Source organism: Cnephaeus nilssonii, assembly GCF_951640355.1.
Source record: "Cnephaeus nilssonii genome assembly, chromosome: X".
Lineage (NCBI taxonomy): Eukaryota > Metazoa > Chordata > Mammalia > Chiroptera > Vespertilionidae > Cnephaeus > Cnephaeus nilssonii.
This window is the reverse complement of record NC_137071.1, coordinates 89,080,972-89,369,329: the sequence shown is the minus strand read 5'-3', so window position 1 is coordinate 89,369,329 and position 288,358 is coordinate 89,080,972. Positions and strand designations below refer to the sequence as shown.

The window sequence follows — 288,358 nt, the reverse complement described above, 5'->3', positions numbered from 1 at the left end:
AAGGCTAAGGCAGTTTATCACTACCAAGCCAACAATGCAAGAAATGCTAAAGGGAATGCTGTAAAAAGAAGAAACACAAAGGTAAGAAGGAACACAGGCACAAAAATAGAAATGACTATAAACAAGTACCTTTCAATGATAACTTTAAAAGTAAATGGACTAAATGCTCCAATCAAAAGACATCGAGTGGCTGAATGGATTTAAAAAAAAAAAAAAAGAACATGACCCATATATATGCTGTCTACAAGAGACGCACCTCAGAACAAGGGACTCACACAGACTCAAAGTGAAGGGATGGAAAAATATATATATATTTTTTTCAATATATTTTATTGATTTTTTACAAAGAGGAAGAGAGAGGGATAGAGAGTTAGAAACATCAATGAGAGAGAAACATTGATCAACTGCCTCCTGCACATCCCCTACTGGAAATCGAATCTGGGACCCTTCAGTCCGCAGGCTGAGGCTCTATCCACTGAGTCAAACCAGTTAAGGTGGAAAAATATCTTTCAGGCAAATGGAAATGAAAAATAAGCTGGGGTAGCAATACTTACATCTGACAAAATAGACCTCAAAGTGAAGGCCATAACAAGAGATAAGGAAGGCCACTTCATAATACTAAAGGGATCAATACAACAAGAGGATATAACCCTGACAAACATATATGCACCCAATGCAGGAGCACCGAAATACATAAAAAAAAAACCTCCTGGAAAATATCAGGGGAGATATCAACAACAATACAATCATTGTAGGGGACTTTAATACACCACTGTCATCACTGGATTAATCCTCTAGAGAAAAAATCAGCAATCCTAAATGACTCACTAGATCAGATGGACTTAATTGTCATCTTCAGAACATTTCACCCCAAAGCCATGGAATACACGTTCTTCTCAAGTGCACATGGGACATTTTCAAAAATAGACCACACATTGGGTCAAAAGCAAAGTCTCCCCAAATTCAAGAAAATTGAAACCATACCAAGCATCTTCTCAGAACGCAATGGCATAATATTAGAAATAAACTACAATAAAAACAATCCAAAAAAGTCAAACACTTGGAAGCTGAATAGCATGCTATTAAATAATGATTGGGTTGCCAATGAGATCAAAGAAGAAATTTAAAACATCCTGGAAAATAATGACAATAAAAACACAACAATCCAAAATCTATGGCACACAATGAAAGCAGTCCTGGGATGGACGTTTATAGCTCTACAGGCCTACCGGAAAAAAAAAAAAAAGAAAAAAAAAAAAAGAAAAAATCGTACTAAATCATCTAACTTTACAACTCAAAGAATTAGAAAGAGAGCAACAAGAAAAGCCAAGAGTGAGCAGAATGAAGGAGATAATAAAGATCAGAGAGGAAATAAATGACTTAGAGACAAAAAAAAAATTATAAAAAATCAATGAAACCAAGAGCTGGTTCTTTGAAAGGATAAACAAGATTGGTGAACCTCTAGCCAGGCTCACCAAGAAGCAAAGAGAGAGGACCCAAATAAGCAAAATCAGAAATGATTGCGGCAAAATAACAACAGACCCCACAGAAATACAAAGGATTGTTAAAAAATACTATGGGCAACTCTATGCAAACAAACTAGACAATCTGGAGGAAATGGACATATTCCTAGAAAAATACAACCTTCCAAACTGAATCAGGAAGATTCTAAAAATCTCAATAGGCCGATAACTATGGAAGAAATTGAAGCAGTCATCAAAAAGCTCCCAGCAAACAAAAGCCCGGGGCCAGACGGCTTCACAGGGGAGTTATACCAAACATTCAAGGAAGAACTAAAACCTATCCACCTCAGACTATTCCAAAAAATTTCAAGAGGAAAGAACACTTCCAAGCTCATTCTATGAAGCCAGAATTACCCTAATACCAAAACCAGATAAAGACAACACAATGAAAGAGAATTATAGGCCAATATCCCTTATGAACATAGATGCCAAAATCCTCAACAAAACTCTAGCAAATTGGATCCAGCAGTACATCAGGAAGATCATATAGCATGACCAAGTAGGATTTATCCCGGGGATGCAAGGATGGTACAGTATCCGCAAATCAGTAAACGTGATACATCACATAAACAAATTGAGAGATAAAAATCACGTAGTCATATCAATTGATGCAGAAAAAACATTTGACAAAATCCAACACCCTTTCTTGATAAAAACTCTCAGCAAGGTGGGAATAGAAGGATCATACCTCAACATAATATAAGCCATATATGACAAACCCAAAGCCAACATCATACTCAATGGACAAAAACTAAAACCATTTCCCCTAAGAACAGGAACAAGACAGGGATGCCCACTCTCACCACTCCTGTCCAACATAGTACTGGAAGTACTAGCCATTGTGATCAGACAAGAAGAAGAAATAAAAGGCATCCAAATTGGAAAGGAAGAAGTAAAACTGTCCTTATTCGCAGATGACATGATACTGTACATAGAAAACCCTAAAGACTCCATCAACATATTATTAGACTTAATAAATGAATTTGGCAATGTAGAAGTATACAAAATTAATGCCAAGGAATCTATGGCATTTCTTTACACCGATAGTGAACTTACCGAAAGAGAGACTAAAAAAGCAATCCCATTTACCATCGCACCAAAAAAATTAAGATTCCTAGGAATAAATTTAACTAAGGAGGTAAAAGACCTATATGTGAAAAACTACAGGACACTGAAAAAAGAGATAGAGGAATACATAGACAGATGGAAGAACATACCGTGTTCATGGATTGGTAGAATCAACATCATCAAAATGTCCATTTTAACCAAATCAATCTATAGATTCAATGTAATCCCCATTAAAATACCAACTGCATATTTCACAGACCTAGAACGAACTTTCCAAAAATTCATCTGGAATAAAAAAAGATCCCGAATAGCTGCAGCAATCCTGAGAAAGAAGAACAAAGTAGGTGGGATCTCAATACCAGATATCAAGCTGTATTACAAAGCCACCTTTCTCAAAACAGCCTGTTACTGGCACAAGAACAGACATATAGACCAATGGAATAGAATAGAGAACCCAGAAATCGACCCAAACCACTATGCCCAATTAATATTCAACAAAGGAGGCATGAACATACAACGGAGTCAAGACAGTCTCTTCAGTAAATATTGTTGGGAAAATTGGACAGATACATGCAAAAAAAAAAAATGAAACTAGACCACCAACTTACACCATCCACACAAAAGAACCTCAAAATGGATAAAAGACTTAAACATAAGATGGGAAACCATAAAAATACTAGAGGAATCCACAGGCAGCGAAATCTCAGACATATGCCGAAGCAGTTTCTTCACTGATACTGCTCCTAGGGCAATGGAAGCTAAAGAGAAACTAAACAAATGGGACTACATAAAAAAAAAAAAATTTTTTTTTTTGCACAGCAAAGGAAACCATCCACAAAACAACAAGAAAGCCCACTGCATGGGAGAACATACGGTATTTGCCAATGTTATCACCGATAAGGTTTTAATTTCCAACATTTATGGGGAACTCATACAACTTAACCAAAGAAAGATAAACAACCCAATCAAAAAACGGGCATCGGACCTAAATAGATACTTTCCGAAAGAAGACAGAAGGAAGGCCAAGAGACATATGAAAACATGCTCAAAGTCACTGATTATCCGAGAGATGAAAATCAAAACGACAATGTGGTATCACCTCACACCTGTCAGAATGGCTATCATCAACAAATGAACAAAGGACAAGTGTTGGCAAGGATGCGGAGAAACGGGAACCCTAGTGTGCTGCTGGTGGGAATGCAGACTGGTGCAGCCATTGTGGAGAACAGTATGGAGTTTCCTCAAAAAACTAAAAATGGAACTCCCATTTGACCCTGTGATCCCACTTCTAGGAATATAGCCCAAGAAGCTCGAAACACCAATCAGAAAGAAAGGATATATGCACCCCTATGTTCATAGCAGCACAATTCACCATAGCTAAGATTTGGAAACAGCTTAAGTGCCCATCAGCAGATGAGTGGACTAAAAAACTGTGGTACATCTATACAATGGAATACTATGCTGCGGTAAAAAAGAAGGAATTCTTACCATTTGCGACTGCATGGATGGAACTGGAGAGCATTATGCTAAGTGAAATAAGCCAGTCAGAGAGAGATAAATATCACATGATCTCACTCATTTATGGAATATAATGAACAACATAAACTGATGAACAGGGACAGATCCAGAGACAGAGAAGCATCGACCAGACTGTCAAACCTCATAGGGATGGTAGGGGAGGGTGGGGGTAAGGGGGAGAGATCAACCAAAGGACTTGTATGCATGCATATAAGCCTCACCAATGGACACAGACAATAGGGGTGTGAGGGCATGAGTGTGGGGGGGGGAGGTTGGGGGGTAATAGGGGGATGAGGACACATATGTAATACCTTAATCAATAAAGAAATTAAAAAAATAAAAACAAAAAACAAAACAATGAAACTAGACCACCAACTTGCAACATACACAAAAATAAACTCAAAGTGGATTAAAGGCTTAAGTGTAAGTTGTGAAACCATAAAAATCCTAGGAGAAACCATAGGCAGCAAAATCTCAGACAACCCTCTTAGCAATATGTTCGCCAATGCATCTCCTAGGGTAAGGGAAACAAAAGAGAAAATAAACCAATGGGACTACATCAAAATACAAAGCTTGCGCCCAGCAAAAGACAACATCAACAAAATGAAAAGGGAGCTCACTGTATGGGAGAACATATTTGCCAATGATACATCTGGTAAAGAGTTAATAACCAAAAATATATAAGGAACTCATACAACTTAACAAAAGGAAGACAATCCAATTTTAAAATGGGCAAAGGACTAAATAGACACTTCTGCAAGTGGACATACAGATGGCTTAGAGACATACAACAAAATGCTCAAAGACCCCGATTATCGGAGAGATGCAGATTAAAAGGACACACCTGTCAGAATGGCTACCATTAACAAATGACAAGTGCTGGCGAGGATGCGGAGAAATGGGAACCCTACTACACTGCTGGTGGGAATGCAGACTGGTGCAGCCACTGTGGAAAACAGTATGGAGTTTCCTCAAAAAATTAAATATGGAACTCCCATTTGACCCAGTAAAGCCACTTCTGGGAATATATCCCAAGAAACTAGAAACACCAATCAGAAAGAATATATGCACCCCTATGTTCATAGCAGCACAGTTTACAATAGCGAAGATCTGGAAACCGCCCAAGTGCCCAGCAGTAGATGAGGGGGTAAAAAAGCTGTGGTAAATTTATACCATGGAACACTATGCAGCAGTAGAAAAGAAGGATCTGTTACCCTTTGAGACAGCATGGAGGGACCCAGAGAATATTATGCTAGCCAAAATAAGCCAGAAAGACAAGTATCACATGATCTCACTCATATGTGGATCTAAAGAGCAATCTAAATTGATGAACAAAATAGATCCCGAGACACAGGAGCATGGAACAGACTGTCAAATCTCAGAGGGAAGGCGGGGGTGGGTGGGAAGAGATTAACTAAAGAACTTGTGTGCATAACCCAGTGACACAGACAGTAGTGTAGTGAAGGCCTGGGGCAGGGGGCTGGTGCCCGCTGGAAGGGGGCAATGAGGAAAAAGGAGGAGCTCCATAACACCTTTGGCAATAAAGATTAAAAAAAATAAAAAAGGCGGGCTTAGGTAGGAAGAGGAGATTGGTCTCTGAGACAGGAGCCCAGCATTGGCCCAGGTCATGTGACTCATGAATAAATCCTTGCGTTTTTCAACAGCACCTGCCTCATGCATATGGCTGTCCTTGAGGCAGGCAGCAGAACCTCCGTTTTTGTTCAGTTCCACCCTGACTTCCTAGATGGGGCCTTAGACTGGGGACAGAGATCAAGAGCAGGGCTTCTGGTCAGCAGAGGGGAGGGCAAAGGCGCTGCCTAGAGTCATGGTGAGTACCTGGTGGGGGTGGGGAGGGGAGGCTGGGAGACCCTGCCCCCACCACAGACTCAACACGGAAGGGCTTTTGTGAGGGTGACCACACACGACTCATCCGGGTCTCAGAGACCCCTGCCAGAGCCAAGGTCCTCACTTCCGACTCCGCATCCGGGTCTCAGAGACCCCTGCCAGAACCAAGGTCCTCACTTCCGCCTCCTTATCCGGGTCTCAGAGACCCTGCGGATGCCCGGGGGAGAGCCAGAGCGAGCTCACATCCACATAGTCGGGCCCGGGGCCTGGCCTAGTCAAGGTGAGGGTGCCCAGGGAGGGCGGAGGGACCCCCGGGACCTCAAACAACGGTTTCCGTACTCGGAGACCCCTTGGGGGGGAGGGAGTTGACCACACGCGGCGGGTCGAGGTTGGCGCAGCCAGGTCTGGGCGACTCTGGTGGTTTGGTGAGAGGCGCGGTACCTCAACATGGCCGAGGAGTGCCCAGGGCCCTCCAGATCCATCTGGTGGGCGGGCATCTTGGGAGGAGGACCCTAGGCGGCGTGTCCTTCTGTCCGCCTCCACCCGGGTCTCACAAGGGGGATGGACCCAGGGACCCAGGGACCTAGAGCAGAGCCAGCCCCGCCCGGAGCTCACAGGGGGTGAAAGCCCACACGCAGCAGCCTCTGTGACCCTTACCCTGGGCTCCTAGAATCCCGGCCTTCGGGGCGGAGGCGGACCTCACCTGGGCAGGAGGCGGGCCCAGGCGCTGCCAGAATCCAGGTGAGGACCTGGGTCCCACCTCAGAGGGAAGCCCGCAGAAGTCCACCCCTGCTGCCCTCCACGAGGGGCACCGCGCGGGTGGCCACGCCCAGTGTGTCCTGAGTCACGCAGCGGTCTCTGAGGTAGGGGCGGTGATAAGGAGCAGGGCCTCTCGTCAGCCTGGCGGGCAGAGGAGATTCCTAGTCACGGTCAGCTCGCTGAGGGGGATGGAAGGACCCGAGTCCCCACCACAGAGCCAACCAGGCAGCACGCAGGGAGGTGAACACATGGACATTATCTCACTTCCGCATGCGGGTCTGAGACAGGAGCGGGGCGGGGGGGAGGGGGGGAGTTGCCTATGTGTGGGGTATCTCTGGGGGGAGGTTGCTGTAAGGATGATGACCCCAGGTCAGCACGGGGCGGGGGCATGACCTGGAGAACAGATGGGGGGGGGGGCGGGTGAGAATGACTACACCCGCCATTTTCTCCCTTCCACATCCCCATCCAGGTCTCAGAGACTCTGGGGGTTTGGTAGAGGGAGTGGGACCCCATCTAGGCAAATGATGCGCCAAGGACCTTGGAAACTAGACAAGAGTCAGTCCTGGTCTCAGAGACTCAGGAGGCTTGGGTAGAGGGAGTGGAACCCCATAGGGGCAGACGGTGTGCCAAGGACCCTGGAAGCTAGACCACAGTCAGTCCTGGTCTCAGAGACTCTGGGGGTTCAGTAGAGGGAGTAAGGACCCCATATAGGCAGATGGTGCACCAAGGACCCTGGAATCTAGACCAGAGTCAGTACTGGTCTCAGAAACTCTGGAGTTTGGTATAGGGAGTAGGACCCCGTATAGGCAGATAGTGCGCCAAGAACCCACAGAGCTAGACCAGAGTCAGTCCTGGTCTCAGAGACTCTAGGGGTTCCGTAGATGGAATAGTATCCCATATAGGCAGATGGTGCGTCAAGGATCTTGGAAGCTAGACCAGTGTCAGTCCTGGGCTGAGACTCTGGAGTCAAGTAGAGGGACGAGGACCCCATATAGGCAGATGGTGTGCCAAGGACCCTGGAATCTAGACCAGAGTCAGTCCTGGTCTCAGAGGCTCTGGGGGTTTGGTAGAAGGAGTAGGACCCCATAGAGGCAGATGGTGTGCCAAGGACCCTGGATTCTAGACCAGACTCAGTCCTGGTCTCAGAGTCTCTGTGTGTTCAGTAGAGGGAGTAGGACCTGAATTAGGCAGATGGTGCGCCAACGACCCTGGCAGCTAGACCAGAGTCAGTCCTAGTCTCAGAGGCTCTGGGGGTTCAATAGAGGGTGTAGGACCCCATATAGGCAGATGGCGCACCAAGGACCCTAGCAGCTAGATTATAGAAAGTCCAGGTTTCAGATACTTGGGGGGTTTGGTAGAGTGAGTGGGACCCAATATAGGCAGTTGCCAGAGTCCAGGTGAGGACCCTGATGGAGAACGGAGGGATTGTGGAATCTAGACCAGAGTCAATCTTGGTCTCAGAGACTCTAGGGGTTTGTTAGAGGGAGTAGGACCCCATAGAGGCAGACGGTGCGCCAAGGATTTTGGAATCTAGACCAGAGTCAGTCCTGGTCTCAGAGACTCTAGGGGTTTGGTAGAGGGAGTGGAACCCCATGTAGGTAGATGGTGCGCCAAGGACCTTCCAGAGTCAAGGTGAGGACCCTGATGGAGGATGGAGGGACCCTGGAAGCTAGACCAGAGACAGTTCTGGGATCCTGCTGGGGGGATGACCACAGACAGCATGTGCTGAGTTGCACAACAGGGTCAGGATCAGGAGCAGTACTTGAGAACGGCAGGGGGTGGGCCCAGGACCTTCCAAAGTCCTTAGGCAGGCCTCATGGGAGGATGATCATAGGTGGCATTTTCTTATTTGTGCATCTGGGTCTGACAGTCTGGGGCATGGGTATAAAGAGCAGGAACTCACTTCAGCAGAGGGTGGGCCAGCATCTGCCAGAATCAAGGGAGAATCCTAAGGGAGGACTGAGGGAACCTTGGATCCCACCACAGTGGGCACCCCTCAGAAACCCTCACCTGCCTTCAGCCCTGGGGTTTCTGGAATCGCTTTCCCATGGATTCTCCCACTCCCTTTGCTCTCAGGAATCTGAAAGAGGTGGGGCCTTACACAAAGGGTGTGGTATATGGACTGCAGAGCCAGGACACTCGGGCACTGCAAGTGGCCAAGCTATTGACCATGAGGGAGGAAGGAGGGGGAATTCTCCTCCAGAACAAATGTGGGCCTCACGGACATTCACCCCACTTCCACTTTCAGCTCCGAGAGACCCCAGGCAGGGCAGTACAACATAGAGCACTCTGATTTTGGCTGGGATGGTGGGCTTCAGGCAGGTGAGAGACCTGGACTGAGGGGGGCCACGTGCAGGTCAGCACAGGAGGAGGGGCGAGGTGGCCCGGGCCCTGACTTTTTTTAAGGTGAGGAATCTGAGGAAAGACAGAAGGAACCCTAATGCTCCTCCCCTGCTCCCGAGTCTTGCTGTCTCCTTTCAAGGTTCAGCTGAGGACTGAGGGAACAACTCACATCACAGCTGGTCGAATCCCAGCCTTACTTTGCCACTTCTGTCAGCCAGGAGAGAAAGTGGAACGTGGTGGTTAACCGTGGTGTCCCTCCCGTCCTCCACCAGTGACTCAGGAAGGTGAGCATTTTAGTCTGAAGGAAAGTGGCCTCAGGTTAACACAGGAAGTTGTCCAAGACCCTGTCAGATGTCAACGTTAGGACTGAGGGGACTCCCCGTCCCAGGGCAGATAGTCCCCACAGAGTTTGGCCAGGTCATACTGTATCCCGTGGGATGTCCTGGGCAGGTGTGGTCAGATGTGGGACCCCCTCACTTTCTTCTGTTCAGTCTCAGGGGTATGTAGCCTTGTTCTGAGAGTTTTGCTTCAGGGACAGCAGAGGGGAGGTTCACGGGCCCTGCCAGGGGAAAGGTGAGAACCCTGAGTGAGGACGCAGAAGACCATCCAGCCCAGAACAGTGGGGAACTCACAGAATCCTGGCCTTCCTCTTGTCAGCACTGGAGGCCCATGGCTGTGCATGCCACCTGCACGCTGAGGTGTTTCCTTGTTTCCTGTTATAGGGGCTCCAGGAGCCAGGGCATAAAGGCCTTGGTCTGAGGCACAAAACACAGGTCACAGAGCAGAGGAGGTCCAGGCCGTGCCAGCAGTCAAGGTGAGGTGCCTGCCCTCACCTAGAATGTGTCCCCAGGTTCTCCCCCATGCCAGAATAGAGGAGAACCCCTGCAGCACCCGACCCCACCCCACTGCCAGCCACAGAACCCTGGCCTATGCCGACTGTACCTGGAGAACCATCTGACTTCCTCATTCAGGATCTGAGGGGACAGGCCACCTAGGAGAAGAGACCCCAGTGGCGCCCAAGAGCACCCCTAAAGAGGAGACCTGTAGCTCTGCTTTGTCAAAGCTGACAAGGGTGTAACCAGCTGAGGCCACTTATTACACTTCCTCTCTCCACAGGCCTGTGAGTCCTCATTGCCCACCTCCAGCCCGCACTCCTGTGGCTGCCTGACAAGAGTCATCATGCCTCGAGCTCCAAAGCGACGACGCTACACGCTTGAGATTACCGAGGCTGAGGAAGAGGATTATTCCTCCTCCTCCTCCACCTGCTCCTCCTCTTTTCCTTCCTCTTTTTCCTCCACCTCCTCTTCCTCTTGCTACCCTCTGCTTTCAAGTAACCCAAGCACCCCGGAGGAGGAGGAGAAGAAGGAGGAGGAGGTTCATGCTGCTGCTGGGACACCGAGTCCTCCCCAGAGCTCTCCAAGTGCCTGTGCCCCCCCTACTGCCTTTGCCGCTGCTGCTCCATTGAGCCAGTCCAGCAGCCAAGAAGAGGAGGGTCCGAGTACCTCCCGGGCCCTGCCAGACACAGAGTCCTTGCCCAGAAACGTGATTGATGATAAGGTAGCTGATCTGGTGGGGTTCCTGCTCCTGAAGTATCGCACAAAGGAGCTGACCACTAGGGTAGAAATGCTGAGTAGCGTCATCAGAGAGCACCAGGACCACTTTGCTGTAATCTTCAGCGAGGCCTCTGAGTGCATGCAGCTGGTGTATGGCATTGATGTGAAGGAAGTGGACCCCACCAGCCACACCTATGTCCTAGGCACCAACCTGGGCCTCACCTATGATGGGATGGTGAGCAATGAGCACAGTATGCCCAAGACTGGCCTTCTGATACTCATCCTTAGTATAATCTTCTCGGAGGATGATTGTGTCCCCGAAGAGAAGATATGGGAAGCACTGAATGCCATGGGGTTGCATGCTGGGATGGAGCATTGTATCTTTGGGGAGCCCAGGGAGCTCCTCACCAAAGTTTGGGTGCAGGAACAGTACCTGGAGTACCGGCAGGTGCGCAACAGCGAACCGGCACGGTACGAGTTCCTGTGGGGTCCCAGGGCCCACGCTGAGACCACCAAGTTGAAAGTTCTGGAGTTTTTGGCCCAGATCAATGGGAGTGACCCCAGATCCTTCCCACACTGGTATGAGGAGGCTTTGAGAGAGGAGGAACAGAGAGCCCAGGCCAGAATTAGCACCACACATGATACTACTGCCATGGCCAGTGCAAGCTCTTCTGCCATGTCCAGTAGCTTCTTCTGCCCTCAGTGAAGTCCAAGGCAGATTTCTTTACTTTGTGTTTTAAGAGGGAAGTCAATGATCCAAGCAGTGGGGGGCCAGCCTAGGGGATTATAGTGAATAACATCTGTGTGTCTCTGTTCCATTGGGTTGACTTAGAAATGTATCTTCTTTTATTTTTGGTATTTTAAAATGTTACTTTAAGTAGAATGTTTATTAGCTTCAGAATCTAAGTTTACAAATGACACAGGTCACATGTTTATTGTTATTTAACTTAAGAAAAAGAGCTTTGCTATTTTGTAAAAAAAAATTGGGAATTCTTCATTTTATTTTTACTCTGTAACCAGATAACATGGACTTGGAATACCTTGGAATAGGCTTTTTTTTTTTTTTTTAATGTGAAAGAGCATAGCTGTAAAACAGAGATAAAATAGTTAATTTTTGAATTCTTGTATCATTTTCAGTCTGTCATTCTGTAAAAATTATATATATATCTATCTACCTGGATTTTCTTAGCTTATTCAAGAATGTAGAAAAATAAACAGTAAAAAGACTCTTCTCACTAGTTCATGTGCACCCTAAACATTCATTGAGCCTCTGTCCTCACAAGGAAAGGCAACCCAGCCAGAGAAAGGGAGGGGATGCAGAGCAGAGGAGCTGGGCACCAGGACTGGATTGGGAAGGGAGTGAACACAGGCAACTTTTGTCCCCTGGGCCTTGTCTTTGAGAGTGGGTATGTTTCCATACACACGAGGACATAATAGCTTGAAGTTAGGTTTATGTCCTTTAAGACAGGAGGGGTTGCTCATGTGGAGTGTGGTACTGAGGCTCAGGCCCTATGATGTTGATGTGTAGCCACCGGTTGTGACTCTCCTATTATGGTACAGGCCAGGTACTCAGCCCCGTGGAATCCAAGCTCTGTCAGGTACTAGGACCCCCTTCCCCAGGGAAAAGGCAAGGACAGTGGGTGATGCAGTCAGGGCCCCCATGATCGTGGGCCGTCTATTCATCCTTCTGTGACACCTTCTCAACTGTAGACTGGGGTGACAGTGGCACTGCCCCAACCACTGTTATTTGAGGATTGAATTCTAGGATTTGTGGATCATGCCCATGGCATGGGGTTGGTGTGTGGGTACTGGTGCCAATTCTTCCTGCTCCTGTAATTCCTTTCTGTAGGCTGCAGTGGGGGCCAGGAGTGCCTGCTGACAGCAGATAGCAGTGGTGCAGCCAGGGGATGGAGGAGGGTGGCTCCCAAAGGGGCCCGAGGGAGACACCTGGCAGGATGATCTGAGCTCACACCGGTGGTGTCCCAGGGCCCAGCTGAGATTGCATCCCAAGGATTTGCAACTAGCAGCCCTGCAAGAGGGACCGGTGTGCTTGGGGACCTGCAGCGCCTTGGGGTGAAAAGAGGAGGGAGCTGACTGTGCTGGAGTGAGTGGGGTGAGGAGAAGAAGCAAAGCCCAGGAGCGTCTGCGCTGGGAGAGGACCAGAACCCACTCACCCGTTGTGAAGCCAACACGCCCTTTCTCCCTCCTCTGTGCTCCCCTGGCCTCAGTGACCTCCTTTGTGGAACTGACCACACCCTGTGCTGAGTGCCTCTCCTTGCCTGTCTCCACCTTCTTCCTTGAGCCCCCCAAAGACTCCATCCGATGGACGAGACATCTGCATCGCCAGCCCTTTCCATTGGGTCTGGCCGCTGACTGCGTGGGCATAGGAAGAAGGAGCCAACACTCTGCTCTCCCACCATCCCTGTCAGTGGGGTTCCAGGGCCTCAGGGGACATTGGGGAGAGGTCAGCCCACAGACCATGAACATGGAGGGCTGATGCATGATGCTTATGGACAGTCACACTTGTGGGTTTCCCCAGGCCACGTGAGGCCCAAGGATCTCTAGGGAGATGGAGTTCTCCTGCCTCTCCTTCCTGCAGCCTTATGCAGGCTTTGTCTTAAATGCGGTCAATACTCCAGACTCATTGGCAACCCTAGTGAGCAGCCAGAGGAACTGTACCATCGTCATCCATATTGCTCACAGGGACTGGGAAGACGCTCTCTGGTGGGAGCTGCTGCTGGAGAGGCTGGGGTGGAACCCCAGGCAGATTCAGGCCCTGCTCTGGGAAGGGAGAAGTATGGCTGAGGAGTGATCGCTGGCAAGGTGTGACACCCTGAGCGTTGCTCACACCCCTCCAAGAGTACCCCCAGGACCTTGCTCAGGGGTTTGGGGTTTATTTTCTTTTAAGCTTGTGGTGGGGGGGCTGTGGTTTCTGTAAGCAGCACACCTTCAAAGGGGCAGCAAGGGGCCCAGGCTGGAGTTCCGTGGGCCGAGTTCCTACGACATGGGTGAACCCTTCTCTCTGTCCACACTGGGCCTCAGTTCCCATTGGTGACCTGAGAGGCAGGGACAGGTCCAAGTCTGCATGTGGTGTTGCCTGTGTGCACACATGTGTGTTTATGTGTGTGTGTGCGTGACAGACCAGGGGAGGCTGCACAGCACAGAGAATGTCAGGTGGCCCCCAGACTCAGGCTGTCTGCCTGACTTCGCCCACCTGCCTCTCCCCCACTGCCCATGGCATCCGGGTCTCTTTCGCTCACCCCTCAGTGGTTGAGGTCCCACACCAGCTCCTTTCACCTGTGAAGAGCTTGGGACCTGATTGCCTGTGGGTTCCTCACAGTAGTCAGGGCCCTTCTGACCTGTGCATGCTGCCCACAGCAGTTAGTCTGGGACCTGCCTGTTATTGGACCAGGCTCTGTCCTCTTCTTTTCCTTCTCTCCCCTGGCCTCACCCAGAATTCCCTGAACAGAGTTTGACACATCGGAAGTGCTCAGTCAGAGGGACCCCGCTCACTCCATGTCCCTTTGGGGAAATCAGCTTAGCCTCTCGGGTGCATAACTTTGAAGAACTGTTTCCTCTCACAGGAAGCCTTTGGTTTATGGAAGGAAAAACATCTCAGTGTTTCTCTCATGGAGCATGGGGATCCCTGACATTGGGGCAACTCTGCAGTGCCCAGAAAACGTGGCTCCTGAGGAGGTTGTGGAACTGAAAAAGCAGACTGTACTGACCAACCTGAAGCAGAAGTACCCGACTGCACTTTCAAACCCCAGGTGGTTACTGGAGCGCATACCCAGGAAAGGGGGAAAGGCTATCTTCCAGGTAGGCATCCCACAGCACCTGACACCCTAGGGGCAGGAGGACTCCACAGGAAGGTTACCGAGAATCCAGATGAATCGTGACCATCAATGGGCCATCATGCCGCGGATGTGGAACTGAATTGGCGCTGCCGTGGAGAGCACTACCCACCATCTGCTGTTCTCATAAACAGATTTCTGTGCCCAGATGTAGGCGACTGTCCCCGTGAGATGCCTCTCTGGGCTCATTGCCTGTCTCAAGAACTCTGTCTGACTTTAAGGAAAAGGGAAAGCTGCCAGGAAATATCTTGGTGCTATCACTCTTTTTGGTCCTGCTCATTCCTGGGTTTTACAGAGAAAAATGTTTTAGGAGAACTGGTTATTGTTTGGGACTCCCATCTCTTTGTTCTGGTCAAACTCACAGAACACTTCAGCAGCACCCAGGGATCCTTGTGGGAGGTCTGGGAGCGGGCACTGAATGATTGCCGGAGGGTGACCAGCCAGGCATGGCCTCATTCACAGTGAAAGGGACATCAGATTTTGACAGAAAGCACCTGTCTCCCCTGGAAAGTGACTGGTCTGCTGTAAAAGTGTCCCTTGGCTCATGAGGGCTTCTGTTACACATGTCACATAGCTAGCTCGTGACCCAAGGACAGATCTGAAATACAGCTCTGATGGAAAAGTGATGGGTAGAGTTTTTTGTTTGCCTGTGTGGGCAATCTTTAATTTATTTGGATCCCTTCTAGCAGGGTTACTAATGGTTGTTAGCTGTGAGGATGATGGGCTTCCTCGCAGGTGTTGACTGGAATGGCCAGTCTTCTGAGCCAGACTGGCTCTGTCATACACCACTTAGCACATGGGGTGGCCCGGGTTCTAGGTGGGCCTCTCTGCAAGGTGCCTGGAACTTGGGCTAGAGACACTCAGATGCTGATCAGAAACTTCCTGACATCATAGGGGGACCTGTGAGTAAAGACCTTCCTGTTTCAGGATGCATAACTAATGTAAGGTGATTCCCCCAAGGTGAGGAGTTAGGCAGTTCTGTCTCCTGTCCAGTAGGTAAGGCTCAGGGAACCAGATATTCCTGGGCTTGCTTCAGAACCTTGGCTGAGTGGGTGAACATGAAAGAGGACAACAGGGACGCACGTCTTTCTGGGGTCAGGATTTCTAGCCTCCTCAGGCTCATCTGACGAGGTGTGTGGCACGGAAACAGAAGAACACGGACTCACAATTCTCATTGGATTGTTTATTTTGTACCATGTAGTTTTGCCTTTCTTTATTAAAGCAGAAATGGATTCGTGGTTACAAAGCCTGTGATATGATGGGCCGGCATTGTCCTTGAACTGCTCACAGAGTGAACACTTGTTATCCGAGGAGCCCTCATGCTCCTCCTCCTCGGCCTGGTCAGGGTCCTTGGGTGGAGCCATGACTGAAAGGCCAGCTATCAGAATGGAATAACAGATGTTGTACAAAGACATCACCGAACCTTGTAGTGGTTCATTTGTGGGGGTGGGGGGGATGATCCCCTGTGCCGTTGGTTCCGGCAGTAGCCGTGGGCACAAACATGACATTACCAGAAGTGTCCTCCCCACTTGAACCACTGGCTGCACTTGGGCACTGGACCTCCATGGCACTGCTCAGGGGCTGAGGAACGGAGAACTCGAATGCCTGGGCGGCACTGGGTCCCCAATCATTCTTGGCGGACTCCTGAGCCTTTTGTTCGGCTTCTTTGTTGCCGTCCTCGTGGTGTATTCTTGGGGAGTGTCTTGTGGGGGCCATCTTCTTCTTTGTCTTTGGAGGGGTGGCACTGGTCCCTGGACAAACGCGAGTCACCTGGTTGCCTTGTGTCTTAATGTTCTCGAGGAGCCAAGGCTTGCCTCTCTGGAAATTGCAATTTCTGTAGATCTGAAACAAAATTAATTAATTTAGTCATTTGTGGAGAAAAGATATGTATTTGACATTAACTGGCCTCTCAGAGTCTTTACTCATCCCTGCAGGTTGTCTCTAAGGGGGCTATAGTTTCAAATGAAAATCTATACTTTCTCATCTTTTGATAAACACTGTATATCATGTGAAAAGGGGTTAGACCCTTAAATGAAGCCCTTTCAGTATATCGTTCTTCTGGGTCCACTAGGAAGATGTTTGAGTAACAGGGAACATGGGAAATGGGAGGACTTTCTACTTTACCATTATCATGTTCCCTGGAAAGCAAACTAAAGAGTTGCCTGGGTGTATTTTGCTAAAACCATGGAGGTTCAGCAAGCGGATGAAACTCTTCAAGCTGTTCGATTCAAATATTTGCTCCTCACCCTTTCGGCAAAGAATCTCCCTCTGGAAAAGATTTTCCTCGATGATCACGGTGTCTCCTTCATCATTCCAGCGCAAGGACCTGATGGCGTCGTCCTCCACTATCCTCCAAAGCTTTCTTGGGAAGGACGGCCCATGAAGAATGTTGTTTCCTTCCACACTGGGGCGCTTTGATTTGGGTCCTGTGGTTGTGGGTTGTCTTGCGGGCTTGGATCTTGGCTCTCTTCTTGGCCCCCGTGCCTCTCCAAAGCCTCCCTGGGACCCACATGAGGACCTGGGGGTGTATCCTATTGGACCATTATTGGTGGCTGTCCATCCTCTGATGGGGCCAGCTTGGCTTCGTGCATCTCCTGGGCACTCTGACTAGCCATGTTGATGCTCTACATCAACAAGCATTTGGTACCCTGGATCCTATCACTTCAAAAGTGGGGTCAGATATGCCTTTGGTCACAGCAGTGATGCCCTATAGATACTGTCCTCAAAATTCTAGAGTCTCGATCGTGGGGCAACCAGCTGCTTAAGTCATGTGATGTCACAAAGGTGACTTATGGCTTCTCTGGAGTGTGGGCCCTGGCCAAGTGTGGGGGAGTGGACATCTTTAGAGCCCCCATCTTCTCTCTTTTCAAATAGTACAAAAAATAGGGGTCAGGTTAATAGAAAGGTGCTCATATGCTGCCAGGGAGATTGTTTCTTGTTGCTAGTTCACTGGATGTGTTGAGAGGTCACGATCCTATCTTCACCCCCATCCCTACAGAGGCGGCGGGGGGTGGGGGGTGGGGCAGTTGATGGCCTCTTTGTTGCTCAAGGGCAAGGCCCTGGTTAGTCTTAGCTTGGGCAACCACCAATATTGCCTGGGTCAGATGGGCCCCTGAGGGACTGTACCTCCCAGAAAATGGTGATTGGCCTAGTCTCAGTAGGTAACCCCCCTCTTCAATGCACCCCTCACAAGCTTCCTGCTTTGGTCTCTTCCAGCTGTGCCTACTTGTTGGTAGGTCTTGCTCAGATGAGCCCAAAAGAGAGTCTTATTTTCTTAGCTCTGGGTCGAGTTGTCCCTAGAATAGGGCTGTGCTCCAGCACAGGTGGGAACGTTCCTCTCATTCCTCAACCTCAGTGCTACCCAAAGCACCTGAGAGAAGATGTTAAACATGGTGTTGCAGTGGGAATGGACAGCCGCACCCTCTAATGTCCTATGGAGCCCCCTCTTGAGTTTGGCTTGCCCCCAAATCTCACCACTCTCAGGTCACAATGGCATTGGCTTTAGTTTGTATGTCTTCCACATAGGAACTCTTCTTACTACCCAAGATGGGTTCACTTTGGGACACCTGCATTTTTCTTCTCAAAGCATCCTCCCCAGATTCAGATTCAGGCTCCCTTGAGGCCTCCCCTATGCCCTATTTCCTTTCTTCAGTGAAGTGGGTGGGCTTTGGCTCTCCCAGATTTCGGGCTTCCCACTTCCAAATTGGATCTCCTTTGGTACTTCCCCTTTTCATTAGTGATTTGTGGTTAGGCACATACTCGGCGCTGGGGAAACAAAGCATTCTGCTGACTCACTCTCATGCCAGCCCTGTTCTCCTTGCCGGAAGCCTGTGTGTTCCTCTCCTGCCATAGCCTTGAAGATAGGTACATTGATTCATTTTGTTTGCTCTTGGGTTAGATTCTTTTCAAAAACCAAAAACCCTACTTTACACACATTCACTTCCAAGTTAAATTCTAACCTGTTTAGCTAGCTGTGACTGAAGGAAGCTGATATGAAAATAATCATAAATATGTAGTTGAACGTAGATGAGAGCTTGGGTGTGGGATAGCACAAAAGCAAAATTCAAGTCATCTTCGCTATAGAGGAGAGGATACTACGGTGGACTTTGTGATTCATGTTCTCTAGCTATTGTGGACAACTTTGGTCTTAATAATCACTCTGTATAGGGAGATAGAGTGGTACCATGGAAAGGCACCACCTGCACGGTCTTAGGTCCTTGTCTCAGCCCTGCCACTAAGTGGGGTCATTTGTACTCTATTTCTAAACAGTGGGGTCAATCCTTTGTTGCTAAAAGTGGAGTGCGAAGGCATTTGGGAAGAAAATTCCCCAAGGTGCCCCTCAGCCTAAGAACTGCATCCTTAATGGAGCCCCTGGGTCTAGATTCAGGCTCAGTCCATGGTCTTTGTGCTTCTAAACAGGTTTACAAAGCATTCACTCAAGAATCAGTTTATTCTTGGAGGACATGCCCTAGAGGCTAAGAATGGGCGCCTTTTCTGCAGGGCGGGGTGAGGGGGGGCTAGTATCTCTGGTTAAACAGCCAGCTCCCTTCAGTTGCCTACCAAAGTACTGTTTCTTAAGGGAGTTCTTTAAAGGCTGAAAAGGAGGTTTCCTTGTGGCCTCTGCTAGCTCATTACTCTGCGGGTTACTTATTCAATGGAATTTGCTCGTTTCATGGGAGGGAAATTGGAGAGAAGGCTCTGGAAATCACAGTCTGGCATCTCATGGAGAACAGGTGTTTACTTGGTATGATTTAGGCACTCAATGCTAGTGTCCCAAGGATTCCGTAGGATCATTAGCTAATATTATTTTATTCAGAAGCCACTGAATTGCCACTGTGGTGAAGAATCTAGGACATCAAGTTCATCTTTTCCTCTGAAGATGAAATATTCACACTGCTAACTTCAGTGGAGTTGATGAAAAGGCATTATGGACATGGCCTCCCTCTGCTAAGCCTGCTCAGTCCCAGAAATTTAACCCTGGGCCCCACAACCACCAGTCAGACAGTGTTTATTAGGCACCATGCTCTCCAGAGCTCCAAAGGTCCCAGAGATGACCCATGTGTGTTGCCGCCTTATGAACAGAGCCCCCAGAGTTAGGTGGCTGCAATGCAGCACAGCTGACTGGACTTCCCGGACAGCCACCTCCTAGGGAAAGTGATTTCAGTCTTGACTTGGCTGTTGCTTCTGCACAGCCTTACAGCCATAGAGAAAGTGCTGAGCTCTGGGCTATGGGGCCCTTGAGGCTAGCCTGGCTGCTAAGAGTAGATAAAAGAGAACCTTGTGGTTCCAAGACCTCAAACCACTCCCCCAGAGCTGGTGAGCATCCACACTTAGACACATGAGCCTCCTCTCCAATGCCACTCTTCCAGCTGTTCCCTTGCCCTCCTGCCTTAGTCCAGTGGGGATGCCATAACAAAATACCACAGACTGAATAGCTTATCGACAACAGAAACTTACTTCCCACCGTTCTGGAGGCTGGAAGTCCAAGAATAAGGTGCCAGTGTGCTGCAGTGAGGGCCCTCCTTGCTGTGTCCTCACATGGTGGAAGGAGCGTGGATCTCTCTGGAGACACTTTGTAAGGTGCTATTCCCATCCCTGAGGGCTCAGCCCTCGTGACTTAAGCACCTCCCAAAGACCCAACCTCCTAATGCTGTCATCTTTAGGGGTTAGGGTTGCAACATCAGCCTTTTACGGGACACAAACATTCAAACCATAGCACTCCCTTCTGGCCAGTGCTCTCCTGACCCAAAAACCCACGGAGGGTCTCTTGCTGTGAAGGATTCTTCACAGGCCCCATTCAAGTAAAGCTCCTTGTGTATTGATGTCTCTCTTGGTCATATCTTCTTTCTGGATCAGCCCCCAATCATAAGTGAGGCCCATAGTGGTGACCAGGACATAAGAGTGCTCATTGGGTCTACTTCCCTCCCATCAATGCCAAACACCAGCCACATGCACTGTAGACTTGGATGAAGATCTCAGGGAAGTGGTCCTGGTACTCTTTGATGACACCATTCAACATTTCTGCCTTTGTGATCCGCTCTTTTGCAAGATACCTTAGGAGCAGGATGGTGAGCAATGAGCACAGATTTCCCAACAATGTCCTCCTGGTTACACTTCTGTGGGTGATCGCCACGAAGGGCAACTGTGCCCCCGAGGATGAAATCTGGGAAGCCCTGCAGGTCATGGGGGTGCATGATGGGAAGGAACATAGGATCTCACGGGGGCTCCTCACCAACGTTTGGCTGCAGGAATAGTACCTGCTGTACCCGCAGGTACCCAACAGTGATCCGGCACACCACAAGTTCCTGTGGGGTCTCAGGGCCCACGCTGAGACCACCAAGTTGAAAGTCCTTGAATTTTTGTTCAGGGATTATAGAATGGATCCTAGTTCCATCCCATCCCTGTCTGAAGAGGCTATGAGTGGCGAGGAAGAGGGGGCCTGAGCCAAGTTGCACCCGGGCACGTTTCAGGCCCATGTCTGGCAGCTTCTCCAGCTGGGCATGATGTGAGGCTAATTCTTCACTCTGCATTTGAGAAGAGGCGGGGGGTGGGGCGAGGGGGAAGGGCTGTAGCATCTTTGGGTACCTGTGATGATTTAGAAATTTATCCTTGTTTTCTATGGGAATTTTTCAAACGTTGTTTCTTTTCATAGAAGGTTTCACAAGCTTCAGCATCTAAGTTTGTGAATGACATTGACCAAACCTGTATTTGTACTACCGGGTGAGGCCGCGGGCCCCTGGATCCGGGTGAGCCTGGGCCCCGGGTCCGGGTGAGGCCGCGGGCCCCTGGATCCGGGTGAGCCTGGCCCCGGGTCCGGGTGAGGCCGCGGGCCCCTGGATCCGGGTGAGCCTGGGCCCCGGGTCCGGGTGAGGCCGCGGGCCCCTGGATCCGGGTGAGCCTGGGCCCCGGGTCCGGGTGAGGCTGCGGGCCCCTGGATCCGGGTGAGCCTGGGCCCTGGGTCCGGGTGAGGCCACGGGCCCCTGGATCCGGGTGAGCCTGGCCCCGGGTCCGGCCGAGACCAAACCAGAGGGAGTCAAACCTGCAATACCACCATTTGTCCACCATCCAGACCTGAGGGGTCAGTGCCGACATATACTTATAAGGAACTGGTGGACATTGATATTGGGTCTCAAAAGAACTGTTGGTCCAGAAAGAATCTCACTACAGACTGATTCATTTGCCTGTCAGCATAACTATTATTGCCCGTCGCACATTCAATTCTTATAGGTACATCTCTAGTGACACATGATTTCGCTCATCTAGGGGAAATGATGAACAACATGGACTGATGAACAAGAACAGAACCAGAAACAAGGAGGCATCGATCGGACTATCGGGCCTCAGAGGGAGGATAGGGGAGGGTGGGGGGAGAAGGGAGAGATCAACCAAAGGTCTTGTGTGCATGCATAAGAGCCTAACCAATGGTTAAGTTCAACAGGGGGTTGGGGCATCCATGGGGAGGGGTGTGGGATGGGAATGGGGGGATGAGGACAAATATGTGACACCTTAATCAATAAAGAAATTAAAAAAAAAACATATTTAAAAAATATGAGAAATATCATAATCTAGTGTAGTGCTTTAACTAATTGTAAATACATTGCTAGACGTACTTAAATAGCATTTTAAAAAATAATCTGGGTTTAAAACAGCCTCAGTAATGGGTGTTTATTAGAAATGTATATGTAATTAATTGTATGTATTAAACAAATTTAGGATTTTACATCAGAAAATAAATCAAGCCATCTGATACCTTGTAAGGATACACAAGGGAAAGAATAGTATTTGGATTTATTGCTTAGTTACAATGACATATGTTTACTGCTAAAGTGATGAAATTGTTTAATCTGAGTTAATGTATATCTCAATTCTAATGAAATTGGCTCTAGGTCTGTATTTATGCTTGTGATTTTAGCTTTTACTATGGTAACCTCTCATTCTGTCATTAAAAACTTAAAAAAAAAAAAAAAAGTGATCCTGCACCGTAGGAGATCCTGAGGGGTCCCAGGGCCCACGCTGAAACCAGCAAGTTGAAATTCCTGAAATATTAGCTCAGGGCCAATAGCAAGGATCCCAGTTTCTTCCTATCCCCGTTCGAAGGGGTGGAGAGCAAAGAAGATCAAAGGGTCTCATGGGGTTTCTTCACCAGCTTAGTTGACAACTGTGGAAACTGTGGTTTCTAAAGGTTAGCTACTATTGAAGATGCTGAGCAGCAGCAGGGATTTGGGGGAGTGTTGTGGCATTGTGGTTGTCTGTCTAGATTTTCCTTGTCCAATGCAGGTGATTTCACTTTTTAATCCTCACTCATAATAATCCTTCTTCTCTGCTCCTGACACATCCTGGGCGCAGTAGTGCCCCCTCCAGCATCGGTCCTGGTATTGCAGCGTCTCTGCAAGGGTTGTGAGGCCCTCCTGAGTGAGGACTTCGGGGTCCACCGGCTTCAGAACAGAGGGCGCTAGGGAATCCATCTCCTGGTGTTCCTGTCAGCTCTACGGGACCCTGGGTGGGGCTCTCAAGGCTGAGCATATGCCCGGGAAATCTGGGAGAGTTAGAGCCTAGGTGTGAGGGACACAGACTTGGGTCTGCAGAGGGCAGGGGCCCTGGTGTTGTCAGGTGCGGGAGGGGAACAGAGTCAAGACTCCCAGGCCTCTAAATCCGATCTCTGCCCCTGCTCTCAGGCCCCGGGGACCCCAGAAAGCCCGTCCGGAAGTTCCGCCCACTGACTTCCGCTGGGGAAGTCTTAAGAGAGGAGAGCGCCACGTCTGGGAGGCCGGCTTCGGGTCGGTGGAAGGAAGGAGTCCAGGTATGATCCTGAGGGACGACTGAGGCCCCAGGACCCAGGGTGGCCCTGCCGTCAGCACTGAGAGTCCGCCGGTGGGGTGTCTGAGAACTATTTCCTGCACCCCTCGCCCACCTCCTCAGAGAACGGGGGCGAGGGGGTCAAGGACAAGCGCTGAGGGGAGCAATCTCAGGTCGGCACGGGCAGGGCCCAGACTCTGCCTGGAATCAGGGTGAGGACCAGACGGAGGTCCCCTGGCATCTAGGTCAGCCCCTGTCGGGAGCCCTGGGGAGCGAGGCACACGGACCTCCCCTGGGGTCTCGGGGTTGAGGGCCTCCGTGTGGGGGTCCGGCCTCCCGGTTCACAGAGGGAGGGTCCCAGGACCTGCAGGCCTCATGGTGACGGCCGGCCGTGGGGGAAGACAAGGTGACTCCGGGCCCCAGAGCACTTAGTCCTGGGAGCCCGAAGGTGCGGGGTGACTGCGAGCGGCGAGGACTGACTTCCGCATCTTCCGGGTTGACACACTCGGGGGCCTCCGTGTCATGGCAGAGTCTCAGGTCGGCAGAGGGTGTCCGGGACCTGCCCACAGTCAGTGTGAGGACCCTGAGCGAGATTGGGGGCCCTGGATCCCAGAACAGTGTCCATCCGGAAGGCCTCCTGGGGGTGGGGGAGGGGTGATCTCGCACATTGAGCTTTGTGAGTTCTCCATCTGGGTCTGAGAGACACTGGGGGTTTTGTAGGAGGAGCAGGGCTACAGGCATCAGGGGTGGGGGATCCCAGGTGCTGGTGCTGTCAAGTTGATGACCCTGAGGGAGATTGGGGGACCCTGGACCCCAGAACAGAACAGTGTCTGTCCAGCAGGCCTCCCCGGGGTGGGGGAGGGGTGATCTCACACATTGTGCTTTGTGATTTCTGCATCTGGGTCTGAGAGGCACTGGGGGTTTGGTAGAAGGAGCTGGGCTTCAGGTAGCAGAGGGGAGACCCCAGGTCCTGCTGCTGTCAAGTTGAGGACCCTGAGGGAGAAATAGGCAACCCTGGACACCAGAATACTCAGTCCTAAGAGGACCTGTGGGCGGGGTGACCACAGGCATAGTTTCCTGACTTCCCCATCCAGGTCCAGTGTAAGGAACAGAGCCACAGGTCGGCTTAGGGAGCACTGAGGTGACCCTGGACCCCACAATGTAGGGGACCCTGGCAGAAAGGACTGGATGTTGCAAACTCCTGCTGTTGCCACATGGATGTGGATGGGGGAATCTTGGGGATGTGAGGACCTAGGTCTGAGAGTTAACCCAAGATCAGCAGCGGGACTAGTCCCAGGATCTGCCAGGTGTGGATGTGCTGATAATCCGTGAAGCCTCAATGCACACCCCCTTCTCAGAAAAGGAGGGGTGATACAAAGGCCAGCTGTCCGCAGTCTTCCACCCTGAAAGGAACAACAGTGGACCTAAGTGGCACGCTCCTTTCTATCATGGGTGGGAAAGTGGGGGGGTCCTCGGTGAGGTGGGGTCTTTCTCTAAGGGGGAGAGATAGAGTATCCCAGGTGGGAGGCATGGAGGTAGGGCCGGCCCTGGCAGGAGTAAAAATGAATAATCTACAGGGGCACTAGGAATGCAACCAGGACAGAGCGCCCAGTCCCTGCTGCCAGCATTTTGTGATGATGGCAGGGATCCTGGGGGGGTGCGACGGGGGGGGGGGGGGGGAGGGGGTGGAGAGGGGAGATGGTAGCCACCTTAGGCTACCCCTGGAGTTTGTGCAATGTGATGCCTCCTCATTTGTCTCTTGGGGCTCTCAGGTAGGTGAGGACCTTGGTCTGAGTGGACAAAGTCCGGTCATCTGAGGAAGGGTATCCGCTCAACAGTGAGAAGAGTCCCGGGTCTTGCCAAAGTGAAGATGAGGACCCCAAGGGAGCAGTGATTGTACCCCAAGCCCTGAGACAAAAACGGGACACCACAGAAATCCAGCCTGCCCCTACTCTCAGCCCTGGAAACCCTGGGCGAGGCTGTCAGTCTAAGTCCCTCCTCCCTCCTGATTTTTAGATTGGTGGTCTGGGGGAGGGGAGGGGAGGGCCTTGGTCTGAGGGTCTGGACAGAGGTCGAGTCAGGTTCCCATGAGTTGGCAGGGTGGTCACAATGAGGAATGAGGGGACCCCTGAAACAAGCATACATGGAGCCCAAGGTCTGCCGAGCCATTTTTGTCAGGAATGGGGAGACCGGGAATTGTGGGTGTACTGGCTCCCCTCACTTCTTCCTCAGTTGTCTATGGAGATGAGGCCTTTCCTTTAGGAGGGTAACTTCAAGTCAGCAGATGCAGTTGCTTCAGTTTCTGGACAGTGAAAGGGTAAAGACTTAGTGGGACAGATGGAATCAATAGAGTAAGGGCGCACATTATTGTTCCTTCGTGACACCTATTAGACTCTGGGCAGGTGTGGCCAGATGTGGGGCCACCCCAAGTCCTTCTGGTTAGTCTCAGAAGTGTGTGGTCTTGTTCTGAGAGTTTTGTCTCAGGCCAGCAGAGGGGGAGAAGAAGGCCCTGCCCGGGGACTGGTGAAAACTCTCAGTGAGCACAGAGGTGATCATCCATCCAGAACAGAGGAGACCATACAGCACCCAATCCCACCTCACCACACTGTCTCAGAACCTTGGGCTGTGCCAGCTGCACCCTGAGGAGCCTTCTCACTTCCTCCTTCAGGATCTAACTGGACAGGCCGCTGAGGAGAGAACCGTGTGAGGCCCGAGAGCACTCCTAAAAAAGAGACTTGTAAGTCACCTTTGTCAGATCTGCCTAGGGTGCGTTTCTCAGCTGAGGCCTCTCACACTCCCTTTCTCTCACAGGCCCGTGGGTCCCCATTGCCCGCCTTCCCACACTCTGTCACTGTCCCAGCACGAGTCATCATGCATCGCCATCAGATGAGTGAGCTCTGTAAGCCCGAGGAAGACCATCAGGACCCAAGGGAGAACCAGGAACTGGTGGCAGTGCAGCTGTTCAGCCCTGAGGGGGAGGAAGAGGCCATGTCTCCCTCCCTCTCAGTCCTATTCCAAGAGAGCCTAAAGGAGGCAGCTGCTGCTGAGACAGCAAGTCCTCCCCACAGCCCTCATGGTGCCTGCCTTCCCCCCGCTGCCGTGGCAGCCTCTCCATGTAGCCAACCTGAAGATGAGGGCTCCAGCAGCCGAGATAAGGAGGGGCCAAGCAGCAGGGAGGGCTCTGAAGAGGCCGAGTCCTCTCTCCAAGGCGCCCTACGTTTGAAGAAGGCTTACCTGGTGATGTTCCTGCTCCTGAAGTATTGCGCAAAGGAGCCGACCACAAAGGCAGAAATGCTGAGTAGGGTCATCAAAGAGCACCAGGACCACTTCCCTGAGGTCTTCAGCGCAGCCTCTGAGTGCATGCAGCTGGTCTTTGGCATTGATGTGAAGGAAGTGGACCCCAGCGCCCACACCTATGTCCTGGTCACCACCTTGGGCCTCACCTATGATGGGATGGTGGGCGATGGGCACAGATTTCCCAACACTGGCCTCCTGGTCACACTTCTGTGGCTGATTGCCGCAGAGGGCGACTGTGCCTCTGAGGAGGAAGTCTGGAAAGCCCTGCATGTCAGGGGGGTGCATGATGGGAAGGAGCATTGTATCTATGGGGAGCCCAGGGAACTCCTCACCAAAGTTTGGGTGCAGGAAAAGTACCTGGAGTACCGGCAGGTGCCCAACAGCCATCCTGCACGCTACCAGTTCCTGTGGGGCCCCAGAGCCCATGCTGAGACCACCAAGTTGAAAGTCCTTGAGTTTTTGCTCAGGGTTTATAGAAGGGATCCCAATTCCATCCCATCCCTGTCTGAAGAGGCTATGAGTGGTGAGGAAGAGGGGGCCTGAGCCAAGTTGCACCCAAGCACATTTCAGGCCCCTGTCTGGCAGCTTCTCCTGCTGGACATGATGTGAGGCTAGTTCTTTCCTCTGCTTTTGAGAAGAGAGCAGTCAACGTTCTAGGTCATGAGGTCTAGGGCGAGTTGGGGGGATAAGGGCTGTAGCATCTTTGGGTTCCTATGATGATTTAGAAATGTATCCTTTAGGAATTTTCAAATGTTCTTTTTCATAGAAGGTTTCATAAGCTTCAGCATCTAAGTGTATGAAAGACATTGGTCACACATGTATTTGTACTTGTCCAGTTCAAGAGTAATAGATTTGCTGCCCCAGGCAGTTTTTCCCAGTGGTTAGAGTGTGGCCCTAGGACTGAAGGGTCTCGGGTTCATTTCCAGTCAAGGGCACATAGGTTGACATTCATCATTCCTCCTAGGTTGCAGGAGGCAGTCAATTGATGTGTCTCTCTCACATCGACATTTCTCTCTCTGTATCTACCCCTTCTGTAAAAATCAATGGGGCGGGGAATATCCTCTTGTGAGAATTAACAAAAAAGGAGTAAGAGATTTGCTACTGTGTAACACAAAGCAGAACACCTTTCAGCTTAGTCTGTGATCCCAAACTAGATAACATGACATCAGAACAGGATTTCCTTGGAAATGTGAAAGAATTCAGCGGTGCAATCGGTGGAGTCAAGAAATAGAAAAATAAAAGCAAAAGGTCATTAATTCTTGCTTCCTATCCCTTCTCGTCTGTCTTTTTATGAGACAAATTACATAAGGATCCTTGGGTTTGCTTGGTTCATTCAAGAAAGTGGATAACGTTTGATCGGAAAGAAGACGACCCCTGCTCAGTGGTTCATTTATTCCCCAGACATTGGCTGATCCTCTGCCCACTGGGAAGAGCAGGGCACACACACCCACAGGATGATAGTGTAGGTGCTGAAGTCTTATAAGGAAAGGGATGATCTAAAGTGTCCCCTAAATCCTACAGAAGAAGTAAAAGAAGGGGAGAGGTAGTGGGACTCCAGGGGACACCACTCAAGTGTAAATGGCCTCAGCCAGAGCAGTTTGGGGTTTTGGGAAACAGTGATTGCCTCTGTGGGCGTTGATAGTGAAGCTGGGTGGTGGCAGCAGCCAGACTCTCAGATGTTGTGCCAGGCACCCCTTTTCATGCCCTGGGGTAGCCAGTGCTGACTCCATTTAATTACATTACCTTTCATGTAACTTGGGCAATTCTAAGCAATGTATAGATTTTTGTTGGGAGTAAAATGAATGGAAATAATGGTTTGGCCGGAAGAGCAGCTGTCAGGGAGGGACAGAGTTGGTCTTTGACTCAATTTCCTGGAACTTTAAATTGCATCCAGCTGGGAAAGGTTCCCCCACCCCTAAATTTTAAAATGTGTCCTCTAAGAAGGAAGTAACACTTACCGAGATTTATTTACAAAGCTGAGTCTTTGGCTAGTATATTTTTTATTATTTTTTTATTATGTAAGATTTTATTGGGGTGACATTAGTCTACATGAACATATAGGTTACATGTGTGGAGTACTAATTTACAAAATCTGTATATAGGACCATATGCCCACCACCCAAAGTCACCTGATATTGGGACCCCTTTCTTCCCCCACTCCCCTCCCTCTGGCAACCACCACACTGCTGTTTGTGTACATAAGTTTCACTTTTATATTCCACATAGGAGTTAAATCATATAGTTCTTAGTTTTCTCTGTTTGACTTATTTCTCAAGGTCCATCCATGTCTTTGGCTAGTTTAGTATTGCATATCCTACTGAGCTGAATGCTCCCTGAGATGTAGTAGATAACAACAAGAATAACAACAACAACAACAATAACAACAAAAAAACCCTTCCAGACTAGAGGATAGTAGGGCTTGGGGTAACATAATATTAAAAATAACTGGCATTCATCATAGTCCCAATCTCCGTCAGGCACTGCAGGAGGTGCTTTACAAACACTAAATACATACCTGCAGTCCTATGAGACAGGGCTTATCAAACCCACCTACTTCACAGATGAAGAACCTGAGGCTCTCAGGGCCAGGTAATATCCCTGGGATCACATAGCTAGTAAGTGACAGGCAGAGATTGGATCCCTCATCTGAATTCCATCTAAAGTCCATGTTGTTCACACCCATCCCAGATGTGCCTAACCTTCTGACTCATAAATCATTTTTCTTCTCAGTACTGCATGATGTCTCTCAGGCAATAAAAAGAGGGACCCTGGGGCCAAGGCACTAAAAGCAGGCCTGAGGAAGGAAGGTGACAGTGCGAATCAAACACAATCTGGGTATTGTCTGTGGCCTTTATTTACCAAGGTTCCTCCTGCCCAAGTCCCAGGGTCCCTTGAGAGCTGAGATGTTGGCATTTCTGTCCAGTCCATGCATTTCTCCACGTGACAGCACCCTTTTGCTGGGCTTCCCCTGTGTGCCCTCTTGTCCATCCCTGGATCCTGGCCCCATGACCAGCTTCTCACTGCTGCCTCCTCTGAAGCCTGTGGCCACTCACAGTGGAAAAGCCCCGGAATCTCCTACCCCCTACACCCCTACACCACCCCGCCCCCAGCTTAGAACATTTCTACTCTCTGCTGAAGTACTGGTCATCCATCCCTCTCCCTGGAACCGCTCTGATGAAAAAATCTCTTTGAATTTGAACAGTGACCATTAGATATTTGAACATCCTGGGGATGTCTTCAGCACATTCTTAAAATGCTTTCCAAATGAATCAGTGAGTACAGTATGATTGGGCCCATAATCTACTAATTTGGGGATGTAACCCTGAAGTTAGAGGGAAGGTTTGTTAGAATACCTGCTGTTTACAGCAGGAGTTTAATGGGGTGTCTTATTTGAAACTGGCCACCAAACACATACAAGGATGAATCAGCTTACCTAGGTGGTCAAATCCCAGTGCCTCCTTCATAAGTGGTAGATGCAGAAAGACCATGGAAATCACTGTGGAGCAAACATCTACAGAGGCTAAATTTCCCCAAACTTGGAGCCCCCTTGTAGGTGAAAAATGGTTTCTATGTAGACATGTTCATCCTAATTACAAATGAAAAAATAATTATCTCCCCCCCCCCACTGTTTCATGTCTGTGTGTCTGTACCCCAGGAAAATAATCATTTTCAGTGTACCTGATGGCACCTGTATAGGTGTTCAGGTATGTTCAATCATGTAGAGAGTAGCAGAAACTCACAAGATTTTGGTCATGCATCAAAAGGAAAGAGAAAATTCTCATCCAACTGAGATTATATAGGTTATCTCAAAGGGAAGTGTAGAAAAGTGTTATTGAGTGAAGATGGCAAACCCACTCAACTGCTATTTACAGGATCCTATGAAAATTACTTATGATCCCGTATTTGAAATCTCCTGTCACACGGTAGTCATTGAAAAAGTTGGGGAATTTAAGGCAAATTTGACCTTCTCAGAAATTTCTCCAAGAAATGAAGGTTATTGTCATAACAAATCATAATTGTTTTTTTGAGCACCTAATATGTAACAGTGTATGGGAGAGATTACAAGGTCTCATACATATTTTGTATATGGGAAAACTACTTTGCCAGTCCACTTGGAAGGGACATCTACCTATTGTCACTGAGATCTGGTCAGAAATATTGTCACATCCAGACATTTGGGAGCCACTCTGACAGGCCCCGCCTTCCTATTTCAGTCAACAGCAAACATAGCATACCTGTGTTGAGATGGTGGGACTACAATCTTGAAGTATCCCAGATCCCTGAGTCACCAGATAGAGGAGATCTCCTGCCCAACTGCATCCAAATTTGTATCCGCACAAAATGACTTTTGTTACGTTAAGCCATTCAAATTTCAGTTTTCCTCTGTCTCTTCAGCTTGCAGTTACTTCAACTGACTAATACACAGCAACATTATCTGCTGTTAGGTGTATTTAAATAGTTCAATTACAAGTGCAATCCTGTATATAATGCATATATTCTCTTGGGGAAAAAAATTGTAAATGTAGATAATTGCTCCCTTTGTAAAATCCTTTCAAATTTCAGCCTCCTACTCAGAGGTGGCCATTGCTAACAGCACAGTTATAAGCTTAAAATGCAAAGGGTCTGAATATTTCAGATTTTCATAAATATTGCTGAAAATTTCAAAAATGCTATACCATTCATATGATGAAATTTTTTTATGTGAGTATCTTTCACTTTCCATTGTGTTTTAGCATTCCTTTAAATGTTGGTTAGAATTGTGAGCAAAAATATTTCCTCACTCTTATTTTAACTTGCATCTCCCCCATTTTCGAATTAGATTGAAAATAACACTAACTTCATTCCACTCCAATATAAAGCTGGATTTATGCAGTAATGTCCAGAGTAACAGGATACCTCTGGGCATGAGTTAACATCCTGAAATTCTGAAATGTCAACAAAACACTTCCCTTTTACTTTGAGAGGCACTGATTTGGTCAGGAGCCAGGGAAGGGGACCCGACTGGACACTCTCAGCCAGTGAGGGACATTGGAAGATTGAGGGGAGAGCAGTTGCCAGTATCAAGGAGAGAGACCACATGCAGCACCAAGTCCAGAGGGCCCCAGGCAGGGTGGCAGTCAGGGCTCTCAGTACAGAGTTCAGGCTAGGGGGAAAGAGCCCAAAGGAGAGAAGGTGGGGAGGAGAGCAAGAGAGGACCAAGGCTGGGGAAATCTCTGAATCATCCTCACCAGCTGGATGTTGCAGGGTGTATCTGAAGAATGGCCCAGTGACCTGCCATACTCCTGTCCTTAATCTTAGAGTCCCCCTGCCTCTGTCAGGAAGAGTATAGCTGGCTCCTTGCATCATTCAGATGAACTACATCTCTTGACTACTCTTGTGGTGTCCTGGGGCTTGGAGCTGTCATGATGCCTGCTAGCAGCTGGGGACTTTCCACCTGCATGCAGGGCAACCCCACATTGAGGTTGGGGCTATGTGAATGAGTGGGATTGGTGACTGGGGACCGAGAGCTGAGATAGGTCAGGAATACCCATGAGCTGTGCCTGCTGCAAGGAGGGTGAAATCAGAAAGGGAAAGTCACAGGACTAATCATTTCAGACTCTGCAGACAAAGGGCTGGGTGTGGACATGCTTGGAAAAACTATGCGTGTATTGTTCCTGGATCCTACTGCCTCAGGGGTTTCTGAGTTCTTGGCACAACAAGGGCAGGTGTCCTGTGGCTACCACTGCTGTCCTATGTTGCCAGCAGACAGTATCTGGGATACCAGATTGGTCCAGGTGCAGATGTTTTCAGGGTGAATGGAAAATCCAAGGGGATGGCACCTTAACTTGGGGATGTGTGGGGTACAATGCAGGAAACACCATGGATGATCCTGTTGAGAGCACCTCCACCTCCAAGATGGTGTTTGGCCCCAGGGAAGAGGTGCCCAAAATGGCACTCTCAGTAACAGAGTCCCATAGGGATATTAAAGTTATGTGAGCAGTTGGAACACTTTGGGTTTCTTCCATGGAAAGGGAAGGCCCAGGCAGTGGACAAGCTCCACATTTTCAAACAGCAGTCATTATCCTATCTAATATAAGGGTGATATGCAAATTAACCACCACTCCGTCACAAAGATGGTGTTGCCCATAGCCACAAGATGGCGACACCAAGTCCTCTCAGCCCTACCAGAGTCCCCTAGTCCCGGGGGGGGGGGGGGCGGCTGCTGAGAGCAGGCAGTGTGAGCAGCCTGGTGGAATGCTTGCTTCGTCGTTGCCGTGATGAGGCAAGTGTTCCACGGCCAGCCACGGATTGGCCTCTGGGCTACGGAGAGCCTCTGGGCAGCAGGCGCAGAGTGGCCAGTCCCCACAGAGAGCTACTGGTGCATGGATTCGTGCTCAGGTCTACCAGTATATATATAAAACAGAAAAAAAATTCTGATTGATGGATTTCAGGCATATACACTGACTGGCCAGATTATTATGATCTCTGAAGGCATAATAATCTGGCCACTCAGTGTACAGATATTTATATTAGAGGTCCGGTGCATGAATTCGTGCATGGGTATGGTCCAACCAGCCTGGCCACGGGGAGGGGACATGGGCACTTGTTCGGCCTGCCTGCTGGTCGAACTCCTGGTCGAGGGGACAATTTGCATATTAGCCTTTTATTATACAGGATATACACTGAGTGGCCAGATTATTATGCGTTCAGAGATCATAATAATCTGGCCATTCAGTGTATATGCCACTTTAAATACTCTTCTGTTGGCATTCTTGTCAAGACCTAATGTACATCCACCAATACTCAGATACTTTTTCTAACCTTGTTTAGGCAGCTGGCATCTCCTTAGTAACTAAAGTTGCTTATGCCAAACAGCACAAGGGGCTGGAGGATTTTCAGGAGGTTAGAATTCATGAATCCATCCTATACATCCTATATCTAACTGGTACATCTCCATGATGCATCCTGTATCCACTGGTAGTCTATTGTGTTAAAAATTTTAAAAGTGAAACCTCTTATTCCAAAAGGCCTTTCACACTAATCCATTCCACACACATGAGGAAGGCAGAGTAGTCTGGTTGAAATGAAGACTATAAACCCAGAGTCCTTTTAGTCCAGCACCCTTTCTTCCCTGTGGGGGCAGTGGGTCCTGACACCAGTAACAGAACTCTAAGGTTATCCCCGAGCACAGCTGGGAAAGTTCTGTGCTAGAAGACCTTTCTTTAGACATGGACTTCCTCATGCTCCTGCACAGGTGTATAGAGGTAGAGTCCATTCTGTCCAATACACTGAATGCCAAATTTGCAGCCTGGCTTTCCAGCACTGCCAACAACTTGTGGCCCCCAACCTCTGCAGCCCCAGCACACTCTCCCATCCCATTGCTTGTTTCCCAAGTCCTTAGTAACCACCACCTCTGAACTAGATACACATAGGCCAGTGGTCGGCAAACTGCATCTTGTGAGCCACATGCGCCTCTTTGGCCCTTTGAGTGTGGCTCTTCCACAAAATACCACTTGCGGGCACACACATACAGTGCAGTGGAAACTTCGTGGCCCATGCGCAGAAGTTGGTTTTCGGCTCTCTAAAGAAATTTCCATCGTTGTACTGTTGATATTTGGGTCTGTTGACTAATGGGTTTGCTGACCACTGTCGTAGACTGATATTCAGCTTCCCTAATCTCAACCAAAACCTATTACAGCTATGTAGCTAAAGCCACTTTAAGAACACAGGGAAAGTGTTTTCTATAAGCGTTCCTTATTGCACAGAGAAGAGAACAAAGAGGAGTAATTTGGATCTGGAATTCACAGCAGCCCCTCTAGTTACACCATGTTCACATTTAAATGATGGGTGCAACTTCAAGGCCTGGCTCACTGGCCACACGCCCCTGGGTCCGGGTGAGGCCACTTGCCCCTGGGACCGGGTGAGGCCGTGTGCCCCCGAGTCCAGGTGAAGCTGCGTGCCCCTGGGTCCGTGTGATGCTGGTTCCTGGGTCCGGGTGAGGCCGCGCCCCTGGGTCCGGGTGAGGCCGCGCGCACCTGTGTCCGGGTGAGGCCACGCACCCCTGGGTCCGGGTGAGGCCACGCTCCCTGGTGCCCAAGTGATGCTGGGTCCTGGGTCTGGGTGAGGCCGTGCCCCTGGGTCCGGGCGAGACCAAACCAGAGGGAGTCGGACCTGCATTACCACCATTTGTCCACCATCCAGAACTGAAAAGTCAGTGCTGACATGTACACATAAGGAACTGGTGGACATTGAAATTGGGTCTCAAAAGAACTGTTGGTCCAGAAAGAAACTCACTACAGACTGATTCATTTGCCTGTCAGCATAACTATTATTGCTCATCTCACATTCGGTTCTTATAAGTATATTTCTAGTAACACATGATCTCACTCATCTAGGGGAAATGATGAACAACATAGACTGATGAACAAGAACAGACCCAGAAACAAGGAGGCATCGAACGGACTGTTGGGCCCCAGAGGGAGGGTAAGGGAGGGTGGGGGTAGGGGGGAGAGATCAACCAAAGGACTTCTGTGCATGCATATGAGCCTAACCAATGGTTAAGGACAACAGGGGGGTGGGGGCATCCGTGGGGAGGGGTGTGGGATGGGAATGGGGGGATGAGGACAAATATGTGACACCTTAATCAATAAAGAAATTTAAAATAATAAAAAAATAAAAAATAAAAAATAAATAAAGAAAATAAATAAATTGATCAATGAGGAAAGTCAATGAATAGTTAAAATTAAAAAAAGAAAAAGAAAAGGCTTGGCTCACCTGGTCACTGTGCTGGGGTCTTGGTAAAAAAAGGAAAACAGTTTGCCATGCCCGTTGGATCAGAAGAGTGAAATACACAAAAATCAACAGTGTGCTTCCATTTCTCCTCTCTTAGCCTTTAGTCTACTGTTGGCATACATTTTACTTCTACTGTACATTGTGTTGTAAATCCCACCATACACTGTTAGTATCCTTACTTTGAACAGTTATGTCTTAAAGATATTTACATAAAGAAGAAACACATCCTTATGTTTATGGATGAAGTTGCCGTCCTGGTGCTCTTCATTCCTTTGTGTAGATCCAAATTTCTATCTGGTGTCATTTTCTATCTGCCTGGAGGACTTTAACATTTCTTTTAAACATTCTTTAATATTTCTTACAGTGAATGCCTCTTGGTGATTAATTCTTTAAGGTTTTGTATTTTAGAAAAAGTCACCTTTGTTTTGCAATATATTTTCACTCTATATAGAATTCTAGGTTGACAGTTTAATTTTTCAGTACTTTAAAGATATTGCTCCACTCTCCTCTTGCTTTTATTGTTTGTGACAAGTAATCTACTCTTACCCTTATCTTTGTTCCTCTGTCATAAAGTCTCTTTTTTTTTCTAGATACTTTTACAATTTTCTGTTTATCATTGATTTTAAGTAATTTAATTATTGTGGACCTTGGTGTAGTTTTCTTCATATTTTTTGTTCTTCCCATTCTTTTGCTTCTTGGATCTCTGGGTTTATGGTTTTCATCAAATTTGTAGATATTTCATTCAAATACTTTTTCCATCCCCTCATTTTTCTCTCCGTTGGGGTCTGCAAGTGTATGTATATAGGCCACTTGAAGTTGTGTCACACCCATCAATGCTCTTTTTCATTGTTTTCAGTATTGTGATCTGCGTGTGTTTCTGTGTGTGATCTTAGGGGACAGTCTTCAGTCTGTCACTACTGACTATAATGTTATCTTTTAATTTTTCATAAATGTCCTTTATCATGTTGAGGATGTTCCTTTCTACTCCTAACTTGCTGAATGTTCTATCATTAAAAGTTATTGGATTTTGTCAAATACTTTTTCAGCATCAATTGAGATGATCACGTGTTTTTCCTATATTTTAGGAATTTGGTGTATAATCCCTATCATAAGCTCCTTTGTTCAGTTGGCTAACATTTTGTTGAAGAAATTTGATTGTATATTCTTAAGGGATATTGGCCTGTTGTTTTCCTGTAATGCCATAGTTTGGCTTTGGTATCAAGGTAATGCTGGCACTTCACAGAATAAGTTAAATATTTCATCTTCTATCTTTGGAGAGAGTTTGAGAAAGATTCATTTTAATTCGTCTTTAAATATTTGGGAGAATTCTTTATATTTCTGCCTTTTAATTGGATAATTTAATCTTTCTATATTTAAAGTGGGTAATGATTAAGAAGGGCTCCATTTTCCTATTTGTTTTCTTTATGTTCTATATATTTTTGTTAATTAATTCCTTTATTATTATTATTCTAGTACCTCCAATACATTTCAGTGTATTGACTTAATTATTTTTCTAGTGTACTATTTTGATTCCCTATTCATTTCCTTTTCCATATATATTTAAAATCATTTTCTTAGTGTTTACAATTAATATTCTAAGTTTATAACAATCTGCCGGGACTGACCAGCAGACCCTGAGCGATGGATGAATGATTACTCTGACACACGTTTCTGTGAAAAAGAGGGATAAAGGGGCTGCCTTCAAGAGGCACCAGGCCGCCCTGTTCACCTGCCTCCTTAGTCTTTTATTGTAACAACAGCTTGAACTAAAATTAACTATCAGATACAATCAGCAGGGTAAGTGTCCTTGAGAAAGCACATGCTTCTACAAGGTCTGGTCTTGAGACTAAACATAGAGATTCCAGTAAAACACCTGGGGGCTCGGACTTGTTGAGAAAAGTCAAGGCAGGGGCTTCTGCCTTCAGCAAGGTCTCCCTAGAGGCCCCCAGCCTTTCAGAGAATCCTCCTTACAGACTTTCCAACCAAGTCCCGTGCTTCCCCACAACAATCTAGTTTGAATTGATAGCAACTTAGCTTCAATGGCATTCAAAACAACTCTGCTCTCATACAGCTCCATGCCCCTCTTATAATGTTATTATTACAAATTATGTCTTTACACATTGACCTTTCACATGTTTATTTAACATGTTTTATGCATTTGTTTTTAAAATTATACTGGGGAAAGTAATGGAGTTACAAATCAAATATATAAGAATCTATGATTTATATATAAATCCTATCTAATAAAAGAGTAATATGCAAATTGACAGTCACACCAAGACACAAGATGGCCACCCCCATGTGGTCAAAGATGGCTGCACCCAAAGGTGGGGGAGATAAGAGGTCAACCGAAGGACTTGTATGCATGCATATAAGCATAACCAATGGACACAAAACTCTGGAGGGTGAGGGCATATATGGGTGTGGGGTGGGGGGGACAATAGTAAGATATGTACACATATAATACCTTAATTAAAAAAAGTGGAAAAAAAAAGATGGCTGCACCCATGTGGACACAAGATGGCCATTACAAGATGGCCACCACAAGATGGACTGCAGGGGAGGGCAGTTGTGGGAAGTTAGGGGTGACCAGGCCTGCAGGGGAGTGCAGTTGCAGGGGGCCAAGCATGCAGGGAAGAGCAGTTTGCGGGGACCAGACCTGCAGGTGAGTGCAATTGGGGGGGGAACCAGACCTGCAGTGGAGGGCAGTTGGGGGATGACCAGGCCTGCATTGTAGGGCTGTTGGGGGGGACCAGGCATGCAGGGGAGGACATTTGGGGGGGACACAGGCCTGCATCAGAGGGCAGTTGGGGGGACCAGGCCTGCAGGGGAGGGCAGTTGGGAGCCAGAAGTCCTGGATTGTGAGAAGGATGTCCAACCACCCATTAGTCTCAATCCCACTGGGATCGGGCCTAAACGGGAGGTCGGACATCCCTCAAGGGGTCTCAGATTGGATAGGTTGCAGGCTGGGCTGAGGGACATTCCCCCCCCCCCCATGCACGAATTTTGTGCTCCGGGCCTCTAATATATATATTTACTTTTCCTAGAGTTCTTTATTTCTTTACATAGCATTAAGTAACCTCTAGTTTCCTTTCATTTCCACCTGAAGAACCATTTCTAACATTTCTTGTAGGATGGGTCTTCCAGGAACAATTTCTGTCAGACCCTTTTTTAAGAAAGAAAATCTGGGAATGTGACAATTATTCATTTTTGAAGGATAGTTGTTTCAGTAAGGGATTCTTAGTTGCCAGTTCATTTTTGTTTTTATTTCAGCACTGTAAATATGCCATCTTGCTGCTTTCTAACCTCCATGGCTTATGGTTAAAAAGTCAGCTGTTAATTTTCTTAAGGCTCTCTTGTAGGTGACAATTCACTTCTCTTTTGTTGCCTTCACAATTCTTTATTGTTGGCTTTGGACAGTTTGATTATAATGTTTCTTAATGTGGATCTTTGAGTTTAGATAACTTGGAGTTTTATTGAGCCTCTTAGATGTGTAGATTCATGTGCTTCATCACATTTAGGAAATTTTGGCTATTGTACCTTTAAATATTCTTTCTGCTCCTTTCTCTTGCCCCTCTTCTTCTGGGACTTCCATTATACAGGTGTTGTTATACTTCACTAGAGGCCAGGTGCATGGATTCGAGCACAGGTGAGATCCCTTGGCCTGGCCTGTGCCCTCTCGCAATCCTGGACCCCTTGGAGGATGTTGGACTACTGGTTTCAGCCCAACTCCCACAGTCCAGGCTGAGGGACCCCACTGGTGCACAAATCCACACACCATGCCTCTAGTATGCATATAAGAACTTTGGTTAATCTCTTACTGCCCTCCCCACTTCCCTCTGAGCTTCATCAGATTGTTCTGTGTTTCCATGCCTGTGCATTGAGAGTCTGCCTCCTGGTGGACAGTGCACATCACAGTTACTTGTTGAACAGTTGAATGGTCAGTCACTTAGGCTTTTATATATATTGACTAGAGGCCTGTTGCATGAAATTTGTGCACGGGGTGACCAGGCCGGTCACCCTCTCCAATCTGGGATCCCTCTCTCAAACCAGGACTGCTGGCTCCCAACCTCTCGCCCTCCTGCCTGCCTGCCTGATTGCCCCTAACCACTCCCCTGACAGTCTGATCAACACCTAACTGCTCCCCTGCCAGCCCGATTGCCCCTAACTGCCCTCCCCTGCCTGCCTGGTCACACCCAACTGTCCTACCCTGCAGGCCTGGTCACCCCTAACTGCCCTCCCCTGCTGGCCTAGTCAACCCTAACTGCCCTCCCCTGCAGGCCTGATCGCCCTCAACTGCCCACCCTTGCTGGCCTGGTCCCTCCCAACTGCTTTCTCCTGCAGACCTGATCACCCACAACTGCCCTCCCCTGCTGGCCATCTTGTGGCAGCCATCTTGTGTCCAAATGGGGGCAGCCATATTTGACCACATGGGGACAGCCATCTTGTGTGTTGGAGTGATGGTCAATTGGCATATTACCTCTTTATTATATAGATGGTGTCCCACAGGTCCTTTAGGTTCTGTTGATTTTTCTTAATTTTTTTCCTCTTTTATCTTCAGGATAATTTTAATTGACCCACTTTCAAGTTTCCTGAGTCTGCTGTCTGCTCAAATCTGCTGTTGAATCCCTGTAGTGAATTTTTCATTTCAGTTAATATAGTTTTCCTTCCCAAAGCTCTGTTTGGTTTCTTTTGCAATTTGTCATTTCTGTTTATTTGTATTCTTTATTTGGTGAGCCATTGTTCTGCTGTGTTTCTTTAGTTCTTTATCCCTGATTTCATTTAGCACTTTGAGTACAATTAAGACAGTTGATTTAAAGCCTCCATCTAGTAAGTCCAATATCTGGCCTTCCTCAGGGACAGTTTCTGTTAATTTCTTTATTTTACTCATGAATAGTCCAAAATTTCTGTTTCTGTGCATGGCTCATAATTTTTGTTTGAAACTCGCCATTTTGAATACTATAATGTGGTAACTCTGGAAATATTACTCTTTTTCACTCCCAAGGGCTAGTACTTACTGCTTTTCATGGGTTGTAGTTATGTGTCTTTGAAGACTGGCTTTGAGTTGGGGCCTCTTCAAGGCTCAGCCAGGTGCTACAATTTTGCCTTAACCTTCATTTCTTGCTTAAGTGAGGCCTATCTGTCAGAGCTTAAGGTGGTCTCAGGTCTTGCTGAGCATGGATCTGTCCCTGGGTATCATCATGCTTTTCTCGATTATGGGATGTGTATGGAAAATTTTCAAAGCTCTTATTTACCTATGTATCTTCTACCCCAGCCTCTTCATTCTTAGGGTTTCATTCTCTGTTCTGTTTGCCCCATCTGTGGTCTCTTGCCACAGCCAGCTGTGGACAGTGTATGCTTTTAAGTGTTTTCCTAAAATGCTGTTCAGGAGGCCACTCCAGCAATGAGAGAATTATGAGGGGAGTGAAACAAAGACAAGCCCCTAAATCATTATTTTAGGGAGCCACCAGACAGGAAAATACACAACCACAATTATTTGAGAATAAGGTCTATATTTCCCCCCTCTGGCATGAGTAACCTGTACTATGAATGTGGACCATTATCCCCATAGCTGCTCCTTAGCAGGGCAATGGGGGTGGTAAGATGTAAGCAAGAATCCTACAACACTGTTTTAGCAAAAACTTAAGCTCTTTCTTTATTTAGCACTTTCCAAGTTGTTGTATGTCTTTGATTAGATTTCAGAATTCCAAAAAAAAAGTTGATTCTGAAACATTTTTGTCAGATTAATGGTTGCTCCAGTGGAGGAAATGGATTCTTGGAATTCCCTGCTCTGTTACTCTCCTTTTGTTCTTTATTACATGGAAGGATTCACAAGGAAAGCAATTTGATCCTAAAGTTTTATTTCAGAAAATATTTCCTGCATTGCTATTTTCATGCAACCCCCATTTCCCAGGCAAAGACCATGACTCAGGGCAGGTCCCCACAGTCCAATAGTAGTAGAATTTGCAGGAGGCCCAAAGACCCAGAGAGGCTGACCAGATTTGGACTATGTCCAGTAATCTTAGGAGAGACTGCTCAGAGGAGCAGTAAAAGGTGGTGATCCTGGCTATGTCCACCTACAGCCATCAGGACTGAGGTTTGAAAAGGTAAGCAAAGGAGAATTCTCAAGCTTAACAAACAGGAGATCATACAACCAGCTTTCCAGGTCTCACCTTTCAGGAGGAGCTCCCAGACCTGTTTATAGCTCAGAGGAGATCCTCCACTTTCCTCGCTTTTTCCTCTCTCCTCCCCATAGGTGAAGGGCTTAAGAAAGGGGGCTGAACACATTCCTCCCTCCTCAGCAGGCCCCTCTTGCCTCTCTGTTTTAGAGGCCAGCCCTCATTCAGGGTGCAGTGACACTTTAATTATATGTTATCTGCCAAGCAGAAAGGGACCTGGCCCTCACAAGAAAGCAGGAATTGACCAGCTGTGTCAATGCCTGGGGAGGGGGTAGCGCTCATCTGCAGAATTGGGGAAGGGATTGAAAAGCCCAGGGTGACTGCTCACCTAAGCCAAGGCCTTTCATCCAGCCTTTACCAGCAGTGGAACTGTTTCTTCCATCTCCACCTGCCTGACTCACGTGTCTGCCTCTTCAGTCCAGAACCCCATAAGGGATGTGAGGTGCTACAGATCGGGCCCCTGGAATCCCAACTCTGAGCCCAGTACTGTGACCATTATCATGACCATTATTTACCTCGTGCCCAAGGATGCCATTCCCACCTGGGCATTTCCCATCAGGCACCAGGTAGATGCCCTGGATTGGCTCATCTAGGGTTTGACTTGGACATTGTTTAGTCTTGGCTATTCCAGTGGTGGCCTGGGACTGCTAGTAGCAGCATCACTTGGGAGCTTGTTGAAAGTGTAGCTTGTCAGGCCTGGCCCAGACACGCTGAGTCAGAATCTGCATTTAAACAAGATTCCTAGGGGATTTACAGGCACATTACAGAGTGTGGGTGCACTGATACTTGCGTTTAGTCTGTATGGAGGCAAGAGCAATTCAAGTGGGAAGTGAGGTTTTCACATTGATAACTAGGCTTTTGCTGTGCGGAATTCTCATGTCCACCTTTAGTGTTATATATTTTTTTATCTTTGCATTCTGTAGTTATCCAAGCAGGAAAAATGGCATAGCCTAATATTACCATTTGTATCTACTAGTGGAATTATTTTGTTTGTTTTGTGTTTTCAATCCATAGCAATAACATTACTCTTGAAAATTCTGTTGTAATTATTTATGTCTATAACCCTTACCAAAAGTGAGGTCCGAATAATAGGAAGTATGTAAACAGATGGCTGTTTTGTGAAATTCAAATTTTATATTCCAGATTTGGAGTTCCCAGGGCCCCTGTCTCAAAGACTTGGGGTGTATTAAACACCTGCTCAGAGCAGGGGGCCCCACATTCCTATAGAATGAGACCAGTGGAAGGGGACAGATCCATCCTTGGTGTTTTCTCTAACAGGAACTAAAAGTCTAAACACTCCCAATTCCTGAGCTCTAGTCACGCCAAGTGGTGTGTGGGGACAGGGAGCAGGAGTTTCCAGGATGGTACGTACAGTAAGTGTCTCCTCTTTTTCCAGAGTCCAGCCTGCATAGACTTAGATTCATCAGTGCCCTCATGATAGGCTTTGAGTAAAGTTTTAGAATAGGGTTCAAACTACACTGAGTGGCCAGATTATTATGATCTCTGAACACATAATAATCTGGCCACTCAGTGTATAGTGACCAGTTCCAAGGCTAATGTGGGATGAACTCTTGGCAACTCCACCTATTTCTTTTAGTATGACTTTGGGATTTTCTGAAAGTCCCTCTCTCTACCCTGTAGAGCCTAAACTTGCTTCTGAAACAACAATCATTTTAATTGTGCCCCACATTTTTCTAGGAGGACTCAGAATCCCTTAGATTAATAATTCATTTATTTATTAATTCATTCACTCATGACCTTACTCTGTGTCAGGCTCAGGCCTGAGAACTAGAGATGTAATAATAGCTTGAATTATTTGGTTATCAGTACTGGTTACCTGGCTGTCTTCCACAGAAGTGTGAGCTCAGAATCAGAATCTGCTGGAATCAGAGTCTTAAGTCAGGGCATAGGGAATAGGCGATAGACTGTTTATGTCTGTACTTTCCAGGTCATGCAATTGCCAGGCACAAAATAGTCACTGTTTCTCTACCTCTGGGAGGAGTAAGGCAGAGAGATGCACATGAACTACAAACCATAGTGTAAGAGAAAAATAAGCGTGAAGGGAAGCAAAGAGGGAGCAAGGAAAGGGTCATCGTGGTTTTTTTTTTTCTTTAACTTTTTCTCTTTCACTGCCAGACCTCCAAGCCTCCTCCTACATTATTGACTGTTCATTCTTTCCACCTATCTCCTTGAGGGTTGACAATTAAATGTATCTCACTTTAAAGATGTCTCCAGTGAGCAGTCAGGGAGGGTAATTTGAGCAAATCAAGGATTGTGGGAGCTGGGATATCTGTATTTAAGATCCTATCTGTAAGTCTTTGGGGCAGCTCCTGAGCTCTGGCTTCTGGGCAGGATGCTCACTTCTTAAGGCATCACTTAGGCTTAAGATTCCCCCTTTACAGCAGACCCAGGCAAGGACGAACAAGAGACAGGCCTGGGCAGCAGTGTCTCAGAGGACCTCCCTGAAATCTTGATACAGGAAGGATCCTGAGTTAGTCACATTGTGTCAACCAGGAAAGGAAAGCACATTTTTCCACATCAGAAAAAGGGATTCCCAGGGAAGAAAGAACTGATTCTGCTGCCATAGGTACCAGCTTTCATCCACAGCCTTGCCTCATTACCCTGGTTCCTAGGAAAACATTAAATTGAAGCCACTAACTGCTTCATGTTATGATAGCCACTCAATTTATTATAGTTATTTACATCTGAACATTTTTGTACAGTATAAATTTCCTCTAATATGAACACATATACACAATTATGAGCAGAATAAATATTTATTTTTTATTTAAAAATGTTTTTTGACAACAGTAATTTCTAACTTTATTTTTAAATTTAATTATTTTATTTTATTTTTCCATCACCATTTATCCCCTCTATGCCCTCTTCCACCCCACCCCTCCTACCCCCCTGCAAATCACCACACTGTTGTCCATGTCAATGAGTTCTCTTTTTTTTTTTTCTTTTTTGCTCAATCCCTCTACCAACTCTCACAATACTCCCCCCACCGTGGCCAGAGCTGTCTGTCTGATCTCTATGAGTCTGCCTCTATTTTGCTTAGTAGTTTGTTGTTTTTTTGTTTTGTTTTGTTTTTTTACTTTTGTGAAAAATGCCATTAGAATCTTGATAGGGATTGCATTGAATTTATTGGTGGCTTTTGGTAGTCTTGACATTTTAACAATATTCTTTCAACACATGAATGCAGGATACCATTCCATTTATTTGTATCTTCATTTTCTTTTATCAGTGTCTTGTAGTTTTCAGAGTAGTGATCTTTGACCTCCTTTGTTAAGTTTATTCCTAAATATCTTCTTCTTTTGATAATATTGTAAATGGTATCACTATTTTAATTTCCTTTTCAAATAATTCATTGTTAGTGTATAAAAACGCTTACTGGTGCCCTGGCTGGTGGGGCTTTCCACTGGTTGGAGCATTGTCCCATATACTGAAAGGTTGAGGGTCCGATTCCCAGTCAGGGTACATACCTAGGTTGTGGTTTTCATCTCTGTTCAGGGCATGTATGGAAGGCAACAAATCAATCCTCTCTTACATTTATGTTTCTCTCTTCTCCTCTCTCTGGAATTAAGTGAGCATATCCTCAGGTGAGGATTAAAGTAAAATAAAATAAAATAAAAGCACTACTGGTTTTTGCCTGATAATTTTGTATTCTGCAACTTATTTAATTCATTGATTAGATCTAACAGTTATTTGCAGATGGCATAATTATATATATATATATATATATATATATATATATATATATATATATATATAAAATTTGAAAATAGAGAGAATTTTACTTCTTTCTTTTCAATTCTGATATTCTTTACTTTTTTTTTCTTTTCTGATGGTTCTGGCAAGGACTTCCAGTAGTAGTTTGAGTAGGAGTGGTGAGTGTGAGCACCCTTGTCCTTTTCCTGATCTCAGAGGAAAAGTTATAAACCTTTTACCATTTAGTATGATGTTAATTATGGGATTTACTATGTTGTGGTGTGCATCCTCTATACCTAATTTGTTAAGAGGTGTTTTTTTTTTAAATCATGAATGGATGTTGAATTTTGTCAAATGCTTTCTTCTGCATCTATTGAGATGATCATATAATTTTTTCTTTCATTCTCTTAATGTATTTATCATATTGATTCATGCATGTTGAAAAATCCTTATATACCAGCTATAAATCTCACTTGGTCATAATGAATGATCTTTTTAATATGCTGCTGAATTAGGTTTACTAGTATTTTATTGAGAATATTTTGCATCTATATTCATCACGGATGTTGGTATATAGTTTTCTTTGCTGGTATTATCCTTTTCTGGCTTTCATAACAGTGTAAATACTGGTCTCATAAAATGAGTTTAAGAATGTTCCCTCCTCTTCAATTTTTGGAAGAGTTAGAGAATTGATGTTAATTTTTAAATGTTTGGTAAAAGTGAACCCATCTGGTCATGGGCTTTGCTTCATTGGGAAATTTTTGATTACTGATTCAATTTCCTTACTAGTGATTGGTTTATTCAGACTTTCTATTTCTCCTGATTTGGTCTTGGTAGTTTGTATGTCTATGAACTATGTTTAGATCCATTTGTTCTATCATGCTCAAATTTGCTGTTTTCCTGTTGTCTCTCTCTTTGGATGATCTATAAATTATTGAGAGTTGGGCATTAAAATCTCCAACTATTATTGTATTGTTGATACAATTTTCCCAGTGTTTTGGTTTATAGTTGTTCACAGTAGCTTATAATTTTGTTGATTTGGGTTCTCTGTGTTTTTTCCTTGCTTAGTCTAGCTAAAGGTTTTTCAATTTTGCTTATTTTTTAAGAAGAAATTTTTGGTTTAGTTAATCTTTTCTATTGTTTTTCTGTTCCCTGATTCATTGATTTCTGCTTTAATCTATTATTTCCTTCCTTCTGCTAACTTTGGGCTCAGTTTGTTCTTTTTCTAGTTATTTAAGGTGTAGAGTTAGCTTGTAAATATTTGGGATATTTCTTGCTTCTTAATGTAGGCATTTATTGTTATGAACGTTCCTCTTTGAATTGCTTTTGCTGCATCCCATAAGTTTTGGTATGTTCTGTTTCCATTACGTTTGTCTCAAGGGGCTTTAATTTCTTCTTTGATCAATTGGTTGTTCAGGAGAGTGCTGTTTAATTTCTATGTATTTGTGAAATTTCCAGTTTTTCTCTTATTACTGATTCTAGTTTCATACCATTGTGGTCCAAGAAGACACGGTTTGATTTAAATATTTTTGAATTTACTGACTTGTTTTGTGGCCTACATATATTTTATCCTAGAAAATGTTCCATATGCACTTTAGAACAATGTGAATTCTGCTGTTGTCAGAATTTTCTCTGTATATCTTTTAGATCCATTTGTTCTATCATGCTCAAATTTGCTGTTTTCCTGTTGTCTCTCTCTTTGGATGATCTATAAATTATTGAGAGTTGGGCATTAAAATCTCCAACTATTATTGTATTGTTGATTAATTCTCCTTTTAGCTCTGTTAGTATTTGCTTTATATATTTAGGTGCTCTGAGGTTGGGCACACAGATATTTACAGTTGTTAGATCTTGATGGATTGAGCCCTTTATCATTGCATAATGACTTTGTCTCTTTTTACCATTTTTAAAATCTATTTTGTCTGATGTGAATATAGCTATCTTGCCCTTTCTTTGGTTATCATTTGCTTAAAATGTCTTTGTCATTTCTTCACTCTCAATTTATGTGTGTTATTAAGGCCAAAGTGAGTCTCTCATAGGCAGCATATTATTGATCTACATTTGTTAATCCATTCAGCTATTCTGTTTTTTAATTGGATAATTCTATCCATTTATGTTTACAGTATTATTGATATGTAGGGACTTACTATTGCCATTTTGTTTATTGTTTTCTGGTTGTTTTGTAGACCCATTGTTCCTTGTTTCTTATCTTTTTTTGTGATTTTATGTCTTGCAGTATCAGTATGCTTTGATTTCTTTACCATGCTCTTTTGTGTAATTACTACAGATTTTGCCCTTGTGGTTACCATAGACTTACACAAAATATCTTAAAATTATAATTGCCTATTTTAAACTAATAACAACTTAATGTCAATAGAATTTCTGAGCTTTACACTTTTACTTTTCTTCCCTCTCACATTTTAGGTTATTGATGTAACAATTTACACATTTCTTATATTGCTTAACTAATAAACAATTATTGTAGTTACAATTATCTTTGCTACTTTTGTTTTTTAACTTTTAAACTAACTAGAGTTGTAATTGAATTATGCACCACCATTACTATATTACAGATTCTAACTTTGGTCATATATTTACCACTAACAGTGAGTTTTGCACTGCCTTCTTATGTTTTTACTAGAGGCCTGGTACACAAAATTCGTGCATGGGGGGGTGTCCCCTCAGCCCAGCCTGCACCCTCTCCAATCCAGGACCCCTCGGGGGATGTCTGACTGCCGGTTTAGGCCCGATCCCCGGCAGTTGGACATCCCTCTCACAATCCTGGACTGCTGATTCCTAATCGCTTACCTGCCTGCCTGCCTGGTCACCCCTAATTGCCCCCCACTGCTGGCCTGATCGGCCCTCACTGTCTCTGCATGCTGGCCTGATCGCCCCTAACTGCGCCCCCCCCCCTGCTGGTCTGGTCACTCCTAACTGCCCCCCCTGCTGGCCTGGTCACCCCTAACTGCCCCCCTGCCGGCCTGGTTGCCCCCAATTGCCCCCTCCTGCCAGTCTGGTCACCCCCAACTGCCCCCCCCCCTGCTGGCCTGGTCACCCCACGCAGCCTGCTTGTTCAGTCGTTTGGTCGTCCCTCACTAACCCCCCTGCTGGCCTGGTTGTAGGCAGCTATCTTGTGAAGGTGTGAGGGTTAATTTGCATATTACCTCTTTATTATATAGGATGGCATTAATTAGCATCTTTTTTATCACCACTCTAAAAACTCCCTTTAGCATTTCTTGTAGGTCAGATCTAGTGGTGATGAATTCCCTCAGCTTTTGATTTTTTTGCAGGGAGGGGAACACTTATCTCTCCTTTTTATTGGAAGAGGAAGCTTAAGCAGGTATAGTTGTTTTGGTTGACAGTTTTTTCTTTTGATAATTGAATATGTCACCCCCCATTTTTTTCTGGCCTGAAACGTTTCTGTTTCGAAATCTGCCTGTATTCTTATAGCAGTTCCCTTGTATGAAACTTTTCTCTTGCTGCTTTTAAAATTATCTTTTGTTCAGTCAGTGTGGCTCGGTGGTTGAGTACCAACCTATGAACCAGGAGGTCACAGTTCGATTCCAGGTCAGGATACATGCCTGGGTTTCAGGCTTGATCCACAGTTGTGGGTGTGCAGGAAGGAGATGATCAATGATTCTCCCTCACTGATGTTTCTATATCTCTTTCCCGCTTTCCTTCCTCTCTGAAATCAATAAAAATATATTTTAAAAATTCTGTCTTTGACTTTGGACAAATTAATTATAATGTGTCTCAGTGTATCCCTATTTAGGTTCAACCTATTTGGGCCTCTTGTATCTGGATGTCTGTTTCTTTCCCCAGGTTTGGGAAGTTTTCAGCCATTATTGCTTTATATATAGTGGGACAAAAGTAGGTTTATAGCTGTTTATATGGAAAATAAAACCATAATAAATAAATAATGATACAAGAATAAAGTCTTGTGAGTTTTACATACTACAACTGTATACTTACTTTTGCCCTATCCTGTTCATTTCTGAATTGTTATACTTCCTGTTCATTTCTCTTTCTTCTCTTCTGGAATTCTCATGCTATTTTTTTTTTTTTTATGTTCCATAAGTCCCATAGGCTTCCTATACTTTTTTCATTCATTTTTTTCTTTTTGTTCCTCTGACTGGATAATCTCAAATGTCCTATCTTTCAGGTCACTGATTCTTCTGCATGGTTGAGTATACTTTCGATATCAGGCAATTTTGCTATGGAGGCATCCATGGTTGTTCTGGGGTTACAGTGGAATTGGACAGGGACTGTGGAACTCCTGCAGTAGCAGGGCATCCATAAGTTGACCACAGAGCTGAAACATGCATCAAGAATCAGATTGTCCAAGTCCCTGATGTTATTTCAGACAAGAAATACTTTTATATGATTTTAAATGCTCTGCCAAGGAGACTTTCCCCATCCCTTAGGATTCAGGTGATTTCCTCAAGCAGATCTCATGAGATTATTCACCAGATTTTCCCCAACTCTATAATAAATAAGGGTCGTATACATTTCCCAACACATGGATCAACTAACCAGACACTCACTCTCTCTCTGCCTAAGGGAACTATTTCCTAAAGGAAATACACTGAGTGGCCAGATTATTATGATCTCTGAATGCATAATAATCTGGCCACTCAGTGCAATATATATATATATCTATATTAGAGGCCCGGTGCATGAATCCGTGCATGGGTGGGGTCCGGCCAGCCTGGCCAGGGGGAGGGGACATAAGTGGTTGGCCAGCCTGCCTGCTGGTCAAACTCCTGGTTGAGAGGACAATTTGCATATTATCCTTTTATTATATAGGACTAGAGGCCCGGTGCACGAAACTCGTGCATGGGGGGGGGTGTCCCTCAGCCCAGCCTGCACCCTCTCCAATCTGGGACATCCCTCTCACAATCCAGGAGTGCTGGCTCCCAACTGCTCGCCTGCCTGCCTTCCTGATTGCCCCTAACCACTTCTGCCTGCCAGCCTGATCACCCCCTAACCACTCCCCTGCAAGCCTGATTGATGTTTAATTGCTCCCCTGCCAGCCTGTTTGCCCCCAACTTCCCTCCTCTGCCGGCCTGGTCACCCCTAATTGCCCTCCCCTGCAGGCTTGATCACCCCCAACTGCCCTCCCTTGCAGGCCTGGTCCCTCCCAACTGCCCTCCCCTGCTGGCCATCTTGTGTCCACATGGGGGCAGGATCTTTGACCACATGGGGGCAGCCATCTTGTGTGTTGGAGTGATGGTTAATTTGCATATTGCTCTTTTATTAGATAGGATATACACTGAGTGGACAGATTATTATGCGTTCAGAGATCATAATAATCTGGCCACTCAGTGTAGTAATCATTGGAAAAAGAAAGCATTTAGAATTGCAATAAAATAACTTTATTTCCTGGGAGTGGGTGAATTTTGCAGAAGAAGCAATACAGGTTTTTCCTTCTCTGTCATATTGTGTAATAAGACCCCTGAGTTAATCAAGCTATGTTTTCACCTGGGTCCCATTTTGGAACACTATAATAGGTGTCTTGCTCTGGGTAAACATTTTTTCTAGCGTAGTCCAGTGGTGTGAAAAAGTGGAAAATAAGGGTAGCAAGAGCAGAGTACTACCTATGTTAGGCAAAGAGTGATTTAAAAAAGTTCTTCAGCCCAAGTACAATTCAGAAAGAGTTTAATAAACAGCCACTAAACATTGCATAAAAGCATTTGGAAACACAATTTCTACAGAGGTAAAGGTCAAGCTTCCATTCTAATTCCATAAGACAATCATTAACAACCCCCCACCCCCCATCCCCACATATCCACAACACTACACTCTTCTAGTCATAAATTTATCTACAGACACAGTCTTAGGAATAATGGGACTGGCATGCATTATTCTGGCAATGGCAAGGAAGCAAGGTGTATAGGGAAAAGATGGGTGAAAATTCAACCAGCAGCTAATGATAGACCCCTAGGAGCTTTGTTCAGGGGTAGACAGGAAGAATTTGTTTTTGGTACCATCTGTGGCTTTACTTTGGGATTCTAGGATATTCTGGGTGAGTGGCTAGGGCTGTCATCTTAATCTCATTCCCTTGAGCCATTACTATTAGAATTGGTCTCCTTGGGTAACATATTGTGACTTTCTAAAAATCTTTTTGTGTCCAAGCAAACTGCATTCAGGACTCACTAAGCCTGTTGATATTGTGCTGATTCTGAGATTAAAGTGGACTTCCGTTTTCAATCCTATCTTCATTTAGGCCTTTGGAAAAAGAGGCACATGATAATTCTTTATTACAGACACTTGTAAGGAGCCTAGGCAAATCACTCCAACATCAAAGACTTAGTCTATCTACTTTATAAAAATGTTATAATTATAACTGTCTCTTTTACTCACATTAAGAACAAACGATATCAGATGGCACCTAAGTAATATATTATTAAACTGGTAATAAAAATTAATGATTTAGTTGACTCAAAAATCACCTAGACTCTGATTCATCCCTCCTTAGAATCAGCATTAACAGATGACCAGAGTTTCCTGACACAGTGGGAGCAAAGTTATTGGGCCTGGACTAAGGTATGGAATGTGGAGAGTGTGGTAGGAAGAATTTGATTTTTGTCTGCCAGTATCCCTGTCTTTTGAGCAAGAATTTAAGCCTTAACTACCACCCAGCCCATATCTGTTGCCCCATCCAGTACTTGACTAGGTACCTTGGCAGAGAAGTGACTTTTCTATCACTCTAATCCTTTTAAAATTATTTGTGTAGGTATTTGATATAGATATATTTTTTTTGTTTCTATTCATACCTTTTTAGTAGAAATTTTAAAAATACTTGATAATTTTTTAAAGAGTTTGCAGGTAGCAATGAATCTAAACTAAGCAGTGGCCAGCTGGCTACAAGGGTTGAGGGCTTGAGAGAAGAGGGCTTTGCTGGAGGATATATATACCAAAAATGTTACTATTTTTTCTGAGGAGCTAGACATGGCAGGCCTCAGTCACCTTGGTGTCAGGCTGGCCCAGTTTGTTCTATCAGTTTTGGCCATACATGGTAAACAGTGGTGAGCCTCAACTGTTCCCACTAACCTCTAAGCCAATAAAGGGGCTGGGGGCTATGTTTAGAGGATAGCACTAGCGCCTGCCTTTGCTATTAATTCTTTTTTTTAAAATATATTTTATTGATTTTTTTACAGAGAGGAAGAGAGAGGGATAGAGAGTTAGAAACATCGATGAGAGAGAAACATCGATCAGCTGCCTCTTGCACATCCCCTACTGGGGATGTGCCCGCAACCAAGGTACATGCCCTTGACCGGAATCGAACCTGGGACCCTTGAGTCCGCAGGCTGACGCTCTATCCACTGAGCCAAACCGGTTTCGGCTGCTATTAATTCTTATACTTAGTGGGCCTTGCTGTAGGCAGGGAAGGTGGCAGGCAGGACCACATGAAATAGCCCTGCATGGCTCCCTACTGAGTCAGAATCATCTGATCTGGGCCAGTTAACAATCCTCCTGTTTGGACCTCTCAAACAGCCAAGGCTCCCACTACAAGTAATAGACCCTCCTGTACTTTTTGTACTGGGAAGAGTGCAATTAAATATATACAGTTACCTCAACTGGGGAACACTGGCAGACAAAGATGAGCAACTGAACAAATGGCAGTGTTTGGCTCTGATGAGGGTACACTCAGCAATGTTAGGGAACAAATGATTTTTCTGTTAATTGTGTTTGTGTTTTTTTTTTTCATTGAGGTTCATAAATATGAATTGAGAGTAACAGGTTTGGTAGAGGGTTAAAAAGAAGAATCCTGAAACACATGAAGGGGAGCCCTGGGGTTTAGGTGCTTGGATGCTTCCTAGGGTATACTGTACTCTGGTTGCTGTGCTGCCACTATCTACTGTTTGCGAATCATGCCCTTAATAGCTGACTCCCGGTTGACATATGTGGCCCAATAGACCAAATTGAAAATGGCAAAGAGCACAGGAAAGACGATGCGGGAAATTTTGTCAACCTTGCTGACGCTATTGTAGGTCTTGGTTTCAGTTGGGATGTCCGGCACGTAGGTGGTCTTCGGTGAAGCAATGGTAGTTGGGGTTGAGGGGGCACTGGGGGCAGCACCCTGGGAGATGGTGGAGAACTCAGTGTCCTTAGCCAGGTTGATGGGGTAGGTGGTCCCCACGATGTTGAAGGTGGTGCCGGTTTTCTTTGTCGGAGCTGCTGGTGTTTTCTTCTAGGGGCCAGAAAATGTAGGGGAAAAAGGGGAACAAAAAATCTAATTAATTATTTACTTTGAGCACCTTCAGAAGCTGTAGAAAGAAGGAACCCTGAGGGAAGTTAAGACACAGGGCCCTAAAGCCAATGACACTGAGTAGACATGTTTGAGTCTAAAAACTTGTATCATCCTGGTTTACTAGCTATGTGGCTTTGGCCAAGTAACTTCTCCTCTTTGAGCTTTAGTTTCTTCATCTGTAAAATGAGGATCAAAATATTTGGCAGGGTTGTTGAGTGAATCAGATGACAGAATGGTGGTAGAAATCACTTGACAACTGTAAAATGTTTTTCACATGTAGGGTCCTATATAATCATGTGATTTTATCCTTATGGTAACCCTAATGAGATAAGTGAGTGAGATTACTCCTATTTGACAGATGAGAAAAAGCCCAAGACTGAGTGGAAGAGCCCACAATAGCCACTTGGGCTCCTGACTTTTATCCAGGGCTCCTTCATGCTGCTTTCTATAGGCACAAGACACTTTTTGGTTACCCAAGAAATAACTTCAAAAGACTTCAACCATCAAGTGGCACATCTCCTGTGGGGAAGAGAGCTTGGTGAGTCTGAAAGTAATTTTGCCGTAAAGATACAATAAATACTATGGTATGTTTACATCTATCATTATAACAGTATCTCACCCTTCATGTATTGTAAATGTGTTCAGCAAGCTAGGGGGCACACCAGGGTTTTCCACTCTTGCAAGGCTTCAGGCCAGAGCCACAGCCTCCCAGGAAGCTATGAAAATGTTCTGCTCTGACACAGCAAAGGCAGGGACAGCTGGGCTTGCTATGACACTCTTCTTTGGATTTTTTTTTTCAGATTAAAAATATTCAATGGGAAACAAGTATGCATACATGTGCCAATTTATTCTCACATATATAATTTGGGTATATATGGATCCTCCGTGTAGAAAAGAGAAGAGACAAAGGTCAAGCCTGGGTTGGAAGAGAGAGGCTGAAGAACAGGAGGCCAAGGGAACAGGCCAGTCCCGGACTTAGGCCAAAGTCAGTGGCCAAGTTCATAGTCTGTAGTGTTTGCAGCCTCACTCTCCACTGTGGCCTTTTCTTCCTTCCATCCCTCTTTGTTTCTAGGGACAAGTGGGGATAGATGAGATTCAGAAATGCCCCAACGTAGGGCATTTTATTGCCCTAATTTCACACACCTTACATTGTTCCCTTTCTCAGTGTTACTTTGCAACCTCTTCACTCCAATACTTCCTATGTGTTTTCCTTCCTGGGTTTCTCTACTTCCTCCCTCTCTTATTGACTCCTTTCTCCCAATCTCTTCACTTTTCTTCTTTACGTAAGAGTCACCATCATTTTGATTCCTTTTTACCTTTAGACCACACTGCCATTTACCTTTACCTTCCTGATCCTAATAACTTTTGCCAAATATTTACTGAGTGTTTACTGGGCCAAAAATTATGCTAGGTATTTATGGACAGGTGGGGAAGTTAAAAGATGAGTCAGTTTTAGTCCCTGTTTTCCAGGAGTTCACAGTCCAGTGGGAGAGAGAGCCTTCTGAACACATCATCACCATATAATGTGATCAAGGCTCCAATAGATATGAGCAGAGTATGATAGAAATTCAGTAGAGTGAGGGGCAAGGTACCTACAAATGTTGAAAATGGTGGCTAAGAGAAATCAAGTTTATAAGCTTGGTTGCAAAAAAAAGAGCAGGAGCTCATCATATAGAGATGCAGCAGGCCAGTTCACAGGCCAAGGGGACTGTCTGTTTGAAGGGTGACAAGGAGTCTGCTGTAGCTGAATCACAGTGTACACAGCAAAGGCATTAGATGTCATGTCCTCCTGTTGTGCTTGCTGGTGCTAGCTTCAGGGTTTCAATCAGAGAGGGGATGTTGGTTTAAGTAAATGAATAATCTGACTAATAGGACATTTACAAAGCAATACTGGTCTTTCTCTTTGAGGATCACAGTCACTTTGCTACAAGTAGAAGTGGGGAGGAACTTTAAGGCTTCTAAAGGTCTTGTAAATGCTTTAAATATTACATGGGACTCATTTATAATTAGCAAATTTATTGTGTGAATAGAGGCCTGCTGCTAAATGCCCCAGCTGTTAGATAAAAGAACATTTTACTGTTTGACTACTTACTTATTAATTCACTTAGTAATCTCTTTTGCTCAGGGGTAAACACACACACACACACACACACACACACACACACACACACACATGTAAAAGAAAAAAAACAACCTACAACCCTGACTTTGCTGGAAGCTTTCACACATTATTTTATTTAGTCATCTTATAAGCTGGTTAAGACCAAGTCTCCAAAAACAATCATTCTGAACAGCAAACACTTTCTTCAGCTTCATATATACTTTGTATTCTACAGGTTGGAAGAAGCAGCATTTGATTCAATTGCATATTTTTAAGTAATAAAGGAAAAATATGTTTTAATTTCCCTTGCCTTTTTCAACATTTTAATGAGCCACATAATTTTTACCTAAATTGTCAAAGAAGAAAATCAAAGCAAAAGTTGTGGTGTCACTAATACAGGAGCCGGAGTCAGAGATTATTGGTTAATATTTCTGCATCTAGTTTTCTAATACTTCTCTATGCTCTGGAATTTGATAGATACAAACTAGACTGGCTTACCTTTGACCAAGTTGCAATTCTATTCTTACCTCCCTAGCCAAGTGCCTGGCTCTTAGGCATGCAATAGATAATTACTGAATGAAAAAAAATGACACCCCTCTCCACTCAAGATTCTTGATGTCCTATACTCTACAGAGAGTGTATCTCTATAGTATATGGCAAAACTGAAACTGACTTCTCCAAGTTCTCTCAAGCAGTCTGACCCTAGGACAAGAATGTTTTCCTTCTAGAAAACTGCCTCATCTGGGTTTTGGGATGAGGCAATGAAAACTTATGAACTGATGCATGTCCAACTTAAGAGTTTTCCTCAAATGGTACTACCATCTATTATTTCCAGAAGTACAAATTAGAGGATTAGTTCTAGCCCTGAATGTACTTGACACCCAGCTAGGACTGTAGAGCATATACATATATGATTCAGTGCCTCTGTGTCAACTCCCTAACAATCATTCAACTTTCCTAAAGCCCAGTTTTCAGAAGTGGGGCAAAGTAATGGAATCTGTGGTGACTTGAACTCAAATACAAATCAGAGCAATGACAAAAAAATGAACAATACATTTTTAAATGAGTAAAGTACTTGAATAGACATTCATCCAAAGAAGAAATACAAATGGCCAGCAACCACATGAAAAGATGTTCAACACAGTGCACTAGTCATAGGGAAAGACAAATAAAAAACCACAATGAGATATCACCTCATATCCATTAGGATGTCTACTATCAACAACAATAACAAAACCAGAAAATAACAAGTGTTGGCAAGGATATGGAGAAATTGGAAACCTTGTACAATTTTAGGAATGTAAAATGGTATAGTTTCTATGGAAAATTGTATGTTGGTTCCACAAAAATTTAAAAATAGAATTGAAATATGACCCATCAATTCCACTTCTGGATATATATCTCCCCAAATTGAAAATAGGGTCTCAAAGAGATATTTTCACATACATATTCATAGTAGCATAATTCCCAACAGCCAAAATGTAGAAGCAACCCATGTCCATAGAAGAATAAATAAAAAAACATGGTATAAAGATGCAATGGAATATTATTCATCCTTAAAAAGAAAGGAAATACTAACACATACTTCAATATGAATAAACCTTGAGGACATTATGCTAAACAAAATAAGCCAGTCACAAAAAGACAAATACTGTATTATTCCATCTACATGAGAGTACTCAAGAGTAGTCACACTCATAGAGATAGAAAGTAGGATGGTAGTTTCTAGTGGAAGGGAGCATGGAGATTTATGGTTGTTTAATGGGCACAGAGTTTCAGTTTTGCAAAATGAAGATTTCTGGAAATTTGTTGGACAACATTGTGAATATACTTAACACTACTGAAATATACAGGTAAAATGGTTAAGCTGGTAAATTTCAGGCTGTTTAATGAGAGATGTTAATTAAAATAAAAGAGAACTAAAATGTAAGGGAGAAAGCACGAGAAGCATGCAGAGAGTCACAGATAATGTCCAGGGAATTCAAAAGAGGAAAGGAGCATGCAAGATTAGGAGGAGGTCAATAAGCCAATAAAAAGGGGAGAAAATGCAGGTGGAAGAAAAGTAATCACTTGGAACAGTTTTCTGAGAAAGTGGGAGATATCCAGACCATAAGTGGGGAATTACCTGGGGCCACATCACAGCTAAGGAAAGAGTGGGTGACACTCAAATACTATCTGTGGTTTGGTGGGATAAAAGGTACACAGTAAGTTAAGGCAAACTCATACAATGGTTTTCACATTCCACATGCAAAAGTTAAAGCGAATGGTCAAAATTTAAAATAGATTTTATAGGGAATAGAAGATAGAACTGATTAGGGACACAGAGAAAGATAGCAGGCACATGTTGAAGAACCAGCAGAATTCAAGAGTATAAGATCATAAATGTCAGCAATCCATTGATATCTGTGGAAATTTTTTCAGAGAGAAGTAGAGGATTTGGATTGAAGTGAGTGAGGAAGTTGAGAGTGCTGGTGAGTGACTGCAGTGATATTTCATGAAGCCAAGCCTGGATAGAAAAGGAAGGAAAACAGAGGAAATCATGGATTTTGAGAAACTACAGAGATTATTCATTCATTTGTTAAGCATTTACTGAGCATCTACAACATCGGAGGTTCTCTGCTAGGTGCTGGGGCTGCAGCATTGAAGAGTAAAACATGGTCCCTTCCCTCAAGGAGCTCACATTACAGAGAAGAAAAGCATGTAGTTAACATGTAAGCAGCTAAATATGTACAGAAGTATAATAATTGTGATACATTATGCAGGGCAGTGGCAGAGAAGGATGATGAGGTCTAGTCAGAGAAAGTATCTTTTTGGAGGTGAGTAGAGCTCTGAATAAAATGAGAACGCAAACCATGAAAAGATTTGAACAACAAAACTTCCAGAGACAAAGCACTTGGGGTTAGAAAGGGAGTGACTTGTGCAAAGATCATCAAGGAGGCCATAACTGAGTGAAGTAAATGAGAAAAAGAAAAGAAAAAAGGACAGGGAGTACCTTGAGCACCCCTCTATTATGTCATCTGGATCTGAGTCTGTGGGAGGGGCCACATGATAGAGCTTGGGGCCAGCAGAGGGGTCTGATGGACATACCAGCATTGAAACTGAGTTACCTTTTATTTCCAGAGGAACTCTTGACAGTGAGCAGGATGTGGACTGGACAGTAGGGTCCAGGAAGGAAGAACAGTCCTGCTCAATTGGAGTGCAGGGGAGGTGTTCTTTCTTCCATCAGCAGAATGGCTGTTTCTGCCCCACCCTGCAGCAACCCAAGCCAAGGGGGAATTGTGCTGGGCTGGAAATCTGCACACCTGCAGCTGGGCCTGGTCAGAGGCCCCATCCATTGGGAGCCAGTGGACTCGGTCATTGGGCCTCCTTGGAGCCTGGTTGGAGGCCCCAACAAGTGGGGGCCAACAGCACTAAAAGTTTGGAGTGCCAAGCTGGGCTTATTTATTTATTTATAGTATTACTAGAGGCCTGGTGCACGAAATTCATGCACTCGGGGGTGGGGGGGTCCCTGAGTTTGGCCTGTGCCTTATTGCAGTCTGGGAGCCCTCGGGGGATGTCTGACTAATGGCTTAGGCCCGCTCCCCATGGGGCCTAAGCCGGCAGTCAGATATCCTTACTGTGAGCCTGGCTTCTGGCTGAGTGGCGCTCCTCCTGTGGGAGCGCACTGACCACCAGGGGGCAGCTCCTGCATTGAGCATCTTCCCCCTGGTGGTCAGTGTGCATCATAGTGACCAGTTGTTCCACTGTTGGCCGAAACTGGCTCTCTGACATCCCCTGAGGGGTCCCAGATTGAGAGAGTGTACAGGCCAGGCCGAAAGACCCCACCAGTGCACAATAGGGGCCGGGGAGGGATGGGGGAGGTTGGCTAGACAGGGAGGGGCCATGGGAGGGGCCATGGGAGGGCTCCAGGGTATATCCAGCCCATCTCGCTCAGTCCTGATAGGCCAGACCCCAGCAGCAAGCTAACCTACCAGTCGGAGCATCTGCCCCTGGTGGTCAGTGCACATCATAGCGACTGGTCAACCAGTCGACTGTCTGCCCCCTGGTGGTCAGTGCATGCCAGAGTGAGCAGTTGAGTGGCCTTAGCATATCATTAGCATATTACACTGTGATTGGTTGAATGGCCAACTGGACAACTGGACATTTAGCATATTAGGCTTTTATTATATAGAATTGTTATTATTACTAGTGGCCTGGTGCACAAAATTCATGCACATTAAAAGGGGGACCCAGTTGAAACCGGTTTGGCTCAGTGGATAGAGCGTCAGCCTTCGGACTGAAAGGTCCCAGGTTTGATGCTGGTCAAGGGCACGTACCTTGGTTGCGGGCACATCCCCCAGTAGGAGGTGTGCAGGAGGCAGCTGATCGATGTTTCTCTCTCATCGATGTTTCTAACTATCCCTCTCCCTTCCTCTCTGTAAAAAATCAATAAAATATATATTTTAAAAAATAAAAATAAATAAAAGGGGGACCCAGAGTCAAGTTCCCGCCCACCCACATGTACCTCAAAATTGCTGAGACCCAGACCTGGCTGCCACCCCTATTGGGCTAGATCCAGCCCCAGCCAGTCCCACCCTTGTCAAGCCCCACCAGGCAGGGGGCGTAGCCTCAGGTCCCCTGACCCGGTGCCAGCAGGGGGGCACAGCCTCAGGTCTCCCGTCAAGCCCCGCTGGGTCAGGAGCATGGCTTGAGGTCCCCTCTCAAGCCCTGCCAGGCAGGGGGGCACAGCCTCAGGTCCCCTGGCCCAGTGCTGGGGTGGGGGTTGTGGCCTGAGGTCCCCCGGGCTGGTGCTGGGGCAGGGGGCGAGGCTCGAGGTCCCCATCAAGCCCCGCAGGGTGGGGGCATGGCCTGAGGTCCCTCTGGTGCCAAGGCAGGAGGCATGGCCTGAGGTCCCCCAGCCTGATGCCAGGGGGAGGGGCATGGCCTGAGTCCCCTGTCAAGCCCTGCCAGGTGGGGTCATGGCCTGAGATCCCCTACAAGCCCTGCAAAGTGGGGGGCATGGCCTGAGGTCCCCTGTCAAGCCCCACAGGGGCGGGGGAGGGTGTAGCCTCAGGTCCCTGCTGATTGCTCATTATGGCTCCTTAAGGGAACTTGGCCTCAGCTGTGGGTGCAGCCATTTTTGTGATGGAGTGATTGTCAATTAGCATATTCCCTCTTTATTAGATAGGATTATTATTATTATTATTATTATTATTATTATTATTATAAAAGCCCCTCCTGCTTGAGGTGGCAGCAAGGGGGTGCCAGCAAGCCAGGCAGAGCTGAAACATTGGAGGAGAGGAAGTGCCTACCTTCCTCCTACAAATTATGGACACAACTCCCAATGTGAGTCTGTTCAAACCATCTTGGCCAGGATCTAGATTCTCCTCCCCCCACAGAGCCCAGGTATGTAAGCCAAGGATAAAAGCTCAGAACAGGGACATTCAAGGTGTGAGACAGAAGGCAGACCCAACCTCTGGGCTATGGAGTCCACGCTCACCAGACTACTCGGGGCTCTGCCCTGCCAGACTTCAACCATGTTGCCCAGGGACAGGCAGAGCCAGGCAGAGACTGTACCACTGGGTCCCACAAAACACCTACTACATAAGACCACCCCACAAAATCTGGGGAGCATGGCAGTTTAATACATAGAGACAAAAACAAAGGGACAGCAAAAATGGGTAGACAACCCCCAAAATGAAAGGAAATAAGGAATCACTAGAAAATGAATATGGAGGTAAAAATCTATCAGATAAAGAATTCAGAATAATGATAATAAGGGTGCTCAAACAATTCAGTCAGAACTACAAGCAACTTAATGAGCATTATATGGGTCTTAATGAGAGCTACACCAACATGAAAAGAGAGCTTGGAACAATAGATAAGAATCAGTTGGCAATGAGGAATGACATAGCTTAAATAAAGAACACAATGGAAGGATTCAACAGTAGACTAGAATAAGCTGAGGACCGAATCAGTGAATTAGAAGACAAGGTAGAGAAAAACATCCATTTAAAGTAGCAAATGGGAAAAAATTAAAAAGCAGGAAGATAGTCTAAGGGAGCTTGGAGACAATATGAAAAGTAACATTTGCATTACAGGGTTACCAGAAGGAGAAAAGAATAGAGAACCTGTTTGAAGAAATAATGGCTGAAAATACTAACCTGAGGAAGCAAAAGTCACTCAAATTCAGGAAACACAGTCCCAGTCAAGATGAACCCCAAAAGACCCACACCTAGGCACATATTAATTAAAATGTCAAACATTAAAGATAAATAAAGAGTATTATGTTCTTCTCAAGTGCACTTGGGACATTTTCTTTCTTTTTTTAAATAAATCTTTATTGTTCAGATTATTACAGTTGTTTCTCCTTTTTTCCCCCCATATCTCCCCACCACCCGGTTCCCACCCCCCCTCTGCCCTTACCTCCGCCCTGTTGTCCTTATCCATAGGTGTATGATTTTTGTCCAGTCTCTTCCTGTACCCCCCACACAGACACCCCTTTCCCCCTGAGAATTATCAATCCACTCCCATTCTATGCCTCTGATTCTATTATGTTCACCAGTTTATTCTGTTCCTCAGATTTTTAATTCACTTGATTTTTAGAATCACTTGTTGATAGATATGTATTTGTTGTTCATAATTTTTATCTTTACTTTTTTCTTCTTTTTCCTCTTTTTAAAGAATACCTTTCAGCGTTTCATATAATACTGGTTTGGTGGTGATGAACTCCTTTAGCTTTTTCTTATCTGTGAAGCTCTTTATCTGCCCTTCAATTCTGAATGATAACTTTGCTGGGTAGAGTAGTCTTGGTTGTACGTTCTTGCTATTCATCACTTTGAATATTTCTTGCCATTCCCATCTGGCCTGCATAGTTTCTGTTGAGAAATCAGCTGACAGTTGTATGGGTGCTCCCTTGTAGGTAACTAACTGTTTTTCTCTTGCTGCTTGTAAGATTCTCTCTTTGTCTTTTGCCCTTGGCATTTTAATTATGATGTGTCTTGGTGTGATCCTCTTTGGATTCCTCTTGTTTGGGGTTCTGTGTGCTTCCTGAACTTGTAAGTCTATTTCTTTCACCAGGTGGGGGAAGTTTTCTGTCAATATTTCTTCAAATAGGTTTTCAGTATCTTGCTCTCTCTCTTCTTCTGGCACCCCAAAAATTCGGATATTGGTACGCTTAAAGCCATCCCAGAGGTTTCTTACGCTATCCTCACACTTTTGGATTCTTCTTTCTTTCCGCCTCTCTGGTTGGGTGTTTTTTGCTTCCTCATATTCCAGATCTTTGGTTTGACTCTTCGGGTATGGTGGTCTACAGTTGAGTGTCTGAATATTCTTTATTTCAGACAGTGTATGCATAATTTCTGACTGGTCCTTTTCCATTTTTTTGGTATTCTTATTAAGGTCCTTGAAGGTCTCTTCAAGTTTCTCAGCGGTTTTTAGAAGATTCTTGAGTAACCTTATAAATGTGGTTCTGAACACTGTGTCGTCCATTAGTTTGCTTTCCTCCATCTCTCCTACTCGTGACATACTACAGTGTCTCCGCATTTTGGCTGCCTCCCTATGTTGATGGAGTGGCTTTGTGTGGTCAGTGACCTATAGGGGCCGGTAGCTCAGCTTCCCCAATTACTCTAGGTGGTCGCTCTTGGTACACCCCTTTGTGGGCTGAGTGGAAAGTCTTGGTGTAGTTAAAAGTCTTGATTGCTGTTGGTACACTGGGAGAAATTGACCTCCAGGCAAATTGGCTGTGAGGACCTGCTGTGTCTATAACGGAAGAATTGCTGTGCTGGAGACACAGTAGGGCTTTGGTGCTCACTGAGTCTGCCTCTTGAATGTGTCCCTTATGAGAGGGGTTGAAATCTGGTGTCATCCACACCGACCACTAGATACCCTAGTGTCTGGATCTCCAATGGGGTGCAGGTCTGAGGCCTCCCAGCAGGAGCTACAGCAAGAGCTACAGTTTTCTCCTCTTTGTTTGGGCGGTTTTGGAGCAGTCTGACTGGAGCTGCAGTTAATTTGATTGATTTGCCACAGAACAGGCCATTTATATGTAAAAGCCGCTGTGTGGAGCCTGGGCAGGTTTGTAGAATGTGCAGGGCGGGGTCTCAGGGCGGGGCGGGGTCTCAGGGCGTCACTAGGCTGGGGTGTGGCCAACGGCCATGGCTGCCTTCAGCCATCTCTGCCTTCCTGCGTTTCCAAGTCCCCGTGTCCCACGCTTCAGCGCAGCAAACCCTGATTGCTGGGTGCACCTCTGCAGAAAAGTCACTCTCACTCTCCGACCGATGGCTGAGAGTCCAGCTTCTCCCCGTAGGTATCTGGGTCCCCCGCGTGTCCCCAGAAACTGGAGTTCAGAGTGATCGGGAGTTTGTCTCCCTTCAGTTTAAAGAAAAGCCATGCGCCCAGTTGCCCACCGCCAGCCCACTTCGTGCACACCTCCGTACATCAGCTCTCCAGCGTTTGCGCTCCCTTCTCTTCTTAGTTGTAAATTTACCACTCATCCAGCTTTCCTGTGGTTCTGGGTGGTAGTCGTTTTGTTTTTTAGTTTTTTTTTTTTTTTAAATTGTTGTGCGAGGCGGCAGTTTAGTTGTTTAACTTTGCTGCCATCTTGGTTCCTCCTCCTCGATAGGTGTCTTAAATATATTTTATTGATTTTTTACAGAGGGGAAGGGAGAAGGATAGAGAGTTAGAAACATCGATGAGAGAGAAACATTGATCAGCTGCCTCCTGCACACTCCCCACTGGGGATGTGCCCACAACCAAGGTACATGCCCTTGACTGGAATCGAACCTGGGACCTTTCATTCCCAGGTCGACGCTCTATGCACTGAGCCAAACCAGTTTTGGCACTTGGGACATTTTCAAAGACAACCCACATGTTAGGACACAAAATAAGTCTCTGCAATTTCAAGAAGATTGAAATCATATCAAGCATGTTCTCAGACAGATCACAATGGCATGAAATTGGAAATCAACTACAATAACAATCAATCAAAATCATTCAAACACTTGGAGGCTAAATAGCATGTTATTAAACAATGAATGGGTTACCAAAGAGATCAAAGAAGACATTTTTTAAAATCCTGGAAACAAATGAAAATGCACATATAACAACCCAAAATCTTTGTGACACAGTGAAAGCAGACCTGAGAGAGAAGTTCATAGAACTACAGGCCTAGCTCAAAAAACAAGAAAAACTGTTAATAAGTTATCTAATCCTACAACTTAAAAAATAAGAAAGAGAACAAGAAAAGCCCAGAGTAAGTAGAAGGAAGGACATAATAAAGAGCAGAAATAAATAACATAGAGACTAAAAACAATACAAAAGATCAATGAAACCAAGAGTTTGTTCTTTGAAAAGATAAACAAGATTGATGAACCTTTAAGCAGACTCATCAAAAAAACAAAGAGAGAGGACCCAAATAAACAAAATCAGAAATGAAAGAGGTGAAGTATCAACTGACCCCACAGAAATACAAAGAATTGCCAAAAAACACCATGAACGACTATATTCCAGGAAACAACAATCTGGATGAAATGGACCTATTTCTGGGGGGAAAAATGCAACCCTCCAAAATTCAATCAGGAAGAATCAGAAGACACAAGAAGGCTGATAATTACTGATGAAATTGAAGCAGTAATAATAATAATTTTTTTAAAAAAACTTCCAGCAAACAAAAGCCCTGGTCCAAATGGCTTCACATGGGAGTTTAACCGAACATTCAAAGAAGAACTAGCACATATCCTCCTCAAACTATTTCAAAAAGTTCAAGAGGAAGGAACACTCCCAAACTCTTTCTATGAGGCCAGCATTACCCTAATTCCAAAACCAGATAAGGACACTACAAAGAAAGAGAATTGTAGGCCAATATCCCTGATGAACATAGATGCTAAAATTTTCAACAAAATATTAGCAAATGGAATCTAGCAAAACATTAAAAATACACCATGACCAAGTGGGATTTATTCCAGGGATGCAAGGCTGGTAAAATATTTAAAAAATCAATAAATGTGATATATCACATAACCTGATTGCAAGACAAAAATCACATGGTCATATCAATTGATGCAGAAAAAAATCATTTGACAAAATCCAACACACTTTTTTAAATAAAAAACTGTCAGCAAAATGGGAATAGAGGGGTTATACCTCAATATAATAAAGGCCATATATGACAAACCTATAGCCAACATCATACTCAATGGGCAAAAACTAAAACCATTTTCCCCAAGAACAGGAATAAGACAGGGATGCCCACTTTCACCACTCTTGTTTAATATAGTACTGGAAGTCCTAGCCATAGTGATCAGACAAGAAGCAAAAATAAAAGGCATCCAAATTGGAAAGGAGGAAGTCAACCTGTTATAATTCATAGATGACATGATATTTTACAAAGAAAACCCTAAAGACTCCCTCAAAAAACTACTAGACTTAATAAATGAATTCACAACATAGCAGGATACAAAATTAATTCCCAGAAATCTATGGCATTTTTATACAACAGTAATGAACTCTTGGAAATTGAAACTAATAAAACAATCCCCTTTACCATTGCAACAAAAAATTAAGATACTTAGGAATAAACATAACCAAGGAGGTAAAAGACCTGTACTTGGAAAACTACAGGATGTTGAAAAAAGAGAGAGAGGAAGATATATACAAATGGAAGAATATACCGTACTCATGGATTTGGTAGAATCAACATCATTAAAATGTCCATATTACCCAAAGCAATATATAGATGCAATGCAATCCCTATCAAAATACCAACAGTATATTTAACAGATCTAGAACAAACACTCCAAAAATTTATATTGAACCAAAAAAGACCCTGAAGAGCCACAGCAACCTTGAGTAAGAAGGACAAAGTTGGAGGAATTACAATATCAGATATGAATTTATAGTACAAAGCCACTGTACTCAAAAAGCCTGGTACTGGCACAAGAATAGGCATATAGATCAATGGCATAGAACAGAGAACCCAGAACCCAGAAATTGACTCAAGCCATTAAGCACAATTAATATTCGACAAAGGAGGCAAGAGCATACAATGGAGTAAAGACAGTCTCTTCAACAAATGAAGCTGGGAAAATTGGACAGGTACATGGGAAAAAAGGAAACTAGACCACCAATTAACACCATACACAAGAAAAAACTCAAAATAGATAAAAGACTTAAAAGTAAGTTGTGAAACTATAAAACTCTTGTAAGAAACCATAGGCAGTAAAATCTCTCAAAGCAACATGTTTACCCATACATCTCCTAGGGCAAAGAAAACTAAGGAGAAAATAAACATATGGGACTATCTATATATATAAAAGCCAAGTGACTGGAACAATGGAACAACCAGAATGACCAGTCACTATGATGCGCATTGCAGCGGCCAACCAGCCTGATCAGGGCCCCGATTGTCCCCCGCTCCCAACCTCCTGCGGCCCCTCCTCATGGCCAGCCCCACCCCCAATTTGCCCTGCTCCAGAAAAGGGGATGGGGCTGGCCAACCTCTTGCATCCCCTCCACCCAGACCGCCCCCCTCAGCCAGCAGGCTCTGATCACCCAATTGGGGCTGGGCCCCAGGCTGGGATGGGGAACCAGAGGTGGGTGGTGGTGGACGTGGGCTGTGAGGGAAGGAGGATGAGGGGAGGTGGGGGAGACAGGGAACCTGATCAGCCCTGTCACTGTCCAGGCCTAGGGACCCCACCCATGCATGAAGTTCATGCAATGGGCCTCTAGTATCAAAATAAAAAAGATTCTGCACAGCAAAAGAAACCTTCAACAAAATGAAAAAAGAGCCCACTGCATGGGAGAACATATTTGGCAATCATACATCTGATAAGGGGTTAATTTCCAAAATATATAGGGAACTCATAGAACTTAACAAAATGAAGACAAACGAACCAATTAAAAATGGATAAAGGACCTAAATAGACACTTCTCCAAAGTGGACATACAGATGGCCAGGATACATATGAAAATGCTCAGTCACTAATTATCTGAGAGATGCAAATCAAAACGACAATGAGGTATCAACTCACACCTGTCAAAATGGCTATCATCAACATACGACAAGTGTTGGAACTCTGTGGAGGAAAGGGAACACTAGTACACTGCTGATGGGAATGCAGAGTGGTGCAGCCACTGTGGAAAACAGTATGGAGTTTCCTCAAAAATTAAAAATGGTACTCCCAATGACCCCACATCTAAGAATATATTCTAAGAAATCAGAAACACCAATCACTAAGAATATATGCACCCCTATTTTCATAGCAGCACGATATACAATCGCTAAGGTTTGGAAAAGCCCAAGTGACCATCACTAGATGAGTGAATAAAAAAGCTGTGGTATATTTACACAATGGAATATTACATAGCTGTAAAAAATAACTCTTACCATTTGCAACAGCATGGAGGGACCTGGAGAGTATTATGCTAAACAAAATAAGCCAATCAGACAAAGATAAGTATCATATGATCTCACTCATATGTGAAATCTAATGAACAAAATAAACTGATGAACAAAATAGATCAAGAGACATAGAAGCATGGAACAGACTGTTGGAATCTCAGAGGGAAGACAGAGGAGGGTGCGTGGGTGGGAAGAGATCAACCAAAGCACTTGTATGCATATATGCATAACCCAGGACACAGATAATAGGGTGGTGAAGGTCTGAAATGGGGTGTGGGGACTGGAATTAAGAGGTCAATGTGGGGGAGGGGGCATGAAATATGTAATACTTTGAACAATAAAAATAAAAAAAACAAAAAATAAATTGTAAAGTTTTTACTTTTAATGAATTTCATTTTTTTCTATATGTTAGTGGTTCTCACATTTCTTTACATTGTACCAGTGTAGACAAAGTATAGCACACTAACATTAGAGATCCATTTTTATGCATTCCCTGATTGACCATGGTGAGGGACTAAGAGAAACACTGAGATCACCATTTTTGCAAAAGTTTTTTCATTTTCATTTTCAGCTTTTCTTGGAATTTTAGAAATGGTAATCATTTTTGACATCTAGAGTCTCTTAATATGTATTCTAGTTCTCTCTCTGCCTCCAAACTATCCCTGTACTTCTCCCTGGCCACAAAAATACAAGTTACCATATTTTTCACAAGACATCCATGACAGCCTTTCAGATATCTGACATTAGCCATTATTCTCTTGAGGTATTTGTCACTCCTCCATTGTAGGAACAACCAAACTGGAACAGTGTACTTTAAACATGGCTCAACCAGCACAGAATAAAAAGGGCTTACCATCTTACTTGATCTAGATAATTCTTAACTCAAGTTCAAATCAAATTTGGCTTTTTGAGAGTTACACCACATGGAGGGCTTACGTTAAATTTGCTTTCCCTGTTTCCCAGCATCTTATTTATAATGTATAGTTGTTGTTAATCATTTCTATTACAGAACTATTTTTGTATCCATGTGTGAAAATTTGTTTGATTTTGCAAATGTTAAGATTTGGATTTGAGCCTGTTCTCTCAAACTTTAGCAATCCTTTTTGATTCATAATTCAGAAGACAATGCACTCTAACCAACATTCACTAATACCAGCTTACAAATTTGAATATGGTATCTTATATGTACTCATTTGTGTCATTGATGACAATATTTAAGAGCAAAGGGTCAAAGATAAAGCCCTGTGGATTATCACAGGGATGTCCAATTTAGGTTGATGTCCACTCACTAGTCAATTCCATTTGACTTCAATTGGTCAACCAACTCCTTCAGCCTAATTGTAATATTTTTCCACTGTGCTTCTTCTTCATGAAGGCATCATTTAAAAAGTTACTCAGATGTCCTGGTAAAGTCTGTGATATTTCTTGGACCACAAGTCTAGCAAATTTTTCATAAAATTTCATAATGTTAGCTTGGCAAAATTTCTTCTTAGTGAACTCAGACTAGATGTTAGTTATTAGTGCTAATTGCTTTTAAAACATCTGTTTAATAGAATATTCTAGGGACCTATGGGTTTACTATGTCAGTGTAAGGACAGCTTTGCTTTCTTCTCTTCTCTAGAACCAACCAAAAACTATAAGGAAAATGAGAGATATAAACCAAAACCCCATCTTCGATGAAACATGGAAGCATTTTTAATCCTAATTCCAAAAATTAAGGGTTCTCAAATGCAGTAAAAATTGTATCTGAGTGAAGAAGACACAGGATGACTGCTGTTCTGTATTTCAGGCCAATACTACAATCCTAGAATGCTGGTGGCATGAGTGGAGTGAGCAAACAAATGATGCATTTTAAAACAAACCAGTTATCAGACTGGTAGTAAAAACAGTATTGTTAATGAGAACATCCTGAAACACAGTTTGACCACCAAATAATGGCAGAGAAAATAGAGACTGAAAAAAGTTAAAGGGTATAATATTACACACTCACTTACAAACACACACCACTGTTCCCATACATACAAGGATTTCCTTTGAGCTAGTTAGAAGCAGAATCAAAACTACAATGAGGAATACTCATAAGAATTTATATAGAAAACAGATGGTGCTCAAATTACTCTCAAGTATTCACTCTCAACTATTTACTACTATTCTGCTCATTCTCTCAGTCTCTCTCCAAAAAAGATACTTTCACACATGGTAAAGAATTCCTCTAATCAAATTTCAAGTAATTATTAAAAGCAAACCAATATGATTGCTGAGGCAAAATATGTTGCAAAAAGGAGGAAAGAGGACCAATAAAGGATTGTGGAACCAGATATAATCTATAATAATGAAAACATAATATGGTAATTAGACCAGACAACAAAATGTCCTTCCAGACGACCTTCTGGATGAAGCCAGGGCTGCAAGGGCTGAGGCAGCTGCATCGGCTGCGAGGGCCGAGCCCCTTGCACAAATTTCGTGCATCAGGCCTCTAGTACAAACATAAAACTTTAAAAAAAGTCAATACAGATCATAAAATTAACACAGGGAAAAATAATACTGTCGAGAATCCAAGATAGTTGCGGAGTAGGTAGAAGTTACACTCCCTTCTTCCCAGACCAAACTAAAATTACAACTAAAATATAGAACAATCAACATGAATAACCAACTGAAGACTAGCTGAACATAAGTCTTATAACTAAGGATTTTTTTTTTCATTTTTTTTATTGATTAAGGTATTACATGTGTTCATATCTCCCCATTGTCACCCCACCCCACTCCCATACAAACCCTCACCCCCAAGTGTCTTGCATCCATGGGTTATGCTTATATGCATTCATATAAGTCCTTCAGTTGATCTCTTACCTTCCCCACCCCCACCCATCCTGTTGTAATTTGCCAGTCTGTTCTATGCTCCATTGCCTCTGTATCTATTTTTTGTTCATCAGGTTATAATGTTCTTTATTATCCATAAATGAGTGAGATCATGTGGTATTTTTCTTTCATGGACTGGCTTATTTCACTTAGCATAATGCTCTTCAGTTCCATCCATGCTGCTGAAAATGGTAAGAATTCCTTCTTTTTTAAAGCAGCGTAGTATTCCATTGTATAGATGTACCACATTTTCTAATCCAGCCATCTGCTGATGGGCACTTAGGCTGTTTCCAAATCTTAGCTATGGTGAATTGTGTGGCTATGAACATAGGGGTGCATATATCCTTTCTGATTGGTGTTTCTAGTTTCTTGTGATATATTCCTAGAAGTGGGATCACTGGGTCAAATGGGAGTTCCATTTTTAGTTTTCTGAGGAAACTCCATACTGTTCTCCACAGCGGGTGCACCAGTCTGCATTCCCACCAGCAGTGCACGAGGGTTCATTTTTCTCCGCATCCTTGCTAGCACTTGTTGTTTGTTGATTTGTTGATGACAGGTGTGAGATGGTACTGCATTGTCGTTTTGATTTGCAACTCTCAGATGATTAGTGATTTTGAGCATGTTTTCATATGCCTCTGGGCCTTCCTTATGTCCTCTTTCAAAAAGTATCTATTTAGGTCCACTGCCCATATTTTATTGGGTTGTTTATCTTCCTTTTATTAAGTTGTATGAATTTCCTGTAAGTGTTGGAGATTAAACCCTTATCGGAGATAACATTGGCAAATATGTTCTCCCATGCAGCGGGCTTTCTTGTTGCTTTGTTGATGGTTTCTTTTGCTGTGCAGAAGCTTATTATTTTGATGTAGTCCCATTTGTTTATTTTCTCTTTAGTTTCTATTGCCTTAAGAACTGTATCGGTGAAGATATTGCTTCAGCAAATGTCTGAGATTTTGCTGCCTGTGTATTCCTCTAGTATTTTTATGGTTTCCCGTCTTACATTAAAGTCATTTGTCCATTTTGAGTTTATTTTTGTGTATGGTGTAAGTTGGTGGTCTAGTTTCATTTTTTTGCATGTATCTGCCAATTTTCCCAACACCATTTACTGAAGAGACTGTCTTGACTCCATTGTATGCTCTTGCCTCCTTTGTCAAATATTAATTGAGCATAGTGTTTTGGGTCAATTTCTGGGTTCTCTATTCTCTTCCATTGGTCTATATGTCTGTTCTTATGCCAGTACCAGGCAGTTTTGAGAACAGTGGCTTTGTAATACAGCATGAAATCTGGTATTGAGATCCCTCCTACGTTGCTCTTCTTTCTCAGGATTGCTGCAGCTATTCAGGATCTTTTTTTTATTCCAGATGAATTTTGGAAAGTTCATTCTGGGTTTGTGAAATATGCCGTTGGTATTTTAATGGGGATTACATTGAATCTACAGATTTCTTTGGGTAGTATGGACATTTTAATGATGTTGATTCTACTAATCCATGAACACGGTATGCTCTTCCATCTATTTATGTCTTCCTCTATCTCTTTTTTCAATGTCCTGTAGTTTTCTGAGTAGAGGTCTTTTACCTCCTTAGTTAAGTTTATTCCTAGGAATCTTAATTTTTTTGGTGCAATGGTAAATGGGATTGTTTTCTTAGTCTCTCTTTCTGTAAGTTCACTGTTGGTATATAGAAATGCCATAGATTTCTTGGCATTAATTTTTTTATCCTGCTATATTGCCAAATTCATTTATTAAGTCTAATGATTTTTGATGGAGTCTTTAGGGTTTTTAATGTAAAGTATCATGTCATCTGCAAATAATGACAGTTTTACTTCTTCTTTTCTAATTTGGATGCCCTTTATTTCTTCTTGTTGTCTGATTGCTGTGGCTATCACTTCCAGTACCATGCTGAACAGGAGTGGTGAAAGCGGGCATCCCTGTCTTGTTCCTTTTCTTAGGGGAAATAGTTTTAGTTTTTGCCCATTGAATATGATGTTGGCTGTAGGTTTGTTATATAAGGCTTTTATTATGTTGAGGTATGATCCCTCTATTCCCACTTTGCTGAGCGTTTTAATCAGAAAAGGGTGTTGGATTTTGTCAAATGCCTTTTCTGCATCAATTGATATGATTATGTGATTTTTGTCTCTCACTTTGTTTATGTGATGTATCACATTCATTGATTTGTGGATATTGTACCAGTCTTGCATTCCTGGAATAAATCCCACTTGGTCATTGTATATGATCTTTCTAATGTAATGCTGGATCTGATTTGCTAGAATTTTGTTGAGGATTTGAGCATCTATGTTCATCAGAGATATTGGCTTGTAATTCTCTTTCTTTGTGGTGTCTTTATCTGGTTTTGGGATTAGGGTAATTCTGGCTTCATAGAAAGAATTTGGAAGTGTGCCTTCCTCTTGAATTTTTTGAAATAGTCTGAGAGGATTGGTTTTAGTTCTTTGATGTTCGGTAAAACTCCCCTGTGAAGCCATCTGGTCTAGGGCTTTTGTTTGCTGGAAGCTTTTTGATTACTGTTTCAATTTCATCAGTATTTATCAGCCTATTCAGGCGTTTTGAATCTTCCCGGTTGAGTTTTGGAAGCTTGTATTTTTCTAGGAATGTGTCCATTTCGTCGAGGTTGTCCAGTTTGTTGGAGTAGAGTTGTTCATAGTATTTTTTTACAATCCTTTGTATATCTGTGGGTCAATTGTTAAATCACCTTTTTCATTTCTGATTTTGTTTATTTGGGCTCTCTATCTTTGTTTCTTGGTGAGTCTGGCTAGAGATTCATCAATTTTGTTTATCCTTTCAAAGAACCAGCTCTTGGTTGCATTGATCTGATGTATTGTGTGTTTTTTTTTTTTTTTTTTTGGTCTCTATGTCATTTATTTCTGCTCTGATCTTTATTATCTCCTTCCTTCTGGTTACTTTGGGTTTTCTTGTTGCTCTCTTTTTGATTCTTTAAGTTGTAGAGTTAGATAATTTATTACCAGTTTTTCTTGTTTTTTTGAGGTAGGCATATAGAGCTATGAACTTCCCTCTCAGAACAGCTTTCATTGTGTCCCGTAGATTTTGGATTGTTGTGTTTTCATTGTCATTTGTTTCCAGGATGCTTTTAATTTCTTCTTTGATCTATTTGGTAACCCAATCATTGTTTAATAGCATGCTATTTAGCCATCAAGTGTTTGATTTTTTTCATTGTTGTTATTGTAGTTGATTTCTAGTTTTATGCCATTATGTTCTGAGAAGATACTTGTGATGATTTCTATCTTCTTGAATTTGAAGAGCCTTTGCCTGTGTCCTAATATGTGGTCTATCATTGAAAATGTTCTGTGTACAGTGGAGAAGAATGTATATTCTGTAGCTTTGGGGTGAAATGTTCTAAAGATGTCAATTAAGTCCATCTGATCTAGTGAGTCATTTAGGATTGTGGTTTCTTTGCTGATTTTTTGTTTAGAGGATTTATCCAGTGGTGTCAATGGGGTATTAAAGTCCCCTACTATTACTGTATTGCTATTGATCTCTCCCTTGATATCTTCCAGAAGTTGTTTTATGTATTTGGGTGCTCCTGTATTTGGTGCATATATGTTTACCAGAGTTATATCTTCTTGTTGAATTTTTTTCTTTAGTATTATGTAGTGGCCTTATCTCTTGTTATGGCCTTTAGTTTGAGGTCTATTTTATCAGATATAAGTATCGCAACCCCAGCTTTTTTCTCATTTCTAATTGCCTGAAAAATGTTTTTCCATCCCTTCACTCTCAGTCTGTGCGAATCCTTTGTTCTGAGGTGGGTCTCTTGCAGACAGCAAATATATGGGTCAGGTTTTCTTACCCATTCATCTACCCTATGTCTTTTGATTGGTGCATTTAATCCATTTACGTTTAATGTTATTATTGATAAGTACTTGTTTGTTGTCATATTTTTCCTTAATGTTTGTGTTTCTTCTTGCCTTTCTCTTTCTTCTTTTTACAGCAGTCCCTTTAGCATTTTTTGCATTACTGGCTTGGTAGTGATAAACTCTCTTAGCCCTTTTTTTGTCTGTAAAGCTCCTGATTCCACCTTCAATTTTGAATGATATTCTTGCTGGGTATAGTATTCTTGGGTTCAGTCCCTTGCTTTGCATCACTTTGTAAATTTGATTCCATTCCCCTCTGGCCTGGAGTGCTTCTGTTGAGAAATCCGTTGATATTCTAATAGGAGATCCCTTGTAGGTAACTTTCTGTCTCTCTCTCTGGCAGCCTTTAAGATTCTTACTTTGTTGTGGTGTTTGCCAATTTAATTATGATGTGTATTGGTGTCAGTCTTTTGGGGTTTATTTTGTTTGGGACTCTATGTGCTTCTTGGACTTGCATAGTTTTTTTCTTGCCAATATCAGGGAAGTTTTCTGTCATTATTTCTTCAAACAGGTTTTCTATTCCTTGCTTCTCTTCCTCTCCTTCTGGTACCCCCATTATGTGAATGTTGTTTCGTTTTGTGTTGTCCCAATGCTCCCTTAGGCTCTCCTCTTGCTTTTTAAGTCTTCTTTTCAGTTGCTGCTGTGTTTGTGTGTTTTCTCCTACCTTGTCTTGTAATTTGCTGATGCGGTCCTCCGCCTCTTCTAGTCTACTGATTAAGCCTTCCATTGTGTTCTTTATTGCAGCTATGTTGTTCTTCATGTCCTCTTGGTTCCTTTTCATGTTGGTGACATTCTCATTCAGCTCCTTATAATTCTCATTTTGTTGTGTATATTTGTCATTGAGTTGTGTGTATTTTTCATCCAGCCGTTTGAGCATCCTTATAACCATTACTCTGAATTCTTTCTCTGGTATGTTGCTCAATTTCATTTAACTCCCTTTCTGGTGATTCCTCTTTTTCTTTCCTTTTGGGATTGCTTATTTGTCTTCCCATGTTTTCCTATCATGTTTTAATAGTAGATCCGATTGCTTTGTTACCCAGGTTCTTTTTGGGATGTTGCTACTGGTGTGATCTCTCAGGTCTCCTGGGCTTGGTAAGTGTAGCTCCCTACTTGAGCTATTTGGGTTCTCTTGATATAGGCCTGTGAGCTGGAAAGGCGCAACTGCAGTGTCTAGACATCAGCAGCCATGGACAGGGGTGTCCCAATTTTTGCTGTCTTGCACCCTTGATTGAAATCACACGTACCTAGCAGGGACTCACAGTGGCACCCAAGAACCGTCTGTTCAGGTGATGGGGCTCAGGGGGCCTGCACTCTGGAAAGGCGTGACTATGGTGTCCAGAGTTCTGTAGTTGTGGGGTGGGCAGACTCAGCTTTTGCTGCTGCACCTGTGGTGGATAGGTGCCCGCTCCCAGTGGTGGCTCCCAGGGGCACCCATAGTAATTGAGGTGTCTGTGGGCAGGTATTAAGGATGAGTGAATTCAGAATTTCTACTGCCGGGGGGTAGGGGGAAGTGCATCCCTGTTTGTCCAAGTTCTCAACCAGCAAGAGCTCACAGCAGCTCCCCCAAGCGCCCTGTGGATAGATAGGCTCAGGGTGCCTGCCTGTTGGAAATGCGCAACTGTGGAGGTGCATTTGCAGGCACAGAGCTCTAATGCACTCTGAGGGGCCCTGGCACTGAGGTTGAGCAGCTGAGGTGACTGTGGGCAGTTATTCAGGAAGAGGGAATTCAGAATTTCTACTGCGGGGCAATGTGCCCTTGTCTGTGCAGTATCACACCCAGCAGAGTCTCACAGCTGCTCCCCAGAGCACACTGTGGATAGATGGGCTCAGGGGGCCTGCTCATTGGAAATGCACAACTGTGGAGGTGTGTTTGCCGGCGCAGAGCTCTGATGCACTCTGAGGGGCCCTGGCACTGATGTTGCACAGCTGGGGTGTCCGTGGGAAGTTATTCAGGAAGAGGGAGTTCAGAATTTCTACTGTGGGTCAGTGCGCCCTTGTCAAAATCACACCCAACAGGGGCTCCCAGTGGCTTCCAGGCGCTGCCTATGGAGTGGTGTGCCCTGGATGCCTGTGCACTGGAAACACGCGAATGTGGTGTCCGGAGTTCTGCCCCTGGGGAGGGGGGAAGTTGCACTTACTGCTGCCAAGCGGTGCACCTTTGGAGGTGGATGTCCCAGGGTCCATGGGTCTGTGGGTAGGGCAGCAGAATTTTGGCTAGAGTGGCTGCTGGGTCACAGGCAGTTCCAAGGCCTGTCTGGTTGGTGGTGCTGATGAGTTCCTAGAAAAGGTCATTCTCCCCTTCAAGATGGCGTGGGCTCCATGCCTGAGTCCCGTAGTCTGAGGAGTGCCTGCAGCGGTGGTAGTCTCTCCCTATCCAAGAGAGCCTGGTCTGCCAGCCCCTGCTGCTCCTGCGGGGATTTAACTGTCCATCACTCAGTCACACACTCACCACACACATCCACACACTCTCTTTTCATCCCCTCATTCACTCACTTCCTCTCCCTCACCTCCGTTATGCCAGCCGCCATCTTCCTAACTAAGGATTTATAGATGAAGCCACGTCGAGATTGGTAGAAAGGGTGGAGACCCAAAATGGACTGGCTCTGCATCCACATGAGGCATCTGAGAATCAGGAGAAATATCTCAGCTATAAATGTTTCCCTTAAGGAGCATGGGCTCTCAACCCCAAGCAGGGCTCCCCAGCCCAGAGTGCCACAGCCAGGAAGAAAATCCCGTACAATATCTGGCCATGAAATTCAGTAGGGATTCTGCCCCTCAGGGTGAGACAGGAGTCTGCTAAAAACTCAGGTGCCCTTTAAAAGGAGAGCACACAAAATTTCAGTCACAGCCACTTACTCTAGGTTCCAGCAGAGGGAGGGTGGTTCCAAGTAGACTAGTGTCCTGTGAGGAGAGACTGAGTTATGTGTCTCTGGAGAGACAGCTAAAGGGACAGCCACTAGGGTCCCTGTGCTGAGTCCCTCTCCCACACCCCTCACATAAGCAATCTTTCTTGGGTTGAGTACTCCCCTTCATATGGCATCAGCATGGGAGATTGCAATGGCCCCACCCTCCTGATACCCTGTCACTCACCTGCAAGCTCTCATCCTGTAAAAGAATTAGCTGCTTGAGCTCAGGGTATAGAGGTATGGGGATACACAGGGGATGGCACAGACTGAGTTATGTGTCTCTGGGGCAAGGGCCATTCCCCATAACTTCCTGTGAACCTGACAAGTGCCACCCCCACCACCAGATAATCACTAGCCCCACAATTGTGACTACTTACAGCCAGATTCTGCCGAACTCCGGTTCTCCAGGAGGTCCAGGCAGAATCTGGGACAGACTGAGTTGTGTGGCTCTAGGGTTGGAGCAATTTTTTCCTTTCATGCTTGACCTATACACAGCCCTCCCTTCACATAGCCGAGTCTTGGTATATCTGGGCCTGACAAACTCTGCTGGCCTCCCCCAAACAACTCCCAGATACTCCACCTCATGACCAAAATCTGCAGGCACCTGGTGGTGGGAGATGACCTTGGTGTGCCCTGGCACTTTTGCTGAGTGGCTTCAGACCCAGCGCTGGCACCAAGTTTGAATCTGGGAAAACCACACAGTAAGAACCTACCTCATCCAACTCGAATAGGCTCTTTCAGTGACTGAGCCTAAAAGGCAGCTGACAGGAAGAGTTAGATGGAGGGTATCTCCAGGTGACTCGGGCCTTTTGCTGACCTGCCACTAGGCTTGGTGCTGGTAGGAGCCTACCCTGATTTCACCTTGGCCCCTTCCATGATTACCCAAGTCCTACAGAAGCAGCTAGAAACTATGGATCACATTGTAGCTTCAAACACGTAGCATAGGGACAGTCACAGGCAGCATCTGATATTGACCTGCACCAGAGTCCCTCTTAAGAAACTCCAGAAGCAACACACCTGGTGGGGCTTTTGACCACATCATAGTAGGACCTAATTAGTTTCAAAAGTGGCATGTCCAAAGGGAGATCTCAGTAGGCATCAGATCCTGGTAGGGAAAATTTCACTTTGTGTGTTCAGCACCCACCTAGAAGCTTATACACCATGGTCAAGATCCATCCTCATAGTCAGCTAGCCTGATGGTTGAGCCCCACATGGATGGGCCAACAGCAATCAAGACTCGATTATAACAGCATTACCACCAAACCAGTATTACAAGATATGTTAAAAGGAATTCTTTAAGAAGAAATAGAAAAGGGAATAACATAGTTATAAAGAATGAAATGGCAATAAATACATACCTAAAAATAATTACTTAAAATGTAAATCACTTAAATACTCCAGTCAAAAGACATAGGGTAGCTGAATGGAGAAGAAAACAAGACCCATACAGAAGAGCCCAACCCAGAGCCCAACCCAGAGCCCATACAGAAGAGCCCAAAAAGACACACAGAATGAAATAAAGGGATGGGAAAAAGATATTTCATACAAATGGAAAAGAAAAAAATATGGGATAGCAATACTTATATCAGACAGACAGATTTTAAAACAAAGCCTTTAATAAGAGAAAAAACATTACATAATGATAAAGGGATCAATTCAACAGGAGGATATAACCCTGGTAGACATTTATGTATCCAACAAAGGAGCAACTAAACATATAAAGTGAATCTTGAACATAAAGGGAGATATTGACAGTAATACAGTCATGGTAGGGGATTTTAACAACACATTGACATCAATAGATAGATCTTACAGACAGAAAATCAATAAGAAAACAGCAGCCTTAAATGACCCACTAGAGCAGCAATTTCTAACCAGTATGCTTTGAGGCTTTTTAAAACATGCAATATCTGACTATTTAGTCAGGGGCACTAAACTATTTTCCCTTAGACTGTTAAATTTAAAAAATTACAACAGTAGCCATCCAGAGTGCATACCCTGTCTTGAACTATAAATATACTAGAGGCCTGGTGCATGAAATTCATGCACGGGGGGGGGGTGTCCCTCAGACCAGCCTGCACCCTGTCCAATCTGGGACCCCTTGAGGGATGTCCAACTGCCCGCTTAGGCCCAAATCCAGTGGGATCAGGCTTAAACAGGCAGTCGGACATCCCTCTCACAAACCAGGACTGCTGGCTCCCAACCGCTCACCTGCCTGTTTGCCTGATTGCCCCTAACTGCTTCTGCCTGCCAGTTTGATCACCCCGTAACCACTCCCCTGCCAGCCTTATGGATGCCTAACTGCTCCCTGGCCAGCCAGATTGCCCCTAACTGCCCTCCCCTGAAGGCCTGGTCACCCCTAACTGTCCTCCCCTGCAGGCCTGGTCTCCTCCAACTGTCCTCCCCTGCTGGCCCAGTCACCCCTAACTTCCCTCCCTTGCCAGCCTGGTTGCCCCTAAATGACCTCCCCTCCAGGCCTGGTTGCCCACAACTGCCCTCCCCTGCAGGCCTGGTCCCCCCCAACTGCCCTCCCTGCAGGCCTGGGTCCCCCACAACTGTCCTCCACTGCAGGCCTGGTCACCCCCAACTGCCCTCCTCTGCCAGCCTGGTCACCCTTAACTGCCCTCCCCTGCAGTTCTGATTGCCCCCAACTACCCTACCTTGCAGGCCTGGTCCCTCCTAACTGCCCTCCCCTGCTGGCCTGATCACCCACAACTGCCCTCCCCCTGCAGGCCTTCTTGTGGTGGCCATCTTGTGTCCACATGGGGGCGGCCATCTTTGACCACACAGGGGAGGCCATCTTGTGTGTTGGAGTGATGGTCAATTTGCATATTACCTCTTTATTATATAGTATAGGTCATAAAATAGACTCATGTCTTATTGGTCATGTCGTATAATAAAGTTGCATCTGATGGGTTAATTCTTGGTAACAGAAATCTTTATACACAAGTATAGGCACCTGATTTCTTAAAAGTCACTTTGGAACAAGAAGTGTAGGTAATTACTATTTTTAATAAATTTTTAATAAATTTTTAATAAATTTTTAATAAATCAGTCAAAATTGTACATATTTTTGTCAGATAAGGAAAAATTTAATACATTTTTGGTGTGCTGCAGAATTTTAGTAATTAGTTTGTGTGCCATGAGATGAAATAGTTTTAAAAAGCTGCACTAGAGGAAATGGATTTAATTGATATGTTCACAGCATTTCATCCCAATGTAGCAGAATATATAGGGTGCGCAACAGTAGGTTTAAAGTTGTTTGTATGGAAACTAATACAATAATCCTATATAATAAAAGCCTAATATGCTAAGTGTCCTGTAGACCGGTCATCTGTTCAACCAATCAAAGTGTAATATGCTAATGATATGCTAAGGCCACTCAACTGCTTCCTATGATGTGCACTGACCACCAGGGGGCAGACAGTCGACCAGTCGCCATGACATGCACTGACCACCAGGGAGCAGAGGCTCCTACCAGCAGGTTAGCTTGCTGCTGGGGTCCAACTGATCAGGACTGAACAAAACAGGCCGAACATGCCCTGGAGCCCTCCCTCAGTCCATCCCTGGATGGCCAACCTCCCGCATCCCTCCCCGGCCCTGATCGTGCACCGGTGGGATCCCTCGGCCTGGCCTGCACACTCTCACAATCTGGGACCCCTTGGGGGATGTCACAGAGCTGGTTTTGGCCCAATCCCACAGGCCAGGCCGAGGGACCCCACTGAATTCATGCACCAGGCCTCTAGCTGATAAATAAAAATAAAAGAATAAACTCTGTGTTTTGTGTACTCACCACTGTAAACCTACTTTTGCCCCATCTGTACATTCTTTTCAAATGCATGTGTAATATTTTCTAAAATAATAGACAATGTGTTAGGACACAAAACCAGTCTCACAACACACACACACACACACACACACACACACACACACACACACATATATATATATATATATATATATATATATATATGTGTGTGTGTGTGTGTGTGTGTGTATATATATACAAATTTTTTATTTATCCTCACCCAATGATATCTTTACATTGATTTTAAGAGAGAGTGTAAAGGAGGGAGAGAAAAAAAAGAGAAAGAGAGAGAAACATCAATGTGAGAGAGTCACATCAATTTCTTTCCTCATACATGTGCCCTGGCCAGGGATAGGGAACAAGCCTGCAATTGAGGTATGTTCTCTTGAGTGGTATTAAACCCAGGACCCTTCAGTCTACAGCTGATGCTCTAACCACTGAGAAAAACCAGCTAGGGCTCAGTATATATTTTAAAGAGAGAGGAAGTAGGGTGAAAGTGAGAGAGGGGGGAAAGAGGGAAAGAGAGGAAGAGAGACATCAGTGTGAGAAATATTGATAGGCTGCCACCCTTATGTCCCCTGACTGGGGACTGAACCTCCATCCTAGGTATATGTCCTGACCAGGAATTGAACCCACAACATTTTTTGGTGCAAAGGACAATGCTCCAATCAACCAAGCCTCCCAACCAGGGCAGTCTCAATAAATTTAAGAAGATTGTAATCATATTAAGCATATTCTCTTGCTACAGTGGAATGAAACTATAAATAAATTACAAGAAAAAATCTGAAAAACACACAAACATATGAAGGCTAAGTAATATGATATTACACAATGAATGAGTTAACAGTGAGAACGAAATCAAAATATGTCTTGAAACAAATAAAAATGAAAACATAACAACCAAAATATATGGAACACAGTGAAAATATTCCTAAGAGAGAGATTGATAGCATTATGGGTCTACCACAAGAAATAACAAAAATGTAAATGAACAGCCTAACCTTATAACTAAAGGAACTAAAAAAGAACAACAGCTCCTTACCAGCCTTCTGGGACCCAACATCCTAGGATCCAGCTCCCAAAATATATTTCACCCAAAATATATGGAATATACATTCTTCTCAAGTACACATCAGACATTTTCAAATATAGACCACATATTGGGACACAGGCAAAGTCTCTCCAAATTCAAGAAGATTGAAATCATATCAAGCATTTTCTCAGATCATCCTATTTAATAAAAGAGTAATATGCAAATTTACCATCACTCCAACACACAAGATAGCTGCCCCCATGTGGTCAAAGATGGATGCCCCCATGTGGACACAAGATGGCCGCCACAAGATGGCCAGCAGGAGAGGGCAGTTGGGAGGGACCAGGCCTGCAAGGAAGGGCAGTTGTGGGCGATCAGGCCTACAGGGGAGGGCAGTTGGGGGTGACCAGGCCTGCAAGGGAGGGCAATTAGGGGTGACCAGGCCTGCAGAGGAGGGCAGTTAGGGGTGACCAGGGCTGCAGGAGAGGGCAGTTAGGGGTGACCAGGCCTTCAGGGGAGGGCAGTTAGGGGTTACCAGGCCTGCAGGGGAGGGCAGTTAGGGGTGACCAGGCCTGCAGGGGATGGCAGTTAGGGGCAATTGGGCTGGTTGGAGAGCAGTTAGGCATTAATCAGGCTGGCAGGGGAGTGGTTAGGGGGTGATCAGGCTGGCAGGCAGAAGCAGTTAGGGGCAATCAGGAAGGCAGGCAGGCAAGCAGTTGGGAGCCAGCAGTCCTGGGTTGTGAGAGGGGTCCCAGATTGGAGAGGGTACAGGCTGGGCTGAGGGACACACACCCCCGTGCACAAATTTCGTGCACCGGGCCTCTAGTAATAACATAATATAGAAATCAACTACAATAAAAGCAATTTAAAAAAATCAGACACTTAGAGGCTAAATAACACTTAGCATGTTATTATACAATGATTGGGTTACAAAAGAGAAAAAAGAAGAAATAAAAAACATCTTGGAAACAAATGACAATGAAAACACAACAATCCATCATCTATGGAACACAGTGAAAGCAGTCCTGAGAGGGAAGTTCATAGCATACCAGGCCTACCTCAAAAAAAGAAAAAAAAAAAAGAAAAACTGGTAATAAATTATCTAACTCTACAACTTAAAGAATCAGAAAGAGAGCAACAAGAAAAGCCCAGAATGAGCAGAAGGAAGAAAATAATACAGATCAGAGCAGAAATAAATGACATAGAGACAAAAAAACAAAAACAAAACACACACACACACAAAAAAAAAACCCCACAAATCAATAAAACCAAGAGCTAGTTCTTTGAAAGGATCAACAATATTAATGAACCTCTAGCCAGGCTCACCAAGAAGCAAACAGAGAGGATCCAAATAAAAAAAATCAGAAATGAAAAAGGTGAAGTAACAACAGACCCCACAGACAAAGAACGTTCGTAAAAAAATACTATGAACAACTATATTCCAACAAACTGGACAACCTAGACAAAATGGACATATTCCTAGAAAAATACAATCTTCCAAAATTCAATCAGGAAGAATAAAAAAATCTGAATAGGCCGATAACTATAGAAGAAATTGAACCAGTAATCAAAAAAATTCCAGCAAACAAAAGCCCTGGGCTGGATGGCTTCACAGGGGAGCTTTACCAAGCATTCAAAGAACTAAACCCTACCCTCCTCAGATTATTCCAAAAAATTCAAGAGGAAGAAATACATCCAAGTTCTTTATATAAAGCTAGCATTACCATAATCCCAAAACCAGATAAAGACACTACAAAAAAAGAGAACTACAGGCCAACATCCCTGATGAACATAGATGCTAAAATCCTCAACAAAATTCTAGCAAATCGGATCCAGCATTACATAAGAAAGATCATACACCATGACCAAGTGGGATTTATTCCAGGGATGCAAGGATGGTACAATATCTGCAAATCAATAAATGTGATACATCATGTAAACAAATTGAGAGATAAAAATCACATAGTCATATCAATTGATGCAGAAAAAGCATTTGACAAAATCCAATACCCTTTCTTGATAAAAATTCTCAGCAAAGTGGGAATAGAGGAACCATACCTCAACATAATAAAAGCCTTATATAACAAACTTACAGCCAACATCATACTCAATGAGCACAAACTAAAACCATTTCCCCTAAGAAAAGGAACAAGACAGGGATGCCCACTTTCACCACTCTTTTGACATAGTACTAGAAGTGCTAGCCAAAGCGATCAGACAAGAAGAAATAAAAGGCATCCAAATTGAAAAGAAAAGGTAAAACTGTCATTACTTATAGATTATGTGATATCTTACCTTATAATAGAGAAACATGCAAATTGACCGCACCTCCGCTATGCCCACGATTGGGCCGGCAGGAGGCTGGGGGCGGGACTCCGGGTGGCATATCCGCTGTTGAGAAGATCAAGATGGCGGAGCCCAGTGGCCGGGCCCATGCCGCCACTCACGGGGGTGCCTGGGGCGATCGACACCCCGGGAGGGCATGGCCGGGCCCATGCCGCCGCTCCCGGGGGTGCCTGGGGCGATCGGCACCCCGGGGGGGGCATGGCCGGACCCATGCCGCCGCTCCCCGGGGTGCCTGGGGCGATTGGCACCCCGGGGAGCGTGGCCAGGCCCATCGGCACCCCGGGGGGGCGTGGCCGGACCCATGCCACAGCTCCCCGGGGTGCCTGGGGTGATCGGCACCCCGGGGGGCGTTGCCAGGCCCATCGGCACCCTGGGGGGCGTGGCCGGGCCCATGCCGCCGCTCCCGGGGGTGCCTGGGGCGATCGGCACCCCGGGGGGGGGCGTGGCCGGGCCCATCGGCACCCGGGGGGCGTGGCCCTGCCCATGCCGCCCCTCCCGGGGGTCCCGGGGTGATCGGCCACCCGGGGGGCGTGGCCAGGGCCCTCCCGCCCCTTCTGGGGGTCCCGGGGGGCGATAGGCCACCGGGGGGCGTGGCCAGGCCCCTCCCGCCCCTCCCGGGGGTCCCGGGGGCGATAGGCCACCAGGGTGGGCGTGGCCCAGCCCCTCCCGCCCCTCCCGGTGGTCCGGGGGTCGATCGGCCACCTGTAGGGGCGTGGCCGGGCCCATCCCGCCCCTCCCGCCGCTCACGGGGGTCCCGGGGGCTGAGGCTTTCCGGGCCTTGGGCACCAGCGGGGAGCCTGCACCCATCGCAGGAAACCACTGGGGGCGACTCCTGTGATCGGTAGCAGGGACGCTGGGTGCGGCGAGCCCAAGGCCAGGAAAGCCTGGGGCGGAGGCTTTCCAGGCCTTGGGCACCAGTGGGCAGCCTGCATGGATCGCAGGAAACCACTGGGGGTCGGCTCCTGCGATCCTTAGCAAGGATGTTGGGTGCCGCCCAGCCCAAGGCCACCGCCCGGGGCCAAGCCCCTACCCTGAAAAAGGCAGAAGGCGGTGGCCACAGCCAAGGCCTGGGTCCCTGGTGCCGGCAGAAAACTGGTGCAGGCAGCCAGGTGAATGAAGGTCTATTGCACGAATCTTCGTGCAAACGGGCTACTAGTTGACATAGAAAACCCGAAAGACTCCATCAAAAAATTACTAGACTTAATAAATGAATTTGACAATGTGGCAGGATACAAAATTAACACCCAGAAACCTAAGGCTTTTTTATACACCAATAATGAACTCACAGAAAGAAAAACTAAAAAAAAAAGTCCCATTTGCCATTTAAACAAAAAAATTAAGATACCTAAATATAAACTAACTAAGGAGGTAAAAAACATATACACAGACAACTATAGGACATAGAAAAAAGAGATAGAGGAATACATAAGCAAATGGAAGAATATTCCTTGTTCATGGATGGGTAAAATCAATATCATTAAAATGTCCATACAACCCAAAGCAATCTATAGATTCAATGTACTCCCCATTCAAATACCAATGGCATATTTCACAGACCCAGAACAAATTCCAAAAATTCATTTGGAATTAAAAAAAAGACCCAGAATAGCTATAGCAATCCTGAAAAGGAAGAACAAAGTTGGAGGGATCATGATATCAGATATCAAGCTCTATTACAAAGCTACTGTTCTCAAAACAGCCTGGTATTGATACAAGAACAGACATATAGACCAATGGAACAGAACAGAGAACCCAGAAATCGACCCATGCCATTATGTTCAATTAACATTTGACAAAGGAGGCAAGAACATACAATAGAGTCAAGTCAGTCTCTTCAATAAATGGTGTTGGGAAAATTGGACAGACAGGCCAAAAAAATAAAACTAGACCACCAACTTACACCATACACAAAAATAAACTCAAAGTGGATAAAGGACTTAAATGTAAGATGGGAATTCATGGAAATCTTAGAATAATCCATAGGCAGCAAAATATCTGACATATGTTGTAGCAATAAATTTACCGATACCGCTCCTAAGACAATGTAAAACTAAGGAGAAAATAAACAAACGGAACTACATCAAAATAAAAAGCTTTTGCTCAGCAAAAGAAACCATCAACAAAACAACAAGAGAGCTCACTGCATGGGAGAACATATTTGCCAATGTTATATCCTATAAGCATTTAATCTCCAAAATTTTTAAGTAACTCATACAACTTAACAAAAGGAAGGTAAACAATCCAATCAAAAAATGGGCAAAGGACCTAAATAGACACTTTTCAAAAGAGGACATACAGAAGGCTGAGAGACATATGAAAACATGCTCAAAGTCACTAATCATCTGAGAGATGCAAATCAAAACAACAATGAGGTACCATCTCAAACCTGTCAGAATGGCTGTCATCAACAAACCAACAAAAGACAAGGGCTGGTGAGGATGTGGAGAAAAAGGACCCTCATGCTCTGCAGGTGGGAATGTAGAGTGGTGAAGCCACTGTGGAAAACAGTGTGGAGTTTCCTCAAAAAATTAAAAATGGAACTCCCATTTGACCCAGTAATCCAACTTCTAGGAATATATCCCATGAAATCAGAAACACCAATCAGAAAGAATATATGCACCCCTATGTTCATACTAGCACAATTTATAATAGCTAGGATTTGGAAGCAGCCTAAGTGCCCATCAGCAGATGAATGGATTAAAAAACTGTGGTACATCTACACAATGCAATACTATGCAGCTATGAAAAGAAGGAATTTTTCCATTTGCATCAGCATGGATGGAATTGGAGAGCATTATACTAAGTGAAATAAGCCAGTCGGGGAAAGGTAAATATCATATGATCTCACTTACTTGTGGAATATAATGAACAAAAATAAATCCAGAGACACAGAAGCATCAAACAGACTGTCAAACCTCGGAGGGAAGTCAGTAGAGGGTGAGAGAGGGGGGTTAAGAGATCAACCAAAGGACCTGTATGCATGCACATAAACAAAATCAATGGACACACACAGTAGGGGAATGAGGTCATGTGGCCAGGGAGAGGTCATTGGGGGAAAAGGGAGACATATGTAATACCTTAAACAGTAAAGAATTTAAATGATAAAAAAAGAACAACAAAGCCCAAAGTGAGTAGAATAAAGCAAATAATAAAGTCAAAATCAGAGATAAATTTAACAATGTCTAAAAAACAATACAAAATATCAGTGACATCAAGAACTGGTCCTTTGAAAAGATAAACAAGATTGATACATTTTAAAGCAGACTCATTAAGAAAAAAAATGGAAAGGATCCAAATAAGTAAAATTATAAATGAAAGAGGAGAAGTAACAATTGACACCATAGAAATACAAAGCATTATAAGAAAATGTTATGAATAACTATATGCCAACCATTTGGATAATCTGGAAGAAAGGCATAAATTGCTAGAAACATACAATCTTCCAAAACTGAATCAAGAAGGAACAAAATTTGAACAAACTGATTACAACTAATGAAATAGAAGCTATAAAAAGGGAAAAAAACAAACAAATAAACTCTCAACAAACAATAATCCTGGACCAGATGGTTCACAGGTGAATTTTACCAAACACTCAAAGAACTAACACCTATCCTTTCAAACTATTCCAAAAACTTCAAGAGGAAGGAAGACTCCTAAGCTCATTTTATAAGGCCCAATTCTAAAACCAGATAAAGACATTATGAAGATTGAAAATTATAGGTAAATACCCCTGCTGAACAGAGATATAAAATTATTAGCAAACCAAATCCAGCAACACAGTAAAAATATCATGCACCATGACCAAGTGGGATTTATTTCTGATTTGCAAGTTTGGTACAATATCCACATATCAATTAATGTGATATACCACATAAATAAGATGAAGGATAAAAATCATATGATCATACCAATAGATGCAGAGAAACAATTTGACAAAATACCACAACCATTTATGATAATAATTCTCAGCAAAGTGGGAACAGAGAAAACATACCACAACATAATAAAGGCTATATATGACTAACCACAGCTAACATCATACTCGATGGGGAAAAACTACAAGCATTTCCCTTAAGGTCATGAGCAAGACAGTGATATCATTTTCACCACTCTTATTCAACATAATACTAGAAGTCCTTGCCACAGCGATCAGACAAGAAGAAGAAATAAAAGGTATCCAAATTGGAAAGGAGGAAGTAAAACTGTCATTATTTGCAGATCACATGATATTGTAAATAGAAACCCTAAAGACTCTACCACAAAACTACAAGAACTGATAAATGAATTCAGTAAAGTAGCAGGACACAAAATAAATATTTAGAAAATGGTTGCATCTTTACATATCAATAATGAACTATCAGAAATGGAAACTACAAAAACAATCACATTACAATTGTGTAAAAAATAAAATAAAATACCTAAGAACAAATTTAACCCAAGGAGATAAAAGACTTGTATTTGGAAAATTACACGACACTGAAGAAAGAAACTGCAGAAAATACAGTTAAGTGGAAGCACATAATGTGGACATGGGTAGGAAGAATTAACATCATTAAAATATCCATACTACCTAGAGAAATCTAAAGATTCAATGCAGTTCCTATCAAAATATCAATAGGTTATTTCACAGAATAAGAATAGATAGTCCAAAATTATATATGGAACCACAAAGACTCTGAATAGCCACAGCAATGTTGAGAATGAAGAACAAAGTTAGAGGTATCACACTACCTGATTTCAAACTATACTACAAGGTTATAGTAAGCAAACAGTATAGTATTGGCATAAAAACAGACATATAGACCAATGCAGCAGTATTGAGAGCCCATAAAGAAACTCACTCTTTTATCATCAACTAGAGGCCTGGTGCACAGATTTGTTTTTCCCCATTGAAAGGAAATTAATTAGCAGGTGGTCAGCGGGGCTGAACTGGGCGAGACAGGCCGGACATGCCCTGGAGCCAACCTCCCACAGTCCCTCCCTGGCTGGCCGCACCTGGGGCGATGATGGGGCTTGAAGGGCATCTGCAGAGTAAGCGGGTTTCCTTTGGCAGGTGGATCCCTCGGCCTGGCCTGGCCTGTGGGGATGGGGCTGAAACCAGCTCTCCGACATCCCACCAGGGGTCCTGGATTTCGAGAGTGTGGTTCTCGGGTGACGCACTCTGGAAAAGGGCTTCCTCCTCTTTGGTTTCAGGTGTATCACCCAAGAACCACAGCTGCCAAGTCACCGCAGCTTGGCAGCTCTTGCATTGAGCATCTGCCCCCTGGTGGTCAGTGCGCATCATAGCTACCAGTAGGAGCATCTGCTCCCTGGTGATCATTGCGTGTCATAGCTACCAGTCTGAGGGTTGAATGGTCAGATGGTCACTTAGGCTTTTATATATATAGACTAGTGGCCTGGTGCAAGAAATTCGTTCTGGGGGGGGGGCATGTCCCTCAGCCCAGCCTGCACCCTCTCCAATCTGGGACATCCCTCTCACAATCCAAGACTGCTGTCTCCCAACTGCTTGCCTGCCTGCCTTCCTGATTGCCCCTAACCGCTTCTGCCTGCCAGCCTGATCTCCCCTAACACTCCCCTGCAGGCCTGGTCCCCCTCAACTGCTCTCCACTGCAGGACTGGGTCCCCCCCGCCCCAACTGCCCTTCCCTGCAGGTCTGGTCACCCCCAACTTCCCTCCTCTGCCGGCCTGGTGACCCCTAACTGCCCTCCCCTGCAGGCCTGGACCCCTCAACTGCTCTCCACTGCAGGCCTGGGTCCCCCCATCTGCCCTTCCCTGCATGCCTGGTCACCCCCAACTTCACTCCTCTGCTGGCCTGGTCCCTCCCAACTGCCCTCCCCTGCTGGCCATCTTGTGGTGGCTATCTTGTGTCCACATGGGGGCAGGATCTTCGACCACATGGGGGCAGCAATCTTGTGTGTTGGAGTGATGGTCAATCTGCATATTACTCTTTTATTAGACAGGATAGAGGCCTGGTGCACGGGTGTGGGCTGGCTGGTTTGCCCTGAAGGATGTCCTGGATCAGGGTGAAGGTTCCTTTGGGGCATGGGGTGGCCTGGGTGAGGGGCCTGTGGTGGTTTGCAGGCTGGCCACGCCCCCTCATGACCCAAGCGGAGGCCCTGGTATCTGGGGTTTATTTATCTTCTACAACTGAAACTTTGTAGCCTGGAGTGGAGCCAAGCCTTCTGCTTGCTCCGTGGCAGCAGCCATTTCTGTTGGGGTTTATGTATCTTCTATAATTGAAACTTTGTAGCCTTAAGTGGAGGCCTGGGCAGGCCCGGGTGTGCGGAAAGCTTGGCTTCCTCCATTGCCAGGGCAGCCCTAGCCTCCCGCTCTTTCCAGCTCCATGGCTGCCACCATTTCTGTTTGGATTTGTTTACCTTCTATAATTGAAACTTTGTAGCCTTGAGTGAAGGCCTAGGCCGGCAAGGGCAGGCAGAAAGCTTGACTTCCTCCATTGCCCAGGAAACCCAAGCCTCCCTCCTGCTCTCTGTGGCTGTAGCCATCTTGGTTGGGTTTATTTGCATATTTGCTCCTGATTGGCTTGTGGGCATGGCTTGTGGGCATGGCTTATGAGTGTAGCGGAGTGATGGTTAATTTGCATATTACTCTTTTATTATATAGGAATATAGGATTAGTATTTGACAAAGGAGGCAAGAACATACAACAGGGCAAAGAGAGTCTATTTAATAAATGGTGCTGGGAAAATTTGCCATGCAAAAATGAAACTAGAATACCTTTTTCATCGTATACAAAAATAAACTCAAAATGCATTAAAGATTTAAATGTAATACTCAAAACCATAAAATTCCTAGAAAAAAAACAAAGGCAGTAAGATACCTGATATTTCTCTTAGCAATCTGATATATCTTCGCAGGGAAGGGAAACAAAAGAAAAATAAACAAATGAGACTACATCAAACTAAAACGTTTTGGTATAGCAAAGGAAACAAGATGAAAAGACAACCCACTGAATGGGAGAAGACATTCACCAATGATACCTCTGATAAGGGGTTAATATCCAAAAGAAACTCATACAACACAACACCAAAAACACAAACAACCCAATTATATAATGAGTAGAGCTGTTGAATAGACACTTCTCCAAAGAGGACATATGAAAAGATGCTCAATGTCACCAAATGTTAGAGAAATGAAAGTTATCTGTCAGAATGGCTATCTTCAATAAATGCACAAATGATAAGTGTTGGTGAAGACGTGGAAGAAACGGAACCCTTGTGTACTGTTGGTGGGAATGCAGATTGGTGCAGCCTCTTTGGAAAACAGTATGGGATTTCTTTTAAAATTCGAAAATTGAATTTCCTATGACCCAGCAATTTCACTTCTGTGGATTTATACAAAGAAACCAAAAATACTAATTGGAAAGAATATATGCACCTCTATGTTCATTGCAGCGTTATTTATAAGTGCCAGGATATGGAAGCAACCCAGTGCTCATCAATAGATGAATGGATAAAGAATGGAGGTACATATATACTATAGAATATCATTTTGCCATAAAAAATAATGGAATCTTACCATCTGTGACAGCATGGATGGAGCTAGAGGGTGCTATGCTCAGTGAAATAAATCATTCAGAGAAAGAAAAATACATTATGATTTCACTTATTTTTGGAATCTAAAGAACAAAATAAATGAACAAACAAAACATAAACAGACTCACACACAGACAACAGAGAACAGACTGAGGGTTTTCAGATGGGAGAGGTTTGGGGAGACTGGGTGGAAAAGGTGAAGGGATTGAGAAGCACACATTGGTAGATTAAGAATAGTCATAGAGATGGAAAGTACAACATAGGGAATATAGTCAATAATATCGTGCCACGTGAGTCCTGGAAATATAGGGAGAACACTTCGTAACATATATGATTGTCTAACTGCTGTGCTGTATACCTGAAACTAATATAAAATAATATTGAATGTAAAAAATAATATTACCACACAAATAAAGGTGAAATAGACAGTGGTGAAAAATAGTCAGAGATATGGAAGATAGGTTTGAGAAAAATGAGCAAAATGAAATGGAAAATAATAGTTAAAATTATTAGGGAAAATAGAAAATAACACTTAAAAGTTATTAGGGAAAATAATAAAATCTGAAAGACAGATTTCAATGATGTATATATAATTTGTGCTTCTAGGAAGAGAATAGAACAAAGATATGTTTTAGGAAAGCTTTCCTATAACAAAGATAACTGTAAATCTATTGGCTTAAAGGTTAATATGCTGTCCTGGAAAAATTCATACAGATGGATCAAGATATATCATTGTCAAATAACTAGAATATTTAAATAAAAGAAACATGCATATTGGCTAGGCCATAAAATCAAGTCCTCTATTATGTACAATATTCTCAAGTTGGTGTTAAATTTCTTCATAACAACATTCAATGTCTACATGGACGTCAGAGAAAGAAAATGTGACTCATGAATTGTAAAACAGCCTAACTATAATTCAAGTATGCACATAATTGACAGATTTACACATGGAAGATAGCAGGAAATATAGTTCCCATTAGCCCTTCTTAAAGAAACTTCTAGAGGATAGCCTAAGTTAACTAGGCAATGAATGAAAAAATGAATAAAAGGACTATTTTGATAAGATAATTCATTTACTAGTAAATGTAGAACTATGACTAATCAACTATAAGAATTATGTCTGCCTAATAGCATATAAGTTATATAAAATAGTCAATTCAGAAATGGTAGTAAAATAAACCAAATTTGGTAGATGACAGAGACTAGTAGAGAGACGAGGTAAAAGCTAGGATAAGCATACTAATTTTTTATATCTTATTGTGAGTGAGGGGTCAATAGACCCTGTCCATAGCTGATAAATTAAGTATTAGATGGATAAATATTTTAAGGATATGAAGGTAACAACTAGACTAGGTATGATAATAAAACTAACCAAAAATCCCTATGTTAAAGTAGATGGAGGAAAGAGAAACATGCTTATTTCTCATAATTTATAGTAAGTAGTTAATAAATTATATCTAAATAAATAGTTAAAATCTATTTTAAAATTTTGTTAACTAACCAATCTGTATTCTATGGAATATATATATTATATATATATATATATATATATATATATATATATATATAAATTGTTTTTCCTCCAGTTTGAAAAAAACACTTCATTATCTTTTCTCTTCTCCATGATTCTTCAAAGAGTACTGGAATGGTTCTGTGACCACATCTACCAAGTTACTTTCGTGTCTTTGGATAGTCTTCATTTATATCTAGAGGCCTGACTCTTAAATTAGCAAAGGACAAAAATCTTGATTTTAATGTACTATTGTTTTATTTCTACCAAATTCCAGTTGGTTTATTTTTCTCTCCTTTTTTTCTTTCTTCTTATATGTCCACCAATCCAACTAACATTTGTTCAGTTTTTACTGAGTCAGATACTGTGCAAGGATGCTGGCTATTTACAAAAATGGTGCAGACAAGCCTCTGCCCTCAAGATTAGTCTAGGGCAGAGGCAAATAACACTAATACAAATATGCTTTTAATATCAAGAGCAATCTCCCTACGCCACCCCACCCCAAGAAAAGCTAAAGCTATCTTGATGTTCTGAAAAGGCTCTGTGAAGAAAATCGTATTTCCTCTGGGTCATGAAGAATGAATAGGTCTTCACCAGACAGGGGGAAAAAAAGAACGTTCCAGATAGAGTAAAAAATTAAGCTAAGACACAGAAGGAATGATGATCACGTTGGTTTGATTGTAATGGGAACATACTGAAAAGTGAGGGGCTAGGTTGAAATTTGAGTCCACTCTTCTGGGTGACTTTGTAAATACAAAGGGTTCCCATTTAGCAGTATCACATTTAGGTTTGGTCCCTCACCACCAGATATCAGTCCTCTATGATACATACCCTCTTTTCTTTGCCCCCAGCAAACACCCCACATTGCCAAGAAGCACTCCAGTTGAGAAATGGATTGATGACCCCAGTGAATAGCACACAGCCTTGGCCAGTTCCCACAGGCTGCAGGCTGCCCACTCCTGGTTACAATACAGTTCTCTCAGGAGTGTTTCCCAGCCCCCACCCTTGCTGTATCTTACCTTCATCTCCAGGGCCTCTGGCACCTTCTTGCCTTCCCAAGCCCAACTCCTCTTGGTGAAGTAGTTGACAGTGGCAAATTCTATCAGTGCAGAAAATACAAAGGCATAACAGACGGCTATGAACCAGTCCATGGCCGTCGCATATGCCACTTTAGGTAAGGAGTTTCTGGCACTGATACTCAGGGTGGTCATGGTGAGAACAGTGGTGACACCTGGGGAGAGAGAAGATAAGAGCCCATTTGCCAATCAAAGACATTTAGAGCATATTTGATAAGATCACCAACTTTCTACTTAAAAGGAGGAGCTATACCCACCCTCCACTCAAACATTCCCTTTAAAGTAAAAAACAGAATGTAAAAGTGGGGTGGTTCTACCTAGTAGCCACTCCATCCCAATTCTCACAATAATAGGGATCTCCAGTATAACAATTCTAAAAGTTGTCCTCTAGCCTCTGCTTAAACATTTCTATTGAAGAGTAGGTAACATATTTTATTATAAGAGATAATTTTAATTAGAAAAAAACTTCTTCCTCTAACTCCTGGTCTATTGACTGATCTCAGAGTTCTTTCTCTAGCAAGGCAGGAAAGAAAAGTTTGTTCCCTCCTCTGCAGGACAGCCCTTCAAAGATTTGGAGAGGGTCACTATGGTTCCTCATGAATCTGTTTATCTCCAGAATGAACATAGTTCCTTCTCTTGTTTCTCCTCTCTCATTCTGATAATTCTCTTCTAAACAGCCCAGAACTGAGCCTGAGACTAAGAACATGGTCTGAGGTCAGTAGGCTATTCACTTTCATTATCATGGACACTATTATCCTAATAATGCAACAAACTGTTGTGGAAATGATTCTTTAGTTGCATCACAGTCTAGGTCAGTGATGGCGAACCTATGACACGCGTGTCAGCACTGACACGCGTAGCCATTTCTGATGACACGCGGCCACTGAGGCAGCCGCATGCTGAGGATGAAACATTTGCTGCTCCTGAGGATGAAACATTTGCGAAATAATGTTTTTTCCTCAAAGTGACACACTACCCGAGTTATGCTCAGTTTTTTGGCGAAGTTTGACACACCAAGTTCAAAAAGTTGCCCATCACTGGTCTAGGTCTTATTGAGCTTCATGAACAACCAAAGCTATTCCAATAGTTATTTTTGTGAGTTTTTGCCAAACCAGAGTTCACTTTTAGGTCAATTGATTCCTTTTCTTGGTATTATTAACCTAAATTAAAGACTTTTCTTTATTCACTTTTAAATTAGATTTATTTATTAAATTTATTGGGGTTACATTGGCCAACATGAACATATTGGTTTCAGGTGTGTTTCTGGTTACAAGATCTGTATATTGTGCCATGTGCTTACCGCCCAAGATCAAATCTCCTGTCACCATATATTAGGACTCCCTTCTCCCCCTCACCACCTTCCCTCTGGCACCCACCACACTGCTGTTTGTGTTCATGAGTTTCCATTTTATATCCCATATATGAGTAAAATCATATGACTCTTAGCTTTTTCTGACTGACTTATTTCACTTAGCACAATGTTCTTAAGGTTCACCCATGTTGTTGCAAATTGGAGATCTCATCCTTTATTAGCACATATTATTTATCCAGTCCTCTATCACAGGGCACTTTGGTTGTTTCCATGTCTTGGCCACCATGAAGAATGCTACAATAAACATAGGGTTGCATATATCTTTGCAAATACATGATTTCTAGTTTTTCAGGTATATATCCAAGAGAAGGATTGCTGAGTCATATGGTAACTCTTTCTTAATTTGTTGAGGAATTGCCAGACTGCTTTTCATAGTGGTTGTACCAGTCTACATTCCCACCAGCAGTTAATGAGGGTTCCCTCATATTGGTCTGTAGTTTTCATTTTTTTGTGTTATCATTGCCAGGGTTTGGTATCAGGGTTACATTGGCCTTCTAGAATGTGTTAATAAGTACTGCCCCTTCTTCAGTATTTTGGAAGAGTTTGAGAAGGATAGGTTTTAAATCTTCTTTGAACATTTGGTAGAATTCACTGGTGAAGCCATCTGATCCTGGACTTTTATTTTTTATTTTTGGAGATTTTTTTTATGGTTGCTTCAATTTAATCACTGCTGATTGGTCTATTTAGATTTTCCAATTCTTCATGATTTAGTCTAGGAAGGTTATATATTTCAGGGAACTTTTTCTAGGTTATTGAATTTTGTGGCATATATTCTTTCATAATATTCTAGTATGATCCTTTGTTTATCTGTGATGTCTGTGGTGCCATGTGCTTACCACCCAAGATCAAATTTCTGACTTTTATATGGGTCTTTTCTCTTTTTTCCTTAGTGAGTCTATCCAGGGGTTTATCAATTTTATAAATTTTTCAAAGAACCAGCTCTTTGTTTTATAATTTTTTTGTATAGTCTTTTTGTTCTCTATTTCATTCAATTCTGCTCTAACTTTTATTATTTCCTTTATTCCGCTGAGTTTGGGTTGCTTTTGTTCTTTTTCTAGTTCTTTAAGATGTGATGTTAGGTTGTTTACTTGGGATTTCTCTTGTTTCTTGAGATAGGCCTGTAATGATATAAAGTTCCCTCTTATTACTGCTTTCGCTGCATCCCAGAAGTTTTGATATGTTGTATTGTCATTCTCATTTGTCTACATATCTCTTGATCTCATCTTTTACTTCTTCTTTGACCCAGTCAGTTTTTAGTAGTATGTTGTTTAATCTCCACGTACTTTTGGGTTTCTTTAGTTCGTTTCTGTAGTTGATTTCTAATTTCAAGTCATTGTGGTCAGAGAATATGCTTGGTATAACTTCAATCTTCTTTAATTTGTTGATGCTAGTTATGTGACCCCACCTATGATCTATCCTTGAGAATGTTCCATGTGCACTGGAGAAGAATATATAATCTAATGTTCTGTGATGAAAGGTTCTATAAATGTCTATTATGTCCATTTGGTATAGTGATTCATTTAAGGGTGATATTTCTTTTTTGATTTTCTGTTTGGTTGATTTCTCTAGAGCTGTCAATGGAGTATTAAAGTCCCCAGCTATGATTGTTTTGATCTGTTTCTCCCTTTAGTTCTGTGAGTAGTTGTTTTATATATTTCAGTGCTCCCTGGTTGGGTGCATATATACTAAGAAGTGTTATGTTTTCTTGATGTAATGCCCCTTTATCATTATAAAGTGTCCATCTTTGTCTCTCCTTATCTTTGTTACCTTTAAATCTATTTTGTCAGAGGTAAGTATGGCTTTACCTGTTTTTATGTGGATGTTATTTACTTGGCGAATCATTTTCCACCCTTTTACTTTGACTCTACCTTTGTCTTTGCAGCTTAGATATGTCTCTTGAAGGCAGCATATGGCTGTGTTTTGATTTTTTATCCACTCTACTACTCTATGCCTCTTTATTGGTGAATTCAGAACACTTACCTTAAGTATGAGGATTTCCTATAGCTATTTTATATTTTGCATTTTTTGGTAGCGCTGTGCTACCAAAAAATTGGTTCTTTTCCTTTCTGTTTCTGTCTGTTGTTTTTGTCCGGTGGTATTCTATACCGTTTCCTCTTTTTTTTTTTTTTTTTCCAAATCTATGTGACCTGGTTTGGGGATTTTTGTGTGTGGCTACCATTAGGTTTATAAAAAATAAAGTTGCATATATACCAATTTTTTTTCTTTTGAATACATCTGATCTTCATCCTCCTTTGCCAGATCAGACCTTTACTCCCTCCCCTTTTATGTTTTTTTTGTCATCACTAATTATCCATGTTTTTGCTGTAAATTTTTTGATGATCTTACTCGTAGTGTTGTAACCTTATGTTCTTTGTTTCAGGTAGAATAAATCCCTTGAATATTTCCTGCAATGAAGGTTTTCTGGTGATAAAATCCTCAGATTCTGTATGTCTAGGAATATTTTTATTTCTCCTTCAGATTTAAATGCTGGAAGCCAGTTCCAGCATTTCATAATTGCAAGAGTTTCATCAAAAGGTTGATGGAACTTGGGGACTCAACAAGGGCTGAGTCACATATGTTATCGCCTGTTGGGAATGGCTAAAGGCATTTCTCCAAACCTGAAAAGGATGCATTAAATTGATTGTTTGCTGCCAGACAGCCCAGGGCATCTTAATCTACATGTTATTGCCTCCTACTGGCCAAACACCTGAACAGCTGTAGGCTATTCCCCAATCTGACAATGCTTCTGTACAAAACCCTATCCTTTGAAGTGTATATCTCCACCTTGCCTTAGGACAATTTGTGTTAATAAAAAGCAAGGGGTCCTGAGACAAGGAGAACTTGGTTTCTTCAGCCAGGCTCCTCTGCCCCCCCCCCCCCCCAATATGCCTTTCAAAATTATCTTTCATCTCTGGATTCTTACTTAAGTCACACACAGCCTTTCTCCAGATTGCTGAACCCTTCTTAATGCTGGAACAAGAACCCCAGCATTTAAAGGATAATTTGCTGGATATATTATTCATGGCTGGTAATTTCTCTCTTTCAGATATTTGAATATTTGGTTCCATCCTCTTCTGGCTTGTAGAGTTTTTGCTGAGAAATTGGATGAAATTCTGATGGATTTTCCTTTGTAGGTCACTGCCTTCTTTTTTTTTTTTTTTTTTCTTTTTTTTTTTTTTTTCAATTTTTTTTTTCAATTTTTTTATTAAGGTATTATATGTGTACATATCTTACCATTGCCCTCCCCACACCCCACTCCCATATATGCCCCCACCCCCCAGAGTTTTGCATCCATTGGTTATGCTTATATGCATGCATACAAGTCCTTTGATTGATCTCTTATCTCCCCCACCTCTCCCTAACCTTCCCCTTGTAATTTGACAGTCTGTTTGATGCTTTACTGTCTCTGTATCTATCTTTTTGTTCAAGTTTATAATGTTCTTTATTATCCATAAATGAGTGAGATCATGTGGTATTTTTCTTTCATTGACTGACTTATTTCACTTAACATAATGTTCTCCAATTCCTCCCAGGTTGCTGCAAATGATGAGAATTCCTTCTTTTTTATGGCAGCATAGTATTCCATTGTGTAGATGTACCACAGTTTTCTGATCCAGTCATCTGCTGACGGGCACCTAGGCTGTTTCCAAATCTTAGCTATGGTGAATTGCGCTGCTATGAACATAGGGGTGCATATATCCTTTCTAATTGGTGTTTCTAGTTTCTTCGGATATATTCCCAGGAGTGGGATTACTGGGTCAAATGGGAGTTCCATTTTCAGTTTTTTGAGGAAACTCCATATTGTTCTCCACAGTGGCTGCACCAGTCTGCAATCCCACCAGCAGTGCACGAAGGTTCCTTTTTCTCCGCATCCTCGCCAACACTTGTCGTTTGTTGATTTGTTGATGATAGCCATTCTGACAGGTGTGAGATCGTACCGCATTGTTGTTTTGATTTGCATCTCTCGGATAATTAGTGACGTTGAGCATGTTTTCATGTGTCTCTTGGCCTTCCTTCTGTCTTCTTTTGAAAAGATTCTATTTAGGTCTGTTGCCCATTTTTTTATTGGATCATTTATCTTCCTTTTATTAAGTTGTATAAGCTGCCTGTAGATGTTGGAGATTAAACCTTTATCAGTGATGCCATTTGCAAATATGTTCTCCCATGCAGTGGGCCTTCTTGTTGTTTTGTTGATGGTTTCTTTTACTGTGAAAAAGCTTTTTATTTTGATGTAGTCCCATTTGTTAATTTTCTCTTTAGCTTCCATTGCCCTAGGGGCAGTGTCAGTGAAGAATTTCTTTTGGCATATGTCTGACATTTTGCTGCCTGTGGATTGCTCTAGTATTTTTATGGTTTCCCGTCTTATGTTTAAGTCCTGTATCCATTTTGAGTTTATTTTTGTGTATGGCGTAAGTTGGTGATCAAGCTTCATTTTTTTGCATGTATCTGTCCAATTTTCCCAACACCATTTATTGAAGAGACTGTCTTTATTCCATTGTATGTTCATGCCTCCTTTGTCAAATATTAATTGAGCATAGTGGTTTGGGTCAATATCTGGATTCTCTATCCTGTTCCATTGATCTATATGTCTGTTCTTGTGCCAGTACCAGGCTGTTTTGAGAACAGTGGCTTTGTAATACAGCTTGAAATCTGGTATTGAGATCCCTCCTACTTTATTCTTCTTTCTCAGGATTGCTGTGGCTATTCGGGGTCTTTTTTTATTCCAGATGAATTTTTGGAGAGTTCTTTCAAGGTCTGTGAAATATGCCGTTGGTATTTTAATGGGGAGTGCATTGAATCTATAGATTGCTTTGGGTAGTATGGACATTTTAATGATGTTGATTCTACCAATCCATGAACATGGTATGTTCTTCCATCTGTTTACGTCTTCCTCTATCTCTTTTTTCAGTGTCCTGTAGTTTTCCGTGTATAGGTCTTTTACCTCCTTAGTTAAGTTTATTCCTAGGTATCTTAATTTTTTTGGTGCGATGGTAAATGGGATTGCCTTTTTAGTCTCTCTGTCTGTAAGTTCACTATTGGTGTATAGAAAGGCCATAGATTTCTTGGCGTTAATTTTGTATCCTGCTACATTGCCGAATTCATTTATTAAGTCTATTAGTTTTTTGACGGAGTCTTTCGGATTTTTTATGTACAATATCATGTCGTCTGCGAATAAAGACAGCTTTACTTGTTCTTTTCCAATCTGGATGCCTTTTATTTCTTCTTCTTGTCTAATTGCAATGGCTAATACTTCCAGTACTATGTCAAACAGGAGTGGTGAGAGTGGGCATCCCTGTCTTGTTCCTGTTCTTAGGGGAAATGTCTTTAGTTTTTGTCCATTGAGTATGATGTTTGCTGTGGGTTTATCATATATAGCTTTTATTATGTTGAGGTATGAGCCATCTATTCCCACCTTGTTGAGAGCTTTTATCAAGAAAGGGTGTTGGATTTTGTCAAATGCTTTTTCTGCATCAATTGATATGACTATGTGATTTTTATCTTTCAATTTGTTTATGTGATGTATCACGTTTATTGATTTGCGGATATTGTACCATCCTTGCATTCCTGGGATAAATCCTACTTGGTCATGGTGTATGATCTTTCTGATGTACTGCTGGAGCCGATTTGCTAGAATTTTGTTGAGGATTTTGGCATCTATGTTCATGAGGGATATTGGTCTGTAATTCTCTTTCATTGTGTTGTCTTTATCTGGGTTTGGTATTAGGGTGATGCTGGCTTCATAGAAGGAGCTTGGAAGTGTTCCTTCCACTTGAATTTTTTGGAATAGTCTGAGGAGGATAGGTTTTAGTTCTTCCTTGAATGTTTGGTAAAACTCTCCTGTGAAGCCATCAGGCCCCGGGCTTTTGTTTGCCGGAAGCTTTTTGATGACTGCTTCAATTTCGTCCATAGTTATTGGCCTATTGAGCTGTTTAGATTCTTCTTGATTGATTTTTGGAAGGTTATATTTTTCTAGGAATATGTCCATTTCCTCCAGATTGTCCAGTTTGTTGGAATAGAGTTGTTCGTAGTATTTTGTAACAATCCTTTGTATCTCAGCAGGGTCTGTTGTTATTTCACCTCTTTCATTTCTGATTTTGTTTATTTGGGTCCTCTCTCTTTGCTTCTTGGTGAGCCTGGCTAGAGGTCCATCAATCTTGTTTATCCTTTCAAAGAACCAGCTCTTGGTTTTGTTGATCTTATGTATTGTTTCTTTGGTCTCTATGTCATTTATCTCCGCTCTGATCTTTGTTATTTCCTTCCTTCTGGTTACACTGGGCTTTTCTTGCTGCTCTTTTTCTAGCTCTTTGAGTTGTAGGGTTAAGTAATTTATTACCATTGTTTCTTGTTTTTTGCAATAGGCCTGTAGAGCTATGAACTTCCCTCTCAAGACTGCTTTCGCTGTGTCCCATAGATTTTGGATTGTTGTGTTTTCATTGTCATTTGTTGCCATGATGTTTTTTATTTCTTCCTTGATCTCTCTGGTGACCCAGTCCTTGTTTAATAGCATGCTGTTTAGTCTCCATGTGTTTGATTTCTTTGGATTGTATTTATTGTAGTTGATTTCCAGTTTTATGCCACTGTGATCTGAGAAGATGCTTGATATAATTTCTATCTTCTTGAATTTGAAGAGACTTTGCCTGTGACCCAGCATATGGTCTATCTTTGAAAATGACCCATGTGCACTTGAGAAGAATGTATATTCTGTGGCTTTGGGGTGAAATGTTCTGAAGATGTCAATTAATTCCATCTGGTCTAGTGAGTCATTTAGGATTGCTGTTTCTTTGCTGATTTTTTGTTTAGAGGATTTGTCCAGTGGTGATAGTGGGGTATTAAAGTCTCCTACTATGATTGTGTTGCTATTAATCTCTCCCTTGATATCCTCCAGGAGTTTTTTTATGTATTTGGGTGCTCCTATATTGGGAGCGTATATGTTTACCAGAATTATTTCTTCTTGTTGGATTTCTCCCTTTAGTATTATGAAGTGGCCTTCCTTATCTCTTGTTATGGCATTTACTTTGAGGTCTATTTTGTCAGATATAAGTATTGCTACCCCAGCTTTTTTTTCATTTCCATTTGCCTGAAAGATATTTTTCCATCCCTTCACTTTCAATCTGTGTGTGTCTCTTGTTCTGAGGTGGGTCTCTTGTAGACAGCATATATATGGGTCGTGTTTTTTTATCCATTCAGCTACTCGATGTCTTTTGATTGGAGCATTTAGTCCGTTTACATTTAAAGTTATTACTGAAAGGTATTTGTTTGCAGTCATATCTATTTTTGTGTCTGTATTCCTTCTTACCTGTTTATTTCTTCTTTTTACAGTATTCCCTTTAGCAATTCTTGCATTGCTGGTTTGGTGGTGATAAACTCCCTGAGGCTTTTTTTGTCTGCAAAGCTCCTGATTTCCCCTTCAATTTTGATTGATAGTCTTGCTGGATATAGTATTCTTGGATTCAGTCCTTTGCTTTGCAACACTTTGTATACCTCCTTCCATTCACTTCTAGCTTGTTGTGTTTCTGATGAGTAATCATTTGACAATCTGATGGGTGTTCCTTTGTAGGTAACTCTCTGTCTCTCTCTTGCCGCCTTTAGGATTCTCTCTTTATCATTTATATTTGCCATTGAAATTATGACATGTCTTGGTGTGGGTCTTTTGGGGTTGATCCTGCTTGGGACTCTCTTTACTTGCGTTACTTTTATCTTTCCCATATCCGGGAAGTTTTCTGTCATTATTTCTTCAAATAGATTTTCTAATCCCTGCTGCTCTTCTTGTCCTTCTGGCAGCCCTATTATACGCATGTTACTTCGTTTCATGTTGTCCCGAAGTTCCCTTAGGCTTTCCTCCTGCTTTTTAATTTTTTTCTCCAATTGCTGTTCAGCTTGAGCTTGTTTCTGTACCTGATCTTCTAACTCACTAATTCGGTCCTCTGCTTCTTGTAATCTACTGTTGAAACTTTCCATGGTGTTTTTGATTGTAGCTATATCACTTTTCATTTCTTCCTGATTCTTGCATAAGTTGTTGATTTTCTCATCCATCCGATGTATAAATTCCATGACCATTACTCTGAACTCTTTTTCGGTCATGTTGCAAGCTTCATTTTCACTAATTTCCTTTCTTGGCGACTCCACATTTTCTTTCCTCTGTGAGTTATTTCGTTTCCCCATTCTGGCTATTACCAGAAAGCTCAAGCTTCTGTTTGCGTGGACCTGGGCCGTGTGCTGTGGGGACTTCGCTCCACCCTAGTTTCACTGAAGTGCACTGACACTAGGACGTGTGGCTGTCTTTGGTTGGTGGGAACCAGACTTGCCCAGGATCAGTGTCCCCAGTGTTCCGTGTGGTCTCGTGTGCACATTTAGAATCAGGGGCCCTGTCTGCACCACACTGTTGGTATGTGCCGAGAATGAGATCCTTAGCATGTGCCAGGAGTCAGAGTTTCCCTGTGTCTGCACCAAGACTCGAGTGTCAAAGTCTCTGTTGCCTTGTGTGGTTTCTCGTTGAGAATCAGGGTCCCTGTGTGTGCACGCACCAACAATTGGGGTCGCTGGCTCTTAGTGTGAATGCGCTGTGAGTCAGGGATCCCAGGCAGCTGTGTCCGGCGTGCCAAATTCCCTGAAGTGGGGCTGCGTCCTGTGTGTGCTCTCTCTACTGAGCCAAACCGGCTAGAGCGCACATTCTTAAAAACCTGAAGGTGAGCCGGCTCAGTGCACTCTCCCAAAGTCCCAGAAGGGGGGCGGAGTCCGTCCTGCGCGCCAAATTCCCCAAAGGGAAGCCCCTCTTAAGAAGGGGGAGCTGTGACCCGCGAGCCAAATTCCCCGAAGGGGAGCCCTCTGTGCGCACTGACAGATTTCCCCGACGGGGAGCTGCTTCTGTCCCGTGCGTGAGCGCGCGCCAAATTCCCTAAGAGGGAGCGCGTCCCTGCGCAAAGCTCGGCAGCTTGGGCCAGGGGCGGATCTATCAGTTACTTTGGCGCTGTCTGTGCGAGCGCCCGTGAGCAGCTTGGGCGAGGGGCGCGTCTATCAGTTACTATGGCGCTTTCTGCACGCCTGTGGGCGCTCAGCAGCTTGGGGGAGGGGCGGGTCTATCAGTTACTATGGTGCTATCAGCGCCTGCGAGGAGGGGGATAGGCTCTTTGACTCACGGAAATCTGCCGGGAAGTCTGGATTCTTGTTGTTTGTCTGAAGCTGTGATAGCAGTTCTCTGTCCCCAGTGGCTGCAGGGTCCTGGTTTGTGTTAGAAGCCAGGATCCGAGTCTCAGGCAGCTCTGTTTCCCAAGATGGCGTGGTCTCTGCGTCCGCACCAACCGCCGAGAAGTGTCCGCTTTGTGCGCGGGGCTCCGCCGTCTAGGGCTACCCTGTTCGGGAGCCCCTTGGAAGACCTGCAGAATCTAACTGACCCTATCTCATACACACACACACACACCACACACGTCTACACTCTCCTCTATGGGTTCCTCACTCACACTCTCTCTCTCCCTACCTTCCTGCCGGTCGCCATCTTTTCGGTCACTGCCTTCTTTTCCGTAGATGCTTTGAGAATTATTTCTTTCTCATTAATTTTTTACAGTTTTAATACCAACTGCCTTGGAGAGGGTCTCTTTGGATTAAGGTAACTAGGTTTTCTGTTTGCTTCTTGGATTCGAGGATCTAGTTCTTTTCATAGATTTGGGAAGTTCTCATCCACTATTTGTTTGAATAGATTGTCCCCTGCTTCATTTCTTCTTCCTCTGCAATGCATATAATTATAATACTGCCTTTTTTCTGATGGATTCAGATAGTTCTAATAGAAGTCTTTCATTTTTCTTTATGCTCAGGTCTCTCTCTTCCTCCCTCTGCATCATTTCTGGATTCTTATCTTCAATATCATAATTCTTTCCACCATGTGGTAAGCTGTTTTCAATGCTCAGTAGTTTACTCTTAATCTCCTTAGTTGCATGCTTCATTTCCAGGATTTCTGATTGGTTCTTTTTAAAATTTCAATCTGTTTGGTAAAGTACTCATTTTGTTCATTGATTTGCTTTCTGAGTGCACTAAATCGTCTGTCTGCATTTTATCACATCTTGTTGAGTATTTTCAGAACTGTAATCTTGAAATCTCTGTCATTTTTATTACATATTTCCATGTGTTCCAGCATGCCTTCTGGAAATTTTTCATTTTCTTTCTCATCATCCTAATTACTGTGGTTACTCATAGTATTTGCTGTTCTTCTTTGCCTATGCATTTATCTCTGTCTATATATTATTTTTCCAGTAGATGGCATTGAATCACAAGATAATTTACCTCTCTGATCTCCCAGTCATGACCTCCATGGTTTCGGTAAGACAGTACATCCCCACTACTTGGGGGTGGGGTTTGTTTTGCCCTCACTGTAATGGCAACCCCTGACCTCCATGGGGTCCTCCCAAGGCCCGCTTCCTGGGGGTCAGTCACAGAAGGAAATAGCAATCTTACTGAAATAGCTATTGGTTTATAGATTATATGTCCCTGGACCTGACTCCTAGGGCAACAGGAGGTGAGTTTTGGGAGTCCAAGCCACAGCAGGGCTCTGTGGTTCTGTTTCTTTGTCTGAAACACCACCACCAGTGGCACATCAATGAGAGCCACATGGCAGAAACCTGTGCTCTGTTAAGCTTCTGCTGACTCAGACACTGTTTGCTCCCTTGCTGCTTGCCCTGCTTGGTTTCCCCCCTCTGCCTTCACACCCCCTCCTCCTACCACAGCTCTCTGTTCCTCCTGGCTAAAGGAAGTACTTGCTACTACCAGCTTTCTCCTCTTTCCAGGCTGAGCCAGGAGCTCCCAGCCTACAAGGCTGCATCTATGGGCCATCTGTGCTTTCCTGCCTTCTTGGCTCCCTGTTTATTCCTGGTTGCCCACATGTTTCAATGTGTGGGTCTCTCAGGCATGTGTCTGTGTTAAGCAGGGATTTCTTTGTTGAATTATAGTCGGTTAACTTGTTGAAATTTTTTTGGAAAAGCTAAGAGGTTCTCTCATGCCATCATTCCTCTGACGTCACTTCCTATTTATTTTTTCTAATCTGTTTAATTTGAGCTCTATAATGTTGTGGTTAAAAATATGAATTTTAGACTCAGACTGAAATAGACTGAAAATCTGGCAATCCCACTTAATATGGCATTGAACAAGATGTTTTACCCCTCTCAGACTCAGTTTTATCATATGTAAATTGTGTGCAATGATACCAAACTCAGATTTGTTGGGGGATCCAGTGATGTTTACAGAGCTCATAGCACAATATCTGGCACATGGTAATCTCTCAATAAATAGTAGCTTCTATAATTAACATCTCCCTTAATTTTACTATTTTTATTAATAATAGTGTTGTCATAATTACTGATTATTTATAGTAGTATGATTATAAACACATTTAAAACAATATTATAATAATTTTATAATTGATAGCAATAGTATTCTGGTCTTGAATACCTACATTAGAAGTCAGAAGTCCTGAGTTCTGTCACTTACTTGCTTTTTATCTTAGGTAATTATCTTAATTCCCCTGTGCCATCATTCTCTCCTATGAATATTCCCTATATTCTCCATCCCCCAGAATGGTGATGAGGCAGTGGCTGTATCCAAAGTCATCCAAACTTAGGGAAGGGGGAATAGTCAAAACCTTTGTGTTGACATGTTCAAGAGCATGGATATGTGAACCTCATGAACTAGACAAAATAGAGCATGGAAGGAAGTCCTAATGGGGTGAGCAAGCAGATAAGTCCTATTAACTATTAACTCCACCAGAAAGTTAGCCATGTGTACTGCAGCCTCTGGGGCCTCCTCTCATATCTTGCCTCCTTGAGTACTTTGCTAATATTTGCTACACAAATGAAAATCCAGACTGCAAGATATAGTACAGTTTAAACAGAGATACTCTAAAGGAGCACCTTTGAACAAATTAAGCAGAGTCGTCCTTTCAGGAATCAGCCACATAGCTAGTACATATTAATAATCTATCTGAATTTATAGCCTTATAAGCTCTGATAATGGACCCAAGGTTTAGTAACTCACCATAGCAAACAATGAGTAATTCATGGGAGAAACAAGTTACCTCATTTATGATTATCACCTTATGCAGTTGTCCACCCTTGAAACATTCACGGACTATACCAATGCATGGATAGAGAGAAAAAACACTGAAACATAAGTGTTTCTGTGCCATATCTCAGTAGAGACTTTTAGAGCTCTATCCTCCAGGTCTTAATTAGAACTATCATCTTGTAAAGTGTTCTTAGCTACTCAAAGCTGTTAGCATCCTCAATAAAGCATTTGGTTTACTTAATGAATGGACAAAGAGGTATGGCATTTTAGAAGAGATACAGGCCTGTCACCCAGTGCTTCTCTATCAAGACTCTTCTAGAAAGGTTTTTGTGACTGCCCTGCCTCACTTCCTTTGAGCACTTCTAAAAGTCTAATATGCTTCTTCAATAACAAGTCTGTTACAGCAAACCAGGAGTTGCATGAGAGTAGGGACTATGGATAATGTCTCTATTTTCTCAACCCTGAACACAATGGAGTAGTTCCCTAGTTCAACCATTGCCAACTGGTGGTCCGTGGACCACTGGTGGTCCATGAGGTCCAAAAGGTTAGTGAATGCTGTTTTTTAGGAGCAGCAGTTGCCAACCAGTGGTCCACAGACCACTGGTGGTCCATGAGGTCCAAAAGGTTGGCGACCACTGTGCCTAGTTCATGTGTAATGAATGGAACTGCTCTGCTCAGCCTACAGCCCATGGACTGCAGCACATTTGCTCCCATCATAGTGAATAATGTACTTTTAAAAATATATATATTTTATTGATTTTTTTACAGAGAGGAAGGGAGGGGGATAGAGAGTTAGAAACATCAATGAGAGAGAAACATTGATCAGCTGCCTCCTGCACACCCCCTACCGGGGATGTGCCCACAACCATGGTACTTGACCTTGACTGGAATTGAACCTGGGACTCTTCAGTCCACAGGCAGACACTCTATCCACTGAGCCAAACCAGTCAGGGCAATAATGTACTTTTTAATAGTGACAATAGGTTTTTATTATCCTATATAATAAAAGACTAATATGCAAATTGACCGAAAGGTGGAATGACCAGTCTCTATGATGCACACTGACCACCAGGGGGCAGACCTTCAATGTAGGAGCTGCCCCCTGGTGGTCAGTGTGCTCCCATAGGGGGAGCACCACTCAGCCAGAAGCCAGGCTCATGGCTGGCGAGTGCAGCAGTGGTGCCAGGAACCTTTCCCACCTCCATTGCAGCTCTAAGGAGCAGCAAACTGAGTGGTAAGGAGCAGTGAGCAGGCAGGCAGTAAGGAGCGAGGGGTCCCAGACTACGAGTGGGATGACTGACTGCCAGCTTAGGCCCGCTCCCCTCAGGAGCGGGCCTAAGCCATCATTCAGACATCCCCTAAGGGGTCTCGCCCCCCGAGTGCATGAATTTCATGCACCAGGCCTCTAGTCAATAATATAGTTCTTATTCTCTTCTTTTCCCCAGCATTAACTGTCTATTCTGTGTCTTGCAGAGTTAGGTCCTAGGGATACAAAAATTAAAATGTTTCAGACTACAGTATTCAAAATGAGCACACACTCTCCCCAATAGATAATTAGAATTAATCATAATTCATAAACCTGTTGAGCTCAGATACCACCACAGGAGAAAACATTTTTGTTAATTAATTGTCATCCAGGTTTAATCTATTTTACAAAGTGCATTACTAAATATGACTCAGTGCCCCATTCCTTTTCTACCACACTTTTCTCCAAAATCTTCTAACTCCCCAACTCTGCTGCTCTATGAAAAATTCACCTATCTTCTAACCCTTTTATCTGAATGCACATTCCTCTTTTGATCTTAACTGAAACCTGACTCTCTTATTGTATATACCATTCTGGTTCTCAAAAGCTGGTTGATCAATCAGAATCAAGATCTCCAGTGGTAGGGGTCCATATTTTCCTTGATCTCTATTATTTCTTAGTCCAATACACTATCATAGTCATGTGATAATCTGTGCTCCTGTGATATTTCTAATATCAGGTGATATCCCTGTCCACTCTTTTTTTCCTTTTTATTGACTTTATTGAGGTGACACTAGTTAGCAAAAGTATACAGGTTTTGGGTGCTCAATTCCACAACACATGACCTGAACACTGTATTGTGCATGCACCACCCAAAGTCAAGTCTTCTTCCATCACCATTTATCCCTATACTCTCTCTCATAAGCATCATCCTATCTAATGAAAGAGTAATATGCAAATTGACCATCACTCCAACACACAAGATGGCTGCCTCCATGTGGTCAAAGATGGCTGCCCCCATGTGGACACAAGATGGCTGCCACAAGATGGCCAGCAAGGGAGGGCAGTTGTGGGTGATCAGGCCAGCAAGGGAGGGCAGGTGGGAGGGACCAGGCCTGCAGGGGAGGGCAATTGGGGGGGACCAGGCTGGCAAGGGAGGGCAGTTAGGGGTTACGGGGCCAGCAGGGGAGGGCACTTAGGGGCAATTGGGCCAGCAGGGGAGCAGTTAGACATTGATCAGGCTGGCAGGGGAGTGGTTAGGGGGTGATCAGGCTGGCAGGCAGAAGCAGTTAGGGGCAATCAGGCAGGCAGGCAAGTGAGCGGTTGGGAGCCATCAGTCCTGGATTGTGAGAGGGATGTCCGACTGCCATTTAGGCCCGATTCCACCGGGATCGGGCCTAAAGGGGCAGTCAGACATCCCTTGAGGGGTCCCAGATTGGAGAGGGTGCAGGCTGTGCTGAGGGACACCCCCACCCCCCGTGCATGAATTTCATGCACCGGGCCTCTAGTCTATTGAATACTTACATTACTTCAAAGGTTCGTTTGAGACCATTTCATCCCCTCCTTGGTCCCAGGTAACAACCTCATTCCATTTTAATGCCCCGCTCTGCTTTCTTTCACTATGGATTAGACCCCCCCCACAAGATTTTCATATAAATATCATACAATATGTACTCATTTGTGTCTGCTTTCCTCCACTCAGAATAATATTATTTTCTTTTAAAATAAATTTTTATTGTCCAGCCAGCATGGCTCAGTGGTTGAACATAGACCTATGAATCAGGAGGTCATGGTTCAATTCTCAGTCAGGGCACATACCCAGGTTGTGGGCTCGATCCCCAATGCGAGCATGCAGGAGGCAGCCAATCAATGATTCTCTCTCATCTTTAATATTTCTATCTCTCCCTCTCCCTTCCTCTCTGAAATCAATATATTAAAAATATTTTTTTAGCCCTAACTGGTTTGGTTCAGTGGATAGAGCATAGGCCTGCAGACTGAAAGGTCCCAGGTTCAATTCCGGTCAAGGACATGTACCTTGGTTGTGGGCACATCCCCAGTAGGGGGTGTGCAGGAGGCAGCTGATTAATGTTTCTCTCTCATCAATGTTTCTAACTCTCTATCCCTCTCTCTTCCTCTCTAAAAAAAATCCATAAAATATATTTTAAAATATATTTAAATATATTTAAATATATTATTTAAATATATTATCAATAATATATATATTATTGATAAAAATGCATTTTAAAATATAGACATATCTTTATTAATAAAAATATATTAAAATATATTTTTACTGATACAACAGTATCAGGTCATGTGATTAACACTCCAGTTTTCAGTTCCTTATACTATATGAGTCCTTGAGTATTTCCTTTAATTTCTTATGAGCGCAGATATTTTTAAAAAAGGATGGTTCCTATGTTTTAGCTAGCTTTGCTAGGATTTTGTAAAGAAAGATTTTTCAGGGTATTTAATTTGTTATATTTTTAAAAATGGGCATCTTTAATCTACTCCTATATAGTTTCTGCTCCCTTCACTTCACTAGAACTGTTCTTTTCAAAATCACTAACAACCAATCATATCACCATACCCAATAGATAGTTTCTATCTGCATGTTACCTAAACACACAATAGAATTCACCCCAGATGATTATTCCCTGCTTCTTTAAACACTTTTCCTCTCTTGATTTCTATAATATCACACCCTTCTACTTTATTTTTCATACTTTATAGGTTACTGTTTCTTTCTCCATTGCTATCTCCTTCTCTACCTGATCTAAAATACTGCTTTTTCTCTGAAACATCATTTACTATTTAAGTACACTGTATAACTTCAGAATATTGGTAGTAAATATTGGCCATCTGTGTGGGTATGTAGCACACCCAAGTATATGACTCATAGCCACCATGCCATGGAGGCAGTTTAGTAGACTAAAATAGTTAATTAATATTTACCTCCTAAAAAATCTTATAGTGGAAAAAACCAGAAAATTTTATATGCTGTATTTCTCCCAGGGAAAAGTGCTAATTATATACAAGCCTTTCCCTAGACATCAGTAAATTCATATTGAAGAAAATATCTCTGATTTAGGTACTATTTAAAAACTCTACAAACTCTGTATAGCCTTTACTAAATACCAGATGATTCATACTTTCAAAAAGGCTAGAGGAGAAGGAGCAAAGTTACATGTACATACAAAAAATGGGTTATAAAAATGCTTTCAATCCACCTCTCTGTTTCAGTTTGGTTTCCCACCCTTCTCCTTCTGGAGCTCTGCTCATTAATTTTCTCTTTTTCACTAAACTCTCCAACCCTCCCCATCTCCTGGAACAAGCCTGACTGAGACAGTAAGCACTGCAGTAACCTTACTACTTCAACACTCTTCTTATTCCCACTTCTTTGTTAAGAGTTTAGTTGTCTGATATACCAGGATCTAATGACTCAGTTGCTAATGCTGGACTAAGGTGTTGCTCCCATTATCTCCAGTAATGGTTCTTCTACCTTCTCACACCTACTCTGAGTGCCCATCATAACACTTTGAAAATGCCCCCCCCTTTCATTCTCTATAAAACGACACTCACCAAAGACTGTGCGGGCAGGAACAGACTCTCTGTTGAGCCAGAAAGACACTTGTGACAGAATGACAGTCATAATGCATGGCAAGTAGGTCTGGATCACAAAGTAGCCAATTTTTCTCTTGAGGTGGAAGTGGGTTGTCATAACAACATATTCTCCTGGAAAGAAAGTAAAATTAGGTGGTATGTAACCGAACAAACATTGTTGGATTGAGGTGGGTTCCAATTCAGTTCACAAAGCTCCTTAACATCCTGGCACCTCCCAAATCCATGAAACCAGATCTCATGACGTAGTGAAATAAATAAAAAAATAATTAAGATCTTATTATGTGCCAAAAAACTTTTAGTGTTTTTGGAGTATTTACTTTGCACCCTTCCAACAACCCTGTAAGGAAGATACTAATTATTATCCCTTGTTGTTAAATTCAATAGTTAATTATCACTCTTATTGGATTTGTCTGAAGCATTTTATACAGTCGAGCCCTCCATCCTCCTGGAATGACTCTCTTCAAGGAATTTCTTGGCCATGGTGCTCTTTTGGTTTCCCTCCTACCTCATTACTTCTCCAGTCTCCTTTGACGATTCCTTTACATTTCTAAACACTTGAGGATGTCAGGACTTGTACTCTTTTCTGTCTCACTCACTGCCTTTGCTTTCTCAGTCTGTGTCTTTAAATAATACCTCAAACTCTGATAATCCCCAAGGTATATATTCTTAGTGGGCATCCTACTTGTTATAGGTTGAATTGTGTCTCCTGGAAAGATATGGTAAAGTCCTAACCCTAAGTACCTAATAATGTGACCTTCTTTAGAAATAGGGTTTTTGCAGATATAATTAGTTAAGATGAGGTCATACTGGAGTAGGATGGGCTGTAATTCACTATGGATAATCCTATATAATAAAGGGCTAACACGCTAATTAGACCGAACAGCAGAACTACTATCTGGATGACCTTCTGGACAAAGCCAGGGCTGTGAGGGCTGCCCAAGGCTGTGAAGGGCTGCGAGGGCCGAGCCCCTTGCATGAATTTCGTGCATTGGGCCTCTAGTACTCTTATAAAGAAAGAAACACACAGGGTGATGTTATAATGACATGTGATGGCAGAGGCAGAGATTGGAGTGATAAATCCACAAGCTAGGGAATGCCAAATATTGCAACCTTCAGAAACTAGGGGACAAAAGCACAGAACAGATTCTGCTTCAGAACCTCCAAAAGAAATAAACTCTACTGACACCTTGTTTCAGACTTTTAGCCTCCAAAACTGAGTGGTAATACATTTCAATTGTTTTAAGCCACCCAGTTGGTGGTACTTTCATACACAGACCTAGGGTTCCCTACACTACTCTGGACCTATGTATTCAATTACCTATTATACATCATCACTTGGGTGTGGGGAACGGGCTGTAAGCTGACACGGTCCTTGCACCTGTAGGGGCTAGCAAGGCTGGCACCTACCCACACAGATTTCCCAGGCCTGTTTGGATGGCAACTAATCAGTATAACGAGAGCAACCCCTGCCTACAGAGCTTTCCCAGGGTTTGTTTATATGACTGCTATCAGTAGGATAAGAGCTACTTTCATGGCTTACCAAGAAATATGTATCCAACTAGTGAGATTTATTGTAACAAGAGACCTGTTCTTCAACTTATCCCTCCAGTAGTGATTTTAGAGAAACAAAGAATGTTTTCCTTGTGAGTGATTCCCTGCTTAGTGTCTTATGTATAAAAAGCACTGTATTACTAATAAAAGTTGCCAGAGCTTCTCGAGAGTTCTGGACCTCCTGACCCCGCTGTTGTTTCTCTTGCTTTTATTTCTCTTATTCTTTCTATTTCTCAATTCCCACCTCCCTACCTCAGCCCAGTTCAATCGTCAGGCTGGACCTGACAATTGGCGCCTGAACAGGTCACTGAGGACTTGGGACACAGAAGGTGAGGAACTCCTCCGGAAAAAAGAGTGCACTCGTAAAGGTAAGGGAGGAGCATCTTTTTGATAATCGGGAGTAAAATGGGGCAGTTAGAATCTAGAGACAATGCCCTTTATGAGCAAATGTTAAAGTCTATGCTCAACAGTAAAGGAACTAAAGTTACTGACAAGCAAGTAGAAAATATTTAAAAATTCATTCAAGAAGTCTGCCCTTGGTTTCCTGAGGAAGGAACCGTTAACTTACAAACGTGGCAGAAAGTTGGAGAAAAATGCGCAATCATTATAAAGCCTTTGGGCCAAATAAGACCCCGATTGATGCATTTTCTTTATGGAGTTCAATACGGAACTGTTTAGATCCCAGGTATGATCATAATCAACCATCTCTTAAGCCAGGAAAAAAGGAGAAGCAGTGTACTGGCACAAAAAAGGGGTCTGAAAAAGACAGCATATTAAAAAAGAGTAATGTAAATTTTAAAGACAAATTAAATACTCAAGATGAGGAGGATCTTGAGGAAGCTACTGCTCTTTGTCATAATGATGATACAGGTGTTGTTCAGGCAAAAGAGGAGGAAGATTATTTCTCTGCTGGAACTGAAGAGGGTAGTGATATGGAAGATGTGTTAGAACAATTTTTAGAAGGATTAAAGCGTCTTGGCAAGAAAAAGAGAAGCCGTGGGGGCAGTCCCCGCCGCTCTCCGCTGCCCTGTGCAGCACCAGTTCCACTTTCCCCTCTCCAGATGGCTTTGCAGGAGGCACGAAAGGCTGGTGAAGACTTAGGCATTCACGCCTTCCCCGTTATGGAACGGGTGAACCCTAACACGGGACAGCGTGAGTGTACTTATGACCCACTTCCTTTTAAAACCCTGAAGGAGTTAAAAACAGCCTGTGCTCAGTATGGGCCTACTTCTCCTTATACTTTAACCATCTTGAAAACTATAGCCTCAGAGGCTCTCCCACCTAATGATTGGAGAGCTATTGCCAAGGCCTGTTTATCAGGAGGAGATTATCTCTTGTGGAAATCAGAATATGATGAAAAGGCTAAGGAGCAAGCTGCTCGTAATCGAGCTGCACAAGTTAATATTTCTTATGAAATGCTGGTAGGAGAAGGAGACTATGCTGATACCCATAATCAAATTCAATACCACCTGGAAGCTTATGGACAAATTAATGGGGCTGGGATCAGAGCCTGGAAAAAGCTTCCCACCTCTCAAAGATTATTCAAGGGCCAGATGAAAAGTATCAGGATTTTGTCTCTCGGCTGTTACAGGCTGTTAGCCAAGTAGTGGTGGATGGAGAGGCTGGCATGTTAATAGTCAAGCAGTTGGCGTATGAAAATGCTAATGGTGCCTGTCAAGCTGCATTGCGGCCCTATCAAAGAAAAGGGGATCTCTCAGATTATATCCGCATTTGTGCAGATATTGGTCCCTCGTATGTACAAGGAGTTGCCATCGCGGCCGCATTAAAGGGAACCACCATTGAAGGAATTCTTCAGCAACAGTTCAGCACAGGGAGAGGTCAGACATACAAGTGTTTCACTTGTGGAGGAGCAGGACACATGGCAAAGCAGTGTCCCTCCAATAAAGGAGTTAATAAAAGAAATGGCAGAGGTCTTAAACAACCTGGACTGTGCCCTAAATGTAAAAGAGGAAAACATTGGGCAAATGAGTGTAAATCTAAGACAAATAACCAGGGAATAACTCAGCAGCAGTCAGGAAACTCTCGAAGGGGGCCAGCCCAGCCCCGACAAATAATGGGGGCACTATCTGTTTACCCTCCTGTCCCTGTGCCGCCTCAAGGCCAGCTGGCTGCACAGCATCCAGCCTGCCCCCGGGAGCAAAACGGATACAGGAGTTATTCCGAGCAACCCCCGGAAGTGCCGGGTTGGACCTTGGACCTATAAATCGATATGTATTAACTCCAGAATTGGGACCACAGGCCATCCCCACAGGGGTATATGGACCTACTCCTAAAGGGATGTTTGGCCTTTTACTAGGTAGAAGCAGCTTAACTTTAAAAGGATTACAAGTTTTTCCAGGAGTAATTGATGCTGATTATGAAGGGGAAATTAAAATTATGGCCTCTGCCCCCAGAAATATTATCACTATCACCTCAGATATGAAAATTGCTCAATTGATTCTGCTCCCTCTGCCTAACACAGGCAATCTACTTTCCACAGAGTCTCGGGGGGCCAAGGCATTTGGCTCCTCGGACAAGGCATATTGGGTACAAGCTATTTCTCATAAAAGGCCTGAGAAAACTTTACTTATACAAGGAAAAAGATTTACAGGAATTTTAGATATAGGAGCAGATGTTTCTGTCATAAGCTTGGCCCACTGGCCTAAACAGTGGCCTTATAGAGAAGTTATAACACAGCTTCAAGGAATAGGACAGACCAACTCTCCTTTACAGAGCTCACAAATGTTAAAGTGGCAAGACAATGAAGGTCATTCTGGGTTATTTCGGCCATATGTCTTGCCAGAGATCCCTGTGAATTTATGGGGACGAGACATTCTGTCTGCTCTGAGTGCTGCCCTTGTTACTGCCCCAGCCCAGGGAAATTCGAATCTTGGCTAAATTAGGTATAAGTTATTACTTCAGAAAGCATAAAAGAAAGAAAAAATTTGAGATCTGTCTTTCTTTTAAGCATAAACAGAAATTTGGCCAGATCCGTTACTAATATTTCCCCTGAAGTAAGCAGGATATGGGGGAAGGAAGAGACACGTGACGATCCAATATGGATGCCCACTCTCCCAGTATACAAATTTAAAGTTTCCTTTCTTGCCATGAAAAAGCCTTAAAAATTTAGAAATGTGTCTGGAATTTCTGTACTGGTGGGGAGAGAACTTAGCTGTAAGACAGAATGCGCGCATAGTCTGATTTCAGACATTTAGATTGTCTTCAGCTGGAATCTCTCTGCAAAAGCTATAGAAAATTAAAAACCCAGAACTGGTTATTTTTCCTAAGAGAAATGGCGAAAAAGTCTTCTTAAAAGAAATTCAAGCTAATTCCAGCAACAAGATTCGCATTTCCATAATAAAGAGCTGTTTTAAAAATACTAATAAAGTGTGTTAAAAGGTTGACTTTTAAAGCCTTCAAGAATATAAGTAAATTTATCTCTGTCATAGAATTTATTCAAAATAAATGCTTTAAAATAATAAGAATTAGATTTGAATCTCAGAAATTATTAAAATATAAATAATATATTAATTATAAAGATCTAAGTAGCCCAGATAACTAACTATTAAAGCAGCTACTATAAGGCACACTAATTTACAAGAATTTTTTATTTAATTTTCAGCCTTTAAAATATTATTTAACAATAACAATTTCCATATTTTATTAGAAGCAATGTTCTCAGTATATTATCCACCTTCCTATACCAACTTTAGGGGTAAGTCCCCAAGGACTTAAACCTAATCATATCTAGCATAAGAATGTCACTCAATTGTAGAAAGAACCATTCATACTCTTACAATCATTTACTAAAAAACAAAAAAGGGGAAGAGGTTGTGTTTTATATCTTTCCAGAAGGAGCAATGCAGCCAATTCGGGTGCCAGAGAGTTACGTGTGTCACCGAAATGGACTCAGACAAGCTCCTGTGTCCCTTCACTCGAAAGGACTAAGTACAGCAAAGCAGAGGAAGAAGAAAAACTGAAAGCTACGCAAGGGACTGAGGTGCCAACATAGAGTCATCTGAAGAAGTTAACAACTGAAGTGCAGCAGATTATGGAAAAGCAAGAAGTTGAAGCTACTTCTTCAACCATGTTCCTGCTCATGCTAGCATCTATTAGCTGCCAGTCTTCTGCAAAGTTTTACGCAGGCAAACAAAAGACTCTAAGTAAATATACAACAGGAACACCAGCAGCAAAAGAGACTTTCTTTCATTTAGTAGCTAAAAATATTAATATGTCCATAGTTTTGATTTCTCTTATTGTTTTATTATTATTTAATAGCCATAGTTTTGCTCTTAACATTCAAGTTTTAAAAATGATAACATGTATATAATTTAATTTTGCATTGGCATTGTTTTAATATTAGAGCTTTGTTATTGATATTTAAATTTTACTTTTATTATTAGTAGCCTAAAAAACAGATATCAGTAGATTACATGGAGAGATTCAAGCTATTAATGATGCAGGTTCTGCTCTGTTGCCTCCTAGCGAAGTGGCACAGAATATTTTTGATAAAATTCTAAGCCTTATGTCTTCTCATGGATTGCAGTCATTCACCTGGTCTCTGTTAATTATTGTTATCCTTGCTCTCATTATTCTCTGTTTAATTCCAGTCTGCTTCCGAACCATCGGATCCAGCATCCGGTCCCTGCAAATAGGACTACATGAACTTCGCTTAAAAGACAGAGAAGGGAGATCTGTGGGGAACGGGCTGTAAGTTGATACGGTCCTTGCACCTGTAGGGGCTAGCAAGGCTGGCACCTACCCACACAGATTTCCCAGGCCTGTTTGGATGGCAACTAATCAGTATAACGAGAGCAACCCCTGCCTACAGAGCTTTCCCAGGGTTTGTTTATATGACTGCTATCAGTAGGATAAGAGCTACTTTCATGGCTTACCAAGAAATATGTATCCAACTAGTGAGATTTATTGTAACAAGAGACCTGTCCTTCAACTTATCCCTCCAGTAGTGATTTTAGAGAAACAAAGAATGTTTTCCTTGTGAGTGATTCCCTGCTTAGTGTCTTATGTATAAAAAGCACTGTATTACTAATAAAAGTTGCCAGAGCTTCTCGAGAGTTCTGGGCCTCCTGACCCCGCTGTTGTTTCTCTTGCTTTTATTTCTCTTATTCTTTCTATTTCTCAATTCCCACCTCCCTACCTCAGCCCGGTTCAATCGTCAGGCTGGACCTGACACTTGGGGATCTAACAGGTATCTTGACCTAAGATGTCCAAGTCATAGCTTTTACTCTCCCCATCTCTCACCCCCTTCAACTGGCTCTCCCAACAGATTTTTTCCCATTTCAGTAAATGGTAGCTCTCAGAAGCACAGGCCAAAATAAAATTCTTCAAAAAGTTAGCATCATCATTGACGTCTTTCTCTCTCTCCCTTGTATATATCTTCATGTACATACATGCATACACACGCAGATACCCAATCAATCAACAAACATTGGCAGTTCTTTCTCCAAAAACTATATATCCATAATTTGACAACTTCTCACCACCTCCACCACTACCACTCTGGTCTAAGCCACTAGAGTACTATAAAAGCTTTCAAACTGGTCTTGCTTCTGTTCTTGCCCTCTTCAATGCATTCTTTGTACAGTAGCCAAAATGATCATATTAAAACATAAGTCAGATTCGGTCTCTCTTTTGTTCAAGTCTACCATCTTTCAAAGAGTAAAGGCCAACTTCCCCTAAATGATCCCCAAAGATCCATCCAATCTGACTGTTCCACTATCTTTCTTGTCAGAGATTCTTATTTTTCATCTCTTTCTCTCCACCCACATTTGGTTTTGGCAGGTCTCCCAAATGAGGCAATTTCCCACTTTCTACCCTACCCACTCCCTTCTACCTAAGCCAAGGAAGCACCATCTGGTTACTCAAAGCTCAATATACAATACATATTGTGTGTGTATGCACAATCTACCTTGTTTATACAAACATGAAAAAATAAGGCTTATTTTTAATTTAGCAAATAATTCTCATACAAAATTATGGAATTTGTTCTTCATTATATCTTTGGAGTTTCTCTCTTTTCTTTCCCTCTGTTTATTTTCCAATCTTTTTATTTGTGTCTTTGTTCCCCACTCTCACCTTCTCTCTCTCCACCTCTTTCCTGTCTATGTCCATTTCTATTCCTTTTTCTCCCTGTCCTTCCCTTCACTCTTTTTCCACTGAGAAGGCATTGAGGATATATTTTTAATGACAATTGGACTTTGATTAGCATGGGCAATTTCCCCCCTTCCCCAGCTTAGGCTCGTACCCCTAAATTCCTGTCTATTGACCTATATCCTATAATCTACAAAATTTAATAAATAAAATATATAGTAAATATTATTCATAAATTAGATATATTCTCTGGATATGAAAGGCAAAGCAAGTGGACTTTGCAAAATCTTATCAAATTACCCATTTGCCTTAAATAACTGAATATATGTTATTCAATCCTTTCCTTCTATATCCTTCTTTCCTTCAATTTCTGTCTTTCTATCTTTCCAAAGAATCAAAGAGGGTGACTAAAATCAGCAAAATGGTGGAAAAGGAGATATAGGCTCTAGTACCCAATCACAAAAATATGGATTCACAACTATCCACAGACAAGAATGCCTTTTTGAAAATACCAGAACCTGGAAGTAAGGCTGAAGTTCCCTCTTAGAGCACAAAACAAAGCCACATTAAAAAGGTAAAAGAAGTGGTTTCATTTTGCTGCCTTCTTCCCTTCCCTCCCCCCACCAAGACATGCACTCAGTGCCGCGCCTAGGAGGTTCCTCTGGATCTAAGGTTTATCCAGTGGGGAAAGGAGAGCTCAAGGCAGATGGACGCTACCAGTATTCCAGGGCATTCCCCTGGAGGTTCACTTCTGTCTCGCTCCATGGGGCACACTGGGGGAATTGGCAGGGTTAAACCACTTGCTGTCAGCTAAGAACAAAGAAGGGGGCACGGGGGAACTTACAGCCATCAGTGCCAGATTGCAATCTCTTCTGATGAGAGTCCAGCAGTCTGCCTTGCCTGCTTAGAAATCCAACCTCTGAGAGAAGCCTGCAGCTCTGGCAACCAGATAAGTACAGTATAGGTGGAGGTCCCGCCCAACAACGGAGGTCTGGCCAATAGTAAAACTCCAGTACAGATTTCGAGCAATGGTGGTGGGCCAATCAAAAGTCCCACATTCTTTGGAGTCCTGATGTGCTCAAATGGTGACCCCTGGTGGTTAAAACTTGCCAGCTGCTCAGCCTAGGGTGGCGGTGCAGCTCCCCCCCCCCCCCCCCCCCCCGCAACACACACCCCACCCCATCCCCACCCTGACCCCCGCCAATCATGCCATTCCCGGGAATCAAAATGGTGAAGGGATTAAGCAAACGACAAAATAATAATAATAATATACAGGCAACAGTATGGTGATTACCAGAGGGAAAGGGGGTGGGATTGTAGAAGAGAGCAGAAGGGGGATAAAAAGTGATGGAAGGTGACTTGACTTGGGGTGATAAATACACAATACAATATACAGGTGAAATATTATAGAATTGTATACCTGAGATCTATATAATTTTACTAGCCAATGTTACCCCAATAAATTCAATGAAAATAAAAACCCCCGCTGGCCACGTGACGTCAGAGCAGCAGCTGTTCTATCCACTTCCTGCAACAGAGCGTGGAGAAGGCAGAGACCTAGTCCGCCAACACAATGACCTCTAAGAATCAAAACCTGCTGGCCACGTGGCCTACCACACGCCCACCACAGACAAGGCAATTATGCCAGACAAGCCGGTAGAGATGCCGCATGTGCGGCAATTTCTGGGAGTGTAGCCGGCGGAGGGGGGTGGCATTGGAATCAAAACCCGCTGACCACGTGGCTTAGAAGTGACAGCCCACCCCGTCCAGCCACAGAATGAACCCGGGAAAACATTACAAGCTGGCCACTCAGCCTAGACCAGCGTCTCTGCTGTAAGTATACACCACAACCCCTGGGAGTCAAACATCCTGGGAGTGGCAGCAACTCCTTTCTGAAGACAATTTCCTAGGGAACAAATATGCCCGGACATGCGGCGTGGAGCAGCAATACAGGGATTTGACTATCAAGGGTTGCCCTGTATGCGGCAAGCTCCACTGGCTTGTCTGACATGTTCCCCAGGGAATTGTCTTATCCGAGATCGGCAGGCGGCTTTGCTGACCCTAGGCCAGTGGGTTTTGATTCTCAGGGGTCATGGCGGGCTGGGTTGCAGCCAACCCTAAGTCGGAATCCACCTATATAAGCTCCTAATTCACTCACAGGGAGCACATACACAGCAGTAATGAAGTGAAACAGTAAAAAAAAAAAAAAAAAAAAAAAAAAGTTAAAAGAAGGATAATAATTCCTGACTTTTACTTGTGGTAAATAAATAATAAAAAACATAAAGCACATATGTACATATGTCAAAATGATGGACCTTTTTTTTTGTAAGTAAATGGGAGATGGCCACGTAACCAGGAAACGACATACGTGGAGTCTGAGGTAACCCGAGGACTCTCTGTACTGGGGATCTAATGTACAGCTGAGCAGTGCTCCCTCTGGGGGAGTGCACTGACCATCAGGGGGCAACTCCTGCATTGAGCGTCTGCCCCCTGGTGGTCAATATGTGTTATAGCGACCGGTATTATATACATGAAACTTTCTAAGAGTAGGTCTGAAGTGTTCTGATTATACTGTATATACACACAAAAGATAGTTTATTGGATTGTTCTAATAATTTCATAATGTATATTATATATCATCACAATGTAACCCTTAAATGTGTACAATTTTATTTTTCACTTATACTTTAATAAAATTGGGAGAGGGGAGCAGAGGCAAAAAGATTTCTCCTTAGTAAAAACTGAAGCGCCTTTCACTCAGTTGTGAAGATTTTCATTTCTGTCCTTGTACTGCGGACTATCTGAGTCCACTGTGGAATAGATAAAGGTCAATGGAAAGTTACTTTACCACATTTACAGGTTCATAACCTAGATACCTTCGGTGAAGAAAAATTACACGTAGATGTTTAGAAAGCTTAACAAGTAAATTCATTGCATCAATTAACTGAATAGGTTATGTTAAATACAACTATGATATTTTGTATCTCTTTGTATCCTCTTCTCTGCCAAAGTGGGAACTGAAGGTTTGATCAGATTAGATATTTCCAAGTTCCCTATTCTATTTCCACCCTTCTGTCTTAGCTTATTAAGCTTAAGTAACATCTGTGTTATGTGTGAAATACACAGAGTATAATATAAAATATACTAGAGGCCTGGTGCATGAAATTCGTGCACTGGGGGGTCCCTTAGCCCAGTCTGTGCCCTCTCGCAGTCTGGGACCCCTTGGGGGATGTCCACCTTCTGGCTTAGACCTGATCCCCAATGCCCCCAGGAATTGGGCCTACGCCAGCAGTCAGACATCCCTCTCACAGTCTGGGGCGCTTGCAGTCTGGGACCCCTCGCTCCTTACCCGCTGCTTGCAGTGGAGGTGGGAAAGGCTCCCGCCACTGCCGCTGTGCTTTCCAGCCATGAACCTGGCTTCTGGCTGAGCGGCGCTCCCGCTGTGGGAGCGCACTGACCACCAGAGGGCAGCTCCTGCATTGAGCGTCTGCCCCCTAGTGGTCAATGTGCATCATAGCGACTGGTTGTTCTGCTGTCTGGTCGAATTGCATATTAGAGTTTTATTAAATAGGATAATGGATGTGTATTCATGAATTATTATCTATGGATCAGAAATGCAGAACAGCTTAGCAAATTAATGCTTTATATAACTGCACATATTTTCATAAAGTGGAAAATTATATTCCTTTTCTTTTTTAAAAATATACTTTTATTGATTTCAGAGAGAAAGGGAGAGAGAGAGTAAGAGAGAGAAACATCAATTATGAGAGAGTATCATTGATAGGCTGCCTCTTACACAACCTCCACTAGGGATTGAGCCCACAACCCAGGCATATGCCCGACCAGGAATTGAACAGTGACCTCCTGGTTCAAATGTTATGCTCAACCACTGAGCCACACCAGCATGGTTACTTTCTCTTCTTGCTGGTATTGCTGCCTCTTTCTGTGTGCCTTATTGTGAAAGATTACTCTTTAAGTAGTTTGGGGAACTTTCCCTGCCATTGCACTATATCCTACTATGCTCCATCTGTGTTAAGTGCACAAATATTTGAGAATACAGTGTAAAACACATTCACAATTTAGCCAGTTCCTAAGGCTGTGAATGACACAAGGGGCTTCTTTAAGAGCTTGGCAAATTAATTCATACGAAATGAGTGGATATATTTTCTTAAATTCATGTTTGGTATTTTTCCAACTATCTATGTTCCTTGAACTTTATCTTGCCTCCTGTATTCTTGTAATCCTCATCTTTCAGAGTTCTTTTTGTGTCTCTTTCACTCTCATTTTCTGCTTTGTCTTTACTTAACCTTTGCTACATGTCTAAAGACCTAATATACTAGTATACAATGACCATAATATACTTATTCTAATGAATGGTCAAATTTCTAGGAAAGATGGAAAAATAAGATCATATACCCAAACCCTACTCTTAGAAAATTAATGCAAAATGTTTCCAAATGTGGGGAAATGGAATCAGTGTTGAAATAGGGAATGGTGTGAACAATTAGCCACAGATTTTGAGGACTTTTATTTATTTATTTAACACATGTTTAAATCTGCAGCAAAGAGCAGGAGCCCTCTGATTAGAATTACTTCATACCAAGGACTGACAGCATTCAGAGAGAAAGACACTCATACAAAATAGAACTTTCATAAATTATAGGTCTTTCCCTATAATCTACAGTTCAGCATCCTATTAATATGTTGTACCCCGTAAATATACATTGAGTAGCATATTCAGAATTCATAAAGGAATATCCATAATTTATAGTGATATAAAAACAATATACTTATGTGATGTAATAATATGTATGTGGTACCTAAATCAAAGGTTATCAAAGGGTGTACAGCAAAGTCTCCCTCTCATTGCTGCCCTAAACCACCTATCTCATTTCTCCCTACTTTAACTACAATTAACAGCTTCTTATATATATTTCTAGAAATAATATCCCTATACAAACATATATCCCTATATATCTTCAGTGTTCTGGGCTCTGCATTTTTTTCACTCAACAGTATATCCTGCAAATATTTGCAATGAACAGTAACATAAAGTACTTCATCATTATTTCTCACAGCTGCAGAGTATTGAATTGTGCGAATGTATTTTAATATACTAAATCACCTCTTTACTGATGTACTTTGTATCATGCTTTTAAACTAATTTGAGATGTAGTCTAATTATATATGTGATGACTCTATTTTCAATAAGGTCACATTCTCAGATACTGGGGTCAGAACTTCAACATATGAGGGGACATAATTCAACCTGTAACACATACATTGCCAAGATTGAAGGGAAATTGGCATGCTCATACACTGATAATGGGAGTGTGAATTGCTTAACCTTTTAGAATGGCAATTTGTTCATATGTATTAAATTTTTAAAAATGTGTCTACTTTCTGAAATAGCAATCTTGATATTCTGTCTCTATCCTAGGCAGATAATTACACAGGAATAAAATGCTATATGGAACAAAGGTCTACACAGTGTTGATTATAGCATTAAGTCACATAAAATAATAGTAGATAATTTGCTAAATTGAGTATGATTCACATATATGAGGTCATTAAAAATGAAAATATTATTTTACTGAATTTAACAATGAAATGCTATACTTCCCAGTGATAGCAACACTTATCACATCATTGTCAAGAATATTGTGACATTGAAGGAAGGCTTTTTATTTCTCTTTTTAAAATTTAAAGTAATTAAAACAAATAATAATAATGTATGTCCAGTATAATTATTAAAATATTTCTATTTATAACTAACAAGAAATAACAAGTATTGGTGAGGATGTGGAGAAAAGGAAACCCTTCTTAACTGTTGGTGGGAATATAAATTGGTGCAGCCACTATGTAAAACAATATGGGAGTTCCTCCCAAAATTAAAAGTAGAATGACCACGTGATGCAGCAATCCTACTTCTGGATATTTAGCCAAAGAAAACAAAAACACTAACTCGAAAAAATATATGCACTCCTAAGTTCACTGAATCATTATTTACAATAGCCAAGATATGGAAGCAAAGTAAGTATCCATGGGTAGACGAATGGTGAAGAAGATGTGGTACATATACACAATGAAATGTTATTTAGCCATAAAGAGAAGAAAATATTTCCATTTTTGATATAATGAATGGACATTGGGGGCATTATATTAAGTATAATAAATTATACAGAGAAAGACAAATATTGTATAATCTCACTTATATGTGGAATCTAAAACAAAACACACACACAAAAAAAAAAACAACAAAAACAAGCTCACAGATACAAAGATTATTTGTTGTAAGAGATAGGGGTGTGTGTGTGGGGGGGTGTAGGGGGGGTTACAGTTACTAGTATGTGGTACAGATTATAAAAATTCTTGTTAAATAAAATAAATACCTGTACTAGAGCGGATTATATCTGTCCCAACAACATGGCCCAGCAGATCATACTGATTCAGGCGAGAGCCATCCTGTGCTACTTCCACAGATTTGTTCTTCCCAAGAGTCCAAGAATAAACCACTTCAGCTTTTGTATAGGCATCTAAGGCATAAAAGGGTTAAGAAGGAGAAGTTGAACGGAAAGGAAAATGGTTATATTTTATATTAAACTTGCATGAGTTTAAAATACCATTTACATCCCAAAAGAGTTCTGGGTAGGTGTTCTCTCTTCAACTGAAGTACATGTATCCATCCATCTAATAAACAATCATTGTATAACCACTATAGTTTATGCTGAGAACATAGAAATGAACCTAAAGTTGTCTCTTCCTTCAATTACCCACAGTTTTTTTGCATTGCCAATAAATTGTTAACTTTTTCCTTCTCTTGGAGTGTAAAGAGTGGGGATAAGGGGAATAATAGATAAAATATTATCTAATGCAGTTGTCATGGATTGAGATGCTTACAGAAGCTAGAGAGGTACCTTAAATTATTGTAAATCAGGCTAGTTGTAAGAAAAAGTAACTGCCACAAAATGTAACAAATTTTCTTTAATTAATTATAGGGTGACCATATGAGATAAAGTTAAAAAAAATCACACTAGGAATACTTTAAATTTTAATGAAATGAAAATTTTCAAATGACATAACAATAATTAATTACTATTTTTTAAACTTATTACTATTATGATTTGAAAAACACAAACCTGCCATCTTTTTTCTGCACCAAGGTGTTAATGATAGGTCTTGTATTTAGAATTCCAATGGCAAGTAAAGAATTTACTACAGATTAGTTTTAACAAGGGTGTGGGTAAGGGAAATGAGATGGGAATGAAGGGCAATGCTATTTAATTTTAGCCAGTATATTAAAGGAAGAGACTTGTTTTCTTTCCAGACATGGATTAAATCTCTGCACAGTAGATTTTATATTTTGGATGAACACCTTGCCCTAACTCTAGCACCTGGGCTCATAAAGGGAAGTTGACCACCATACTGTTCACCCATTTCATCCAAGGTTTGGGCTGGTATTATGTCCATAATACACTCTATTTAAATGTTTTACTACAAAACAAATAATTCCTAGTGAGTTTTCCAATGAACAAATATAAACTCTGTGTCCATACAAAACCTTGCAACTTGGATATACATTTCATAACAGTCTGATATTAACCTTTACACACACTAATTGTGATCTGTTTATAGTACACTTCTTAGGACTTTATCAGTATACCCAAGTAAACCATTTCCTGATTTTCTTGTAATGGGCAACATGCCAAAAAGTTCTTCATTCACATCAAAATTCTCATTGAAATCATGAAAAATTATACATAACTCTATGGTATTTTTATATTTGTGCTCTCATAAACTACAAAAGAAAATACCATAAGAAATCTAAATTTTCCACATAGTATGCCCTGTTTGGTCTCAGTAATTTCTTCAAACCACTGACAAAAATACTTCTAATTCAACATACAATTTCATCTGTGATTAATAGATATTTTATAAATCTAGCATTTATAAAATATTTTAATGCCTAGGAAGGTTTGTTGCTTAATGCTTAACTGCATTTCCCAGTAGCAACACTTAGTGTATGCATTCAAACACAAAACTTATTGGACTTTCAGGTTCAATAAACAAATAAGCAGTAAACACATAAAAAAATCTGGAATTTTATGTGACATTCCCCAAATTTCAAATCTTGACAAATAATTTCAAAAGTTATAAACACTGTATATATCAAGTAAATCACATTTGCAAACCACCAATGTACAACCTCTGGTCTAGAGACTTTCTCCTATAGACGGCTATGGTCTTCTGTGATTCATCCATGGAAACAAAGCATCAGCTGCTGCCTATGGGGTATTGAGGGGTCTCATCTAGAATTGTAGATCTTCAAATTAGTGACAGCAAGAAGAAATGGAAATGTTCTCAGGACTCATCTCACAACCTTACCCCAAATCTATTCTAAGACTATTAAGTGAGGACTATACCAGGGGTATTAGTGAAATGTGATTTCATGTCTTCTGATTTTCCTCAGTGCCTTCTATCTTTAGTATATACTAGAGGCCCGGTGCATGAAATTCATGCATGGGGGGGTGTCCTTCAGCCCAGCCTGCACCCTCTCCAATATGGAACTCCTCAGGGTATGTCGACTATGGGATCAGGCTTAAACCAGTAGTCAAACATCCCTGTCACAATCCAGCACCAATGGCTCCTAACCACTCACCTGCCTGCCTGCCTAATGCCCCCAATTGCCCTCCCCTGCTGGCCTGGTCACCCCCAACTGCTCTCCCCTGCCAGCCTGATAGTCTCTAACCCCCTGCCAGTCTGATCTCGCCCTAACTGCTCTCCCTTGCCAGCCTTATTGCCTCTGCCACAGCCCCCACCACCATGGCTTTGTCCGGAAGGAAGTTGGACATCAGGAAGATGGCCTGTCAACCTGATCTTATTAGCATATTAGCCTTTTATTAGTATAGATGTTTTGGGTTCCACTACTTAAGAGAATCATCTATGTATGTCTTCTTATCTTTGCTGTGTAGGTGATTGTAACTCCCTATGTTTAAAGGACAATGCAGTGTTCTGCCCCATATACTCAAGAGTTTAAAAATATAAAAACTAGAACATGTTTTTTGAGGGAAAGGGTAGAATATGGAATATATTTTCTACCACTAAGAAAGAAAAGCAATTTCTTGCTGGGTCTCTTAACTTAAGCTGAGTACCTTGAGCAGAAACTCCTGAATATTAGCTCCAAAATCCAACCATTTCTTAGTATAGATTTGACAATAAATATCCTAGTATAGATTTGACAGTAAATTGAAATTTCAATGGGCCCAGAGTGGCAACTTGTTTCATACAAAAAGCAATGGATTAATTTATTTGGAAAAATATATGGTTACAGAGTAATTATGGAGGAAAAATATTATCTTCTCATGTGGTGGAGGTCAAAGCAGGAAAGGCATAAAATAATAGTGAAAGAGAAAAGAGAGAGAAATAAATTTAAAAAAATTGAAAACTATTTGATTGTCTGTTCATAGTCTGACCCTGTACTGCTAAACAAAGGTTAATAAAGCACAGTAACTACCAACAGGGTGCCCACAATCTATTGGTAGAGAAAGAGAGCTTACAATGGTCATAGTATAAGCCTGAACATGAAAACTATGCACATTAGTGGAACAAAAACAAGTGTTAAATGAAACCAGAGGATGGCGCTATTGGTTCTGCTCCAAGTGCAATATTAAATAAGCCAGTCAGAGAAAGATAAATATCACATGGTCTCACTCATTTGTGGAATATAATGAACAACATAAACTGCTGAACAAAAACAGATCCAAAGAGAAGCATCGATCAGACAGTCAAACCTCAGAGGGAAGGTAGGGGAGGGCAGAGGTAAGTGGGAGAGACCTACCAAAGGACTTGCATGCATGCCTATAAGCCTAAACAATGGACACAGACACCAGGGGGGTGAGGGCATGAGTGGGGGGCTGGGGGCAATAGGGGGAGAAGGACACATATGTAACACCTTAATCAATAAAGAAAATAAAAAAAAATAAAGAACAATTCATAAAGTAGCCTTGGACCTGGCTGGTGTTGCTCAGTGGTTAAAGTGTCAGCCTACACACTGTAGGGTGCAGGTGCTATTCAGGTTCAATCTGGCCATCATCAGGGGTCCTTGCGGAAGACAATCAATCGGTGTGAGACACCTCTCTCTCTCTCTCTCTCTCTCTCTCTCTCTCTCTCTCTCTCTCCCTCCCTCCCTCCCTCCCTCCTTCTCTTCCACTCTCTCTAAAAATCAATGGAAAAATACTTAGAAGATGAGGCCACCTTTTGTATGTGAGAGGATATTCCTAGCAAAAGAACAACACAGCAAAGGCAAAAAACATATTGAAATTATGGAATATTAGGGAATTCATGACATCCCTGGACTTAGAGGCTAGAGAAGAGCTAATGTCGTATTATACCATGTCCTAATTTCCCACACTAAGAAATAAAGATTTTAGTCCATAGACTGTAAGTTATTGTGGACCTGACTAAAGTAGCAAGATGATATATCCAGATTTATGCTTTGGAAGGCTCCCTCTAGCTGCAGTTTGGATTACTAGTTGGAAAAAGTGAAACTGTAGCCAAAAGGTCACCACAATGCTTGGAGTGAGTGACTCTTAGGGTATAATATATAGTAGTAGACAGTGGGTTGAATTGAGTGGAACAAAGAGGACATTTCAAAGATAAAGCAGATTATAACTGATGGTTAAGGAAAGGAGGACGTTTAAGGAAATATCCTAGATGCTTCTGAAATTATAGCTTTTGCCAGTAGGTAGATAATAATGGAATTCATTCACCCACCAGGGAACAGAACTCTTTCCCTTCAGGCTTTCTCTTTCTTCTCTCCTTCCTCCATGCCCCTTTGGATTCCTTTAGCACCTCAGCTTTCCTCTCATAGAGTCTTACCTCTTATTCTCAGTTCTAATCTTTGTATTTTCATGGAGGAGCAAAGGTAGAGTGGGGGGAGATGAATACTGCAGAAAGGATATCTACCAAACTATAAAAACTACTGCATTCCCAGAATGGCTCCCTCAATATACAGTATATTGTATGGACTATGATGACACAAGCATGTCATCGCTTTTGTTGTTTTGCCAAATGTCTCCTTCTGTTACTTGAGCCTTGGTATGTGTCAGGCTTTAGGAAAATGGGAAGTAAAAAACAATCCTGCCACAATAGCACCAATAAAAGAGCATTTCTTTTGAACTCATATTGTCATAGAGTTTGCTCGTTTGCTTGCTTATTTGATTCAGCCAGTTACTCATTCAACAAATATTAAGACATTATTTTACCTAGTTAAGGTTCATAAGTCATAAGACATTTGAGGTCACATCCCTTCATTGAGCTTATATTCTACTGGGGAAAGACAGAAAATAAATAAATAAATAAACAAACAAACAAATAAATAAATAAATAAATAAATAAAATATCATACAGTAATATGTGCTATCAAAAAAACAAAACAGTTTATAGGGTAGGGAGGGGTTTCATTAAGCACAGTGATCAGAGAAGACCTCTTTGAGGGCGTAGCTTTTAAGCTGAAACATGAAAAAGGAAAACGACGCAGAGTTTGATGGAGAACATTTCAGGTAAAAAAAAAAAAAGCAGCAAGTGCAAAGGTTTCTAAGTGGGAAAGATCCTGCAGAGTTGTAGGAACGGGCAGAATGTCAATGTAAAGGAGAGAGACAGATATGAGGTTGAAGAGATAAATAACAGCCAACACCAAGACAGGGACCACAAAAGAAGGTTTTATAGAAAAAATAATACATTTAATTTAGGCATGTTCAATAAAAATACAATAGTTTTATTAACCTAACAACTACTGCCTAAGGTTGGCATACATATGCAACCAAATGGAAACAGACACTGTATAGGTTTATAACTAATACATTTCTAATTCTCAGGACTTTAAATTATCCAAAATGACATGACAATGCTATAGGCACTAGTTACTGGCAAAGTAGAACAAATTTTTGGATTTCAAGCATGTACTATATATTTTTTGCTTCTATTAAGGTGATCATGTGTGTTTTGTCCTTTATTATGTTAATACTAGAGGCCCAGTGCACGAAATTCGTGCATGGGGGCAGGGGGGTATCCCTCAGCCCAGCCTACACCCTCTCCAATCTGGGACCCCTCAAGGTATGTCCAACTGGGATCGGGCCTAAACGGGCAGTCGGACATCCCTCTCACAATCCAGGACTGCTGGCTCCCAACTGCTCACCTGCCTGCCTTCCTGATTGCCCCTAACCACTTCTGCCTGCCAGCCTGATCACCCCCTAACCACTCCCCTGCCAGCCTGATTGATGCCTAACTGCTCCCCTGCCAGCCTGTTTGCCCCCAACTTCCCTCCTCTGCCGGCCTGGTCACCCCTAACTGCCCTCCCCTGCAGGGTTGATCACCTCCAACTGCCCTCCCTTGCAGGCCTGGTGCCTCCCAACTGCCCTCCCCTGCTGGTCATCTTGTGGTGGCCATCTTGTGTCCACATGGGGGCAGGATCTTTGACCGCATGGGGGCATCCATATTGTGTGTTGGAGTGATGGTCAATCTGCATATTACTCTTTTATTAGATAGGATAGAGGCCTGGTGCATGGGTGGGGGCCAGCTGGTTTGCCCTGTAGGGTGTCCCGGATCAGGGTGGGGGTTCCCTTGGGGCATGGGACGGCCTGAGTGAGGGGCCTGTGGTGGTTTGCAGGCCAGCCACGCCCCCTGGCAACCCAAGCGGAGGCCCTGGTATCTGGAATTTATTTACTTTCTACAATTGAAACTTTGTAGCCTGGAGTGGAGCCAAGCCTCCTGCTCGCTCTGTGGCTGGCAGCCGTTTCTGTTGGGGTTTGTGTATATCTTCTATAATTGAAACTTTGTAGCCTTAAGCGGAGGCCTGGGGCGGCCAGGGTGTGTGGAAAGCGGGGGGGCAACCCTAGCCTCCTTCTATCTCCAGCTCCGTGGCTGCCGCCATTTCTGTTTGGATTTGTTTACCTTCTATAACTGAAACTTTGTAGCCTTGAGTGGAGGCTTAGGCCGGGAAGGGCAGGTGGAAAGCTTGGCTTCATCTGTTGCCTGGGAAACCCAAGCCTCCCTCCTGCTCTCTGTGGCTGTAGCTATCTTGGTTGGATTTATTTGCATACTCGCTCTGATTGGCTGGTGGGTGTGGCTGGTGGGCGTGGCTTGTGCATGTAGCAGAGTGGTGGTTAATTTGCTCTTTTATTAGGTAGGATGGTGTATATCCTTCACTGATTTTGGGGGAAAGGTTTTCAGTTAGCAATAATTACACCTCGGATAAACTCATTGGCTAACATACTGCCACTGTGCAGAGCTATATTCACTGATTTGGGGATGTTAAGCCAAGTTTATATTCCTGGGATAAATTCCACTTAAAGATAGTGTATAATCTATATAATAAAAGCCTAAGTGACTGTTATGGTGAAACAACTGAAACGACTGGTCACTATGATGCGCACTGACCACCAGGGGGCAGATGCTCAATGCAGAAGCTGCCCCCTCGTGGTCAGTGCACTCCCACAGGGGGAGCACTGCTCAGCCAGAAGCCAGACTCATGGCTGGCAAGCACAGTGACAGTGGTGGGAACCTCTCCCACCTCTGTGGAAGCACTAAGAAGCAGCAAGCCGAGCAGTAAGGAGTGAGCAGGCAGGTGGTAAGGAGCAAGGGGTCCTGGACTGCGTGAGGGTGCAGGCCAGGATGAGGGACACTCCCCACTTGCCCAGTGCATAAATTTCGTGCACCAAGCCTCTAGTCCATTTATAAGTCGCTAGATTCAGTTTGCTAGGATTTTGTTGAAGAGCTTGTGTCTAAATAGGGATATTTGTCTGTGGTTTTCTTGTAGACTTTGGTTTTTGTATCTGAGTAATACTGACCTGGTTGAATGAGTTAAGAAAGGTTACTTCCTCTTCTATAGTTTTCATTAATTCTCCTTCAAATGTTTGATAGAATTCAATGGTGAAGCCATATGCGCCTGGGATTTTCTTTGTGGGAAGTTATTAAATTACTAATTTAGGTATATTAAAATTTTAGTAGCTTGTGTGTTTCCAGGAATTTTTCCATTTCTTCTGGACTATTTAATTTGTGAGTGCTCAGGGTATTTCTGTATAATCCTGTTTATTAATGTAAGGCAATAGTGATGTCACCTTTTCATGATTTTAGTAATTTGATCCTTCTCTCTCTTTGTTCCCTTGGTCTGTCTAGCTAAAGGTCTGTCAGTTCTTTTTTAATCTTTTCAAAGAACTAACTTTATTTATATTCTTTAATTTTCTTTAATGTTTTTTTCTATTCTCTATTTCATTTAATTTCACTCCAATATTTATTATCTTCTTCCTTCTTGTTTTGGGTTTGGCTTGTTCTTGATTTTAGATTTTTTTACTTACTTTTAATATATACTTTACAATAATAAATTTCCCTCTAAACACTGCTTTAAACTGATACATTCCATAAATTTTGATATGTTGTGCATCATTTTCATTTATTGCAAAATATTTTCTAATTTCTCTTGTTATTTCATCTTTGATCTATTGTTTACTTAGGGATAAACTTGTTTGTGAATTCTCCAAATTCCCTTCTATTAATTGTTTTCTAATTTCATTCAATTTACGTCAGATAACACACTCTGCATGGTTTCAGTATTTTCAAACTTATTTAGTCTTGTTTAATAGTCTAGCCCAGAAAATGTTCCATGTCCACTTAAAAATAATGTTTTTTGGTAGACTGCAGTATAAATGTTGGATCTAGTTGGTTTGTAGTGTTGTCTTCTCTTTCTATGATGATGTTAGGTCTAATTGTTTTATTTAAAATGGAATATTGAAATATTCAGTTATTATTGTTGAATTATCTATTTCTCCTTTCAATTCTATCAGTTTCACTTCATGTATTTTGGGGTTATATGGTTAGGTGAATATATATATATCTTTATAACAGTTATATCTTCCTGATAGATTGACCCTTTTATCATTGAAAAAAATCCTCGCCCTAACCGGTTTGGCTCAGTGGATAGAACGTAGGCCTGCAGACTGAAGGGTCCCAGGTTTGACTTCAGTCAAGGGTATGTGCCTTGGTTGCAGGCACATCCCCAGTAGGGGGTGTGCAGGAGACAGCTGATCGATCGATGTTTCTCTCTCATCAATGTTTCTTTTATATATATATATATATAAATGCATTACAATGCAATACATATATATATATATATATATATATATATATATATATATATATATATGTATTATTGATTTTTTACAGAGAGGAAGGGGGAGGGGTAGAGAGCTAGAAACATCGATGAGAGTGAAACATCAATCAGCTGCCTCCTGCACACTCCCTACTGGTATGTGCCCACAACTAAGGTACATGTCCTTGACCTGAATTGAACCTGGGACTCTTGAGTACGCAGTCCAACGCTCTATCCACTGAGACAAACCCGCCAGGGCTCTCATCAATGTTTCTAACTCTCTATCTCTCTCCCTTCCTCTCTGTAAAAAAATTAATAAAGTATATTTTTTAAAAATCCTCAAAGCATCTGGAGAGTGTGGAAGAAGAGGATGAGAACAGGGTTCCCTGGTCTTACTAAGAATCAGGTTATTTTTGTTTGGTTGCTTTGGTTTGGTTTGGTTTTTTTAAGCAATCCTCAGATTGTTGTGAACCTTTGGTTAGAGTTTGGAGAAAATTTATTTTGGCAATTTATGGAGGAATGTATTTTCAGAAGTCCTTACTCCACCATTCCAGAATTGCTTTCCATTAGAGTTTATTTAAGGTTAATTTTAACTGCACACTTTAAGAATTTAAATCACTCTCTCCTTCTTGATGCACTTTGTCTTCCAAGGCAACATGTTCTCTTAAGTTTCCTCATAATTCACCTGTCCTGTCCTTCAATATACTGAGTTATTCTCTTCTCTGTAGCCTCTAAATATTGTAGTGACTTTGGAAACAGTCCTTGATATTCTTATCTATATACAATATTTCCTATTGATCTCCAGGTTATGGCTTTAAATATCACCTATATGGATGATGCTTAAATTAAATCTCTAGTCCAGATAGCTTTTCCAAAACATCACACTTACATCCTATATCATCAGCATCCAGAAGTACTTTTTGTGTCCCTTATCAAGTACAACCCCCAGCAAGGGTAACCAGCATCCTGACTATTGTTTCTATGTGGAAATTCTTTCCTGGAATTTACCAGGAAATTTATATATTGTCCTGAATATCAAATACTGAGAAAAGTAGTTGATAAATCAGCAAAATGGAAAATGCATTACAATTTTACTATAAGAATTAAGTCTTAATAATAGACATAGAGACATTACTGATTTGAAGGAATCTACTAATGTCAAATAAAAAGCAAAACCAGGAAATGATGGCACATTGAGTTGAAAATTTTGAAATTTCCAGGGATCAGTACAGAAGTACATATTGATCTGATCAGTTGATTTTGCTTATTATAAGTGTGCATTTGTGGCCCTGTATGTTGCTAATGGTGAGCTATTCTTACAAATTATATATTAATAAGCCTATATGCATACAATATATAAACCCTGTGATTGCTCTTTCAGGAAATAAGTTTGAGAAGCAAAATAAACCTCAAACTGGCAATTTTGACCTTTGATTTGGTATAGTGCTACTTACTTTGCTAAGAGATCCAAACACATGAAGATTAGCTGGTGTTTTTCAGTTTTTTCAGGGTTTGAATATATTCTAAATTACTGATCTTTTAAATACTTTTAAACATACTCTCTTATTTATTTAAAAATGTGAATCAAGTTACTTGTCACTACTTTTGCCACTATCACTCTAATCTGAGCCATTATCAGCTCTCATCTGAAATATTAATAACCTATAACCGGATGCCCTGCTTCTCTCTTTCCCAGAGCATCCATAATGATTTTTTACAACATAAGCCAGATAATATAATTATTTTGTTCAAAATATTCCAATCATTCCCCATCTTCCCTCAAAATAAAATTAAAAGCCCTTTAATGTCCTACAAGACTCTAGATGACCTGGCCTGCTCTTTGATTTAATCTTCTCCTAGTGCTTTCTCCCTTGCTCACTCTAGCCACACTGGCCACTTTGATGCTCTCAGAAAAAATCATTCACTTTTCTGATAATGGTCTTGCCCTTCCCTGATTGTTCTCTCCACCCGAGCACAACTGCCTCAGATAGCTGTGTTAACACTTTTTCCTTCTTAAAATTTCCACTCGTCACTTTTTCAAAGAGGCATATGTTGATAACCCTATTTTAAATTTCAATGGCAACACCTATCGTCCACCTATACATGACTTATCCCCATTATTCTGTAGTAATTTCATGTCTTCAATTGTGCTTCTCACTTTACAACATACTTTATACTTTACTTTTTATCCATTGTTTATTTTATCTTTCATCATCACTCTCCTCTATAATATAAGCTCCACAAGGGCAGGGTTTTTGTTTTATTCATGGAAGCATTCCAAGTTCCTAGAATAGAGCTTGAAACACAATCTGTAAATATTTGACAATGATTGAAAAAAATATGTCAAACATAATTATTTGGGTCTTTTCAAATGCTCTGTCTATTTCAAAATACAGAGCTAAATCTAATTTAGACATGATCAACACAGACGTTGATATATTGCTTTGATGACTCACATAAAACTTACTCTGAAATTGAGAGTAAGAAACTCACTCAAATTCTTTTCAATTTTTATTTCTCTGATTTATTTTAAAATGGGTTGTGTAGCTACTAATTTTTCTGTCATATTTACAGCTACCAGCAAGGGCAATACTGTAAAAATGAGAAAATCTCCAGAGTTTCTTCCTGTTTACCATTTACTATAGAGAATTGGATAGATGTATATGAGGGTACAGGTAGAATAGGCATTTCAAAAATATAATAACATTCTATTTGAGGAATCTATACAAGCTCTGTCTTCTGGACAATTTAAGAAACAGATGTTAATATTTCAATCTAATGACATGAAATTAGTCTAAATAAGGTTTGCTTTGTAGAACGAAAATTCTATTCAAGACTGTCTCCTTCTCCTGATCAGTTAATACTACTCAACCCCACTTTCCCTTCCCTGTTTTCATACCAGCCTGGATTAAAAGCCTCAGCTTTAGAAATTACTAGGGGCACAGAATATTGAATATTCAATTTCTTTTGAAAAAAGACTCAGGCAAACAGAAAGAGAGAAAATACATACAGCTTCCAAACTTCAGTGGGCAGGCATGCACATCCATGGGAAAATCTTCCAAATGCATGGGACACTCGGCATGAATTGTTAACCTAAAAGTAAGGAGAACAGAAAATGAAGTCAAGCTAAACTGAATGGTATTAAACATAAAGCTGAGTTCCAATTATTATCAATAGAGTGCTCCTAAGAATAACTGGATTTTGTTGGTTTAGGTTCACGGAGATCCACATCTTTATGAACACAAAGAATGGAGTAAATGAAGCAGATAGCCTCTCACAGCACCATTCAGTATTTAGATTTTTTTATTAGATCTGAATCCCACCTTACCACCTTTAGTAAAACAAATATAACTTATGCCCTAGCTGAGCTCCTTTAACTACTACCCCCATCCAAAGAAACCTTAAAACAGCAGGTTCTGATTCATTTATTTTTTAATAATTTCTAAAGTAATTCTCCTCAGTAGGCTATCACGCAAGTTAACCAATTTAAAATTTTCACTGGAGAGGAGAGATGTGTAGAAAGATTATTCTGATAATGAACAGGCACAAAAGATGGCTCTGCTGCTCACAGCAACTACTATAGCTTTGCTAAAGGAGATGGCTCTTGGAGAACAGATGCATACACGCATACACACACACACACACACACACACACACACACACACACACACACACACAGCAACTGGCCAGAAAAATGCAAAGGTGATGAAAGACATCCAAAACCTTAGAAATCAAGTCTGAAGAGCTCATGGTTTCTTAACAGCGACAACATATGGGAGAGACTGTGCATGGATTCCTCAATGGAAAACTGGATGGGGTACGATTTGCCATGCCCTATACTCATTCCCCTTCTTTAATATGTTCAAATAATCTATTCCAAGGTTTCCTTTCCAATTTCTTTCAAAATTTTTGAACCTTAACTTTCCTTGACATAGATCAGGGGTGGTAACCTTTTTTCTGCCAAGGGATATTTAGATATTTATAATATCATTTTCAGTCCATACAAAATTATCAACTTAAAAATTAGCCTGCTTTATTTGGTCAAACATTTAATTAACTCACGCCTAATGCCTTGGCAGGGCCAGATAATTATTTATCGGGCCTTATATAGCCATCAGGCCAGACATTCCCCACCCCTGGCCTAGACAGTAGCCTACTACATAGAAATGGGACCCACAAGCAAAAATTTAGAGTTATTTGTGACCTAGATTTGTTGAGCTGTTTCTAGATATCCTATATAAATCCTGCTTATATTGGATTCAATCCCTATCATGCTCTTCGAGTTGTAAATTGCCAACTGGTAAGCACCTCCAATCCTGGCTAATTGTTAAAACTGGATGAATATGTGACACCTCACAAATGATCAGCATAGCAACACTAGATATTGCTCAAAGCAGGTTGGCTAAAGCAAGCATGCTTAGATGTGTATTAGCAAGACCCTTACCTAGGCCAGTAGGCAGCAAGCAAGTGTGTGCCCTTCAACAAATAGTTACCCATCTTTTATTTTCAGTTTCCCTATCTAAGCAATAGAGGTTGGAACTAGATAGCAAATGTCCTCGCAGCTCTAACTAATCCCTTAGATATTTACAAAATTTCCCATATGTCCTGGAGAAAACTTCAATTCTCAAGTTAGTCTATATCTCACTGATCCACTCTTTGTTTTTAAGTATTAAAGGAGGTTTTATGCCTCAAAGAGTTTGATATAAGAGAAATGTATTTCACTGAGAAACCTGCTCCTTGTGTTGGACACTTAAATATTCTATGAGTTTAATAAAAAAATATTGTGTTTCTTCTCTTCACTTAGTATTTTTAAGATACTGCCTCTTATGAGTAATTCCGAGGGAAAATTACTTTACATCTACCCAGCAGTCCTGGGGACATGGAAAATAAGAGTACGACAAATAGATTACCAAAGCAAAACGCAAAAGGCACTGGTTTTTTATTAGGACCAGAACTTATTTATAATAACTCTCCTATCTTCTTTTCCATCTATTTCTTGCCCATCCCTCCTAAGCAGAGCAGAAAGGAGAAAGCAGAGATTGATGAGGGCAAGGTACCTCACAAGCTAAATTATTCTGTGCTCTTTTCATTGGCTCTTAAACATATCCTAAAGCTCTCTAACCTCTTGTGTTATACTGTCTTCCTTTCTTGCCTTCCCTCTCCCTTGCCACAACTTTCAAGACTTCTTTAAGCTTTTTTTGCAGCAGAAAGCACCCTTACTGTACTCAGGGTAGTATACTCATCACCACAATCTATGCCATAAACATCTCCATCCACTCCAAAAAATTTCCCTATCCTCTTTTTAAATAATAATAATAATTATTATTTTGTGTGATAAGTACACTTAACATAAGATGTCCACTTTGGAAATTTTTAAGTATTGTTAATGGACAAAGTATCTGAATAAACACCACTCCACAAAAGGCATACGGATATATGAAAATGTGCTCAACATTATTAACCATTAGGGAAATGCAAATTAAAACCACAATGAGACACTGCTATGTGTGAATTATAATAACTAAAGTAAAAAACCTGACAATATCAAGTGTTGACAAAAATTTGGAGAAAATGGAGCCTCATAAATTACTGGTGGAAATATATAATACTAAAGCACACTTTGGAAAAACATTTTGGCAGTTTCTTTAAAATTTCAACATAAACTTCCCTTAAAATGTTATGGTTCCACTTCAATTCTCCACTACCCAAGAGAAATGAATACATATGTCCACAGAAAGACCTATTAATAGCAGAGTTATTTATCATAGCCAAAAAAACAACAACACAGAAACAATCTAAATGTCCATCAAATGATGAATGAATAAACAAAATATGAAACATCCATATGAGGGAATATTAGTCATTAACAAAAAGGAATACACACAACATGGATAATCTCAAATACATTATGCTAAGTAAAAGTAGCATATATTGTTCAAAAGGAAACATATTGTATGATTCCATTCGCATTAAGTATCTAGGAAAGGAAAATCTATTGATACAGGAAATAGATTAGCGGTTGCCAAGGACTAGGGCTGAGAATGGATGGTGACTGGAAATTTTTGAAGGGATTTTTGGAGGTGATGGAAATGTTATAAATCCACATTTGGTTATTGTTGCATAACTCTGTATATTAATATAAATCCCTGAAACTTAAAACAGATTAATGTTAGCATATGTAAATGATAGTTCAAGAAAAGCTCTTATAAAATTAAAAAGCAGAAGTGGGATTTAAGCACAGCCTTGAAGAGCATGGATTCCAAAGCCAGACTACTAAATTTACAACACAGCTCTACCTCTTCATAGTGGTGTGCAACTTATTTCCATTCTCTGTGCTTTGTTTGCTTATATTTTACAGATGCTAATTAAAGCTCTAAGATAGGATGGTATTATGAGGTAGGTGATGGTATATAGGGAAGACAAGAAGTCCAAGGACTGAGATCCAGAATAAAACAATGGGGTTCTTGTCTTTTCCACTGAATTTCAACACACTGGTGATTCTCAATATTTCATTTGCTTCCTACAGTATGTGCTACCCATGGGTAATATTGTTTTTACCTTGGGCAAAAAGTACATGTATCTGAATCTCAAAGTGGGAAGGGGCATAAAATAAGGGATAAACAGTAAGTGGAATATGGTAGTTTAAAAATGTTTAAACCAGTGATTATGCTATACTCTCTCATTGAGTTAAGAATTCCTACTCTAGAGTTGCTTTCCAGAGGTGTTAGAGGAGAATCTGTTTCCTTGCCTATCTAGCTTCTTAGATGCTGTTTATATTCCTTGACTCATGGCCCTTTGCTCTGTTTTCAAAGCCAGCCATGTTGCAGCTCTCTGATCTTTTCTCTACACTTATATTTCCCTCTCACCATAGCTAAGAATGATTCCTAGCTTTCAGGACTCTTGTGATATTATTTCAGATGGTTGAATAAGCCAGGATAAATTCTCCATCTGAGGGTCCTTAATTTAATCATATCTACAAAATACCCTTTGCCATGTACATTTATAGTTTCTGAGAATTAGGACATGGGCATCTTTTAGGGGCATTATTATGTCTACCACACATAGCAAAACAAAGAAAACACACAAACAAAAAATCAAAAGACTACTGATAAGCTGGGAGAAAATTTTTGTAATATATCATAAACAAGGGCTAATATCCTTAATACATAAAGAACTCTTAAAATAAGAAAACTTAATGGAAAATGGGCAAAAATCATGGGCACACAATGCACAAAATGATTTCAAAATGGCCTTTGAACATATGAAAAGATATTCAAGCTCACTCATAATTAGAGAAATACAAATTAAAAACATATGGAGACATCATTTCTTATCTACTAGATTGGAGAAAATTTACACATTTAATAACTCATTCTATTGGTGAGACTATGTAAACAGTCTCATACATTGCTGGTGAAAATATAAATTGGTACAACCTTCTTGGAGGAAAATTTGGCAACATCCAACAAAACTCAATGTGCATTAACAATTTGAATGGACATTTTTCTTTCTTTTTTTTGTATTTGCTCTGAAAGTACACTTCTAACAATATAAAAACACATATCCACATGCTTATTCATTGCTACACTGTTTATAATTGTAAATTGTTGCTTAAATTGTCTCAAACTTATGCTTGCTCTACATATATTCCTTTTTATCCTGCTATTCAATTTTGTATTCCTTCATGGGCAGTTTCTATGCTATTTTCTACATAATAGAACCAAATAAATGTTTGCTGATTTGAAAATTACTAGGGCTAAACCATCATTTGTTATAAGAAATCTCATTTTGGAATAAAGATCTCATATAACTTTAAAAAAGGGGGATCCCTGCTATAGACTTAAAGCCACTGAGTAAATAGTTTCTTTTCTACTTCTTTGGAATTGAAACAAATTAGTGACTTGGTTATTTGGTGCCCTTATCTGATCTTCATTGGAAATACAGTGGAATCTCAGTTCTCAAACTTAATTCATTCTAGAAGGCTGTTTGAAAAGTGATTTGTTTTAAAAAATCATTTTTCCCATTAGAAATAATATAAATTGAATTAATCAATTCCAGACCCCCAAATGATTTTGTTTGAACCTTTCTTAATTGCCTGTGATCATTGTTTCACGAACACTTTCACACCTTTAGCAACAGCAACACTCTTGATGGTCTCTTATGTTTTAAAATTATGTGAATAATCAATTTCACCAGTAGCCAGATCAGACAACACTTGAACACCTCGATCATACTTTGCAATTGTTTCTTTCTTAAGCTCTATTGTTGTTCTCACAACTTTCATTTTTACTTTGTTGCTATCACTAACCTTCCTAGGACCTATGGTGACTTACTGTATGCATTTAATAATAATAAGCAGCAACAAAAGCTAAAAACAACATGAAAATATTCACAGCACAATTTCCTGAGATGGTAAGAATGCGAGGTTTAGTGGTAAATTGACTCATAATCGTGCATCCTCTCCTTTGCCATCCGAGAGAAGGGTATCAGCATGAAAGGGCCTTTGGGTCAAGTTTTGTTCGACAACTGAGATATTTTCCTGTGCACAACCTGGTCAAGAAACAAACTGTTCAAGATGGCAGACATTCGAGAACCAAGGTTTGACTATATGCACATTTTCAAAATGAGCACACATATCAGAGATTATTCTTACTATACTATTTTATGATTTCTTATATTGTAATTTATCATTAATACAAAAAACAGTATTTATTTTACACTTATTATGTAGTGCTTTGCATTTTTAGGATTTTTTTGTACATGTTTCTTGAACTAGATTGACTATCACATGTAAGTCATCTGCTTTTAAATGGGAATTCACCCAATGCACTAAGCCAACAAGAAAAAAAAATCCAATTCATATGCTATTACATCCATGTCTTCAGTGTCCATTTGCCTTTGGCATACTGAAAGTGACCCTTCTGGAAAATGAAGCTCTCATTTTCATATCTTGATAATGCCTCTCACTTTACTAAGCTAATTTCCCATTTTTTAACCTTTGACTACTGCAATGTCTAGAACATATTTCTTTTTAAATATATATATATTTTATTGATTTTTTACAGAGAGGAAGGGAGAAGGATAGAGAGTTAGAAACATCGATGAGAGAGAAACATCGATCAACTGCCTCCTGCACACTCCTTATTGGGGATGTGCCCACAACCAAGGTACATGCCCTTGACCAGAATTGAACCTGGAACCCTTCAGTCCGCAGGCCGACGCTCTATCCACTGAGCCAAACCGGTTAGGGCTAGAACACATTTCTTACCCATAATGCTGGGGAACAATGCACATAATATTTGCAGGCCTTAAAATATACATGTCATAACTCAATTGAGAATTCTAAAAATTAGAAAACAGACATGAATAACCTACTTATTAACAACTGCCCTACAGAAAAATATAAAATTATTCCTAGATTTTTTTTCATATAGAATAAAAATCTTCAAATGGGGGCATAAAATAGGAAAAACATATCTAGATAAAAAATATGTTCCTGAACTAACTGGAGTCCTAACAGTTAAACATCTAAATGTTATTGAGTATATGCATTTATTGTTCAGCTAGACTGTCAACACATTGAGAGGATGGAGGAAGGAGTAGCTTAAATTTATAGGGACAAGTGTCTCTGGAGCTCAGTATGAGCCCCTAGTCAATATGTCACCTAGGTCTTTAGAAGTGGAACAATCTGGTCTGCATTCAGAGAACTGTTGTTTTGTTTTGTTGTGTTTTTTTTTTCTAAAAACCAAAGGGTAAACATTACTTCTGGAGTGGCTGATATGCCAGACAGGCTATTTCTATCATTGTGGATTAAAGGGCAGGATCTGGGATTTATGGTGAAAAGGAAAAGATAGTAAATTAATAGCGATTACCAGTAGAGAAGTAGAGGATGAGTCACTTGAAATATACCACTATCAACCACCCAAACCCAGCAGCATATTAGTCACAAGAATCCCAGTTGTCTCAGGCTTTACATTAAATCCTGGAACTATAGGCAAAAGACTTCAGTACACTGGAAGGTCAACACTCTACCACTGCATTTAGCTTTTAGAGGAAGCACATCTCAGTTTTAACAATTACTCAGATGTATAGCTCTAGCCACATTTTCTCATATTCACACTGTCCCCAACTCTCCAGCCATCTTCAAATACTTGTGATTTTACCAAAGCTTTCATGCTTCTGTGTCTTTGTACACATTGATTTTCCCCCCTGCCTGGAATGCCATTTTTTCTTTATATGTGCAACGAATTTCCTTCAAGTCCTTGATCAAATATTACCTCTTCCACAATGCTTTGTATGTGCCCTACAGGCATAGTTGAGTTCTCTGGCTCACAGAAATCCCAGAGCACTATGGACAAATACTTTAGTTTTTATCACTGTTGAAATAACCTTCTAGCCCCACGATAATGCTACTCCTGCCTGGAGGGTCATGTCAACAAACTGAAACTTAAATAACTCCTGTCCCAGTAAAACTCTGCTTGACCAGAAACATAGTATATCCAATCAGACAATCTCCAAATGCCAAGGCAACTCCAGGCCTTCTCATACCAAACATGTTTAACTATGTGCCCCTACCAATCAGATCTTTTCTAGTTTTTTCTTCTTTGTTCTTTATTCTTTATCCTATAAAAGCTTCCTGCCTTCTGCCCCATTTTGCAGTTCTCCCTATGGAGTCTGTTCACTTCATGATGTGTTAATAAAGTTTGTTTGTGTTGCCTAAATTGTTTTTCTTTGATCATTTTTAATAACACATAATGTTATCAGCCTGTTTATGTGTTTGTCTTCTGCACTGGACTGTGAGCAACTTGAGAGAAGCATCTCTATTTATCATTGTAATCCCATCCCTAGTATGGTAATTGGATAGTCAATAAATGTTTCTTTTTTAATAACTATTTTTGCAAGATAGGCAGAACAGGTATTTTCAGCCCATTTTTCAAAACAAACAAACAAAACAAAACAAAACAAACAAACAAAAAACAACTGAGGCCCAGAGCGGAGAAATGCCTTATCCAGGGTTATACTATTGATCTGTGCCAGAGTTGGGACTCACAGCTGGAGCTCTTAATTCCAATTTTAAAGTCCATGTCACTACAACATAGGTCTCTACTCTGTTTAGGGGTAGCATCTAAAATAGCTATGTTATTTGGAACTAGAGGAAACCTTCTGATGATCTGTAAATCCCCCTTGTGTTAGAGTGAGCTTTTTAACTCAATCTGCTTGGAGATCAGCATCTTGCCTTTGAGAATAAAGGAAATTCTTGTTAGTTCAAGACCCCAATTTCCTCTTGCAGCTGGCAAAAATGAAACAAATGTGTGAGGACCTGTTGGGAGTACATTCTTTCTTCCATCCTTCCAGCTCAAATATCAGTTCCCCTGTGAGGCTCTCCCATATCTGGGCCCAGACCTCCAAATCATGATGAAACGTGTAATTTTTAGCTCACAGCACTTCATTGCTGGCTGTTTGTGAAACTTCTATTATGCCTTATAATACAGTGAAAAATGTGTCCTATCATTTCTGCAAGATATGAGCTCTTAGAAGGTAGGGGTTAACATCACCATGTGAAGTGCAGAGAATAATTTGTAATTGACTGAGGACTTGTACTATTACTTGATTCTTCCCTCATTACAAGCTTTCTCAGAGTCCAAAATGAGCCACTCTATCGTCTATGCCCGAGGTCGGCAAACTGCGGCTCGTGAGCCACATGCGGCTCTTTGGCCCCTTGAGTGTGGCTCTTCTGCAAAATACCACGGCCTGTGTGAGTCTATGTTGAAGAAGTGGCGTTAGAAGAAGTTTAAGTTTAAAAAATTTGGCTCTCAAAAGAAATTTCAATCGTTGTACTGTTGATATTTGGCTCTGTTGACTAATGAGTTTGCCGGCCACTGGTCTATGCTCTTACTTCTGTTCATTAGAGTGAGGTTCACTAAAGTATGAACCACTTCTGTGAGTTAGTTGCGAGCTAAATGAATAAAGAACTATAAGTGGAATCTCCTAAAGTCATTACAAAAAAAGGACCATGTGCAATAAAGCTATCAATGATTGGTTGTTTTGATTACATTAAATCATATACAACTAGCAATGTGACCTAAATGCTTTCCCTGGTCCCTGACCATTTCACAGGTATTGTCTATAATGAAGACACAAGGGCAAGCCATTTATATCTAAAGTAGGAAGAGAAGAGATTTGCTGTTAACATTTGAAGTCCTGGCATCATGCACAATTTATCTTTCAAAATATTTTTCTTTGAAACACCCCAACTGACTCATATAATCAAAGAATAAAGGAAGGCATGAAGGTCTAATATGACAGCAAGCCTCTTAATTGGTTCAGAAAAAATACCACTTTCTTCTTGATGATGCAAGATGGAGAAATGAATGCTTATTTTCTTTAATTCTACATTAAGTATAGGACCCTATTATTGTGTAGCTTAATACATAGAAGACACTCTGTGCAATGTATTCAATTTTACAAAACTCCATTGTGTCAAAGTAATTATAAAAGTAGGGACATTAACACAAACACCTCTACAAGGTGGACATGTTCCAGGACATATGTCAAGCAACTGACATGGCTTACCGTATTCATTCCCCATAACTGCCTTGTGAGGCAAGTATTGTTTTGATCCAACCCATTTTACAAAGGAAGGTCCAGGCATAGTCTTACTACAGAACATATATTCTAAATCTGTCATATTTGAACTATAACATGAATGATCTGATCATGTTGCTCACTTTTTAAAAAAACAATAATGTCTCCCTATAACTACAGGATAAACATGCTGTATCACTTTCAAACTATTATCCCTCATCTGTCATGCAGAAATATTTCCAAACAGGTATTTTATTTGGCTGTATTTCCCAATATACTTCCTTATCACTGTTATTTTCCAAAAGCTTATTTTTTCATCCACATTCAATGAAAATGTTAACACTTGGATTATCATTTTTTCCTAACCTTTAGTACTTCCATTATCCTAGGGGATTTATTTACTTACAAGAAGCACTCATACAACATCATGACCCCCACCAACTTCCAATCAGGCACTAAATACCACCAGTGCTACCTTTTGAACATATAATAGATCCATATCCTTTAAAAAAAAATCTTACTTAGCCCTAGCTGGTTTGGCTCAGTGGATAGTCTCGGCCTGCGGACTGAAGGGTCCCCGGGTTCAATTTTGGTCAAGGGCATATGCTCAGGTTTCGGGCTCAATCCCCAGTAGGGGGCATGCAGGAGACAGCCAATCAATAATTCTCTCTCATCATTGATATTTCTATCTCTCTCTCCCTCTCCCTTCCTCTCTGAAATCAATAAAAAATATATTTAAAAAATACCTTATTTAGTGGAAAAAGCAGTAGTTTTAAGCCAGACAGTCCTTAATTTGCTTAATAACTGCATCAACTTGCATAAGTCATTATTAATTTTAAGCTTTACTTTCTAGATCAATTAAATAGAAATAATACATATTTTGAATAGTTTTTGTTAAGATTAGAGTTGTTTTAATAAAGTGGCAATAGTAGCTCTGTAGTACATAGTAATTGTTATTACTATCATTATTAGAGCATTGCAGCTCATAAAACTAGGCACCTCATCTTCATCCTTGATTTCCTCTAATCTACCTGCCACACTGCTCCCAGAGTGATCTATCTAAAATGCAAATCTGTTTGTGTCATTCTTTTGTAATAAACTCTTTAATGAATCCCTATAATTTTTATGCTGACATAGCTTATAAGCACCCCTTCTTCAACCCAGGCCACTTCTCTGCACTTTACTCTGTGGTCCAGCCACACTGAACTTCTTTTAGTTTCTTTAATGTATTATTACCACCTCCTCCCTCATTCCCCTGGCCTTCATTCCTTCTCCTTCCCTTTCCTCTTCCCCTTCCCCTTCCACTTCCCCTTCCCCTTCCCTTTCTCCTTCTTCTTCTTCCTCTCTCTCTCTCTTCCTCCCTCCCTATTTATCTCATTATCTCACTGTCTCCCTCCCTCCCCCCATTCTCTATGAAACATTTTCTTTCTATCTTTTAATCTAATTTAACTCTTCACTTCTTTTTAGTCTCGGTTTAAAAGTGAATTCCTCTGGAATTCATTGTGGCTATTCACCATAAACTCACTTTATTCTACTTTACTGTCATGATTTATTTAATTGTTTTCCCCACTAAAATATAAGTGAGGGCAGAGACCTCATTTATTTTTGCTCATCATGTATTCCTAGTTTTATGATGAATTGTGTCAATTCATGAATACCTGCCTTTGTGCATGCTATTTCCTCTGCCTAGAATACCCTCCTGTACCTTACCCTGTACCTACACTTTCTTCAAGATTCAGGATATAGGATAAGCATTGCCTTCTTTCTGCAACTTTCCTTGATGCCATAACATGATTTTGGATGTTCCTTGCACTGTAATTCTAACACATTTTGCACCTCTCTCTGTTTAAGGACTTTTATATTATTGTGCAGCTATCTGTGCACATATCTGCTTTAACCATTGGGCTGTAAGGTCATTAAGAGCATGATATGTGTCTTATTTATCTCTATAGATCAGCACTTATTCCAAAATCCACAAACATGATAAGCACTCATAAATGGGTTGAATGAATGATTCAAGTCAATGGGATAAAATCTAGTTAAATTCAATGAGTACTTGTCCCTCATACTCAAATAATCACTGGAACTGTTTTACTGTTATGTATTATGCAACATTCATATACCATAGGTATAAAGAAAAATGCAATGAACATATGTATCCATATCTTCATCAATAAACAAAATGTCATTAATAGAAATGCAGTTCCATATATATTCATGTCTGATAAAACGGAAAATTCATAAGCATGTGCATCACTTTGATCAGGGTTCTGTTCATCTTTTCTATATCATTCCAATTTTAGTATGTGTGCTGCTGAAGTAAGCAGCAGGTAATGAGCTTTGGCCTGCATTTTTATGGCTGTCTTGAGGTCTCAAGATGAGACAAGACAAGGCTTCATTCTCAACTGCCCTAGTTACACAGCCCTGCAATCCTTGGTAAGATTTTTCTAAGCTATCATTCTGTAGTTTTCTCATGAAATCCAGATATAATTTCTGAGGATCAAAAATAACAGTAATGTGGTAGAGTAACAAACACTTTCTAAAAAATTCTAAGTGTTCTTCAGACCTTATCCAATTTGTGTTTTTTAAGTGTCTTCAAGAAGGTAGCAGCTACCTTGTTACCTGAATGAGAAAACAGGTAATGTGTATCTTACAAAAAAAAAAAAAAAAGGTCACCAGATGAATAAATCATGGTGTCACAAATAGAGCCAAGCATTTATTTTCAGTCTTGAACTTAGGTCTTCCTCTGGACCCATTGTCCTGGGTCCAAGGTGAAGCATATACTGTGTAAGGGAACCAATGGCTTCATCATGCTTCTAAACTTCTGTACCTCCTCTATTCCGTACTTTAGAATAAGCACAAGGGCATTCTGCATAGACTCCTATCTTCCTAAACTTGTCCAATTCAGAATAAAATGAAGGGCCCAATGGTCATCTTCTTCCCATTCATCCAACTCTATCTTCAGGTGGCTAGTCCTTTGTTCAAACTTCATCTTCTGCCCTTCTCAATAAGCATCCTCAGTCTTCTTTGTAATTTCACATTTCCATCCTCCCAGAACCCAGGAGTTTTCATTTGCAGCTACACCCGAGGCTTTTGTGCAGGGAGGGAGGTGCGGACTTGTGGTGCCTAAGGAGACTGGGGTGGGAAGCGTTGTGGGGAGATTTAGCAAAATAGCAGCCAGGAGCATTTGGTTGTAGGCCCCCAAACCAAAACGGCGATTTTTCCTGAAAGGAGCTAGCTCCTTCCAGTAACTTCAAGGTGGGAAAAGAAATAAGACCCACCCTAGTTGATACAGCCTGCCCCACCCTCAGGATCCCTGCATGCCACACCCTGCATTTTGAGCTTTTCTGAGGAAACAAAAGCAGAGGCCAAGCTTATGGGTTTGAACAGTCTCAAGGAGCCCTCAGTGACTGGACAAGGGCAGAGGGGATCTGCCCCAATATCCTGGGAATCAGACTGATATTTTCTCCCAGGAGAACTGATAAAAGCTCTGTTTCCAGCTGATTATCTCTGTCCAGCCAAGGGCAGAGTAATATTTTGGGCCACTCATGGAAGAGTAGCTCTGGGACAGGAAAACACACCTACCACATTCCCTGAAAGCTAAACAGCACCTCCCCCACCTAAAGCCCTTTCAGAAACAGACTATTGAATGATTAAGATTGAAAGCTGGCTAGCAGGCAAAAAGGGCAGAGGTGGAGCCCAGGGAACCAAGGGAAATTGATGACCCAGCCCTGGGCCCATGATGCTAACAAACCTACATTAGAGGGCAGATTGGCCCCTCCTGCTTGCAGCCTTGGCCTGTGGAGACAGACACAAACTGAATTGCTTGGAGCTTCAAGCAGGTTGCAGAAAGCCAAAGGATAGTGCCTGACAGTGATTAGCACCTAAGTACCTAACAGGAAACCCATAATTGGCAGACAGAAGAGTGGGATCCAAAGGAAGCAAGGGGTCGGGGATGGGGGCAGGCTAGAAGATGTCAAAGGGGGAATAAGGGGGACATATGTAATACTTTCGGCAATAAAGATTTTTAAAAAATAAAATATATAGGGTTGGGCAAAAGTAGGTTTACAGTTGAGAGTACACAAAACACGGAGGTTATTCTTGTATTATTATCTACTAGAGGCTCAGTGTGCGAATTTGTGTGTTGGTGGGGTCCCTCTGCCTGGCCAGCAATTAGGGCCAATCGGGGCCATGGAAAGGGGCTGTGGGAGGTTGGCTGGCTGGGAGAAGGGGCCACGGGAGGTTGGCCGGCTGCCCCGATCTGGGTCGATGGGGCCAGCCTGCCAAGGGGAGGGACCGTGGGAGGTTGGCTAGCTGGGGGGAGGTTGGCTGGCCACTGGAGGGTGGCTATGGTAGTGCACTGACCACCAGGGGGCAGCTCCTGCGTTGAGCATCTGCCCTTTGGTGGTCAGTGTGCATCATAGCTACCGGTCATTCGGTCGTTCAGTCACTTAGGCTTTTATATATAGAGACTAGAGGCCCGGTGCATGAAATTCGTGCATGGGGGTGGTGTCCTTCAGCCTAGCCTGCACCCTCTCCAATCTGGGACCCCTCAGGGGATGTCTGACTGCCGGTTTAGGCCCGATCCCGCTTGCCTGCCTGCCTGCCTGATTTTCCCTAACCACTTCTGCCTGCCAGCCTGATTACCCCCCTAACCACTCCCCTGCTGGCCTGATCACCCACAACTGCCCTCCCCTGCCATGACCCGCCTCCTCCACCGGGACCCGCCTCTTCTGCACGAGGCGGTGGAGACACTAGGACCGGCCTCCTCCAAGCTGCGCAGAGCCGCGGGACCCCCAGGCCTCACCGTGCAGAGCGGCCACTGGGCCCCACCTCCGCTGTGTGCGCGGCCATCATCTGACACCCATCTTGTGATGACGTTGCACACGAGGACCACCTAGCTTTTATTAGTATAGATTATTGTGTTATTTTCCATACAAACAACTGTAAAGCTTTTTTTTCCTAATCCTGTATATCATACTTTTCTACTCCCAAAGCATAACAACCATCACAATCCCCCAAAGCACAAAAACCATCACAACTTTATATTTCTGATGACTCATTATATATTGCTTAAAACAGCGGTCACCAACTGGTGGTCTGTGAGGTCTAAAAGGTTGGTGACTGCTGGCTTAGAAGATATAGTTTTAAGTTCTTTGGAAACTTCACTCCTCAGCATTCCAATACCATGTGGCATTAAACATATGCTGCTGTAATTTTGTATATATATATATATATATATATATATATATATACACACATACACACACACACACACACACACACACACACACAGTATGTTTCAGAAAATATCCATCATTATGTCATGTGATTCTCATAACTCTGCATCATAGTACTTGGTTGTTAGTTAAAGTTAGCCTATTCTGACTATCACAATGTTAATGCCTATGTATATGGCTGTGAATCTGTGTATTTAAGTGTTTTTTAAAGTGTATATGCATGTGTATTAGTGCACATGTGTCTTGGAGTATGCAGCATTTATACATCATGAACATATATCTGTGTTTTTTAGAATGTTCATATGGCCAAATCTCAATTTATATGTGTATATTATATATATATATATATATATATATATATATATATATATATATATATATCTGCAAATGTGTTAAGAATACACACCTATGTGTGCATTTATAATTTGTAAACTTGAAATAATTTTCAATGGATAGCCTAAAACATGCTGCTTTAAACCCTAGTACTACCCCCAAGTATACTTTAGAAAGGGATATCACTTTCTGACCTCATTGTATAGAGGAGGGTTCCATTGTCTATCAGTCTGAGCAACTTGTTAGGTGTGGTCATGTTATGGGCCACCGATTTCTTCCCATTGTGAAAGAAGGTGTCAGGGGTCCAGATCTTACTAGCCAGAAGATTGTTCAGTGGAAGGACCTTCATCGGTCCATCAAATTTCAGTCTTTCATCATGCCATGTCTGTCGAAAAAATACATCAATGGTGTACTCCTAGGGACAAAAAAGAGAGAACAATGTTTAAGTAGCATTCTAGTAAGGACACACAGTGTCCTTAGCAAATATTAATTACCTTGCAATATTTCCTCTGATGCAGAGATGCAGCAGCCTATTTACACTAAATATGGGTGAGTACAACAAATGATTATGATTGAAAAATAATGCCATGAAGATCAGTAAGTACAGAGAGAATATATCTGACAAGATTTTGCTTAGGAAAGTCACTGCCAACATTGCCCTGCACATCATAAAAGCTAACCACACCGATCTGGGTTGGTCAGTGGTTAGAGCGTCACCCTGCGGACTGAAAGGTCCGGGTTTGATTCCGGTCAAAGGCACATACCCCGCTCCAGCCAGTCCTTCACCACACTACTGTCTGTGTTCATGGGCTATGCAGATATCACCACAAATACAAAACTTTAAATTTTAGAACATATTTCATTTGAGCCTCAAATAAAAATGTTTGATGAATTAATATCTTAATATAGTTAATAAATAAGAAACTCTTACAGATAAGTTAAAAAGGAACACACAAATAGAAAATGGGTAAATGACATTAACAGAAAATTCATGAAATGGATAAAAATGGTTAATAAACATGAACATTTTCAAAATTGTTCTTAATATAAACACAAATTAAAATAATAAATGTTCTATGTTTTGGTAACAGCAGACTAAATCATTTTGATATATCCTCTTATAGCTATTAATTATAAAATTTGAATAAATAAATAGAAAGATAGACTATTTTAAAGCAATTGAAAGTGACTAAAAGCAGGCAAATACTTGAGAAAAGTTTACCATTGGAAGATGGCAATACCAATGGATTAAAAGTACATTTGTGGCTTTTTTTTCTTAAAGGTGTTCCTCCAAACCTCGAATTCACATGGTACAATAACACAGCCTTATTTGATCAAAGTGGCAAATAATCTGAAAATTTAGGGGTGAGAGTCCTGGAAGAAAAAGAGCCACAGTAGGAATGGTAGCCTAAATCTGGGTATACTAATATACTCTGCCCCAAATCCTAGCTAACCACTATACTATACACATATGAGGAAGACCTCATGTTTAAAAAATGCAGACAGAAACAATAGTGGCGTCTTCCACTAAATCACAGATAACAGAACCGTTCTGGGTGATGATTGTAAGTTTGGCAGAAATCTTATTGGCTTAATATCTCAGATGATATAGCTCAAGACTGGCCAAAGAGCTGAAAATTCAGGGGGAGACCCTGGAAGCAGGATAACCACTGAGAGGGTATGTCCCAAAATCTGAGTACAAACTCTGCCCAAATCCTTGGCTAACCACTAAAATACATAAGGCATGGAGGACACCTTTAGGTAGCCAGGCAAAATAAAGAAACAACCAGAAGCTGCTTAAAATCCTTTGGCTTAAAATCCATTAATGGCCTCCAATCATACCTGGAATAAATTCTAATATCCTTCCCTTACCTACAAAAAAAATAATAAACTGGCCCTTACCTTCCTCTCTGAGCTCTTCTTTTTTAAATTTTCTTTTTTATTGTTGGCAGTATTATAGATATCCTCTATTACCTCACTTCTCCCCTCCAGCCAGTCCTTCACCACACTACTATCTATGTCCATGGGCTATGCAGATATGCATACAAGTTCTTTGGTTAATCTCTTCCCATTTCCCAACCCACTTCCCCTCTGACAGCTGTCAGTGTGTTCCATGTATCCATGCTTCTGTTACTATTTTTTTCATCAGTTTATTTTGTTCATTAGATTCCACATATAAGTGAGATCATATGTGGTATTTGTCTTTCTCTGGCTTATTTCACTTATCTATAATAATAAAAGCGTAATATGCTAATTAGACCAGACAGCCAAACGACCTTCCCAACATCCGTCCGGATGACCTTCCAGACGAAGCTGGACTGTGAGGGCTGAGGCAAGCCACTACAGCTGTGAGGGGCAAGCAACTTGCACAAATTTCATGCATTGGGCCTCTAGTTTCACTATAATGGTCTCTAGGTCCATCCATGCTGTTGCAAATGGTAAGAGATTTCTCTATTTTACAGCAGCATGGTATTCCATGGTGTAAATGTATCACAGCTTTTTTATTTACTCATCTACTAATGAGCACTTGGGCTGTTTCCAGATCTTAGCTAATGTAAATAATGTTGTTGTGAACATAGGGGTGCATATATTTTTCTGATTGCTGTTTCAGGATTCTTAAGATATAGTCCCAGAAGTGGGATGGCTGGGTCAAATGGGAGTTCAATTTTTAATTTTTTGAGGAAACTCCATACTGTTTTCTAAAGTAGCTGCACTAGTCTGCATTCCCACCATCAGTGCATGAGGGGTCCCTTTTCTCCACATCTTCGCCAGCACTTGTTTGTTGATTTATAGATGGTAGCCATTCTGGCAGGTGTGAGGTGATACTTCATTGTCATTTTAATTTGCATATCTATGAAGATTAGTGACATTGAGCATGTTTTCATGTACCTGTTGGTTACCTGTATGTCCTCATTGGAGAAGTGTCTATTCAAGTTCTTTGCCCATTTTTTAATTGGATTGTTTGTCTTCCTTTTTTGAGTTGTATGATTTCTTTATATGTTTTGGAAATTAACCCCTTATCAGATGTATCACTGGTGAATATGTTCTCTAATACTGTAGATTCCCTTTTCATTTTGGTGATAGTTTATTTTGTTGTGCAGAAGCTTTTTAGTTTGATGTAGTCCCATTTGCTTATTTTTTCCTTTGTTTCTTTGTCCTAGGAGATATGTCATTGAAAATTCTGCTCCGTGAAATGTATGATATTTTACTTAATTTTCTTTTTTAGTTAAATTTATTGGGGTGACATCTATCCTATCTAATAAAAGAGTAATATGCAAATTGACCATCACTCCAACACACAAAGATCCTGCCCCCATGTGGACACAAGATGGCCAGCAGGGGAGGGCAGTTGGGAGGGACCAGGTCTGCAAGGGAGGCAATTGTAGGCGATCAGGCCAGCAGGGGAGGGTAGATAGGGGTGACCAGGCCAGCAGAGGAGGGCAGTTGGGGGTGATTAAGTCTGCAGGGAAGGGCAGTTGGGGGGGACCTAGGCTTGCAGGGGAGAGCAGTTGGGAAGGACCAGACCTGCAGGGGAGGGCAGTTAGGGGTGACCAGGCTTGCAGGGGAGAGCAGTTAGGGGCAAACAGGTTGGCAGGGGAGCAGCCAGGCATCAATCAGGCTGGAAGGGGTGTGGTTAGGGGGTGATCTGGCTGGCAGGCAGAAGTAGTTAGGGGCAATCAGGAAGGCAGGCAGGCGAGCAGTTGGGAGCAAGCAGTCCTGGATTGTGAGAGGGATGTCCGACTGCCCATTTAGGCCTGATCCACCAGGACAGTCGGACATCCCTCGAGGGGTCCCAGATTGGAGAGGGTGCAGGCTGGGCTGAGGGACACCCGCCATGAACGAATTTCATGCACCAGGCCTCTAGTATATACATAAAAGCCTAAGCAACCAACAGACCAGCTGACTGGCTAACCAGCCAGTAGCTATGACATGCACTGACCACCAGGGGGAAGACACTCTGACTAGTAGCTATGACACACATTGACCACCAGGGGGCAGATGCTCAACACAGGAGCTGCTGAGCTGCGGTGACTTGGCAGCTGTGGTTCTCAGGTGATGCACCAGGAGACAGATAGGAGGGAGCCCGATTCTGGCATGCATCACCCAAGAACTGCCCTCTCACAATCTTGGACACCTCAGAGGATGTCAGAGAGGGAGTTTAGGCCCAATCCCTGCAGGTCAGGCCAAGGGACCCCACTGGTGCACAAATCCGTGCACTGGGCTTCTAGTTGGTTAATAAGATTTTATAAGTTTCAAGTGTTCATTTCTATGATACATGAACTGTATATTGCATTGTGTGCCCCCCCACCAAATGGAATACTACTTACCCATAAGGAAAGATGAAATATTGCCATTTGGGGCAATATGGATGGACCTTGATTATATTATGCTAAGCAAAATAAGTCTGAGTTCAGTTTTAACCATTCTTCCCTCTTCAGATTACCCAATCTGGCTTTTCTTTTCCTCTAGAATACCCAGCATATTCCTGCTTAAGGATTAGGGTGTTATATACTTTATTGTCTAAACTGGAACACTTTTGATAGTGATAGGAGGTTTTATCAACAATTATACCAGGACAACAGGTATAAATCAGGACTGTGCCAGGTAAAATGTTAGAACTAGACTCCTACATAAAACCAAGATCCTGAAGGACTCAACCTCAACAAAAAGGTTAATTACATAAAATGAACTAGACAAAATCAGTCCACAAAATGAAAATTCAGAAAGGAAACTTGTTTATCCAAGCATGAATTCTGAATGAAGAGGGATTTAGAAGAAGTATTTCTACCGAGATTTAGCAACCTTAGGCCTAATTATATATGGGATTGATGTTAAATGTATACTATCTGCCTGATTTGGGGCTTTTAAGCAGAAACATTAACATAAAATTGGTCTACAGATGGGGATACCTCTAGACTGACTTGCAAAAGCAAATACAAAAACATTGTGGAGGGACATAACTACAAATAAATGCTTGCTGAAAATCATCTCACAATCCACAACAACAAATGCCAAAGGAAATGGTCATGAGAAAGAGTCAGCTGATATAACATATAACATATAACTGAACCCTCTCCAATAACTTAATATAACAGAATAATCAAACATATTATAAAGGAACTATAATTAAGATGACACAGACATCAAAGGAGATATTGAGAACATTAGAAAAAATCCAAACATTATGGAGTAAGAGCAAGAAAGAACAGATTTTTAAAAGGTCTATTTTAAGTAGATCTTCTGTAAAAGAAAAATAAACTTGAAAATAGATGTTACATAGAAGGTTAGATATCACTAAAGAGAGATTAGAAAATTGTAAAATACATGTGAAGAAAAATTGTCCAGAACAAATTTCAGACAGATAAACGAAACGGTATGTAACATGAAATATGAAAGGGAAAGGTTCAGTATCTATATATGTAAAAGGCTAATATGCTAAGTGTCCGACCATCCAACCAGTTGCTATGATGCGCACTGACCACCAGAGAGAAGATGCCAACGCAGAAGCTGCTGAGCTACAGTTACTTGGCAGCGGTGGTTCTCAGGTGACGCACACAAAACCAGAGAGGAGGGAGCCCGATTCCTCGCAGGGCCCCGCGATTGCACCTTTGGCCATGGGTTAAGTTGTTGCTGGGACACTGTTGGCCCCAAATCTGGTTTACTGCACAATTGCATTTGCATTCCACACCCTGTATGACAGCAACTTTGCAGAGTGCCCTCTCATACTTCGGGACACCTTAGGGGATGTCGGAGAACTGGTTTTGGCCCCATTCCCAACAGGCCAGGCCAAGGGACCCCACCTGCCGGAGGGATCCTGCTCACTCCTCAGATACTAGGGAGTGACTGGGGGAGGTTGGCTCCAGGGTGTGCCCAGCCCATCTTGCCTAGTCCCACCCCACGAGATACCTTCTAATTAATTTCCTTTCAATGTGCATGAATCTGTGCACCGGGTTACTAGTAATCTAATAAAATTCTAAAGTTAGAGAGAACATGAGGGAGAAACAATACTTAAAGTACTAATGAATGATAGCCTCTCAAAATTATTGAAATATATTCATCCTTAGCTTTAAGAAGCATAATGAGTTCAGAGCTCAATATAATAAAATAGATCCAAACCAATATATAGTGAATTTGAAGAATACCAAAGAGGAGATCTTTAAAAGGCAAAATAGAAAAGGCATATTACTTACAAAGAAATAATAATTTGAATGATAGCAGACTTCTTGAAAACAACAATAAGAGCCAAAATATTTCTATAGCCAACTAGAGTATCTTTTAATATGAGATCAAAATAAAGATAATTTTACACAAAATTTGATTTTCTCATGTCTGGGTCACCCACACCATTCAGGTCTCATTCAAAAGTCTCCATATTAGAGAAGCATTCTTTGACCATCCTATCATAAATAGCAATCCCCCTTCTCATTACCATGCATTATTTTTTCTTCATGCATTATTTTATCAGATAGCACTAACAAAATGTATTTTTATTTGCTTACTATTTCTTTCATTCCACTAACCTGGAAGTTCAATGAGAGCCAAGACTTTGTTCTGTTTGCTGCTACATCCCTAGCACCTAAAACTCTACCTGGCATATAGTATGTGCTCTAAAAATACTTTTGAATAAATAAATTAGTGAATGGATCCTCAGGAAAAGAACTACTAAAAGAAGTTCTTCATGTGATTGAAAATGAAACAACCAGGAAGATGCAAGAAGGAAGAGTGAGCATAAGTGTTGACAAACTTAAGGGTAAACTAAACAAATAATGGTACTTTGTAAAGTATAATCTATACTAATAAAAGATAAACATGTAAATTGACCATCACTTCATACCACCCCACAGCCAATCAGGAGTTAGTATGCAAATTAATCCAACAAAGATGGCAGTGCCCCCCCAGCCACTCCGGGCCTCTGGGCAGCGAACCTCCTCAGGGCTTCCCTTCTGTGCTCCACACCTGTCAACCGTCCTTGCAGTCTCCCTGTGGCCCAGCCCCCGGCCTCAGAGGCAACCCTATGGTGCCTGAGGTCGTAGCTTCTAGTGTCTGGTGTCTCCCTCTACTCCACCCCTGCCCCGCTGCTCTGGTAAACAAAACCCTAGCATTGGAGCAGCCTCACAGGTGTGGATGCGGGAGCTCGCTCAGTGCACAGTTAGCGTGCCCCGGGAGCCCCGGACCAGCCAAGGGGCGATGGCGGCAGCCTTGGTGGCAGCAGCAGGCGGCTCAGCTTTGTTTTGAATAGATGAAAGAGGCCACCTACAGAGTAACCCAAATTATCAGATCTCCCTCCTCCCTATCTTGCCAAATCAAAAGGGGAGAGAAGATGAGCGTGGAGGGAGGGCGGGCGGGCAGGAGGCAGAGGGTGGAGGAGGAAGAGGATGAGGAAAGAGGCCAGTTGCATCCCACATTCACAATGGGAAAGTGAAACGCACTAGCACACCCAACCTCTCCAGTCCTCCCTGCCTGCCTCGCTCCCCCCTACCTCTTCTCCTCCACACCTCCCAGGGAGTGCCAGCACTGCACAGAGGAACTCTTCGAGAAGGAGGGTGAGGAGGAAGCAGCGCCAGAGCGTGAAGAGCTTGCCACTGCAGCCACCACTGCATAGGCTGCCTGAGCGAGCCCGCGGCACGCCGGCAGCCAGGAGAAGGAAGGCCTATTCTTGCACAAATCTTCATGCATCAGGTTTCTAGCAATGGCTATAAAAACAAAGTGGAACAAATAACTAGAGTAAAATAGAAGGAGGATGTAGTAAAATGTGAGTTGATGCATTCTTATATTATTTGGGATGAGACTGGAAATATCAGACTTTAAGTCAAGTATGTATGTTAACATTTAAGGTAACCACTAAAGAATATATTAAAAATAGAATGTAAAGCTTACACTGAGTGGCCAGATTATTATGATCTCTGAACGAATAATAATCTGGCCACTCAGTGTATATCCTATGTAATAAAAAGCTAATATGCAAATTGTCCTCTTGACCAGGAATTCAACCAGCAGACAGGCCGGCCAACTGCCCATGTCCCCTCCCCCTGGCCAGGCTGGCTGGACCACACCCATGCATAAATTCATGCACCGGGCTTCTAATCCTATCTAATGAAAGAATAATATGCAAATTGACCCTAACTCCAACACACAAGATGGCCGCCCCCATGTGGTCAAAGATGGCTGCCCCCATGTGGACATAAGATGGCTGCCACAAGATGGCCGGCAGGGGAAGGCAGTTGGGAGGGACCAGGCCTGCAAGAGAGGACAGTTGGGGCAACTAGGCCTGCAGGGGAGGGCAGTTGGGGGGGCCTAGGCCTGCAGGGAAGGGCAGTTAGGGGTGACCAGGCATGCAGGGGAGGGCAGTTGGGGGGGACCAGGCCTGCAGGTGAGGGAAGTTGAGGGGGACCAGGCCTGCAGGGGAGGGCAGTTCAGGGGGACCAGGCCTGCAGGGAGAGCAGTTAGGGGCAACCAGGCCAGCAGGAGAGGGAAATTGGGGGGGGGGACCAGGCCTGCAGGGGAGGGCAGATGGGGGGGGGTCAGGCCAGCAGGGGAGGACAGTTGGGGGTGACCAAGCTTGTAGGGGAGGACAGTTGGGGGCAACCAGGCCTGCAGGGGAGGGCAGTTGGGGGTCCACAGGCCTGCAGGAGAGGGCAGTTGGGGGTGATCAGGCCTGCAGGGGAGGGCAGTTAGGGGCAACCAGCTTGGCAAGGGAGGGAAGTTAGGGGTGACCAGGCCAGCAGGGGAAGGTAGTTGGGGGTGACCAGGCTGGCAGTGGAGGGCAGTTATGGGCAACCAGGCTGGCAAGGGAGGGCAGTTAGGGGTGACGGGGCCAACAGGGGAGGGCAGTTGGGGGTGACCAGGCCTGCAAGGGAGAAGAGTTAGGGGCAACCAGGCCAGCAGGGGAGGGCAGTTAGGGGCAATTGGGTTGGCAGGGGAGCAGTTAGGTGTCATTCAGGCTGGCAGGGGAGTGGTTAGGGGGTGATCAGGCTGGTAGGCAGAAGCAGTTAGGGGCAATCAGGCAGGCAGGCAGGCGAGCGGTTGGGAACCAGCAGTCCTGGATTGTGAGAGGGATGTCCAACTGCCCATTTAGGCCCGGACCCCACCCGTGCATGAATTCGTGCACCAGGCCTTTAGTATATAAATATATATATACATATCCTATCTAATAAAACAGTAATATGCAAATCATCACTCCGATACACTGACAAACCACGCCCACCAGCCAATCAGAAAGAGAATATGCAAATACACCCAATCAAGATGGCTGCAGCCTCGGAGAGTGGCCAATGTTGGAACTGGGCGATTGGAGCCGAAAATCAGAGGGGAATATCGGAGCCAGCTGGGGTCCCCCACAAGCGATCAGAGCCAGCTGGGGTCCCCTGTAGGGGATCGGAGCCAGCTGGGGGTCCCTGCCCAGGGACCAAGCCTCAGCCAGAGGCTTGCGGCATTGGCTAGGGGCAGAGCCTGGCAATCAGAGCCAGCTGGGGGTCCCTGCCCAGAGCCCAAGCCTTGGCCAGAGGCTTGCGGCCTTAGGCTTGGATGGAGCTGGGCGATAGAGCCAGCTGGGGTCCCTTGCGGGAGATCAGAGCCAGCTGGGGGTCCCTTCCCAGGGCCCGAGCCTCAAACAGAGGCTTTAGGCCTTGGCTTTGGGTGGAGCCCGGTGATTGCATCAGCTGAGGGTCCCTGCGGGCAATCAGAACCAGCTGGGGGTCCCTGCTCAGGACCTGAGCCTCAAACAGAGGCTTGAGGCCTTGGCCAGGGGCGGAGCTGGAGATCACAGGAGATAGGTGTGAACTACAGAGGAAATACCTTTTCTGACCGCTCATTGGCTAAGCTCCCTGTATGCCACTGGTAATATTCTTAGTAACTTGGGTATAAGAATCCAAAAAGGTGATCTAGGGCTTTTCCACCACACTCCTGGGGGGGAAAATGAAGGTCTGCTGCTGGAGGGCTAAGAAATGTCATAACCTGCCCTACACGGTTTGGCTTAGTGGATAATGCCTAGGTTTGCTAACTGAAGAGTCCAGGTTAGATTCTGATCAAGGGCATGTACCTAAATTGCAGGCTCCTCCCTGGCTGGGGCCCAGGTCAGAGCTCATGCAGGAGGCAACCAACCTAAGTATTCTTCTCACTTTGATGTTTCTCTCTGTCTTTCCCTTTCTCTTTCACATTCTCTAAAAGTCAATGGAAACATATACTCACGTGAGGATAAAAAAAAAAAAGAAAGAAATGTCATATCCTATGAAAGACACATCTTGAAAATGCCTAAAGAAAGTTGTCATTTTTTCTTGGTGAAGGGACTGGAGTCCATGTTGATGAAAACACCATGGTGGCTGTGGTGACTGGCAGTGGCTCCAGCAGCGGGGTGATGGGGCTGGTGCCTTTCCCTGATAAGCCTGTTTGTCTCTCACAAAGGGAGGCCAGACTGCAGCTTAGGGCCGCTCCCCAGGAGCGGCCCTAAGCCGTCAGTAGGACATCCCCTGAGGGCTCCCAGTATGTGAGAGGGGGCAGGCTGGGCTGAGGAGACCCCCCCCCCCCAGTGCACGAATTTCGTGCACCGGGCCCCTAGTATATACATATACATATATATTCAGAGACCATAATAATCTGGCCACTCAGTGTATAATACAGTGGAAAAAAATGAATGGGAATAAAGTTTTTTCAATCCTATAGAAGGTAAGAAAAAGGCATAGGAAAAAAATGGGGAAAAGAATACATTAAACAAAATTAATATATTCTGAGGATAAATAAATAATGTAGCCATATGCTATGTATATATACAAGAGACACACCTAAAGACACATAAAAACACAGGTCAAAATAAAATGGTGGAAACATCTGTTTGGAAAAATCCAAATAAAAAAGTTTTATAACTAAGAAATACAGACATAATGGACTGTAGCACAAACATTATTCCTTGGGATACAATATCACTATACTAAAAAATGGAGTATCTCAAGTGGAAAAAAAAATTCTAAGTTTTCCTGTATGGTTAACATGTCCTCAAAATACGTAAGGCAAAAACTGAATTACAAAGAGAAAGTGACACACTTGTAGACTCTCAATAAATGAAAGACCAATCAGACCAACAATATGGATGATTAAGATACATGAACAATGACCTAGCTGGTGTGGTTCAATGGTCGAGTGTTGACCTATGAAGCAGAAAGTCACGGTTTGATTCCCTTCAGAGCACATGCCCAGGTTACGGGCTGGATTCCCAGTGTGGGGCATGCAGGAGGCTGTTGATTGATGATTCTCATCACTGATGTTTTTAACTCAATCTCCCTCTCCCTATCTCTCTGAAATCAATAAAAATATATTAAACATATAAAAACAACAACAAAAAGAAAGATATGTGAACAATGAATTGAGAAGCATAAGCCAAGGAACACACGTAGACTTATCACTAACACTTAACAAAACACACATTTTTTTCCAAAAATGTTAAACCATAACATGAATTTTAATATAAGTGACCCTTGATTTTGGGGACCTTGATTTAATGGACTTCAGATTTAACAGATAAAATTTCCAGTCCATATGTCATATGGGAAAATGTATACCTTGTTAATTTTATTTATTTTTTAAAATATATTTTTATTGATTTCAGAGAGGAAAGGAGAGGGAGAGAGAGAGATAGAAACATCAATGATGATAAAATCATTGATTGGCTGCCTCCTGCATGCCCCCCACTGGGGATTAAGCCAGTAACCTGGGCATGTGCCCTAGACTGGAATCGAACCTGGGACCTTTCAGTCCGCAGCCCGACACTCTATCCACTGAGCCAGACCAACTAGGGCCACCTTGTTAATTTTAAATTGCTTTAAATCAATATTTGATTATAATTAAATTAACAGGTTATTTTTTGTTATTAATTTACTGTCATTTTAAATAAATTTTAGCAAATAGGCCATGTGTTGGAAAAAAACACTAGTACTTTTGCCAACATAAATAAATATTACACATCTACAACTATAGTCTTCATATTTAAATCCAAGACACACCGCTCATAGACAATGAGTGATTAGCATATGATCACATGGCATTGAGTGCAATAATTGATTCTGTTGTCTCGTGGTGTGACTTTCTGCAGCAGTTTTAACACCTGATGTCAATGTTCTGATGTGTGATAAGCAACACTCCAGTCATGTGCATTTGTTTGCTCATGGTGACTGGTGAATGCATACATTTACTAGACTTAGTCAGTATAAATTTAAAATTATAGTAATTCATATATAAAACTTTTCTGTGAAATTAAATTTTACATACATAATTTTAATTACACAAATACATCTACTTAAGTGAAAACAGGTAAGCTAGCTAATTGGTCAATTTTTAACATATGCATTTGGCAAACTTACTTTATTACATAATGGACTTTTGGCTTTAACAGACACACCTTTGCTCAAATTACTCACTTATATCAAGGTTTTACTGTAAAACACAAAAAAGATTCCATATCTTATAAACCACCTTCTTTCAATGAGGCATTAAATTAGAAATTGATAACAGCCCTAGACGGTTTGGCTCAGTGGATAGAGTTAGGCCCTCGGACTGAAGGGTCCTGGATTCAATTCCAGTCAAGGGCACATACTGTGGTTGCAGGCTCCATTCCTGGCCCCGGTCAGGGTGCATGCGGGAGGCAACCAATCGATGGGTCTCTCTTACATAGAACTTTCTCTCTGTCTCTCCCTCTCCCTTCCACTTTCTCTAAAAATAAATGGAAAAATATCGTTGGGTGAGGATTAACAAAAACAAAACAAAAAAGAAATTAATAAAGTTTTATTTTTGAAAATTGAAAAATCCACTAAAGTTTTTGAGAAACAAAGAAAAAATAAATATATTAGAAAATACTTGGAACTGAACAACAGTGAAAATGCTTGTGTATGAAATCTTATAGTAGACTCTTGAATTGGTACTGGGAGAGAAATTGACAGCCATAAAGAAGCCTTAAAGACAGCCTTAAGAAAGTGGAAAACTATAAACTAATCTACTTTAAGAAGCCAGAAGGACCACAGAGTACCCCAAGGAAAATATAATCCAGACAAAAGAAAACATCAGTGAAACAGAAAACAAAAAAGAAATAATACAGAGGATGAACAAAACCAAAACTAGGCTGCTTTAACATTACTAAAAATATAGAAAACTTCTCATAAGTTTAAGAAAAGAAGATAAAACAGGAGAAAACAGTTTGGGGTAGTGGTAGGAATATAGATTAAATACGATTGGCCAAAAAAGATGACAATTTTTGATGTTGGGTGTTGGTACATGAGATTCTATTAAACTATTTTCTCTACTTTGGTGTGTCTCTATGTGATAAAATCACTTCCAGCCTGTGATTATCTCTGGGGAGGGAGAGGAATGGAGTTAGTTTAAGGTACACAGGGAACTTCATGTGTATCTTTAGATTTAAAAAATAAAATATATATAGCAAAATTTTTAAGATTTAAAAAATTTGGATGATGAATACCCGTTCTTAAAAATATTATTCTTGACAAAGTAAAAACTACTGGGGAAAATCACATTGTGATTATTTGCTCCATAAGTATCCTGTGATCTTTGGCCAAAAGCAATCCGATTTTGACCTGACTATTCTCAAAATGCAATAGAAGGAAGGAAGGAAGGAAGGAAGGAAGGAAGGAAGGAAGGAAGGAAGGAAGGAAGGAAGGAAGGAAGGAAGGAAGGAAGGAAGGAAGGAAATCAATTCTTTCCTTGAAAATTGACCCATGTGTACTCTCCAAATTGCCTCCAATTTGACAAACAAATTCTGCTGTTCTGTGAGGCATCTAAATTCCATCTTCCAGATAATAAGCCTAAGTCTGTCTCTTACGGGCTGGACTTTCCTGTACCAGTCAGAGATGATGTGTAAGGACATGTGGCTCTTGGGGAAGAATGTTTGGCTTGGTATTAAAGCTTGAATGTCTTCAACTCCTACACTGTGCAGTGTTTTAAAGCAGCCAACAGAAAGGACCTTGAGGTTGATTCCACATTATCAGGGTCTGAGGCCAAGGTACATGACAACTACATTATAGTAAATGCACTGTCATTGTCCCATATGCAGGCTACCCTCCCCTGTTTGTTTTGGCCTTCCAGACTTCCCTTTGGTCTTTGCCTTCTCTCTATCGTTTTCTATTTTAGAGACTCATAATCCGTATGCCTCTTTTAGTTGCATTTAGCCCTTGAAATGGTCTTATTAGCTTTGTTTATGTGTCCTACCTGTCTATTTTACATAAAGTGGCCAGGAAATTCCTGGTCATGGAATCCTAGGCAAAATCCTATAGACATAGACCCTCTTTCTATATTGCATATAGGAATATGGTATCCTAGGAATAAGAGGAAACTGATAGCCTAGGAGGCATTCAAAATAGACAAAGACCCTCTTCTTTTGTACCCAAGATCACCAGTAAGTGAGGATTTAAAGTGGACATAGCCACTTTTTCCAGTGCTAGAAAGGAAACAGGTGCAATAACTTCAAGCCCACTAACACCAGGAAAGAGGTCTCTATGCTACTTTCTTTTTAATTAACACCATTTTTTCCTATACAGTCTTTGAATACTCTGATAACTTTGCATGATTTTCATAAGCAGTTGACAGAACAAAATGTAAGTTACCTGAATATGTTACCAAGAATTATGATTATAATGTCTTTTATTGGTTCTGACCCCCCCAATCCTCCATTTTATTTTTCTAATCAATTTGGACTATTGGTTCTCTTATTACATCATCTACTTTCTTCATTACCTGGCTGTCAACCACATACCCTAAGAAGTTTCTCTGACAAGTGGGAGCTGGGCACTTATTATCTACCAGGTATCTAAGCAGTTAAAGTATCCCTAGAGAAAAGGGTGAGGTTGATAATATCTAGAATTGGCATTTTAAGTTTCCCAGTTATTCTCTCTGACTCTACTAATATTACTACCCTTTGTCCTCTTTATTTTCTCACATTCAGAGAGATCATTACTGAATACATAACTCAGAACCCTGGGCCCCTGCACCTCTGGCATGTTCAAGGACCAGAGCAGAGCCTGAAGCTTTAGGAGGAGAGCTAGAATACAAACTTTGTCAGAAGCTGGTTTGAACCAGGATACATATACATTGTGAATTTATTACCATACTAACTTCTATTACTTTAATTGTGTGTATGTAGTAAGAACACTTAAGATCTATTCTCATCAACTATCATCTGTCAACGTTCTATTTTCCTTTCCAGTCACTGACCATATGCATAGCATGCCACCTTTAAGCCAGTATCCCAGTTTCTCTGCATTTAAATTAAAATGTTCTTGGGATACCAGGGAAATTTCCCACTTGCCAAGAGCCATTACTCATTGGCAAGGAATAAACAGACACAATTTGAGAGAGAAGTAACAATTAAACTGCATTTTTACGAAACCTTTTTCAGCCTCCTCTCATTGTTACCTCCACCATCTTTTCATACATTGAAAGAAGGGTCTAAACTCTCCTAAAAATAGAAAATCAGAGAAGTTTGCATGGCCTATTTATTCAAATTAGGATTGTATCCCTTATTTTATTTCTCTTCTGGGAGACCATTGACACAAAATTGGTATTGCTACTTAGGAGCTAGGTATGGTGTGACCATCAAGCTCCATTTATTGCAAATGGTTAACACAAGCCTTTCATTTGAGATGCCTATAAAATCCCCATAATAACCAGTTTACAACTTATATCTTATGCTCTGCATTAAGTTTCTTTCTTTCTCTGACTTTCCCCTTAGAAAAATCTACAACTGTTCAGCTTCCATCTCTGCCGAATTCCCTATTGTCACAGCTCCTTATTTTCATGAGTGGAAAAGCCACCAAAACATCAATGAGCAAGCTTAAAGCTTGGAGCTATCAATCATAAATTCATTAGTCTTGCTATTCAACAGCATCCCTTGAAGAAAGTTACTTCCCGTCTTTATCTGCAGGGCTTACTACTAATATTTCATTTAATCTCAGCAAACACGGAGTACCTGTGTCAATTCCTGTGCTAGGTGCTGGAGATACAGAAATGTACCTGACATGTTTTCTCCCTTTGATGAACTTTTAGTCAAATGGAGGAATACAGTTATAATTTTATCCTCAAATTTAATTTTTCCCATCTCATTCATTTTTGTATTTAATAAACAGTTGAGAGTCTACCAAATACCAAACACTGAATTAGGCGTTGGTGGTACTGATATTAACAAAACAGACATGGAGCTTTCTATCAAATACAGGATCTATGTCTTTGGAGGTCAGTGTTTGACCAAGGAGTGAAATGGCTATAAAGGATTATGGGTGGTGCTGGTTCAATGATTAAAATGGCACCATAATTTCCTCACTTTGTGAATAAAAGTCTGTCTCTATTTCCTTAAAAAGTATTCTAGACCAAATGAGTCAAGAACCCAGCCAACTATAATAACTTTTCATCTATTTTTCCATGTTATCTGTGGTCTCGGGGGAGCCTGGGTTCATGCTTCAACTAGCTGCTAAGGCCTGATGCTTCACCAAAAGTCATCCCTGACCCTGGATCAATTGCCCAGTCTACCAAGTAGCACATGAATAAGTTTTCAATGAAGAAGTTTTTAAAACACCAGAAATGTGTTTCCCAGCCAGAGTGATGATAGCTATTCTGTCTTGTGATAGGATGGAAGTGCAGCTAAAAAATAACCTTAAGTTTATTTGACCAAAGTCTTCCCTCCCTATTAGGAAAGAGCCATTTTTCTACTTAATCTTGAGGAAGAAAAACAAACAAGCAAGTGGAACATGAAACTTCAAAAGAGATAGAAAGTCTGGATTATTTGAAATGACTTCAGGGTTGGCCTGCTTGGGTTGGGAAGGAGCAAAGATAAGAGCTGGTTTGGGCAGGGACTGTTTGTGTGTTTGTAGTATCCCTAGATTTAGGAATCTATTTGTACATGTGTGTCTATGGAGTGCCTAGGGTAACATGTGGGTTGTTTGTATTCTGTGTGTATTTTTTTACATGCATATACATTTTTCTGAATGTATTTGTGGATGTTGGTACTTGAATGAGTGTGTGTGTGTGTGTGTGTGTGTGTGTGTGTTCAGTTGCTTTCTTATGAAAATCCTAATTATTAACTAATACCCACCAATAGAAAGAGAGAGCTGCATATCCTTAGTTAATCTGGTTATCCTCAATGGCCTATGAGCTCTCTCTGAATATAGGGATTCCCAGAACCCCTTAATGCAGATTTGGACTTTTAAGGAGTACTTGTTGAATTACCAACTAGCAACAGTTTTCATGCACACCTAGATCTGAATCTATGGGACTTAATAGTCAACAAGTTGAAAAGAGGTAAGATAGACATAAAGGCATTCCTGCTGACCCTATGAAAGACCCATTTCCTATGCCCCCCATGTCAAACATGCCCCTCACTGAGCTCTCCCTGTGTGTCAAGCACTCTATTAAAAGCCAGAGAAACCATAAAGACTTGGTACTTGCCCTTAAGGAGTTTACAGGGAGTCTACTATATCCATGCACACCCTTCTCTTTATTCCACACCTGCAATACAAAGTTTAGGCCTCTACTATCTCCCTGCCTTCCCTCACAACCACTCATGACTCCCTCTCCTGAAAACTAACCTGCTTCTCCAACTGACTCCTAGAACTGTGTGACTGAAGGGATAGTCCTGTGAAGTCAACATGCCTAAATCAATTCTGATCCTCCAGTATTTTGCCTCTTATAGTCCATCCTGTACAGAGTGCCAGATCAATCATTCTAAAACAAAGCATATTTTTACTGCCCTACTCAATGGTTCTATATTACCTACAGGGAAAACTCTATTATGTCCCTATATACTGTTTATATTTACCCAACAGGTCTAAAGAAGCCCTGTCCCTTGCTAAGTAGTAGTCTCACTGAAGATAGAGATACAGAGAAAAATAAGTAATAAAAATGGACATTTCATATTTTTAAATATATTTCTTTTGATTAAAAAATTGTTATTTTCAACACAAAGTCACTCATTCAACAAAAATTTACTGAGCATCTAATAACTGCTAGGCATACTGAGCAGATAATAGCTTTTCTGTTTCCTGATATAATAATTATTCAATCAATATCTGATACTTAGTTGGTATTAATCAGGTGGTCCATTAGGATGGGGTCTCCTGTCTCAACTCTCCTCTGCATTCTTTGCTTTGGCAGAAATGAAGAACAATAGGAAAAGGGAAAGTCCTTGCAAATGATTTAGGAGTCATCCCCTTTCTAGCTCTACTGTGCTCTGCCCTGTTCCTTAAATATGCTCCAAAGCTCTCTAACTGCTCACATCAGTAGAAGGATCAGTTTCCAGAAGTAGCTTAGACTCTTACTCCAAACACTCTGCATCACCCTGGCCAAGCCAAGTCCCTGGGCCTGTTTGCAAGGAACAGACTTCTTTGATAATACCACTGGTGAGAGTCCCCACCACAATGCTCTCTTCACATGACTTATCAGTACTAATCCTGTGTGGTGATGGCAAAATGTGAAGGGAGAGGTCAGGGAAAGTTTAATTGTGGATAGGAAGCCAAGTTTATTTTGAAAGATGTGTTGTGGAAAGAAGGAAAGGATACTCCTGTTGAGGATATATGCTTTTTTATGTAAATATGTGGGGAGAGCATGGCAAGAGATGGATTCAGCTAAATGTAGGATGGTGAGGGTGGGGAATTCATCTGAGATAAGACTTCTCCATAGGACATAGCTACAAGGCCCTGCTGTAGGGAAAAAACACATTTTATTTTATCTGTTGTATCATTTTTCACTCTTACTTTACCAGGAACTACACTTACCATGTCAGTATCTGACACAGGGCCAAAACTGGTCACGTAGATATCAGTCTTCACTTCAGTCACTGCATCTGGGCCAAAGAAAATAGAAAAGCAGAGTGTCATGAAAACCTGTGGCCTTAGCTCTGAGAGAGACCAGTGCAATACTCTGAATGATAACCAGCTTGCTACATCTGAGAAAGGATATTTGGCACAGTCAGAGGGGAACCCCTTTAAAAAACCTCTTACTTATACTATTTCTTCATGGAAACATGCTAGGTACAGATACAAAGTCCATTCCGTTAGGTGTCATTGAGAATGACAGCAGAATCCCAAAGCTTAGTGAGAGTCCTTAGAGATCTCTGGAATCACCTGTGGTGGACATTCACACTGGGAATATCCTTACCTGTGGTAGGTTACAAATATTCCAATATCCAACTCTCTTCTACTTCCAGGAACATAAGATGAATGCACTCCCACTCCCTGCCTGCTTAAAGTAGAGAGGGGTCATGGGACTCGTTTTGCTTATGTGAGGAAGTAATATGTGTCCCTCCCTGGGTGGAACAATTATGGTCCCATACAAGCCCCTCCCTGCCATGGTCATCATGGGAACATATGTTGATGTGGAGCTACCATAAGATTGATATAGCCTGGAATGATGAGCCAACACATGGAGGACAACTGCCCTGAAGAGTTGCCAATGGACACAATAGTGTGGTGAAGGTTTGGGGAGTGGGTAGGTGTGGTGAGGAGTGAGTCATGGGGCGGAGGAAGGGACATCTGTAATACTTTCAAAAATAAAGGTAAATTAGCAAAAGAGTCTAGATCTACAATAGACTTTGCGTGAGTGAGAAACTTTTGTTGGGTTAAGTGACAAATATTGGAGATGACTGACATTACCTCATACACTCTCTTTGCATTTATTTTTCTTTCTTATAACTGTCTGCTTTCTAGTCTGCCTTCCTAGCTAATCCAAGAATCCCTGAAGGGCAGTTTCCCTGTTTTGTTATCTCTGTATCCTCAATAAATAGAAAAGGAACCTATTACTCAGATAGTGATGACTGAATAATTTGGTATGAATGGATGAATTCATCACATATTTGCCAAGTTGAAAAATGATACCCAAAAAGTAAAGTTATTACACTATTAAGTTTCTCTTTTCTTGCTTGTGTCAGCCCTGTCTACCCCTTTGCAGCCCAGACTAACACATCCACTCCAGCATACCTCAAACAGAGCATAGGGCTGCTTAGTCCAGCCTAACAAAGCCCATTCCAACCTACCAAACACTCCATCATTACAGTAAATTCAAACAAGTCCCATTCCAGCCCAGCACAGATGACCCCAGTAGAGCACACCAGTAACACAGCTAATGCAAACAAAGTCCACACAAGACTCAATGTATGTGTATAATGAGACTGGCTAATGCAGTCTATGGCACTATTTCTTTTCCCTCATGGAAAAGGGAACACACCTACTGCATGTGTAGCATATTCACTCTATTCATCCAGTCCTGGGTTCTGGCCCACATGTACTTTAGATCTGCTTGACTTCCCACTTTCCAGAACCATCCCTTAGGCTTAATACACTGTTCTCCTACTCACATACTGAGTATGCTCAAGACCATTGCATGTATCCACAAACATTTCATTTTCAGAAGAGATTATGAGTATCATTTAATAATAATAAACACTATAATCAATTTACTAAAACACACAATTTACTCCCAAGCTTAATCAGTAAAATCCAAGTCTCTGAAACAAGAGGTGTGCTTTAAATAGGCTCTCATCTAGGGCACAGGCATCCTTTGAAGCCATTTCTGTGCTTGAAGTAGAGACAACACTTCAGAACCCAGAACATGCACCCTAAAGACCTATCCCTTCAGATACAATGCCAGGTTCATTGGCTGGAGAAGCACTGCTCTTTCTCCTAGTACAGAAAACAAAATTCATTAATTAATGGGAAATTCAAATATAATTCAAACAATTATATTTGAATCTAGTATGCCAGGCAGGACATAGGTAGACACAGAAGAACTTTCTAAACCAATATAATTGCAAAATTGCAAGATAGTTATGCAGCCTAAAAACAGGGGACCCAGACTACAGAAAAAAGAAGAAGAAGAAGAAGAAGAAGAAGAAGAAGAAGAAGAAGAAGAAGAAGAAGAAGAAGAGGAGGAGGAGGAGGAGGAGGAGGAGGAGGAGGAGGAGGAGGAGGAGGAGGAGGAGGAGGAGGAGGAAGAGGAGGAGGAGGAGGAAGAGGAGGAGGAGGAGGAAGAGGAGGAGGAGGAGGAGGAGGAGGAAGGGAAAGGGGAAGGGGAAGGGGAAGGGGAAGGGGAAGGGGAAGGGGAAGGGGAAGGAGAAGGAGAAGAAGAGAGAGAGAGAGAGAGAGAGAGAGAATGGTGGCAAAGTCAAGTGGCAGAAGACTGCTGTAGTTTCAATGGGAGAGTAGAGTCACTGGTGGTAGAAAGGGAAGTAGCTAAAATAAAAGAGTCTTGGGCTGGAATGGGAAGGCTTGCGTTCTAGATCTTTGAAACCTAGCTCGCTAAATGCCTTACCAAGACTGTTTCCTTTTGGCTGCTCTCTTGTACAACGAGGGTTTGGGACCAGTCAAATTCTGAATTTTCACTCAGAACAGAGGAACTCTACTAGGAACTCTCTGACTGTAGCACCAAGCAAAAAGTATCTAACTAAAGGTACCAGATGGTAACAAAAGGCATGCTTTTTTTGCTGCCTATGGAAGTTGGGAGGTTTTGTACAAATCTGATGCTCCTCCTCTCTCAATTGTTTGTGTTCATTTAAAAGGCACCCATCGATTGCTAAGAAATAAACAGTGTGGGGAAAGTCTGATTTCCCAAATTAGGGCTTAGCCAAGCTGCAGAACTTTCACTGGCTTTACTGCAGGAAAAGTTGGGAAGTTTGGTATTGTACACTGGACACCTAATTCTTTCTTCTCCATTTCTATCCCAATTGGTAAGAATATGGCAAATAAAGATATTAGGAGAAGTTGTGTAAAATGAAAGGAAGAGAGAAAAAGTAAGTGGAAAGAAAGGAATAGGAAAGAGGTCATTAGAAGAGGATTGAAGGAAAATGGAAAGAAAGTATGAAGAGGAAGAAGTAAAACAATAGGACAGTGGAAAAGAAAGAGACTGGTAAGAGGAAATAAAACTAACTATACAGAAAGTTACAGGGCAAGAGATAGCCAGTACTAAGAGTGAGAGAGAGAAAGAGAAAGCAAGAGAGAAGATGCTAAGAGAAAAAGAGAGGTAATGCTCTTTTCATCAAAGTAGCCAGAAATCTCTCATGTAGAGGGATGTGGAGCCAGGGATTGTCCTGGCAGCTCAAGTGAGGGAGGGTTGTGAATTTATGTTATCATCCTTAGATCTCTGGCCCTCTACTCAATGGCCAGGCAAACACAGGGATACTTGACAGTGCTCCAGTGTTCCACACAGGGACCACCAAGACCCAATGGCTAAATCCCATTTACAGACTAGAAAATCCAGCTGCCTTGAATCAGGATATAGCAATACTCAGGGAAGTGTCCTGCAGAAGTATGGCACAGTGGTTAAAAGCATGACTAACTGGGTTTGAGTTCAGGTTCTGCCATTTACTCTTCATGTGCCTTTTGTCTCTGTATCTGTTTTTTCATGTGAAAAATTGGAATAATGATAGCACTTACCTCAGAATTGTTCAGAGAATTTAAAGAGATGATATTAAAAAGTGGACATCTGTAATACATTCAACAATAAAGAAAAATAATAAAGAGATGGCCAACATTTAGGCCAGCAGTTAGAACAGATCCAGTGTTTAGTATACATTAACTGTTGCTTCTGTTTAATACTATTCCAGAGGTGATACAATAAAGCCAGGTGGACAGAACTTACCCAGAAGTTTAAGATCTTGGGTCCCAGATATAGAAGACAATATCTACCCACCACTACAGCTCCTCTGTGTGAGGGAATTATTAGAAATTTATCATTTCATTTGAATAAATGAAAAGATGAGTGAATTAGACTAAACCTGATAATGGCTCTAACTTAAACTATAGCTCCTGCTTACAGTCTTCTTAGGAGAGACAAATGTGAAACATAAATTAATGAGTGGATAAGAGGAATTTCCACTGCTTTTTAAACAAGTGTTTTCAGATGCTCTTTGGCTTTTTCTTAATTTGCTTTGGGAACCCAATTTCCTTCCAATGTTACCCTCTGAAACCAAAGGTAAATAGAATTATCTTTTCTTTTGTAAATTTACTGTGGCATCGAGTCTCCCATCAATGGGAAACTCATCAACCAGTCTCTATGCCATTTCTGCTTGTTTTTTATATAAAAGAATAAAGATAAGCCAATAAGTGATCGCTATGTTTATATTAAATATATTGCTCATATCAAATAGATCCCCCAAGAAACTGTGAATTTTCTCTTTTGAGCAGAAACCAGAGTAGTTGCCCCAATTATAGTGTTCCACCCCATCATATACATAAACACTGCCCTTTGGACCCACACAACAGGTCTGCTTCTTGTTCTTTTTAGGTTTAAAAACCTTCAGAAATCAAAAGAAAGTGATCACAGTACCCCTTAGTCTGTTCTTCTTGTTCCTTTTCAGACTAAATATCCTTATTTCCATTGACTGTGTCTCCCCTCTTTTGATATGGTTTTATGGACCCTGACCATCCCCCATTCACTTTTCTCTAGCTCAGGTCTAAAATTTTACTGTCATTCCTGAAATATGTTTTGTAGAAAAAGTTTGTTACAATTCCACTAGAGACAAGGTCCTAAAACCAATTATATGAACAAAAGCTAACTATACCCCTTTAAATCATTTTAAGCACAGATGTACTCTTCAGTTATTCCCAAAGACAGTTTTCTTAAGAATAGTGAGGCTTTGAGGATTGGGATGTTAGCTAAACAAAAAATAAATAAAACTTTGAAATTTTTGTTTTCTTACTTTTCATATCACTGGAAATTTTGGAGAATAAGTGTTTATTGTTGTGCACACTTTTCATCTTGAAGAGAGACTAAGCTGCTGGAAATGAAGTCCCATGTGACTAGCAGGCTGGGTCAACTAGCTACATGGATTTAGGGAATGGGCTACAGTGACCTTGACAGGCCCTCAAGGATTGGAGAGCTGGATTGCTTGGTTCTCATGCTAATTACCTTTCCATTTGTCTTTGACAATCATTGGGGGGTAAGTAATCAGTGACCCATCTCCCAAAAGCATTAATTACAGGCTAAGTCTCTGGAGGAATCAGAAACAGGTGGCCTAAGGAAGCAGAAATTATAAGAGTCTGTGTCAGAGATCCTGAGCTATAATTTAACCTTTTGCACTTGGATGTCAAGTGTGACTCGACACGGTTAGCATCGGTAGCAGCTCTTTTTATACTCTTTGAATGTATCAATAATTTGAAATATAAAAAAATCCAAATAAATAAGTTTGTATGAAAAGAAACTCCAGTTTTTTATTCTACTGCCGTGCTTTGTAAAATCTGGGGTATTTAAAAAATTAAATCCCGAGTAGAATAAAGGGATCGAGAAAAAAGCAAGCGAGTGCAAAGGGTTAAACTTTGCAGTTGACTCACACATCGTTTTGCAGACTGTTTTGACAGAACTCACAACTTTCATATTTGGTCTGTTAGAAATCTAGCACTGCATTTATGCTGCTCCATCTAGTGTCTGGTACCTAAAATGTACAGCAAATCTTCAATAGCTAGCTATACACAATGCATATTTATAACACACCAGTAAAAAATACCACAATATTTAAAAGAGACAACAATTACTACCTACCTAATCGCTGTGGGTTCTCTTTCATTCCACTATTGCTAGAATCTTCACCCTCCCACAGGGAGTATAGAACAAAATTAACTGCCTATTTCCCAAAATTCTCAGGAATTTCAGTCTTAAAGAGACCCTAAAATATGCCTTTCAGTCCCAAGCCAGATACAGTTGTTGGCATTAGAGCACTCAGATCACTCAACTCCTTTCACCAATTCCACAAAAACACTGATTTCTGTTCCATCACCCTCTACATTTCATCTTCCTTTAAATCTAGTATTTAATACTTAAATTGTAAAGCACCAAAACATATCTCAAGTTTTAATTCAAATGGTTGCATTTGTCTTTCACTCATTCTGGATATTTCTCTCCTGCAACCGTTCCCCTGCACCTATTATTTGTTACCTAACCCAATACTTACCCAGAATATAATGCAAAAAACACTGAATCTCATTTCAGATCTTGGTACAAACCCGCGCAGTGCTACCGACAAACTCTATTATCTTGAATGGCACTTTTATCTCTCTGAGCCTCAGTTTCCTTATCTAGAACATGAAGGGTTTCAGCACAGAAATATCTAAAGATCATTTAAAACTACTATATAAATCTTTGGTTTTCTGGTTTCTAAACCCAGAATAGATCAGAAACACTAAATTATAAACAAAGAGCAAAGAGATAGGTACCGTAGGGGGGGGGGGGAGGGAAGAAATAAGCACTAAAACAGTAAAGAAGGAGATAGAAAAAATAATAATATCCAGGTTTTGCTCCATGGGAATAAAATATTCAAATGGTATTTGTAGGAAGCGGTTATAGGGTTAAGCCTCGGACTGACCTGCTGGCAAAGTCACAAACAAGTTCCAAGCTTGGAAGGGCACAGTCCTCTAAGCATAATTAAGCTTGATCCTGTAACTGATCCCTAGATCTTTCCTGGGTAGCTAGTGGGCTATGGGAAGGGCAGCAAGTGCTGCCAAAACAAGTGAAACTTACAAGAACATTGCCAATTGCCTTGTTTGTCCCTGATTATAAATAAAGCCTCAGCTTTGCAGTCTGGATCTGTTCTGTGGCCTCAGCCAGGCACAGAAAGATCCACCCAGGCTCCCAGCTTCATGAATCTATTTCTGTGTCTTGTTTTCTTTATTTCTATTATTTCTCAATCCCTGGCCGCCTCCATTTAGAACCAGTTCATTCATCTCTCTTTCCATGTGGGACACAGAAAAGGGAGATCCCCGCCATGTTTGGCCCCCGCTGCATCAGGCCCCCGCAGTATTTTTCAGTTTTCTCTAAAAAGGATGCTGTGCTCAATGCTCCCAGGGGTGTTACTATATGTCTACAGAAGCACCTTCCTAGAATATCTTTTCCCTTAGACTTTCTAGTGACTTCTCTTTCTTGTGATAGGGACCAATGGCAATATCTGGATTTGTAGTTCCAGCCGAAAAGGGTAAATATGTTGAACTATCCATCCACATGGAAAGAAATGTCAGTATCAGCTGTAGAAGAAATGAAAACATTAGAGAGCAGCCTCTACAGAGATTCATAGCTCTTTCCTGCAAATAGAGTCCATTCCTGAGAGCTAAGAGGGTTTCCATGGGACAACATTATAACAAAATTAGAGAAGGAAGTTGATGCAGTGCCCAAACAATGACCAAGAAAACACAATGTCTACAGGAAAAGCTGAAAGCCAGGGGAGAAGTAACAGAATCTTTAAAACAGCTGAAATATCCCAAAATGTTACAAGGATGCTCTGGTATTTTCCCAGGGCCTACTGAATTTTAGCTTAAACATAAAATTAATAAATGGCAAAACCATTGGTATAGGAATATGGAGTACTGGTCCTACTTCAAGTTAATTATACCTTAGTTTCCTTATCTATAAAAATGGTAGTTATAAATCAGACAGAAAAAGCTAAGCACTATATGATCTCACGTATATGTGGAATATAAAACTGAAACATATGAACACAAACAGCAGTGTGGTGGTTGCCAGAGGGAAGAGGGTGGGGGAAGAAAGGGGTCCCAATATGAGGTGACAGGAGAAGATTTGACTTTGGGTGGTGGGCACATGGTGCAATATACAGATCTTATAACAGTAATCTACACATGTAACCTATATGTTCATGTAGACTAATGCCACCCCAATAAAATTTAATTTAAAAATGGTAGCTGCTTTTGTTATTATTCAAATATTAAAAAATACTATGCTTTCCAAGGCCAAAATATATTAGAAGATGCTACCAGAGTCATATACATTACCATCCTTAAGAAGTGTTTGGGACTTCCAGATAAGATGGCACAAGTAACTTCATATCTCAGTATAACCACTCTGATCCAAACACACAATAATGAGAGATAAAAAGCATGAAATATATGACAAAACGATATAGTTGTTTCAAATAAAAGATCAAAATATCATGGAATAGCAACAAAACAAAGGTGTAAGGATAAAGCCAGAGTTATGAGTCTGAAAGTAACTGCAGTAAAAGAGATTAAAATATTACTCTGTAAAAAAGGTAAGGCTGGAAACAGGCCGAGTATTTACTGGTTGGAGCTGGGGCTCTCCTTTTAAAGAAGATAGAAAAAGCAAAGCTGAACTGATGCTTAGGGCTCTGTTTGAGGCTACAAGCTTGGGTTGGGGGGTAGGTGTGGATGACATGATATACAAAGAAATAGTCTTGGGATTAGGAATTGAGCCAAGTAAACTTGTTGGACCTGGAGTGGATTAGCAATATCACAATAGAGAAAATATTTTAAAATGCTATTTTAAATGCACTTTGGAATACGGCTCAGAGTAGAAGAAAACCACAAAACAACTAGACCATAAGAAAAAGATGGTGAAAAACTAAAATTAAAACAGAACTAAAGTGGCTTCTGGAGATGGTAGATTAAGTGCAATGAAGTCTTTCTCTCCCACTGATTCTAAATAAAATCTCTGGACAAAATATAAAAGCACCTACTCAAGGACCCTGAAAAGTAAAAACAACAACAAAAAAACAACAAAAACACAAACAAACAGGTGATTTATGGAGGGGATTCAAAACTTGGTGAAGGAACCTTTTTTTTCTTTTCTCTTGCAGTTCTGCCACTAAGGCAAAGCTGCATACTGGAACACAGGCACAAACAGCCAAAACTCTGATTAAAAAAAAACAACAACAATCTACCATGGCCGACATGGCTCAGAGCATAGCCTACAAACCAGGAGGTCATGGTTCGATTCCCAGTCAGAGCACATGCCTGGATTGTGGGCTCTATCCAGTTTGGGGTGTGCAGGAGGCAGCCGATCAATGATTCTCTCTCATCATTAATGTTTCTATCTCTCCCTTTCCCTTCCTCTCTGAATCAATAAAAAAAATATATATTTTTAAAAGAACCTTTTTAGATGAACATAGCCAAGCAGAAGATCTTAAAATAATAACTGACCTCCAAGACCAGGTCGCAGCCGGTTGTCATAGCCATCCAGAAGACGATCCAAGATTCTGGTGAAGATGGTGATGTTTTCAGTGCTGTCGTCAGGAATATCTGGGGCATGTTTGGGAGAGAGTCTGGGGCAATAGAAGGAAAATAAATGAAAAAGAATGGTTTTTAATAAAAAACAATTACATCTCTAAACACTTTAATTCAAGAAGATTTCAATCAATAGACTGGGTCAATTAAATAGCCTTGTATTTTAACCAAACCAGTAAGCACTTCCTATTTGTCACAATGATTACCTATGAATGAGGGCAGACAGTGGTCACTATACTTGTACTCTTATTCCAGCATTGGCATGAGCTTTACCAAACAAATGATCCAGCCCCAACCCAGAAGTGGAGAAACACAAGGAGAAATTCTGGACAGAATGTCCTTAGAAATAGTACCTGGCATAAAATTGATTCAGCAAATTTTGTTGCATAAATGAAAGGAACTCAAAATAAAACATGGAAAACTTTTAAACTAAGAACTTACCCTTTTTCTAGCCTAGAGAAACATAGGTTCATAGAACAACAGAACCAGACAAACCTTTGAATTGTATCTAGTCTTTTTACATCCTACCTAAGGAGATAGGGCAACAAAGCTATAGTAATACATGAAATGTTCAAGTTATCAGAACTCTTAAGAGATTCCCTAAAATCTCTCATTTTATACATAAGGAAATAAACTCAGAGAGGACACCAAATTTGCCCATAGACATATTGCTACTGAGAGGTAAGACTGTAATCTAAGTTCTCTGGTTTTCTAGTAATGCTTAGCTACCTCCTACTTCTCCATCTTGGATGCCTTTTGTAAGCCTTTCAAAGCATTAGTTACTTTACTAACCACCTAATCAGGCCCTCCTGAGGAGCTTATTGTGGTTTGACAGGACTAGAAATAAAGGCCCTAAATAGTTTAGGGAAAAGAGAAAATTGTGGAAGAAATGGTAGTTGCAAAGGCTCAAGAAGCATGGTGTGAAATTAAGTAACAAATCAAAAGTCAGAAATCTTGGGTTCTCATGCCAGCTGTATTTGTGATTTATTTTGAATAGACCAGTTAAATAAGTTACAGTGCTGTATCTCCTTAGGTTTGCCTTCCCCATTCTTACTTTGGACCCAGAGATTGCAATTAATCCTATATAGTAAAGAGCTAGTATGCAAATGGTCGTCATGCCCTCATGCCGTCACGCCATGATGCCCTCACTCCGTCACAATCCATCACCAGGAGGCTGTGTGTGTGCGGACCTGCAGAGGCGGGTCTCGGCGCCTCTGGCTCTGTGGGTCCCCCTGAGGCCATGACCCCCGTCCTGGTGCTGGGGCCAGGGACCTGAGGCTGTGCCCCCCATCCCCGCGCCGGGACGTGAGGCTGCATCCCCCGCCCAGCAGGGCTTGACGGGGGTGGGGCCGGCCAGGTCTTGGTGTCATCCAGTGGGGGTAGGGCCGGCCAGACACTTCTATTATAGAGAAAGGGCAAATAGCAATATTAAAATATTTCCTCTAATTAATTCCCTTTTAATGTGCACGAATTTCATGCACCGGGCCACTAGTAGATACATAATAACTATTCCTAGCATCCAGTTACTCAGGGCTATAAAAGACATAGAATAACATTTGAGGAGTCTTAAGAAACACTCAATAGTATCCCCATCAATATTTATCCTTAGCAGTGAGAAAGTTCCTGTTCTGAAAAAGACACTGAGAAAGATCTACAGAATAGTAGAAACATCTGAATTGAACAGTTTTGCTCTAAACTGTCACTCTCTAGCTAATAATACCAGAAAATTCATTTGAGCCCCCATTTTCCCCCTTAATTCATAAACCTAATTAAATTCATTTGATCATTCAATACATCTTTTATTAAGCATAAACTATGTACCTATTACTGTTCTACATGTTGCGATAGAGCAAGGAAAAAAGGTAAAACAAGGTAAGTAATCTTTCCCTGCTTACAGGGTTTCTGAGATAATCAAATGATAAAATAGATACTCATGGAAGGAAAAATGGAACTAAGCTTAAAGAATCTGGAGACATGCATTTGAATTGATCAGTTATGTAACCTTAAGCAATTCATATAACACCTCTAGTAAGTTTTCTCATCTTTAAAATTAAAATAACTTCATAGGTATGTTGTATTATTATTCATACTAAAGGCCCAATGCACGAAGATTCGTGCAAGAATGGGCTTTCCTTCCTCTGGCGGCCGGCAACGCCTTCGCTCCAGCTGGAGCTGCCTTTTTGCTCCTGCCCGGAGCCGCCTTTCAGCCTTCCCACGCTGCCCAGAGACCCAGAGCAGCTGGGGCAGTGCAGAACGCCTGCGTCGTCGCCCTGCCCCCGGCCACTTGGTGCCTGCGCATGCAAATTAACCTGCCAGCTTTGTTGGGTTAATTTGCATACTCACTCCTGATTGGCTGGTGGGCATTGTGAAGGTACGGTCAATTTGCATCTTACTCTTTTATTATTGTAGATATTAAATACTATATTAAAATTTCCAAGATTAATGCTTAATATCTAGATGTATTCACAATTTGTTTTTTTCTTTTTTAAAAAAAAATAGTTTATGTACTTGAATGCATTATTCAAGTTTAAATAGTAACAAATATTGGCTCACCATCAACCAAAAGCTATAAAGGAAGCTTTGGCCAGAGAGGCATTGAAACCCAGTGAAGAGTAGAAAGATTGCCTGGTTTAGTGAACAGAGTGCTAAAAGTGATACAGATTCATTGGGAAGGGGGAGGGGAGGAAGAAAGAAGGGAACTGTAGTGAAGAACTAACTGACATCAATATGCTGAAGAGATATATACAGACACCCTTCCAGGTGATAGCCTATAGTTGGCTCAATCAACCAATATTCTAAATCCACATTACATGAAAGTCTGTTGGAGCTCAGTTGATTTTGTGCAAAACTCTTCCTGATTATCTCTTATCTCTCTCCCCCACTCCCATGGGCAAAAGCTCAAATATCTCAATCAGTACTGATGGCTGGTATTCTTACAATGGAGAGTCCTGATGTTCATCACCTTAATCAAGAGATCATATTTAGCATCAGTAATACTGAGACGACCTTGCCTTATGACGTGATGCATGCAATAGGAAGTCATAGCACCACCTACCATGTATTCTTCATCTTGGCTTCAAATGTCCATCCATGGCCTGTGTCACAAATGCTACATTTCTACTTCAAAAGGGAAATGTATTTCTTATTCCTTCAGGTCTTATAAGAAAATTGGACCTGCCCCATTTTAGCAAGTGCCAGCCAGTCAGTCTGTGGCTGATATATTAAGTATTAAGAGATTGAGGGATCACTATATGAACCTAAATGTTCATGTACATAAAAGAAATAGACATGTGCCTAGTTCTTAAATAAAAGTGACCAAATGCATGAAAAGCAATATATTGTTGCAGTTGATAACATGAACTCTAAGACCCAGGTTGTCTGGGTTTCAGTCCTGGCTCTGACACTTTTTACCTGTGTGAGCTTTGGCAAGTTACTTGACTTCTCCATGCTTCCATATTTCATCTCTAAAACAGGAATAACAGCTGCAACTAGCTAGCAGATCTGTTATAAAAAATAAGTCAGCATATGTAAAGGATTTAGACTCATGCTAGGTACATAGTAAGAATTATTTAAATATATGCTTTAAACTAGCATAATGCAATATGAAAACTATAAATAAAAATAAAGTCTCCAAAGAGAACATACAGATGGCCAATAGACATATGAAAAAAATGCTCAAGGTCACTAATCATCAGAGAGATGAAAATTAAAACAACATTGAGGTATCACCTCACACCTGCCAGAATGGCTACCATCAATAAATCAACAAACAATAAGCGCTGGCGAGGATATGAAGAAAAGGGAACCCTTGTGCACTGTTGGTGGGAATGCCATTTGGTACAGCCAATGTGGAAAACAGTATGGAATTTCCCCCAAAAAATTAAAAAATAGAACTGCCTTTGGACGCAGCAATCCTACTTCTGGGAATATATCCTAAGAATCCTGAAACACCAATCAAAAAGAATATATGCATCCCTATGTTTATAACAGCGTTATTTACAATAGCCACCATCTGGAAACAGCCTAAGTACCCATCATAAGATGAGTGGATAAAAATGCTATGGTACAGTAACACAATACTACCCAGCTATAAAAAAAAAAAAAAGAACTCTTATCCTTTGTGACAATATGGATGGACCTTGAGAGTACTATGCTAAGCGGAATAAGCCAGTCAGAGAAAGACAAATACCATATGATCTCACTAATATGTGGAATCTAATTAACAAAATAAACTGATGAACACAATGGAACTGGAAGCATGGACACATCGAACAAACTGGCTGGTGCCCAAGGGGATGGGAGTGGGGGTGAGTGGATAAAGAATATGAAGGGACTAGAAAAAGAACATATATGCATACCCTATGGACAAGGACAGTAATTTGGTGAAGGCCAAGGGAGGCGGAGATGGGGATGGGTAGAGTGGGCAAAAGGAGGGAAAAGGGAGGATACCTGCAATATTCAATAATGTGAATATTGAAAAATCTTAATAAAAATACTTGAAGAGATAAAGTTCATGTATTTGGAGCTTCCTTCTTACTTAGAATATCTATCATTGCACAATGAAATCAGATACATGAAAAGTTAATAAAGCAGAATTATTTTTTTTTCCAGAGTGGGGTAAAGAACAAAAAGAACCTCACATGGGCCAAGTATCTAAAGACAAATTAGTCCAGTTCTATAGCCCTCTGCCCAGAGATGGAAATACTCAGAGTACATTATGGTAATCAACCTTGCAAAAATAATTAGAAGCAAATCTTAATGCTTCCAAGAATATGGGACCGTAGCCAAATGTGAAATGAGAACAGAAAAACCACTATCAAAGAATAAAATACACTGTGTAATACTGAACTATTTCAAGGCTAAGGGGATCATTTCTAGTAATGATATTCCTTGAATGAAATGGGATTTTGTATCAAAAGAAGTTTTATAAAAAAGTCAAAAGAAGTTCAATATAGCTGAATAACACAGAATTTGGTGACAAGAGGACTAAGAAATAGGCTGACAAGATGGGTAGAGCCTAGGACTTAATGGGCCTTATAAAATCATGTTAAGTTTAGATTTTAATCTAGGGACAATAAAAATCCATTAAATTACTCTAAACAGGAAAGATATGATTTAACATACACTGTAGAAGAAACACTAGCTACAGAGTGACAGTTACTCTGAATGGGGGCAAGATTCTAGGAAGTAAAACCAATTAGAGACTCTTGTAGTAGTCCAAGTAGAAGAAAACATTATATTACATTGGAGTGGTAGCGGGAAAGTTGGAAAAAAGTAGATGAATCCAATGGATGTGGGAGGTAAAAATGACAGCTCTTGGTGATTGATTTAATCTGAAGAGTGAAGGGTAGAAAATTGGCCAAAATGATTCCAAGTTTCTGGCTTGAGCAACAGGATACATGTTGTGTTTGCTTGTTCTTTGTTTTTAGAGTTGAAGGAGAGAGATGGAGATAATGCTACTATTTTAGACATAGTTAGCTTAAACAGTTTATGAAGTAGCCAAGTGGCCATGTCCAATATATAGTTAGATTTAGGACACCTGCAATAATATGAATATTGAAAAATCTTAATGTAAATACTTGAAGAGATAAGGTTTGTGTATTTGGAACTTCCTCCTTACTTAGAATATCTATTATTGCACACTGAAATCAGATACTTTTAATTAATCTTTTTTTTTTTCCAGAGTGGGGTAAAGAACAAAAAGAACCTCACATGGGCCATGTACTAAAGACATATTAGTCCAGTTCTATAGCCCTCTGCCCAGAGATGGAAAGACTCAGAGTACATTAAGGTAATCAACCCTGCAAAAAGAATTAGAAGCAAATCTTAATGCTTCCAAGAATATGGGACCATAGCCAAATTAGGAACAGTAATTGAGATAAGAGTCATTGGTATATATGTAAGGTAACCATGTCATGGGGATGGATTAAGTCACTTAGGAGTCTATATAGTAAAAAAGAGCACCTGAATTAAAACAAAAAACAAAACAAAACAAAAAAAGCAAAAGCCACCATTACCTGTGCAATGAACAACGGAAAAGAAGATTGCCAGATTACAAAAGATCTTCATATCACAAAAGCCTTGATATAGCTGTGCAATATTGTAGAAAATATTATAGAAAGCATAGACATAAAAGTATAAAGAAACCCAGGTGTAATATTGGTGGTATATCTAGATCTCTTTTATCAGGCCAGGGAAACCATCCACAACAACTTTAGAGTATTACCATCAGCTGAAGGGAGCCTAGGAGGTTATCTCTTCCTCTATTCAGTCCTCAGGCAATGAATGATTGAGGTGAGGCTACAAAAGCCCAAGTCCATTGCCTCAAGGTGGGCCAATTCTTTAGTGTCATTCATGTTCTATAGCACCCTGTGGGGTCAAATGGAAGCTACACTTTAAGTGAAATTGCCTTTGCTTTACTTCTTCCTCTTTCCAACTTGCTTCTCTTACTTCCATATAACTTTCTTTGAGAGCACTCTCTCAATAAATCATTTGCTTAAGAAATCTTTTCCTGGGCAAGACAATAGGGTGCTGAAGGCTTGGGGCTGAGGAGGCAGGGGCGGGCTGGAGTGGGTCAATGGGGGGAAAAAGGGGACATATAAAGAATTATTTTTAAAATAATAATAATAAAAAGAATTTCTCTGTTCTAATTTCTAATGCTATAAATGTTTATAGATATAACCCACATAAACTAAAGTTCTTTCAGGTCCTCAATAATATTTAATTATTGGATCTGGCTAGCACTGGCTCATGAGAGCAATTGTGTGGATCTCTTTCCAGCTGTATTCAATGATATCAGGTTACTAGGCACTGAAATATGGTACATATTCCCTTAAAAAAAAAGGAATATGTTTTCTTCCACTTGGACTACTACAAGAGTCTTTGTCCTGGGCCTTGTTTCTAGAGAACCTAATCTAAGAACCAGGGCATTGTGGTATCTCTGAAGTCAAAGAAAGAATTATGTTTAAACTTATTTATTTTATGCATATTTATGGATGTTTTATTTCATAATAAAAAGGAGTTAAGGAAGGAGGAAAGAGTCAACAATGCTGAATTTTGCCACATGGTACTAAAGAAATTATGTTGTACTAGAGGCCCGGTGCACAAAATTCATGCACGGGTAGGGTCCTTAGGACTGGCTGGCAATCACACGCTATCAGGGCCTTCTGGATGCCAGCTGGGGCCTTCATTCATTCCACACTGACCCCTGGTGGTCAGTGCACGTCATAGCAAGCAATTGAACTCCCGGTTGAACTCCTGAGGGGGAAATTTACATATTAGGCTTTTATATAGAGAGATAAGAACAGACAAGTGATCATTTTAGCAACAGAGTCAACATTGACCATGTTGGTTGCTTAAGTTGCCTTAGAATTCTGGTGTTGGAAGTCAGCACCAGTGGAGCAGAGTGAAAGGTAGATAGAGAAAATAAAGAAAACCACTCCTTTAAGAAGGATGACTGTAAAGAGGAGAAAATATTTAAGGCACCATCTGAAGGAAAGTTTAAATTTAAGATGGAAGATTCTTGATCACATTTAAATATTAATAGGACAGAGCCAATAAAAAATAAGGGACAGATTGAAGATTTAAAAAAGACTGAGAGCAAATGATTGGACAGAATTGCCTTTTGGGTGTTATAGAGAGAATTCAAACATGGGCTAGGAAGTTGCCCAAGAGATCTCTTTCTACCTTGAAAGTCGGAGCTGTTTATGCTTTTATAAATTCAATGCAATGTCTAGTATCAAGGACCAGAGTACTTTAGTTCATCTGGAAAAAAAATAAGGTTTTTGTCCAAGACAAGAATTTATCACAGGATTCTTTTTTAAGCATTAAGCCATCTTACCCGCCAATATCCTGCTTCACAAAATCACCAGGTTCCTGTCGTCTTGATTCCCCTTGGCCAGTTGTTTCAGGGGGAATATTAATCAGGAAGAGAAGCCCAAAGCTGGTTATGTAGAAGTAACTCATTCTTTTGATTATCATCTTCTTAGGCACCAACTTGGAGAGTCCTGTGAGGGAAAGGAAAAGGGGAAATAAGTAGGCAAGGGAAAGGAGAAAGAAGAAATTTCAAAAAACATTTTAACTCTATTAGACTCATTTAACTTCCCTGATATCTAGTTACCTAATGCTTGATGTGACAATTCCCATTCTCCAGTTAATCAATGTCACCAAAATTCACTGCCAACCTACCCCTCTTTAAATTTAACAGAGCCCATCTAAGTAAAGGTAATGTAAAGAGCTCTAAAACAGTAGCCTTAGGTTACAGCTCCATTTCTTTCCTTGTCTTCTTCTGATTAGGTGACTCACAGAATTTCTCTCAGCCTCAGTCATCTCTTATAATCCAAAAATTTAAATTAATCTCTCATGTCTTCATTTTATTTTCCACCATTTCTCTCTGATATTTATTGCCACAAATGCCTTTGTCATAGTCAAGTATTGTAGAAAACACCAGAATATTAAGACCTGGAATCTCTTTATAGCATAATTAGGATTGATTCTCATCTTGATACAGTTCAATTAAACAATTTTCCTGAAAACCCTGTGTAGGTGGCTTGTGCCTCCTCATTATACAGCTTATATAATCTGAATATTCTTAATTTAATACACTAGCTACAGGCTCCCCAACACAATCTGGTATAGGCATAGAAAACTATGATACTGGAGAACATGGACTTCTGACATAATGAAATGTCCACATTACATATAGGAATAAGTAGTCATAGTATTAGGTTGTATCACATAAAATTATGGACTAATATGCAACAATTTTGTTTTACAAAACAGCAATTTCTTGTCAATCTAATATATGTGCTGTGGCATTCATGATTCAAAGCTGCACAGGAGATGATGGTCATTTTATAGAAATGAACAAAAACAGAACAGTTCATGGCATATAAGTAAGAAAATATGGTGTATGCACAGACAACTCTAGTATAGGCAGAAACCATAATATATGTCCAAACATCCACAGTGCTTTGGCAGATCCTTTGCAACACTTTGTATACCACCTTCCATTCACTTCTAGCTTGTTGTGTTTCTGTTGAGTAATCATTTGACAATCTGATGGGTGTTCCTTTGTAGGTAACTCTCTGTCTCTCTCTTGCCGCCTTTAGGATTCTCTCTTTATCATTTATATTTGCCATTGAAATTATGACATGTCTTGGTGTGGGTCTTTTGGGATTGATCCTGCTTGGGACTCTCTGTACTTGCGTAACTTTTATCTTTCCCATATCTGGGAAGTTTTCTGTCATTATTTCTTCAAATAGATTTTCTAATCCCTGCTGCTCTTCTTGTCCTTCTGGCAGCCCTATTATATGCATGTTACTTCGTTTCAGGTTGTCCCGAAGCTCCCTTAGGCTTTCCTCCTGCTTTTTAATTTTTTTCTCCAATTGCTGTTCAGATTGAGCTTGTTTCTGTACCTGATCTTCTAACTCACTAATTCGGTCTCTGCTTCTTGTAGTCTACTGTTGAAACTTTCCATGGTGTTTTTGATTGTAGCTATATCACTTTTCATTTCTTCCTGATTCTTGCATAAGTTGTTGATTTTCTCATTCATCCGATGTATAAATTCCATGACCATTACTCTGAACTCCTTTTCGGTCATGTTGCAAGCTTCTGTTTCACTAATTTCCTTTCTTGGCGACTCCACATTTTCTTTCCTCTGTGAGTTATTTCGTTTCCCCATTCTGGCTATTACCAGAAAGCTCAAGCTTCCGTTTGCGTGGACCTGGGCTGTGTGCTGTGGGGACTTCGCTCCACCCGAGTTTCACTGAAGTACTCTGACACTAGGACGTGTGGCTGCCTTTGGTTGGCGGGAACCAGACTTGCCCAGGGTCAGTGTCCCCAGTGTTCTGTGTGGTCTCGTGTGCACACTTAGAATCAGGGGCCCTGTCTGCACCACGCTGTTGGTATGTGCCGAAAATGATATCCTTAGCATGTGCCAGGAGTCAAGAGTTTCCCTGTGTCTGCACCAAGACTCGAGTGGCAAAGTCTCTGTTGCCTTGTGCGGTTTCTCGTTGAGAATCAGGGTCCCTGTGTGTGCACGCACCAACAATTGGGGTCGCTGGCTCTTAGTGTGAATGCGCTGTGAGTCAGGGATCCCAGGCAGCTGTGTCCGGCGTGCCAAATTCCCCGAAGTGGAGCTGCGTCCTGTGTGTGCTCTCTCTACTGAGCCAAACCAGCTAGAGCACACATTCTTAAAATCTTGAAGGTGAGCTGGCTCCGTGAACTCTCCCAGAGTCCCGGAAGGGGGGCGGAGTCCGTCCTGCGCGTCAAATTCCCCAAAGGGAAGCCCCTCTGTGCACGCTCTAAGAATCCCCGAAGGGGGAGCTGTGACCCGCAAGCCAAATTTCCCCAAATTCCCTGAAGGAGAGCCTTCTGTGCGCACTGACAGATTTCCCCGACTGGGAGCTGCTTCTGTCCCGTGCACGCCAAATTCCCTACAGGGGAGCGCGTCCCTGTGCAAAGCTCGGCAGCTTGGGCGAGGGGCGGGTCTATCAGTTACTATGGCGCTTTCCGCGTGCCTGTGGGCGCTCAGCAGCTTGGGGGAGGGGCGGGTCTATCAGTTACTATGGCGCTATCTGCGCGCCTGCAGGGAGGGGGATAGGCTCTTTGACTCACGGAAATCTGCGGGGAAGTCTGGATTCTTGTTGTTTGTTGGTCTGAAGCTGTGATAGCAGTTCTCTGTCCCCAGTGGCTGCAGGGTCCTGGTTTGTGTCAGAAGCCAGGATCCGAGTCTCAGGCAGCTCTGTTTCCCAAGATGGCGTGGTCTCCGCGTCCGCACCAGCCGCCGAGAAGTGTCCGCTTTGTGCACGGGGCTCCGCCGTCTAGGGCTGCCCTGTTAGGGAGCCCCTTGGAAGACCTGCAGAATCTAACTGACCCTAGCTCATACACACACACACACCTCACACGTCTACACTCTCCTCTATGGGTTCCTCACTCACACTCTCTCTCTCCCTACCTTCCTGCCGGTCGCCATCTTTTTTTCCAAGATCCTAATGTTATATGATCAGTCACATGACAAACATCAATGCTTAGACAATGCAAGATTGACGATTACTTTACAGGAACAAAGAGACTTGGTACAGGATATAAGTCCAAATTACAGAAATGATCCACGAAATGTAAGACATAACCATGGTGGGTGCTCAGAAAACACAAATGCATAATTAATGATCCTGGAGAAGATGGCCATGCTGCATAAGCAAAGAGATTAATAGTGTGTGTGCAACTATGCTATTCTAGTATGAGTTACATTCAAATAATCGTGATAAATAAGCAGCGAACCTTCACACTACGAATAGGTGCTAATGAACAGAAGCAAATACCCATGATTTGGAAGGAGAGACTATGATATGTAGTATGATACATAAAAATAGAAGAATTTTATATTAACTTACCGTATTTTCCGGCGTATAAGACGACTGGGCATATAAGATTTTCCTGGGTTAAAAAGTAATCTCATACGCAGGAAAATACGGTAGTCCAATATATCTAATCCATTATATCTAATCCCATCAATATAGTCCAATATACCGTATTTTCCGGCGTATAAAACGACTTTTTAACCCAGGAAAATCTTATACGCGCAGTCGTCTTATACGCCGGAAAGTACGGTAATGACTAAGGTGCATGTTCAAATAATCATTATGTATGAGAAGACTGCTATCATATATAGAAGAAGTTGGACATAATATGTGCCCCCAAACTACTATGACACTTTGTTAGCAAACCTCATTATTACAATGCATGTGGAGATATGTATGGTAAAACAATTTAACCATGCTAAATGTCAGAAAACCATAGCACATGAGCATAGTAGTCACTGAACAAGATAAGAGGGACCCTATACTCACTCCATTAAGACATTGTACATTATCAAAAGCATACCACCTACCCAGCCAGTGTGGCTCAGTGTTTGAGCATCGACCCATGCACCAAGAGGTCATTGGTTTGATTCATGGTCAGGGCACATGCCGGGGGTTGCATGCTTGATCCCCAATAGGGGGCATGCAGAAGGCATCCAATCAATGTTTCCTTCTCATCAATATATATATATATATATATATATATATATATATATATATATATCCCTCTCCCTGCCTCTCTCTCTAAAAAATCAATGAAAACATATTTTAAAAATTGTAAAAAGCATACCTCCTGGACTGTTGCACAACAATATGAATATACATAACTCTACTAAAATGTACATTTAAAGATTTAAGACCTGTTATTTTTATACCATGATTAAATTTTTAAATTAAATGTATTGGGATGATATTGGTTATTAAAACTCTACATACTACTGGAACAGGTAGCCTTCACAAGTTAGCAAATTTCTACAAAACAGGTCCAACCCTGTAGAGAGAAATGTAGCACATTAGCAGATATTAGTATTAAATGAACACGCATACATCTATGGTACATGATCAGATGACCATCAAACAAGTGCAAACAAGTGCAGAGATGAGCAGAAACCCAAAATTCTCATGACAAACTTGGTGAATTTTCTAGTTACTGTAGTACATAAACTGAAAACGATGACATTTGAACATAGAGCCTCCAAGCATAATAAAGTATCCATGTAGCTTAAGACAACTATTGTATATGCTTAAACAACCATGATTCATGTGAAGAGGTATTTGGTATATTAGTCCTTAACTATGATGTGTGCACATATGATCTGTGCTCATACAATGTGTGTATCATGGCAACCCTGATATGAGCAGATAGCCATGCTAGCATAGCAGACTACCATGAAGCAGGAACAGAGGGCCATGGTCCAATAGAAGGCAGACATACTAAAAAAATTGTGTTTTTTTTTTGAGAGGGCAAAAAATTCTTTATTGGTCATTTGCTACTATACTATGGTAACAAACTGGTGTAAGTAGTTATGTACAAAAGCAGGAGCCACCCAACATGTTAGCTCACATTATAAATTGAATACATACTGTTACAGCAAAGGTTCTCTTAAGCATTATGTGCCTATATCACTATGTGCTTTGTTATGTCTCAATTTCTCCATCAGTGTTTTTAATTAATTAATGTATTTATTTATACATTTATTTATTGAAAATTTTGTATTGTTTCTTTTTTATTTTATTGATTTTTAGAGAGAGAGGAAGGGATAGGTAGAGAGAAACGTCCATGTGAAACCAAACAACGATCAGCTGCCTCCTGCACGCCCCCTACTGGGGATCCAGCCAGCAACCCTGGCATGTGCCCTAACCAGGAATCAAACTGGCAACCTTTCATTCAGTGCATGGGAAAACGCCCAACCAACTCAGCCAAACTGGCCAGGGTTATTTTTATAATACCTGAATTAGAAACTTTTTATTATTAATTTATGAAAAAAACATATTATACACCATTAAACCAAAACTCAGGTTCTTTTTATTAAAAATGTAATCTTGTTACTTTTCCTTTTCAATAAAACCCCTTTAACTTCATTTTTAAACATTCCTATTTTAAAACCAAACTTATACCTAATCCTAAATGCAACTCTAACCTTAACCATAATTTAAACCTAACCCTAGTTCTATCCTCAACCTTAAACCTAACTTTAACTCTAACACTAAGTTTAAATCTAACCTCAACCCAAATGTTAAGCCTAATCCTTACTCTAAACTTCATCCTAATGTTTTCATTTTTTTAACCTTTCAAATATTTTAATCATTTTTAAATTACAGTTTACATTAAATCTTATTTTTGTATTAGATTCAGGTATACAGCATAGTGGTTACACTATCATATACTTTATAAACTACCCCCCCCCCCATTTCCAGTACCACCTGGCACCATGCATATTTATTACAATGTTATTCTCTCTAATAAAATGGTAATATGCAAATTAACCATCACTCTGCTACATAAGCCACACCCACCAGCCAAGCCATGCCCACCAGCCAATCAGGGTGAGTATGCAAATTAACCCCAATCCAAGATGGCTACAGCCACAGAGAGCAAGGTTTCCCAGGTAACAGAGCAAGCCAAGCTTTCCATAGCCGTTGCAGGCCTAAGCCTCCACTCAAGCTACAAAGTTTCAATTATAGAAGGTAAACAAATTCAAACAAATGGCAGCAGAATGGAGCTTGAGAGAGCAGGCCAGGGTTGCCGGCAGCAACAGGGGAAGCAAAGCTTTCCACACACCCTGGCCGGGCCCACCCGCTTAAGGCTACAAAGTTTCAATTGTAGAAGGTGAATTAACTGCCACAGAAATGGCTGCCGCTCCAGAAATGGCTGCCGCCCCAGGCTACAAAGTTTCAATTGTAGAAGGAAAATAAATTCCAGATACCAGGGCCTCCCTTTGGGTTGCCAGGGGGCATGGCCGGCCTGCAAACCACCATAGGCCCCTCGCTCAGGCCGCCCCACACCCCAAGGGAACCCCCACCCTTATCTGTGACACCCTCCAGGGCAAACCAGCTGGCCCCCACCCATGCACCAGGCCTCTATCCTATCTAATAAAACAGTAATATACAGATTGATCATCACTGCAACACACAATATAGCTGCCCCCATGTGGTCAAAGATCCTGCCCCCATGTGGACACAAGATGGCCACTACAAGATGGCCAGCAAGAGAGGGCAGTTGTGAGGGACCAGGCCTGCAAGGGAGGGCAGTTGAGAGGGACCAGGCTTGCGAGGGAGGGCAGTTGGAGGTGATCAATCCTGCAGGAGAGGGCAGTTAGGGGTGACCAGGGTGGCAGAGGAGGGAAGTTGGGGGCAAACAGGCTGGCAGGGGAGCAGTTAAGCATCAAGCAGGCTGGCAGCGGAGTGGTTAGGGGGTGATCAGGCTGGCAGGCAGAAGCGGTTAGGGGCAATCAGGAAGGCAGGCAGGCAAGCAGTTAGGAGCCAGCAGTCCTGGATTTTGAGAGGGATGTCCCAGATTGGAGAGGGTACAGGCTGGGCTGAGGGACAACCCCCCGCCGTGCACGAATTTCGTGCACCGGGCTTCTAGTTGACTATATTTCATATGCTATATTTTACATCCCCATGACTATTTTGTAACTAACAATTTTTACTTCTCAGTCCCTTCACCTTTTTCACCAAGTCCCCCAAACCCATCCCTGCTGGCAACCATCAATCTGTTCTCTGTATCTATGAGCCTGTTTCTGTTTTGATGTTCATTTATATTGTTCTTTATAATCCACATATAAGTGAAATAATATGGTATTTTGCTCTGATTGACTTATTTTACTTAGCATAATAACCTCTAGGTCCATCCATGATGCAGCAAATGGTAATATTTCATTCTTTTTATCTCTAAGAAGTATTCCATTTTAAAAATATACCACCGTATTTTTATCCACTTGTCTATTGATGGACAAGTGGATTTCTTCCATAGTTTGGCTATTATAAATAACTAGAGGCCTGGTGCATGAAATTTGTGCACTCAGGGGGGTCCCTCAGCCCGGCCTGCGCCCTTTCCCAGTCCAGGACCCCTTGGGGGATGTCCCACTGCAGCAGAGGCAGGAGAAGCTCTCACCACCACCGTTGCCCTCGCCAGCCATGAGCCCGGCTTCTGCCTGAGCAGTGCTCCCCCTATGGGAGCACACTGACCACCAGGAGCAGCTCCTGCATTGGGCGTCTGCCCCCTGGTGGTCAGTGCGCATCATAGCAACTGGTCGTTCCACTGTTTGGTCGATTTGCATATTAGCCTTTTATTATATAGGATGCTACAATGAACACAGGGGTGCATATATTATTTCAAATTAGTATTTTGAGTTTTTTCAGATAACTCCCCAGAAGTGGAATTGTTTGATCATAAGGCAGTTTCATTTTTAATTTTTTGAGGAAACTCCATAATATTTTCCATAGTGGTTGTGCAAACATGCATTCCCACCAACAGTGAATGAGGCTTACTTTTTCTCCAAGTCCTCACCAACATTTCTTGGTTGTTAATTTATTGATGATAACCATTTTGACAGGTGTGAGGTCAATTCTTATTGTGGTTCTAATTAAATTTTTCTGATTATTAGTGACATTGAGCATCTTTTCTTATGTCTATTGGCCACCTCCATGTCTTCGTTGGAGAAGTGTCTATTCAGGTCCACTGCCCATTTTTTAATTGGATTGCTGTTCTTTTGGTGTTGAATTTTCTAAATTCTTTATAAATTTTGGATATTAACCTCTTATCAAATGTATCATTGGAGAATATATTATCCCATTTAGTGGGCTGTGTTTTCATTTTGTTGATGGTATCCTTTGCTGTGTAAAAACATTTTTGGTTTTATGAGGTCCATTTGTTAATTTTTTTTCTTTTGCTTCCCTTGTCCAAGGAGATACTAGTATATCAGAAAAAAATATTACTAAAAGAAATGCCAATTTTTTTATTGTCTAAAGTTTTACATTTGTCTTCTTTTTCCCCAATTGACGCCCCCCCCCCCCAGCCATTCCCATCCCAGGCAAGGCCCCACCACCTCAGTACCTGTGTCCATTGGATATGCTAATATGCATGCAAACAAGTTCCTTGGTTGCTCTCTAACCCCCCCCCCTACCATTTGTCTCTGGATCTATTCTTATTCATCAAATTTATGTTGATCATTATATCCCACATAAGAGTGAGATCATGTGATATTCATCTTTCTCTGACTGGAGAAATGTCAAATTTTATTGCCTGTTTTATTCTAGGTGTTTTATGGTTTTGAGTCTTATATTTGTCTTTAATCCATTTTGAGTTTATTCTTGTATATGGTGTAAGAAGGTGGTCTAGATTTATTTATTTTTGCCTGTATCTGTCCAATTTTCAAAGTACCATTTATTGAATAGACTGTCTTTACCCTATTGTGTATCTTTGCATTTTTTTGTCAAATATTAATTGACCATAAAGGGGTAGGTTTGTTTCTGGACTCTATTCCATTTCATTGATCTATAAGTTTGTTTTTATGCCTATATAATGATGTTTTTATTATGATGGCCTTGTAGTACAGTTTGATATCAGGTAGTGTGATTCTTCCAACTTTGTTCTTTTTTCTCAAGATTGGTGTGATTATTCAAGTTTTTATGTGGTTCAATATAAATTTATGGATTATTTGTTCTTGTTCTGTGTAATATGCCATTGTTATCTTAATAAGAATGCACTGAATCTATAGATCACTTTGTGTAGTATGGATATTTTAACAATGTTAATTCTTCCTATTCATGAGCATGATATATGCTTCCATTTATTTGTACCTTCTTCAATTTCTTCAGTGTCTTATAATTTTCTGAGTACAGGTCTTTTACCTCCTTGGTTAAATTTATTCCTAGTATTTTTAATGCAATTTAAAAAGTGATTGTTTTCTTTGTTTCCCTTGCTGGTAGTTCATTATGCTGCATAAAAATGCAACTGATTTCTGGATATTTATTTTGTATTCTGTCACTTTACTGAATTTATTTATCAGTCCCAGTATTTTCCTTGGTGGAATCTTTAGGGTTCTTTATATACAGTATCACCTCATCTGCAAATAATGATAATTTTACTTCTTCCTTTCTAACCTGGAAGCCTTTTATTTCTTCTTTTTGTCTGATTGCTGTGGCTAGGACTTCCAGAACTCTGTCGAAAAGAGTGGTGAAAGCGGACATCTTTGTCTTGTTCCTGATCTTAAGGGAAATGCTTTTAGTTTCCCCCTTCAGTGTGTTGTTAGCTGTGAGTTTGTCATATATGGCCTTTATTATGTTGAGATAAATTCACTCTCTTTCCACTTTGCTGAGAGTGTTTTTTTTTTTAATCATAAATGGGTACTTGATTTTATTTTTTTTCCAGCATCAATTTATTTTTCCTAGAATTTGGATACAGTAACTGCAGCAAGACAGTGCTCAGTACTATTCAAATCTCACTTAAGGTTCTTAAACTACCTCAGCATTTGTAAATGTGAATTTACATTCCAGTAAAACTGGAAAACTAAAATTTGACATACCAACACATTTACTCAATATTGATGTAACTACAAAATTTTGTTAACACGTGGCCTTTACAGAATTTGGCCTTTAGAAACTAGCTTACAAACACAAAGTTACTCTTTGCTTACCAGTCCTAAACCTATTTAGTGTTACACCAACAGACCCCTTTTTCATAGCTTTTACCATGAAGAGACAGGTGATTCAGTGGGAAAAAAATCCCACAAAAACCCCCAAAATTCCCACCCAGAAAAAAATGTTAACAGAACCATCCAATTGTGAAGTATCAGCAGATATAATACTAGAAATAGGTCATGGGCAACTCTAAAGTCTTTTACCTAAGTAGTATAACAGAAAGTTACAGTGTTGACCAAAAGAACACGCAGGTTTCTCATTAAACTTTGTTATTTTAATGGGTCTCAAAATTCTGTGACAGATTTTTGGTCATGTTGTTTCCATTAAAAAGTATTGTTTTTAAAAACGAATAACTTAAAAACTTCCACACACACACAAGAACCAAATGGTCCACAAAACATTCTCCTTTCCTTCTGAAGGTTTTATGATGCATTGTAATCATTAACCAGACTTTTACTATTAAACTTAAATGGCTAATTGAGACAAACAGTTCTGAGTCCGTACTTCCACCACTGATTAAGACTGGGGTGGCAGGTGTTGGGAATAATATTAATTTAGCCTTCTGAGCTTTCTGGGCAGACTTGGTGACTTGGCCAGCTCCAGCTGCCTTCTTGTCCACTGCTTTGATGACACCCACAGCAACTGTCTGTCTCATGTCACGAACAGTGAAACGACCCAGAGGAGAGTAGTCAGAGAAGCTCTCAACACACATGGGCTTGCCAGGAATCATGTCAACGATGGCAGCATCACCAGATTTCAAAAACTTGGGGCCATCTTCCAGCTTTTTCCCAGAACAACGATCAATCTTCTCCTTCAGCTCAGCAAATTTGCAAGCAATGTGAGCTGTGTGACAATCCAGCACAGGTGCATATTCAGCACTGACCTGGTCTGAGTGGTTCAGGATAATCACCTGAGCTGTGAAGCCAGCTGCTTCCATTGGTGGATCATTTTTGCTGTCACCAGCCACATTGCCACGGCAAACATCTTTGACAGACACGTTCTTGACGTTGAAGCCCACACTGTCCCCAGGAAGAGTTTCACTCAAAGATTCATGGTGCATTTCAACAGACTTTACTTCAGTTGTAACTTTGACTGGAGCAAAGGTGACCACCATGCTGGGCTTGAGAACACCAGTCTCCACTAGGCCCACAGGGACAGTACCAATACCACCAATTTTGTAGACATCCTGGAGGGGCAGACGCAGGGGCTTGTCAGCTGGCCGAGTAGGTAGCAGGATGCAATCCAGAGCTTCAAGCAGGGTGGTTCCACTGGCATTGCCATCTTTACAGGTGACCTTCCATCCCTTGAACCAAGGCATATTAACACTTGGTTCCAGCATGTTGTCACCATTCCAACCAGAAATTGGCACAAATGCTACTATGTGAGGGTTGTAGCCAATTTTCTTAATGTAGGTGCTGACTTCTTTAACAATTTCCTCGTATCTTTTCTGGCTGTAGGGTGGCTCAGTGGAATCCATTTTGTTAACACCAACAATCAGCTGTTTCACACCCAGTGTGTAGGCCAGAAGGGCATGCTCACGGGTCTGTCCATTCTTGGAGATGCCTGCTTCAAATTCACCAACACCAGCAGCAACAATCAGGACAGCACAGTCAGCCTGAGATGTGCCTGTAATCATGTTGTTGATGAAGTCTCTGTGCCCTGAGGCATCAATGATGGTCCTATAATACTTGCTGGTCTTGAATTTCCACAGGGAGATATCAGTGGTGATACCTCGCTCCCGTTCAGCTTTCCATTTATCCAAGACCAAGGCATACTTGAAGGAGCCCTTCCCCATCTCAGCAGCCTCCTTCTCAAATTTCTCTATGGTTCTTTTGTCGATCCCACCACATTTGCAGATCAGATGGCCAGTAGTGGTAGACTTGCTGGAATCTATGTGTCCAATGACGACGATGTTGATGTGAGTCTTTTCCTTTCCCATCTTGGGTTTGAGTTCATGGTGGTTTTCACGACACCTGTGTTCTGGCAGCAAACCCGTTGCGAAAAAGCGGGTGCTGGATTTTATCAAATGCTTTTTCTGTATCTATTGATATGATCATATGATTTTTATTCCTCATTTTATATGGTATATCACATTAATTGACTTATGGATATTATACAAACCTTGCATCCCGAAATAAATCCTACTTGATCATGGTGTATGATATTTCTAATGTATTGATGAATGTGATTTGCTAATAGTTTGTTGAGGATTTTTACATCTATGTTCATCAGCAATATTTGCCTGTAATTTTCTTTCTTTGTAGTGTCTTTGTCTGGTTTTGGTATTAGAATAATCCCTGGCCTCATAAAATGAGATTGGGAGTCTTCTTGCTTTTTTAATTTTTTGGAATAATTTGAGAAGGATAGGTGTTACTACTTTAAATGTTTGGTAAACTTCACCTTTGAAGCCATTTGGTCTAAGGTTTTTGTTTGTTGAGATCACTTTGATTATTACTTCAGTTTCATTCGTTGTACTCAGTCTATTCAAATTTTCTGTTTCTTCTTGATTCAGTTTTGGGGGGTAGTATGTTTCTAGGAATTTATCCATTTCTTCCAGATTGTCCAATTTGTTGGTATATAGTTGTTCATAATATTTTCTCATATCCTTTGTATTTCTGTGGTGTCAGTTGTTACTTTTTCTCTTTCCTTTCTGACTTTATTTATTTGGATTCTTTCTCTTTTTTCTTGATGAGTCTGGTTAAAGTTTTAACAATCTTTTCTATTGTTTCAGGAAACCAACTTTTTTTATTTTTTAAATTATGTTTATATTGATTTTTACAGAGAGGAAAAGAGAGGAATAGAGAGATAGAAACATCAATGAGAGAGAAACATCATCAATTGGCTGCCTTCTGCACCTGCCCTACTGGGGATTGAGCCTGCAACCCAGGCATGTGCCCGGACCAAGAATCAAACCAGCGACCTCTTGGTTCATGGGTCGACACTCAACCACTGAGGCACACTGGCCGGGCTCAAAGAATCAATCTTTGTATTTTTGTTAGACTCTCTTTTGTTTATTTCTGCTCTGACCTTTTTTATTTATTTTCTTCTACTCACATTGGAATTTGTTTATTGTTCTTTTTCTTGTACATTTAAGTGTAGGATTACATTGTTTATTTGAAAAATTTATTGTTTCTTGAGGGAAGCCTATCTATCTATCTATCTATCTATCTATCTATCTATCTATCTATCTATGCCTAAGTGACCTTTACAGCCAAATGACCAGAACGACTGGAATGCCAGTTGACCAATCGCTATGATGCGCACTGACCACCAGGATATAGATGTTCAATGCAGGAGCTGCCCCCTGGTGGTCAGTGCACTCCCACAGCCAACCTCCAATGGCCCCTCCCCCACTCACCTGGCTGGCCCCCCTGATCGGCCCCGATGGGGGGGGGGGGCAGCTGGCCAACCTCCTGTTACCCCTATCCCCCTGGGCTGGCCAACCTCCTGCAGCCCCTCCATGCCCCCCCCCCCCACCGCCAACCAGCCAACCTCCTATAGCCTCTCCCCCAAGGCAGCTGGTCCCCTGATAGGCCTTGATTGTCAGCCAGGCCGAGGGATCCCACCCATGCACGAATTCGTGCACTGGGCCTCTAGTAATGTTATAAATGTCTCTCTTAGGACTGCTTTTGCTGTGTCCAACAAATTTGGGATTGCTATGTATTTATTTTCATTTGTTTCAAGGTATCTTTTGATTTCTTCCTTGATCTCACTGCCATCCATTCATTATTAGTAACATGTTATTTAGCTTCCATGTGTTTGTATTTTTAAGTTTTCTTTTTTAATTAACTTCTGGTTTCACAGCATTGCAGTTGGAGAAAATGCTTGATATGATTTCAATCTTCTTAAATTTACTGATACTTATTTTGTGTCCTAACACATGGTTTATCATAGAAACTGTACTATGTGCACTTGAAAAAAATGTATATTCTACTACTTTGGGGTGAAATCCTCTGAAGATATTTATTAAATCCATCAGATAAAGTGTGTAGATTAAAGCCAATATTTCCTTGTTAATTTTCTGTCCAGAAGATCTATCAATTAATGTCAGTGGTGTTTTAATATCCCCTACTATGACTGTATTACTGTTGATCTCTCCCTTTAGGTCCATACAAATTTGCTTTATATATTTAGGTGCTCCTAGGTTGACAGCATGTTTACAAGGGTTATATCCTCTTACTGGTTTGATCCCTTTATCATTATGTAGTGTCCTTCTTTGTCTCTTATTATAGCCTTTGTTTAATGTTTATTTTGTCATATAAGTATAGCTATCCCAGCTTTTTATTGCATAAAATATATTTTCCATCTCTTTACTTTTAGTCTGCGTGTGTCTTTTGTTCTGAGTTGGGTCTCTTATAGACAACATTGTTTTGTTTTCTTATCCATTCAGCTACCCTATGTCTTTGATTGGAGCTTTTAAGCCATTTACATTTAAAGCTATTATTGTCAGGTTCATATTTATTGTCATTTTATTCTTTATATCAATGAGCCCCCCTTTTCTTATTCTTAAAAAATAGTTGTTTTTTTTATTAATTTCAGAGCGGAAGGGAGAGGGAGAGAGAGGTAGAAGCATCAATGATGAGAGAGAATCATTTATCATCTGCCTTCCACAAACCCCCTACTGGAAACAGAGCTCACAACCTGGGCATGTGCCCTTGACTGGAATCAAACCTGGGACCCTTTAGTCTGCAGGCCGAAGCTCTATCCATTGTGCCAAACCAGCTGGGGCTCTTATTCTTAAAGAGGACCCAGAGGCAGGCCCAAGGCACCCTGAGTTCTGCCTTCACCTGTCTCTGCCTGCCAGCTGCCTGTTAGGCTCAGTCAGTACTTGCATTGTTTGAGGTAGGTTCTTAGTGAGTCACCAGGGAGAAGCAAGTGTTGTTCACCTGATTGATAGTGATCTGTACTCAGTGCCATTGCTGGTTCTGAGTTCACTCAGCAAAAGTCCCAGGATACACCAAGAATAGCTGCCTTCTACTGAGTTCTTGAAGACCTTTGTGGTGGGCCAGGATGTCAGGGAATCATCAGGGGGAGGCCAGCAGAGTTCATCAGACACTAACCAACCAAGATTTGGCCATGTGAAGAGAACTTTCTTCACCAGTAAGGTATTCAAGGGAAAAATTATCCCTTTCCTAGAAGCATACAACTCAGTCTGTCCTGGATTCTGTCAGGACCTCCTGGAGAGCAAGAGCTCAACAGGGTGGGGCCATAGGAAATGGGAGGGTGGGGCTAGTGGATCTCCTGTGAGGGGTGGTGCTGGCAAGGCCCTCAGGAAGGTGGAGGGAATGGCTCTTGCTCCAGAGCCAAACAAGTCAGATTCTGACACTCCCTAAGTCCTCTGGGACCTCTATACCCAGGACCCGGCAGCTGATTCCTCCAGAGGGGATACACTCTGCAGTGCAGAACAACACAGAGTTGGGAGGCTGGTGCCATATGGAGGAGAGTATTCAACCCAAGAAAAATTATGTCTGGTGTGGGAGAGGGACTCAGCACAGGGACACTGGCAGCTGTCCCTTCAGCTCTCTTTCTGAAGCCACACAGCCCAGTCTCTCCTCACACATCTTTTTTCCACTCTGAGCTGCCCTCCCTCCACTGGAGCCTAGAGTGAGAGGCTGAGAATGAGATTTTGTGCCCTTTAAGATAACACCTGGGTTTCCAGCAGCCTCCTAGCTCTCTCCCCTGTTGACAGAATCTCTGCTGATTTTCACAGCCAGATGTCATGTGGGCACCTCTTCTTAGGTCTGTTGTTCTGGATTGTGGAGCCCAGCATGGAGTTGATACTCCATGCTTTTCAAGGGGAACATTTGCAGCTGAGATACTCTGTTGGATTTTCAGCTGTTGAATGTGGTAGTGAGACCAGCCCTTGTTGCCTCTCAGTCCTTCGTACCAGTCTCAATGTGGCTTCTGTAAATCATTGGTTATAAGACTTCTGTTCAGCTAGTATTCTGTTTATTATTCATATTTATTTTTCTATATTTTAGGTGTAATCCCAGTTTGGTCTTGGGCAGAGATGAGTGTAACTTCCATCTACTCCACAGCAGTCTTGGCTTCTCCTTCTGACATTTATTTCTGTCAATTTGTCTCCGAGTTTCATTTGAGGTCATCTAATTCTACCCATCCTTGAAGCACTGCCATTATTAAAGTTTTTGGAGTTAGAAACATCTCAATTCCAGTACTTGATATACCACATAGAAATCTGACATTGGGTGAGTGATTTAACTCAAACATTCTCATCTAAAAATGTTGATAATAATAACACTTCCATATAGTAGTATTATGAGAATTAAATGGCATAATTTATGTACAGCATTAAGCATTATGTTTGACATATAGTAATACTTAGTGACTATAAGGTACAGGTCAATTTTTTTTACCTCTTGGCCTCCAATGAACCTCAGCTCTATTGTTATCTAGTTGCTCATTCCCATGTGCCAAAATCTTGTTATTTACAAATCCAGGATCTCAAATAATACCTGACCACATCTTTCCAACACTTTTCATCCAGTACCTTCATACTGTCAATTCTTGTACCCTCCTAACCTCTAATCTCTTGAACCTTCCACCTTTAAATTCTCCATCATCACCTTCATGTTTTTACATCCTTTCTTACCTTACTTGAATTACATACATAGTCCATAATTAAAATCATTATAATCATTCTCTGGTATGTACCCTAAACACTCTTGCCACTTTCTGACCCTGTTGTAACTGCCTGGGAAAATATAAACACTGATTAAATCCATTTCTTGGCCTGCAAATGAGTAGCTACATATAGCTATATAAAAAATACATAAGTGTGCTTACGTGGACTCTCTTTAAATTTTCTTCAACATATTTCAAATTTCCCATGATCCTTTTACATTTGTCAAACAAATTTACTCTCCCACTTTCTGAAATAACATTTCTTACTTTCTTTTCTCTCCTTAAATCTCCAATATTCTCCTCCCAGGCTCTCAGGAAATGGGTTTGCTTCTTATTTTAGCAAGAAAATAAAACAATCAGAAGACCTCCTCTTCCTACTATCAGTTATATAAAACTACCTGAATCTGAGCCATATATAGTATTCTATCTTTCTTTTGTTACCAGGGCTATCTAGGTGCTGTGGATCCTGTTCCCTGCTTCCTGCTTAAGGATTTTATTTCAGTACATTTCTTTTTTATAATTTAATTTTTTCCATCATCATTTATCCCCTTTATGATTTTAGTAAATTTCTTCTCTCCCACACTTGTAAGTTTTTTCCTCTCTACTGGCTTATTCTCTGAAGCATAAACATAATGTATTGTCATCCATCATTAAAAAAATAAAGCCCTCTCGTGACCCTCCTCAAACTCTTTCCAAATTTCTCTGCTTCCCTTTATGCTAACTCATTTCAATAATTTTTGTTATCACTATTTCAACTTTCTCACTTCTCCTTCTCTCAAACTACTTACACCAATCAGGTATTTTATTACTCCACTGAAAACACTCTTATTATTTATTCATTCAAAAGTAAGGAGCACTATATGTACCAGGCACTGTTTTAAGTGTTGGGAATATAGCAGTGAAACTAACAGCCTAAAAGGGAATCAGCAAAGAAAGAAAAGAACACTAGACCAAGAAGGCCAAGAATTCCTCTTTTCACACACCCACATCAAATCCACCCATATCCAGTTCACACCTATACCTTTATTTCTCTCTTTTATACCCTACATTCAAACTATCAACTTACCCTTTTGACTTCAGAACAGATTCAGACTCTAACCACTTCTCACCATCTCCAATGTCCATAAGCTCATCTAACTTCCATGACTGTAATGAATGGCCTCCTAAAGTGTCTCTCTGCCCACTATAGTACATTTTCTGCACAGCAGCCAAAGTGAGATTTTAAAAATTTAAACCAGATTATATTATCCCAGTCTCAAAATTTTCCAGTGTATTTTTTATTGGATCCAAAGTACTTGCTATGACCTATAAAGTTCTACTTGATTTGACCACTGGCCACCTCTCAATCTCTCCTCCTTCTACTTAGCCTTTCCCCTACTCACATCAAGTTAAACTGATTACCCTACTGTTGAGGATAATGTATTTTGTTCTCTACTGTTCTATAAGGCATATACAGGTATAGCTGCCATTCTTCCTCAATCCTACTATTAGCAGCAACATGTAAAATTCCTTCATTTAATAACACTACTTCAGAATAAATAAAATAAAAACTTAGAAATAAAAGATAAATGAAAGAAACTGTATTGTTGATCTAGATTAACACACCAAAAGGTTTGCAATAATTACGTTACATTACTCAGTTTTCAACAGATTAAGCTGACAAATATGAGAAATTCAAACATCATAATTAATAAAACTAAAAAATAGAAATTGACAATTGCTCTCTAAATAGCACATAATACTACTTCTTTTTAAGCACCATCTCAAGGAAAATTATAAATAGGTAAAACTATAAAACAAAACATTCTTTGGGGGGAATAAACCCAGAGCTGGACAGATGGATACATTAATAAATTGATACTTTTCAATGACTTAGTAATTAATCAAAATAGAAAAAAATCTCAAGAAAAAAAAAACAATAACCTGAGGAAAAAACAGATTTAAAAAATTAAGTTGTAGCAGACATAAACCAAAGCTTAGTATTTTCCAATAATGGGGATTCTGACAACATACAGACGTATATATACACATAGAGAGACACTCACGTGAGCTCAGATGCTCCAAGAGCTACAATTACAGGGTGTTAATCAATCATAAGTGAGTATGTATCCAATCCCAGGGGCATGCAGGAGAATTGCTTCAGTTTGAACTGAACATGGACACATAAAAACAGAAAGACAGACTCAACTCACCAAAGATTTTAAACCATAGGTGGGCTTGTCTCTCAGGTTTGCAATCTAAATTCAGATTACTGTTTGGTCCCAGAAACCTCAAGTCATGAATTTAGTTTAAAGTGAGTGCAAAGCATGCCCAAGGTGACCTAAGGAAGTAAATATAAATAATTTATGGAAGATAATATCTTCATATTTGGCTGTGTAGAACCCACATAAACAACATTTTCATAGGCATCAATCAGTATAAAAAAATAACCAAGAACACAAGGAACCTAGCCACTATGAGAAAGAAACGAGAAAAAACAAGTAGAATAGAAACAAAACCACATACTTCACATGTTGAATTTTCAGACACAGATAATATAAGAACTATGGCCTCCACAAAAATGTAAAACATCTACAGAGAACAAGAAACTATGAACAATAAGCTAGGAGACTTGAAAAAGAACCAAACACTACTTCTGGAAATAAAAAGACTTTGGAAAGTAAAGTGTATGTCTTACTAGAACATATACATATATATAAAACCCTAAGTAACTGGTCTCTATGATGCACACTGACCACCAGGGGGCAGACACTCAATGCAGGAGCTGCCCCCTGGTGGTCAGTGCACTCCCACAGGGAGAGCACAACTCAGCCAGAAGCTGGGCTCACAGCTGGCGAGCGCAGCTGCAGTGGCAAGAGCCTCTCCTGCCTCCATGGCAGTGCTACTGAGCAGTGGCTGCAGGCACAGTGGGGCCAGGATGAGCAGGAGCAGTGTGACGCCTCTCCCACCTCCCAGGCTACCTACAGTTTCACGCACTAATACATCCCTTGGGGGATGCGAGGGCCTGCAGGGATCAGGCCGAAACCAGCAGTCCGACATCCCCCAAAGGGTCCCAGATTGCGGGAGGGTACAGGCCAGGCTGAGGGACCCCACCGGTGCATGAATCCATGTACCAGGCCTCTATTGGATAATAAGATTATATAGGTTTTAAAGTGTACAACTCTGTTACATCATATGTATGTTTCATTGTGTGCCCACCACCCAAAGTCAAATATGATTCCATCACCATATATTTGGCCCCCTTTACTCTTTACTGCTTCCCATCCCCTTCCCCTCTGGTAACCACCATACTGTTGTTTGTGTTTGTGAGTTTTGTTTATTTGTTTGTTCATTTGTTGTTTTCAGTTTTATATCCCATATATGAGTAAAATCATGATTCTTGACTTTTTCTATTTGACTTATATCAATTAGCATGATATTCTTAAGAGTCATCCATGTTGTTGCAAATGGCAGTATTTAATCTTTACTTATGGCTCAGTAGTATTCCATTGTATATATGTCCCACATCTTTTTTATCTAATCATCTGTCAAAGGACACTTTGGTTGTTTTCATGTTTTGGCCATCGTGAATAATGCTACAATGAACATAGGGGTGTATATATATTTACAAATAAATGATTTCAAATTTTGAGGTAGAAACCCAGAAAGGGGGCTGCTGGGACATAAGGTGACTCCATTCTTTTTATTCTCTTACAAATACCTTATTATATATTTTTAAAAATCACTGTAACATCTTGGTTAAATGATCAATCATTGCAGATTTAACAGGCCACAATGAAGCAGATGCTAAATCAAGTCTATTCTTAACTTTTTTAGGAGCCTCGACAGTGTTTTCCATAGTGGCTGTACCAGTTTACATTCCCACCAGCAGGGAACAAGGGTTCTTTTTTCTCCACAACCTTTCCAACACTTGTTATTACTTGTTTTATTCATAAGAGCCATTCTAACAGGTGTGAGATGGTATCTCATTGTAGTTTTGATTTCATTTCCCTACTATCTAATGACGTTGAGCATCTTTTCATATATCTGTTGGCCATTTGTATTTATTCTTTGGAGAAGTATCTGTTCAGGTCCTCTGCCCATTTTTAAAATAGATTGTTTGTTTGGTGTTAAGTTGTATGCATTCTTTATATATTTGGGCTATATCTTCTCCTATTTGGTTGGTTGCCTTTTTGCTTTGTTGATGGTTTCTTCTGTTGTGAAGAAGCATTTTAGTTTGACAGTGTGCTTTATTATATGATATTTATATGTGTGTATATCTCATATTTTTAAGTTAAAATTCAGAAAAATAAGTTCTATGCACAGTTAAATGCTAAAAATTTCATAATATTTATTATATTGATGCATTTGTTTAAAATGTTAGTCTTAACATTGATTCAAGAAATTCAACTAAAGCATTACTTTACTTATCAAACAAACAAAAGCTTTTAAAAATGCTAAACAATTTTGTTGAAGATAGAACAAGAGAGAAATTCCATATATATATACTAATGAGAGCATATATCTGTGCAACCTTCCTAGAAAAAAATCTGGCAACATAAATAAAAAAGCCTACAAAAATGTTCTGTCTCTGTAACTCTATTTCTAGAAATCTACTAAACAGAAGAAAATCATAGATGCAAAAAAAATAATTTCAAAGATATTTATCACAATATAACACTATATTAGTGAAATTTTAAAAATAACTTAAATGTGCCTATTAAGAAAATGGTAAAATAAATAATGGTCATTGACACATCTGAATATTATACAGGTTAAGATTACATTTTAAATCTCTTTTCATATTGGACAAATGTGCATGTTATATTAACACTAGAGGCCCAGTGCATGAAATTCATGCACGGGGGGTCCCTCAGCCCGACCTGTACCCTCTCCAATCCGAGAGCCCTCAGGGCATGTCCTGCTGACAGCTTAGGCCCGCTCCCTGTGCTTCTCTGCTCTCTGCGGGGCTTGCCTGCTCCACACCATAGCGATGGGCAAGCAAGCCCTGCTGGGTGCTGCCTGCAGCTGGGCTTGTCTGCTCCCAGGTCGCCGCAGCAACAGCCAAGCAGGCCCTGCTGGGTGCTGCCTGCAGGCCCATTTGCCTGTTGTGGGTCACCAGCAGCTACGGCCAAGCAGGCCCTGCTGTCTGCTGTCAAGCTGCGCCGCTGGACCCACCCCCAGGCCCACCCTGAGGTTGCCTGTCCAGCCCTGCCTGGCTCCCCGGGCCCCACAGCAGCTGCGGCCACTGGGGTCTGGCCCTGCCTCCCTCTTTGGCCCTTGAAGCAGCCTCAGTGGCTGCTGACCAGGCCCTCCCCCAGTGCAGGTGCATGGAGGTGGGTCCAGGCGCCGCTGCCGCTGCCCCAGACCTGCGAACGCTGATGGGGGCGGGTCCGGGCGCTGCCGCTGCCGCTGCCGCCCCCGGACCCACAAATGCTGAGGGGTCTCTCCAGGGGCGGCGGCGGCGGCGGCCTCTCAATGGCTGGATAGGCCACCCCGAGTCCTGCCCCCCAGCCTCCCACTGCCCAATCGTGGGCATAATGGAGTGATGGTTATTTGCATATTACTCTATTATTAGATAGGATGAGCACAAATCCTATATAATAAAAGGCTAATATGCAAGTTGACTGAACAGCAGAACGACTGGTCGCTATGACATGCACTGACCACCAGGGGGCAGACACTCAACACAGGAGCTGCCCCCTGGTGGTCAGTGCGCTCCCACAGGGGGAACACCGCTCAGCCAGAAGCCCTGAGCTGGGCTCAAGGCTGGCAAGCGTAGTGTCAGTGGCGGGAGCCTCTCCCACCTTTACGGCAGCCCTAAAGATGTCCAACTGCTGGCTTAGGTCCGCTCCCGAGGGCTCACAGACTGCAAGAGGGCACAGGCTGGGCTGAGGGACCCCTCCCTCGAGTGCACAAATTTCATACACCTGGCCTCTAGTTAGAATATATAATCTAGAAAGATAAGTGTTAATCCAAGAAGATTGAGTAACTTGCTGATGGTCTCAATACTTGTTAAAACAGAAAATGGAATTGAACCCAGAAATGCTCAAAGAGAGTAAATATGGTATAGGAGCATATAAGTAATATGAGTGCCCATCTGACCATAGTGAATTGTCTACACAAGATTGCTACAGTGGATAAATAAACATTACTAAGAGCTTAGACATAGAACCACATGTGGTCTGCCATGATAATCAGGGCCCAATTATGAACTATTAACCTGCACATGCTCAGACAACCATGACCACAAAGGAGTAGATGTCCACATGCATAAATTGACAAACATTATGTATGAACAGACATCAATATTCCAAGAGCAGGATGTATGCTAAGGTGGCAATGGTAAATAAGTAGACAGCCATAGTGAAGGAAAGAATCCACAAAATTACCACTAATAGTATGAAGTCATTCAACCATGGAACATGTAATAATAATGCCAGAACATACAACTATAGAATGCTGATTTTGCATATGATTAAAAATACTGAAACAGTGCTTCAAGGAGCAGACACAACAATGAAAAAGATTACACTGGTACCTGCTCAAGAACCCATGATGCATAAACTACTTAATTTTGTGCTACTGGTCATTATGAATAAACAATCCAGCAACATGTATTGAAAGGCATGAAACAGTAGATATTTGGACATGAAAAGAAAAGCAGAATAATGATAAAAGAGTAGGTAATCATAGTACATGAGCCAATTATCTAATGCTTATAACACTTTATTCTCAGTACTAGTGTAAACAATCATGGTTTAAGCACAGACAAGCATAGTAAATAAGTACATCCTTACAACTTAAGAAATAAGGAAATGGTAAACCATAATTGAAAAATAAAATTTAAAAAAAGAGAGAAAAACCACTTCATGCCTGTTAGAATGGCTATCATAAAAAAGACAAGAGAGGATATGGAGCAAAGGGAACCTTTGTACACTGTTAATGGACATGTTAATTGGTATAGCCACTATGGAAAAGAGTATGAAATTAAAAATAGAACTACTATATGACCCAGCAATTCTATCTCTGGGTATATATCTGAAGGAAATGAAATCACTATGTCAAAGAGATATCTGCACCCCTGTGTTCATGGCAGTATTATTTATAATATCCAAGACATGGAACCAATCTAAGTGGTTGTCAACAGATGAATGCATAAGGAAAATATATAATATATACAAAATGGAATACTATGCAGCCATAAAAGAAGAAAATTCTGCCATTGGAACCACAGGGATGGACCTTGAGGACACTAACCTGAATGAAATAAGCCAGACAGAGAAAGAAAAACTTTCTATGATCTTACTTATATGTGTAATACTCCCCCCAAAAAACAACCGAATTTAAAAAGAATCATATTTGTGGCTATGAGAGGTGTGGGGTGCGTAGGTAGAGAATTAGAAAAAGATACACATGTCCAGTTATAAGATAAATAAGTACTGGGGATGTAACATACAACATGATGACTATAGTTAACACTGCTGATTAGTACATTTGAAAGTTGCTAAGAGAGTCAATCATATAAGTTCTCATCATAAGAAAGAAAATATTTTTAAAAATAACTATATAAAGTGATGTATGTTACCAAACAGTGTGGTAATCATTTCACACTAGATGTAAGTCAAGTCATTATGCTGTACACTTTAAACTTACAGTACTGTATATCAGTTATCTATCTACACTAATAATAGAGAAATATGCAAATTGACCATACCTTTGTGATGCCCACCAGCCAATCAGGAGTGACTATGCAAATTAACCCAACAAAAAAAATGGTGGGTTCATTTGCATACACAGGCACAGAGAGAAGACTGAAGGCTCCGGCCTGACCAAAGACTGAAGACTGAAGACTGAAGACGACTGAAGACTGAAGACTGAAGAGGTTTGGCTTCTCCACTGTGGCCAGAGCGGAGAAGCCAAGCCTCACTGTGGCCTGAGTCGAGAAACCTAGCCTTGAGGCTTGGCTTCTCTGCTGAGGTCGGAGTGGAGAAGCTTCAAGGCTTGGCTTCTCTGCTGCGGCCGGAGTGAAGGCCTGGGTCCTGGGTGCCGGAAGAAAACCGGTGCTGGCAGCCAGGGGAAGGAAGGCCTATTGCATGAATCTTCATGCAATGGGCCTCTAGTATATATATAAAAGCCTAAGCAACCTTTACAGCCAAACGACAGGAACGACCAGTTGACCAGTTGCTATGATGCGCACTGACCACCAAGGGGCAGACACTCAATGCAGGAACTGCCACCTGGTGGTCAGTGTGCTCCCACAGCCAACCTTCTGCAACCAGCCAACCTCCCGTGGTCTTTCCCCCCAGCTAGTTCCTCCCCCCAGCCAGCCAGCTAACCTCCTGTGGTCCCTCCTCCTGGCTGGTCCCTCCCCCTGGACCTCCCGCTGGCCAGCAGGCCCCAATCGGCCCTGATTGCTGGCCAGGCCTATGGACCTGATCACAAGCCAGGCCTTTGGACCCCACCCATGCACGGATTCAGGCCTCTAGTATTTCAATAAAACTGAAAAAGTGGGAAAACATAAAAGAAATGATACTGTTTCTGCTTATTGAAGTATATGTGTTGCACAAATGAAACATACACAAAGCATGGAAAGAAATGACTTTGGTCCCAAAATAGAGGGTAATAGTATAATAGGGAACAACTAGGCATAGATCAAAGAGGCACATGAATACCCACCAATGGGTTTTGAGAATTTAACCATGATGCATATCAAACAATCTCAGAATATGAATTGAAATTTATGAAATAGGAAAAAGCAGCCATGGTGCAGGAATAAATGGACAAAGTACAGATGTATTCATGAATGCTCTGCTATATGATAAAGACTTAGAGCACGATATTTTAAAAAAAAATATTTTTATTGCTTTCAGAGAAGAAGGGAGAGAGATATATAAAAACATCAATGATGAGATAGGATCATCAATTGGCTGCCTCCTGCACACCCCCACTGGGGATCAAGCCCACAACCCAGGCATGTGCCCTGACCTGGAATCGAACTATGACCTCCTGGTTCATAGATCGATGCTTAACCACTGAGCGACACCAGTGTGGCAATATTTTTTTAATGGCTTTGGTCCAGGAGCTAAAGGAATTAATGCAAATGGAGATCCCATGGTACATGCCCAAATGACCACAGCATATGATGAAGAGGTACTATTGGAATCTGAGCATTTGACTAGATGCATAATCAAAGCCCTGCTACTTAACCTTACAACCATTATATAGGAAGAGATAGCACTGATTAAAGAGCAGATCTATATGGCCCAAGTGCAGGCAGAAATTTCTATATAAAGGAACAGAGCAGAGACAACTCCGCAAAATGAGCTCTTAGCCATGATATAGGTAGATGGTATAGGAGCAGACAACAGTGATGAAAGAGAACACCTCAGTGTAGGTTTTGAAAAAAAGCATGCATAAGTTAATGCATGGCCCAAGATACAGAAAATTATATTCACAGTACAGGATCAAACTATAATGGTTCATGCTAAGAAAATTGTGATATATGATATGTAGTATGCACAGGAAAGCATGGTTTATGATCAAAAACTTAAAGGAACCAAAAAACATGACTTAGAGGTTGTTTACATTTTATGGTATGATATAAAAAAACATAATACAGGGACAATGATTTGGAGTAAAAGTAGATGGAAATAGTGAAAAGGAAAACAGCACAGTATATGCTCAAATAGCAATGGGATATGAACAAACATCACTGGTATTTAAGCTTCTAACATACAATCTAATAACTTCAAAATATATGCTAACATCCTGGATACAGAGGCAAAAGTTAATACAGAAACCATCAGCAGCGATGGGAAACTATGAAAAGGGAATTCAAAATGAAATAAAATTGCTACATAAATTTTTTCTATAACATGGAAAATGGCAATCTCATTACCACATTACCAAGGAACTAAGAACTTTACATACAAAAAATATTTTATTTTCAAAACAAGCATATCAGGTAGGTATTTTTGTATTATTTTAGGATCAAGAAAACTAAAGCAGAAAGGTAGAAAGTGACTTATTCATCACAGTCTAACATCACTTTATATCAATTCTGAAGTAAACAATGACTGCATTTTCAAAGAATCATAGTGCATGAGTAGAAATCTATAGTACAACCCCAACAGGGAAAATGAACCAACACCTATATGTAAGAGACAACAGAATGATACAAAGGAAACAATCACATAGTGGAAATTGCACAGATAGTCACAATATATTATCAAAAAGCCACACTACAATAAGGAATTACTCGGTTTATGATAAAAAAAAACAAGTAATTAGATAGCAATGGTGGGATACACCATGATCTATGCTCAGATGACCATAATGCAGAGACAACTCCACAAAATGCAAATATACATATACTATATTTCACTGGTGTTTGAGTATTTGAACACAATATATATCAATATACCTTGAAACATGAACAATCAATTATGATACAGGTATATGTGAAAATGGCACAGTAGTCATCTATCATGCTATTCTTGCTCTAGGAGATTTGATGAGTAATAAAGAACACACCACAATGAATGGGCTTTCTTGAAGGAGTAGATATATTATTGAAAAATGAGAAATCAAGGCATAATATCAGATGTGCATATTGAAAAGACAGCTACCACCAGCAATTTAGCATGTGCCTGAGATGTACAACCAGAAACAAGCTGACAATCATAATAAAGAAGAGACATAGTAATGTACTATTATACTTAGCATTTACCATGTGCCAAGCACTAATCTAAGCATTTTCCATTTAATGCTGAATCCTCACAACAACCTTTTGAGGTAGGTATTATTATCATTATCATTTTGTAGTTGAGAAAACAGAGACACAAAGGGGTGAAATGACTTGCTGGAAGGACACCAAACTATTAAATGACAGAACTTATATTAAATACAAATACTCTAACTTCAGAGTCATCACTGTGTATATACACTGACGGTGCAATGCTTTCTCAGTTGGATGTGGTACAAGATTAAAAACACAGAGTACAGGAACAAATGGCTTTCGTCCAGAAGTAGACGGCAATGTAGAAAATGTAGACACCATAGCACATGCTCAAACATCCGTGGTGCATGAGCAGCCACCACAGGAGTCTGAGCATTTGACTACGATGCACACTCAGAAAGTCCTGCAAAATGAGCTGACATCCAGTGTATAGGAGCAGGTACTTAAGACGAAGGAGGAAGCCAAGAAATTGAAATAACAAATAATCATGGTGCATAAAATGATATTTATGGTACAGAAATTTCCATTCTTAGTACAAACCAGATGATGATGGTGCATTTTCACACACACGATAAATGAACAGAAGATTGTAGTAAAATTTCAAACAGTAAAAGAACAGAATGCCTTATGCACATTCATATAACCGTGCATAATAAATCAACACCCATTTAGAGCCAAGAGACAAGTTACAGTAGAAAATAACCATGAGTGGAGACATCACAAATGGATTATGGTACATAATCAAAACATCTCAGTATATGAAGGATTGTTTTAGATGCAGATGGCAAAGGTGCATAGAGAGATACTCTGGAACAGGTTCAGGCAATAGCAGTTGATAAAAGCCAGTGGTATTTGATCATTTGATCATGATGTACACAAATGAAGAAAAATACTCTACACTGTATCATAGCAGTCATGACACAGAAACTAAGACATCGGTTATGGTACACAAAATTGTTTTCTGAGACAAAAACCATGTTCACTGCTTATGACATGTGGTACTCGGATACTGTGCTTTACAAAAAAGGCCATGGTACAGGGTGAATAGTTTTGTCCATAAGTATATAGATATCAGGTATGCCAAAGAAGACCTCACTCACAGAAATAGAGAATTAACTGATGGTTGCCATAATGGGAGGGTAAAAATATGAAAGGGAATTTTTAAAAGGACAAATAAGTAATTAAGTAAATAAGTAAATAACTTAGAAATTTCTCACACAGAGAGATATAAGAAAAAATTTAGAGGACAATTTGATGATCCAGAACTTGCATAAAAAGTACCAGGCTTGTATTCCAGTGCCCTTGCAAAATAATTATGCCCCACTCTTGGAAATCTTAGTATTTACTAGATAATAAAAAAGTTATTGCTTGCAGAACATTTAGAACAGTGTCTACAATACAGTCCCCATGAATTTGAAAAGAAAAAGGAAAAAAGGGAGACTTGGCATCAAATACACAGATGACCGTGTTACATTAACAGCCACAGCTATTATTTGAGCACTTGACTATGATGCTTACCCACACAACCTCATGACATGAATTGAAAGTGATGGCACAGGAGCATGCCACTATGATTCCTGAAATGAATGTAGTTGGTGATTTTTAAAACATAACGAATTCCTTTAGTTTTAGGAGCAGATTGTAATAATGAAACAGGTGAAATCATGATAATACTTAAATAACCAGGTACATGAATAACCACCATAGGTGTTTGAGCATTTTGACTCTGATGCATATTCAGACAAGCCAATGACATGGAATAACATCTATCATTTGGGAATTTATAGACTCAGTGCAGGAAAAGGCAGGAGTGATTGAGGAGTAGAGAGCAATGGAATAGGAACAAATTACCATAAAGCACAAAATGATATACATGATGTATAAAACATCATTTCCACAGCAAGCAGTAGGCAATAAAGTTCCTTCTCAGGAAATATGGAGTGTGAGCAGCCAAGCATGCTGCATACTTAGACATCCACGGTGCATGAGCAAAAACCTATAATAGAAAAACACATGGATGTGATATAAAAGCAAACAACATGCCATGGAACATGGTCAAATGAACTGAGCATATGAATAAAGCATAAAATATATGAATACATTTTCTTTAGGCCTCCAGCATATGGCAATAATGCTAGAGAAGATACCAAGGCAGAAACTCAGTCATAGTGCATGAACAACTACCATTGGTGTTTAAGCATTTTACTGTGACGTTCACCCAGACATCCCAAGAAAATGAGCTGATAACCGCAAAATAGAGGCAGATGAACAAGGATATTAGGGTAGATATGTTAAAAGAGCACAAAATGATAGTGCAGGAGCTAATAGAATAGTACAGATGGCAATGACTCAAAGGGAGACCCCATGATGTATGTTCACATCGTGGTTCTTTAAAAACAATCACAAGTATCTAAGCATTTTACCATAATGCACACTTAGAGAACCCCAGAATTTAAGCTGACAATCATGATACATAATCAGATTATCTAGTATCATCATCACCATCATTATCATCACCACATATATCTCAGCACGTCAGGCAGTATTTGAAATATTTATGTATAATAACTCATAATCCTTACAATAACTTATGAGGTGTTTTTTTGCTGTTTTGCAAAAAGAAGAAGAAGGAGAAGGAGAAGGAGGAGGAGGAGGAGGAGGAGGAGGAGGAGGAGGAGGAGGAGGAGGAGGAGAAGGAGAAGGAGAAGGAGAAGGAGAAGGAGAAGGAGAAGGAGAAGGAGAAGGAGAAGGAGAAGGAGAAGGAGAAGGAGAAGGAGAAGGAGAAGGAGAAGGAGAAGGAGAAGAAGGAGAAGGAGAAGGAGAAGGAGAAGGAGAAGGAGAAGGAGAAGGAGAAGGAGAAGGAGAAGGAGAAGGAGAAGGGAGATGTGTATTGATATGGCCAAGATCTCACACCTAAATTCAGGATAAAAATCCATTCATTTTGGCTCCACTAACCATTCTCTTAAATACAATGATAAATGACAATATGCTGTGATTTTTCTGACAGACGTGATACAAGAATTTAAAACAGAGCAATAAATTGCTTGGTTCTAGAAGCAGATGGTGATGTTGCAAAAGTAGACACCATAGCACATGCTCAAGCATCCACGGTGCATAAGCAGCCACCTAGGAGTCTGAGCATTTGACCACGAAGATCCTGCAACATGAGCTGATACCCAGGTTATAAAAATAGACAGTGATGACAAAGGAGAGAAAACTCATTGTAATAGCAAAACCATGGAATACAAACTAATATACAGGGAACAAAATATTAATCCCCAGTATAAGAGTAGACAATACTCACGTATTTTCACACAAACATAGCATTTAAGTGGAAATCCATAATATAACTTAGAACACAGTATAAAAACAGAAAATAATTATGTATGTTTAGACTATCATGGAGAATAAGTCAATTCACATATGAAAGAGGGAACTGATATAGGAGACCAGGAAAAAACACAGAATAGAAAACTGCTCAGATGACTTTTAAAAATTATCAGACTATATGGCATTGGTCCAATAGCAGATTACCCTCATGCATCTATAGGACATAAGTTGTCAATTATGATAAAGGTGCAGATGGATATGGTATAAAAATAACAGTTGTGTAATTCTTACTCAAATAGTTATCTATACTAATAAAAGGGTAATATGTTAATTAGACCAGACATCTTCTGGACATTCTTCCAGATGTCCTTCTGGACAAAGCCAAAGTGGCGGGGGCCAAGGCAGAGGTAGTTAGGGGAATCAGGCTGGCAGGGCAGAGCAGTTAGGGTGATCAGGTCAGCAGGGGAGAGCAGTTAGTGGGATCAGGTTGGAAGGCAGAGGCAGTTAGGGGCGATCAGGCAGGCAGGGGTCCTGGATTGGAGAGGGTGCAGGCTGGGCTGAGGGACATCCCCCCCCAGCCGTGCACAAATTTTGTGCACCAGGCCTCCAGTAGTATATAATAAAACATCACCATGCAAATAATGAATGACTTTGGTCCAGAAGATGACAATGGTAAAGAAGGAGACTCAGATGGACATGTGCTTAATTTAAAATAAACATGGTGAATAACTACCCAGAATTTATGTTTGAGCCTGTTATACACTCAAACTATGTCATTATAAGAGTTAAAAGCTATGATTCATACAGGTAGCAGACACATTATAGGAGCAGACAGCAAATATGGAGGAAACAACCATTGTGCAGGAGCTAATGACCACAATCAAAGAGCTAATATCTATGTTATAAAAGTCATCATTCTCTACATAAAAGATTATGATGCTTCTCTTTAAAAAAAAATCTGTTTTTATTGATTTCAGAGAGAGGAGGGAGATGGAGAGAGTGATAGGAACATCAATGATGAGAGAGAATCATTGATCAGCTGCCTCTGCACACCCCCTAGTGGGAATTGAACCTGCAATTGGGCATGTGCCCTGACCAGGAATCAAATCGGTGACCTTTTGGTGCATGGGATGATGCTCAACCAACTGAGCCATTCAGAGAGGGCATCTATTTTACAACGCATGAGAGATGAGCAACATCCATCACATGTATATATAATATATGGTACATTATATGCACATAAACATAACCATTATCAATGAGCAAATACACAAAGTTGGAAATCCTGTAAGTGAAAATAAAAATTGAATAATTTTTATTCAGATGCACATCACTATCCAATATACACACTATAGAACCAAACTGAGAGCCCATGCCATTTGCTCAGATGGCTATGAGACATAAACAGCCACCTCTTGTGTTTGAGCTTTTGATCATGATGTACATCCAGACAACCTTAAAATGTGAGGCACAAATACAGCAAGAAAATATCCAAAATACAGGAGAAAGGATTAAACAAAAAACATTATATGTATATATATATATATATATATATATATATATATATATATATATAGAGAGAGAGAGAGAGAGAGAGAGAGAGAGAGAGAGATAGAGAGAGAGAGAGAGAGAGAGAGAGAGAGAGAGAGAGAGAGAGATATGGGCAAAGTAGGTTTACATTTGTGAGTATATGAAATAGAGTTTATTTATTAATAAACACACACACACATACAGACAACAGTGTGGTGGTAGACAGTCGGCAGTCGGAGAGGGGTGTGGGGGTTGGTAGAGGTGGGCAAAGGGAGGAAATAGGGACAGAAAGAGACTGCTTGGGGCAATGGGTGCATAATGTAGTGTGCAGATGATGTTTTATTGAGTTGTGCACTTGAAACGTGTATGGTTTTGCAAACCAATGTCACTCCAATAAATTCTATTTAAAAATTAAAAATATACAGGGGGCATTTGACATGGTATAGGAGTAAAGAGCAATGTTGAAGCAGCAGGCAGATGTGGCTTATGTATGAGTTACTAATAATGTTACCCAACATGATAATTATGACATAGAGGGTGGACAATCACAGATCAAGCTTAAACATCAGTGGTATATGAACAATCAAACAGTGGTGCTTACTCAGATGGACATAATGCCTAATTTAAAAACCATAATACAAATGCAAATGTTGAAACAGTTCAATGTCAGATGATAGTGATGGAAATTTAATTGTCTTAATCAACATATCTTCTCTCTTCAATGGGTACATCACATCTTGCAGCAAGATGGAATTTAAGTCTGGATTGCAACAGACTAAAAATTCGGATACTTTAAAAATTCTACTCAATGTTTCATTTATGTCTAAAAATTTTAGATTTTAGAAGTAAATAATAAGCCCTAACCTGTTTGGCTCAGTGGATAGAGTGCCAGCCTGCAGACTGAAGAGCCTTGGGTTTGATTTTGGTCAAGGGCATATGCCTGGGTTGCAGGCTTGATCTCCAGCATGAGGCGTGCATGAGGCAGCTGATCAATGATTCTCTCTCATCATTGATGTTTCTATCTTTCTCTCTCCCCCTCTCTCTTCCTCTCTGAAATCAATATATATATATATACTAAAGTAAATAATAAATATTATACAAAAGGATTGTAAAAAGAAAACATCTTCAAGTGTAGATGCTATTATGGATTGAATTATGCCACCCCCCCCCAAAAAGGGATGTTTAAGCTCTAACTCCTAGGACCTATAAATGTGACCTTTTTGGGTAATAGAGTCTTTGCAGGTATAATCAACATGAGGTCATACTGGATTAGGATGGGCCTTAAATTCAATGACTGATATCCTTATAAGAAGGGGGAAATTTAGACACAGTCAGACAGAGAGAGAATTCCATGTGATAATAGAGTCAGGGATTTGAATGATGATGCCACAAGTCAAGGAATACCCATAACTACCAAAAACAGGAAGACACAAGAATAGATCCTCTTCTAGAGTCTTCGGGTGAAGTACTGCCCTATAACACCTTTATTTTGGGCCTATAGCCTCCAGAACTGTGATAAAATATATTTCTGTTGTTTTAAGCTACCCAGTTTGTTGCACTTTGGTACAGAAGCCCTAGAAAACAAATACAAATGGCATTGCTGCAAAAGGAGATGTCAAGGCACATGCTTACATGACTCTATCACATACAAATATCTTTCTGTAGTTTTATCACCTGAAGAAGATGCACACTCAGAAAACCCCAAAATATTATCAGTCAGCCATGATATATGAGTAGACATCCACAGTACAATGTGCTGACAGTCATCTGTTAGAAATAGAGAGTAATCATTTACAAGTATCTATCTTGTGTTTGTAGTCAACACTATATTTGAGAAGACTGCATTAATATATGTTTAAATAATGGAGCTTGTCAAGAAAATAATGATTCATGAGCTAGTAATCATATTACAGTGGCTTAAAGCTCCAGTACAAGTACACAATGTCATGGTGAATGTTAAGGTAAACTGCAAACAACATAAGTTGTATAAAACATGGAAGTTATAGGCCCTGGCTCTACACAAAGAATCATGATATCAAGAAAAGATGACCATGGTAAATGCTCAAATATCTATGATACATGGGAAGACCTGACTGACATATCCTTTGAAGTCATGATAATGACATCATGACCATGGTTCAGGTTCATGTGCATAGCTCTTGCTATATAGAAGCAGATACTTATGATTCAGAAACAGAAGGCCATGGTCCTTGCTTGGATGTCTTAATGTACGGAGACTCAAAGTGGCAAAGCCATACTGTAGGGGAAGAAAACCATATAACTTAAATATTGGATCAGTTGCCTATGATTTATGGCAAGATGACCATGATATGTGCTCAGGTGATGGTATGACCTTAATAGTATAATTAAGTTCAGAATTCCATGACACATAAAACTTAGAATATGTTCAGATCACCATGATGCTGAATAAGGTGTCTATTGTACCCGAGTAGATGACTATAGAGAATGCTTAAAATGACTATAATGTATTAGTAGCTGATCATGTTATAAAACCAAACATGATATTTGTTTGCCCATTATATAGGAACATTAAAGTTACTGTAAAGGTAACTATGGTTAAAAATAGAAAAGACATTAAATTGAGTTTTGGGGAATAAAGGAAGATATCATGATAAAAGTAACATTTAAATAGAGAACTGAATGATGAACTTATGAAGCTCAGGTTGAAAAAAAAAGAGAGGAAAAAATTCCTTTCACATACAAAAACCAAAAGAAGCAAGAGATCATTCTAAACTAGAAAATAGAAAAGTATTTCAGTACTTCTGGTACAAGAGAGGATATTGGCTAGAAATAAGGCCAGAGGTCAGCAGAGACCAGTTCATGCATGGTCTTGCAAGCCACTACAAAAAGCTTATGTTTAATTTTTAGAGCAAAGAGAAATCATTGAATGATGTTGTGACACAGCAGATTTGCATATTAGAGAGATAATTCTGGTTGCTGGGTGCAGATTGGGCTCAAAGTGGGTAAAAGAGAGTAAAGCTAGAAAGCAAAATTGATGCTGGTAAGTAGATAAAGAAGTTGGAGTCAAATGTGGTGTAACAATTCAGGAATATCTAGAAGGAAGAGAACAACACATTATAGGAATAGCTTTGAAGCTCTTCTGAGAACACCTACATCTATAATCTAGTGAACTCTGGTGACTTATTTGACAAGTACATCATTCGATAGCCTAACACCATCTTCAGCAGCAGAAATCAAGATATTTATGCTGGAGAGCTAAAATGCATAACATGCACTAGGAATCTCAAGTAAGAATCTTGGCAGAGATGTTGGATAAGGAAAATCTCTCCCCTTGAGCAGAGCAGATAGATTGGCAAAAGTAGGTTTACAGTTATAATACAAACTAGGGGCCCGGTGCACGAAATTCGTGCACTGGGGGTCGGGGGTCCCTCAGCCCAACCTGCCCCCTCTCACATACTGGGTGCCCTCAGGGGATGTCCTACTGATGGCTTAGGCCCGCTCCCCGAGGGGAGCGGGCCTAAGCCAAAGTCTGGCCTCCCTTTGTGGGAGGCAACCGGGCTGATCAGGGGAAGGCACCAGCCCCATCACCCCACTGTTGCAGCCACTGCCAGTCACCTCAGCCGCCAAGGTGTTTTCATCAACACGGACTCCAGTCCCTTCACCAAGAAAAAATGACAACTTTCTTTAGGCATTTTCAAGATGTGTCTTTCATAGGATATGCATTTCTTTTTTTTTAATCCTCACCTGAGAATATGTTCCCATTGATTTTTAGAGAGTGTGGAAGAGAGAGGGAGAGACAGAGAGAAACATCAATGTGAGAGGGACACTTTGATTGGTTGCCTCCTGTATGAGCCCTGACCATGGGCACCAGGCTGAGGGGCATGCAGGGACCCCTGGGCCGCATGCAGCGGTGGCCGCCGGGGTCTCCACACACTTCAGAGGCCAGCAGCCAGCCCCCCATCGTGTGCGCCAGGCTGGGGGCGTGGACCCAAACTGCCTCTTGGTGCTGGAGCATTCCCAAGCGGCTGGGGGCACTATGGTGACACGGGATGTTCCCGCCCTGCCCCGCCCCCAGCCCCTTGGCGCCTGCACCTATAGGCTCGAAGTGGCCAGGGGGCGTTCTGGGACCCCTGCCGCCCAGGACCTAAGTGCGGGTCTACAGGCTCTGAGCGGCCTGGGTCCGGAGGATGTTTATGGGACCCAGGCCGCTCAGCGCCCGCATATGCAAATTAACCGCCATCTTGTTCGCTCTGATTGGCTGTGGGCGTAGCGAAGGTGCGGTCAATTTGCATGTTTGTCTATTATTAGGTAAGATAAATAATGCAATAACCAATAAATAATCCTCTCTAATAAAATGGTAATATGCAAATTAACCATTACTCTGCTACATAAGCCACGCCCACCCGCCAAGCCACGCCCATCAGCCAATCAGGGCGAGTATGCAAATTAACCCCAATCCAAGATGGCTACAGCCACAGAGAGCAAGGTTTCCCAGGTAACAGAGCAAGCCAAGCTTTCCATAGCTGTTGCAGGCCTAAGCCTCCACTCAAGCTACAAAGTTTCAGTTATAGAAGGTAAACAAATTGAAACAAGTGGCGGCAGAATGGAGCTTGAGAGAGCAGGCCAGGGTTGCCGCCGGCAACAGGGGAAGCAAAGCTTTCCGCACACCCTGGCCGGGCTCACCCGCTTAAGGCTACAAAGTTTCAATTGTAGAAGGTGAATTAACTGCCACAGAAATGGCTGCCAGAGCCCCAGGCTTGGCTCCGCTCCAGGCTACAAAGTTTCAATTGTAGAAGGAAAATAAATCCCAGATACCAGGGCCTCTGCTTGGGTTGCCAGGGGGCTTGGCCGGCCTGCAAACCACCACAGGCCCCTCGCTCAGGCCGCCCCATGCCCCAAGGGAACCCCCACCTGATCCGGGACACCCTTCAGGGCAAACCAGCTGGCCCCCACCTGTGCACCAGGCCTCTATCTTATCTAATAAAAGAGTAATATGCAGATTGACCATCACTGCAACACACCATATAGCTGCCTCCATGTGGTCAAAGATCCTGCCCCCATGTGGACACAAGATGGCCACTACAAGATGGCCAGCAGGGGAGGGCAGTTGGGAGGCACCCGGCCTGCAAGGGAGGGCAGTTGAGAGGGACCAGGCCGGCAGAGGAGGGCAGTTGGAGGTGATCAACCCTGCAGGAGAGGGCAGTTAGGGGTGACCAGGCTGGCAGAGGAGGGAAGTTGGGGGCAAACAGGCTGGCAGGGGAGCAGTTAAGCATCAACCAGGCTGGCAGCGGAGTGGTTAGGGGGTGATCAGGCTGGCAGGCAGAAGCGGTTAGGGGCAATCAAGAAGGCAGGAAGGCAAGCAGTTAGGAGCCAGCAGTCCTGGATTGTGAGATGGATGTCCGACTGCCCGTTTAGGCCCGGGATCGGGCCTAAACGGGCAGTCGGACATCCCTCCAGGAGCCCCAGATTGGAGAGGATACAGGCTGGGCTGAGGGACAACCCCCCGCCGTACACGAATTTCGTGCACCGGGCTTCTAGTAATAAATAAACTCTGTTTCATATACTCACAAATGTAAACCTACTTTGCCCATCCCTCTCTATATATAAATACACACACACAACATATATATATATACACACACACACACACATACACATATATGAGGCCCAGTGCATGAATTCTTACATTGGTGGGGTCCGGGCAGCCTGGCCAGGAGAAGGGGACATGGGAGGTTGTCAGGCCTGCCTGCTGGTCGAACTCCTGGTCAAGGGGACAATTTGCATATTAACCTTTTATTATATAGGATATACACTGAGTGGCCATATTATTATTCGTTCAGAGATCATAATAATCTGGCCACTCTGTGTGTGTGTGTGTGTGTGTGTGTGTGTGTGTGTGTATATACATATATATATACACACACATACACATATATATACACACATGTATATACATTACTTTGAAAAGAATGAAATATTTACATTCATTAATTTGTTTTATTAATATTATAATTGGTTGTCTGGTTAAGAATATAGACATTTGATTATTTTCTCCTTAGTTTCCCTTGCCCTGGGAGATGTATCCGCAAACATCTATAAATATACATAAAAGGCTAATATGCTAAGTGTCCTACTGTTGGACCATTTGACTGGTTGACTGGTAGCTATGACATACACCACTAGGGGGCAGACGCTCAATGCATAGGCATGGAAACATGGAACCGACTGATGAATCTCAGAGGGAAGGGGGAGGGGGGAGGGGGGGGAGAGATTAACCAAAGATCTTATATGCATACTAGAGGCCTGGTGCACGGATTCGTGCACCAGCAGGGTCCCTCAGCCTGGCCAGTGGGGATCGGGCAAAAGCTGGCTCTTCGACATCCCCTGAGGGGTCCTGGATTGCGAGAGGGCACAGGCCAGACCAAGGGACCCCACCAGTACCTTTAGTATTGCTATGAAAGATGTCTGAGATTTTGCTGTCTATGGTTTCTTCTAGGTTTTTATGGTTTCATGACTTATATTTAAGTCTTTTATCCATTTTGAGTTTATTCTTGTGTATGGTGTAAGTTGGTGGTCTAGTTTCATTTTTTACATGTATCTGTCTAATTTTCCCAACACAATTTATTGAAGAGACTGTCTTAACTCCATTGTATGTTTTTGCCTCCTTTGTCAAATATTAACTGAACTTAATGTCTTGGGTGAATTTCTGGGTTCTCTGCGCTATGCCACTGATCTACGTATATGCCTGTTCTTATGCCAGTACTAGGTTGCTTTAATTATAGTGGCTTTGTAGTAAAACTTGATATTTGGTATTGTGATCCCTCCAACTTTGTTCTTCTTTCTCAAGATTGCTGCGGCTATTTGGGGTCTTTTTTGGTTCCACATAAATTTTTGGAGTATTTGTCCTAGATCTGTGAAATATTCCAAAATAAAATGTAAACCCTAGTACACTGCTAGTATCCTATATAATAAAAGCCTAGCCCTGACTGGTTTGGCTCAGTGGATAGAGAGTCGGCCTGCAGACTGAAGGGTCCCCGGTTCAATTCCGGTCAAGGGCATATACCTTGGTTGCAGGCATATCCCCAGTGAGGGGTGTGCAGGAGGCAGCTGATCGATGTTTTTAACTCTCTATCCTTCTCCGTAAAACATCAATTATATATATATATATATATATGTATATATATATATATATATATATACACACACTAGTCGCCCAGTGCACCTATTTGTGCACACTGAAAGGAAATTAATTAGAAGAAAGATTTTAATATCACTATTCACCCTTTCTCTATAATAGAAGTGTCAGAGATGAAAGAAAATTAGTAAAATGTATATGAAAATCCTATATAATAAAAGCCTAATATGCTAAGTGTCCGACCGTTCATTCGACCATTCACTATGATGCACTCTGACCACCAGGGGGCAGGCGCTGTCACGGTCCCTCCCCAACTCCAATTGGGACTGGGCGAGACAGGCCAGACACACCCTGGAGTCCTCCTGTGGGCCCTCCCTGGCCCTGATTGTGCACCAGCAGGGTCCCTTGGCCTGGCCTGTGCCCTCTCACAATCCGGGACCCCTCTAAACAAATGTACAGAGGGGGATGTTAGAGAGCTGGTTTTGGCCCAATATCTGCCAGCCAGGCAGGGACCCCCACCAGTGTGCACTGGGCCTCTAGTAATATATAAATTGGTTAATAAATAAATAATAACATGATATAACAGCAACAAAGACATGATATAAAAACAATGACTGATAAATTGATTAAACTGGCAGACGGAAGGAGGGTCGGCCACTTAGCCTTTTTTATATATATAGATTTTTTTTTATTGCTTTCAAAGAGGAAGGGAGAGGGAGAGAGAGAGAAACGTCAAATGAGAGAGAATCATGGAACAGCTGCCTCCTGCTCACCCCACAGTAGGATTGAGCCTGGAGCCTGAGAATGTGCCCTGACCGGAAATTGAACCTTGACCTCGTGGTTCATGGGTCAGTGCTCAACCACTGAGCCATGCCAGTTGGGCACTTGTCTTAACCTTTAAGGTCATGATCTCTGAGAATCTCAGAAAGTAACATGTAGAAAACAGTTTGTAAAATGATACCACATTTCTTAATATGATTTGCTCATATCAGATCAATTTTTGCCTTCAACATATAAATTGGCTCAATTTGTATTGTAGATATTGTAAAGAAGCTATATTTATGGCTTTTAATTTCCTATTTATAATATGTGTGGTATAGATTTGATTCTGTTTATATTGCCATTCATTCTTATAAAATTGATTTTAAAAAGGTTAGTTTTTTTTAACATAAAATTAACAATTTATTGTTAATTTAGTAAACACAAATTATAACATTTCTTGAAAAAAAAAACATTCCTTAGATTTTCTAGTATGCTGTCAGGTTAAGCGATCAAGAGACCTTAAACGGAAGTATCCTATAATGTAGTGAATCTTTGCCATAGATTTTTTTTCCAATTTTTTTATTAAGGTATTATATGTGTACATATCTTACCATTGCCCCCCACCCCACTCCCATATATGCCCTCACCCCCCAGAGTTTTGCATCCATTGGTTATGCTTATATGCATGCATACAAGTCCTTTGATTGATCTCTTATCTCCCCCACCTCTCCCTAACCTTCCCCCTGTAATTTGACAGACTGTTTGATGCTTTACTGTCTCTGCATCTATCTTTTTGTTCAAGTTTATAATGTTCTTTATTATCCATAAATTAGTGAGATCATGTGGTATTTTTCTTTCATTGACTGACTTATTTCACTTAACATAATGTTCTCCAATTCCATCCAGGTTGCTGCAAATGATGAGAATTCCTTCTTTTTTATGGCAGCATAGTATTCCATTGTGTAGATGTACCACAGTTTTCTGATCCAGTCATCTGCTGACGGGCACCTAGGCTGTTTCCAAATCTTGGCTATGGTGAATTGTGCTGCTATGAACATAGGGGTGCATATATCCTTTCTGATTGGCATTTCTAGTTTCTTCGGATATATTCCCAGGAGTGGGATTACTGGGTCAAATGGGAGTTCCATTTTCAGTTTTTTGAGGAAACTCCATACTGTTCTCCACAGTGGCTGCACCAGTCTGCATTCCCACCAGCAGTGCACGAGGGTTCCTTTTTCTCCGCATCCTCGCCAACATAAAAAGCTTTTTCACAGCAAAAGAAACCATCAACAAAACAACAAGAAGACCCACTGCATGGGAGAACATATTTGCAAATGGCATCACTGATAAAGGTTTAATCTCCAACATCTACAGGCAGCTTATACAACTTAATAAAAGGAAGATAAATGATCCAATAAAAAAATGGGCAACAGACCTAAATAGAATCTTTTCAAAAGAAGACAGAAGGAAGGCCAAGAGACACATGAAAACATGCTCAACGTCACTAATTATCTGAGAGATGCAAATCAAAACAACAATGCGGTACCATCTCACACCGGTCAGAATGGCTATCATCAACAAATCAACAAACGACAAGTGTTTGCCATAGATTTTTTTAAATAACAGCTTTATTGAGATAATTTACATACTATAAAACTTACCCCCTTTTATTTATTTTTTTATTGGTTGAGAGAGAAACATCAATTAGTTGTTCCACTTATTTATGCATTCATTGGTTGTTTCTTGTATGTGTCCTGGCCTACCCCCTTTTTAAAATTTATTTATTTATTTACTAGAGGCCCGGTACACGAAATTCGTGCACGGAGGGGGGTTGTCCCTCAGCCCAGCCTGTACCCTCTCCAATATGGGACCCCTCAAAGGATGTCCAACTGCCCGGGATCGGGCCTAAACGGGCAGTCGGACATCCCTCTCACAATCCAGGACTGCTGGCTCCCAACTGCTTGCCTGCCTGCCTTCCTGATTGCCCCTAACCGCTTCTGCCTGCCAGCCTGATCACCCCCTAACCACTCTGCTGCCAGCCTGTTTGCCCCCAACTTCCCTCCTCTGCCGGCCTGGTCACCCCTAACTGCCCTCTCCTGCAGGGTTGATCACCTCCAACTGCCCTCCCTTGCAGGCCTGATCCTTCTCAACTGCCCTCCCTTGCAAGCCGGGTGCCTCCCAACTGCCCTCTCCTGCTGGCCATATTGTGGTGGCCATCTTGTGTCCACATGGGGGCAGGATCTTTGACCACATGGGGGCAGCTATATTGTGTGTTGCAGTGATGATCAATCTGTATATTACTCTTTTATTAGATAGGATAGAGGCCTGGTACATGGGGTGGGGGCCAGCTGGTTTGCCCTGAAGGGTGTCCCGGATCAGGTGGGGGTTCCCTTGGGGTGTGGGGCGGCCTGAGCGAGGGGCCTGTGGTGGTTTGCAGGCCGGCCACGCCCCCTGGCAACCCAAGTGGAGGCCCTGGTATCTGGGATTTATTTTCCTTCTACAATTGAAACTTTGTAGCCTGGAGCGGAGCCAAGCCTGGGGCTCCCTCCGAGGCCGGAAGCCATTTGTGTTGGGGTTATAATTGAAACTTTGTTGCCTTAAGCAGGTGGGCCCGGCCAGGGTGTGCAGAAAGCTTTGCTTCCCCTGTTGCCGGCGGCAACCCTGGCCTGCTCTCTCAAGCTCCATTCTGCCGCCACTTGTTTGAATTTGTTTACCTTCTATAATTGAAACTTTGTAGCTTGAGTGGAGGCTTAGGCCTGGCAAAGGCAGGCGGAAAGCTTGGCTTCCTCTGTTACCTAGGAAACCTTGCTCTCTGTGGCTGTAGCCCGCTTGGTTTGGGTTAATTTGCAAGCTCGCTCTGATTGGATGGTGGGCGTGGCTTTGTGGGCATGGCTTGTGGGTGTGTTGGAGGTGTGGTCAATTTGCATATTTGTCTATTATTAGGTAGGATATATATATATTATATTTTATTGATTTTTTGCAGAGAGGAAGGGAGAGGGATAGAGAGTTAGAAACATTGATGAGAGAGAAACATCGATCAGCTGCCTCCTGCACACCCCCTACTGGGGATGTGCCCGCAACCAAGGTACATGCCCTTGACTGGAATCAAGCCTGGGACCCTTCAGTCCGCAGGCCGATGCTCTATCCATTGAGCCAAACCAGTTAGGGCAATAAAATGTATATTTTTTAAAAAGCCTAATATGCTAAGTGTCTGGTTGGCCATTCATCCAATCAAAGCATAATATGCTATTGATATGCTAAGGCCGCTCAACTGCTCACTATGATGTGCACCTACCACCAGGGGGCAGACAGTCAACTGGCCAACCAGTTGCTATGACATGCATTGACCACCAGGCGCAGATGCTCCAACTGGTAGGTTAGCTTACTGCTAGGGTCCAGCTGATCAGGACTGAGTGAGAGGGGCTGGACACACCCTGGAGCCCTCCTGCAGTCCCTCCCCAGCCCCAATCATGCACCAGTGGGGTCCCTCAGCCTGGCCTGCACCCTCTTGCAATCCTGGACCCCTCGGGGGATGTAGGAGAGCCGGTTTCAGCCCAATCCCACAGGCCAGGCCGAGGGACCCCTCTGGTGCACGAATTCATGCACTAGGCTTCTAGTATAAAAATAAAAACCTGCACAGCAAAAGAAACCTATAACAAAATAAAAAGGGAGCCCACTGTATGCGAGAACATATTTGGCAATGATACATCTGATAAAGAGTTAATATCCAAAATATATAATGAACTCATACAACTTAACAAAATGAAGATAATCCAATTAAAAACTGGGAAAGGGACCTAAATAGACACTTCTACAAAGTAGAGATACAGATGGCCAAGGGACATATGAAGAAATGCTCAAAGTCAATGAAAATCCGAGAGATGCAAATAAAAACTATGAGGTTTCACTTCACACCTGTCAGAATGGCTATCATCAATAAATCAACAATGACAAGTGCTGGCAAGGATGTAGAGAAAAGGGAACCCTAGTACCCTGCTGTTTGCAATGCAGACTAGTGCAGCCATTATGGAAAACAGTATGGAGTTTCCTCAAAAAGTTAAATATGGACTCAACCCACATGGCTCAGTGGTTGAGCGTCAACCTATGAACCAGGAAGTCATGGTTCAATTCCCAGTCAGGGTACATGCCTGGGTGCAGCTTGATCCCCAGTATGGGGCTGTGCAGGAGGCAGCCAGTCAATGATTCTCTCCCATCATTGATGTTTCTCTCTTTCTCTCCCTTTCCCTTCCTCTCTGAAATTAATAAAAATATATTTGAAAAATTAAATATAAAACTGTCATTTGACCCAGTGATTCCACTTCTAGGAAATATCCTAAGATACCCAAAACACCAATTATAAAATATATATGCACCCCTATGTTCATAGCAGCACAATTTACAATAGCTAAGATCTAGAAACTGCCCAAGTGCCCATAAGTAGATGAGTGGATAAAAAAAGTTGTGGAATACTATGCAGCGGTGAAAAAGAAGGATCTCTTACCCTTTGAGACAGCATGAAGGGACCTGGAGAGTATTATGCTAAGCAAAATAAGTCAGTCAGAGAAAGAGAGGTATCACATGATTTCACCCATATGTATAATCTAATGAACAAAATAAACTGATGAACAAAATAGATACAGAGATATAGAAGCATGGACTAGACTGTCAAATCTCATAGGGAATGCGGGGGTGGATGGGAAGAGATTAACCAAAGAATTTATATGTATATAGTATGCATAACCCATGGACACAAACAATAGTGTGGCGAATGCCTGGGGCAGGGGGTGGGGAGGCAGACTAAAAGGGGTCAATGAAGAAAAAAAGGGGTAATATGTAATACTTTCAAGAATAAACATTTAAAATATATATATAGACATTGAGGATGAGTTCTATCTAGATGATGGAGTAGGTAGATCCTGAACTTACACCCTTCCACAAACACATCAAAATTACAACTAAATATAGAACAACCATTGCTCAAAACAAACTAAAGAATATTTGCACAGAATTCTTATAATTAAGATATGAAAAAAAGCCACTCTGAGATAGATAGGAAAGTCAGATATACAGTCTGGTCAGGTCTGACACTCATAGTGTGGTAATACAAAAAAGGGAGGGATATCTCAGCCATGAAGTTCCTCCCTGAGGAGCAATGTGTTTGAGCCCCACACTGAGTTCCCCACCTCAGGGGACCTGTTCTGGGAAGAGTAGTCCCCATAAAATCTTACTTTGAAAACCAGCAAGAGATTTTGTCTGAGAGAGATGAAGGGCAATGGGAGATCAAGATGGTGTTCCTAAAGGCTTATGCACAAACTCATTTACTTCAAGCTCCAGCTACATGCAGCAGTTCAAGAATTGCCTGGGTCATATGGGGGAGAATTAAATTGACTAACTTTAGGTCAAGTGCCAGAAGGGCAGGGATCAGTGGGAACTCTCTTTGGTGACAAAAGCACTGGCCAGCACCATTGTTTCTTCATTTCATTTGTTGTGCTTTTCTTCACCTGGCTAACCTGGAGCAAGCAGGTGCCAAACCTCCATTAACCTGGCTAACACTGTTTGCCTTGCACTGATGTTCCCCTGAAATCCCACCACACCCAACGTGCTCACCTTGCTAAAGCCTTTCCAAAGCAGCTTCAGGCCCACCACACACGGCAGCCAGGCTCAGCTTACATAGCAGCCTTTCCCAAACAGCCCCAAGCCTGACAAAATTGGCAGCCAGCCGCAACTCACATCACAGCATTTCCTAAAAGGTCCCAAGCCTGACAAAAGTGGAGCCAGACATCATAGTCTTTCCCAGGTTCCCCCAAGCCTGGCACAAGTGGCAGTGGACCTCAGATCACACATTAGCTCCTACCAAGTGTTCCCAAGTTCAGCATAAGTGATATCCAGCTTCAACCCATATCATCCCAAGCAGCCCCAAGCCCAACAAATACAGCAACCAGCCTCAGCTCAGCTCACATTGTAGCTCCTACAATGTGGCCCGAAGCCCAACACAAATGTTTAAATTACAATTAATAAAAGAAAAAAGAAAAAGAGGGAAGGCCCAAATAACTAAAATCAAGATCCATGCATATGCTTCCTACAATAGACGCAATTCAGATCAAAAGACACAGGCAGACTGAAAGTGAGGCGAAGGGAAAAGATATTTTATACAAATGAAAACAAAAATAAAGTTGGGGTAGCAATACATCTTTCAGACAAAATAGACATCAAAACAAAGACTGTATCAAAAGACAAAGAAGGGTATTATATAATGATAATCCACAATCAAAAATTAAAGAGAAGTGACAACTAACACCACAGGAATACAAAAGATTATGATATTATTATGAACAATTATACACCAACAAATTGTACAATCTAGAAGAAACAGATAAATTGCTAGAAACATATAATCTTCCAAGACTGAATCAGGAAGAAACAGACAGATTACTAGAGACAAATTTGAATGAGTAATCAAAAAACGCCCAATAAACAAAAAAATTCCAGGACCAGATGGATTCACACTTGAATTCTACAAAAAAATTCAAAGAAGAATTAACATCAATCTTTCTCAAACTATTCCAAAAAAGAAAATTAAGAGGATGGAAAGCTTCCAAACTCATTCTATGAGGCCAGCATTACCTTGATTCCAAAACTAGACAAAGACAGTATAAAAAAATAAAATTACAGGCTAATATCCCTGATGATATAGATGCTAAAACCCTCAACAAAATATTCAAATTAAATTCAGAAATACATTAAAATAGTCATATACCATGATCAAGTGGGATTTATTCCAAGAATGGTTCAATAAATGGAAATCAATCAACATGATAAACCACATAAACAAAATGAATAAAAATCATATGATCACCTCAATAGATGCAGAAAAAGACTTTGACAAAATTCACCATTCATTTATGATAAAAACTCTCAAAAAAGTGAGTATAAATGGAACATACCTAAACATAATAAAGGCTGTATATGAGAACCCTACAGCTATCATCATACTCAGTGCTGAACAGCTGAAAGCTTTTTCTTCAAGATAAAAAACAAAACAAGGATTCCAACCTCACCACTTTTATTCAACATAGAATTGGATGTCCTAGCTACAGCAATCGGACAAGAGAAAGAAAGAAAAGTCATCCCAATTGGAAAAAAATTGGAAGAACTGTCACTATTTGTAGATGGCAATTACATATATATATATGGAAGCATCACATTCCTAGATTTCGAACTATACTACAAAGCTACAGTAATGAAAACTGTATGATACTGGCACAAAGTCAGACACATATATCAATGGAACAGAATAGAGAGCCCAGAAATAAGCCCATTCTTACATGATCAACTAATCTATGACAAGGGAAGCAAGAACATACAAAGGGCTAAAGAAAGTCTCATCAATAAATAATGTTGGAAGAACTGGACAGATACATGTAATAAATCAAGCTGGACCACTTTCTTATACCGTATAAAAAATAAACTCAAAACTTCTGGCCAAAATGGATTAAAAATTGAAATCTAAGATCTGAAACCATAAAACTCCTAGAAGAAAACATATATATATAAATGCCTAAGTGACTGTTCGACCATTCGACTGGTAGCTATGATGCACACTAACCACCAGGGGGCAGACACTCTGACTGGTAGGTTAGCTTGCTGCTGGGGTCTGGCAGATTGGGACTCGGCGAGATGGGCCAGATATGCCCTGGAGCCCTCCTATAGTCCCTCCCTGGCCCCGATCATGCACCAGTGGAATCCCACAGTCTGGCCTGCACCCTCTCACAATCCAGGACCCTGTGGGGGATGTCAGAGAGCCAGTTTCGGCCTGATCCCCACATGCCAGGCTGAGCGACCCCACCAGTGCATGAATCCGTGCACTGGGCCTCTAGTAGTCAATAAAGTCTTTGCATCTGTCTTAGTAATATGTTTTGGATATGTCTCTCAGGGCAAAGGTGACAAAAGCCAAAATAAGCAAATGAAGACCACATCAAATAAAAATACTTTGGAACTGCCAAACAAGCAAATAAAAACCTACTGAATTGGAGAAGATATTTGCAAATAATATATCTGATAAGGCATTAATATTCAAGACATATAAAGAACTCATAAAATCAATTTTAAAAATCCAATTAAAAAATGAGCAGTGGACCTGAATAGACATTTTTCCAATGAAGACATACAGATGGACAACAGACGCATGAAAAGATGCTCAACATCACTAATCATCAGGAAATTGCAAATCAAAACAACAATGAGATATCACCACACCTGTCAAGATGGCTATTATCAAAAGTATACCAAAGAATAAATGTTGATGAGGATGTTCACTATTGGTGGGGCTGTAAACTGGTACAGCCACTACACTATGGAAAACAGTATTGAGATTCCTCAAAAAATTAAAAGAACTACTATATGACCCAGCAATTCCACTTCTGGGTATTTACCTGAAGATATAGAAAACACTAATTTGAAAAAATATATGTATACCTATGCTCATTGCAGCATTATTTACCAAAGCCAAGATATGGAAGAAACCTAGGTGTCCATCAATAGATAAATGGATAAAAATATGTGAGTATATATACAATGGAATATTATTCAGCCTTAAAAAATAAAATCTTGCCATTTGTGACAATAAGGATAGACCTATAGGGCATTATGGTAAGTAAAATAAGTCAGAAAGAGAAGCTGAAAAACAAAACAAATGTAAAAAATAACAAAACAGAAACAGTCATAGATACTCAGAACAAACTGTTTGTTGCCAGGTGGAATGGGTGGTGACAAAAATAAAGGGGTTTTAGAATTACAAATTGACAGTTATAGAATAAGTCATAGAAATGTAATCTATCTATATAAAAGCCTAATATGCAAAGTGTCCCCTCAGGAGTTCGACCGACCAGGAGTTCAATCACTCGCTATGACGTGCGCTGACCACCAGGGTGTGGCACGGAACAAAGAAGGCCCAAGCCAGCAGCCACCAGCTGGGGAAGGGAGGCCCTGGCTGGCAGCCAGCAACCACTAGGGACCCTACCTGTGCATGAATTTCATGCACTGGGACTCTAATATAGTCAATAATGTCCTAATAACTATGTATAGTGACAGATGGTTAGTAGATTTATTGTGGTGAACACTTCATGAGATATATAAACGTCTAATCACTATGTTGTACACCTGAAACTAATATATGTCAACTATAATTAAAATTAACTTTATTATTTTTATACTAGAGGCCCAGTGCACAGATTTGTACATCAGTGGGGCCCCTTAGCCTGGCCTGAGCCCTCTCGCAATCCAGCACCCCTCAGTGGATGTCAGAGAGCCAGTTTCAGCCTGATCCCCACAGGCCAGGCTGAGGGACCCTAGAATGCACATAAGATCTTTGGTTAATCTCTTCCCACCCTCCCTGCTCCTGGCTTCCCGCTGAGATTCATCAGTCTGTTCAATGTTTTCATGCCTGTGTGTTGAGCGTCTGTCTCCTGGTGGTCATTGTGCGTCATAGCTACAGTTTGAACGGTCAAAGAGTCCAACAGTCAGATGGTTGCTTAATCTTTTATATATATAGATGCCACATTTTATTGAGATTTTTATATTCATTTTGTTATTAGCAAAAATTAATAAGTTTAAGTATATATACTCCTGATAGTTTTCCTAGTATTTTTAAATATGTATTGCAATTTTGCCCAAGTTTTATGACATTTTAAAATTTATTTTTATTGTTGAAAGTATTACAGATGTCCCCCTTTTATTTCTCATTGACCCCCATCCACCCTGCACCTGCCCCTCCTAGGCCTTCACCACACTTTAAAAATAAATGAATAAATAAATAGATAGATAGATAAAAATATAGACATTAAAATTAAATAAATATGGCTCTCTTAGTGTAGTAGCAAGTTTTTTTCCCCATGATCTTCACCCCCTAGTATTATGACAGCATATATTTTAATGTTACATGGTCAAAGAGATTTTACAAACTGAATTAGTTAAAAATCAACTTACCTTAAAATAAAAAGATCATCCTAGGTTACCTAGATGAGCCCAATGTAATCACAAGGGTCCTTAAGTGAAGAAGAGGTAGGCAGAAGAGGAAGTCAGAGAGATGCAGCAGAAGAGGATGCAGGAGAGATTCAAAACAGTAGAGCAACTCAATCCTCTATTGCTGACATTGAAGATGAAGGAAAACATGAGCCAGGGAATGAGAAAAACTTCTGGCCAACAGCCAGCAAAGAAATGGGTACCTCAGTTCAACAAATACATGGAACTGAAATTGATTAGTATTCTAAGTGTGTTTGGAAGCAAATCCATCCTCAGAGCTTCCAAAAATGAAATTTAGTCCTGAAAACCTTTCATTTCAGCCTTGTGATGTTCTCTAAGAAGAGAACCCAGCTCAGTCAACCATACTTTGGACCTACACATAGTGAGATTAAAAATGTATGCTGATCACCCTAGCCGGTTTGGCTCAGTGGATAGAGCATCAGCCTGTGGACTGAAGGGTCCTGGGTTTGATTCCAGTCTAGGACATATGCCCGGGTTGTGGGTTGATCTCCAATAGGGGGTGTGCAGGAGGCAGCCAATCAATGAGTCTCTCTCACCATTGATGTTTCTATCTCTTTTTCCCTCTCCCTTCCTCTCTGAAATCAATAAAAATATATTTTTAAAAAATGTGTGCTGATCTAAATTACTAAATACTAGTTTGTTAAATCAGCAATAGAAACTAATATACTTGGTTTCCTCATCTATAAGGGTAGGATACTAATAGCTGATTGTGTGATGGCTGAATGAGAAAATGTGTATGTGTGTGTGTGTGTGTGTGTGTAGAGAGGGAGGGAGGGAGGGAGGGAGCGAGAGAGAGGGAGAGAGAGGGAGAGAGAGAGAGAGAGAGAGAGAGAGAGAGAGAGAGAGAGAGAGAGTTTGAATTTATTAGAGTATTAAGCATCTAAAATGGTTGCAATTTTGTTACATTAATAAATTCTACCTGTACATTTACTAGTATAATATATTTTGCCATTCATTGTCAGATTTTATCCTTATCACAATCTAGGTAAGCAGGATAAGAAATTTTTTAACTTATATATTGAATAAGAAACTAAAACATAAAGAGGTTTTCACTTGGTCACAAAATAGTAACTAATAAGTGTCAGAGAGGAACTGAACCCCTCACTTCTGACTCCTGATTAAGTGTTATTTCCATACCTTATGAAAAAGGTGAATGAATTGAGAAATACAGGTTGGTAGTTACAAAATAGTCATAGTGATGTAAAGTACAGCATTTTAGAGTCAGTAGCATAATAACTATGTATGGTGCCAGGTGGGTACTAGAAATATCAGGCAAAACTTTGTAAAGTATATGATTATCTAATCACAATATTTTACACCTGAAACTAATACAAAATTATATTAAATATAAGCTGTAATTGAAAGAAATTTTAAAAGTAAAAATGTAAAATAAATAAGCAAACAATTAAAAAGTGAATACTTCCTAAAGAGTCACTATGATGGTGAGGATTCAGTTATATTATTGGGATACTAGAGGCCCAGTGCATGGATTTGTGCACCAGTGGGGTCCCTCAGTTGTCCTGTGGAGATCAGGCCGAAACCGGCTCCCCGACATCCCCTAAGGAATCCCAGATTGTGAGAGAATGCAGACCAGGCTGAGGGACCCCACTGGTGCACAATCAGGGCCAGGGATGGACTGCTGGAGGGCTCCAGGGCATGTCCGGCCCATCTCGTCCAGTCCAGATTGTGGCAGATCAGGGCCAATTGAGACCATCTTGCCCAGTCCCGATCAGGGGCATCAGGGCCGGCCAGCGAGGGAGGGACCACAGGAGGTTGGCCGGCTGGGGAGGGACCGTAGGAAGGCTCCAGGCCATGTCCAGCCCATCTCGCCCAGTCCCAATCAGCCGGAAACCATCAGCAAGCTAACCTACTTGTCAGAGCATCTTCCCCCTGGTGGTCAGTGAGCATCATAGCAACTGGTCAAACAGTTGAACTGTTGGACACTTAGCATATTAGGCTTTTATATATATAGACTAGAGGCCTGTTGCATGAAATTTGTGCACAGAGGGGGGGGTGTCCCTCAGTCCAGCCTGTACCCTCTCCAATCTGGGAACCCTTGAGGGATGTCCGACTGCCCGGGATCAGGCCTAAACGGGCAGTCGGACATCCCTCTCACAATCCAGGACTGCTGGCTCCCAACTGCTCGCCTGCCTGCCTTCCTGATTGCCCCTAACCGCTTCTGCCTGCCAGCCTGATCACCCCCTAACCACTCCGCTGCCAACCTGATTGATGCCTAACTGCTCCCCTGCTAGCCTGTTTGCCCCCAACTTCCCTCCTCTGCCGGCCTGGTCACCCCTAACTGCCCTCCCATGCAGGGTTGATCACCTCCAACTTCCCTCCCTTACAGGCCTGGGTCCCTCTGAACTGCCCTCCCTTGCAGGCCTGGTGCCTCCCAACTGCCCTCCCCTGCTGGCCATCTTGTGGTGGCCATCTTGTGTCCACATTGGGGCAGGATCTTTGACCACATGGGGCATCCATATTGTGTGTTGGAGTGATGGTCAATCTGCATATTACTCTTTTATTAGATAGGATAGAGGCCTGGTGCACGGGTGGGGGCCAGCTGGTTTGCCCTGAAGGGTGTCCTGGATCAGGATGGGGGTTCCCTTGGGGCGTGGGGCGGCCTGAGCGAGGGCCTGTGGTGGTTTGCAGGCCAGCCACGCCCCCTGGCGACCCAAGAGAAGGCCCTGGTATCTGGAATTTATTTACCTTCTACAATTGAAAGTTTGTAGCCTGGTGCGGAGCCAAGCCTCCTGCTTGCTCCGTGGCTGGCAGCCATTTCTGTTGGGGTTAATTCACCTTCTATAATTGAAACTTTGTAGCCTTAAGCGGAGGCCTGGGCCTGGCCAGGGTGTGCGGAAAGCTTTGCTTTCTCCGTTGCTGGGGGCAACCCTGGCCTGCTCTCTCCAGCTCCGTGGCTGCCACCATTTCTGTTAAGATTTGTTTACCTTCTATAATTGAAACTTTGTAGCTTGAGTGGCGGCTTAGGCCTAGCAAGGGCAGGCAGAAAGCTTGGCTTCCTCCATTGCCTGGGAATCCTTGCTCTCTGTGGCTGTATCCATCTTGGTTGGGTTTATTTGCATACTCACCCTGATTGGCTGGTGGGCGTGGCTGGTGGGCATGGCTTAGGCATAGCGAAGGTGCGGTCAATTTGCATATTGCGCTTTTATTAGGTAGGATGGTGGAGTATATTTTGGCAAAGTTTTTGCTTGATATCTCTCATGTAGCATAGAGCTGTACTAGGTTCTGGGAATGAATACTGAGTATTGGCAAGAAATACAATTTTACTATGGGTCTGCTTGGGGACCACTCTAGGAAAGCAGCAGAGACTATAGTATAGAGAGATTTGGATAAAGCCATGTCAAAATCAGCACTAAAGGATTTAGGAATCTGATATAGCTATTTGAAGTACAAGAATTATGTAGTTCTTTAACCCAGAGTTTTGTGGTTTCAGCCAAATCCATTAATCCTCTATGCTCCCTGCTTTTTCAGCTCACTCATACACCAATCCCAAAAGCTCTACAATTCAACTTTATTTCAAAGTTTAAGAATAACTAATATAAACTCAGCAGGTTACCTGAAGGTAGATTGCAACTGCAGGTAACCTAAACAAGGTCTGTACAAGATACTTTCATTGGTCCAAATCCAAAAACACTATAGTATAGAATCCTTCTAAAGAATATTGTTCATACCTGTATAAATGGTGAACCAAGACAGAGTCTGCTATTCCAGAAACTGATGGGTTAAAAGACTCATTTTTCTTTCCTCCAGGATGACACTGATCAGTGCTAAGAAGGAAGTCCCCAGCTAGAAAGAGTTCCCCTCTCTGGGAAAGGGAGGATGGGATGAGGGAATGTTCACCAGTCTTTTGGATGAACCATACAAAGGATCTACTTTGATTTCATCCAACAAAGACTAGTAAAGCTGAGACATATAGAGATGTCTATGATAAAGGAAGAAAAGCAGGGGCTACTAGTATCAGCCACACACAAAAAAAACAACAACAACAACTTGTTCTTAGTTATTTGCTCTGCAGAGGACCCCAGCAGCCTTACCCACTGAAGAAACCAATAGCCAGCACAGCCAATGCTGTGAATTCATTTCTGAATTCACAAATGACATCCACCAGAATCCCTCCCTGTTTCCTCCCAACCCTGCTATAGACCAAGAGCTACAATGGCAGCCAGCTCAGGACTGTGCAGCAGTGTGAGTACAAGACACCAGCCTAGCCCCTCATGGCTGACCCTCATTTCTGTGTGCACACCTGAGGCTAGCTGCTACAGCTGTGCACCTACCCTGAAGCCAAAGGAGTGCACTCCAACAGCCAGAGATCCCACAGGTATGTGTGGGGCAAGATTTAGCCATATCTCTTGTCACTGGCCCACATCACTAGGCTTATCTGCAACTAGCCTTTCCAGCTGGGCATTTGCACCACACTGGCCCAAGTTCTATAATCCTCCTCCACTGCTATGTGTGAGCTTGAGGGAACACTCTGCAGGCAAAAGAGAGCATGCTGATAGCCAGGACCATTGTAGCTGCCAGTGCACCCACAGATTTCCTTGGCCCTTCCTGCTGGCCCTGATCCTCACCACTATATGTGTGTCTACAACTGACACCCACCACTACACAGGCACATGCAGCTAGTTCCTGCAGCTGACTGTATTTACACTACTGGCTCTGGCCACTATTACTGCCTTCCCTGATCCTTAGCCCGTAAACCAGGAGGTTCTACTGAGTACACTAACAGCCCTTGCAGACACTATGAACTCCCTACAGTGCTCACAAAGGACCATACAGTTGTTGATGCTATGGACCACATTGCCTGAGCTGATGAGACATAACACCTCCCTCCCCACCCCTAACTACAGAGCCATTACACATCCCTGTACTTGGTTCCTTAACCACTAGACCTGCAGTCATAATGTGGTCACAACCACAGGTGAAAAATCTTTCCTTAACAAAGTCAGCCAGGAATCGCAAAGAATCAGAGAAACATACCACCAAAGGAACACAGTAAACTTCCAGTAACTGACCCCAAAGAAATAAAGATACATGCACAGCCCCCCAAATTTTAAATATTTGTTCAAAAATGCTTAGAGAGCTATAAGAGCACAAGAAAAACTATTTAAGAAAATCAGGAACATACAAGAACAAAATGTGATTACAATTAGCAATTGAGTCTTAGAAAGAGGTTCAGTTTCTTGTTCATGGTAAAAAATCACACAAGTGACAACAGGAATTTGAATTCTATGAATCATTGCCTCTTATAATACCAGTCCCTCAATCCATTCTACATCATCTACCATATGTACATCATCAGAATGCCCTGCCCATTTTATTTCTAAATGTTATTCCAGATCAGTCCAGTCCAATCTTCTCCCTACTCCCCTCCCATGCTGCTGCCACAATTATCATCATCACTATCAACAAAAACCCCAGTACAAGCTATCGTTATTATTCATCTAAACTACTATAATAGGCTTTTAATTTGCCCACATTGGTTTGATACTGATGCTGCCTCCTCCTCTCTGTTTTTGCTTTTTATTTGAAATAACATAACTGTCTAACAAGTTCCAAGAATAGAACATACTTTGTTCAGAATCACCAATAGTTAACATTTGCCACATTGTGCCTCTATACCCATAAATATTTCATTGTGTACTTACTAAAGAACAATAGTATACTTTTATATAACAACTCATGAACAATTATCAAAACCAAGAAATTTAGCATTGATGTAGTGTTATCTAGATTCCAAATTAAAATTTCACCAATTGTTCCAATACTGCCCTTTATAGTTATTTTCCCCCAGTTCAGAATCCAGTCTAGGATCACACATTATATTTACTTTACATGTCTTTATTCTCTTTTAATCTGGAATATTTCCCCAGCCTTCTTTTGTTTTTCATGGCATTGACAGTTTTGAATAGAAAATACCAGTTCTTTTTTAGAATGTTTCTCAGTTTGAGTATGTTTGATGTTTTCTTAGGAATATACTGCAGTTCTGGGCAAAAACAATACATAAAGCAATTTTGTGTACTTCTTACTGCATCACATTAGGAAACATGATTTTTTTTGTTTATGTTAAGTTTGATCAATTGGCTAAATATTGACTGCCAGGTTCTCCAGTACAGTACAGTTTGCTTCTGTTTTTACTTATGCAACTGAAGATCTGCCCCTACCTACTTTTCTATTCCTACTCTACCCCCTGACCCCATTTTGCTGTTCTTCTTAAACAAAACATGCTTGTTCCTGTCTCAGAGGCCATACATAGGTCCAGAAAACTCTTCCTCGCCTTGCTTGCATGGCAGGCTCCTTTTCATCCTTTAAATTCAGTTTAAGTAGTATCTTCTTGGAGAGGCTATCTCAAGTTGCCGTACCTGAATTAGGTGTCCTCTGCTTTCCCCTATCACAGAACCTTGTGTGTTTCAGTCATATTACTTCTCAAAATTTCTACTTATTTGTCATGAAATTAAAAATTATACAGTCTAGCCCTGGTCAAGTAGCTTAGCTGGTTAGAGTGTCAACCCAATACATCAACTTTATAGGTATGATCGCCAGTCAGGGCACATACAAGAATCAACCAGTGAATGCACAAATAAGTGGAATAACAAAATCTCTCTCTCTCTCTCTCTCTCTCTCTCTCTCTCTCTCTCTCTCTCATATCAATCAATAAATAACATTAAAAATTATATAGTCTATCTTCCCCCACTAGATTATAAGTTCCACAAGATTTCAAGTTTGCATCTCCTGCTCCATATATAGTGCCTGGCATGTAAGCAAATCAACTAATATTAGTAGAGAAATGAGGAGCTAGTATTCTTTATGGCCATTTAAGAACAAATCACATTATCTCCCTTAACTAAAAAACTGGCATCCTAAGATACAGCATGGTGTAGGATAAATATTCTGGAGTCATGCAGACTCAGATTCAAATTCCAAATCAGAATAATTATGCATGACCTTGAACTTTCAGAGCCTCAGATTTCTCAGAGGTGAATTAGTCATATCATCATTTACTTCACTGGATCGTTGGGATTAAATTTTTGTAAAACAAACTAGAGTCATGCTTAGTGTGTAAAGAAAACTTCATAAATAATAGGGTTAACCTTCTTTCTGGATTAAGAGGTAGTCCGTCTTTCCAGAAAACACTCTTAAATCGTACTACCTATCTTGCTGTGTATTCACAAGTACAAGTGAACTAGTCACTCTTCATACTCAGTTCCACTCTGGACCCAGCCCTGCGATGGGAATAGAAGGGATTCTACATCTAATCTAAGGGGCATACCCCTAATAAAAATCAGTTTTTCCCAGTAGGTAGATATATTTTCATTGTATTTTCTCTTATTCTATTGCATTCATTATCATAAGAGTTTTGTATTATTTAATTGTATGTGCCTGAGTTTATCTCCCATTAGATTTTCTCAGACTAATAATAATAATCTATACAGTAGGTCCTTGGGTTATGTTGGAGATCCGTTCCTATGGTGTGACATAATGTGATTTTCGCCATAAGTCGGAATCCACCTACATAAGCACCTACATCACTCACTTGGAGCACATACACAGCAGTAATGAAGTGAAACAGTAAAAAAAGATTTAAAAGAAATATAACAATTCCTGACCTTTACTTGTGGTAAATCAATAATAAAAAACATAAAGCACATATGCACATATGTTGAAATGATGGAACTTTTTTTTTTAATAAATAAATGGGAGATGGCAACGTAACCACGAAACGACATACATCGAATCCAACGTAACCCAAGGACTGCCTGTATATATAAAAGCCTAAGCGACTGGCCAACTGGCCAGTAACTATGATGCACACTGACCACCAGGGGGCAGACACTCAATGCAGGAGCAGAAACCACAGGCATGAAAACATGGAACAGACAGTTGAATCTCAGGGGGAAGAGGGGAGGGGGAGGGCAGGAAGAGATTAACCAAAGATCTTATATGCATACTAGAGGCCCAGTGCATGGATTCATGTACCAATGGGTTCCCTCGGCCTGGCTTGTGTCCTCTTGCAATCTGGGACCTCTCAGGGGATGTCAGACTGCTGGTTTCAACCCGATCCCCACAGACCAGGCCGAGGGAACCCACCGGTGCACAAATCCGTGCACCAGGCCTCTAATGATAAAATAATAATGTTAGCAGCAAACACTATCATACTTCATCCAATATAACATGCCATCAATTTTAAGAAACACCAATACTTTACATACCACTAAGAAAATAGAAATGCTGCCAAATAAAGACTAGTATATCATTGATAGGTATGACTCATCCTGATTTCAAAATATTAAAATGTGGAGAGAAAATTTGCTTCTTAAAATTGAAAAAAAAAGTCTGTATCAGGCACTATTCTAAGTACTTCACAACAACTCTATGACACAGATATATTATACTGCCTCTTGATCAATCCTCTATGATCTAAATATATTCTAAATATCTCTCTACTACACTCATTCTTCTCCGTTCCACTCTGGCACCACCATAGCCTGAGTCACCACATCTTTCCATTACCAAATTCTCCCTCCATATCTAGGTTTGACTTCCTTGAAAGCCAATCCATTTTGTGCTGCCAGAATTAGCTTTGAAAAATGCAATTTTGACCATGTCGTTCCCTGTTTAAAGCCCTTCAATAATTTATCTATGACCTTGGAATAGGATCCAAACAATACGGCCTATAAAACATTGCATGAGCTTCTGATTAAAATGGTTGATTTGGTAAGTGTTGGTATGCAGAATCTCCCACAACCACCTCAAAATTGCAACTCAACTACAGAACAACTATAATTCAGAACTGCCTAAAATCTAGCTGAACAGAAATCCTACAACTAAACATATAGAGAAAAAGCCTCATTGAGACTGGCAGGAGGGGAAGAAACAAGGAACAGGCTGGTCCCACATCCATATGTGGTAGTTAAAAATCAGGAGGGATATCTTGGCTATGGAGGTCCTCTGTAAAGAGTGAGGGGTCCCAGCCCCACATCAGGACCCCCAGACCTGTGTTCTGGTGCCAGGAAGAGAAGTCCCAATCACTTCTGGCTGTAAAAACCAGCAGGGATTGCGGCTGAGTGAAACTGAGTCTACTGGAGTCCCAAAATTTCTTCCTTTTTTTTTGGCGGGGGGTTAGTGATGACTTTTTAAAATTTCTTTATTGATTACAGTGTTACATATGTGTCATTCCCCCATTACACCTCCTACGTCCCCCCTCATGTCCTCACCCCCCCTGTTGTCTGTGTCCATTGGTTAGGCTTATATGCATGCATACAAGTCCTTTGGTTGATCTCTTCCCCTTGCCCCCACCCTCCCTTACCTTCCCTCTGAGGTTTAATGGTCTGATCGATGTTTCTCTGTCTCTGGATCTATTTTTGTTCATCGGTTTATGTTGTTCATTATATTCCATAAATGAGTGAGATCATGTGATATTTATCTTTCTCTGCCTGGCTTATTTCACTTAGAATAATGCTCTCCAGTTCCATCCATGCTGTTGCAAATGGTAAGAACTTTTTTACCGCAGCATAATATTCCATTGTGTAGATGTACCACAGTTTTTCAATCCACTCAACTGCTGTTGGGCACTTAGGCTGTTTCCAAATCTTAGCTATTGTAAATTGTGCTGCTATGAACATAGGGGTGCATATGTCCTTTATAATTGGTGTTTCTAGTTTCTTGGGATATATTCCTAGAAGTGGGATCACTAGGTCAAATGGGAGTTCCATTTTTAGTTTTTTGAGGAAACTCCATACTGTTCTCCACAGTGGCTGCAACAGTCTGCATTCCCACCAGCAGTGCACAAGGGTTCCTTTTTCTCTGCATCCTTGCCAGCACTTGTCATTTGTTGACTTGGTGATGATAGCTATTCTGACAGGTGTGAGATGGTACCTCATTATTGTTTTGATTTGCATCTCTCGGATGATTAGTGACTTTGAGCATATTTTCATATGCCTCTTGGCCTTCCTTCTGTCTTCTTTCAAAAAGTATCTATTTAGGTCCATTGCCCATTTTTTGATTGGGTTGTTTATCTTCCTTTTGTTAAGTTGTATGAGTTCCCTGGAAATGTTGGAGATTAAGCCCTTATTGGTGATAACATTGGCAAATATGTTCTCCCATGCAGTGGGCTTTCTTGTTGTTTTGTTGATGGTTTCTTTTGCTGTGCAGAAGCTTTTTATTTTGATGTAGTCCCATTTGTTTATTTTCTCTTTAGTTTCTATTGCCCTAAGAACTGTATCAGTGAAGATACTGCTTCAGCAAATGTCTGAGATTTTGCTGCCTGTGTATTCCTCTAGTATTTTTATGGTTTCTCATCTTATGTTTAAGTCCTTTATCCATTTTGAGTTTATTTTTGTGTATGGTGTAAGTTGGTGGTCTAGTTTCATTTTTTTGCATGTATCTGTCCAATTTTCACACCATTTATTGAAGAGACTGTCTTGACTCCATTGTATGTTTATGCCTCCTTTGTCGAATATTAATTGAGCATAGTGGTTTGGGTTGATTTCTGGGTTTTCTATTGTATTCCATTGATCTATATGTCTGTTCTTGTGCCAGTACCAGGCTGTTTTGAGAACAGTAGCTTTGTAATACAGCTTTATAGCTGGAATTGAGACCCCACCTACTTTGTTCTTCTTTCTCAGGATTGCTGCAGCTATTCGGGTCTTTTTTTTATTCCAGATGAATTTTTGGAAAGTTCATTCTAGGTCTGCGACAAATGCCGTTGGTATTTTAATGGGGGTCCAGAATTTCTTCTTAAAGGGTCTACACATGGACTTACTCAGACTCATTTACTCTGTGTTCCAGTGCTGGGGTAGCAGCTCAAAAGGCGTCTTGGACAAATGGAGAGGAACTAAATTATCTGGCTCACAGATGCCATTGTTCTTTTGCTGAGTTCTTCCCCACAGAACTGGTAGATTGGCACCATATTTGAGTCTCCATCAACCTGGCTAATACTGTAGCTCTCCCCTGGTGATTTCCTTAGACCCCACCCAAATTGTGGGCCTATCCAAGCTGTTTCCAATGGCTTTTCCATACAAATGACCTCCCTGGCCTCATGCTTCAGACTTGCCTAAAATCTTTCAAACAGGTAGAATCTGGCCTCTGTGTACCCCTGACATCTTGCTAAGTGGCCCCATGCCCAGCACTAGTAGCAGCCCACCTTGGTTTACAGCATGGCCTCTCCTGGGCATCTCCAAGCCCAGCACAAGTAGTGGCTATCTTCAGATATCTCTGTAGCTGGTTCCAGTTGACACCAGGCAGGGCACAGGTGGTGACTGACCTTGTACCTCCCAGGAGGCCCCAGAGCCAGTGTAACCAGTGGACAGCTCCAGAGCATGCTGTATTGCAGTCCTACCACCTCCACAAGTGACACATTCAAGGGGAATATTCATTGGGCACCAAATCACTGAAGCAAGTCCTGCTCTGCAAGGTCAGCTCCTGCACAACAAATCCTCTGCTGTAGTTGCAGCCAATCCTAGTAGTTGATCAGCCAATAGGGTCAATCATCCCAGGTATGCCAATAGCAATCAAGACTCAACTACAACAGGACAGAGCACACAGCCCACACAGCAGAGCACCTGGAGCATCCATCTTGGGTGACTGGGGAGGCTGAGCCACTGGGACCTACAGGACACCTACTACTACTTAAGGCTACTCTACCAAGTCTGGGAGATGTAGAAGCTCTACCTAATACATAGCAACAAACACAGGGAAGCAGCCAAAATGAGGAGACAAAGAAACAGGTCCCAAATGAAAGAAGAGGACAAAACTCTAGAAAAATAACTACAAAAAAATGGAGACAAGCAATTTACCAAATGCAGAGTTAAAACAACTGGTTATAAGGATGCTCAATTAACATAGGGGAAGAGTAAATGAACTTAGTGATAACTTCAGCAAAGAAATAAGAAACAGAAAAACAGCACTAGAAAACATTAAAAAAAAGAACTAGTCAAAAATGCAAAAGACATTAACTGAAATTAAAAATACATTGCAGGGAATCAACAGTAGGGTAGATGAAGCAGAGAATCAAATCAGAGATTTGGAATACAGGGAGCAGAAAACAACCAATCAGAAGAGCAAAAAGGATTTTTTTTAAATGAGGATAGTAAGCCTCTGTGACAACTTCAAGCATATCAACATTTGCACCAGGGGGGTTCCAGAAGGAGAGAGCAAGGAAATGAAAACCTATGAAAAAAATGATAGAAAACTTCCCTAATATGGTAAAGGAAATAGACATACAAGTCCAGGAAGTGCAGAGAGTCCCAAAGAGGCCCACACCAAGACATGTCATAATAAAATGCCAAAGATTAAAGGCAAAGAGAGAATTTTAAAAGCAGCAAGAGAAAAGCAGTTAGTTACCAACAAGAGATCTCCCATAAGACTGTCATCTGATTACTCAACAGAAACTTTGCAGGCTAGAAGGTATTGGCAAGAAATATTCAAAGTGATGAAAATCAAGAACCTACAACCAAGATTACTCTACCCAGCAAAGCTATCATTTAGAATTGAAGGTCAGATAAAGAGCTTCCCAGACAAGAAAAAGCTAAAGGAGTTCATCACCACCAAAACAATATTGCAAGAAATGCGAAAGGGTCTTTTAGAAGGAGAAGAAGGAGGAGAAGGAGGAGGAGGACAACAAGAAGAAATATGAATAATAAAATGGCAATAAATACATACTTATCGACAAGTGAATCTAAGAACAAAATAAACTATCAGAACGGAAACAGATTCATAGATACAGAGAACATTTTGATGGTTTCCAGATGGGAGGGGGGTTGGCGAATGGGTAAAAAAGGTGGTGGGATAGAAGAGGATAGAAGAGAAAATTGGTAGTTACAGAATAGTGGATGTGGAGTACAGCATTAGAAAATATAGTCAATAATATTGTAATAAATATTTATGATGCCAGATGGGTATGAGATTTATTGGGATGATCAATTAGTGGGTTAATGTTTGATCACTGGGTTGTACCTCTGAAACTAATATAAAAAATTGTATGTCAGCTGTAACTGAAAACAAAAATATTTTAAAATAAATAAATAAAGATATGGTATATGACCTGCATAATATTTTCTCTACAGTCTCATCCCTCTCTCTCTAAATTCATCATATTGGCCTTCTCTTACCTCCAAAAATGGAAAATGAATTTTCCCATAATCAGGATCTTCACACAACCTTTGTTCCCCTGAAATATTTTCTTCTCCATCTTCCACCTCCCATCCCCATCATAATTGGAATAGCTAATAGAGCTTTACTTTCTAAGCTTGAATATCACTTTATTAAAGAAAGTTTGCCTATAATGTCCCCTCCCACTAAGTAGGTCTGCATTTTAATTACTTTACAACACTCTTTACTCCATAACATTCATGTAACCTGCAAATTACTTGCTCAAAATATTCTTTACCTTTTAGATTGTGAGCTCCAAGAGAACAGGGACCAGATCCATCTGGTTCATCATCATATCCTCAATGCCTAGCATAGTGAATTGATATATTTCACATACTCAATAGATATTAAAATTAAAATCTCTTCTGTCTCTTACCAAGAAAAAACTAATGCTTAAGAAAGGAGTTCATGAAGTAGAACTTGAAGATATCTGAGAAGTTCTACAGAGATTGATGACACAAGACCTCCAATAAGCAAACATTGAACTTATCAATTTGGCCACAATATTCACAGCCAAATCCTGCCTGGACCTGCTGCAGTATGCCAAAACATCTGGAGAGCTATCACCCATCCATATGTATTGTTTATATGACCCTAAATATCCTACCTAATAAAAGGGAAGTATGCAAATAACCATCACTTCGCTACGCCCACGATTGGGCTGGTGGGAGGCTGGGGGCGGGACTCGGGTGGCTGATTGGGCTGGCGGAAGAAGCGGGTCCCCGCCCTCATGAGTCCCCACCCCCGTTCCTCTCGCTGGCCCCAAAGGCCGGCGCTGCAGGAGGACCCATGGGGCCGGCAGAAGGCGCTGGTGGTGGAACTCAGGGTGGCCGATTGCGTGGCTGCCGGCACCAGTTTTCCGCCAGCACCAGTTTTCCTCTGGCCACCCGCCACCGATTGGAGCGCTGGCAGGAGGCACTCCGATCGGTGGGTGGCCAGAGGAAAACTGGTGCTGGCGGAAAACTGGTGCTGGCAGCCAGGTGAAGGAAGGTCTATTGCACAAAACTTCGTGCAACGGGCTTCTAGCTTTTATATAAGAATACAGGTTATAGCTCAAATTATTATTTTACTTACCCCTGGTTCTTGGCAAAGCAACAAAACTATTAACAGAATGAGACTCACAGTCCCATCAATTAGAGACAGTAAATCAAGAACTAAATCGCCAGGGAAGGAGAGACACCTTGTGTCATTTGCAGTCACCTTAGGCTGCTGGTTTGATTTACAACTAGCCCTATTGTAAGAATGCACTGATTCATATTCCCTTCCAACACAGCACCCAGATTCCAAAACACACCCTGCAGACAGTGATTCAGAGCCCTGGTGCTATGCTGCAGTGTTCTGCTTCTCATCCAAAGAGCTACTCTCAATAGTAGTCCCCGGGGCTTCAGGCAGACAGATGAAGCTGTTTACTAAGGAGTAACTGCAGATTTGTAGTTTGTTCCCAGGGTACAGGAACTATAATCAGGAATGTGAAATGTACCTTTTTCAGGCAAGCTACCTTTATCTAAAAATGGATAATCTGCCGACCAGACACAAAAATAGAGAAAGGTACCACCCATATATACCAATTTCAGCTTCCAGCCTTCACATTGCATATAACTAAGAGCATTACTGTAACATGGATACTGTCCAGGATCCCCAAATGCTTCTAAAGTCTGCATCATTTATATATTTCTAAACAGATATTCAGAATGCAGGGAGAAATCACTCCCCAAGTAAAGATGATAATGAGTTCTAAGATTGAGTATTTACTCCTTTTTGCCCGAGTGTTAATGCAGCTGGAATGCCACTGGTAACAATGAGATACTTTTTGCAAACATTTGGCAAGTATATATCCACTCCCCAAGAGCAACTTTCTTTCTCAAACTAATCCCAGCTGAAAACTGAAAAATATCACTTGAAAGCAAGCAAAGAATGAGGAGGCAGATGCAATATAGACCACTGAAAATGAGAATGCTTTTAATGGGTCACCAATGTGGAAGGAGAAGAAAGAAAATGGAAAGGGACAAAGGAGTTGATAAAGGAGTCCAGGCACAAAAACAGCCAAGCCTCTGTGTCAGTGAGAGAAAGCAGAACCTTAAAGGTTAAAGGAACATAATCTATATATATATAAAAGCCTAAGCGACCTTTAAGACCAGTTGCCATGATGCACACTGACCACCAGGGAGCAGACGCTCAATGCAGGAGCTGCACTTTGGTGGTCAGTGCACTCCCACAGCCAACCTCTCCTGGACAGCCCCAATCAGCCCCAATCGCGAGCCAGGCTGAGGAACCCCACCCATGCATGAATTTGTGCACTGGGCCTCTAGTGGAATTAAAAGAGAGGGGGGACAAGTAACAGTATATATATGCAAGTAAGACAAGTCAGGAAAACTGGTAGGAAATAAAATGAGTGAAAGAAACACAATCAGAAGTGCAAGCAATAGCTCAGTTGGTTAGAGTGTTGTCCAGATAAACCAGGTTGTGGGTTTGATCTCCAGTCAGGGCACATACAAGAACAACCAATGAATGCATAAATAACTGGAACTCAAATCAGTGTTTCTCTCTCTCTCCTCTCTCTCTCTCTCTCTCTCTCTCTCTCTCTCTCTCTCTCTCTCTTCCTCTCCTCCTCTTCTCTCCCTATCTCCCCAGACACCACCCAACCAAAGTGGCATTACTGACTTTCTCACATTCACTCTGACTACCCTTACTTTGCATTAATCTAGTCTTCATAGAACAACCAGAGGAGGCTATTAAAATGCTAATCAGATTACTTCTTCCTTGCTTAAAACTATTCAAAACCTCCCTACTAGTGATTGGAAAATACTAAACTCTTGAATTTAACCTACAAGGTTTTGTAAGAATTAGCAAAACCCTACCTCTCCAGTGCCATACCAACCTCCTCTCACAATCCCTAATGCATTGGCACCATGATTTCCCACCTTAGAGATGATGGAAGACTATGGCAAAACCTCCAATTGGCCATTCATCCCTCTGGAACCCAAAGATCAGTCATTTTAAGTTCCAACATCAACCTGAGGACCATGACTTTTCCAACTCCTATTCTCTTGTCCTCCCATCTTTCACAAGACTCTCCTGCTGAGATAATCACTGTTGCCCAACAAAACTACAAAAAATTATCTTCCATCAGTCTGGGGCCCTTGTTTTATGCAAGTCTAGTGTCCTTGCCTTCATATACAAAAACACCTGCCAAATTAATCGAGCCTGAGTGTACTCAGGCTTCCATTGCTTCACAACCTACAGTGATATTCAGATATATGAATCTTAGAATCTATGATCACAGATTAAGCATGGAACTCTAATCATGAACTCTTCACAACTATGACCCTGAATGCTGAGTAGTAATTACATGAAGAAAAAGTTTCTATTTATCTAGAAATTCCAAGGTATCATCATGTCAAGCTAACACTACAGGTTTACATAGGAAAAATATCTTCCCTCATATCTAAACATAGAATAGAGTAATGATAGCAAAATCATAAAACATACTTTAGAAAATAAAAAAAACACTGCAATTATTTTTAAAAAGAAAAATAGAAATATGTCCATAGAGCTGAAATAAAACCAAACAAACAAAAAACAACTTAGCAACAGAGGGATCTAAAGCCACTCACCTACTAGAAAGCAGGCAGAGGCAGCCAGGTGTTCAACTTCTATGAGGCAATATAAACCAAAAGTATTATAGGATAGCAAAGTGAGATCACTGCAGGAAACAGGAGGTGAAGGAGGGATTTCCTGCCTGCACATAATGACTTTAAAAATGCTATGATGAGTACAGGAAACTGGGATAGACAACTGAGGTGCTACCAGGATGGTAGGAAGTAATAGAGATAGCTATGCAACTGAGAATGGCATGCATCCTCATAGAATAAAAGCCCCAAGCTACTAATGTAAGAACTAGTTTTGAACTAGGGATCTGATCAGATAAAACATAATGTAGTTATACCTAAAAGATATAATAAGCATGAATTTTCCCATTTAAGGTAAGCTTGCATCAAGTTAAAATTCCAAGCCCACAAAATAAAAACCATGAAAAAATGGGAAACAAATGCAGCAAATGTGAGGTAGAAGACCCAGAGAAATACAGTAATTTGAAAACATGAATTTAAATGTTTAGTTCTGAAAGAACTAATGTAATAAACTTCTGAAAAGAAAGAATAAGAGGTTATAAAATAAAAAAAGACACGAATCAGAAATGGCAGATACTAAAAAAATAGAAATCATGTAAATCAAGACTATAGATTCTGAAATGGAATATCATAGTTGTTTCAGGGGTAGAAAATAGCATAGAGGAGTGATAATAGCATATATATATATATATATATATATATATATATATATATATATATATATGTGTGTGTGTGTGTGTGTGTGTGTGTGTGTGTGTGTGTGTGTGTATGTATATATACATATACACACTAGAGGCCCGGTGAACGAAATTCGTGCACGAGGGGTGTGTCCCTCAGCCCAGCCTGCACCCTCTCCAATCTGGGACCCCTCGAGGGATGTCCGACTGCCCGTTTCGGCCTGATCCCAGTAAACGGGCAGTCGGACATCCCTCTCACAATCCAGGACTGCTGGCTCCAAACTGCTCGCCTGCCTGCCTTCCTGATTGCCCCTAACCACTTCTGCCTGCAAGCCTGATCACCCCCTAACCACTCCCCTGCCAGCCTGATTGATGCCTAACTGCTCCCCTGCTAGCCTGATTGCCCCTAACTGCCCTCCCCTGCAGGCCTGGTCACCCCCAACTGCTCTCCCCTGCAGGCCTGGGTCTCCCCTAACTGCCTTTCCCTGCAGGCCAGTCACCCCCAACTTCCCTCCTCTGCTGGCCTGATCACCCCTAACTGCCCACCCCTGCAGGCTTGATTGCCCCCAACTGCCCTCCCTTGCAGGCCTGGTCCCTCCCAACTACCCTCCCCTGCTGGCCATCTTGTGGTGGCCATCTTGTGTCCACATGGGGGCAGGATCTTTGACCACATAGGGGCAGGCATCTTTGGTGTTGGAGTGATGGTCAATTTGCATATTACTCTTTTATTAGATAGGATAGAGGCCTGGTGCATGGGTGGGGCCAGCTGGTTTGCCCTGAAGGGTGTCCTGGATAAGGGTGGGGGTTCCCTTGGGGCATGGGGTGGCCTGGGTGAGGGGCCTGTGGTGGTTTTCAGGCCGGCCACACCCCCCAGCGACCCAAGCAGAGGCCCTGGTATCTGGGATTTATTTATCTTCTATAATTGAAACTTTGTAGCCTTGAGCAGAGCCCATGGCCAGCCAGGAAGTTTGATTTCCTCCATTGCTGGGGAAACCCAAGCCTCCTGCTCACCCTGCGGTTGGCTGCCATCTTGGTTGGGTTAATTTGCATACTCGCTCCTGATTGGCCGGTGGGCGTGGCTTGTGGGTGTAGCAGAGTGATGGTTAATTTGCATGTTACTCTTTTATTAGTATGCATGTATATATATGGATATCCTATATAATAAAGAGGGAATATGCAAATTGACCATCACTCCACCACAAAGATGGTGGCACCCACAGTGGAAGTGGGGTTTCCCTAACACAAGATGGCTGCATCCACAGCAAAGGCTGAGTTCCTGTAATGAGCCTTAATGAGAAATCAGCAGGGACCTGAGGCTGCGCCCACTCTGCCCCCATGGGGCTTGACAGGGGACCTCAGGCCATGCCACCCACTCTGGCACCAGGCTAGGGGACCTCAGACCACGCCCCCCTACCCCAGCACCGGGCCAGGGGACCTGAGGCCACACCCCCCACCCCGGCGCCAGGCCGGGGGACCTGAGACAGTGACCCCTGCCTGGCAGGGCTTGACAGGGGAACTCAGGCCATGCCCCCCACATGGAGGGGCTTGATGGGGACCTCAAGGTGCGCCCCCCCACCCCAGTGCTGGGCCAGGGGACCTCAGGCTGCTCCCCTCGCCCCAGGCCAGGAGACCTCAGGCCACACCCCCTGACAAGTGTGGCTTGACAGGAGACCTGAGGCTGTATCCCCCTCCTGATGGGGCTTGACGGGGGACCTCAGGCCATGCCCCCCACCCAGCAGGGCTTTACAGGGGATCTCAGACCACATCCCCCACACGGCAGGGCTTGATGAGGGACCTCAAGGTGTGCCCCCCGCCCCAGCCCAGGCCAGAAGACCTGAGGCTGTGCCCCCGGCCTGGTGGGTATTGACAAGTGTGGGACCAGCTGGGTCTGGATCTAGCCCAATGGCAGGGGAGGCCAGCCGGGTCTGGGTCTTGTGCGATTTTGAGGTGCATGTGGGTGGGCAGGGACTTGACTCTGGGTCCCATGATACGCCCAAGAAATATATATACACACACACACACATATGGATATCCTATATAATAAAAGCCTAACATGCAAATTGATTGTCACTCCAACACACAAGATGGCTGCCCCCATGTGGTCAAAGTTGGCTGCCACAAGATGGCCTGCAGTGGAGGGCAGTTGTGGGCAATCAGGCCAGCACGGGAGGGCAGTTGGGAGGGATCAGGCCTGCAGGAGAGGGAAATTGGGTGTAAGCAGGCCTGCAGGGGAGGGCAATTGAGGGGGACCAGGCTGGCAGGGGAGGGCAGTTAGGGGCAACCAGGCTGGCAAGGAAGGGCAATTAGGGGTGACCAGGCCAGCAGGGGAAGACAGGGGCAACCAGGCCGGCAGGGGAAGGTGGTTAGGGGTAACCAGGCTGGCAGGGGTGGGCAGTTAGGGGCAATTGGCCTGGCAGGGGAGGGCAGCCAGGGGCGACCAGGCTGGCAAGGGAGGGCAGTTAGGAGTGACCAGGCCAGCAGGGGAGGGCAGTTTGGGGCGACCAGGCTGGCAGGGGAAGGCAGTTAGGGGTAACCGGGCTGGCAGGAGAGGGCAGTTAGGGGCGACCAGGCTGGCAAGGGAGGGAAGTTAGGAGTAACCAGGCAAGCAGGGGAGGGCAGTTTGGGGTGGCCAGGCTGGCAGGAGAGGGCAGTAGGGGCAACCAGGATGGCAAGGGAGGGCAGTTATGGGTGACCAGGCCAGCAGGGGAGGGCAGTTGGGGGCGACCAGGCCTGCAGGGCAAGACATTTAGGGGCAACCAGGCCTGCAGGGGAGGGCATTTAGGGGCAACCAGGCTGGCAACGGAGGGCAGTTAGGGGTGACTGGGCCAGCAGGGGAGGGCAGTTTGGGGCGACCAGGCCTGCAAGGGAGGATATTTAGGGGCGACCAGGCCTGCAGGGGAGGGCAGTTAGGAGTGGCCAGGCTGGCAGGGGAGGGTAGTTAGGGGCGACCAGGCTGGCAGGGGAGGGCATTTAGGGGCAATCAAGCTGGCAGGGGAGCAGTTAGGCGTCTATCAGGCTGGCAGGAGAGTGGTTAGAGGGTGATCAGGTTGGCAGGCACAAGCAGTTAGGGGCAATCAGGCAGTCAGGCAGGCGAGCAGTTGGGAGCCAGCAGTCCTGGATTGTGAGAGGAATGTCTGACTGCCCGTTTAGGCCCGTGGGATCCCAGATTGGAGAGGGTGTGGGATGGGCTTAAGGACACACACCCCCCATGCACGAATTTCGTGCACCGGGCTTCTATTACATATATAGTTGTATACTAATTTAAACCATCATACAATTGTATTGGTAAAAGAAAGGCATTTGCATATATACTAAACAAAGTTTACTACCTACAGATTCTACCTTAATCAATAAAGAAATTTTAAAAAAGAAATAACTATAAGAAAATATACAAGAGATTGTAAATTACAATTTTTTTTTAAATTTTTAGTCCTTCTCTCCATGATTTTATTTGTTTTGATTAATTGCTTCACCTTTTTCACACCAACCCCCCACCCCTCTGACAGCTGTCAGTCTGTTCTCTGTATCTATGTGTCTGTTTCTATTTTGTTCATCAGTTTATTTTCTTCATTAGATTCTACATATAAGTGAGATCATATGGTATTTGTCTTTCTCTGACTGGCTTTTTTTCACTTAGCATAATACTCTTAAGATCTATATCCATGCTATCACAAAAAGTAACCAATGTCACCCCCATAAATTCAATAATTCTTTTTAAATCTTCAGTTAAAGATAGTCAATTGAACATAAGGATTCTCATCTTCTTTGTACTGAAACCCTACCAAAGTAGAAGTAAAATGATTTACTTCTTCTTTGACAAAGAGACAGGGAGATGTGACAAAAAAATTTCATGGAACACATCCAACCCTATTTGTCACCCAGAATATAAGATATTAGATCTGTATTTCCAATGAAGACATTTAGAATATCCATTTCTGTTGAACCTTCTCAGTCTAAGGGACAATACCTAAAATTATTGACATCATAGTTCTCAACAAAAGAATCTCAGCAGATAATATACATCTTCACTCAGTATTTCTGAACAGATTTTTAAAAATATGTTTTCATTAATTTTAGATAGAGGGGAAGGTAGAGAGAGAAACATCTATCAGTTGTCTCCTGCATACACCCCCAAAGAGGAATTGAGCCCACAACCCGGCCATGTGCCTTTGACCGGAATAAAACCCAAGACCCTTCAGTCCACAGGTGGACACTCTATCCACTGAGCCAAACCAGCTAGGACAAATGAATATAATATTTATAATAGGCAGAGTAATGGCCTTCAAAAGAAATTAACATTCTAATTCCCAAAACTATGACTGTGTTATACTGCATGGCAAAGTGGGATTAAGGTAGCAGATGGAATTAAGGTTGCTAATCAGCTGGCCTTAAAATAGGGATATTGTTTAGGGTTATCTGGGAAGGCTCAATGTAATCACAAGGGTCCTTAAAAGTAGAAGCAGGAGGCAGCAGTGTCAGTATCAGAGTGTTGTGATGTGAAAAAGACTTAACACTAATGACTTTGAAGATGGAGGATGAGGGATGTGAATTCAAGGAATGCTGGTGGCCTCTAGGATCCTGAAAGGGCAAGGCAATGAATACCACACCCCTTTTCCCCAGTATCCAGATAGGAACACAACCTTGCCAACACCATGATTTTAGCCCTGGATACCCTCCAGAACTGTAAGAAGATATTTTTTTTCTGTTGTTTTAAGCCATTAAACTTGTTACAGCAACAATAGAAAACTAATACAATATATTATCTGGCTCAGCTATGAATGGCATTGACATAGTATCTTATCTAATAAAAGAGTAATATGCAAAATGACCATCACTCCAACACACAAGATGGCTGCCCCCATGTGTTCAAAGATGGCTGCCCCCATTTGGGCACAAGATGGCCACCACAAGATGGCTAGCAGGAGAGGGCAGTTGTGGGCGATCAGGCCAGCAGGGGAGGGCAGTTGGGGGAGACCAGGCCTGCAAGGGAGGGCAGTTGGGGGGACCAGGCCTGCAGGGGAGGGCAGTTAGGGGCAATCAGGCTGGCAGGGGAGCAGTTCGGCATCAATCAGACTGGCAGGGGAGTGGTTAGGGGGTGATCAGGCTGGCAGGCAGAAGCGGTTAGGGGCAATTAGGCAGTCAGGTGAGCGGTTGGGAGCCAGCAGTCCTGGATTGTGAGAGGGATGTCTAACTGCCTGTTTAGGCCCTATCCCACTATGATCGGACCTAAATGGGCAGTCGAACATCCCTCGAGGGGTCCCAGATTGGAGAGGGTGCAGGCTGGGCTGAGGGACACACACACCCCTGTGCACGAATTTTGTGCACTGGGCCTCTAGTAATAACATAAATAATCAATGTTATGTTGTTGATCAATATTAAAACAAAGAGCATGGGGTGGTAGAAGAATCTTGTGTATGTTGCACAAGCAGGGGATTTTAAAATTACCTAAATCTTATCTACTAGAGTGTGATATTACTAAATAGTGCCTAAACATTTAAAATTAAGGAGTGCCCTAGCTGGTTTGGCTCAGTGGACAGAGCATCAGCCTGCGGACTAAAGGGTCCCAGGTTCGATTCTGGTCAAGGGCACATGCTCGGGTTGTGGGCTTGATCCCCAGTAGGGAGCGTGCAGGAGGCATCCAATCAATGGTTCTCTCTTATCATTGATGTTTCTATCTCTCTCTCCCTCTCCCTTCCTCTCTGAAATCAATAAAAAAAATCTTTAAAAAAAGGAGCAATATGAGCATGTTATTTAAGGATAGAATATAAATACTCAAAGAATTATCTGAAAGGGTTGAAAATTATTCCTTCTGGGGAAAAAGCAGGGAACTATTATTCTTTTTAACAAACCTTGGAGAAATATTTGACTTTAAACTAAGTCACCATATAATTTTGATAAAAAATCAAAACAAATTTATAAAAATCCAAAGAAAATTTTATAAATTGCTTTAGGCAGTTATATTAAAAAACAGAATAAATAATTTCCTATAAAATAATAGAAGAAATAGGAAACTTGTATAGAACAGAAATTGAACAAGCAGGTTAAACATAAAATCCCCCTTCATACATCTGTAGTGAGAAGAAATGGGATCATACTAGAATCAAAAGTCAACTTTATTAAACTATCATGAATGTTAATCTTACCTTCTACAAACAGTTCCATAAAATGAAAAAAGATGAAAAACTATGTAACTTATTTTGTGAGCTAGTATAATATTAATTTTAAAATTGAACAGAAACAATAAAATCAACTTATAAACAGTAAACTTTTAAAGGGAAAACAAACAAATATGGTCCTGGCCAGGAAGTTCAGTTAGTTAGTGCATTGTACTGATATGCCAAGGTTGCAGGTTTTATTCCTGGTCAGGGCCTATACAAGAATCAACCAATGAATGCATAAATTAGTGGAACAACAAATCGACGTGTGTGTGTATGTTTTCTCTCTCTCTAAAATAAATAAATATCATAAATAAATAAATTAATTAAATATGGCCACATATAACACATAAAGTAGATTTATCCCAGAAATGTAAAGACAACTTAATATCAAATAGTTTATCAATGCAATTGACAATTCTGTAAAAAGGGGACAAAAGGGTTGACAGTAATTTTAAAATACAGGGTGCCCCAAAATAATGTATACACACTTTAACAGGTGATAGCTCAATTTTGGAAATGAAATATAGTTTACTAAATGCTGCCTTTATAATTATTCAAAGTGTATGTATACATTTTTGGATGGACATCCTATACATGTTAACATATTATATCTAAAGAAGTATATGAACATATCAATAAAGAAAAAAAAGCATGCAATGAAATTCTTCTCTTATTCATAATAAAACTCTTAGCATATCAACAGACTTAAAAGTCCAAGGAAATTTCCTTAATTTAATACAGAATATCTACCAGAAACCTACACCAAATACTATACTTAACAAAGACCCTTTATAAATAATCTCACTCAAGTCGGGAACAAGACTAGGACTGTGTCATCCCTACATTAAGCATATGATATTGTATTCTTAGCCATAACAATAAGATATAATACATCAATATAAGAATTTTAAAAGTAAGACACAATTGTTGATATTTGCAGTAGATATAAAAACATGGAAAATTCAAAAGGATCAATAACAATTCATAAGAATGAATAAGAATCTTCAAAGCTGCTAGATATAAGATCGACTTACAAATATCAATTAGCAAATATAATAAAAAAGGGATTCTAATTAAAATAGCCATTATAATAAAAGGTATTTATCAAAAATTATAAAGCACAGCTAAATAAGTTCATATAGGAGTATTTATAGCATTAAATGCTTATATTAGACAAGACAAAAATCAGACCAATTATCTAAGATTCCATCTTATGCAACTTGAAAATGAAGAGCAAATTAAATCCAAAAGCAAGCAGAAGAAAATAATGATAGAAGAATTCAATAAAATAGAGAAACAATAAAAAGTAATCAATGAAACCAAAAGCTAGTTGTTTGAAAAGATTAATAAAATTTTTAAACCTCTATACACATTGATAAAGGAAAAGAAGACAAAAATCACCATTATCAGCAATGAAAACAAGTATATCACTAGAGTTTATAAATATTAAAAGGATAATAAGAAACTATTATGAGCAAATTTATGGAAATAAACTTAATGTAAATGAAATGAACAAATTCCTTGAAAGACATAAATCACCAACCTTCACTCAAGAAGAAATAGATAACCTCAATATCCCCTTGTCTATTAAGTAACTTAAATTCATAGTTATAAACTTTACCAGGGATATAAAGTACAGCATAGGGAATACAGTCAATAATATTTTAATAATTATGTATGGTGCCAGGTGGATACTAGGTTTCTTGGAGGGATCACTTCCTAAGTTATATAAATGTCTAATCACTATGCTGTACACCTGAAATTAATATAATATTAAATGTCAACTGTAATTTAAAAAAATAAAACTAAAATTAAAAAAAGAAAAACCTTATCATGAAGAAAATTTCAAATAAGAAAACTGCAAAAGCCCAGATGGCTTCACTAGTGATTTCTACCAAGCACTGAAGGAAAAAACACTACCAATTCTACATAAATTCTTCCAGAAAATAGAAGAGGAAGGAATTACCCAACACATTTTATGAGGTCAGAATAACTCTTTACCAAAACCAAACAAAAACAATAAAAGAAAATTAAAGGTCAAAATCACTAATGTAATATAGACACCCAATAAAACAAATGGAATCCAGAAATATATAAGGAGGATAATATATCATAGCCAAGCAGTGTTTTATTCTGGGATTGCAAAGGTGGTTCAACACTTGAAAAATAATCACTGTAATTCATCATATCAACAAACTTAAAAGATAATTTAAATAGCACTGACTGGGTGCCCAGTTGGTTGCAGTATAGTCTCCTACATCAAAAAAGGTTACAGGTTTTATTTCCCATCAGTACACATACCTATACCTAGGTTGTGGGTTCGATTCTAGATCAAGGAACATATGGGAGGCAACTGATCAGTCTCTCTCTCTCTCTCTCTCTCTCTCTCTCTCTCTCTCTCTCTCTCTCTCATCAATAAACATATCCACAGGTGAGAATTTAAAGAAATATTATTTGAATAGATTCAGCAAAAGCATTTGAAAAACCAAACATACATTCATGATAAAATCGCTCAGCAACTCATAAATGGGATATTCATTATCATGGCTGAGTAGAGTATCCATTCACTACTTGATGGGCATTTGTGTTGTTTCCACTTTTTAGTTATTACAAGTAAAGCTGCTATACATGTTCCTGTACAGGTTTTTGTTTGCACATATATTTGCATTTATACTAGGTAAATACCTATGAGGAGAATTTCTTGGTTATATGGAAAGTGAATGTCTGACTTTATAGGATACTACCAAACTCTTTTCCAAAGTGGCTATATTATTTTATACTAGAGGCCCAGTGCACAAAATTCATGCAAAGGGGGTTGTCCCTCAGCCTGGCCTACACCCTCTCACAATCCAGAACCATTGGCTCCTAACCACTCACCTGCCTGCCTGCCTAATGTCAACTGCCCTCCCCTGCCAGCCTGGTCACCCCCAACTGCCCTCCACTTGCTGGCTTGATCACCCGTAACGCCCTGCCAGTCTGATCTCGCCCCTAACTGCTCTCCCTTGCCGGCCTGATCACCCTCCCAACTGCCTCTGCCTCGGCCCCCACCACCATGGCCCATGGCTTTGTCTGGAAGAAAGTCAGATGTCCAGAATATGGCTGGTCGACCTGGTCTATTCAGCATATTAGTATAGACTAGAGGCCCAGTGCATGAAAATTCATGCACTGGAGGTGGGGGGGTCCCTCAGCCTGGCCTGTCTCCTCTCACAGTCCAGGAGCCCTCAGGGGCGGGAGGTGACCTGGCGATCAGGGGAAGGTGACGCTCCATCACACCTCTGCTGCTGCCACTGCGGGCAGCACAAGCCTCAGCTGGCCCTGGTTACTTGAGCCTCAGTGGCCCTGGGCAGCTGGGAAGCCGCCATCCGAGGCTTGCCTATGCCTCAGGCTGGCCCTGTGTGGCTGGGCAGCCATCATCTGAGGCTTGCCTGCACCTCGGGCTGGCCCTGGGTGGCTGGGGGGCTGTAGGGACTGGGGGACTCTGGAGGTAGGCACGTGCAGCAGCCAGGCTCACTTGGAGGCAGGCCTGGCCTTGCTGTGTGCCTAACACCCCAGCGGGGCTGAGGAGACTGGGCACTGTCATCTTGTGTCTGTTGTGTCTGTGGGCGCTGCCATCTTTGAGGTCATGGCAATCAATTAGCATATTATATCCTTATTGGCTGTGGACACTGCCATCTTTGCAACGGCGTGAGGGTCAATTAGCACATTCCCTCTTTATTAGATAGGATTCCCACTAGCAGCATATGAGAGTCCTACTTGATCAACATCCAAAACCATAAAGGAAGAAAATAGATCAATGGTTGCACAGGGCTGTAGGTGGGGGAGAAAACTGAATGCAGGGGGCACAAGTGAACCTTCTGAGGTAAGGGAAATTTTCTATATTTTTATTGTTGTGATGGTTGTGTTTATTTGATCATATATATTTGTCAAAACTCTTAGAAATATATAACTCTCAAAGGGTAACTTTTATGTAAATTTTAGTTTAATAAACCTGGCTTGAAAAGTAAAAGATGCCTAGGAATATGTCTTATATGGAAAAGTATTACTAATAAAATTACAAACTTCTACCAATAATTGTAAAAATAGACCTGAATAAATACCAAGAATCAAACAATACATTTATGACTAGGAAATATCTTTATAAAAAAGATGCCAAATTTTCTCTAAATCATTCTACAGATTTAATACAATTTCAAGAAAAACCAACATGATTTTCTTGAAATTTAAAAATCTTATTTTAAAATTAAGATAAGTGTACAATTTAGAAACAATTTAGAAAGAGCAAATAAATGTTGTGGGTGTGAGCTGGGAAAGGGAAGAGAATGAAGAATAACTGACCTTACAAACATCAAGATTCACAAAGTATTCATAGTTAAAACAACTCAAGTGTAGACAAATGCATTAATGGGGTACATAGACAGCTTAGAAATAGACCCAAGTAAGTGTAGAAACTGGGTAATAGGATGTAATTTGCATTCTAAATCTATTATGTATAAATGGTATTTAAACAAGTGGTATTTGGCATAGAAAAAAATTGACACATATTTTATATCGTATGCAAAAATAAAATCCAGATGGTTTTAAAAAGTAAATGTAAAGCAAAATTTGAAAACGCTGAATAAAAAATTGGAGAACATTTTTTATGATCATGGGATAAGAAAATATTTCTTAAATGTGACACAAAAATCACAATTTCTAAAGGAAAAGATTAATTTTAAGTTTTAGTATAATAAAGAACCCCATAAACAAAATAGAAAGCCAAGGTGACATGCCAAAAGCAGATAAATGCAACATATGTAACTTGCAAAAAATTAGTATCCAGAATATATAAAGAACTTATACAAATCACTAAGTAAAATGTGACCAAACAGAAAAATAAGCAAATGTGGATGGCTCTGGGTATTATATTTTGGGAGTAGAGACAAAGGAAGCTGGGACGAGATACAAGTAAAGTTTATCTGTAATTTAATTATTATTTCATTAAAACATAGCTGAAGCAGAAATGACAAAATGCTAACACTTGTTCATTCTGAGCAGTATATGGTGGTTATTTGCTCATTGTTTTAAATACTTCTCTGAGTTTCTTTCAAAATATTTTAAATTCTTCCAAATTATAAAAGAATAAAACAAGAAAATGAACTTGTAAACTATAAATTTATAATAATAAATTTGAGCAAAGTGAAAAAATATAAGTTAAAATTATAAATAATAATTTCCCTGTATACCAGTCATAATAAATTAGCAGAAATAATGATAGAAAGATTTGCCTTTACAAAGTTAAAGGCATAAAATAAATGTTACTGCTATTAAACACTCTACACAGATAGACAAATTGAGATGTAGAGACCATACAGCTAGTAAGTAGAAAAGTTGAGGTGATAATAATTATTTAAAAACTATGATCAAATTTAAACTTTTTAACTAGTACAAGAAGTGACAGATTAATAATCTCAATAATAAAGATAAATTAAAAATAAATAAATAGCCCAGCCAGTGTGGCTCAGTTGGTTGAGTATCATCCATGAACCAGGAGGTTCAATTCCCTGTCAGGGCACATGCCAAAGTTTCAAGCTCGATCCTCAGTAGGGGGTGTGCATGAGGCAGCTGATCAATGATCCTCTCTCATCATTGATGTTTCTATCTCTCTGTCCCTCTCCCTTCCTCTCTGAAATCAATAAAAACATATTTTTTAAAAATAATAAAAATAAATAAATAAAATAAATGGAAAATAGATTAATCCCAAAGAGAACCTACTATATACAACTATACATATATAACTAACTATATATATACTAGAGGCCCAGTGCACAAAATTTGTGCATGGGGGGAGTGTCCCTCAGCCCAGCCTGCACCCTCTCCAATCTGGGATACCTCTCACAATCCAGGATTGCTGGCTACCAACTGCTCACCTGCCTGCCTGCCTGATTGCCCCTAACTGCTTCTGCCTGACAGTCTGATCACCCCCTAACAACTCCCCTGCCAGCCTGACTGATGCCTAACTGCTCCCCTGCCAGCCCGATTGCCCCTAACTGCCCTCCCCTGCTGGCCTGGTCGCCCTTAACTGCCCTCCCCTGCTGGCCTAGTCACCCCTAACTGCCTTCCCCTGCCAGCCTGGTCATACCTAACTGCCCTCCTCTGCAGGCCTGGTTGCCCCCAACTGCCCTCCCCTACTGGCCTGGTCACCCCTAACTGCCCTCCCCTTCAGGCCTGGTCCCTCCCAATTGCCCTCCCCTGCTGGCCATCTCGTGTTCACATGGGGGTGGCCATCTTTGACCACATGGGGGTGGCCATCTTGTGTGTTGGAGTGATGGTCAATTTGCATATTACCTCTTTATTATATAGGATACATATATAACTCTATAATTCTCTCTCTCTCTCTCTCTCTCTCTCTCTCTCTCTCTATATATATATATATATATATATATATATATATATATATATATACTCCCTGATCAGGAGGGAGTCAAACTGTGACCTCCTGGTTCATAGGTCAACACTCAACAGGTGAGCCACACTGGCCAGGCAAAATTTTTAGTCTTCCTTCTGTGTATGGTGAGGACACATACTGTGTACAAACATTAATACCTTTAAAATCATGTTTTAAATATAAAAAATATTTTCTATTATCAACCAATATTTCCCTTTACCATATATCTTCCCTCCTAGGAAGAGATTACCTTGACCTATGAGATAATCACTTTGCCTCTATTTCATAGTACCTTGTCCCATTTTCTTTTCAGCAACCTTAGTTTATTTCAAGTTAGCAGTAGTAGAAATATCACCCAATACCAAAATTTACTACAGATTTTAGAATATAGTCAGTTTTTTCCTTAGCTTTCAGGACAGTCATGATTTCAGCAATCCCAGGAATAAAACAAAGAAGGGGCCTTACTATGATCACTTCCAAACCCTATTAATACTTCCACCAAAATTAGAAATCTTCATCAGAATTTCCGTTTAAAATCCTTAGTGTTGCTTAAATAAGTGATTGAGGCTGACCTACTTGCACAGGACCTTGAGAATGTAGTATAGAGCAGAGCATAAACTATAGAACCTTACAGCTGAGAGGGTCTTTATAAATCATCTAGGTCTAGTCCAACCCTCCTCATTTTACAGTTATAGGATCTGAGACTCAAACAAGACAAGTAATTTGTCACAAGAACTAAGTCAGCATCCAGGATGGGACTAGAATGTAGACTAGGCTACCTGAAATCCCATTTTAAAAGAGATTTTTAATATCCAACTCTTCATTTTTTTCTTATTAAGTGCCTCTTTCTCAAACTTGTTAAATGGGGAGAAAAAGGGTATCTGAGAAGAGGGCTGGCTCATTGAGAATTTAAGTTAAGCATCATGATATATACACTGGTTTTCAAGTAAGCCTGTGTTCCTATATTCATGAGGCTGAAGGGAACCTCACTTTTCCTTACAGCCATATCATCTGCCAAACATCTGCATCATCCAATCTTAACTGTGAGCATCAGAGTAGAAAGGACTATTAGTAGGGAGAGGTGTCATTTATCAGTATTGAACTCTCCTGAAAAGTCTAATAATGTAGACCATGTCTTTGTTCTTAAAGCAGTGCATTTTCCTCTGCACAATAATCAAAATGTATAACTATATAGTTCAATAGTTTGTTGTATAGAACAATACCTATCTCCCCATCTAAACCATGAGCCCCAACATGGCAACAACCATGTCTACTCTGCTAACTATTATATTCTCCATGCTTAGTAAATGGGATGTATTTGAAAATATTTGTCCAACCAATGCATGAGGCCTCTTTTCTCTTGACTCTTTCACAATACTCTCCTAATTTTTCTTCCATACATGTGACCTCTCCTTCTTTGTAGCCTTCACACAGGCACATCTTTGTTTTCCCATCCTTGGATCCCTTCTTTCTATTTTAAGTACCACCTCTTTATCAATTACTCTCAAATCACTCTCTTCAGCTGTCTTTTTTCCAGAGTTCCAATTCCACATTTTTTCAACTGTACAGAATACCTCTTGCTGGACTATAGCAATAGAACTACCTGTGTGACCTCAGTCAAATCAAGTCACTATCCCTCTCAGGATCAATTTGCTCATCCATAATATGAAGGAGTTCCTTCTCTACAGTATATAGAACAAAATCCTAATTTTCCAAGTTAAGATTCTACCTCATTTACCGTCAAGCCCTCAACCTATATGAAAATATTTTTAACATACTTTCAACATACAATTTACTCCAACACAACTGAGCTCCCTCACTGTTCCCAATGTCCTCTGCTTTTCTGGCCTCTGCCTAGGACATCTTTCCCATCCCCAGGCATCTTTTCCATCCCCCAAATGCTTCATATTAAAAAAAATTTTTTTAATTTTCCAAACCCAGTGCAAAGTGATTTTCAGGAACTGTCTTTGATCTCCTTGTCTGCAAGCTCTTTGCTTCTCTTTTATGGGTGTGGATCTCATTCGTGGAATATTATAGTTGTTTGTATTATTTCTTCTATCTCTTACTTAACTCTAGTCTTCTTGGAGAGCAGAGGCTATTCCTAAATCAGCCTATATCTCCTGAATTGCCTTTGGTTCATTGTATGCACTTAGAAACATTATACTGAATGGTTTCAGGTTAGGCCATATCAGTAGTCCTGATTAAAAGCCTCTTTGTTTCTGGAATAGAGACCAAAATCCTTACAACAGTCCATTCCAGCCATTCCACCTTTTGTTCAATTTCTTAAATTCACTATACTTCTCTCATCTCAGGGTGCTCCTGTATGCTCTTCTCCTCATCTAGAAAACTATTCCACCCTTACCATCACTCCCACCCCACCTTCATGTTTCTATTTAGTCTTAATATCACTTCCTCAAGGAATCTTTTCTTAAACCTGATGCTAAGGCCAGTTTCCTCTGTTATATGCCTTTATAGCCCCCAACCCCCATACTTTTCCTTCATAGCATTTATCGTTGCTGAAATAACACAGTAGTATGATAGTCTGATATATTGCCTCTTCCCCATCAAACCATAAGCTCCAAGTAAGCAAGGATGGTGTGTGTCTGTTTTGCTCACCTTTATATTATCTGCATGGTCTAAGCACAGCACTGAATAAATAGCCATTGAACAAATGAACTAAAGAATGACTGATTTAAAGGTAAAGACTTGGGACTTAGAGTGTACAGAATCTTTGCCTGTCTTCCTATAATTCCTTCAAAGTAAAATTGGGATGCCAGGGAGCTCTCTGAGACAGGTAAGGTTGCCTTTTATTCATCATAAGAAAGTTATAAAATAGGATAAATACTGCCTCTCTAATGCTGGGAGGAAACCAAAATTGCCTTTCTTTAATGACAGTATGACCCCAGAAGGTATAACTAACACCAAGTATTTTATTTATTCACTTAACAAACATTTATTAAGTACCTATTCTATGCCATACACTAGGATTGTGGCTGATAGTACAATAAACTAGACTGATACAGCACCCTACTTGATAGGTATGTTTAATCTAAGACTAGAACTTACTATATATGCTTTAAAAAAACTTTTATGACCATCAGAATACCAGAGGGTGAAAGATAATCTGGCAGAGATGATTTAAAAATTGTAACGGGCCCAATCTGGGCCTATTAAATTATGTAGGCAGGTACCCTAGATCAGTGGTCGGCAAACTCATTAGTCAACACAGAGCCAAATATCAACAGTACAATGATTGAAATTTCTTTTGAGAGTCAAATTTTTAAACTTAAACTATATAGGTAGGTACATTGTTATTAACTTAATTAGGGTATGTGGTTATTTTGTGGAACAGCCACACTCAAGGGGCCAAAGAGCCGCGATTTGCCAACCACTGCCCTAGACCAGTGCTGGTCAAAGTGTGTTCCAGAGAGCAGTACTTGTCTGTGAATGTTTATTACCAGACAGCAGTAACCTAAATGCAGAAAACTGAGAATAAACACTTACAAAATGTTACAGCAATTTGACTAAGTAATTTTTCTGTTGAAGCTAATAATAAACCTATCAGCTTATATTTTTATGCTTTTTCTTTAAATTTTTAGACATTCGTAGTTAATGTATTTTACTAAAGTAACTGTCTATGATAGAATGGAATATTTTGGAGGAAAAAATGGTCCTTCACCAAGATAGTTTGCAAAGCACTGGAACAGCAAGTTCAAGATTACCTGGCAGTTTGTTATAATGCAAAATCTCAGGTGCCACCCCAGATCCTCTGAATCAGAATTAGCATTTTAACAAGATCCACAGGGGGTCCTTTTACACATTAAAGTTAGAGAAGCACTGGCCTAGATGATTTCTAAAGCCCCTTAGAACCTTAAGATTTTATAATTTACTTCAGATAAAAAACTGCAGAGGAGATAGCATCCACCTCATCATTTTATAGATGGAAAAACTGAATTCAAGAGAGAAAAAGTCATGTGTCCAAGATAATTGGCAAATTAGCAGAGCTAGGAATATAACACGTTTCCCAACACCTGAGTCAGTTTTCCACTCTAGCATACTGCATGATCACTCCTATTCTACCGAATCCCACTCTGCACCATCCCTCAGTGATGTCATTGTTTTATCAGAAAGTATCTCAGAAACTATTTATTCTTCTTCCTTCCATATACTGTGTGAACTTTGAATCACCACTATTTCAACTGTCTCCTTTATGATAATTACCTTTAACCCCTGCTTCTCAAATCTTACCATATGCATATTGTGTGACTGCTAGATGGATATTCTGAGCCTTCAGAAGTACTAGCAGCAACTGATTCCTGGTCTTTAGGAAAAGAAAAGAGAGATTCTTTGTTCCCATGAGTCTACTTGATATCAGATAGCAAGCTTTTCCAAGGAAGAAAGCACACACTATCAATGCTGCTTTAGAAAGCTCAGTACTTTCAGTTTGTGGCTGACAATCAAGAGAATGGGGTACTAGACCATATTAATAAAAGTATAGGCTCCAAAATGAGGCAAATGATGACCCTTTACTTGTGGTATTGTCAGATCTGATCCTTGAGGGGAAAGGTATGATTGCTGTCTTCAACTATCTGAAGAGCTATTATTAAGAAGAAGCAAATGTGTTCTAGATAGTCCCAAAGAACCAATGAATAAATGTTATGGGGAGACAGAAATTGGCTTATAATGGAGATCATTATCTGACAATCAGAGTTGCTCAAAGATAGAAGGAGCCATCTAATGAGCTCTCTATCATTGCAAGGAAATTCAAATAGAAATCGGTCAACAAATTGAATGCTTAGAGCAAATTAAAGGCCTGGGTGGGGAAATAAAGCTTAATGATCTTTAGGGGTCATTCCAGTTCCAAGATTTTAGTATTCTAAAATTTTCAGGGCTGAGTGACCCTAAACGACCAGAAAATAAGAGCAAGATCTGGTCCTAAAAGAAAAAGGTTTTTTTGCTCAACGTGAGATGGATGAGGTTATGACAATGGCAAAGTGAAGTCTTTCCAGGCATCCTTTTAAGAGGAAAGCAAACTGGCCAAGGAAAGCCATTGGGCAAATTTGTTCTTCTTATGCTACACAAAGGCCAGAGTACTATTTCCACTCCCAAAATGTCTTTCCTAGTGTACCTACATTTGCCTAACAGAGAAAGGTGCAAAATTCTCCCAAAGGAGGCAGTAGTGCTTAATTGTCTGGACCAGGCATCCTCAAACTATGGCCCGCGGGCCACATGTGGGTGTTTTTGCCGTTTTGTTTTTTTACTTCAAAATAAGATATGTGCAGTGTGCATAGGAATTTGTTCATAGTTTTTTTTTAAACTATAGTCTGGCCTTCCAACGGTCTGAGGGACAGTGAACTGGCCCCCTCTTTAAAAAGTTTGAGGACCCCTGGTCTGGACTATGCATTTTGGAACCAAATTGTGTTTTAATTCCCAATTGGGACAGTTAATTACTGTGTAACCTTGGACAAGTTACTTAACCTTTCTATACCTCAGTTTCCTCATCCGTATATCAAAAGATAATAATAGTATCTTCTTCATAAGGTTGATATAAGAATAATACACATTAAACCCTCATACCAAGATCCAAAACTTATTAAGCAGTCAGAAATACTAGTAATTAGTAATGTTGCTGTTATAATTAACATCATGGACACGTTAGTGTTGCTAACTCAAAAAGCCCCATTAAGCAATCAGGTCCCTCCTACTACCAGTTCAGAGACGCTATATTACAAGAGCTTCAGCCAGTCCTTGCATAACTCCAGACATCCAGAACCTGCTGTCCCTCAATAAACCATACCATTCACAACAGGAATCCTGGCTCCTCACCAGGTCTCTCTAAATCCAACAGCCACCCCTCCCCCCAGTCCCTTGTCATAGTCAGAGGAGCTGCAAACTGGAAGCCAGTTCCAGACAAACCATCAGGTGTTTCTTCCCTCCCAAGGACACAGCTGGATCAAATTCCATGCCTACCAGTGGGATAGGGTAAGGTATCTGAATCCCTGGTCTAGCTTGTCAGCTCAACTACCTGGGATGGGAATTGGGCAGGCAATGGGGTTTCCCACAGAGAAACAAGAGAAGCCTCCCAAGTGTGTGAAGAAACTCAGTCCCAACCCCACAATGAGCCTCTTAAAGGAAGGGGGGAGCCTCAATCTGCTTTCAAAGGAAGCAGTTATTTACAACTTTGTACTCACTTGCATCTGGGGAAGGTAATAGGGAGATGGGGAAAGGGACTTCATGGTATTCTCCTTGTCTTTTATTTCCAACAAGGAGAAGCAGCTGCAGAGAAAGAGTTAAAGGAGAAAGGAAGCTCCAGCCATTACCCCATCCCCATACCTAGGGCTGTCTGCTCTGGCTAGGGGCCACTTGGTGGTTTTCTGCAGCAGCTGCTGCCTGCCCCCCCACCAAGCAATTTGCAAGGTCAATGCTGACCTGCTTCCAAAGAGGAACAAAACAATTCACTGACAATTAAGCAAATCTCCCATACACCACATCTCAAATCCCCTCCCCAAATCAGGTTTTACCCCAGTGCCTTACTGCCCAGATGCAGACTCTGGCTTCCACCAGCCCTACTGGGGAACCCAGCATAGCATCACAGCTGCAGAGCATGTCTCGCCTTCCCCGCCAACCCAAGGAGACTCTCAGTACCGGGAAAGATGCTATCGCTAAAGGAGACCTGAGATTGGGGGAGGGGGAAGGAGGGACATCTGGGTTTCTTACCAAGCGCCACAGTCACTTCCTGAAGTGGACAGAAGAAAAGGATGAATGAACTGAAACAAGTTAGAGGCTGAGCCCTCACAGAGCTCGGCTTCCTCTTCTCTTTCTCTGGGTCTCTATCCTGGTCCCTCTCTCCTCTGTCTCACTGGTTTGCTTGCTGGCTTGCCGCGCTCACGATCTCCCTCCCTCCCTCTCTCTCTCTTCCTCTCTCCTCCCCCTGCTCTTCTCTCTCTCTCTCTCTCTCTCTCTCTCTCTCTCTCTCTCCCTCCTCCCTCCCTCCCGTCCCTTATCCCTCCCTCTCCCTCCCTTTCTTTCCTTTCTTTCTTTCTATTTCTCTCCCTTCCTTCCTTTCTTCCCTCCTCCCCTCACCCTTTGCTGGCTTTGGATTCACCACTGACTGGTGCTGAGCACGCGGCTGTGCTGGGGCTCTCAATGCAGAGCTGCAAGGCTTTGAATCCGTGGTTGTTTTAGGAAAGACTGAAGTAGTGTTTTATTCTGTAAGGTATCCAGCAGAGAAATCTAGGGAAGCTCAAAGAGATTGGGAGGAGCAAAGGAAGCAAGAGGAAGAGAAAGAAAGCAAAAGGGTAAAAGCAAATGGGAGGATAAAGGAAGTATGGATTACCATAGCTGATGTGTGATGCTTACTAGCTGCTCTAAGACAGAGAGAAGTGGTCTGTATCCCTTACATCCCTTAGCCCAGGCTCTAAATAAAGCTTTGACAATCCTGTCCACATTACATTTCTGACAAATATGAGATTTTAAAAATTGTACATCAAAGGTTGTCATTCCCACCCAGCTAAGAAAAAGGAGTTCAGGGACATTGATCCCCTAATAACCCAATGGCCACCCCACCCCCAACCAAGTAGAAGTATGAACCCAATTCAGAACTGTCAGCTGGAACTTCCCTTCAGGCAAAACAGAAAAGCAGCAGAACCACAATGCTTTCCTTTAAAAAAAAAGCTTCTGATGGGAATATAAGTGTACAGGAGTGTGTGAGTTTGTACAAGGGGGAAGAAGAGGGGGAGAGAAGGCGATTAATTAACTCAAAGTATAAAATAATTGTATTCTCATTGGGGTAAAAAAATAAAACCTGGGCAAATTATAATAAAAATGCAACAAAGGGTGGAAAGAGACCTAGGCTAAGAATAAAACAAAGGAGTTTAGGTTTGAGTTCTGCCTCTGAAAAATCACTCCACTGTTGCCTTCAAGTCATTTCTTCAATCTGGCCCTCATTATCTCAATGGAAAAATGAATAGTGATGGATGTACTAGTAGATGATCTTGAAAGACCCTTTTGGACCAAACAATCTAGCCTCTAAGACAGGAAAATCCAAATTTCAAAGGTCCTCCAAAAGTGAGCACCCAAATTGAACCCCAAGACACACTTGATCGACCTTCCATTTTGAGTGTTTCAGAGGTAATATGAATATAAGCATATGTGTAAAAATCTGCTCCTATCAAAGAATTTAGCTTCTACCTACATACAATGATTAGCATTAAAGTTTCCTTAATAAAACACCTTATACTGTGTTTTCCAGTCCATTTAGTCAGAGAGTCAAAATGGATACACTGGCCGGTGCTGCTCCGTTGAATGAAGCATCATCCTGTGTCCTGTACACAGAAAGGTCATAGGTTCGATTCCCTGTCAGGATGTCTGTGGGAGACAACCAATAGATGTTTCTCTCTCACATTGTCACATCTCTCCTCTCTCTCTCTCTCTCTCTCTCTCTCTCTCTCTCTCTCTCTCTCTCTCATCAATAACCATATCCTCATTGAGAATTAAAAAAAAAAAAGGTTATTCAGGGTATCTGATTGAACATGAGCTATGTTGTGCATGTTAAGTAAGAGTACTGGTCTCAGTATATATACAGTGACTAAGACATGGTTGGCATTTAAAAATTTTCCAACAGTGTGCTATTTTTATCTAAACCACTATCCTGTTGGATTCTACCCCCCCCCCCCCCGAAAAAAAAAATTCCTAACACTCTACTCCTATCCAATAAGGCACATGTGCTCCACTGCAATCACATACTTCTTTAAAAGCATATAGCCAACATTGAGTAGAGAGAGACACAGGGATCCTTAGACTCTGAGTCGGTGAGCTGAAAGGACCCATAAAGATAACCGTCTTATTGTATAGAAAGAGAAACTGGCCTGCAGAAAAAATATAGTCTATATAATGTCATAGTGAACCAGTGACTAAATCAAGACCAGCACCCAGACTGCTGACCCCAGTTATAGTATTTTTGTCTACCAAAGCAACATGTAAGTTTGTTCACAAAGCAAGGTTTATGTGGGCAAATAGTTAAGCACACTCCTTCTTGCAGAAGTATGGATTTTTGTGTGTATTGTTTTTGCATAAATATCCATTGAAATGAACAGATTAGCAGAATGGCAAAAAGAAATATTATGAACTGGCATAAGATTGCTGTTTTATTTGCTAGGGCTGTCATAACAAATTGCCATAAATCTGGTGGCTTAAAAAAATAGAAATGTATTGTCTCACAGTTTTGGAGGCTAGAAGCCTGATATCAAGATACTGGCAGGGCCCAAAGGCTCTAGAAGGACAATCTTTCCTTGCCTTTTCCAGCTTCTGGTGTGTTTTTTAATTCCTTGGCTTGTAGAAAGATAACTCCAATCTCTGCCTCAGTCTTCAAATTATCTTCTCCTTTGTGTCTCTGTGTGACCAAATCTCCCCATCTTTTTCATTATAAAAACACTAGTCATTGGATTTAAGGCCCACCCTTAATCCAGGATTATTTTATTTTGAGATCTTTAATTAATTACTTCTGCAAAGACAGCACACATCCAAATAAGATCGATCCATCCTTAGATTCTCAGTGGACATGATTTTTTTTGGAGACACTATTCAACCCACTACAGTGAGTGGCCAACTTCCTTTTCAAATGAAGACACTAAACAAATAAACCATCTAGGGTACCGTAATTTTTTAAAAATATATATATTTTAATACAAATAAGTTAGATGAAAATACTCTCATAACAAAAACTATTCTTTGTACAATTTTAGCTATGTAAAAAATTAATAGCATTTTCATAAATGTTCTCAATTTACTGCAAATCACAGAAAAACATGAGAATTACTTCTGGCAGTGGTGAAGAAAAATCTGAATGCATTGAAAAATAATCATAAACAGGCATGAGTTGGAAAAGAGCTGACAATTGGAAGAAATGAACAATACTAGGTGAGTTTACCCCTTTTCAGGAATTTTTGCCTGAGGGAAGGCCCCAGGTCAAAGCAGTAACTAAAACTCTAGAGAAACAATGAGTGTTGGAGTGCTAAATGCTTAACAAGTGCTAAGTGCTAAATGCTCTCCAGGAAAAATAAATAAAAGCCCTTGCTAGCATTTCCCAATTTCCATAGTGTAAATATTCCCACATGGCCAATTCCATCAATATAAACTTGAGAAGAGATGTGCAGTTGGCTCTCACAAGCCAAAGCCATTTAGCTACCTAACACAACTGCTCACAGTCCTAGTGGCTTGAAGAACCAGCAGACAGAGTTCAAGATGACCACTGAAGTGGAATATGATGAGAGAAATATAAGAATGGACAAAACTACAAAATGGGAGACCCTAATTTTGTGTATAAACTACCCAAATCCTTGGTGGAATCATAAATAATGCATGTGGGGACAGATTCCAAAGATCCTAAATAAAGCTGCCCACCATAAGGGAGAGTTTGGAGTTTCAGTTAAGCCATATTAGCTGCTTACTAAAACAAACAAACAAACAAAAAAAGCAACATTCCACAGAGAAATGAAAGAATATAGAAATCCTACACTATATCATTCACAAAGTTCAGGGTACATGCCAAGATAAATAGGAAAAAAACAAAACACAAACAGGAAAATATTACCTATATTCAAGAGAAAATGCAATCAATGAAGACCAGCCCTAAAATAGAACAGATGTAGAAATTAGCAGAAAAGGATTTTCAGTCATTTATCATAACAATACTAATGGACATAAAAGAAAATGTGCCCTTAATAAATGAACAGGTGAGAAACCATAGCAGAGATATAAAAACAATTTTTAAAAATCAGATGCAAATTCTAGAACTGAAAATTAAAATATCTGAAGTAAAATTTACTGTGTGGGCTTAACAGCAGATTTGAGATGAAAGAAGAAAGAGTAAGTTAACTTAAATACTAACTAATGGATAGTATTCAATCTGAAGCACACAAAGAGAAAAGATTATAATCTTTTGGATAATACAAAGTTCTAATGTACATGTAATTTGAGTCCCAGAAGTCAAAGAACAAAAGAGGAAGAAAAAATTTTTAAAAACAATGTCCAAAATATTTCCAAATATAATGAAATAAATATTTACAGTTTCAAGAAGCTTAATGAACCCCAAGTAGGATATCATATCTAGGTACACATCATAGTAAAATTATTGAAAATCAAATATAAAGGGGAAATATTGAAAGAAAAAAATAACATACTAGGGGGGGATGACCACTGACCTTTCATAATAAAAAAAACCTTTAAAGTGCTGACATTGAAGAAAAAAATCTATCAAGATTGAATTTTACATCCAGAAAAAAAATCTTTATGAATAAAGACAAAATATGACACTTTCAGATAAGTAAACATTAGACCAGTTTGTCATCAGCATATTTACAGTGTCAGAAATCCTACAAAAAATCCTTAAGCATGAAAGGAAATAATACCAGATGAAAAGCGTGATCTTCAGGAAAGAACGAAGAACATCAGAAATGGTAATATGTATATAAATATAAAATAATATTTTTATCTTAATTTATATATATATATTAGTTTAAGAGAAATGACATTATAATATACACTAGATAATGTAGATAGAATAATACACATGGCAACTAAAATATGAAAGAGGGGCAAGGATAAGCAGAATGATACATTGGCAAGGTCCTTACATTTTGATTTTACTTAAGACAGTACAAGATTGACTCTGAGCAAACTTTGAAAATTTAAGGGTGGATTTCTGATTTCCAGTTCCCCATGTAAGTGACTTGGAAGTCACCACTCCATCCTAACAAGTAAACCCTGAACAAACTAAAAAACATTACTCTTGGATACATAAAAAAGCTGAAAACACATAGCAAACTGCTGTCTCCAAGACTGGAGAGACAGAGCCAAATACAGGGATTCACAACTTACCACAAAAAGAGACTCACTAGCTCAAATTTCCAGGGTAGGGAAACCTGAATTGCAATTGATGAATTGCTGGAGGCTCAGTGTAGACAAGTATGAGGATAAAATTTTCCAGGGGAACCCCACAATATTATGACATTTGCCTCCAGAAGCTTAACCAGGCTCTCACAATAAGTATTTGGAGAAAAATTCCCTCATGCTTCCTGTGGCAGGGGAGAGGCAAAGGAACCATTTTGTAATACACCAGATCATTGGTCTTAAAAAGGTCTGCCCACAACAGAAGCTAGTTAATCAGAGCTCAATTTGATAGTTTAGTATCAAAGCCTAACTGATATGGGAGAAAGGGAATACCCAGTTTTAGTTAGTTCTAGTCTTTTGTGTGAGAGAAGAAAAATACCCAACTCCATTCCACTCTAGCCATCCTGACCCAACAGGAGAGGAGTGAGGGGCAGGATAAAAACAAACAAACAAAACAACAACAACACTGAGAAGTACTGTGAAGAGACACAAGCTCAAGAAAGATTGAGACCTAATACCTCACAACCACATTACTAAAGACATATGTAAAGCAGTTCCTTATACCTGATATAGAATGTCCAAATATTAAGAAAAAATTACTAGACATGCCAAAGGCAAAAATCACATTTTGAAGAGACAAAAACAGGCATGACAAGGATGTTAGAATTATCAGACCAGCAACTATGATTAACATGCTAAAGGCTCTAATGGATAAAGTAGACACCATGCAAGAAAATTCTATAAGAATTTCATTGCAGATATTAATGGCTTTGGTTATTAAGGAAAGTTTAACAATATTAATTCTTCCAATCCTTGAATATAGGATAACTTTCCATTTGTGTGTGTTTTCTTCCATTTCTTTCATTAAAGTCTTATAGCTTTCAATGTAGGGATCTTTAACTTTCTTCATTAAATTTATTCCTAAATATTTTATTGTTTTTAATATTATTGTTAATAGAACAATTTTTTCCGATATTTTATTGTTAGTGTATAGAAATACAGCTGGTTTTCGTATGCTGATTTTATATCCTGAAACTCTAAAGAATCCATTGATTAGTTCCCACAGGATTTTGGTTGAGTTTTCAGGACTTTCTCTAAGATTATATCATCTGCAAATAATGACAACTTGCTCCCTTTTGTATGTTTTGGATGCTTATTATTTCTTTGTCTTACCTGGCACCTCTAGTACTATTTTAAATAATAGGTGAGAGTGATAGCCGTTGTCTTGTTCCTAATCTTAGAGGAAAAGCTTTCAATTTTTCACTGTTGAGTATGATGTTATGTGTGGATTTCTCATATATGGCCTTTATTACATTGAGGTGCCTTCCTCCTATACCCACTTTGTTGAGGACTTTTTATCATGAAAGGATACAGTATTTTGTCAAATGCTTTTTCTGCATTTATTGAGATGATCATATGATTTCAATATTTCATTCTATTAATGTGGTGTATCACTTTTACTGATTTGTGTATGTCGATTCACTCTTGCATCTCAGGGAAAAGTTCCACTTGGTCATGGTTTGTGATCCTTCCAATGTATTGTTGAATTTGGCTTGCTAATATTTTGCTGAGATTTTTTGCGTCTATATTCATCAGGGATACTGGTATGTAGTTTTCTTTTCTTATAGTATCCTTTTAAGACTTAGGTATCAGAGTAATGCTGACCTCATAATAAATGTTTGGAAGTGTTCCCTCCATTTCAATTTTTTGTTCAATCCCTGGCAATGTCTGATCTGCTCAGTTTCTATTAATGCAGCTTCATACAGTAGTTGTATTCCTCTGCCTGATTATTTCACTGAGCATACTGACCTCGAGGTTCATCCATGTTGTCACAAATGTCAGAGTTTTCTTTTTTTCATGGATGAATAATATTCCATTGAATATATACCACATTTATTATCCATTCATCCATCAATGGATGCTTAGGTTGCTTCCATATCTTGACTTGTAAAAAAAAATGCTGCAATGAACTTGGGGGTACATATAACTTTTTTTCAGTTAGTGCTTTCAATTTTTCAGATAAATACACAGAAGTAGAATTCATGGGTTCTATTTGTAATTTTTTGAGGAACCTCCATACTGTTTACCATGATGGCTATCCTAATTTACATTCCCACCAACAGTATAAAATGGTTCCCTTTTACCCACATCCTCACCAAAACTTGTTACTGCTTGTGGTTTTTATACTAGCCATTTTAACAGGTGAAAGCTGATACTTCATTGTGATTCTGATTTGCATTTCCCTGAGGATTTTTTTTTTTTTTATGTTGAGCACCTTTTCATGTACCTGTTAACCATTTGTATGACTTCTTTGGAAAAATCTCTATGCAGTTTCTTTATCCAATTTTAATTAAATTATTTCTTTTGTTTTTGAGTACTATGAATTTTTAAAATATGCTTTGGATATTAGCCCCTTATCAGATATGTGGTTTGTACTGTAAGTATTTTCTCCCATTCTGTAGGTTGTCTTTTCATTGTGTTTATTGTTTCTTTTGTTATGCAAAAGCTTCTTAGTTTAATATATTTCCACTTGTTGACTTTTGATTTGTTGCTTGTCCTTTTGGTGTCATGTGAAAAAAAAATCATTGCCAAACCCCATATCAAGGAGCTTTTATCCTATATTTTCTTCTAGAAGTTTTATGGTTTCAGGTCTTTTATTTAGGATTCAATTCATTTTAAGTTAATTTTTATGAGTGATGTCATATAAGGGTCCAATTTCATTCTTTACATGTGAATATCCAGTTTTCCAAAGCCATTTGTTGAAGAGACTATCCTTTCTCCATTGAGTATTCTTGGCTACCTTGTTAAATGTTAGTTGATTATATATGCATAGATTTATATCTGTGGTCTCAATTGTTTCATTGGTCTTTTATGACAGTATCATACTGTTTTGATTAATACTGCTTTGTAATCTAGTTTGAAATCAGGAAGTGTGATGCCTCCAGCTTTGATACTCTTTCTCAAGATTGCTTTGGATATTCAGTGACTTTGGTGGTTTCATACAAATTTAAGGGTGTTTTTTTTTCTTCTATTTCTGTGAAAAATGCCATTGGGATTTTGTTTTTTATACTATTGTGAATTGGATTGTTTTCTAAATTACTTTTTCAGCTGGTTCAACCAACTTATTTTTGTATGTTGATTTTATATCCTACAACTATGCTAAATTTGTTTATTAGTTCTAACATATTTTGTGGAAACTGTAGGGTTTTTTATACATAAGATCATGCCATATGTAAACAGAGAAAATTTAACTTGCTTATTTTGATGCCTTTTGTTTCTTTTTCTTGCTTACATGCTCTGGATAGAACTTCTAGTACTATGTGGAACAAGAGTTCTGGAGAGTGAGCACACTTGTCTTGCTCCCAATCTTAGAGGAAAAGCTTTCCACCTTCCACCATTGAGTATTATGTTAACTACTAGAGGCCCGGTGCACGAAATTCGTGCACGGAGGGGTGTTGTCCCTCAGCCCAGCCTGTACCCTCTCCAATCTGGGACCCCTCAAGGGATGTCCGACTGCCCGTTTAGGCCCAATCCCTGGGATCGGGCCTAAACGGGCAGTCGGACATCCCTCTCACAATCCAGGACTGCTGGCTCCCAACTGCTTGCCTGCCTGCCTTCCTGATTGCCCCTAACCGCTTCTGCCTGCCAGCCTGATCACCCCCTAACCACTCTGCTGCCAGCCTGTTTGCCCCCAACTTCCCTCCTCTGCCGGCCTGGTTACCCCTAACTGCCCTCTCCTGCAGGGTTGATCACCTCCAACTGCCCTCCCTTGCAGGCCGGGTGCCTCCCAACTGCCCTCTCCTGCTGGCCATCTTGTGGTGGCCATCTTGTGTCCACATGGGGGCAGGATCTTTGACCTCATGGGGGCAGCTATATTGTGTGTTGCAGTGATGATCAATCTGCATAGTACTCTTTTATTAGATAGGATAGAGGCCTGGTACATGGGGTGGGGGCCAGCTGGTTTGCCCTGAAGGGTGTCCCGGATCAGGGTGGGGTTCCCTTGGGGCGTGGGGCGGCCTGAGTGAGGGGCCTGTGGTGGTTTGCAGGTGGGCCACGCCCCCTGGCAACCCAAGCGGAGGCCCTGGTATCTGGAATTTATTTTCCTTCTACAATTGAAACTTTGTAGCCTGGAGCAGAGCCAAGCCTGGGGCTCCCTCTGAGGTCCGAAGCCATTTGTGTTGGGGTTATAATGGAAACTTTGTTGCCTTAAGCGGGTGGGCCCGGCCAGGGTGTGTGGAAAGCTTTGCTTCCCCTGTTGCCAGCGGCAACCCTGGCCTGCTCTCTCAAGCTCCATTCTGCCGCCATTTGTTTGAATTTGTTTACCTTCTATAATTGAAACTTTGTAGCCTGGAGTGGAGCCAAGCCTCCTGCATGCTCCACAGCCGGCAGCCATTTCTGTTTGGGTTAATTCACCTTCTATAATTGAAACTTTGTAGCTTGAGTGGAGGCTTAGGCCTGCAACGGCTGGCAGAAAGCTTGGCTTCCTCTGTTACCTAGGAAACCTTGCTCTCTGTGGCTGTAGCCATCTTGGTTTGGGTTAATTTGCATACTTGCTCTGATTGGATGGTGGGTGTGGCTTGTGGGTGTGGCTTGTGGTGTGTCAGAGGTATGGTCAATTTGCATATTTGTCTATTATTAGATAGGATTGGTTTCTCATATGGTATATGGTTTTTATTATGTTGAGGTACAGTTCTTCTATACCCAATTTCTTGAAATTTTTTATTATAAAAGCATGTTGATTTCAAATGCTTTTTCTGCATTTGTTGAGATTATCTTATTATTTTTATCCTTCATTCTATTAATATGGTTATCACATTTATTGACTTGCATGTGTTGAACCATCCTTGCATCCCATGAATAAATCCAACTTGATCATGTTGTATGACCCTTTTAATGTACTGTTGAATTCGGTTTTTAGTATTTTGGTGGAATATTGCATCTATATTCACCAGAGATTTTGGTCTACAGATTTATTTGCCTGTAGTATTCTTATCTGGTGCTGATATAATGGTATTGCTGTCCTCATAAATGAATTTAGTAGTATTCTTTCCTGTTGTACGGAATGTTCTATATATGTCTGTTAGATGCATTTGGTCTATAGTGTAATTAAAGTCTACTGTTTTATTATTGATTTTCTGTCAGGATCTATTCAGTGTTGAAAGTGGGATATCAAAGTCCTCTACTATTATTTTTTATTATTAACTAAAATATTACAAATAGTAGTACATATGTCTCCTTTTTTTCCCAATTGACCTTCCCCCAGCCTCCCCTACCCCCTGGCACATGCCCTCAACCCCCTCCCTGTGTCTTGCATCCATTGGTTATGCTTATATGCATGAATACAAGCCCTTCAGTTAATCTCTTACTTCCCCCCCGCCCCCCAACCCTCCCCAGCCTTCCCACTGTCATTTGACAGTCTGTTCGATGCTTCTCTGCCTCTGTATCTATTTTTGTTAATCAGTTTATAATGTTCTTTATTATCCATAAATGAGGGAGATCATGTGGTATTTTTCTTTCACTGACTGGCTTATTTCACTTAGCATAATGCTCTCCAGTTCCATCCATGCTGTTGCAAATGGTAAGAATTCCTTCTTTTTTATAGCAGCGTAGTATTCCATTGTGTAGATGTACCACAGTTTTCTAATCCACTCATCTGCTAATGGGCATTTAGGCTGTTTCCAAATCTTAGTTATTGTAACTTGTGCTGCTATGAACATAGGGGTACATATATCCTTTCTGATTGGTGTTTCTGTTTTCTTGGGATATATTCCTAGAAGTGGTATTACTGGGTCAAATGGTAGTTCCATTTTTAATTTTTTTTAGGAAACTCCATACTGTTTTCCACAGTGGCTGCACCAGTCTGCATTCCCACCAGTAGTGCAAAAGGGCTCGCTTTTCTGTGCATCCTCTCCAGCACTTGTTGTTTGTTGATTTGTTGATGATAGCCATTCTGACAGGTGTGAGGTGGTACCTCATTGTTGTTTTGATTTGCATCTATCGGATGATTAGTGATTTTGAGCATGTTTTCATATGTCTCTTGGCTTTCTGAATGTCCTCTTTTGAAAAGTGTCTATTTAGGTCATTTGCCCA

General features: G+C 41.5%; 4 protein-coding genes across 5 annotated transcripts; 2 read left to right on the top strand and 2 right to left on the bottom strand.

Moving 5' to 3' along the window:
• Window positions 1-10,235: 10,235 nt before the first annotated feature.
• On the top strand, window positions 10,236-11,315 carry LOC307095371 (melanoma-associated antigen 10-like; the record flags this gene model as incomplete). Its single annotated transcript, XM_079764584.1, has 1 exon — window positions 10,236-11,315. One exon carries the CDS (start codon window positions 10,236-10,238, stop codon window positions 11,313-11,315), a length of 1,080 nt encoding a protein of 359 aa, XP_079620710.1.
• Window positions 11,316-26,130: 14,815 nt separating this feature from the next.
• LOC307095370 (melanoma-associated antigen 4-like) lies at window positions 26,131-27,099 on the top strand (the record flags this gene model as incomplete). Its single annotated transcript, XM_079764583.1, has 1 exon — window positions 26,131-27,099. The coding sequence occupies one exon, from the start codon at window positions 26,131-26,133 to the stop codon at window positions 27,097-27,099; it is 969 nt and encodes a 322-aa protein (XP_079620709.1).
• A 25,977-nt stretch (window positions 27,100-53,076) lies between these two features.
• GABRA3 (gamma-aminobutyric acid type A receptor subunit alpha3) lies at window positions 53,077-277,206 on the bottom strand (the record flags this gene model as incomplete). Of its 2 annotated transcripts, none has more annotated exons than XM_079765018.1 (10): window positions 53,077-53,412; window positions 94,868-95,079; window positions 113,173-113,325; window positions 127,269-127,412; window positions 139,032-139,114; window positions 154,374-154,594; window positions 172,938-173,005; window positions 182,094-182,215; window positions 190,018-190,183; window positions 277,097-277,206. In XM_079765018.1, the coding sequence occupies 9 exons, from the start codon at window positions 190,155-190,157 to the stop codon at window positions 53,077-53,079; spliced, it is 1,479 nt and encodes a 492-aa protein (XP_079621144.1). The 2 variants fall into 2 exon arrangements, with proteins under 2 accessions (XP_079621144.1, XP_079621143.1); XM_079765017.1 differs by lacking the exon at window positions 277,097-277,206 and adding an exon at window positions 254,990-255,086.
• On the bottom strand, window positions 200,451-202,174 carry LOC307095639 (elongation factor 1-alpha 1-like). Its single transcript, XM_079765016.1, has one exon. It carries the CDS (start codon window positions 202,122-202,124, stop codon window positions 200,460-200,462), a length of 1,665 nt encoding a protein of 554 aa, XP_079621142.1. The 5' UTR covers window positions 202,125-202,174; the 3' UTR covers window positions 200,451-200,459.
• Window positions 277,207-288,358: the final 11,152 nt, after the last annotated feature.

Excerpts from the sequence above, each read along its gene's own strand:
- LOC307095639 (XM_079765016.1), bottom strand. The coding sequence starts at position 202,124 with ATGGGAAAGGAAAAGACTCACATCAACATCGTCGTCATTGGACACATA.